General features: G+C 37.2%; 6 protein-coding genes across 7 annotated transcripts; 1 reads left to right on the top strand and 5 right to left on the bottom strand.

Annotated features, from left to right (window-relative positions):
* Positions 1–824: 824 nt before the first annotated feature.
* LOC122411130 (uncharacterized) lies at positions 825–24,038 on the bottom strand. Its single transcript, XM_043419683.1, has 5 exons — positions 23,899–24,038; positions 3,974–4,471; positions 2,692–2,929; positions 2,412–2,574; positions 825–1,695 (listed from the first exon to the last, which is right to left on the bottom strand). The coding sequence occupies exons 3-5, from the start codon at positions 2,833–2,835 to the stop codon at positions 1,535–1,537; spliced, it is 468 nt and encodes a 155-aa protein (XP_043275618.1). The 5' UTR covers positions 2,836–2,929; positions 3,974–4,471; positions 23,899–24,038; the 3' UTR covers positions 825–1,534.
* Positions 4,000–4,410, bottom strand: LOC122411366 (putative uncharacterized protein DDB_G0283431). Its single transcript, XM_043420114.1, has one exon. The coding sequence runs from the start codon at positions 4,408–4,410 to the stop codon at positions 4,000–4,002; it is 411 nt and encodes a 136-aa protein (XP_043276049.1).
* LOC122411129 (uncharacterized) lies at positions 5,141–11,351 on the top strand. Its single transcript, XM_043419682.1, has 2 exons — positions 5,141–5,358; positions 9,036–11,351. Exon 2 carries the CDS (start codon positions 9,036–9,038, stop codon positions 10,968–10,970), a length of 1,935 nt encoding a protein of 644 aa, XP_043275617.1. The 5' UTR covers positions 5,141–5,358; the 3' UTR covers positions 10,971–11,351.
* An 8,407-nt stretch (positions 24,039–32,445) lies between the features above and the next one.
* Positions 32,446–202,311, bottom strand: LOC122411365 (dynein axonemal heavy chain 5-like). Its single transcript, XM_043420113.1, has 6 exons — positions 202,297–202,311; positions 183,191–183,346; positions 182,984–183,119; positions 182,755–182,906; positions 33,038–33,291; positions 32,446–32,605 (listed from the first exon to the last, which is right to left on the bottom strand). Exons 1-6 carry the CDS (start codon positions 202,309–202,311, stop codon positions 32,446–32,448), a joined length of 873 nt encoding a protein of 290 aa, XP_043276048.1.
* Positions 132,216–132,851, bottom strand: LOC122411034 (uncharacterized). The gene is made up of 2 exons (XM_043419549.1): positions 132,563–132,851; positions 132,216–132,491 (listed from the first exon to the last, which is right to left on the bottom strand). The coding sequence occupies exons 1-2, from the start codon at positions 132,807–132,809 to the stop codon at positions 132,415–132,417; spliced, it is 324 nt and encodes a 107-aa protein (XP_043275484.1). The 5' UTR covers positions 132,810–132,851; the 3' UTR covers positions 132,216–132,414.
* An 18,708-nt stretch (positions 202,312–221,019) lies between the features above and the next one.
* LOC122410519 (uncharacterized) lies at positions 221,020–223,882 on the bottom strand. 2 transcript variants are annotated; one of them, XM_043418708.1, is made up of 4 exons: positions 222,739–223,882; positions 222,342–222,569; positions 221,204–221,425; positions 221,020–221,124 (listed from the first exon to the last, which is right to left on the bottom strand). In XM_043418708.1, exons 1-3 carry the CDS (start codon positions 223,061–223,063, stop codon positions 221,415–221,417), a joined length of 564 nt encoding a protein of 187 aa, XP_043274643.1. In that variant the 5' UTR covers positions 223,064–223,882; the 3' UTR covers positions 221,020–221,124; positions 221,204–221,414. The 2 variants fall into 2 exon arrangements, with proteins under 2 accessions (XP_043274643.1, XP_043274642.1); XM_043418707.1 differs by having other exon boundaries at positions 221,204–222,569.
* Positions 223,883–275,779: the final 51,897 nt, after the last annotated feature.

Here is a 275,779-nt window from a genome sequence, read left to right as displayed (position 1 = left end):
GACCGACAATCTTTGGTTTCTTGTAATAGATTTTCCATAAGATTAATGAAACAATTAAATTTGAAAACACCTCGTTTGCAAATAATAGCCTCATCTTGTATTTATAAGTGTCTAGCCGAGCCGGCGTCCGGGCGATCGTGTGCTGCTCAAGCTCTGTATTATAAAACTTTACTTCAAGCACTTTTCAAATTTCCAGCAATCTACTTATGATTGCTTGACTATATTCATATGAGACAGAGAAACAAACCCATCAAACTTATTAGTACATTTTCTGGATAACATCAATTAACAATATTCCATGACTGTTACTCCGGCTATGATCGATTTTACTCCAATATTTTCTCGCCAATAGTACGCAATCAGAGAAAACTTTTCAGCTATTCGTGTACTTTACAACATTTTTCGATACGTTCCAACACTGATTATTTGTCTAAATTAATGATACGTCGGAAAATGTCCAATCGACAATACATAAAGGCTCGCATGAACATTTCTATCGTTTTCAATGAAAAACTGGAGATTACGATAATTTTTAGTGCGAGATCACGAAAAAAGTAATATATTTTTTGAAATGGGTGCAAAATTCCAATTAAAAATAAATTTATGAATTGTAAGGGAATAAAATTATTACTGGAATTTCGAAGAACTACCGAAACCGACAATCGATGCGAAGTATGGGTTTCCAGATTAAGAAATAATTGTTCAGATAAGAGGAGAGAAGTTCATAACTTTTAAAAACAATGATTATATATTAATTAATATATACTGACTGCCAACATTGCGACTTTTTTCTTTTATACAATTTTTTATTTTCCCGAATAAAAATAGAATATTGCATCAGCGTTGTTTTCAATGTTTTCGCTCGAAATTTTCAGTTTTTTTAGGTCTTGTGTTGGTTTTTTCTTACGTACTTATCATTTTCGAATAAGCGTATGGAATTCTACACGTTATTGGGAATTACACATTTTCAATATATCTATGTTTATCCAGAATTTACAAATCACCAATTATTAAAATTCTAATCGAATCCAGTAAAAAATTTAGAACTAAGATTCTATGTTTGAAGTACTTTTTAAGCAACATTAACCAACCTAATCGTATTTGTTATAAGTAGCTCTCGTATTTGTTATAATACTTGGCGTCGAGCCGCTACCGCGTCTCTTGATAAGATTTATATATCGTTTATAATAGACTAACTTAATTAACATGTATCACTGCCAAATATAAAAATACAATATGTGTCACTGCCCAGAGAGAGAGAGAGAGACAGAGAGAGTAACAAAGACACAATTACAGAGCGCGAGAGAGGAGAAATAAATAAATATAAATACATATAGACATATATACACATACATAATCATATGTACAGTCTTTTTGTGTCATACTCTCTGTATCGAGGTGGGTCCATATAAATAATAAATTTAACGCAAACTATATATTATAAAGCGAAGGTCGTGCGTTCACCTATTGCATATATATATATACACACACATATATATTTTGGACGCACTTTAATACATCGCGAGTCGCCATTTTAACCAGGGTTGTCAAGGTCCATGGCTGGTAAGACGGGATTTTGGCGGCGATTCTTCTTATTCCGGCGGCGCTGTTTTGCCGCACGGAGTGCAGATGTAACCGCCGCTGAAAATTCCGTTAACGGAATCGATGGACGTCGAAGTGTCTTACCCATTGCCTCTGTACAGAAGAAATTCAATACATTAGGACAATGTATAATTATACACTGGACACAACAATTATAGGGTATAAAATAAATTGCAAATTTTTAGATAATTTTCAACGGACTGTAACTCAGGAGAAAATGATCGCACAGAAAATTTAAACAAAGCAAATTGTAGCTTCAAGTATCCTGTTTCAGGACCTATATTTGAAATTTCCATAGCTCGAACAGTTCATAAGTAATTCCAAGAAAATGATCGAAAAAAAATTCACCAAATTTTTTCCCCATTTCAAAACGATGCACGGGCTTTAAAAATTTTTTTTCAAATAATCTTATCGTAATGGCCTTCTAGAAAATTTTATTCCCTTCAATTTGATCTGTTAACGAGCTCTGTGCAACCGTTTCTCGCGGAGTTATCGTTGATCAAAGTAAAAAGTAATTTTTGACTTTAGTGATTAATTACTCGAGGAATAATGATCGTGCAGAAAACGAAAAGAGGGTTTTGTAAACTGCGATCGATCCTCTATAAAACGCTATGAAACGTGATCCATGGAAAGAAAAAAATTATAGTGATAATGTTAACTGAAAAAAAGTAAAAAATGAAAAATTGAAGGATTTTTGAATAATTGTGTATAACTTTGGATATAACGGATAAACGAAGGATATCGTCGGTAATTTTTCAACCTTAAAGTGTCTTGAAAAAAACATCTTGAAATAAATTTTTGCAACTTACTGTAAAGGACCTTGACAAATTTGGTTTGCTCTAAAGCAAACGTCCCCTGGTGCCTACCATGGTAGTTCACCTTCGGAGCCAATCTCTCGTGCATCGCCTCCTTAAGCATGAGGCTCGCACAGACATTGGCATCCGAACCCCCTAGGTGACTAAGGTAGGTGACCTGCAATCAAAAATGTTCTGTATACAAAGCAAAGTTATCATTTTTACAATAAAACATATAGAGATTGAGAAAATTAGTGTCTTCGCGACATTTCAAGTGATTAATAAAAGAACTTACGACATCGCGATGCTCCTTCGCAGTCAAATTTTCAAACATCTCCAAGTCTCGTATTTTTTTGAGGGGGAGACAGGCAGGCTTTTCAGGATAGTCGGAAGCCTCCTGCTCCTCGACGAAGTCGCGGATGGAAGCCAAACTTGCCATCACCTGGCCAAAGCTTTCTTCGCAAAAATGCCTTAATGCTAAAAAGCTTTCGTCCCAGTGCCGAAATTTGGCTTCAATCAGCTTCTTCGTTTCCCTGGAAAATGGGAAAATTTATTTTTTATTTCTGTACTGCAACAATATAACTAAAATGCGATTACAAAATAGTTAAGACAGCAATACGATATTTGTGGCCCCAAGTTTTAACCATGCAGTCTTTATATTTGGCCCAAAAGAAGACTTTTTTCAAGAATGACAAAAATCTAAATTCGGTCTTTAAGGGGGTGAAACGGGGAGTTGAAAGTTGAAACTTTATTATGTTTGTGGTCCCTAATTTTGACGATGTAGCGTACATATTTGATCGAAAGTCAGACTATTTTTTTAATATACCGAAGATTAGAATTCGAACATTAAGGGGGTGAAAGAGCGGTTTTAAAGTTGTAGCGTTTTTATATTATATATTATTTGTGGTTGCTAATTCTGACCATGCAACCATAAAATTTGACGCAAACTTTTTCAAACAAAGATAATCGGAACTCGGCCTGGGGTGAAAATGAGAGTCGAGAAGTTTGCGTATCATAACAATATCTGGAGTTCCTGATTTGTTTTGAAAAAAAAATTTTAATTTAATGCGTTCCCTCATGTGTGTGGAATCGTTAGGCAGGCGTGGAGCACTTTTGAATATGTGTGGAATCGTTGGGTGGACGTTGAGCCCGTTTGGATGTGTGTGGATTCGTTGGGCGGGCGTGGAGCATCTTTGGGTGTGTGTAGAATCTTCAGGCGGGTCTGGAGCATCTTTCTGAAGCAGTTTTCCGAACATATATAAATTTTCAAAAAATTTCTCCTTCATCTCCGAAAGCACTGGTTCCATACGAAAAATGTATTGAACAGAAAATGTCTACTGCTTAATGGCTTATACCTTTTATCTAAAACATTTTTCTCTAGCGCCAATAATTATCACAATAAACTCGAAAAACACTGAAAAAATAGAAAATTTAAAACTTCTGTATCATCCCCTTAAAAGCCGAATTTTGATCTTTTTTACTCCACAAAAAAGTCTTATTTTTTCGGTGAAATATAAAGACTGCATGGCCAAAACTTGGGGCCACAGATATCGTAATATCCCCACAGATAATCATACCTGACTTCCTTCGACAACTTTTTTATTTATTTGTCGACGGATTCCGCCGCTGGTTGCCTGTGTCCCCTTTCATTGTCAACGTCACGGTCTCGTTCTGTCTCGTTTTCAGAGTCATTTCGGTCTTCTGTCCCGTTGTTGTCATGTCCTGTTCCGCCCAAATTGTCAGCGTCTGTTCCGTCATTATTGTATTCTGTCCCGTCGTTATTGTTATTTGTATCGTCTGTCCCGTTGTTATTTTCTGTCCCGTTGTTGTCATTTTCTGTCCCGTTGTTATTTTCTGTCCCATTGTTATTTTGTCCCGTTTGTGTCTCTCCCAAATCGTCTGTGTGTTCTTTCATTATTTTTTTTAAGTTTTCTAGCTGAGTCTGAAGACTCAGCTGCGATGGCCTCCTTCTCTCCTCGATTTCATCGGAAGATGTTGAGGCCTGCACCACCATTTGCGAGAACCACCCAGGGGGTTGGGTGGTCCGCGATGGGCGAGAGGAGGAGGGATTCGTGCTAAAAGAGAATAAATAAGTAATATCATCGATCAATGAAAAAGGACACTCAAGAATGGTTATTTTTTTGCTTAATTCGGCAATTATGATCTTGTCATCTACTATCTGGATTGTTTGCTAATTAACTTATTTTTTACTCCTAAATGGCCGATCCTGATTGATTTAATCATGTGTTTGTTTTTCATAAAATTATACGAGCTTCATCAGGTTTTAAATGAATGCATTTAAAAATTTTTTACAAAAATTTTAATTTGCTCCGGGAAAAATATGTTGTTTTGTTTCGAAGAACTATTTGTGAATCAAAATTTTATAAAAAAAATATTAAAAGGTCCCTCGTACTTTCAAGAATAATTCATTTGAAACTTTATAAAACGCTCCCAAAAAAGTACTATTTTTCATTGTTTATTCATACGGTTATTCATACGATTATGTTCAAATTTTCAAATCTTTCAAGAGTTCATCAGCATTTTATCTGCCAAACTTTACGAAAATGCTACAGAGCACCAATTTTTAAGAACCAATCCCATTTCGGGAAAATACAATTTGACTACACACACCCTTCTACTGTTTTCTGAACCAATGAGGACCGGAGTAGGCCCTCACCATTTTGCCAAGTAATCCAAGAGGTTCCTACTTTCACTCCCACCCTGATCGGTTAAAAATTACTCTATACGGGTCACTTCAAAAATATCGAGAGCGCTATTCTTCAAGGTGTCGTCCGAGCGAAAAGTTGATTGCATTCCCGGCCTTCATTTTATAATCTTCATTTCAAGTTTTGATATAGTGATTGTGATTGGAAACTTTGGGTCAACAGCTACGAGACACCAGCTATCGCCACCAACATTCATCACCATCAGTGAAGTTATCGATTTGAATTTCCGTTCAAAGGTAAGAGCAAAAAAAACCCAATAATCAATGTTATTTACTAAATTACTGTTTGATCGTCTTAATTTTCAACTTTCCATGAGCCGTAATTCACTTTTTAATATCTCAATTTTTACCCAAAATTCTTAAAAAAAATAAATAAAGAAACATTTGAACGTTATTGGAGGCTCTCAAAACTTTTTTACGAATCCAATTTTGGCGAAATAATTTTCCCACGAAAATTTAACATATCAACCCGCAACACAACGCGAATCTTTTTTCTATATGCAGATACTAACGAGAATTCGAAAAAAATTGTAGAAAAAAATGGAGCAAGCAAGAATATCGATTTTTTTCTCAATTGCCGTGATGTTCATGCGTTTTATATTACGAGCTTTTGAGACGGCTGTATCGAAAATTCAACCTTCATCAACGGGGTGTTGGGAATGATTTTTTTTTGACAAAATTCGGCATATCTTTTTTCGACAAGCGATAGATATAATAAAAAAAATGAGAATTTAATTTTTATCTTTTCTTCAATTTCGCTTGAGACCAATGTTTAAACCAGCATTTTTTTAGGTTCTTTTTCCTATTTTCTCCGCTAATTATTTATCCATCGGGTCATTTTAGCATTTGAAATTTTTTAAATATAATATTTTTTCATGATTTGTGAAATTTTTTTCGAGTGGTTGTCTTGAAATTACTTAAAGTTGGTTAAATAATTTTTTTTTATGAATTTTTGTTTTACATTTATCGTGATATGATCAGGTGACAAGGGATCGACAATGTATGTATTTGTCCCAACTGTTTTTCCCCTAGGGAAAATTTTGAGATTTTAAAATTTTCGAGCCATCACCCATAGTGATGATGGTGAAGCTTCCATCGTTGGAAAACAACGAAATCGAAAATTTTTCAAAATTGTCACGCTATCTTTTTTATTTCATAGTAACTGCAGCTTGAGGTGTTCTAACCTTGTGTGAAATAAAAAAAAAAAGCGTAAACCATAGGGCGAGTGATAAAAATTACTCAATCATTCAACCCCCTTAAATAATTTTTTCCGGAAGTTCAAAGTCTGCCAAACTTTGTCCATCTCATTTCTATGACCATTCGAACTGATCTATGAAATAAAAAAGATAGCGTGACAATTCTGATAAATTTTCGATTTCGTCATTTTCCACCGATGGAAACTTCGCCATCATCCATAGTGGGCAGATTGTATTTTCTATGTTTTACAAGTTATTGACTTGTAAAAGTTAGAAAATTCTCCCTTCGCTGGAGAATTTTATACACCTATATACTAAAAACCTATAAGATGATATGGCCTAAAAAAAAATAAGTTATTTGAACGACCACATCTAAAATTTATTTGTTAATCTCAAATTTTTTAAAAATTCATAAAGTGTGAGACCAGTGAAAGTCAATAAAAACAAATATATATATTAGGGTGCTTCAAAAAAGAAATCTGATTTTTTCTTTTCTCGCTCTTACCCTTTCACATTGTAGTATTCGATGAAAAAAAAATCCTTTCAAAAATGAGCCCTCTAATCCATTTGTTAGAGGTCGCTAATCTCACTCGAATTTTCTGTTTAATTGACATGGGGAAATTTTAGTTTTCGGCAAATATGAAAATATTTGTAAGCGGCTCAATATTTTTGAGATTTACGCATAGTTTCTTGAAGCTGATTCTTTCAGCTTTCGTATATACAATATTAGGGTGTGTCGTTTTAGGGAAATATTTTTTTTTTTCAATTGTCACATCAAAAATTTTTAGTTTATGCTCAAAAACAAAGCCTCGCGCAAGGAGACTGTTGTTGAACAATATTTAGAGGTCCCTCATCGACCTTGAAGTTTTCCCATTTGATTAACATTGAAAATTCGTTAATTTTCATTGTTTTAGATCCTTTTCAGCCTGGATCCATCCCACGGCTTTTTCCCTATAAGATTTCGAAAAGAATTGATTTCTCTATACAAAAAAAAGTTTCTTGATCGAACTCTGAAAAAACAACTATTTTCGAGTAATTAATGATCAAACTCAATTTTGTATGAAAAAATTTCATATAACAATTATGGAAGAAATTCTGTTCACAACGATTCTTTTTTGTGAAAAATTCGTTCGTTTCGAAAATATTATGTCAAGATTTCATGATACAGGGTAATATAGATTTAATGATATATCTCATAGTCTACTCTACGTTCAGAAAATTAATTGAATTGAATCATACATCGTCAAAGAGATCGGCGCATAAAGAAGGAAAAACGATAAGTATGTAGAAATCACTCGTTTTGGTAAAAGTCGTGGGATGGATCCAGGCTGGAAAGAATCTAAAACAATGAAAATCAACGAATTTTCAATGTTAATCAAATGGAAAAATTTCAAGGTCGATGAGGGACCTCTAAATATTGTTCAACAACAGTCTCCTTGCGCGAGGCTTTGTTTTTAAGCATGAACTAAAAATTGTTGATGTGACAATTGAAAAAAAAAAAATATTGCCCTAAAACGACACACCCTAATATATATATATTAGGGTGATTCAAAAAATTTTTTTTGTTTTTGATTGCAAATGGGATGAAAAGTTTCTTTTCGGTGTAAAAAGACACCAGTTAAAATTTGAGCACTTAATTGCTCACGTATGTTCGAGTAAAAGTACTTTCTGAATCATAGGTTTTAAGTCTTTCATGCATTCGCTTCAATTAATTTATGAACGCCTTGCATATTGTTACAAATAAAAGTGGAAATCCGGACTCCGATAATTAAATATACTCGTAACTTTGGCAGACACGTCTACTTCCCTTCCTCGTTGTCTCTCCACTCCCATTCTTTTCTTTCTCCCCTCGCACCCTCCTTTTTTTCATTGCTTCCTTCATCTCCACTCGTTACAATATAATTGGAAATGAAACCATCGTTACAATTATAAAAAAATATAACGAAGGATTTTCCCACGATGTAACTAAGCTTAAAATTCATCAAAAAAATAAACGTTTTCTATAAAAAATTACGAAGAAAATTGAGGGGGACTAACACCGTGAAAAAAGAAAATTGTGTCTCAAAACAGATAAATTTTCTTGGATCGATTCCTTTATGATCTTTAACCTATTATCAAATGAAAGGTTATCCTAAAACAAAGATTTTGACCCCCTGATGCATTAGTTTCAATTGATTTTTCACAAAGTTATATAGTCAAATGAAAAAATTGCAATATTCTTTAAAAATTCGTAGCTGACAGAAACGTTCAGATAAAAATTTGAAATAAATCAGGTGAGTTCCTGTGACGGAGTTCTTTTTGAGAAAAAAAAATGGATCAAATAAAAAATGGGAATTTGAAAAGTGCCCGACTTGGCATGGAATGTCCCATATATAACAATTTTTGAAATATTATCGGAGCATATTTTCGTACCTTCCTTGCACCATGGTTTTCTAACTTCAATGGATTGCAACATTCTTTATTCTCTACATTGAAAAAGGTTTTATTGAATTCTGCATAAAAACTGCAAAATTTTTTAACCTAACTTTCACTGTTGACAATTTAAAGGTATTTCTTGCAAACGGGTCCTTGTAATAATTTGTGGAGTTGAACATTATTTTCAGACTTCAATGGTGCAAGATAACCTTCAACCAACTTCATTTGCAAAACTATATTTTTTTGTTCTCGATACCGATTTCTACGATTATTTTACATTGATTGTTTATTTTTCATTTATAGATGTTGGCCTATCTCGCGCTGGTGATGATCGCAGCTCTCGCCCATCCCGTTTTTTCCATGGTGGGATACGATTGCGGATCGAGCGCAATGAATATTACAACTGTATCGTTGTTGACCGTCGGAGAATGCAACATACCAAGTCCAGAAGTGGAAGTCCATGAACAATATATTGAATTATTGCAACTCAACGAATTCGCGGAAACGGAAGTGTTGCAATGCAAAATCGAAATTTTTCGCGTTATATTTTATTGTGGTATGTCTTCTCATATTGCAACCGTGGATAACGCGCAATTGGAATATATCGAAATGGTGAGCCGTGATGCATGCAAGGACATGCACAAATTCGGAAAAGCAATGATAGGGCAAACGATTATAACCGGAATACAACCCAATCGAACAACGAGGACTAGTATAACTTTTGCTGGCTCCGTGAAAAACGACGGGACATGCTATGGGGCATCGTATGCTGACCCTTATGGATCTTGGAATAACGTGGTTGTACAGGGTACCGTAAAAATCTCCTTGCGAAACTATATGGCTCAAGTTAGTTTGGAATCGAACCAAATCTATTTACGCTCCGGAACTGTATGCGCGCTGCTCGAAACAAATTGCCAGGATGCTGACGGTGGAAACACTTTTTGGGATTCGCGACCGCGCGACAATTGTAAATTTGATCGCTATGGAATTCTCTTCGATGGCATTGCGAAAAAGATAAGAGATGTTGATTCGGACGTATCGCGTAGTCTTTACTCCGTAACAACAACGGATGTAACTTTTGCATTGACGAGTAGAGAAACTCATAATATCTGCGGTTATGAAGTTGTTAGTACCGAACATCCTAAGCTGTTTATATTTGAAACGACACCGGGAACCTCGTTTGCTGTTCATGGAAAAGTTTCGGTAGCTAACTTGGACATATTTGCGTACGTCAATTCGAAATTTTTATACGTAGAAAGACATATCAGGCAACAAATGAAGTCACTATACCATGATGTTTTGAAACGACAATGCGACAGAGAAAGGCAGATTTTACAAAATAGTTTAGCTATCGCGAGTCAAGCTCCAGACGAGTTTGCATTTAGACTGATGAAAGGACCAGGCTATATGGCGCTTGTGGCTGGCGAAGTTGTGCATATTGTTAAGTGCATTCCCGTAGAAGTAACTTTATTGCGCCTTGAAGAATGCTATAATCAATTACCAGTTGCACGTGGAAACGAAACTTTTTTTCTTACCCCACGTACACATATCTTGTCGCATAAAGGAACTCAGACAACGTGCAACCGATTACTGCCACCCTATTATCTTTTCGGAGATGCATGGTATAAATTTACACCGATTCCGGAAGCAGCTTTGCCACCTGAAATTATGAGGCCAACCACGAAACAAACATGGAAATATACAAATCCGGCATCACTCGCGGCCAGTGGAATATACACGAAAGAGGATACCGATAATTTACGCCAACGCATAATGTTTCCCCTCGAGAAACCGGTAGTGATCGATAACATTGTCCGAGGTATCAACGGCGAATCAACCGTAAACCAAGGCGAACGGTTTGTCAATCTTTTGGACGAAAATTCGATAAAACATATTGCGGAATCAGCATGGAAGCACACGTGGGGGCGGTTTGTCCAATTCGGCACCGCTAGTGCCGGATTCATTGGAATTCTACTCATTTTTCGAGCGATTAAGCTTATCGTGGATACCATCGTACATGGATACGCTTTGCATACAGTATACGGGTGGTCAATTTATCTACTCGGAGCTGTATGGAGTTCGATAACGAATTTGTTAATTCATCTCGGTCGGCAACCCAAGGAAGACGTGTCAGATGACGTCGAACGTGGAATGGACCTGGAGAAATACCAAAGTTCTCCAACACCGAGAATAAACAAGTGCCCACTACATCAATCGAACAATTCTACTCATAAGTAGCGATTCGAATCTCATTTTCTGTTTAAACATAAGCGATGAGGAATGATAAAAAAATGATTTGGAACTATGTAGAGGTGGAATTGTGATTCAATACGATACATTATCAACCGATCTTTCAAATTGATTGTATTTATTTTTTTTTCAAATTCTACCGTAAAAACAATTTTATCTGTAAACTCGCAAAATATTCTCATCGGTAATGAACTTGAAAGCGAAAAGATATTTTTCCTTTCAAACCCTTTATCCTTACTCCTATAGTTTTCCCTAATAACCCTAATATCATGTAATTTACCTGTATCTTATACTCATGTATTCGAAAGTCAAGTGAAAAGTCACGTACAACGGCTGAATTTTTTTTGTCTCAATTTTTACGTTTATATTTTTTTTTGTCGTTTGTTTTTTTTTTCAATTTTTGTGTCTTCAATTTTTTCGGTCGTAATTCGTTTTTGTCATGTTTTGGCTTTGTATTTTTTGTGGTTTTAATTTCTTGTATCCAATTTTTCTTCTTTGGCAATTTTTTTGGTTCATTTTTCTACTCACTCGGCTACGGCAAAAAGGTAATTACATGAAACTGTAGTAATAAAAAATCGAAAAAACCAGTATTCATGAAAAATTTCGATTCGACAATTTTCAAATATTTCACACAACGAAAGAGTCAACGTTTTATATTTCAACAAATATCATACTGGGCGATTCGGTTTGGTAGGACTTTTTTTGCAGGAAATTAGTTTTTCACAAGTTTGCCATTAACTGTTTTTGCAAAAATTCATTCACTAGTGAAATAACGTCGAAAAATGAAAATTTTCAGCAAAAATCAGATTTAGCGACCCGTACAATCTTACAGGTACAGATTACAGCTGCGTGACGATGGAAACATTTGTAGTGAATTTAATCATGAGCAAATGACGTCTTGGTGCAATATGATGTCATAAAATGTTGCTGAGATATAGACTTTTGAAAAAGAAATCAAAGTTAACGTATATTTTCAATATAATATCTTTCCATGCGCTGGGAAAGTATTTGAAGTCAATATAAACGACTAAAATTTCAAGGGAATTTTTTTCAACATTTTCAACAAAATTTTGCTTGGGGAACGACAAAACAAAAATAGATGTGAAGAAAGCACCCACATATGTTAACGATATTTCTTAATTCAAATTACGTCACTGAAAAGGTTGAAAAAAGGCTGTTCTCTTTAAAGGAATCATTATGAAAATCAGTAAGGGTGTGCGATAGTTCGAGTTTACAAATTCTTCCAGACAACTTGAATCATATTATTCGAATAGTTCGAATATTTCTAATCTCTTCATAAGTTGAGTGCACTACCGTCAATTTGCAATATGTATTTTCCTTCTAAATTTTGGAAAATATTAAGAAATATTTTTAAAAAAATTTTACTCGGCTTTCCAGTAATTTCAAAGCTCGTACAGTCTTCTTTTCATGCATAATTATGTTAAAATTTACATAAAACATAATAGAAATAAACTTGCCAAGGATTTCTTGTAATTATTTTTGTAAAATAAGAATTTATAAGATTTGACAAATACACCCGTGCAAAAAAAAAGTGATTTGTTCTTGAACCGGTCCATCTATCTCTATGGATATCGCGTATTTTGATGCCCTGAATCTAAATTGAGCGAAATCGTGTCTATGATAGATTCACTATGCAGTTTTTCGTGCCATTTTTTTCCATTTGCTAATTCATTGCATGTAGAATTTATTGTAGGCATTTGCATATAATTTTGTAAGGCTCATGCGTGCTAATCTCACTTACAAGAACATTTTTCCTGTTTTTTTGAGGTTGAATACAAATGTATGCACGAATGAGATTATTAGACAACGGATCTGGATCCTGTACATCGAATAATGTGAATTACATGCATAATCGACCAAATTCTAAAAAAGTTTCCTCATACCAATTAAAGTGATTTTTTGCAAATTTCACTCGTTATTTCCAATTTGATAAAATTCAAGAATCTACAAGCTGATGACACTCCAGATTCAGATCCAGTACATCGAAATACACGAAAAACGTATTTGACCTAGGTCAATATAACTATTTCCGTATTTAAAATAGCATTTTCCGCTATTTTCAACGATTCTTAGCGGTTTCTCGCCATTTACTTAAAATTTCGCGAATCTATAGACTCTACAGAATAAAGCCAATGGTCGGGAATTCCGAAAAATCGCTATTTTGAGTATAAAAAAAGTTATACTCATCCACGTGAAGTACGTTCCTTGGGTATTTTGGGTGGTGAATGTGAACTAGTGTCTTGGGCCGGTATTTCTTAAAATTTTATCGAACTTGAAAAAAAGGGTTAGGAATGGGAAAAATGAGCAAAAAAATCGCAGTTAGAAATATGAGAAAACTTTTTTAGATGTGGGACAAGTATGCATGTAATTCACATATTTCGATGCATGGGAACCAGATCCGTCGTCTAATAATCTCACTCGTTTGCATTAAATCTCAAAAAAACAGGAAAAATATTGTTGCAAGTGAGATTAGCACGGATGATCCTTGCAAAATTATACACAAATGTCTACAATAATATCAATACAAGATATTTTGAAGTGGAGATGTTCTCGAATGGAAATATTTCGGAAGGAAGATGTTCCCGAATTGCAACATTTAGGAGCACAATTATGTTGCAGCAAGCTTTTTAAAGATTAAGGTTTTACGAGAACAAAGTTAATTAGCCACCGAGTTATTTACGAATAAAGATATGCAGAATTACAAATTTATCAGACTACAGATTCTCTCATAGAGTCATTTGAGAACCGAGTAATGAAGAATAGAGTCTGGCTAGAACTAATAATAGAACATATTCACTCAGAGAGTTTACAAAACGCAGTGATAATTAAGAATACAGTTATGTCAAAGTAGATAAATTACCTATAGAGTTATTTACAAAGAGAGATACAGAATAGAGAAGTACACTGAGAATTAAATAGCAGATGTTCTTGTCCGAGTACTTGATATTATTAATCGAACAAAATAATTGCTCATAAGAACAGAATCTGTATTCGGTACGATAACGCTGAGCACTAAAACAAACGTATATTAGATTGAATCAAATAAATATCTATTTCAAATGAATAAATATGAAGTTCACGCTATATTTGTATATACTTCGATCAATTATCAAATCGCATAAATAGAATAAGTGAGATAATTAAAAAAAAAAATTGATTGTATAACAATCGAAATGTGATTGGATTGAAAAATATGATGTAATTCATTGATGTATCTATGTGGTTACATCAACCAAACGGGTTTTATTATATCAACTATTACGTGTTCAAGTTTAACCATAAATTTGATCAATTTCAACACGCATTTTCATTTATGGCATTCGGTGAGTTTGAATTACTAATTTTTTTTTTCAGTGTATAAGTACTAAAAAAAAAATTGATTGTAACAATCGATTTGTGATTGGGTTGAAAAAATATTAAGTAACCTATATAAATCGAATTATGTAGTTACATTAACCAAATCGGTTTCATTAGATCAACTATTGCGTGTTCAAAGTGCACGACAAAATTATCCATTTTCGTGGTTTAATGATATTAATGTTTATCTAGAGACGCGGCAGCGTCTTTATGTAGTATAACAGTAACAACTATACAATTTAACATTTTCAATTGATAACACATTCAATTTTTGTGATGGATAATGCTATCAAAAAATTGATGACTTCGTTTATCAAATGAATTCAAAAGTGAATTAATTCAATGAAAACATTTATTAGATCCGAAAAACAATATATTTCAAACCCGATTAGAGCTATTTACTTGGCTGAATCATGCATGTGTTGTTATTCCAACAACATATTTTTTTTATCACGTGTTCGAATTTAAAATCACATACTTTTTGAAACAACTCAATATTTTATTAATTCATCTACATATGTTATTCAATAGACAAAATGTCTGGTTGAATCAATGAAAATTTTCAATATCATCGTGCTATCGACAGTAATTACATTTGCTTTGAAGCAATATTTAAAAACCATAAGTAACAGCACGAATGCTGTTAAAAAATTGGAGACAAGTACATTTATGTTTGATGTCACCTGGACAGTAGTCTCAGTGAAACCCTATGTGACACTCATGTAGTTCAAAACACAAATGCACGATGATTTATAAGAAGTTGTTCGATCTGTTCTCTCGAAACTTGCTTCAAATGAGCAATTCATTACTAAAGGTTATAAAAAAAAACCATTTCAAGCGCAATAAATAGAAAAATGAATCTGCTAAATCATGGTAATGCGTGAAAAACGTTTGGTTCAAAGGAACAAAACGTGGTCAAATAAATGCAAAAGTGACGAGTACATCGGATGACGAGTGAAAAAAATTCAAAACATAATGGTATGTAAAAAAAATTACGAAACCAACTGTAAATAATTTCAACAAAACAATTAAGAAAAGCTTTCACAAATCATGAAAAAATATTGTATTAAAAAAAATACAAATCTGTAATTATATTGTGAAGGAAAAAAAAAATTCAAATAGGACGTGAGAAATTCATTCTTACGGGAAGCACCCGGAACTTGAGAAAGTTCAAGTGTATCGAAAAAGTTACCATCTGAGTTATGTGCAGCACTACAATTTATGGCATCAATCGGAGGATAAGTATTTTATTAGTATATAATACATAATTTTTCACAATATGAAATTGTTCTGAGAAACGTTCAAATCCAAAAAAAATCGCATCGAAGGTAAAAGTCATTTGTTACTCTATGGTGGCAGAGACTTACTTAGAAGAAAATCGATTCTTCTCAGACTTTCAGGATCCCCTGGTATTCACAATATTCGACGTCGATTTCATATCGGTACAAATTATGTTTAAATATGTGCTAAAAGTACTTGTCCGGCCCATCACTTTTCATTCAAATTGCTCATTCAAATAAAAATCAAACTAGACGTTAATTCCTGCGTTATTTTTATGGAACTAGCATTAACGCTGGCGTTACACGCCCACTTGAATTTGGACATCATTCCACATATGCTCGGCGACAACTATCTCTTCGCAACAATTCATGGCATCGAGTAAACAAAACCATTGCAACGGATAGAGGCTTTACATTCCGATATATCGAAAAATTTTTTTTAAGAAAGGGTATATAGTAATACACTAGGGAATCACTTTTCATCGAATTTCAAGAAATGCCCGTGTCGCACTCATTTTTTAATGTTGATTTCAAAAAAGTGCAATTGTGTACGTGACCATAAAAAAACGAAATTGTACAGACGAATCTGCTCGAAAATTTATTGAATTGCGATTTATTATCAGCTGAATAGAATTATCAGTAATAGAATAGATTAGTTGCTATAACGAATAAAATTCGTTTGAAGAAGAAAATGTGTAGTAAAAATTGCCGTCATTTCAATATAAACTGGGGAGTTAATTTGGAAGCTGGACAATGCTTATCGTGCGAAGGATACTTTTTCATAAATACACAATAATATCTCTTGGATATTACAGAAAAATTTGTTTGCAATTTTTTATAATGAATGCAATTAAGTTAAAATTTCTTGGAGGTAATTTTTTAAATTCCCTCTGTTTCCCTCTGTACGCATAGATGTGATCCATCAGATCTAGAAGAGCCCTGATTTTTATTTGAATGAGCAATTTGAATGAAAAGTGATGGGCCGGACAAGTACTTTTAGCACATATTTAAACATAATTTGTACCGATATGAAATCGACGTCGAATATTGTGAATACCAGGGGATCCTGAAAGTCTGAGAAGAATCGATTTTCTTCTAAGTAAGTCTCTGCCACCATAGAGTAACAAATGACTTTTACCTTCGATGCGATTTTTTTTGGATTTGAACGTTTCTCAGAACAATTTCATATTGTGAAAAATTATGTATTATATACTAATAAAATACTTATCCTCCGATTGATGCCATAAATTGTAGTGCTGCACATAACTCAGATGGTAACTTTTTTGATACACTTGAACTTTCTCAAGTTCCGGGTGCTTCCCGTAAGAATGAATTTCTCACGTCCTATTTGATTTTTTTTTTCCTTCACAATATAATTACAGATTTGTATTTTTTTTAATATAATATTTTTTCATGATTTGTGAAAGCTTTTCTTAATTGTTTTGTTGAAAGTATTTACAGTTGGTTTCGTAATTTTTTTTACATACCATTATGTTTTGAATTTTTTTCACTCGTCATCCGATGTACTCGTCACTTTTGCATTTATTTGACCACGTTTTGTTCCTTTGAACCAAACGTTTTTCACGCATTACCATGATTTAGCAGATTCATTTTTTTATTTATTGCGTTTGAAATGGTTTTTTTTTATAACCTTTAGTAATGAATTGCTCATTTGAAGCAAGTTTCGAGAGAACAGATCGAACAACTTCTTATAAATCATCGTGCATTTGTGTTTTGAACTACATGAGTGTCACATAGGGTTTCACTGAGACTACTGTCCAGGTGACATCAAACATAAATGTACTTGTCTCCAATTTTTTAACAGCATTCGTGCTGTTACTTATGGTTTGATTTGACTACTTTTTGTGCACTGTGAACTTGAAAAAATTTTACAGGATATTGGAAAATCAAATTCTTCATGTTAGGGCACAATATAGATGACATTCTGTAATTGTTAATTCATTTTTTGTTCGTACCAAGAAATGCACACTACATGTACGAGTAACATATGTAGGGTTTATTCACTGAGACTACCGTTCAGATGTAATGATCATATTATCACCCATCAGAGTGTACTTGCGAAAAGACATTTATTGAAAAATTTTTTAATTAAAATTATTCCCTGTCTCATTGAAAGAGATATCAAAAAAAAGGAAATAAACATTTTTTAATCAAATTACGGCTAATTTATTTAAAAACTCAAAAAATTACAACGAATAATAAATTTCAATGTCTTTAAATAACGACAGGATTTCAATGACTAAGGCACTCGAATCTTTTTTCAAGATAACGCGATATTGATCGATTGGAATAATTAAATCCAACATAGGGGGTCACCCCGCATGGCGGCCGAATTTTGTAGGGTTTTTTCGCAATTTTCTTGCGGCAAAGAAAAAAAACATAGACTTTTGAAATTTAAAGGGTTTATTCAATGGTATTTCAACTCGATGGTAGAATTTTTTAACTCTGATATCTCTGGTAGATTCGGTGTAAAGCTACTCCACAGGAACCCATATGTTTCTTCATAGTCTCCACGATTCCAGGGGATCGGTTTATCTGAGATCAAAAAACCAAGGAGCGTTTGTATTAGTAAAGCAGTGGTTATAACCTGAATTAAAATTATACAGAAATATTAAACATTGAAGGATTTTTCCGTTTAGAAAAACTTTATTTCAATTTTTCAAAATGTTGCATAGCTCAATAATCCTTCAATTTCTATATTTCTGTATGATTTTAGTTCAGGCAATAGCCCACTGCTTTACAAATCAAAACGCTCCTCGGTTTTTTGATCGCAGATAAACGGAACCCCCGGGAATCGTGGACACCATGGAGAAGCATATGAGATCCTGTGGATTAATTTTACACGGAATTAACTCGAGACATCAGAGTTAAAAAATTCTATCATAAAGTTGAAATACCAATGAATAAACTCTTTAAATTTTAAGTCTGTTTTTTTTTCTTGTCGCAAAAAATCGAGGAAACCCCAAAAAATGCGGCTGCCATGGGGGGTGACCCCCTCAAGCCGAATCAGTTTTTTTGAAAATAAAAATCGTTTTATTATGCATGCAAGTTGTTTTAGGTATTTTAATACCCACTAGGGTAGTAGTTATTTGGGATCAAATTTATTTTACCCTTTTCGCCCCCTAAATTGGTTCGAAATACATAAAAAGTAATGCTGTAATTTTGTCAGATTTGTAGAACAACGCTCAACCCTCGACCATGGGGGTTGAAGTTTTCTGTTCATAATACATGGAATTTTTCTGCGTTTGTGGTCACGATTATACTGTGGGCCTCAATACATTTGGAAAATCATGAAATTTCCATAAATTGTTTTACAAGCATGTTGCTACACGAAAAAAATTTTCAAAACTCCTACCCTTAAAATATTGTATAGCATCACTATAAGAACCCATTAATGCGCAAAACGACAATTTTGGACACACAATTTCAAGTACGCAGTTTTAACTAAAAAACAAAATCTGATATGGGGGGTTTTTGAGAGTGCTCTTTCAGAATCTTGCATTTATTTTGTAAAATTAAATCAAAATCTTCATTATTTATTCGTTTTTAATTGAAAAGTCAAGATTTTCTAACATTTTTTTTTCAAAGCAATTTCCCTTACTGTTGCTGCTCTCAAATAACCATATTATCGCCAGCAAAGATGTTCTTAAGGTCTGACGAGTCCAGAACTCTGATTATAAAAACTTTTTTCTTACTCAGTTTTTGCATAATGGCGGCTTTTGCAAAACGGCATGATGAAAATCTGTATGATTTTTTTTCTCGAAAGTCTTGACATAACAAAGAAATATTCCAGAACAAAAAGTATTGAGAATCTTCTAAAGAATACGTGTGATTTTTTTCGAAAGTTTTCTAGCTATTTTTGTATTTTTCAATTTCAATAAATTTTTAAAATATTTAAAAGCTTTGAAAAGATTCACATTCTTTGGATGATTCTAAACAATTTTTGTTATATCATTTTTTTTTTTTTAAGTTGAAACTTTTGAAGAAGAAAATTATGAACCTATTTATTATTCGATGGAAAATAATTTTTTTTTCAAAAAGTTTCAACTTTACAAAAAAATTATATAACAAAAATTGTTTGGAATCATCCGAAGAATGCGTGTGAATCTTTTCAGAACTTTAAAAATTTTACAAAATTAATCGAAATTGAAAAATACAAAAATAGCTAGGAAATTTTTGAAAAAAATCAGGCGTATTCTTTAGATGATTCTCAACACTTTTTGTTCTATTACATTTCTTTGTTGAGTCTTTCGAGAAAAAAAATCACGCATGCTGTTTTGCAAAAACCGCCATCTTGGAAAAACTGAATGAGAAAAAAGTATTTATACATACTTTTATAATACTGGTTATAACCAGTGTTCCGGAAAGGTCAGACATTGAAAACCCTTTTGCTGGCCTTAATATGGTTATTTGAGTGCAGCAACAGTAACGGAAATCGATTTGAGGGAAAAAAACGTTCAAAATTTTTGACTTTCCAATTCAAAACGCAAAAATAATGAAGATTTTGATTTAATTTTAAAAAATAAACGCCAGGTTCTGAAAGAGCACCCTCAAAAACCTCCTATATCAGATTTTGGAGAATTTTTCTTTTGTTTTTCAGTCAAAACTGCGTACTTGAAATTGTGTGTCCAAAAATATCGTTTTGCGCATTAATGGGTTAGTATGATGATGCTATACAACATTTCAAGGATAGGAGCTTTGAAATTTTTTTCCGTGTAGCAACATGCTTGTAAAATAATTTCTGAAAATTTCAAGATTTTCCAAACGTATTGAGGCCCACAGTAAAATCGTGACCACAGACGCAGAAAAATTCCATGTATTTTAAACGGAAAACTTCAACCCGCATGGTCGAGGGTTAAGCATTGTTTTAAAAGACCCCAAATAACGACCACCCTAATACACACATATACACACACGCGGACATATTTTATTTCGAACTTAAAATTTACTTTGTTGGAATTGAAGTGAAAACTCTCCGTGATTATTAATTTAGTCTTTTTGATGAAAAAATTTCCACCAATGCAAAATGAAAAAAATACTGATTGCCTCAGTTTCGATTTGCCAATAGAAATTTTGTAATCAAGCACTTTCGAATAGTCTGTTATGCGTTTACAGACAATGCGATTATACTGCCTTTCTATATTTTTGTAGTCCCTGGCTCTTTTTCGTCATTCCTGTTTTGGGTTATTTTATTACAAGACGATGCCGCGTCTTTAGATATTCTGCAATAACAAACATCGACAAGTCTGATGATACAATCAGAGAGAGCTGATGAGAAAGAGCGGAGGCATAGATTTTTATTTCTAATGTTTCAGAATCCGGACTACATCTCAAGATATATATAGAAAAAATCTGTAACCTATCTTAATATTTATACCATCAATCCGAACGTTGTTGACAATTTTCGGTTATTTTTCCATTACACAACACTCTTGGATTCCTCGGTCTTTATCTCTTTCTTCTTCACTTTTTTCCCACCAATTTCACTAAAATATTGTACTGCTTTTATTTATTTTCTACAGAACCGGAAAAAATTGGAACAGTTTCGGTGAATTGTAACATTCGCGATCTTTATAACCTCATTTAGTTAGCATTGAAATAACACGCCATACGTCATATCATAACGGAAATATATAGGTATATACTTGTACTACCGACCGGGATATCGGTGAACTGTCAAATTCGCGATCTTTATAATAACCTCATCATCTATCAGCATAAACCGCATAAACAACACACCATACGTCATACGACACGAAAATATATAGGTATATATTGGTATTATGGCACCAGAAAAAAAATATATCGGTATATAAAATGTATTATGGCACCAGATTTGTCACTAGATATAAAACAAATAAACATCAAAAATGTGTGCGAAAATCCGACCCATTTTTTGATGCAATTAAAAAATAAATAATTAATATCTCTTCAACGCGTCAAGCTACAGAGTTCGAAGAGGTCGCAATCGAAAGAAAAAAAATAATAAAAAATATGTCAACGTATAATATTCTCCGAAATGATATAGTTAATTAATTATTGAAGAAACAAATTTTGAAAATTTTCGAAAACAATTGGAAACGCTATCGCTCCGGTAAAGAGTCTCTGGCAGCAACTCGTCATATCTTATAAATGTACTTGTCTCAGAGTCGCTGCCGCGACTCTAGATTCATTTCGATCGAAAAACCTTTGTTTGAATGAATCAATTTTTTTTTTCAATAACATCAATGTTATTGAATCAACATTATTTTTTTCTCAGTGTATAAGCCGTTAAATCTCAATTGTGACACATCTCCGCTCCAAAATATCTCTCTCCCCCCATTTCCATACTCTGACACATTTCTATTCGTACGGAAACAATTGAAAAGCAAAGAGCTCGATACTATGATAAAGTGTCCACGGTCGATAAAATGAAATATCTATAAATTTCGATGATCGGAACGGGGAAAATTTACGTGTAAGTATATCGTAGTGATACGTTAATACCTACTGGGCGATAATTAGTACAAGAGGGATAGCTTCTTGTACTATTTGCGGCTCGGTAGGTATTAATGTATCACTACGATATACTTACACGTCAATTTTCCCCGTTCCGATCATCAAAATTTATAGATATTTCATTTTATCGACCGTGGACACTTTATCATAGTATCGAGCTCTTTGTTTTTCAATTGTTCCCGTACGAATAGAAATGTGTCAGAGTATGGAAATGGGGGGAAAGAGATATTTTGGAGCTGAGATGTGTCACAATTGAGATTTAACGGCTTATACACTGAGAAAAAAATAATGTTGATTCAATAACATTGATGTTATTGAAAAAAAAAAAAATTGGTTCATTCAAACAAAGGTTTTTCGATCGAAATGAATTAAATATTGCTTCAAAGCAAATGTAATTACTGTCGATAGCACGATGATATTGAAAATTTTCATTGATTCAACCAGACATTTTGTCTATTGAATAACATATGTATATGAATTAATAAAATATTGAGTTGTTTCAAAAAGTATGTGATTTTAAATTCGAACACGTGATAAAAAAAATATGTTGTTGGAATAACAACACATGCATGATTCAGCCAAGTAAATAGCTCTAATCGGGTTTGAAATATATTGTTTTTCGGATCTAATAAATGTTTTCATTGAATTAATTCGCTTTTGAATTCATTTGATAAACAAAGTCATCAATTTTTTGATAGCATTATTCATCACAAAAATTGAATGTGTTATCAATTGAAAATGTTAAATTGTATAGTTGTTACTGTTATACTACATAAAGACGCTGCCGCGTCTCTAGATAAACATTAATATCATTAAACCACGAAAATGGATAATTTTGTCGTGCACTTTGAACACGCAATAGTTGATCTAATGAAACCGATTTGGTTAATGTAACTACATAATTCGATTTATATAGGTTACTTAATATTTTTTCAACCCAATCACAAATCGATTGTTACAATCAATTTTTTTTTTAGTACTTATACACTGAAAAAAAAAATTAGTAATTCAAACTCACCGAATGCCATAAATGAAAATGCGTGTTGAAATTGATCAAATTTATGGTTAAACTTGAACACGTAATAGTTGATATAATAAAACCCGTTTGGTTGATGTAACCACATAGATACATCAATGAATTACATCATATTTTTCAATCCAATCACATTTCGATTGTTATACAATCAATTTTTTTTTTTAATTATCTCACTTATTCTATTTATGCGATTTGATAATTGATCGAAGTATATACAAATATAGTGTAAACTTCATATTTATTCATTTGAAATAGATATTTATTTGATTCAATCTAATATACGTTTGTTTCAGTGCTCAGCGTTATCGTACCGAATACAGATTCTGTTCTTATGAGCAATTGTTTTGTTCGATTAATAATATCAAGTACTCGGACAAGAACATCTGCTATTTAATGAAAAAAATATGAAAATTAATGAACTACATTTTGCGATATATTCATTATGATTGTAACGATCTTACATTTTGGTGGCGCTATTGAATTACTGATTTTATTGAATTGTATGCTATATTTTTTTGGATCAATTACTTTTTTTTCTCAGTGTAGTGGTATATAAAATTCGAGATATTTCCAACGAATTGATTTCGAATGTAAATAACAGTGTGAAACTCTTGCGATCAAGAGAATCGATAGAGTCTTTGAACACGTACATTGACAGCTATGCCTGTCGTTTTCTATTACGTGAGAAGAACGTTGTACTTACCTCATTTTTGATGTATGAAAAATTCAAAGTATGTCCAAGGATTCACACTGTCCGGTACTTGTAACACACACAAACACACACACAGAAAGAGACAGGGACTAATATATATGGATAAGCGTAAGACGGCACGACAGAGAGACTTGAAGTGTCATTATTTGCGATTCGGAATTCTCGCGAGCCCGCTTGCTCCTATCGCAAAAGTAATGCCAACCAACGCGATTAGGAGTAGGGAGATTTCTGAAAATTAATCTCGTTATGTAGGGTATTGTACTCACTGTTACAATAAGGTGTACACTTTGCTGATGTGTACAATGATATGAGGCACTCCTTATAAGATTTCCCTGTGCAATATATTTGCATTTGTGACTTCGTTGCAATGAGCACATGTTGTAGTACCCATTACAAAACACTCATGTTTTTTTTTGCAATTTTTTGGTCGGTATTTTCTGAGTTATCGATTTTTTCAAATTTTATTTTTTATTTAATTGTCCTTAACATTATGAAAAATTGATTGATTTGGCTGTTTTAAAATGTTTTAATTCTTCGTTATAAGATGTAGTTTTCGAAAAAAAATTGAAACAAGTCTTTTGTGGAATCATCTTCGTTTTTTATCCAATTTTGGGTTGAAACCCCGTTCTGAAGCACCGGCGGGTACTTCAAAATTTTTTTTTACTCCGAAAACTCGATTTATTTCGAGAATTTTTAGACCTAGTATCATATATGGTGGGCGGACTATTTCTATTATTTTATCCGCATTTATGAAATATTCAAAAAATCTTCATTTTCTTGGAAATACTGTGGAAAGTATTATGAAGGTACCACACGAGGTTATTGGAAAATAAATAAATTTCCATGAGAAAATTTTTATTCAAAATACTAATATTTATTAACTCTATCTTTGTCGTTGAAATAGTATATATAATTGCTCGTCATCGGTGGCTAAAAATTGCTTCACTTTGATGAATTCATCTCTGTGGTGAATTACACAATGCAATTTTTTTAATTCCCTTTACTGTTCTTGCTCATAAATATAAAGACTGCAGAGTATTTTGTTTCATACTTCATTATCGAAGAAAATATTTGAGAAATATTTATTAAGAAAAACAAAAAAACTACAATCCTGACATATACGGATAAAGCCAGTGAGTAGGACTCGGAAATTCAATTGAGTCTTTCTGAACGGAGAAAAATCCATTATAGTAAAGGGATTATTAATTTTCGATGAAGAATAAATACATCTACTATTTGAACGACAAAAAAAATTGATGAACATATGTGTTTCCATTAACAAAATAAAGAATTTTCGAATATTTGAAAAATACGGAAAAAATAGTAAAAGTAATTGGCCCGCGATGAGAAAAAGCCTAAAAAATTCGGAATTGAGTAAATATTTTGTTGAGATTAAAAAGAAATGGAAGAAGCCACACATGCTTGAAAATAGAGTTTCAACACAAAATTGAATTAAAAAAACGACGACGTCATGAGGAAAGATTTTTTTCAAATAACATATTGCAACAATAAAGATGAAAAGACCGTCCAAATGGATCAATTTTTTGAAATTTTATGGATGATTGGAATAAAAATCGTCGAATTTGAAAAAATCAATCTCAGCAACTATCGACCAGAAAAATAAAAAAAGAACAAAAATCACAGAAGTGTTTCTTGATGAGTACTGAAACATATCCTAATTGCAACGAAATTACAGATGCAAATTCATGTCATAGATAAATTTGATATGGAATGCCCCATACTTTCAAATAATACTTTCGAACTGTCTTGTAAAGAGGAAGAAGTATGTTCGAAATTAAATATCGTTATCGAGAATGTTGGGAAATTCGACAATGCTATGCGTTGCTGGCATACTCCGTTTATACAATGGCATAACGACCAATTATTTTCATCATGAAGTTGTCGAAAAAGGGGTATCATTGTTGCGGTCTGGCATTGTTTGCTATAACATTTTATTTAATATCCATACAAAACCGAAAGCAAATAGAAAAAAATGTGGCCGTTGACTGGAATAAAATTAGTGGACATATTTAAATTAATCGTCGACTATTCGGTAATTTAGAATTAATACTACGTGATGAACTGGCATTTCCGTGTCAAATCTATTAATGATTGGAATCGATCTCTTCCGAATTGGCTGATTTTTCGTCGGACGTTTCCTTCCTTTATAAAAGAAAGTCCTGCCAAAAAGAAAAAATTGAAAATTGGTTTTTCGAAGGCTATGCGAAATTTCAATATTTACAATTTTACGAATTTTTCAAGGTTGTTTTCTGAATACCAAAAAAACTATTCTAGTGACAAAAATGGGATTGGGTCTATTTCGAAGGGGGAATTTGGGGCTATGGAAAAAAAATATTGTGCAAGAAATTTTCAAACAATAATGAATTTGCAGAATTTTTGAATTCGCGAAATCATAAAAATGAAAATTCAGTATTATATTTTTTACACAATTTATAGACTCAATCCCAATTTTGTTACTAAAATGGTTTTCGAGATATTAAAAAACAATCGTGAGAAATTCATAAAATTGTAAAGTTTGGGATTTTACGTTACCCTCGAAGAGAAATTTTTCAATTTTTCCTCGATGCTGGGACTTCGTTTTATAATAAAAGGAAATTTCTGACAAAATATCAATATTGGTTAAAAATTACCCATATGTACGACTTTTCGATGAAAATGCCCGTGAAGACTTCATTCGTTGCAAACATTGTAAAAATCTGACAGGATTTGTACAATATCAACTGACAAGACGATAAAAAACCAATTGAAAATGAATCTGTTAATGGCACAACAACGTTTCCCATTACCCTATATTTTGGGGGATTATGCACCATAAAAATTTCTATAAAAAAATTTACGAGGAGTTATATCTTGTCCACAAGTTTCGAGATGATTTTTTTTTTTACAATGCAAGTGTATATTTCATAAGAATTTTGAGTGAAATTTTTATGAAAAAACGTGGAAATGTCATATTTTTTAAAGAGGCCAAAAAATAATATTGATTTAACGAATGGAAAGTTCGAAAGGTAAATATATAGAATAGGATGTGCGGAAAAAAAACGATATTTTTTTTTTTACTTTGCATCCAGCCCAAAAAGGTGATTCAAAGTGAAAAAAAAAGAATCCCAGAAGGAGAGCTCACCAAAAAATTTTTTCGAATGGCCCTTTGCGTTTGAAGATTTTCCATAAGAATAACCCAGTAAATTATTGAGACCTCCGATCATTGCATCATAACTCTTCAGGAAAAAATCGCACGAAAACGACAATGATATGTTTTTATAGAAAATCGATTCCCCTACAAAAAAGTCCTTATAAACATTCAGCTTGGAGCAACCATTCTCGTGCTATCACCCTTCGAAGTTGGATCGATAGAAAAAAAATTTTCATAAAACTGTCGAAATCAAATTTTTCGTTTCACAAACAAACTTCTAGGAACTTTTTCGTAGAAAATTACTTGCTCTTTTAGAAAATCGTTATTATTATTCGAACAATGCTCTTTTCGACAATGCTGTGCCGGTGAGCGTGAAGGCTAAAATGTTGCAATCTCGTGCAAAATCTAAAATTCCTTCAGAGCGAATAATCATTGAAAAAAGTGATTACAAAACGTTGCTTTCAAAGGATATAAGCTATTTCGTCACACAAGAATCTTTATTCCTTTTCAACCAAATTAATTTACCCCATGACTTTCTGAGGGTAAATATGGACTTATGGCTTGAAAATGCCAGTTATTTAAAATGTTCAGTTTTTTTTTTCAATTTGAAAATTGTCAATGACATGGCTAATGGCATCGTTTTGATAGAAGCCTACAACGGCTTATTGACCAAAAACGAAGAGCAGTTACAATATTTATTGAAAATAATGCAAACTCATCGTCAAAAATACTCCAATTGCAATAAAGGCACACTTAAAAATAGCAATGGGTATTATTTAATCTTATCTCGTGTAAGCAAAAGGGTTAATTACCCTCATTTGTAATTTTACGTTTGATACCGTGTGAAAAAAAATTCATGGAAAAAAGTAAAAACTTTTGAAACCCGATTATTGATAAATGTCGTTTCTTTTATTATTTCTTTTCATACCCAGTTGTAATGAAAACGAGATGGAAAGTTTATATTTAAGAGTTTTTTAGTGGTAATCATTGTTATCCTATGGAAACCAAGCACGAAACATGTTTACAATAATTTGATGAAAATCATAAAAAATAAGTAAATTTATTCAAATTATAAAATTCGAATAATAATAACGATTTTCTAAAAGAGCAAGTAATTTTCTACGAAAAAGTTCCTAGAAGTTTGTTTGTGAAACGAAAAATTGGATTTCGACCGTTTTATGAAAATTTTTTTTCTATCGATCCAACTTCGAAGGGTGATAGCACGAGAATGGTTGCTCCAAGCTGAATGTTCATAGGGACTTTTTTTGTAGTGGAATCGATTTTCTATAAAAACATATCATTGTCGTTTTTGCGCGATTTTTTCCTGAAGAGTTATGATACAATGATCGGAGGTTTCAATAATTTCCTGGGTTATTCTTATGGAAAATCTTCAAACGCAAAGTGCCATTCGAAAAAATTTTTTGGTGAGCTCTCCTTCTGGGATTCTTTTTTTTTCACCTTGAATCACCTTTTTCGGCTGGATGCAAAGTAAAAAAAAAATATCGTTTTTTTTCGCACACCCTAATATAGAACCCTGAAAGAGTAATTATTAAAATTATTGGCATCAATATATAACAAAATATTTGAAGTAATTTGAATAATAATTTTGTCAACTTCGAAAACGAAACAGATTCGTTGTTCTCGTTCTTACCGGTAAGATAATCACGAATAATGCAATTAAAATTAAAAGTCATATATTCGAAAGTGTTTGCACTCACCCACAATTGCTCAGATAACGCAGGTCGTAGCGTGTGAGCTTCGTGACGTATGATGATCCATGTTCGATCCTTGGTGAGATAAACGTCCTTTTTTTTTTTAATTCTCACGTGTCAGTTACGTTGGTTGACACAATTCTGCAAAGTATCATTGAGGGAGACATGCCGAAACGAATGAACCTTAACCATAAAAAATATTATTTTGAAAATATGTTATCGTTTTGGAAAAGATGATAATGAAAAAGATTGGAAAGGAAAGAAGAGCATTATAAACGAGCTCACGGGTTTCTGGATTTTTTAAATATAAAATCATCATTTAGCCTGGTTTGCACGTCACGGTGAAATCACGAAAAAGTCGATATGCTTCATCCATGACGGTCGAAAAAAATGAAATTGCGGCAAAATTGCACCAACGTGACGTTAGGCGAACGCCACGTGAGTGCGCAAATCTAGCGCAATGATGCTTCACTTGCGATGGAGGCGGTGGAGCGAGCACGGACGTCGAGCTTCGTTTTTCGGCCGCAGCACCGCGCAGAGTAGAAGCGTTTCTCGTACGCGAATCGTACCCCTACAGGTTATATACTGTCGACGCTGATTCGCTTGAGCTGTCTGGCTTCTGGCCGACCACCACGTACCCTATCAAAAATTCTTACGAGTTTTTGACGCACGCGAGAGTGCTGAACTTTGTTGCGAAATGTTCAAACACCTTTGTAACATTTTTCGGTTACTCTCGAAAGGCATTGCCGATACTGTTTTTCAGTTCTTCGGATGGCTCGCATTTTTGGAATGAAGCAAAATTCCCCACTCCTCAATTTTATGAATTTCAGCCGGCGTCATTATAAATAAACTACTAATGAATTTGCAAATAATGCATTTGCAAATTTTTTTATTAATACTTTGACACGCAGATAGATTTCTGTATCAATCTTTAACGCGTATTGGTATCTTTTTCTCACCTCACACTCTTGTAATTTATCACGTTTCAGTAGTTAAATTTTTATTAAAAACGAATCCGAGATGAATATTTAACGCGTATTGTTATCTTCTTTTCTCACCTCACACTCTCGTAATTTATCACATTTCAGTAGTTAAATTTTTGTTATAAACGAATTCAAAATCAATATTTAACGCGTATTGTTATCTCCCTCTCTCCTCACATTTCGTAATTTATCAGGTTTCCGTAGTTAAATTTTCGTTAAAAACGAATCCGAGATCAATATTTAACGCGTATTGTTATCTCCTTCTCACCTCACATTCTCGTAATTTATCAGGTTTAAGTAGTTAAATTTTTGTTAAAAACGAATCCGAGATATTTATGAAATCTCACGCTAGAATGTTGTTAAAATACAACGCCAGATTTGCGCCACGACCTGACGCTAGAATGCTGGTCAAAAGTAACGTCAGATTTACGCCACAAACTAACGCTAGAATGCTGGTCAAAACTAACGCCAGATTTGCGCCACGACCTAACGCTAGAATGCTGTTCAAACGACCGCTCTGAGTAACGCCATCTTTATGCAATTAATGCGCCAAGCGCTAACGCCACGTTGTAACGCAAAGAACGCAGACATATGGTCCGGCAACCATCGCGTTTCTAACGCCACAGAATTGCAAAATATGACGCTACTCTAGCGCCATCTTGGCGTTCGGCTCTTTTCAACGCCACGTTTGGCTATCGGGGTAAATCCATACATTCTCTCATCATACACATTCATAATCGCTGAACATTTTGCACTCATCTTCATTGTTATTTGGTGCTGTGAATAAAACACGTGTTGTAATATTAGTGAAGAAACTCTTGTGTGTTGCCTCAATTAATTTCGCCCACCCGTGTCGCTATCCCCTTCCACCCGGCAAATTCTTTTCTACGTTATTTCTCAAACAATTTTTTACTTGTTATTTGATTCTTTTGACACTTTAATAAATAGATACAGATTAGTTTTTTTTTAAACATAATGTTTTTTCAAGATTTGTGAAATTTATTTTCAATTTTTCTGTATTTTTTATTATAAAACAATTTTTTTTACAATTAAAAAAAATTTTTCAAAGTTTTTTTTCCTGGATGTCGTTTTATTCAGAGAAAAGATAGTCTCAGCGAGCTCGGGCCACAGCAGACGACAGGGCTGCCCATGTACTTGTCCCGAGACTCTAACGAGTCTCTTGACCTCTCAGTGTTTCTTCTAACTTGAAGGCTCAAGCTGTAAGATACTTATGGAAAAAAGTATATATTTGTTTATTTATAATTCGTTACACATAATTAAAACGAAAAAAATTCGTTTTTTTCTATTAATTTCAATTGTTCTTAAACGGAGCGTCAAATTGCTAGGAGATTTTTTTTACATATAATTCATGCTCAGTACATGATATATATATTTTTTCAGATTTTCTAGCACTCTGAAATTTTCAAAAAAAAAAAATATTCGAATTTCCAAAAAAACTGAATTATAAAAAAAAATCTTACTATTATTTATTATCGAATATTCAATTTATAGTTTAGAAACAGATTTTCTTGCCAAATTCTTTCTCCAAACACTGTAGGTGCGAGCAGTAACATATATAAAAAATAATAAAAAAAATTGTTTCGAAACAAAAATCAGAACTATTTTTTCCCTACGTCCACGTATTAGTTATAGGCCATGTTAAAAGAAAAAGAATATATTCATGATTTTTTAGGCCAAATTTCGTCCCGATTGAACGAAAAAGCGCGAACTTAGCCTAAAATACCTTTCATTCTGGATTAGTCATCTCGAATTTCTCTACTCTGACGCCAGAATCGTAATTGGCGACCCCAAAAATATTACTAACACCTATGATTGTAGAAATTTTTATTATGTAAAATGTGCCCTTTTAAAGGATGAAAAAACTACTTAAAAACATCCGATTTTGGAACAAAACAACAGTAACAAAAATAACAAAAATATCTAGATCAGTCTTCTGAAACGTTTCACTCGCAAGGAGAGCTCCGAAACGAGGGGTTCGGGAGATAGAAAAGGAGTTCGGACTCGAGTCGCTTCCACCTTAAAATGAAAAGAAGCCTAATTGTGCGAGGGATGATAAGAGAGACATTAAGGTATACTGAGCAACGAATCTCTCTATACGGTTTGTTAAAAATGGCCTCAGTGCTGGGTGGTCACTTTCATGTGTGACAATACCGACCCTTCATCATCGGCATCAACAAGATGAAGAGAGATCGCTGCTGAACAGAAAAGAAATTGGTTATAATTTGAACAAAAAAAAATCTATTGTCGGGATTTACTGATAGACTCAGATTAAGTGTTTACGGTATAGTTAGCGATCGGGTGGTTGGTGTTTTACAGGGTTTTAGCGGTTTTTCTAGACAATTAGCCGAGGAAAGGTTCGAAGAGCAGGAGCAGGAATGTAGGAATGTGGAGCAGTTTCTCCGAGCGGTCCGCGCTCTACGCCCTGTGTGATCGTTGAGTGTGTGAATTCCGCTGAACTCCTCGTCGGATCCTCACGCACCCAACAAGCAGAGCTCGTACGATAATACGAAATAGACGAGATCCCCTTGGTTATGATCCTACTATGTTCTTCCCGTTCTATAAGATATATAGAACTCAGGGTGAAATTAGGTTGCGAGAGCTAGTCTCAACTATAAGTATCGAGTCATTACCCGAAGAAGATTGTCCTCGTTGACGCTGAACAATTGACTTTTTACAAAATAATAATGCCGAAGTCGTCGTGCACGACCTTAAATAGGCTCAGGGAAGCGAGGAGAAGCCTCCCTTCTTCGGTAGGCCGATGGGTGACCGGTGGGATTTCAGTGTGGGGGCTGAGTAGCTCGGTTAGGGAAGATTTTACAATTTTCCCACCGCTGTATTTATCAGAGTGCTTATTTAAACAATTTGTAGCGCGAGCCAGCCAGCCGGGCTATCAGGGGAATATCAGATTGTAAGAGGTGCCGACCGATGTTCGGATCTGAAGGGTGGGGCTCAGGAGCGTCGATGGGTGTTAATTACAGATATAATTTGGTAAGAGAGGCTACCGAAGGTACTAAAAGAGGCGGGGCTTCCTGCGAGACGTCGTCCCTACGCTCTGTCTCTCGTGAGTGTCGTCGAGACCTAGGGAGGTATACCCGCAAGAGCGTAGAGCGCTGCAGTGTAAGGAGGGACATCATGATCCAGGAGATGGGCCGGTGAAACGTCTCGTTACACTACATTTACTGTGTCCATAAAATGCTTTAAGGAAACAGGGTTCTAGACGAAAATGCTACCTGAACCATTTCTATGCATCTGTTTATCGTTACCGTGCCATTGAGATGTCAAATCGTTCCAAAAATTGAGCCAGAGATGTTTGGTACATGCAGTTAACTTGTGCCATGTCAGTAACTAAGAAATATAGAACGCTTCCTCGAATTGCAACTGGTCGAAACTCTTCACGGGCAGCATTTATTTTTGTCTCAGTTTCCCTCGCTGTATGCAACTTTTCATTGACCTCGATTGCGGTCCGACGAGTATCGTTCAGAACGGACATTAACTCGATATCTTCAATTAAAGATCCCTGAAACAGGAAAAAAAATAGATTTTAAATATCTGCAAAAAATCTAAACATTTGGTAATTATTTTGAAGCGTAGGTTTTGGGTATTATAGATCACAATGTTTTTTGTGGTGTATTTAAGTTTTTTTTTTTTTTATTGAGTCTTCAACTCATCTATATCTCACTTTTTACGATCCCCCTTACCCCTATTCATATTCCACGTTTTCCCCTCTGTTCAGAAAAGGGCATGGTTCGCCGTTCTCTCGCGTGGGGCCCTCAGTGCACGGTTGGTCTCTCGCTTGAGCTCGGCGGTGCCGTGCTCTCTGCGCGCGCTCCACTCCTTCGTGCTATACTTGCCGGTAGCTCACCGGCGTTTTTCTAGGCCCTTCTTCCACGGATCTCGGTACGCGACGGATCGATAGTGATCCTCGCACTTCGGACAAATCATCGGCTCTCTTCATAATTTTTTATTCTTCTACCTTCACTTTCATCGGGAGTGTTGCGCCTTACAACCGTGGCACTTTGGGACAATATTCGGGAAATTATTATTGAATTCCTTCGGCTAATTTCATTACGAAATCTCTCCTCTTCGGTTTGGTACGTTGTGCAAGACACCACGTGCTTCTTAATTAGCTCTACTTCCTAATCTTCAATCATTCGTTTTCTAATTCAATTGAGTGCGCGTTTTAGTCTTGCGATTTACGCCCGTGGAATGAAACCGTTCACTTCAATTGTTTTCCGGCATTATCTAAAGTTCTCCTTCACTATCGGAACCGAACTCGTAACGGCTCTCTCCGAACACCTCTCCGCCATATTGGCCACCTGTGGACTCTTCGAGATACTTCGATTGTGAACTCTTCGATCTGAATAAAACTGTGATATTTTTGACTGATTTTTACACGGAAATCTACAGCTTCGCCTTCATTCTTTTTTCTTTCACCCGGCCATGCAATTATCCACGATTCCATCCTCACAAACCAGGAAATATTCCTTCAAAAAATAACGCCCTCCCTCTTTTTATTGCAACTGTAGCCGCTTTACCCCCGCGCAGAACCAGAAATATTCATTGTTATTTAAAAAAGTTATAATTAATTAAAAGTGAAAAAAAGTATAAAAAATTCAAAAGTCCGCCATTTTGTTTTTTTTTTTCATTGAAAATGTTTCATTCTGCTTGAGGCCATAGCCAATTTAATACAGAATAGGAAACCGTTTTGTTTTTTGCTTTCAGATAATTCTTTTCCAAGAAATGATGTCATCCATCTACGAATCAGATGAGTTTCAGCGGCTATTTTCAGAACCACCATTTTGAAAAAAAAAATTGTCTTTCAAGTAATTTCATATATATGCTTTCATATGTAAAAAAATTCATTACTCAATATGTTTTGTACTATAAATAAAATGTATTGAAAAAATTACGTTTTTTGGAGTAAGCTGGCCTTAATTATTCTTGTTTTCTTAGCCTCCGTACATGTTTCAAAAACTTTTATGGTTAAAATCAATTTTTAAAATTATAGTTGAGCAATCGAGTTGTCTCATACATATCAATGTGCCGATAAAAAAAAACTTTTAGACTCTATATCGGTAATATAACGACTTTTCTACTCGGTGGAGTTGTCGATGAAGTAGTTTAGTTTATTGATTCTTGTAAAAATAGATATTGGTGTTCCTCAGTGTGTATTGTTTTTTTGAAATATCGTTTTCATCAAATACTGAAATTTATTTTTAATTTTTTTTCTCAGAGTTTCGCTGGCCATATTATTACAAAAAATATGAACAAATATTCTCTAACAGACTAAATTTAAGATAAACACAAATTTTGTGCGAATCTTTTCCAATAAGACCATTAAATCCGCTATAATGTACTGAAAATGGTCAAATTTGCGTAAGATTGAACTTTGACCTCTAATCAATTTGAAACTATTAAGTTTAACGAAAAATCATGAGAGACCTTTTTTGAGCGTGCGATTTTCTAGAAGAATACGTGAAGATATTTTTTATATGACGCATGATGGGCTTGGAGTAAGTATCAGAATGTGCAAAAAAGAAATATCCAATGTTATTCTTACGGAAAATAGAAAAGTGCGATGAGGACTATCTAAATATTAATATTAAGGGCTCAAATTTTAACTGGAGTCATTTTACACCAAAAAGAAACTTTTAAGCCTGTTAGCAATGGAAAACAAAAAAAAAATTTTTTTTGAAACCCCCTAATATATATAAAATGAAAAATTCATTACAAAAGTCTTCAGTTGCTCATTTATGGATAGATTTGAAATTGTTCTCTTCAAAACTCATTGCGTAGATACATTGAATCGCAGCAGATCCCTGCGAACTCTGAAATTTCTGTGCATAAATATGTGTGCTAAGTATCACCCCCTATCTTTGATTATGGTAATATGTAATGGATCTTGGTTCAGCAAGATTTAAAGTCTTTCTTTTCAAATAGTATTGAAGTTTGTATTACTGCTATGATGCGAATACCTCCAAACTTTCTGCTGTGTCGCAGCATGTGTGCCAATCATTCAAATTATTTACTCCAACCGTAACATGTTATTTGGAAAATTCACCACAAAAGTCTTCAGTTTATCTAAATTCCTAAATTTTCAGTTTTCTAAATTCTATTCTGAGTTTTCAAATTTCTAAATTCATTTCTAAATTGTCCTAAAATCGTTTTCCTCCAAAATCAATGCACGTACCGTGAACCTCTTTGAATTCTGTTGCTCTGTTGAATTCTGGCATAATAAATGTTAGAAGTTTTCTGGTGCTTTTTTTCGGTAACTGTCAAACTGTAGACAATTGGACCTCAGCGGCCACTTGCAAACTTTGGAAATATAGTTCATTGAGGGCACGTTTTAGATGAAATGAAATCTCTAGATTCAGAATGCAAAAGCGACATTTAAAGTGGGCAAATCTGTTGGATTTTTCGTGTTCTTTCATTTGAATTTTGAAGAAAAGGGATAAATAAAATCTGTTCTATTAAATAAGTCTCTACTTCTCTTCTTTCTTGGTATGAAGATTTGGGAAAAATCGACAAAGTCTAAGGATAAATCCATGGCGATAATATTTCGCATCAAATTTCACGAAAAATCGGTCTTTATTCGACGAATCAAATGTTACACGCCGAAAATCATATCTCGGCCTCCAACTTGCTTTCCACCGTGCTTTTAGGTTCCTAATTGACAAAACATATTAGAGTACAAGGAAAAAAATCGCCAAAGTACAAGAACAGACCTGGGACGAAATATTTCCAGTACAATTTTGACAAAAAATAGTTCTTTTTTCGTGGAAAGCAACGTCATAAGCCGAAAATCATATCTCGGACAGCTACCCGCTTTTCACCGTACTCTTGAGTTCCCAATAAGCATAATATATTAAAGTACAAGGAAAAAATCGCCAAAGTCCAAGAATAGACCTGTGACGAAATATTCCCAGTACAATTTTGACGAAAAATAGGTCTTTTTTCGTGAAAACTAAGGTTATAAACCGAAAATCATAAATAATTCATAGAAATTTAAACTAAAATTCTATAGTCATCTGAACACAAATAAGGAACATTTGAGAAAAAAGACGTGATATCAAACCATAAACTTCCCCTAGGAAAAAAAAGGTTGGGACAAGTAGTACATTAATGGTCCCTCGTTTGCTGATAATTCCATCCATAAAACAAACTTTGAAAAAAAAATTGTAAAAAAAATCATTAAAAAAAAAATACAGAACAATTCTAAAAAAATTTCACAAATCTTGAAAAAACATTATATTTAAAAAAAACTAAGCTGTATCTATTTTTTAAAGTGCCAAAAGAATCAAATAACAAGTAAAAAATAAAAAAAAAATTGCCTTCATTGAATATAGAAAACTAGATAGTTATTTTGGAAGCTTGAACAATTGTAATATTATAACAATTTTTGAATTATAGCAATATTTTGAAAGCTTGAAATACTATGTATAATTTTTTTCATTTATCGATGCACAATAATATCCCTTGTATATTGCGGAACAATTCAATTGAAGATAATTCTCCCAATTCCCTCTGCATGAATAAACGGAGTGCTGGGCTGGACAAGTTTTTTTTTTTTTTTTACCAAGGAGTTGCGGAAATCCTTTTTACGGATTTCGTGTAGTCTTACGGACTACATGAGTATGTGGGACTCCCAAACAAAGAGGCCTACCCACTAAAACCGCCACCTACTTGTTGTCCTTCCCCCCAGCAGGGACTATGTTGATATTGTTACGTCCCAGGAGGAAGGATTAGTTGGGGTCACACAGTCGCCGATTTAGAGAAGCCGAGTGTACGTTGAGTACATCTGCTAGTGAGTCTTCTTTGGGACTTGTGCGAGGCCCGAGAACATATACTATATTTTCGTGTATACGTGACCTTTTTATTGAGGTTGTGCCCGCGAATTGGAAGGATTTTCCAATTGTTGAGCGGTGTCGAAGGCTTCTTGAATAAATGCTGATTGTGATATTTTGTTTACTACAAAATATTTCGATGAATTTATTGATTGAAGTTTACACTTATTTACATTATATACGATTGATGATGAATTTTATAACTTCAGGAGTTAGTGATTTAACTGAAGAGTTTGAGTGTTTCCGTTAGTTTTCAGTCTTGATATTCTGAAGGTTCGCTGCTAACTGACTACAACTAGAGTTTTTTGAGTAGATCGGAGTTAGAGGATAAGATGCATTTTTGGGTGTTGGATGCTGTAGAGGGGAGTCATTCTCTGTGGTTTTTTAGTTTGGATTGGATAATATATGATTAGGTGGGTGAGCTGACTTGGTGATTGGATTTGAATATGGGGGAGACTTTTCCGGAGATATCATTGGAGGAAAAGTCGCGCGAGGTTTTCTCGGAATTAGGGAAAGTGTGTTAAGCGGAGTTTCTGGGATCTGCACGTGTTGCACTTGAGATAAGAGCGTGTGTTTTCGGGACTCGTGGGAAACACGAGTTTTGAAACGCGGCTCTGGAATTTTGTGTGGATTTAAGAAACGTTGCATTGATAATAAATTCAAGGATAGGGAATCGGTCTTGGAATATTTATTTGTGATTTTCTGTGCTCGTCTTGTAGGATTATTTATGGCGCTGGAATGTCGGGGAGAGTCTAGGGCGCGCGTTATGCGTGTTTAAAGAATGGACAGTTGAGGAAAAAAATATGTACGAACGCCGGGTGTCTCGCAGGATGTCTCTGTTTACAATCTATGTATTTGTTAGAGATGGTCTGGGTATGCTCTGTGTTTAAATATATTCTCGAATAAGAACTATGTATCGACAAATGATGATAAAGGTTAGAAATATGCTTGTGATAGCGATTGAGTTAAAGAGAAAAAGTGAGGGGCGTTTCAAATCCAACAGAATTGGCCCTTTTTAAATGTTACTTTTGCATTCTGAATCTAGACATTTTCGTGTCATTCAAAACGTGTCCCCGATGAAATATATTTCCAAAGTTTGCAAGTGGCCGCTGAGATCCAATTATCTACAGTTTGATAGTGGCTGAAAAAAGGCACCTGGAAACATTTATTATGTCAGAACTCAAAGAAGCAAAAAAAACTGAGCGTACTTAATTCAACAGAGCAACGGAATTCAAAGACGTTTAAGGTATCTGCATTGGTTTTGGAGAAAAACAATTTCAGGAGAATTCAGGAATGAATTTAAAAGTTTAAAAACTCAGAATAAAATAGAAAACGGAAAATTTAGGAATTTAGAAAAGCTGAAGACGTTTGTGATGAATTTTTGAGATTACATGTTACGGTTGGAGTAAAAAATTGAAATGATTTTCACACATGCTGCGACACAAAAATATGAAAGTTTGGAGGTATTCGCTTCATACCGCAGTAATACAAACTTCAATAGTATTTAAAAAGAAATACTTTAAAACTTACTAAATCAAGTTCTATTACTCATTCTCATAATCAAGGATAGGGGGTGATACTTAACACACATATTTATGCACAGAAATTTCAGAGTTCGCAGGTATCTGCTGCGATTCAATGTATCTGCGCAATAAATTTTGAAGACAGCAATTTAAAATCTATCCATAAATGAGCAACTGAAGACTTCTGTGATGAGTGTTTACTTCATATATATGTTACAGTTAGTTTTAAAAAGTAAAATGAGTGGCACAGTATATCAATTTTATAATTCGCAGATTTTTGCTGTATTTCAATAATCCAAATCTATAGTATTATAGAGAAAAGTTGGCAAAAGTCATGATGTTACGTTGAAATGACATAGCGAACATTGTATTCAGAAATTCGGTATGTTCCCATGGATGTTAGCAGGCATTATATTTGATCACATCCAAAACTGAGCAACTGTAGACTTAGCGTAATGAATCTTTTCACTAATAATTCTACATTTGTAGTTTGCATAGTGGGAATACTCAACATACATGTCATTTCATAAGTATTGTTGTCAAAATTTGTGTTTACCTACTGCATTCCAAAGATTCGACTTTTCATATAATCAGCAAACAAAGCATCCAAGGACTTTTTGGAATAAGTTTCAAAATTTGTTACTCGACAGACCAGGTGGAAAAAGAATAACTACACTTATATCAAGACCAGAAACTGTTTTGAGAATCTGATGTACAAAATGTGAGATTGATGATCATAGCTGGAAACCTCTTGAATCAAGTTACCACAATCAGCATGAAGTAGAAAATCATAGGACACATATTAGGCAATTAATTAATGATATGTATCGATCCGCTGCAAATTGATGGAGTGAAAACAAGGATCGGAGAGGGCAGAGCCAAACTGAATATGAAGCAAAATATGGGAAACATGAGAAATAAATTAGAAAACATTTATTCAATTAAAGTTTACAACATCATTCTAACAGTTCTGTGTGTTTTTGGTGTATTGATTCATATATATAATCTGACGCCTTCATATATATTGTAACGTAATATTTCCCCGCGATGGGTACGATCACGTCCCTTCTCGGCTCACCCGTCTCGTCCTCTCGCACCCCTCTCCGGCCATGAGAGTGAATTGGGCGCCAGGTACGAAGTACCGCCGATTACTCGACTTTTAATTTATTCGCTGTCAACGATGGTAACGTCAAATAACGTAAGATACGACACAGAGGGCACGAGAGACACGAGCGACCGAGGACGCTCCGACTACTCAGCTCATCTGAGATACTGAAAGGTAGAGGGGGGGATCCTTGGGGAAAAGGTAGCAATTCTCAACGCAAAAGAATAAGCCAAGACAAAGCAGAATTCAGGACAGATTTCAGACTTTATTCGAAGTGGCCGACTAAGTTCGAATACAGCAAAAAAAGATAACTTATAACAGGGTTGGACTCGATACAAAATAAAGTTTGAGCGAAATTAATTCGGGGAGGCGTCAGGTCGTATGACTTTGACCTCCCGCGCAGTAATGAGGGACTTCGCGCGGGGCGCGCCCGAATTCGTCGGGTAATAACGCGGTTAACGATTCGCCTCGTGGTCGCCCGGGTGCCGTAGGTAATCGACAACCGATGCTCTGGCGTGCAGGTAAAAGGTAATCAGCCATCCACCGGGCGGCGGCCTTAGGTAAAAGGTAAAAGGTAAACAACGCCAGGACAGCCGGTGCCTTAGGTAATCCAAGGTAAAAGGTAATTGACACCCGTTCGATCGCGAGGAGTCCGGCAATACGCGACGGAAGGTAACCGAAGGTAGCAGCGGAACGAACTTCGGCCAAGCGCGAGGTAACGCCGAAGTTCCCGCGCGTTTAGTGGAGGTAATACGAGCTGACGCGAATGAAGAATACGATAAAATAGGGAAAATGGGCGTCGGATTAATATTGGCGAAGATAACAAAGATAATGCAATAATACGAGGTAATAATGCTCGCCAAAAAGGTAACAGAAAAGACGGTAAGCGTCACACGAAATAAAGAAAGAACAATGTAGGCGAAGGTAAAAATAACGGTTGAAAAAGGTTTGATACGAACGATAAAATATAACGCCGTATAAACGATGCTCGCCAGCGCGAGCGAGAGAGACAGAGCCCAAACAAACGCGAGGTAACGTGCTCGCTAGAGCCTCGGCGCGTGCAGGGAGAGAGAGAGAGAGAGGCGTCGTCGCGTGGAATATTCCAGCGCGTACTACGCAATTTCACAAAGACTCGAACTCTATAATTACTCTACTTTAACGCGAAACTTTAAAGAATTAACTGAGACCAAATTAATAACGAAACACTGATCAAGCTGAACCCCTCAAAACGACATTATCAAAAGACTGGAAACACGGGAAGTATCGGCCGCAATCTCGCTCGATACTTCGCCCTCGTGTCCCACTAAAACGCCACATAATCTATAAGAAACCGGAACTATATTCCGAAACAATACGAGAAAAGAAAAGGGCTCGACTAGATCAGTGAATTCGGTGGAGACAAAGAGTTGGACTTACCGAGGAACACGCTCGCTGCACAGAGGGATGGCTCGTTAGACTCGGCCTGGCCGCTCACTCACCGGTACGATGTTCGAAATTAGACCAATTGTGCGTGCGAGCGGTCCTCGCGATTCGGCGTTGTCCCCACCACCGGGCCCAGGCGTAGCAGCGCTCTCGCGCTAGGCGCGAGCCCGAGCGTGGACTCTTGGCTCCCGCTTTCGCGCGGGGTTTTCAAATGAGGAGCGCGTAAGGAACGTAATTTTGATTACGCCTTTTGCCCGAACGGGTTAATAACGACTCGCCTTTCGTTCTCACTTCCCTCGCTCACTCGGAACACTCCTTTCGACTTGATAGCCGTGATCCGGGTGTCTTTCCTCTTGGGGATCCGGCGGGCAGCTCTGGACGGACGAGGGGAGGCCTCATGACTTCGGACGTCTAGAAGTCAGGGTGGGCCCACGACAAAAACCACCAGTCAAAACAGCACCTTGGCTCCAGAAAACTCCCCCGAATCCCACCTGACGAGGCGCCGGTTCACACGGACTGTGACACCCGAATCCACGGTAGTGCGGGCGGTGCAACTCTGGGTTGCTCCAGCGGGAAGGACACGGGCAACGTTCAAACTATGGCCTATGCCAGCGTGCTCCTTCAGCCGCCCGCAAGTTCGAGAGTGTTATTCGATGCTCGTTGACGGTGTGAGAGGAACGATCTTTGTGAGCGAGGTCGGTTCAAACCATCGGAGTGCCTTAAGGAAGTACCCTCGGTAAATCAATTAACAAACAGAAAATTATAAAAATTTGTAAAGATGTCAAATTCTTTCGAAAAATGAGTCAGTTAAAATTTTATAACGTTTGGTTGACTTTGAAAAGAGATATCAATGATTTAATTTGAAGCAGTTAACATAAAGTCTTATGCGAATCTGTGATTCAGACGCACTTTTTAATTTATAACGTTGAAGTTAACAAACAGATTTTGATAAAATTTGGAGAAGATATAAACGAATGTCCAATGAACATTATTCTTTTTGGAAAACATGCTTTTGTTCTAAGAAATGACTGGAAATAAGACAAGATTTTTGAGCAACACGCAAATGTGGCAACACCGCAGAATTGTAGGTTATGGCGCTTCATTCGAATATAAGTTACAGCGACACTTTCGAAACCGTCTGAACAAATTGAGTGAACGATAGAAACACAGTATTGCAAAAGAAATATTATACATTTGTAACGAACATTTTGTGTGTTTCATGCATCAATTATTTTCGGAAACAATAAGAAATAGAAAATATGAAAAGTAGACACCGTAAATTTAATCATTTTCGAAGTTTTCTTTAAGGTCAGGGATGTTTCTTTTCCCGTACACACTTCGGATTTCTTTACCCACTGATGAAAAACGAAACACGCAGAAGCTGGGTTTCCTATACGCGACTATACGTAGATTCAATGCTTGTAGGTATGAGCACGTACACTAACCCAGGGGTTACGGTGTTGCCGAAATATATACTACGTTACCCATATTGAAGACTAAAACTCTCTGACTCACTACGTACCGAGGGTACTTCGTTAACCAAAATAATGCTGGTGGAGAGGTCTTCGGGGGGCGACAACAGCAAATCTCTCCAATATCAAACGAAGCTGTCAAAATAAACGTCATTAGGACTTGAAACAGGCAAACTAAAATTCTCTCTCGCTTCTTTGCACGCGGAGGTAACAGTAGGTAAACAGGTAAATGTCGCTAGCAAGGTAATACGCGGGTTACTGAACTAATACTTAAAGATACGTGACGCTGAGTCTCGTTCCGAACATCTCCCAGTGAGTCGAGGGGCGTCCAAAAATGGACCGTAAATCCGGTCCACTGGTCGACACAAATCGTACGAGTGGCGGGGCAGAAATGTCACGTCACAATATAACCTAGCCTACTGACGATATATTTACACTGGACAATATTTCTCGCACTCTGATTTAATTGAAAGTTTATTTTAGTTAACGCTTATTTCCAGTCGAACAAAATAATGAAATCTTGAAAAGTTTTCGTTGATCACAGACTACATTTACGCGGCCGCTTTGATACTGGTTTAGTATATCACAAAATTTAACGAAATAAATAGTTATATGCACTTCGTTAGATGACGAAAATTATTTTTAGTTATCCCGCACGCACTTCATAACATCATAACCCCAAACGTCAACATGACGTGAAACTACGGCTGGTGACTTTCGAGCTCCCGGCATGTGACGTCAGTCCGCGACACCGCCGCGAAGTTAGACCGAGGGACATGAGGCCTTTGATGGTATTATATACAGACATGTCAAATTTCTAAATGTGTTAATAACTTTTGCATAATCTTGAGCCTGTGCAAAGTTTTTTCTCAGCAATTACGCTACTGATCGTGTTGGTTTCGGGCTCATTCGAAAGAGATTTTGAAATTTAGTCTCCAAACTAGTTTTCGCTTAACAAAACATCTCTTGAGCTCCGCAATTCTAGAAAATGACATGCCAGTTTTACCCCCACCACCGCGAATCGTTTTATTCAGAGAAAAGATAGTCTCGGCGAGAGCCTCAGGCCAGCAGACGACAGGGCTGTCAATGTACTTGTCCCGAGACTCTACCGAGTCTCTTGATATAACAATGTAGGTAATAGGCCAGGAATACGGAAATTTTTTTACCGGCTTAGCAAACCGTGTTTGAGCCCGCGCTATTTTTGCTTTCATTCAATTATAAAGTACTTGTTCGCAAACAACAATTCGAAGTATTTTTGTTGGTAAAATCTACTTCATTGTTGTGTCCGCGAAGACCGTCGCGAAGGGACGAGTTATCAAGGACGAGTATTTAAGGGATTTAGGCCAAAAGAGCTGAACTCCAACTCGATACTTTTACAACAAGTTAACAATAAGTTTATTTAAGAAGTTACAAATTCGAGGTTTTATTGCCTCGAGACCGATCGTTACAATTCTCGTCAAAGACTGTCGAATTTTGGGTTAGTCGATAATTTTATAGATTTGGGGGTTCTCCCCTTCTCGTGCTAATATAACCTAGATTTCCTTCTAGAAGTTTCGATGTTGACATCGGGGGTCGATGCGCTCGTTCGGGAGCATCGATATTTCACCATTCCTGCGTTTGCGCTGAGAGTGCTTAATTTGTTTTAATGAGTGCGATGTACGGGCACAACATCATAATTATTAAAACAAATTGTTCAAAATATCACTCAGTATTTTACCAAATTCACTCATTATGAGAGTCAATAAATGTTTTGATTAAACAGGCATGGTCTATTGATAATTACATTTTCTCTGCTAACTAGTTCTCGTAATTGTTTGAATTGTTTAAATAGAAATATCGACCTGTTGTAAAATCATACCTTGTTACGTCAGATTTTTCCTCAATCTCAGTGTGTATTTCTAACCATTATCTTACTTATTGAAAGTGAAAATTAAAATGAATAATTAATATAAATATTTAAAGGTCTCTCGAAGCATCGAAAGCAAAGTATATAAAAGAAGAAATTAATTATGAGCGACCTTTTAAAATGAATATTTTGAGTAAAAAATTTCAGAAACTCATTGGTTTTTTCTGGACAATATTTCGGTGTATCGAGCAAAAAAATTTTTTAAATAAAAAAATTCAAATTTCGACTATTTTTGGAATTTTCAAAAATCTTGAGCGACCTTTAAAAATTTTTTTGTTGACTTGATTTTTGGAGGGGGCTCTTGTAACATGATAAATTAACATATTTTCATAGGAGCCGCTGAAAAAAAAAATAGTCGATTTTTTTGCGCCACCCTAGTGATTATATATCATGTGTAATTTTGTAGGTTATATATACGAGTTACCTTTGATAGCTGTGTGGTAACGAACCGGCGTGTGCGGGACATATGTAACAAACGTTCGCATAGTTAGTGAATAATATAAATAAGGCAAATCAGTTTATCAAAAATAGGTCTGGAAGTTGTAAGAAAAAATGTTCGTCAACTTATAACGTCAAATTTTCTTTTTGCGATCTGAAATATCATGGTTGATAATTAATAAAACAAGAACACACGGAACTGTTAGTATATATAATGTGAGAAACTACAATCGAATAAATGTTTTCTATTTTATTTTTTGTGTCATCATTATTTTTGAATATTCCCATATTTTTCTTCCTATTGAGTCTGGCTCTGCTATTTCCGATTCTTATTTTGACTCCATCGGTTTGCAGCGGATCGATACATATTATTAATTGGTTGCCTAATATGTGTCCTTTAATTTTCTACCATTTCTTCATGCTGATTGTGGTAACCTGATTCAAGTGGTTTCCGACTATGATCATAATTCGCACATTTTGTATATCAGATTCTCAAAACAGTTTCTGGTGTTGATATAAGTGTAGTTATACTTTTTCCACCTGGCCTGTCGAGTAATAAATTTTGAAACTTGTTCCAAAAAGTCTTTGGATGCTTTTTTTGCTGATAATATGAAAAGTTAAATCTTCGGAATGCGGTAGGCAAACACAAATTTTGACAACAATACTTATGAAATAACGTGTATGTTGAGTATTCCTATTCTGCCAACTGCAAATGTGGAATTATTGGTGAAAACATTCATTACGATAAGTCTACAGTTGCTCAGTTTAGGATGCGATTGAGTATAATGCCTGCCAACATCATGGAAACCTACAGAATTTCTAAATGTTATGTGCGCTATGTCATTTTAATGTAACATCATGACTTCTAACACCCTTTCACTATAATACTATATATTTGGATCACTTAAATACAGCAAAGATCTTCAAACTATAAAATTTATATACTGTGCCATTCATTTGACTTTTTGACTCTCACCGTAACATAAATATGAAGTGAAAAATTCATTAGAAAAGTCTTCAGTTTCTCATTCATGGATGGATTTGAAATTGCTGTCTTCCAAACTAATTGCGCAGATACATTGAATCGCAGCAGATACCTGCGAACTTTGAAACTTCTGTGGATAAGTATATGTGCTAGTATATGTGCTAGTATAATCAGTAATCTTTGATTATAGTAATATGGAATGGAACTTTGTTCAGCAAGTTTTAAAGTGTTTCTTTTCAAATAGTATTGAAGTTTGTATTACTGCGGTATGGAGCGAATACCTTCAAACTTTGATATTTTTGTGTCGCAGCATGTGTGCCAATCATTTTAATTTTTTACTCCAACCGTAACATGTAATTTCAAAAATTCATCACAAAAGTTTTCAGCTTTACTATTTAACTTAATTTTCCTTTTTCTAAATTCTATGCTAAATTTCTGAATTTCCTAATTTATTTCTAAATTATCCTGAAATGAAATCAAGAGACTGGGTAGAGTCTCGGGACAAGTACATTGACAGCCCTGTCGTCTGCTGGCCCGAGGCTCTCGCCGAGACTATATTATCTCTGAATAAAACGATTCGCGGTGGTGGGGGTAAAATCGACATGTCATTTACTTGAATTGCGAAGCTCAGGAGTTATGTCGTAATTTGAAAATTGAACTTTCAGCTAATTAAGAAATTCTCTTTCGATTGCGCCCAAAATCAGCATGATCGGTGGCGTAATTGCTGAGAAAAAACTTTGCACGGGCTCAAGATTATGCAAAAAGTACCAACACATTTACGCAGCTGACATATCCGTATATGGGTTCAGACCGATACATACAAGGGCTTCTTGATGCCCATCATAACCAATCACCGGTGAGAATCTATCCGTCTCGACCAATCGCCGATGAGAAAGTTTCTGATAGTCCTCAATGTTTTCTTGTATACCGTCTGTTATCGTCTGTTATGTTTTTATAAAGTGATTGCGATCGTAGCCCCGTGGATCAACGGTGTAAGATTTGCCAATTTCGTTTAAATAAATAAAACATTATTGGAAATAGCAGTGGATATAATCAATTTTATTTTTTTCATAAAAGAAGTTTCAATAAGTTTCGAGCCCAATTCACGACAATAATATCTATAATAAATAAAACCTTAAAAGTGGATTAATTGATCTCATACAGTGTACTGAGAGTGAGTAAAATGTTGAGAAGTGAAAACGTGAATAATGTGTGTCGTGAAAATTAAGAATTATCTGTTCTACTTCGATATCGTAATATATACATAGATAGCAAATTTGCGAGATTTCGCGTCATGTTGACGTTTGAGGTTATGACCGCCGGAGTGCTGTTGCGTGCAGAGTGTAGAAAAATAAAAGTGGTTATTGAAAAGTGGAAGGAATCGATATTATTAATGACGTGACTAATTAGTGTTGAATAATAATAATAATAATAACAATGAGAAAAAAAAAGTTCGTTCATTATAACCTCTAAAACGTTCTTTCCAAACAGAAATTCTATGTTGTGTAATTACATTAAAGAAAGAGGTGGATGGTTGTGTGTAAACGAATTCAAATAAATTAAAAAAAACTTTGGTCAAGTAATTCAATGTATTGTTGTCATAATTTCTTTCATTTAGTTTGGCTGTGTTCACCGGTCCCTTTTTCCACCTGCTTAGCTTACAGTGTATTGTCATACCAATTTCTATTTGTTCTCCAGACAATACGAGAGATATTCGTATTTCTATTTCTTTATATTGATTTCAACAACATAATTTGAAATATTTATAACAAAAAGCCTTCATAATTGCTTGTTCATACACCCAAGTTTTGAAAAATCTTTGAGCCATGTAATAATGTATAGATATATTCATTTGAGTTGTTACATGATAAATTTGGAAATTTATTTCAATAAGTCATTGGGTGCTTAATTTTCATGATATCAAAATTTGTATCTTCGAAATGCAATGAACACCTCTAAAGTTCGACAAAGTGATGAAGCGACATGTATATTGAATATTTCCAGACCATGTTTGCGATTGGCATTGTGGGTTGAAAAATTCATGTCTGTAAGTCTACACCTGATCATTTTTGGATGTGATCAAATATTTTGTCTGCGGATAACCATGGAGACATACAAAATTACAGCATTTTGCTTGCTTCAACATTCATCGTATCTGTCACTTTTTTCTTGAATGTGTCATAATAAGTTTCAAAAATGTGGTTCATGTAATTTTGAAGTGTTTTTCCCTATAGCACCAAAGTCTGTGTAACTGGTACGGATCAAGTACCTATGAACTTTGATATTTCTGTGAAGTAGCAGGTATGCCAATCTTTTAACTTTTTGGTTCCGACTGGAATATATTAACGAAGATATTCATTACTAAAGTCTTCACCTACTTATTTCTGAATAGGTCTGAAATTACTGTCTTCAGAAACTAATGCACAGATACATGAAACAATTTTGATTTCTGTTCTCTTTCAATTGCGCTGTCTTTTTTCTTTTTAACTATGGCATAATTAATTTCATGAATCTGTGGTTCTTTTGTCTGTCTGTATCATAACGTAGATGAAGAAATTGCAGCAGATACTGGCAAACTTTGAAAATTCTGTGTTTACACTTGTGCGCCAAGTATTAGCACTTCCTATTTCTGATTATGGAATATGGGTATATATAAATTATGATAATTATTAAAAAATTATAGAATATCGTAATACATAAATAATAAATAATTCAAAATGGTACAAAAAGTCAGCGGTGGTCCATTTATGATTGGCATAAGAATTTTTGTTTTCAAAATAGATATTGAAGCGAAACACCGACTCGAGAACTTTATTTCAACGACATGGCACGCACGAGTGTTTACACCGGCGGCCATGTTGAAAAACTGTCACTTCGCGAAGCGGCGCTCGGGAAGCGAGGCGCTCAGTGCTGCCAACTCAATTTCCATTCCACAAAATTCCCTAGATTCGTGAAATTCTTTATTTTATTCAATTTTAATTAAATAAACCTTTTCTTGTTTAGAAAATTAATGCTGATCATTAAAGAAACGTCTTTTTAACAAATGGGTGAGAATTTCAGGATAAAATCATTTAAATTTTTAAGTAAACTTCTCTTTGCGAGATCGAGTGCACAGTGCGCATGCGCGATGACCTACTTTCCATAAGCACGTGCAATAGGTGCAGTCACGAGCAAATAATTAATTAAAATGAAATAAAAATGTTATTGTTTAGAAATTTGTAGCAAAATAATTGAAAAAGATACGAATTGTGCATAAAAACAATAAAAATTGAGTTTATTAAATTTCATTAAATTCTCGCACATGCGCAGTGTGACTGCAGCTCGACTCGGCCAATTGGGACCCACGCGGGGGAGTTAGCGCACCAATCAGAGAATTTAGAGTGGGAGTCCCTGGTTCAAGATTAAGTCGCGCAGCGAATTGGAGTAAGGGACAAAGTCCAAGCGCATTATTATTATTATTTCCTTTGTTCGGGAGAGCATAAAAACCCGAGCGCAGAAGCTCCGGTGGCTAGTCTCATATCGAATCTCGCCACGCTAGGGGCTAGTCTCATATCGAATCTCGCAACGCTAGGGGCTTGTCTCATATCGAATCTCGCCACGCTAGGAGCTAGGAGCCAGTCACGTCTCGAATCCCTGAGAGCTCGACTCGCATGCCATAACCAAAAGCCAGTCTTGCCTCCGGATCTCGCCGCGTGAACTCGCCAATAAAACGAGAATAAAGAAACATCAGATTTTTCACTCATTTTAAAAATCGCTCTAAAATCAAAGAGCAAAATAACATCGCTATTATCCCACTCAGAATTCAAACAGAATAACACCTTTCCTCCTCACGCTAGGAGGGCCGGGTTCATTCGATTTCGTTTGAATTCAAGATTCCTAGGTGAGTTTCCGATCTATCCAGGAGGGCCGGGACAGTTCGATTCCGTTCTGTCTCAAGAATCCTGGTAGATTTCCAATCCTTTTTCTATCCAAGAGGGCCGTGGCCGTTCGATTTCGTTCGGTCACAAGATTCTTGGGTAGGACTCCTACCTTTCCACGCCAGAGGGGCCGGGACGTTCGGCTTCGTTCTGTCTCAAGATCTCTGGGTGGATTCTTTTTCCATCTACAAATCATTGCTTTCTGAGTGGCGATTAAATTCATTAAAAATTATTAAAACCAAGCAAGTTTCTTTATTCTCAAGCGGGACAGTTTTAAATCAGCTATTATTTTTCAAATTGAACTAACAAAATTATTCAAAACGAAACAATTTCGAGTCATTTATTATTCTGAGCTAATTAAATCATTCCAAAAGCGAAATCTCTCACTAAAAAAAAATAATGTGAATTATATCGAGTCAAAAGAGTGAGATCAACGACAAAAATCCACTCGAACAATTAATTTGTATTGTATAGAGTCAAAAAGTGAGAATTAGAGCTCAATTATCAAATTATCAAATAAGTTAATTGAAAATTTATCAAGCAAGCGTTGGCGAGAGAATGATTGTTACATTGAAAAATTATTATTGCAAGCGAAACTATTAATTGTTATTATTCTAATAAAAGCGAGCGTAAATTCATGCGAAGTTTATGATAATTAATTCTGCGAAAATTATTCTTTTTACAAAGAAAAATACCGGAAATAAAATTTTACATGCGATTAAAATAAAGCGGAAAAACTCGATTTCAAATAAAAAGCCTTTGTTTTTGTAATTTGGTTTAAAACATTTAAAAATTGAATAAAACAATTGTCATTTCAATCTAATTTCATTTTACTTTTGTTTTTCCTTCATGCCCGCTCTTCTTTATCTAGAGTCGCGGTAGCGACTCTGAGACAAGTACATTTATGTATGACGAGTCGCTTCCAGAGAGTCTTTACCGGAGCGAGAGTGTTTTTCAGCTGTTTTCGATAACACTCAAAATTTATTTCTTTAATAACTGAATAATTACAGTATTCCAAAGAATCCTGCAAGATGACGTATTTTTTATTTTTTTTTATCTTTCGATCGCGACCTCTACGAACTCTGTAGCTTAACGCATTGAAAAGATATTAATTATTTATTTTTTAATTTCATCAAAAAATGTTGCATTTTTTCGCACACATTTTTGATGTTTATTTGTTTTTTCTTTAGTGACAAATCTGGTGCCATAATACATTTTATATATCTATATATTTTTTTCTGGTGTCATAATACAAATTGTATACCTATATATTTCCATGAATCTGTTTATGCTTCAAAAATTTGGAAAGTGACAGTTCCCCGTTGTATTCAAAATTTAAGCTGTCAATTTCACGAAATGTTATCGAATCATTCAGAGATTAAAGGATACCACATGTTCGTTTTACCAAGAAATCTGAGTCACGTATTGTGGCCGAATCTTTTTTTTAATGTTCTTTTAGTCGGTGTGATGCTATCGTTTAATGTTCTTTTAGTAGGTATGATGCTATCGAGTAAATCGTTGGATTGGGCTTTTTTTTACTCGTGTTTATCGTTGATGATAAGCATTGGAGTGAATTTAAGTGAAGAATGCGCCAAATGTACATTCGTACATTCTTTATTTTTTGTATGAGCAAAACTTGCAGGAAAAAAATAATTACGCGCGTCATCGTACGAGGTTAGAATGATGTGTCGGTGCATACGCAGTAGAGAAACGATCTCGACCCCTTTTCACCAAGGGCACAAGCAAAATCCATCTCTCGTAGGTGGCTTGATAGTTTTCGATTTCTAGGTCGACGGCTCCATGGTTTTCGATGTCTAGATAGATTTCTCCCAGATTTTCGAAGTCTAGGTATATTTCTCCATGGTTTTCGATGTCTAAGTATATTTCTCCACGATTCTCAATGTCTAGGTCGACGGCTCCAAGAATTTCGATGTCTAGGTCGATGGGTCCGTAGTTTCCGATGTCTAGGTATATTTCCTCATGGTTTTCGATGTCCAGGTATATTTGTCCATAGTCTTCGATGTCTACGTATATTTCTCCATAGTTTTCGATGTCTACGTATATTTCTTCATGGTTTTCGATGTCTAGGTATGATTCATGATAGTCGTTGCCATTCACATCGACGGCTTCATAGATTTCGACCCTAGGTATATTTCTTAACGGCTTTTGATGTCTAGGTCGACAGCTCTATGGTTTTCGATGACTAGGTCGAAGGCTCCATGGTTTTTTATGTCTAGGTCGACGGTTCCATGGTTTTTGATGTCCAGATCGACGACTCCATAGTTTTCGATATCTAGGTCGACGACTGCAAGGTTTTCGAGATTTAAGTCGGCGCCTCCATAGTTTTCGATGTCCAGATATATTTCTTCATGGTTTTCAATGTCTAGGTATATTTTTTTCCACTGTTTCCGTTATCCAGGTCGTCGGCGCTATAGTTTTTAATGTCTAGGTATACTTCTCCATGTTTTTCGATGCCTAGGCATATTTCTCCATGGTTTTTCATGTCCAGGTATAGTTCTCCATAGTTTTCGCTATCCCGGTCGACAGTTCCATAATTTTCCATGTCTAGCTATGTTTCTCTACGGTTTGCGATGTCTAGGTTGATGGATCCATGGTTTTCAAAGTTTGGGTCGATAGCTCTATAGTTTTCGATGTCCAGGTCGACGGCTCCACAGTTTTTGATGTCTAGGTATTTTCCCCGTAGCTTTCGATGTCGAGGTCGATGACTCAATGGTTTGCGATGTCTGGATATATTTCATCATGGTTATCGATATCCTGATCGAAGGCTCCATGGTCTTCAATAACAGGGGAGATTTCAAGAACCCAGAATATCGTGAATAAATATCACCGGACACTGATAAACATGAAACTGTCAATCTAGATACTGGAACCTAATGAAACATGATACGAGATGAAAAAGATAATGAAACATGGAAACGTCCTCTCAAACATCGAAAAACAATGACAATAACAATGTTAACATGGTAATCATTGAGAGATTGTTCTCGACCCCATAAACTACAGCGACCTAAATATCGAAAACTATGGAGCCGTTGACCTCGCCATCGAAAGCCGTAGAGAAATATACCTAGACATCAAAAACTCTTGAGAAATATACCTGGACATCGAAAACTATGGAGCCATCCCCCTGTACTCCTGTTTATTCTTATTGAACTGCTTCAAGATTGGTGGGCTTGAAGACGCTGTTGCAATAAAAGTAGCGCTGCAGCGCTACAAGAAAACTATTCACACGCTTAATCGCACAGAATGCACCCTAGTTCGGAATAAATTTTCAAATAAAATGTATTGTGTATGATATAAATATTGAATCCAAACGGAAATGTGTAGAATTGAATTGAATATTATAGATGGGTATATTTGTTGAATATCAAGAGACTCGGTAGAGTCTCGGGACAAGTACATTGACAGCCCTGTCGTCTGCTGGCCCGAGGCTCTCGCCGAGACTATACTTTCTCTGAATAAAACGATTCGCGGTGGTGGGGGTAAAATTGGCATGTGATTTTCTTTAATAGCGAAGCTCATGAGTTATGTACGGCTTTGAAAATTGAACTTTAAGCTAATTAAGAAGTTCTCTGTCGAACGAGCCCAAAATCAGCATTCTCGGTGGCGTATTTGCCGAGAAAAAACTTTGCACGGGCTCAAGATTATGCAAAAAGTACCAACACATTTACGCAGCTGACGTATCCGTATATGGGTTCAGACCGATACATACAAGGGCTTCTTGATGCCCATCATAACCAATCACCGGTGAGAATCTATCCGTCTCGACCAATCGCCGATGAGAAAGTTTCTGATAGTCCTCAATGTTTTCTTGTATACCGTCTGTTATCGTCTGTTATGTTATTATAAAGTGATTGCGATCGTAGCCCCGTGGATCAACGGTGCAAGATTTGCAAATTTCGTTTAAATAAATAAAACATTATTGGAAATAGCAGTGGATATAATCAATTTTATTTTTTTCATAAAAGAAGTTTCAATAAGTTTCGAGCCCAATTCACGACAGTAATATCTATAATAAATAAAACCTCAAAAGTGGATTAATTGATCTCATACAGTGTACTGAGAGTGAGTAAAATATTGAGAAGTGACAACGTGAATAATGTGTCGTGAAAATTAAGAATTATCTGTTCTACTTCGATATCGTAATATATACTGTGACGTGACATTTCTGCCCCGCCACTCGTACGATCTGTGTCGACCAGTGGACCGGGTTTACGGTCCATTTTGGGACGCCCCTCGACTCACTGGCGATGTTCGGAACAAGACTCAGCGTCACGTATCTTTAAGTATTAGTTATTAACCCGTGTATTACCTTGCTAGCGAAATTTACCTGTTTTACCTTCTGTTACCTCCGCGTGCAAAGAAGAGGGAGAGAGAATTTTAGTTCGCCTTTTTTAAGTTCTAATGACGTGTATTTTGACAGCTTCGTTTGATAGTGGAGTGATTTGGGGTTGCCACCCGCCGGGGTCCCCCCCCCCCTCTCGCCAGTATTTGTTTGCTTGAGGCTTGCCGATTGTCTGAGCCGATCTCGCTCATAAGGATCACCCTCTCACACCGTCACCGAGCATCGAATAACATTCTCGACTTGCGGGCGGCCGAAAGAGCACGCTGGCATAGGCCATATTTTGAACGCCGCCCGTGTCTTTCCCGCTGTAACAACCCAGAGTTGCACCGCCCGCACTACCGTGGATTCGGGTGTCACAGTCCGTGTGAACCGGCGCCTCGTCAGGTGGGATCTGGGGGAGTTTTTCTGGAGGCGAGGTGCTGTTGTACCTGGTGGTTTATTTTGTGGGCCCACCACGTCTCCGAGACGTCCGGAGTCGTGAGGGAGGCCTCCCCTCGTCCTTCCGGAGCTGCCCGCCGGATCCCCAAGAGGAAAGACACCCGGATCACGGCTATCAAGTCGAGAGGGGTGTTCCGAGTTAGCGGGGAAGGTGAGGACAAGAGGTGAGTTGTTATTAATCCGTTCAGGCAAAAGGCGTAACCACAATTACGTTCATTGCGCGCTCCTCATTTGAAAATCCCGCGCGAAAGCGCGAGCCAAGAGTCCGCGCTCAGGCTCGCGCCCAGCGCGAGAGCGCTGCCGTACCGGGGCCCGGTGGTGGGGACAGCGCCGAATCGCGAGGACCGCTCGCACGCACAATTAGTCGAGTTCCGAACATCATTCCGGTGAGTCAGCGTCGAGTCGAGTCCAACGACCACCCCTTTGTGCAGCGAGCGTTCCTCGGTAAGTCCAACTCGTTAGCTCCACCGAATTCACTGATCTAGTCGAGCCCTTTTCTTTTCTCTTGTTATTTCGGAATATAGTTCCGGTTTTTGTAGTTTATGTTGCGTTTTAGTGGGGCACGAGGGCGAAGTATCGAGCGAGATTGCGGCCGATACTTCCCGTGTTTCCCGTCTTTTGATATTGGCGTTTTGAAGGGCTTAGCTTGATCAGTTTTTCGTTATTAATTTGGTCTCAGTTATTTCTTTAAAGTTTCGCGTTAAGTAGAGCCAATCATAGAATTCGAGTCTTTGTGAAATTGCGTCGTACGCGCTGGAATATTCCACGCGACGACGCCTCTCTCTCTCTCTCTCCATGCACGCGCCGAGGCTCTAGCGAGCACGTTACCTCGCGTTTGTTTGCGCTCTGTCTCTCTCGCTCGCGCTGGCGAGCATCGTTTATACGGCGTTATATTTTGTCTTTCGTATCGAATCTTTTTCAACCGTTATTTTTACCTTCGCCTATATTGTTCTTTTTCTATTTCGTGTGACGCTTACTGTCTTTTCTGTTACCTTTTTCTGCGAGCATTATTACCACGTATTATTGCATCATCTCTGTTATCTTCGCCAATATTAATCCGACGCTCGTTATCCCTATTTTATCGCATTCTTTATTCGCGTCAGCTCGTATTACCTCCACTGAACGCGCGGGAACTTCGGCGTTACCTCGCGCTTGGCCGAAGTTCGTCCCGCTGTTACCTTCGGTTACCTTTCGTCGCATATCGCCGGATTCCTCGCGATCGAACGGGTGCCAATTACCTTTTACCTTGGATTACCTAGGGCGCCGGCTGTTCTGGCGTTGCTTACCTTTTACCTTTTACCTAGAGCATCCGCCTGGCGGACGGCTGATTACCTTTTACCTGCACGCCAGAGCATCGGTTGTCGATTACCTACGGCACCCGGGAGACCACGAGGCGAATCGTTAACCACGTTATTACTCGTTGAATTCGGGCGCGCCCCGCGCGAAGTCCCTCGTTACGGCGCGAGCAGTCAACGTTTTGCGATCTGATGCCCCCCGAATTAATTTCCCTCAAACTTTAGTTTGTATCGAGTCCAACCCGGTTATAATTTATCCCTTTTGCTGTATTCGAACTTATTCGGTCACTGGGAATAAAGCTTGAAATATGTCCCGAATTCTGCTTTGTCTTGGCTTATTTTTTTTTGCGTTGCGGATTGCTACCTTTTCCCCAAGGATCCCCCCCTCTACCTTTCAGTATCTCAGATGAGCTGAGTAGCCGGACCGTCCTCAGTCACGCGTGTCTCTCGTTCCCTCTGTGTCGTAAATTATATTATTTGACGTTACCATCGTTGAGAGTGAATGAATCAAAAGTCGAGTAATCGGCGGTACTTCGTACCTGGCGCCCAATTCACTCTCATGGCCGGAGAGTGGTGCGAGAGGACGAGACGGGTGAGCTGAGAAGGGACGTGATCGTACCCATCGGGGAAAATATTACGTTACAAATGGCGCCCAACGTGGGGCCCGAAAAGTAGCAATTTGTTAGAGTCTAGAATGTTGTAATATCGAATTTTGATTCCGTATTTCGTGTTTCGCGTTATTCGTTACCATATAATTTTCGGTAACCATTGCGCCGTAGATCCGTATAGCCCGCGTCGAGAAAGTTCGATCTATTTTGGCGTTGCGTTTGTAAACATTTTTTTTTGCGATAGCGAGACCTCGACGTGCTGGGAGATCTTGAGAGAGTTTAATCTTTTGGTTTCTTTTTCTGACTTCTCCGAATATTGCGTATTATTGTGTTTGGCGGACACTCCCGAGAGCAGAGGCGTTGTTATTGTGGTGGGACCAAATAAAATTTGTTTTTCCCTTTTACCTCGCGTATAACTACGAGATATTTGTCTGACGAAATATTATTTCGATTTCTTTTGTGCGTACTTGGTGTTGGCCTGGTACGTTGCCAGCCATATCAATTTCTTGCCTTATTTGCATCCTTGTTCTCTCACCGCTGCTGCCTCAGTACCTCTATTGTGTCGCTTAACTTGTGCTATGTTTGAATATCCTGTTTCCTAGTCGTAAGAAATTCTGCTTATTTCTTGTGTTTGCCTGCTATATAATTTACTCCTCTAATCCTGTGTGTCAACGTTGAGCAAATTCGTCGAACGAGATCGTCAAAGTATTTTGATTTTAACTTGATCGTACCCGGTAAAAACACCTCATGCCAGAGGACATAAGCCCAACGTGTTGAACTCGTATCTCTAAATCGTACGAGGTTGGCAGTTAGTCCCAAGGTGTAAACATTGCCTCGCGCTCGAGGGCATAAGCCCAATGTGTTGAGCTCGCTCAGTGTCCAAGCTCAGGAGATTGGCCGTTAGCCCCGAAAACGTAAACAACTCTTCTATTGTTCGAATTCCGAGGAGTTGAAAAACCGCCCGTGCGTGAGCCGTACAATACCCGTAGCGATTATCTCAAGACTCGTTCACAACACGCAAAAACGATAATCCAGCGCTCGTGTCGAGGACGGGGCATTTCGAAAAACAATTTTTTGTTTTGACCATCGATGATCCGACGCGTTACCCCTACCCACCACCTACCCGGTCGAAGGGGGGGAGAGTCGACGGTCCGACTCGAGGATAACAGCCATTCTTCGAGTACTCGTGTAAGCAATCGGTACGCTTAGCAGCCACGCACTCTCGATACCTCGCTTACTCAATTACCGTGTCCACCGTGATCAGTTTTCGTAGCTATTCGTTACCTCCCTATTGATTTCGGACTGTATTAATTGTGTTTGCCTCTTTTGCGATTTCCCTTACGCCCGGATTTATTACGACGCGAAATCCGACGGTTCGCGAAGTCATTTCGACCACGAAAATCGAATTTCGCGCTCCCCGATTAATCGAAGAGTTACTATCTCCGACTAAATCAATTCGTTTTTCTTTCCTTTTGCTACCCTTCGCTTTTCCGACGGGTCCGATTTCTTACCTTTTACCTGGCGGAGTTGAATTGTACCTATTACCTATCGAATTTGAATTCGTTCAAATTCGAGTTACCTTTGAATTCAAACTCTCGCTTTTAATTTCGGAATCGGACCTCGACCCATCACCTATTGAGGAGTTCGGTTGTCTGCCGATTACCTACGGATTCGAGTCGTACCTACTATTACCTATTGGGCTCGAATTCTCACTTTGCGGGATCGGACTCTTCATCCTTTCGTTTCTCAACTTCCTTCGAGGGTTATCGCGTACTCCCGACGAATTCGATTCCTTACCTTTTACCTGGCGGAGTTGAATTGTACCTATTACCTATCGAATTTGAAGTCATTCAAATTCGAGTTACCTTTGAATTCAAACTCTCGCCTATTACCTTCGGAATCGAATTCTTACCTTGCCTGCTGACGATTCCTCTACCTCCACGTAAAACAAACGGTTCTAGTCACTTCCCGTCGTGAGCCTGGGGAAAAATTCATTTTGGGGCTTCCTCTCAGGTCTCCGAAAGTGCTATTCGGGATCGTCAAGTAGCATCGCGCGTTCAGAGTCGCTCTTTCCGCGTAAAACCCCAAGTGCGCGTACCCGCGGTGTCGCCACCGTCGCGATCCCGCCTCTTCATCCGCGTCGCGTACTCGGCAGCTCGCAGCCATGCCGGAAGGAAACCGTGACGGCTCCCCTGGCTTCGGCGTGAGCCCGCAGCGGGCCTCCTCTCCGCCGCCGGCAGGTGCCGTAGGTGGAGAAAATGAGACTTTCGGGTCCGAGCCACGTACGACGAACGCTCAGCCATTCCGCGGTGCCGTAGGAACGGATTCAGGCCTGGGCCATACTATGCCACCGGAGGACGGTTCGAACGCGTCGTATCTGTGGCCCGGGGACACCACGAGAACCACAGGGAGCCTAAAGGGCCCCATCATGGCAGCTACCGGAGCGAGTTTCGGCCCGTCCGAATCCCTAGGGCCGGAGCGGTCCAGCCATCAGGAGATTTGGACCCGGCCGCTACATCAAGGCGACCATCTTGGTCTCGGCCCTCTAAATCACCAACCGTGGTCGGGACTCCCCCTGAACACTCCTCCGATGCATGCGGGGGCACGCCCGAGAACGAGTACCTCCGCACCCGCGGCTCATCGCCCGGAAACCCACCCCGCAGACGAATCGCCCCATCGACCACGCGAGCAATTCCTCGGGGGACGAGCGCCACCCCATTACACCGCTCCGATCAGTGAGCCAAGGTCAGTACAACACCCTCCCCCGCGCCAACACCCGGAATACCCGTACGCCCGCGCGCCGGTTTCCGCCGCCTCCGTGTTACACCTCATGAAAAAGTGGAATATTTCATTCGCCGGACGCCGGAGCGAGGACGTTGACACCTTTCTGACTCGTATCTCAGAAGGTCGCGCTCTCGTACCCGTGTCCGATACCGACCTAATTCGTTGCATCCCCTTCTTCCTAACCGGGGTAGCGCTACAATGGTTCCGCAACGACAGTGATCGTTGGAGCACGTGGGCGGAATTCGCGTCCGCGTGTCGTTTGCGTTTCGGGGACCCCGATTATCAGTATGCGCTGCGTGAAGAGATCATGCGCCGAACGCAGGGACTGGACGAGCCCGTCGCCGACTATCTCACCTGCCTACGGGGGTTATTCAATCGTCTCCAGCCTCCCTGGAGCGAAGCGGAACAAATTCAGTACGCGCATCGGAATTTAATTCCCCGTTTGCATATTGCTATTCACCGGGACGACGTATTCGATTTTGACTCGTTCGAGCACGTCGCGGTGAGAATCGAGAAGAGCTTCGCCGTTTCCCGTAACTATCGCGCGCCACCGGCTCCCAGTCAGTCGCTCTGTCCAGAGTTAGCTTACCGGGGACCGAAAAACTCGAATAACACTTCCTCGCGGAAAATATTCGCGGCCGTCGAAACCTGGCCGGAAGTAGATGGAGAGAACCTAGTTTCCCCCGCGGGCGAGTACCAACCGGAGGACCCGGTCCCCGCCCCAGCTTCCGAAAGCATTAACGCTCTCCAAAAGGCCCCGGGTAAACCCCAGAAGCGACGCCAGCCTCCCCCGAAAGCCTCTGGTGCACAGGCACCGAAACCAGGCCCGATCGTAGAACCGCTCCACCCCTTGAACCCGTTTCTCGACGATAACCTTCCCACCGGAGAAAACGCCCCCGCGGAAACCAAGCCGAATCAGAGACCAGCCAACTGTTGGAACTGTGGGAAACCGGGACACCGCTTTAACTCGTGCGGAGAACCGCGAGTTGTATTCTGTTATCGTTGTGGGCGCCGAGGCCAAAAGTCGAATGAATGCTCGTGTTCGGGAAACCACTGAGGGCGGGTCCACGGAAAATACGGAAGGCACCCGCCAAGGCCGCTGAAATACCTCGCGAACTACCTTTTACCTCGTCAGGGTCACCGGACGGGATACCTCGCGAATTACCTTTTACCTCGTCAGGTTCACCTGACGGACTACCTCGCGAATTACCTTTTACCCCGTCAGGGTCACCGGACGGGATACCTCGCGAATTACCTTTTACCTCGTCAGGTTCACCTGACGGATTACCTCGCGAATTACCTTTTACCTCGTCAGGTTCACCTGACGGATTACCTCGCGAAGCACCGTCTACCTCATCGCGCCCTAGCGACGGTCCGCCCCGCGTATTCCCCAAAACGACGCCCCGCGACGCCGAGACCATCTGGTGCGGCACCGTGCAAACGGAAGAAAGCCCTACCGCGCTATTCGTGACTTTCACCATCCAGGGTCACCCGGTGCGAGCCTTATTCGATTCCGGTTCGAGTCGTACCTTTTTCGGCCCCGTCGCGACTCAGTGGGTGGACGACCTAGGAATCCCGCGAGAGCGTTGTCGACCGCGCGGTGTCGAAATGGCGGGCGGTCAGAAAGCCATTGCGAGAGAAGTCGTGAACCCGATCGTTTACCTGAATGGCAGCCCCTTCCGTCTGACTGCGTACCTTTTACCTGTGCTAGTGTTACCTTGTATCTTGGGACTCGATTTCATGCGCGCCGCTCATTGGGTTGTTGATTTCGCGAGCGGAAAATGGTTCAGCTGGTTCGAACCGCGACGCGTGCACTCGTTCGAAGTTCAGATGAGCAAACCGTCAGTTAATTATCTTTGTTACGGGCTGCGCAGCTTAACGCCCGATCAAGACGATACGTTAAAAGCCCTGGTTAGCCGCGAAATACCTAAGCCGCCGGAGAAACCGGGTTGCACTACCTTGACCGAGCATCACATCGACGTAGGCGGACACCCCGCGATTAAACAACGCTATTACGCCGTCTCACCGGCAATCGAGAAGGCGATTCACGAAGCTGTTAGAGAAATGCTCGCAGACGAAATCATAGAGCCCTCCGCGAGTGACTGGTCTAGCCCCATCGTTATGGTTAAGAAGCCCAACGGCAAACTACGGTTTTGTCTCGATTTCCGTAAAGTCAACGAGGTCACAAAAAAGGACGCGTACCCAATCCCGTTAATGAATAGCATTCTAGATCGATTACGGCGGGCGAATTACATTACCACCCTCGACCTCAGCCAAGCGTACTTCCAAATTCCCTTGGCGGAGAAAAGTCGCGAGATAACCGCTTTTACGGTCCCCGGCATGGGTTTATTCCAGTTCCGGCGCATGCCGTTCGGTCTCACTAACGCACCGGCTACCTTCCAGCGCCTACTCGATCGGCTCATCGGCCCCGAGATGCAGCCGCACGTGTACGTCTACCTGGACGATATAATAATCGTAACCGCGACTTTTGACGAGCACCTCGAATGGTTACGACGGGTATTGACCAAGATCAGGGACGCGGGCTTAACCATTAATCCCGATAAGAGCGAATTTTGCCGTTCGGAAGTGCGATACCTGGGATTTCTTGTGAACCGCGATGGATTACAAATAGACCCCGAAAAAGCAGCGCCGGTAGTCACGTACCCCGCGCCGCGGAATATCAAGGAACTACGCCGCTTTCTCGGTATGGCGTCTTGGTACCGTCGTTTCATCCCGGCTTTCGCGACAGTAGCCAGTCCGCTTACCTCTCTGTTGAAGAAAACTTCGGTCTGGTCGTGGGAGTCGTCCCAACAAGAAGCTTTCAGGGAAATTCGCGAACGATTATCTACCTCCCCGACTTTGAGTTGCCCCGATTTCGAACTACCGTTTGTTCTACAAACTGACGCAAGTAGCGTGGGTTTGGGAGCCGTTCTGACTCAGACCGTCGATGGCATAGAGCACGTAATCGCGTACGCGAGTCGCGCTCTAATCGCCGCCGAGAGAAATTACACTACCACCGAGCAGGAGTGTCTCGCCGTTATTTGGGCGATACGGAAGTTCCGTTGTTACCTCGAAGGATATCACTTCACTGTGATAACCGACCACTCCAGCTTACGGTGGCTGCACAATCTGAAAAATCCCTCCGGTCGTCTAGGACGCTGGGCTCTGGAACTCCAGGAGTACAACTATGAAATCATCCATCGGAAAGGCGCCCTACACCACGTACCCGACGCCCTTTCGCGTATCCCGGAAGATACCTGTGCCTTGCTCGTACCCCCTCTCGAAAGTAAAGATCGTTGGTATAACCGGAAATTCCGCGCCGATCGCCCGACGCCCCGAGCAGGCCTCCACCATCCCCGCAACCCCTGCAACAGCCCCACCGGAGTCGGTAGCCGGCCCTCGTTACGGCCAATGTTTTAACTGCGGGAGCATGGCTCACCGGCGACAGGAGTGCACACGACCCCCACGCCAGTTTTGCTTCCGCTGCGGAACACTGGACGTCACCGTACGTACTTGCCCGAAGCACGGAGGCGCGTATCGAAAAGAAGAGCCCTGGAAGTGGAACCGTCGATAATCTGCGCCCCGAATCTATCAAGTCCCAAGTCCGTGATACCCCCATTTTGTATTCTTCCGCCCCCCTTTCCCCGGAACGGTCGGACTACATTTGCTGCTCGCCTACTGCCGCTGCAGACCCCATACCCCAGTTGTTTTGTCTGCTTCTGTCTGCCCGTTGCGCGTAGAATAATTTCGAGTCCCCGCGAGGGGCAGGACCCCCGTAGTCCGCTACCAAGAACTCTATTATTTTCTTTTTTTTTATTTCATTTGCCTTCTTTTTTTTTTGTTGGTTCCTGTTGCGCGGGTCCTTACCTTCTATTACCTCCGCTATACCTTACCACGCTAATCAATTATTAGAGAAATAAGTTATCTGGTTTTTGTGATTTAGTATTTTGTTTCTTTCTTTGACGCTTCTAAACTATTAGCTTTAAGATTTTCGGTCTAAGACGGAGTATTGTATTCCTTTTTCTAAGTTTAAGTTAATCCAGTAAAGAGGAAGTAAGTGTTCCCCAAATGTCGTTTTTTTTGTGTTTTAAACCCTATTTTACCTGGTCTCCGTCCTCGCGGAGTGGTCCCGCCGCCTTTCGAGTTGGAGCCAGTCAGAGCCTCCGGTGGCTCAAACATTTCGTGTCCTTTGATTGAGAGCTTAGCTTTGGCTAAAGTCTCAAGGATATATTGAGTTTTCTTATTCGTCTTGGGACCAAATTGAGTTGGGGATATGGAGCACGCACTTGCGTGGTGGACTGGGAAAATCTGGGCTCCGAGTGGCGAGCCGAGGAACCAGCTCTGTTTCAGGTTAACAGCCGTGGCCTATTCGGGAAGCCGGAAGACACAGTCGTGCGAGTGGGCATCGAGACGAGTCACCCGAAGGATGTACACCACCGCCAGCCACCCGCAGCCGACATCGTCGAGCGTCGTCATCACCAAGCCAAACAAATTCTGGGGTTGGGGTTTGTGACGTGACATTTCTGCCCCGCCACTCGTACGATCTGTGTCGACCAGTGGACCGGGTTTACGGTCCATTTTGGGACGCCCCTCGACTCACTGGCGATGTTCGGAACAAGACTCAGCGTCACGTATCTTTAAGTATTAGTTATTAACCCGTGTATTACCTTGCTAGCGAAATTTACCTGTTTTACCTTCTGTTACCTCCGCGTGCAAAGAAGAGGGAGAGAGAATTTTAGTTCGCCTTTTTTAAGTTCTAATGACGTGTATTTTGACAGCTTCGTTTGATAGTGGAGTGATTTGGGGTTGCCACCCGCCGGGGTCCCCCCCCCCCCCCTCTCGCCAGTATTTGTTTGCTTGAGGCTTGCCGATTGTCTGAGCCGATCTCGCTCATAAGGATCACCCTCTCACACCGTCACCGAGCATCGAATAACATTCTCGACTTGCGGGCGGCCGAAAGAGCACGCTGGCATAGGCCATATTTTGAACGCCGCCCGTGCCTTTCCCGCTGTAGCAACCCAGAGTTGCACCGCCCGCACTACCGTGGATTCGGGTGTCACAGTCCGTGTGAACCGGCGCCTCGTCAGGTGGGATCTGGGGGAGTTTTTCTGGAGGCGAGGTGCTGTTGTACCTGGTGGTTTATTTTGTGGGCCCACCACGTCTCCGAGACGTCCGGAGTCGTGAGGGAGGCCTCCCCTCGTCCTTCCGGAGCTGCCCGCCGGATCCCCAAGAGGAAAGACACCCGGATCACGGCTATCAAGTCGAGAGGGGTGTTCCGAGTGAGCGGGGAAGGTGAGGACAAGAGGTGAGTTGTTATTAATCCGTTCAGGCAAAAGGCGTAACCACAATTACGTTCATTGCGCGCTCCTCATTTGAAAATCCCGCGCGAAAGCGCGAGCCAAGAGTCCGCGCTCGGGCTCGCGCCCAGCGCGAGAGCGCTGCCGTACCGGGGCCCGGTGGTGGGGACAGCGCCGAATCGCGAGGACCGCTCGCACGCACAATTAGTCGAGTTCCGAACATCATTCCGGTGAGTCAGCGTCGAGTCGAGTCCAACGACCACCCCTTTGTGCAGCGAGCGTTCCTCGGTAAGTCCAACTCGTTATCTCCACCGAATTCACTGATCTAGTCGAGCCCTTTTCTTTTCTCTTGTTATTTCGGAATATAGTTCCGGTTTTTGTAGTTTATGTTGCGTTTTAGTGGGGCACGAGGGCGAAGTATCGAGCGAGATTGCGGCCGATACTTCCCGTGTTTCCCGTCTTTTGATATTGCCGTTTTGAAGGGCTTAGCTTGATCAGTTTTTCGTTATTAATTTGGTCTCAGTTATTTCTTTAAAGTTTCGCGTTAAGTAGAGTCAATCATAGAATTCGAGTCTTTGTGAAATTGCGTCGTACGCGCTGGAATATTCCACGCGACGACGCCTCTCTCTCTCTCTCTCCATGCACGCGCCGAGGCTCTAGCGAGCACGTTACCTCGCGTTTGTTTGCGCTCTGTCTCTCTCGCTCGCGCTGGCGAGCATCGTTTATACGGCGTTATATTTTGTCTTTCGTATCGAATCTTTTTCAACCGTTATTTTTACCTTCGCCTATATTGTTCTTTTTCTATTTCGTGTGACGCTTACTGTCTTTTCTGTTACCTTTTTCTGCGAGCATTATTACCACGTATTATTGCATCATCTCTGTTATCTTCGCCAATATTAATCCGACGCTCGTTATCCCTATTTTATCGCATTCTTTATTCACGTCAGCTCGTATTACCTCCACTGAACGCGCGGGAACTTCGGCGTTACCTCGCGCTTGGCCGAAGTTCGTCCCGCTGTTACCTTCGGTTACCTTTCGTCGCATATCGCCGGATTCCTCGCGATCGAACGGGTGCCAATTACCTTTTACCTTGGATTACCTAGGGCGCCGGCTGTTCTGGCGTTGCTTACCTTTTACCTTTTACCTAGAGCATCCGCCTGGCGGACGGCTGATTACCTTTTACCTGCACGCCAGAGCATCGGTTGTCGATTACCTACGGCACCCGGGAGACCACGAGGCGAATCGTTAACCACGTTATTACTCGTTGAATTCGGGCGCGCCCCGCGCGAAGTCCCTCGTTACGGCGCAAGCAGTCAACGTTTTGCGATCTGATGCCCCCCGAATTAATTTCCCTCAAACTTTAGTTTATATCGAGTCCAACCCGGTTATAATTTATCCCTTTTGCTGTATTCGAACTTATTCGGTCACTGGGAATAAAGCTTGAAATATGTCCCGAATTCTGCTTTGTCGTGGCTTATTTTTTTTTGCGTTGCGGATTGCTACCTTTTCCCCAAGGATCCCCCCCTCTACCTTTCAGTATCTCAGATGAGCTGAGTAGCCGGACCGTCCTCAGTCACGAGTGTCTCTCGTTCCCTCTGTGTCGTAAATTATATTATTTGACGTTACCATCGTTGAGAGTGAATGAATCAAAAGTCGAGTAATCGGCGGTACTTCGTACCTGGCGCCCAATTCACTCTCATGGCCGGAGAGTGGTGCGAGAGGACGAGACGGGTGAGCTGAGAAGGGACGTGATCGTACCCATCGGGGAAAATATTACGTTACAATACATATATAGCAAATTTGCGAGATTTCGCGTCATGTTGACGTTTGAGGTTATGACCGCCGGAGTGCTGTAGCGTGCAGAGTGTAGAAAAATAAAAGTGGTTATTGAAAAGTGGAAGGAATCGATATTATTAATGACGTGACTAATTAGTGTTGAATAATAATAATAATAATAACAATGAGAAAAAAAAAGTTCGTTCATTATAACCTCTAAAACGTTCTTTCCAAACAGAAATTCTATGTTGTGTAATTACATTAAAGAAAGAGGTGGATGGTTGTGTGTAAACGAATTCAAATAAATTAAAAAAAACTTTGGTCAAGTAATTCAATGTATTGTTGTCATAATTTCTTTCATTTAGTTTGGCTGTGTTCACCGGTCCCTTTTTCCACCTGCTTAGCTTACAGTGTATTGTCATACCAATTTCTATTTGTTCTCCAGACAATACGAGAGATATTCGTATTTCTATTTCTTTATATTGATTTCAACAACATAATTTGAAATATTTATAACAAAAAGCCTTCATAATTGCTTGTTCATACACCCAAGTTTTGAAAAATCTTTGGGCCATGTAAATGCATAGATATATTCACTTGAGTAGTTACATGATAAATTTGGAAATTTATTTCAATAAGTCATTGGGTGCTTAATTTTCATGATATCAAAATTTGTATCTTCGAAATGCAATGAACACCTCTAACCTTGTGGGTTGAAAAATTCATGTCTGTAAGTCTACACCTGATCATTTTTGGATGTGATCAAATATTTTGTCTGCGGATAACCATGGAGACATACAAAATTACAGCATTTTGCTTGCTTCAACATGCATCGTATCTGTCACTTTTTTTTTGAATGTGTCATAATAAGTTTCAAAAATGTGGTTCATGTAATTTTGAAGTGTTTTTCCCTATAGCACCAAAGTCTGTATAACTGATACGTAGCAAGTACCTATGAACTTTGATATTTCTGTGAAATAGCAGGTATGCCAATCTTTTAGCTTTTTGGTTCCGACTGGAATATATTAACGAAGATATTCATTACTAAAGTCTTCACCTACTTATTTCTGAATAGATCTGAAATTACTGTCTTCAGAAACTAATGCACAGATACATGAAACAATTTTGATTTCTGTTCTCTTTCAATTGCGCTGTCTTTTTTCTTTTTAACTATGGCTCTGCTCTTTCCGATCCTTGTTTTGACTCCATCGGTTTGCAGCGGATCGATGCATATTATTAATTGGTTTCCTAATATGTGTCCTATGATTTTCTACTATTTCTTCATGCTGATTGTGGTAACGTGATTCAAAAGGTTTCCAATTATGATCATCAATCGCACATTTTGTACAACAGATTCTCAAAACAGTTTCTGGTCTTGATATAAGTGTAGTTATTCTTTTTCCACCTGGTCTGTCGAGTAATAAATTTTGAAACTTGTTCCAAAAAGTCTTGGGATGCTTTTTTTGCTGATAATATGAAAATTTGAATCGTCGGAATGCAGTAGGCAAACACAAATATTGACAACAATACTTATGAAATGACGTGTATGTTGAGTATTCCTATTCTGCAAACTGCAAATGTGGAATTATTGGTGAAAACATTCATTACGATAAGTGTACAGTTGCTCAGTTTTCGATGCGACTAAGTATAATACCTGCCAACATCATGGAAACCTACAGAATTTCTGAATGTTATGTGCTCTATGTGATTTTAATGTAACATCATGACTTCTAACAACTTTCCACTCTAATACTATAGATTTGGATCATTGAAATACAGCAAAAATCTGCAAACTATAAAATTTATATACTGTGCCATTCATTTTATTTTTTGACTCCCACCGTAACATAAATATGAAGTGAAAAATTCATTACAAAAGTCTTCAGTTGCTCATTTATGGATAGATTTGAAACTGCTGTCTTCCAAACTCATTGCGCAGATACATTGAATTGCAGCCGATACCTGCGAATTTGGAAATTTCTGTGGATAAGTATATGTGCTAAGTATCACCCCCTATCTTTGATTATGGTAATATGTAATGAAACTTTGTTCAGCAAATTTAAAGTGTTTCCTTTCAAATAGTATTGAAGTTTGTATTACTGCAGTATGGAGCAAATACCTTCAAACTTTGATATTTTTGTGTCGCAGCATGTGTGCCAATCATTTAAATTTTTTACTCCAACCGTAACATGTAATTTCAAAAATTCATCACAAAAGTTTTCAGCTTTACTAATTATCTTAATTTTCCTTTTTCTAAATTCTATGCTAAATTTCTGAATTTCCTAATTTATTTCTAAATTATCCTGAAATGAAATTGTTTTCCTCCACAAGCAATGCAGGTACCTTAAATGTCTTTGAATTCCGTTGCTCTGTTGAATCAAGTACGCTCAGTTTTTTTTACTTCTTTGAATTCTGACATAATAAATGTTTCCGGGTGCCTTTTTTCTGCAACTATCAAACTGTAGATAATTGGATCTTCGCGGCCACTTGAAAACTTTGGAAATATATTTCATCGGGGGCATGTTTTGGATGACACGAAAATGTCTAGATTCAGAATGCCAAAACGACATTTAAAAATGGCCAATTCTGTTGTATTCGTTGTGTCTTGAATTTGATCTATCTTTTCTCTTTTCCTTTCTTTTCACTAACGTTATAGGCCGGAAATCATATCTCAGCCCGCAACACGCATTGCTACATGCTCTTGAGTTTCCAATGGACAAAACATATTAGAAGACAAGGAGAAAAATCACCAAAGTCCAAGAACAAACCTCTATCGAAATATTTCCAGTTCAAATTTGACGAAATTTAGATCTTTTTTCGTGGAAACCAACGTTATAAGCCGAAAATCATATCACGACCTACAACCTGCTTTTCACCCTGCTCTTTGGTTCCTAATTGACAAAACATAATAGAGTACAAGGAAAAAAATCGCCAAAGTCCAAGGAGAGACCTGTGACGAAATATTTTCAGTTCAATTTTTACCAAAAATAGGTCTTTTTTCGTGGAAACCTACGCTATAAGCCGAAAATCATATCCCGGCCTCCAACCCGCTTGCGGCCGTGCTCTTGGGTTCCTAATTGACAAAACATATTAGAGTACAAGGGAAAAAATCGCCGAAGTCCGAGGACAGACCTGTGACGAAATATGTCCAGTACAATTTTGACGAAAAATAGGTCTTTTTTCGTGAAAACCAACGTTATAAGACGAAAATCATAAATAATTCATAGAAATTTAAACTAATATCCTATAGTCAACTGAACATAAATAAGGAACTTTTGAGAAAAAAGACGTGATATCAAACCATAAACTTCCCCTAGGAAAAAAAAGGTTGGGACAAGTACATTGATGGTCCCTCGTTTGTTGATAATTCCATCCATGAAAAAAACTTTAAAACAAAATTTTTATAAAAAATGGGCAAAAAAATTATTTTATAAAAAAAATACAGAACAATTCGAAAAAAATTTCACAAATCTTGAAAAAGCATTATCTTTAAAAAAAACTAAACTTTATCTCTTTTTTAAAGTGTTAAAAGAATCAAATAACAAGTAAAAAATAAAAACCGAAAAATCGCGCTTGAAATCATTTTGGAAACCGATGCCTCATTCTTCTTATTTGATTCGAAGGGCTAAATCAACTAAAAAAAATTCCATCTAATTTACGTGCAGCATTAAAATTTATTATATCAATTCGAGGCCAAGTATTTTCTAATAAATTGAAAAAAGTTACCATTTGAGTTACGTGCAGCACTAAAATTTATGATATCAATCGAAGGACAAGTAATTTATGAGTAACTCCAAATTTCAACATTATGGAATTGTTCTAAGAAGCTTTTAAATCCAAAAAAATCACATGCAAGCTAGTCATTTCTTACTCTATGATGGCAGAGACAATCGATTTTTTTCAGACTTTCAGGAGCTACTGATATTATTCACAATATTCGACGTCGATTCGATCGATAGAAATTATGTTTAAATATGAGTTAAAAGTACTTGTCCGGCCCATCACTTTTCATTTAAATCAAATAAAAATCAATCATAAAAAAACGAAACTGTACGGGAGAATCCGGTTAAAAATTTATTGAAATGCGATTTAGGTTAGTTATGCCGAATGAAATTCGTTCGCTGGAAGAAGTGAGAAGTAAACACTGCCGTCATAGCAATACAAACTGGGGAGTTATTTTGGAAGCTTCAACATATTTAATGTGCAAAATGTTTTTTATTTATCGATGCACAATAACATCTTTTGTATATTACAGGACAATTTGTTTCCATTCTTATTAAATTAGTGCAATTAAGAGAAAATTACTTGAAGATAACTCTCTAAATTCCCTCTGCATGAGTATTTGTGCTCCAACAGTTCTAAAAAAGCCCTGATTTTTATTTAAATATAATAAGTTTAATGGAAAGTGATGGGCCGGACAAGTACTTTTAACTCATATTTAAACATAATTTCTATCGATCCAATCGACGTCGAATATTGTGAATAATATCAGTAGCTCCTGAAAGTCTGAAAAGAATCGATTGTCTCTGCCATCATAGAGTAAGAAATGACTAGCTTGCATGTGATTTTTTTGGATTTAAAAGCTTCTTAAAACAGTTCCATAATGTTGAAATTTGGAGTTACTCATAAATTACTTGTCCTTCGATTGATATCATAAATTTTAGTGCTGCACGTAACTCAAATGGTAACTTTTTTCAATTTATTAGAAAATACTTGGCCTCGAATTGATATAATAAATTTTAATGCTGCACGTAAATTAGATGGAATTTTTTTTAGTTGATTTAGCCCTTCGAATCAAATAAGAAGAATGAGGCATCGGTTTCCAAAATGATTTCAAGCGCGATTTTTCGGTTTTTATTTTTTACTTGTTATTTGATTCTTTTAACACTTTAAAAAAGAGATAAAGTTTAGTTTTTTTTAAAGATAATGCTTTTTCAAGATTTGTGAAATTTTTTTCGAATTGTTCTGTATTTTTTTTATAAAATAATTTTTTTGCCCATTTTTTATAAAAATTTTGTTTTAAAGTTTTTTTCATGGATGGAATTATCAACAAACGAGGGACCATCAATGTACTTGTCCCAACCTTTTTTTTCCTAGGGTATATATATATATAATATAATATTCACGGAGTCTGAGCGCGGTCGGGGTAAGACTCAATAGTTAGAAGGCCTAAAATGGCGAACAGGCATTCTGTATAACGCATATATAGATATACTGAATGCCTGTTCGCTATTTTAGGCCTTCTAACACTTGAGCCTCACCCGCGGTCGGCCTAGCAGCTGGAGGAGCCGACATCGTTGAGCCAATCAGAATGCGTAGAGGCAACAACTCTACTACTACTAACTACGTCAAAACGCGTATACGTATACGTCGAACTCGTGATATGTCAGTAACTTTTGCATAATCTTGAGCCCGTGCAAAGTTTTTTCTCAGCAATTACGCCACCGATCGTGTTGATTTTGGGCGCAATCTAAAGAGAATTTCTTAATTAGCTGAAAGTTCAATTTTCAAAGCCTTAGATGACTCATAACTTCGGCAATTCAAAAAAATCACTTGCCAATTTTACCCCCACCACGGCGAATCGTTTTATTCGGAGAAAGTATAAAAATCGGCGAGAGCCTCGGGCCAGCAGACGACAGGGCTGTCAATGTACTTGTCCCGAGACTCTACCGAGTCTCTTGATAAAAGTACTTGTCCGGCCCATCACTATTCATTCAAATAAAAATCAATCATAGAAAATTGAAATTGTACGGCAGAATCCGGTTAAAAATTTATTGACATGCGATTTATTATTAGTTTAATGTTCTTAATAATAGTATAGGTTAGTTATACCGAATGAAATTCGTTCGCTGGAAAAAGTGAGAAGTAAAAATTGCCGTCATTCCAATACCAACTGGGGAGTTATTTTTGGAAGCTTGAACATATTTAATGTGCAAAATGTTTTTTATTTATCAATGCACAATAACATCCCTTGTATAGTACAGGACAATTCGTTTCCATTCTTATTCAATTAGTGCAATTAAGGGAATATTACTTGAAGATAACTCTCTAAATACGCTCTGCATGAATATTTGTGCTCGATCAGTTCTAGAGAAGCCCTGATTTTTATTTGAATAAACAATTTTAATGTAAAGTGATGGGCCGGACAAGTACTTTTAACTCATATTTAAACATAATTTGTATCGATCCAATCGACGTCGAATATTGTGAATAATATCAGAAGCTCCTGAAAGTCTGAAAAGAATCGATTTTCTTATAAGTCTTTGCCACCATAGAGTAAGAAATGACTAGCTTGCATGTGATTTTTTTGGATTTAAAAGCTTCTTAGAACAATTCCATAATGTTGAAATTTGGAGTTACTCATAAATTACTTGTCCTTCGATTGATATCATAAATTTTAGTGCTGCACGTAACTCAAGTGGTAATTTTTTCAATTCATTAGAAAATACTTGGCCTCGAATTGATATAATAAATTTTAATGCTGCACGTAAATTAGATGGATTTTTTTTTAATTGATTTAGCCCTTCGAATCAAATAAGAAGAATGAGGCATCGGTTTCCAAAATGATTTCAAGCGCGATTTTTCGGTTTTTATTTTTTACTTGTTATTTGATTCTTTTAACACTTTAAAAAATAGATACAGTTTAGTTTTTTTTAAAGATAATGCTTTTTCAAGATTTGTGAAATTTTTTTCGAATTGTTCTGTATTTTTTTTATAAAATAATTTTTTTGCCCATTTTTTATAAAAATTTTGTTTTAAAGTTTTTTTCATGGATGGAATTATCAGCAAACGAGGGACCATCAATGTACTTGTCCCAACCTTTTTTTTTCCTAGGGGAAGTTTATGGTTTATCTATTTTTACAATAATTCAATTTAACACATTACATTTTTGATTCTTTATTCAATTCTCATGGAAAACATTTTATTTAATAACAAATGAAGAATTTATATTCGTCTACGATATTTGTTTGATTATATACTCAGATTTCAATTCCCTACACATTCCATTTTCGTTTCATTTGTTATATCATATGGAAAACATTTTATTCAATAATTCACGAGAAATTGGTTTTTAAATATCCTTTTACATTTTAAAGGAGATTTAAATAAATAAATAAATCCATGCCTCTGCATCTTTGTCATGGCGACAATTTTCATCAGCTCTCCAAAATTGAATATTATCAGATTTGTAGATGATCATTATCATTTTCATTATGCTATTTTATCAAAAATTGGATAGATTCCATTGAAAAATATAAATAAAATAACCCAAGATAGGAGTGACGAATAAGATCAAGGACTACAAAAATATCTACCGAAGAAGCAAACCCATTGTATGGAAAAACACTAAAAAAGTTTAATTCTAGTCAAGGGCTCGACGCATTGAGAAAATTTCTGGTGGTCTGAAAAGAAAATGATGATAGAGATCTTGCGATTGTAATTGCATACGTACAAGCTGGTGACAATGGTTTTGAAATTCTCAGACTTTTGGATACTTCTATAAAAAAATGTTAATAATGCCTGTGCTGTGTGTTCTGCCGTGTAGTTTATGGTTGTCAAGTAAGCAGAAAAATGTTCATTATTGACTTGAATTTAAAGAGAACTTTTAAAAGTCTTACGACTATTGGATGGAATCAAATCATTTGAAATGTCATTTATGATTAAAAGATTTTCTGATAAACGTTTTTCCAAAGTAAAACAGTAATTGCATGTTTTCGATTGCAGAATCTTGTAACAATACGAGCCGCTACCGCGTCCCTTGATCCCCAGTGCTGATTAATGTGGAAGAAGCTTGTCGCAGCTTCACTATTTCTCATTCGTCATTTATTCATGGTATGCTATCGAGTCAGAGCAATGTCAGATGGTTCCGCTTGGTGGTATTTTTCATTTCACACAGAAGTTTTGGAGACTTTGTCGTAACGAACCAAGCTCATGGATTCCCAAAGTATTAGAACTTGTTACGTACACTTTATACTCGCTTTTCTTGTGGAAGGTCATTCCTCGGTCATTCGAGCTTTACTCGACGGACAGGGAATTATTTCTTGTATTTTCCTCGAGTTGACATATTATTTTCACACCACCGTTCATTTCGTCCTCGACACCGCGAAATCTTGGGTTTTTGAAAATTCAGCCATAGCAAAACTAATGCGTGTTTTTTTTTTCGTTTCCGGTCTTGCAGAGTCTTGTTTCGCGGTACAATAATAGGAAGGGACCCGGAAATTTGCCTGGTTCAAAAGCAAAACAGGCAAACGAACCGGCAAACATTTTGTTAATCCGAAAGAAGGAGTGATAAAAACGTTGTATTCATCATTTTTAATCATTACCTTTTGATAAAACATCCTAAAACAGAATATAAACTGCACAACTGATAAACTCGTTTAGCGTCATGTTCAATTTTAATTAAAATTCTACAGTCAATTGATTTCTGAAGTAATATTCAAGTTTCAATTCGATTTTTTGACGTCGATAGATTTTGCAGTGGAAAGGGTGCACAATTTCCTAATAATACTTTTAACTTCAAACCGATACGGAGTGATTTTCTACGATCGCAATATTGGTACATCTGTTCGGAAGAACAAAATCAATTGGTCAACATGGTTTTACAAAGTCTCGGGTGCCTCATGGAAATATTCCAAGCTTTTGGACCTCATAATAAAAATTCTCATCGCTTGTCCAGATTGTGTGAAATCTCAACTGATTCATACCAAGACATTCCTTGAGCCAGGGGCTATTCGAATAAAAAGTGATGGGCTGGACAAGTACGTTTAAGACGTATTTGAACATAATTTGTACCGATCCAATCGAAGTTGAATGTTGTGAACAAAACCAGGCGATCCTGAAAGTTGGAGGGGAATCGATTTTTCAAAGTCTGTACCTTCTTGAAGTAACAAATGACTTTCATGTGAGTTTTTACCCATTTTCATATGTTCTGGTTAAAAAAAAAGTTTGCCATCGTTCTTATTATTCAAAAGGAAGATTCTGCAATTTTTTATTTCTATTAATTTTTTAGTAATTTCAATGAAACGTTCTGAGCCCGATGAGGATTCTCAACACTTATTTGTTGCTGGAGATTATATTTTGAATTACTGATAAATACTTGGCCTCGAATGGATATAATCAATTTTAGTACTGCACGTAACTTTCTTTATAACTTTTGCTTCATGAGCTTGTTTTTCCTCGAAAATAATTATCATGGATGATTAGTGACTCCTATGCATAAAACGTTATTTTTTGAATTGGCTTCAACTTGGCTTTCAATTGATATCATACATTTTTATATTGCATGTAACTTGGATAGTACATTTTTCAATTTGTTTAATATTTATGATTTTGTTTGAAAAGTTTTTACTTTTTCTTTATAGAATTTTTTTCGATTGTTTTTAATTTTTGTTGAATTTTTTGAACTTTTCAATTTTTCGTTTTTTGTTTCCATAGAATTGTTTTCCTGGATTTGAATATTTTTTCTATGTCATCCAGAAACAAAGGATCATCAATGTACTTGTCCCAACCTTTTTTTTCCCTAGGAGTTACGACTATACTGAAAATATTGAAATTCTTGCCTACTAATAGTCAATTAATTTTCTTGATTTTTCAAAACAAATGAGTAAGGAGGTACAAGAATATGTAGTGTGACGTGACATTTTTGCCCCGCCACTCGTACGAATCGTGTCGACCAGTGGACCGGATTTACGGCCTATTTTGACGCTGTTCGACTCGTCGGGTGTTGGTCGGAACGAGACTCATCGTCACGTAATTATAAGATTTATTTTTAAGTACCTTTCGAGCGACAATTTAGTAAGTCTAATAACCGTTACGTCTTACCTCGGTGCAAGGAAGAGAGAGAAATCCTTGATTGTTTAATTTTGAGTTTGATGAAGTTTCCTTTTGACTATTCCGTTTGTTTTTTGAGAGATTTGGTGTTAACGTCACCACATTGGTCCCAGCAAGCATTAGTTATTTGACGATACTTTCCTGCTGTTCGAGCAGATCTCGCTCGCAAGAATCATCCCTCTCACGCCGTCTTCGAGTATCAAAGAACATTCTCGACCTGCGGGCGGTTGAAAGAGCACGCTGGCATAGGCCATTTATTGAACCCCGCCCCTGTCTTTCCCGCCGTAGCAACCCAGAATTGCACCGCCCGCAATACCGTGAATTCGGGTGTCAAAGTCCGCATGAACCGGCGCCTCGTCTGGTGGGGTCTGGGGGAGTTTTCTGGAGGCGAGGTGCTGTTCTAGCCTGGTGGCTTATCTTGTGGGCCCACCGCGACATCCGGAGTCGTGAGGGAGGCCTCCCCTCGTCCTTTTAGAGCTGTCCGCCGGATCCTCAAGAGGAGAGACACCCGGATCACGGTCATCTAGTCGAGAGGAGTGTTTCGAGTGAGCGGGAGAGGTGAGAGCAGCAGAAGGGTAATTATTGCGATATTGGGTAAAGAAGCGTAACGGGAATTATCCTCCGTACACGCTCCCTTGTTTTGAGTTTCCCGCGAAAGCGCGAGCAAAGACTCTGTACTCTAGTTCGCGCCTAGCGCGTGAGCGCCGTTGTGCATGGGCCTAGTGGTGGGGAGAACGCCGAATCTGGAGGACCGCTCGTACGCACTATGAGTCTTCTTCCGATCACCTCACCGGCGAGTCACCAATACCTCCCGGTCATCGAGGTTCCTTTGTCTTTCGGCGTGCGACGAGCTGGTTCCTCGGTAAGCCCTTTCTCTTTCTCCCCGAGTGATTAATGGAATTGAGCATTTTGAGTTTCGGAATTTAGTTCCGGTTTATTTGGCGTTTCGGGGAACATGTGTGTCGAAGTTTCGAGCGAGATTGCGGCCGATACTTCCCGTGTTCCCGAATTTTGTAGTTTTGCGGCTCAGCTCCACTAATCGATTCGATATTAATTTGGGTCCATTCAGTATAGTTTATTTGACGTAATCCGGTTGCGCATGAATTAATTAAGTTTGAGTTTTGTAATGTCGAATTTTTTATATCGAATTCTGGTAATACGCGCTGGAATATCCCACGCAGCTACATTTCTCTCTCTCCCTGCACGCGTTGAGGCTTTAGCGAGCACGGTCGTTCGCGCGATGTTTTTGCTCTGTCTCTCTCGCACTTATTGTCGCGCGTCGTCTATACGGCGATTTATTCTGTCTTTTGTATTGCGTATTTTTCAGCCGTTCCTTTTGCGTTCGCATTTATTTCCTTTTCTCTATTTCGTGACGATCGTATCATTTTGTGTCTCTTTATGGCGAATTATCTTGTGGCACTCTTCCGTTACCTCTTTTACCGCTTCAAGAATTATCTTGTTATTAGTTTCTATGATTTATTTTATCGTATAACGCCGCTACCTTCGTATTATTGTACTGATCGTTCGGGAATTTCTATGTTACCTCGCGCTTAGCCGAAGCCGCTTCGCTATTGCCTTCGATTACCTTTCGTCGCGAATTATTTTAGGGTTACCTAGCGTCAATTACCTTGCCTATGTTGCCTATGACGCTCTCGCGAATTATTTTAGGGTTACCTAGCGTCAATTACCTTGCCTATGTTGCCTATGACGCTCTCGCGAATTATTTAGGGTTACCTAGCGTCAATTACCTTGCCTATGTTGCCTATGACGCTCTCGCGAATTCCTTTCGGTTTACCTGGTGTCGATTACCTTTTACCTGAATTTATCTAAAACACCGGTTGTTCTGGCGTTGGTTACCTTTTACCTGTTACCTAAGGCATCTGCTCGTCAGATCGCTGATTATCTTTTACCTACAATGCCAGAGCGTCGGTTGTCGATTACCTACGACATCCGCGAAATTGCGATGCGATTACCTATTACCTGAATTACCTGATGAATTCGAGTAAGCCACGCGCCGAAACCGCGTTGTCGTCAAATACGTATTGGCCATGCGATTCTAGCGAGCCGTAAATTGAATTTCCTTTCCAACTCTTATTTTATGTAGAATCCAATCTCGCGAGGATTCATCGTTTCTTGTACTTTTGTTTATTTGAATAAATTGTGAATCTTTTCTGAATCTTCTGTCTGTGTCGATTATTTGCTTTGCGTTGTGAATTGCTACTTTTCCCCAAGGATCCCCCCCTCTACCTTTTGTATCTCAGATGAGCTGAGGAGTCGAACCGTCCTCGGTCATTCGTTCCCCTCGTGTACGCTAAATTCTAGTTTTGCGTTGCGTTACGATTGCGAGAATCGACGAAAATAAAGTCGATTAATTCGACGGTACTTTGTACCTGGTGCCCAGTTCATTCTCGCAGCCGGAGAGTCATAAGGGAAGGAGTGGGTGAGCCGAGAAGGGACTGGATCGTACCCTTGCGGGGAAAATCTACGTTACAGTAGATGTGACGAGCACTTTTGTTTCGTATGTGAATATTTTTTAATCAACCCAACCTTTTTTTTCCCTAGGGGAATTTTGGGGTTTGATATCACTTTTTTTTCTCGACTTCCTCGATTTCGTTTTGACGGCTATAGAATTTAAGTTCCAATTTTCCTGTGTTATTTTGTTAGTATGTTTTTTAAGATTATTATTTTGTTTGAGCATTTTCAATGATTTTAAACACTCACGATAATGATATGATACTGTGAACTATTTCCCGCACCAACGCAGGGGTGGAGTTCCAGGCGTGTTCTTTTTACGTCACTTCATGTCCATTAGGAACCCAAGTACATGGGGAAATTCATGTTGGTGGTAGGAATATGATTTTCGGCTCTTAAGGAAGTTGAGGCATTAGAATGAAAAGGATGTCGCTGCTTTCAAACCGATCAAGAGACTCGGTAGAGTCTCGGGACAAGTACATTGACAGCCCTGTCGTCTGCTGGCCCGAGCTCGCCGAGACTATCTTTTCTCTGAATAAAACGATTCGCGGTGGTGGGGGTAAAATTGGCATGTCATTTCGTTCAATTACGAAACTCCTGAGTCATCTGAGGCTTTGAAAATTGAACTGGAGATTAATTAATAAATTCCCTTTCGATTCCACCCACAATCAGCATGATCGGTGGCATAATTGCTGAGAAAAGACTTTGCACAGACTCAAGATTATGCAAAAGTTACCAACACATTCTAGAATTTATGCGTCTGTATTTACAACACAATCAAAGGCACTTTGATGCTCTCGAGTTTCTGATTGGTTGGATCTGACGACATCCATTTTTAGACATTGTGATTGGTTCTTAAAATTAGTTGTTGATGATTGGAAATCTGACGTCAACTTCAGAACGTAGCACACGGCGCAGCACAGCTGGTAACAGCAGTCATAAATTCGATCGATATACATATATATATTGTAGCGAAACACACGCGCGACGGCCCGAGCCCGTCGAAACGAACGAAACTCCGCGATCTTTAGATCACGGACAAAACATCGCGGCGACCACGCTCGTCGCTGTTGACAGGTGGCGGCCATCTTAGGCCGGTAGGCATGAGCCCGAGCGGGGCTACCGGCGCCGCTCTGAACTTCGCCGCGCGACATTTTATCGAGATTTATTCTTTTTGTATTTTTTTTTATTTTAAGTCGCCCGAGCACGTGAATATGATCAAAATCATCAGAAAAATAAGACGAGTTTAAGAAAAATGTTCTGAAGTCAAATCAATGTAACAAAATTAAGGTAATAATGAAAAATGTAAAAAGCGACTACGACGCATGCGCGGGCAGAGCGTTGATGGGCTATAGGACGCGTACGTGACTTTTAGCGATTATAATTTTACGAATCATATTAAAACAAATAACAATGCCAAATTAAAGAAGAAATTGAGTAATAATTGATCAAATTGAAGTTTTTATTGTTTAACATCGGAATAAGCTGTAAATCATAAAAAGCGGTAGTCCGCGCATCGTATGTTAGCCCGCTCGACCAACGGGCGAGCGTGAATCATGGCAACGGGCTAATCAGAGTGGGCGTAATAGAAAGGTGCGCAGAACCGAGCGAAAACGGAGATTCTCGGCGCTCGAGAATTTTATGGTGGGGACACGGGTATAAGAGGCGCTGCGCGACGCATTCGGCATTCAGTTCTCCCTGCCTCAAGGATCAACTCGGACCTCTCTGACAACACTGACCAAGCACTCTGCTTTAAAATTCATAAATTCCTTTCCTAAATTTTCCTGGATGCCTGGAATCTCGGAGCGATTCGGTGACGTTTCAATCCCAGAGTCCAGGGTCCGCACCTAACCTCTAAAATTTCCAAATTTTCCTGGACGCCTGGAATCTCGGAGCGATTCGGTGACGTTTCAATCCCAGAGTCCAGGGTCCACTCTTAATTTTTCCAAATTTCCGTTGCACGGGATCTCGGAGCGATTCGGCGACGTTTCAATCCCAGAGCCCGTGGACGGTGAATTACCTAACCTAGTGGATGCACAGGATCTCGGAGCGATTCGGTGACGTTTCAATCCCAGAGCCTGTGGTCTACGCTATCCTGTCATATTCCATAGTAGATTCTATTTTGTCATTTTATGATCGTTAAAAGCAGAGCTGTAAAATTATTTTTTTGGGTTAATTAAAATTTCAAATTCAAATTTGATAAAAATCTTGTCCGAGTTGGCCGGGTACGGAGACCTAACGCAAATTAGAGAATTAACAAAAATCCAAGAGGCGATAGATCGAGTTAAAATTATATCGAGTCAAAACAAAATTGAAAAATTGTCAAAGCGAAGAGATCCTCTTGGATTCATTTATATTTTTTTTTTTTTAGAGAAAACAAGCGTAACAGGACATCGGAAAAACCGCGTCAAACGAATTATAGCTCGAAGCATTGAATTGAGAGGTTTTTAAGCTCGAGGCGTGTCGAGAGACTAGAACGAACGCGACCATTAATTTTAAAATTGTTTTATTTCTAATTATTATTTTTCTACAATTAAAATTCGAAAATTGAGAAATTAAAAATTATCTCAGACAGAGAATTTGCAACGTTTTCGGGTCTTTTTCTCGCCAGATCCGGTAAAACAACGCAAGACAATATAAAAAAAAAAACCAAACTGTTTTAATCATCAAAAGCAATCGCGAAGCTTTTTATTTTTGTCAAAATTCAATCAGTTATTTGAATAAATTTGATTATTTTAATTTTCAACAAGAATTCTTGGTTTCCGCGTTTTCCTTCATACCTGCTCCTTATTATTTAGGTTGCTCGAACCGACGCGTGGCGGCGTTCAGGCCAGGTCGGCAAGAGCGTTTCGTTACAATATGTACAAACCATGTGTCAGTTTTTGATCGCATGAACATAGTTTCGACATTACGAAGTGCGTGCGGGATAAATAAAAAAATAATTTTCGTCATCTGAAGAAGTGCATATTACTATTTATTTTGTTATTTGTGATATATTAAACCCGTATCAAAGCGGCCGCGTAAATGTAGTCTGTGATGTGTGTGTGAAAAAGAATATAAAAAATGCGCGATGCATATTGTAACGTAACGCTCTCGCCGACCCGGCCTGAACGCCGCCACGCGTCGGTTCGAGCTGCCTTAATTTTAAAAGGAGCAGGTATGAACGAGACGAGAGACGAGGATTGTGTTGATAAGATAACAAAATGAATTTATTAAACAATACTTTTGTGTTTTTACAAAAAATGATACGTGTTTTTAATTTTAATCTTTGTTTGTCCGCGTTGTTTGACCGAGTCAGGCGAGAGAAGACTCGAAACACCCGGAAAAACGGAGCGTTTTTCTGTATGAAATTTCGATTGAATTTTCAAATTTGTTTTCGTTTTCGTTTGTACAATAAAGAACGCTTTATGATTTATCGTGCCCTCTGCTTATTCTATTTCCTTTCCTTCCCGCTAAAAATGAAATTCGCAACGCTAGTCATTGACAACCGGTGTTCTGTAGTCCTAACCGCTTAAGCCTGAGTTCTTACGCTTTTTGATAATTCAAGAGTGTTGTACGCTTTTGTTTTTACAATTTTTATGTTTTTTGATCGCTTTTGACGCTATACAAACTCTAGTCTTACCGCTGCCTCTTGAATTAATGCTCCTATTTGCTTGTTATTTGTTATAATTGATTATGATTGGTTCGGATGATTTATTTTGACTTTGAAGTCGTGCAATGGTTCAAATGGACTGCGGATTATTGAATTATTCAATTATAATGCTAATTAATTCGTTCGACCCAACCAAATCGGATAAACTGTAAAACAATCTTGAAGTTAATAATAATTAATCATAAAATCATTTATTTATCGCCTCTATTATGAATAAACCCAAAAAATGCTAGGTGGAAAGTTTGTGCTTGACCACGGGCCTCAAACGTCGCCGAATGGCGCCAATGTTCAAAACACAAGACAGGTTAGGATGTGTACCCCAGACGACGGGCTCGATACGTCGCCGAGTCTCGCCAATGCTCTGAGCATTCACTAGGTTAGGTAATTTTGCCCACGGACCACGGGATCGATACGTCACCGAGTCTCACCAATGTCCCGTGCAGCGAAAATTCGGAAATTATAGGTTAAGTGGAATGGACCCTGGACTACGGGATCGATACGTCGCCGAGTCTCACCAATACCCCAGGCTTCCAAAGGAATAGTAGGAAAAAAGGATTTTTAGGTTTTACCAGAATAGAGTGTATTTTGCTATTTGATGTTAGGAGAGCTCTTCTAGGAGATCCGAGTTGGTTCTAGAGGTAGGGTGAACTGCCTCTCGAATGAGCCGTGCACCGACTCTTACACCCCGTTCCCCACTCTAAATTCTCTCAAACGCCGAATTTCTCTATTTCGGACGCGTTCTGCGCATTCTTTTGTAACGGGCTTTACTATTGGCTCGCTGCCTTAATTCGCGCCTTGTTATTCCCTGATCAAGAGACGCGGTAGCGGCTCGACGCCAAGTATTAAAAGGAAAAACTGCAGCGCAAAAGAAAAGCCAGCGCGAGCCCTGCCGCTACTCTTATATACGCGAATATGCCGGTTTTATGACGTCACAGAATTTTCAAATGGTTCTCACAAATAAACCATTTCATAAAAGAACTTGAAAATTTGTGACGATTTTTTTTCGATTTTTCTCTTTCCATTGGTCTTTGTTGCAAGTAAATCCGTCCAGTAGATCCTGAGATATGTAACGTTAGTGATTTAAAATCCATCATTTCGGGATTTTCATTTTCTTAGAGACAGAGGGGCGTAAGTTACGCTTGTTTACATTTGGACTTACGTCCTTTGCACGATTTCTTACGTTTGTCACACTCTACGTCACGCACTGCGCTGAACGCGGCTACCCCCTCTCCTTCTGCGTCGCCGAGCGAGAGAGACAGAGAATGGGCGCACAGCGGGGGCAATACCAGCTCCTGGTTTGCGCATAAAATATGTATATTATATAATATATATTTTATTTATTAATATTAATTAATAATAAAATATTATTATAATAAATATTTTATTATAATTAATATATAATATAATATATATATTATATTATACAATATATAATATAAAATGATAATAATATAAGAAAACAAAAAAATTGAATAATACGAATAACATTAAATAATAAATAATAAAAATAAAAAAATATAAAATTCTGGTCGACGCCGCTGGATTTTTCGAGGATGTCTAGGGCGATAGATCATGGGTTTTGGAGGACTAGGTTTAGGTACATTCTATCGCGAATTTCGATTTCTAGGTGGACGACCCCATAGTTTTTTATGTCCAGATATATTCCTCCATGGTTTTCGCGATCGAGGTTGACGGCTCCACAGGTTTCGATGTCCAGGTATGTTTCTCCATGGTTTTCGTGGTCTCGGATAATTCCTCCATGGGTTTTGATGTCTAGGTATATTCCTTCATGGTTTTCGATGTCTGGATATGTTCCTACATGGTTTTCGTGGTCCAGGCATATTCCTCCATGTATTTCGTCGTCCAGGTATATTCCTCCATGGTTTTCAATGTTTAGGCATGTTTCATCATGGTTTTCGTGGTTCAGGTATATTCCTCCATGGTTTTCGATGGCTGGATTTGTTTCTCCATGGTTTTCGTGGTCTGGGTATGTTTCTTCATGATTTTCGCAGTCGAGGTCGACGGCTCCACAGTTTTCGATGTTCAGGTATGTTTCTCTCGGGTTTTCGTGGTCGAGGATAATTCCTCTATGGGTTTTGATGTCTAGGTATATTCCTCCATGGTTTTCAATGTCTAGGCATGTTTTATCATGGTTTTCGGGGCCGAGGTCGACGGCTCCACAGTTTTCGATGCCCAAGTATGCTTCTCCATGGTTTTCGTGATCTAGGATAATTCCTCCATGGGTTTTGATGTCTAGGTATATTCCTTCATGGTTTTCGATGTCTGGATATGTTCCTACATGGTTTTCGTGGTCCAGGTATATTTCTCCATGGTTTTCAATGTATGGATATGTTTCTTCATGGTTTTCGTGGTCTGGGTATGTTTCTTCATGGTTTTCGCAGTTGAGGTCGACGGCTCCACAGTTTTCGATGTTCAGGTATGTTTCTCTCGGGTTTTCGTGGTCGAGGATAATTCCTCCATGGGTTTCGATGTCTAGGTATATTCCTCCATGGTTTTCAATGTCTAGGCATGTTTCTTCATGGTTTTCGTGGTCTAGGATAATTCTTCCATGGGTTTTGATGTCTAAGTATATGCCTTCATGGTTTTCGATGTCTGGATATGTTCCTACGTGGTTTTCGTGGTCCAGGTATATTCCTCCATGTTTTTCGTCGTCCAGGTATATTCCTCCATGGTTTTCAATGTCTAGGCATGTTTCATCATGGTTTTCGTGGTTCAGGTATATTCCTCCATGTTTTTCGATGTCTGGGTATGTTTCTCCATGGTTTTCGTGGTCTAAATTGATGGTTCCACAGTTTTCGATGGCTAGGTCTGAGTTTCCATAGTTTTTGTTTTCTAGGTATATTTCTTCATCATTTCCGTGATCTAGGTCGATGACTCCATACTTTTCGATGTCTAGGTATGTGTCTATATATTTTTCAATGTCTAGGTATATTCCTCCATGGTTTTGGATGTCCAGCTATATTTCTTCATAGTTTTAAATGTCTACGTATGTTCCTTCATGGTTTTCGTGGTCCAGGTATATTCCGTCATGGCTTTTGATGCTAGGTCAACAATTCCATAGTTTTCGATGTTTGGTTATGGTTCTCCATGGTCTAGGTCGACGGTTCCATTGTTTTCGATGTCTACATCGACAGCTCCATGGTTTTCGATGGCTAGGTATATTTCTCCATGGCTTTCGTCGCCTTGGTATGTTTCTTCATGCTTTTCGAGGTCTAGATCAACGGCTCCGTAGTTTTCAATGTCCAGGTATGTTTTCCCATTGTTTTCGTGGACTAGGTTGACGACTTCATAGTTTTCACTATCCCGGTCGATAGCTCCATAGTTTCCGATGTTAAGGTGAATTTGTCAATGGTTCCCGATATGAAAGTCAATGGCTCCATAGTTTCCGATAGTGTGGTGAGTTTTTCTAAGCTTTTCGATATCTAGGTCGTCGGCTCTATAGTTTACGATGTCTAGTTTGGCGACTATAGGGTTTTCGATGTCTAGGTGGATGCCTTCGTATTTTTCAATATATATTCGCCAATTTTATATTTCCCGATATTTAGGTAAACGGTGCAATGGTTTACGATATATTTCCTCATAGTTATCGATATCTAGATCTGCGATTTAATAGTTTGCATTGACGAGGCAGGTTCAGACGTTACAGAAGACCATTAAAAAAATATCACTGGACACCAATAACCATAAAGCTGTGGTCTTAGACATTGAATACCATGGAAACATCTCCTTGGACATTGCAAACCATTGACAGTATCCATGTCAACATGGAATCCATGAATGAAAAGAAGATAGTTTCAAAAATCATTTTTCCAAGTAAACAAGGGGAACTTTTCAAAAAAAGGAATAGGAAATGAAAATATCATCCCATTGCATAGGAATTTCCCAATCTTTCATTGGAAAATTCGATTTGCTGAATGGATAATCAAAATCGTCACCATTATTGTTTGTAAAAGGTTTCAACTCACATGAACATAACCGCACAGTTTTCGTCCGTCTATATAGAAAAATTGGCTGTGTCGATTGCTTTTGGCACATAGAGAAAAGCACTCAACTTGAAACAAATCGTTTTAAAAATTTTCGTCGAAGACGATGAATGTATTTTTTTTCTTAAGTAAATATTGTCACGCCTCTAAAAAATAAGCTAAATTAGAAAAAAAAATAATTGACAAAGTAAAAAAAGAACGCCAATTATTAAAAGGTCGCGACCGTAGTTTCCAATAATTTTCTATATTTGTATTATCAATAAAAAACTTCAAAATAGAAAAAAAAATGAGATCGTTTTCTGAAGTTGACAAATATAGTGAATGAAAGACGATTCCTATATAGTTGTCACGTCTCGCAAAAAGAAGTGAAATCAGTAAATATTAAAACTTCAAAAAGTAAAAAAGGTACGCCAAGTATTAAAAGGTCGTGACCGTCGTTTTAAATGATTTTCTATATTCGCATTGTCAATAAATAAATTTTAAAAAATGTTTAACTGTGACAAAATATGAGATCTATTGTAACATATACAGTGAATGAATTACGTTTCCTGTAGGAATTCTGAATTTTGGAAATAAAAAAAAAATGAGATCATTTTCTAACGTAGCCAAGTACAGTGAATGAATTAAGGTTCTTGTGGAATTCATTCGTGTACACTTTTAGCCCTAATCCCTCACTTATTCATAAAAATTTTCCAGCAAACGTCACAGAGCAACAAAGGTTTCTCGAATGATTCTGCAATTATTAAGAGATTATCATCTGTTTTTATGCTAGCACGGGTTATAAACTTAAAACAGTTTACGCGTACAAGTGCATGCATTGTATCTATACGATGAACTGCACAAATTCATTTTCAACATTACACACAAGCTTGGCGTGCATGGTTTTCAATCGGAAGCTCGGCGAAGGAATGCCTCATCCGTCCATATATTTGAAGAAAACTTGATGATCCTCTCATGTAATTGTTTTTTAATTTGCCATCCCTTTTCCATCCAACTATTTTATTGAGTAGTTCGACGTAAGATCTCGCGCTGTGTACACAAAGAAAAATATCTATTCTTGACCAGTTTGACTGATAAATTCATTACTCCAAAAGTTTCGTATTCAACGCGTTTTCTTTTCTCAAATCAATGTTTACACAGCTTACTTCTTTGTTCATCCATTTCAATACTTGTGTAATTCATCCAATCATCTGCCCATTTGGTAGAAAAAAGAGTGTACGGACAAACGAGTGAAAGTGACGCGTCGATAAATTAAAATGCGTATGGGCATGAAAGAATGGCCGTATCTATCCGTACAAGATAAAGGCATATAAAGGGATTGATTGATTTCATTTCTTTATCCGTTCGTTTAATTGTTCAATTTTATCCACAAATTTCACCCATCTGTATTGTTTACCAAATCATTATATAACAGGGCCCCTCTTATTTTATTGGGGGATCGGTTTTTTCACACTCGTTCATACAATTCTAATTAATTATTGTTTTCATAGTAAATTTAAACAATTGTCTCTTCCCGAGCTTCCGATTGAAAACCATGCACGCCAAGCTTGTGTGTAATGTTGAAAATGAATTTGTGCAGTTCATCGTATAGATACAATGCATGCACTTGTACGCGTAAACTGTTTTAAGTTTATAACCCGTGCTAGCATAAAAACAGATGATAATCTCTTAATAATTGCAGAATCATTCGAGAAACCTTTGTTGCTCTGTGACGTTTGCTGGAAAATTTTTATGAATAAGTGAGGGATTAGGGCTAAAAGTGTACACGAATGAATTCCACAAGAACCTTAATTCATTCACTGTACTTGGCTACGTTAGAAAATGATCTCATTTTTTTTTTATTTCCAAAATTCAGAATTCCTACAGGAAACGTAATTCATTCACTGTATATGTTACAATAGATCTCATATTTTGTCACAGTTAAACATTTTTTAAAATTTATTTATTGACAATGCGAATATAGAAAATCATTTAAAACGACGGTCACGACCTTTTAATACTTGGCGTACCTTTTTTACTTTTTGAAGTTTCACTATTTTGCCCGATGCGCCGAATTCCGCTTTTAGTAATTTCCAGCTCAGCATGACTTTAAAATAATAAAATTATAATGTCAATTGTTATTGTTTAATTATTTGAGGGATTTGGCCTTTTTGTTTGATTTAATACCGTTAAATTTAATTTTATCTGTAAAATCGGAAAAAGTCACGTTCGGGTCCTGTAGCCTATGAAGGCTTAGCCCCGCGCATGCGCTGTAATCAAGCATCTCGCTCTATTTGAAACTGTACAAATTTTCCCGAAGATTTAACCTTTTCCTTAATTAATTTTCTTTGATAGCGGCTATTTTTTTCGACATTTTGAGCCTAATTACGCTCATATTGATAAATAAAAAGTTTGAAAACAATTAGAATAAAGCAAATATGATTTATTTTGATTTCTCGTCAAGTGGCGCTGTTCAGAGCGTTGCCCGCCGGCTCGCTTGGGCCTTTATACCAGTAGCCAAGATGGCCGCCGGTCGGGACGCACGCCCGTCATCGCTCCGCGATGTTTTCCGTACGCGTAGTATTTGATAGTTCGAGCGGGCTCGGGCCGCTAAGCGAGTGTTACGTTTCAATATATGTCAACGAAACTTTTCAAGATTTCATTATTTCGTTCGATTGGAAATAAGTGTTAACTGAAATAATCCTTCAATTACACCAGAGTACGAGAAATATTGTCCAGTGCGAATATATTGTCAGTGGCGTGGTTATATATCATGTGTACATAGGTTATACAGGGTGATTTTGAATAGCATATAAACCCGTGACCAGCGTGTTCGGGACGCGATTTTGAACGAAACTGCGAAGGGATTTTTTTTTCAGAGCCATAGTTTTTAAATGGCAAGCATTAGAATTTGCGCTTTTTGAACCAATAGGAAGACCGCTTTCATCGATAATACACGATGCCTCAGTTAGACTATACTCACACATCAAAGACGAGGAGTATTGTCTTTTGTTTGAAAGGCAACGTCTCGCGGTACACCTTCCACGCGCAAAGCTTTTGTCCTTCGTGTAGAGTCAGCATGGAAATTAATTGACGATACTGACGTAACTCATGATCGGCTGATGTTTTATTTACGTAGGACAGCTTGCTACTATCGGTTAAAAAGTTTACCGTTGGCCGATAACTACTGCTTTATTATCGTTCAAGACGATAACGTAGGGTTGATTGAAATAAATCGTGACAGCAAAATTAGTATAAGATTTCGTTCAGTATGAGAGGGGCCCTAAAACCAGGGCGAAGGACGAAGACGAGAGCGAATACGTGAACGAGTACGCGAACGAAAACGAAGACGAGAACAACGACGAGGACGAGAATATGGACGAGGATGAAAACGAACGACAAATATGACGACGAGGATGGGGTCGTAAACGAGAACGAGTACGAAGACGAGTACGAGGACGAAAACGAGAACGAGTACGAGGACGAGGATGAGTACTCGTCTTCGTATTCGTCCTCGTACTCGTCTTCGTACTCGTTCTCGTTTACGTCCCCATCCTCGTCGTCATATTTGTCGTTCGTTTTCATTCTCATCCATATTCTCGTCCTCGTCGTTGTTCTCGTCTTCGTTTTCGTTCGCGTACTCGTACAAGTACTCGTTCTCGTTTTCGTCCTCATACTCCTCTACGTACTCGTCCTCGTCTTCGTACTCGTTCTCGTTTTCGTCCTCGTCTTCGTACTCGTCCTAAGACGAAAACGAGAACGAGAACGAAAACGATTACGAAAACGAGTACGAAGACGAAAACGAGCAACGAAAATGCGGACGAAAACCAGCGACGAGTACGAGAACGAGAACGAAAACGGATACGAGGACGAGTACGAAGACGAAGACGAAAACGAAAACGATTACGAGGATGAGTACGAAGACGAAAACGAGCAACGAAAATGCGGACGAAAACGAACGACGAGGACGAGGACGGAAATAAAAACAGAGGCGAGAACGAAGACAAGAATGACGACGAGGACGAAAACGAGAACGAGTACGAAGACGAGTATGAGGACGAAAACGGGAACGAAAACAGAGACGAGTACGAGGACGAAAACGGGAACGAAAACGGAGATGAGTACGATAACAAGAATGACGACGAGGACGAGAATTAACAACGAGAACGAACGAGAACGAAAACGAGACCAAAGACGAGGACGAGTACGAAGACGAAGACGAGGATGAGATCGAACGACGAGGACGGGGACGAAAACGAGTTTTTTTTTCATAAAATTTAATGTCACAGGTCGAAAATCATATCTCAGCGAAAAATCGAGATTCTCCCATGAATTTAGGTTCATTACAGAGTAGTAGAACTCAAGTAACAAGAAAAAAATCCTCATTCGGTTGCACGAAAGCCAAGGCAACGTTTCCTCCCGTTAAATATTCTAGAAAAACTAGTTTTTTTGATAAAATTAAATATCACAAGTCGAAATTCATAGCTCAGCGAAAAACCGAGGTTCTCCCATGCTTTTTCTCTTTTCTCTCATAATTTTACGATATTCTTTCTACAAATAAAAAGTATTTCTAGTTTATTACGAATTCAATTGAAATGTTTTTTTTTTATACTAATATGGTTAATATAGGTAAAATATACTGTGATTGTACTTTCAATATATTTTGAATCTAATAAAACACATTCTCATCCATCGGTCCTATGCGTTGAAATGTTCTCAGTGGGCATGGCCAGTCAAGAATATGGGACCATTATTATGAATTCTTTACCCACAAAATAGGTTTTGTCAAGAGTAAATGACACTCTCATTCTACGGTAACAATCTCTTCGCCATATTACACGTGTCTTGACAAGTGTCTTGACACGATAAACTAAAAATTCTAGTTTTTTTTTAATTTCCATTTTAATTGCTATTGAATTTTTCAATCTCACATTGATTGAATAGTTGAAAACGAATGAAAAAAAACGGTCATCCCTCTGGTTTCTCTGAGCATCAACTTCGTTGCGAAAATCTTCGTGAGAGATTTTCGTAACGAAGTTGATATTCAGAGAATGCAGAGAGATGACGTGTTTTATTATTACGTTTTTCGCAAGTAAGTTGAGTAATCATATTACGTACCGAGCAATAACTGTGGAAGAGAACTTGCCGATATCGTCCCTTCTACAATTTTATCCGTTCCACGGTTGTTTTTCTGGGAGGGTTCGTCTCGCTTTCCTTACTACCACTTTTGTCCACGATATTTTCATCAGACCATTGAATTTGATTCATTTTTCTTCTAATTCGGTGATTTTACCTGTGATAATAAAATCAATGAGAACGACGATGAAATTTTAACAATTCAAGGGCTAGCTTAAATCAATCCTCGATTTTCTGAAGCTCGTGGGAGCTCTAAAAAAATATTACACTATACAATACAATACAAACATCATACTAATACAAACATTATTCACGTTTGATATAAGGTACTCACTCGATACGGCGACCACTTGGGCTTCGTAAAGTTTCCAACCTCGTTTGGGTTTTTTTGCCTTCTTGTTTGTGCGCCATTCGATTACGTATGACAAATATCTTGAATCTTCGTCGATCAAAAATTTCTCCAAATCAAAACCTTTAATCCATTCAACAGGCACACTGGACGTATAAATCCCAGCGCTAGTTCCTCCGATCCATTTCACTAACGCGAACATTTCTTCACTCATATTTATGCTGCTTTAGACGGATAAACTATTATTAAGAATCAACAAATCAAAATGATTTGAAATCAATATAAATTAAAACACCTATTTTAGTTTATATTAACCCACGATTGGTAGAAACTTACTTTAGGATACTTTGAAAAACAGCCGTTCAATCTGTTACGTTCTCGGAAACAATCGAACAGTGACGTCAGCTTCGAGTGCATGTAGCAAGCTATCTGGAAGTCGCATATTAAACAAAAGATTCCACATTCGAAGCTGACGTCACTATTCGATCGTTTTCGAGAGTGTGACAGATTGAACGGCTTTTTTCCAGAATATCGTCAAGTTTCTACCAATAGTGAGTTATTAAAAACTCGAATAGGTGTTTTAATTTATATTGATTTCAAATCATTTTGATTTGTTGATTCTTAATAATAGTTTATCCGTCTAGAGCAGCATAAATATGAGTGAAGAAATGTTCGCGTTAGTGAAATGGATCGGAGGAACTAGCGCTGGGACTTATACGTCCAGTGTGCCTGTCGAATGGATTAAAGGTTTTGATTTGGAGAAATTTTTGATCGACGAAGATTCAAGATATTTGTCATACGTAATCGAATGGCGCACAAACAAGAAGGCAAAAAAACCCAAACGAGGTTGGAAACTTTACGAAGCCCAAGTGGTCGCCGTATCGAGTGAGTACCTTACATCAAACGTGAATAATGTTTGTATAGTATCATGTTTGTATTGTATTGTATAGTGTAATATTTTTTTAGAGCTCCCACGAGCTTCAGAAAATCGAGGATTGATTTGAGCTAGCCCTTGAATTGTTAAAATTTCATTGTCGTTCTCATTGATTTAATTATCACAGGTCAAATCACCGAATTAGAAGAAAAAATGAATCAAATTCAATGGTCTAATGAAAATATCGTGGACAACGGTGATAGTGAGGAAAGCGACGAAACCCTCCAGAAAAACAACCGTGGAATGGATAAAATTGTAGAAGAGACGATATCTGGAAGTTCTCTTCCACAGATATTGCTCGGTAAGTAATATGATCACTCAACTTAGTTGCGAAAAACGTAAAAATAAAACACGTAATCTCTTTTCATTCTCTGAATATCAACTTCGTTGCAAAAAAATTCATGAAGTATCTAAAGTTTTTCGCAACCAAGTTGATATCCAGCGAATGCAGAGAAATGACGTGTTTTTTCATTCATTTTCAAGCGACTATTCACTTAATGTTAAATTTAAAAATTTCATGACGATTAAAATGAAATAAATGAAAATTATAATTTTCAATTCATCATGACGTTGAAGTTCGCAACGTTGGACTCCAACGGAATGGTTAAAAAAAACTGAATTCTTATTTTTTTTATTTCATGAACTGGCCAGAAATATCCAATAATTAAGATAAAAAAATGTCATGAAAAAAAAGCGGCGGAAGTTACCCTTTGGGGGGACGTAAATTTTTACAAATTTTTTTACCCAGGTTCATTGGAAATTCTCATATTTTTTTTCATAGATCGTTCAGGGAAGTCCAGGAGTAATAACAAACAAATTGCAAACAATAAAAAATCGGAGGAAATCATCCTTACCTGGTGTGAACATCTCCTTACCAGGGTTGTTTAGGGATGTTATCCTTTTTACTGCATAGATCGTTCAGGGAAATGAAGAAATTATCTTAAAAATATTGAGAACCCCAAAAAGCTTGCGGAAGTCTTCTTTACCGGGGGTGAACATTTTTTACGAATTTTTTTACCCGGGTTGCTTGACGATTCTCATCTTTTTTATTTCGCAGATCGGCCAGGGGAGTCTAGGAGTATTACCAAAAGGTATTAAACTTCGGCCGATTTTTTTTTTTCTTAATTTTATTGGTATCGCTTTTGGACTGGCCTGAACAATTTATGGAATAAAAAAGATTTGAATCTCCAAACAATTAGACTGAAATAATTCGTACAAACTTTCGCTCTCGGTATGGGTGATTTCCGGAAGTTTTTTGGGGGTCTCCAATTTTTTAGGAACGTTTTTGGACTCCCCTGGCCGATCTATGAAATAAGAAAGATGAATCCCGAAACGACTCAGGTAAAAAATTTCGTAAAAAATGTCACCTCCGGTAAGGGTTACTTCCGACGTTTTTTTGAGTTCACAATTTTTTTTGGGAACGCTTTTGAGCTCCTCCGAACGATTTATGGAATTACAAAGATGAAAATCCTACAAACAACCCAGGTGAAAAAATTTGTGAAAATTTTCACCCCGGCTAAGGGTGACTTCCGGCGATGTTTTTGAGTTTTCTCAATTTTTTTTTTATTACTCCTGGACTCCCCTGACCGATAAAAAAGATAAGAATTCCCAGACAACCCTGGTAAGGAAATTCATAGAAATTTTTACACTTGGTAAGGGTTACTTCCGCTGATTTTTTTTTTGTTCGTAATTTTTTTGATATTCCTCCTGGACTTCCCTGAACGATCTATGACATGAAAAAAATGAGAATTTCCAAAGAACCTAAGTAAAAAAATTTGTAGATTTTTTCGTCTCCTGTAAGGATGACTTCCGCCGGTTTTTTTTCCATGAATTTTTTTTATCTCAGCTTTTGGACATCTCTGGCTGGTTCATAAAAGAAAAAAAATGAGAATCAAGTTCTTTTTTCAATTATTCCATTGAAGTCCAACGTTGCAAACTTCAATGTCATAATTTTTCGTCAATGTATTTTCATTGGCATCGAATCGATTCATTGGAATTCATTATCCAAACCTAATGTTATGTCCTAAATCTAAACCTAACGTTATGTTCAGAAAGCCCCAAAACCGTCAAACCTCGCGCACGCTTTTTTCTCTTTTTGCTCCTCTTCTGCTACCACGTTCGTTGATGCCCCGTCACGTTATAATCTCATATAATATCGTTGGGTCTAAGATTTATGGTTAATTCTATAATTATTTTTTACTTATAGCAATAAAAAATGGAAATGAAGAAATCAAAAAAACTGAAATAAAGATAAATGAAGAAATAGAAGGCATTTCGAAAAGACTGGAAAAATTAGAAGAAAGCTCAGGAACTGAAAGTAGAATATGCCGGGAAATAAGAAATCCGTCACCTTCTAGTTCTGGGAAACAGGAGTGTGCCTTTGCAAGACCAGTCGCCGCTAATAAAGTAATAATAATCTATTAGTAGATATACAACACCGGTTCTGGATATTCTGCTGAGTCATTGTCACGATGACGTCATCATTTCGAACGTTCTAGAACTATGACGTCATCATTTCGAACGTTCTGGAACGATGACGTCATCATTTCGAATGTTCTGGAACGATGACGTCATCACTTCGAAAATTCTGGATACTTTTTTGCTGAGTCATTGTCACGATGACGTCATCATTTCGAACGTTCTGGAACGATGACGTCATCATTTCGAATGTTCTGGAACGATGACGTCATCATTTCGAACGTTCTAGAACGATGACGTCATCATTTCGAATGTTCTGGAACGATGACGTCATCATTTCGAAAATTCTGGATACTTTTTTGCTGAGTCTAGAACGATGACGTCATCATTTCGAATGTTCTGGAACGATGACGTCATCATTTCGAAAATTCTGGATACTTTTTTGCTGAGTCATTGTCACGATGACGTCATCATTTCGAATGTTCCAGAACGATTTCCTGTTTTACCGACAGAAAATTTCGGAAAAAGGTTGGAACCGTAGATGGCGCAATTTGAATCCAACCGAAATGACCAATCAGATGACGTCATTTCGAATGTTCCAGAATGTTTTTGAGAGAAGGGGTAATGGTATAAAGAGGTTGCAAGTTCTAAGCGCAGTTAATAGAGTCATCATGATGAACGCTTCAACACCAGACGAAATAAAGCTTCTGTGTCGTCTTCCACCATACTTCTGTAGCTATGATGATGTTATATCAAAGCATTTCGGAAGTGATTCTCTTGACGGAATATATGATTTTATCCACGATATACTGGAGTTTCAACGAAATTTGGAAAAAGTGAAACAAGAAAAAGTACTTTGTTCACGATGTGATGACATACGTGGATCAATTGAGATTATATACAAACATGTTCGCAGCTTACGCCGTGATATGAAGAATTTGAAAGAATTTGTAGAGATAATTGCTAATGAAGTAATAATGTAACAAGAATAAAAAAAAAAAAAAACACATGAAAACTCATTGTTTTTTATTTATCCTTAAACATTTTCGAACGTTTCTAATTAAATTTTATAATTTGATCATGTAAAATGCGGGTGTTTGGGACGGAAAATAATCAATTCCAAGAATTCCTTGATTTTTTTTTCATAAAAAAATTTTACATTTTATTAGATTCGATAATACACAAATTATACCAGTTTCTTAACATTGCTACTTATTGGATTATATTCAATAATTCGATCATGTAGAATCAAGCAATATGCTGCGGTTTGAGCTGGAAAAGCACCTGCTGATTCAAATTCCAAACGTATATCCACTGGTCCTGATTTCAGAAACTCGTTTTGTTTCGAACAATCAATCACAATGAGTGGAGCGTATTTAATAAAATCAGCTTTGTTCAACATCGGTTCAGGCTCTTTACCATAATAGGAGGCCTGAAAGCTCGTATACATATCGTACAATAGAGCGAATTGATTATGAGCAATGTCAAGATTCAAATTTCCGTAAGGATAACATTGAGAATTTAGAAATAGTTTAACGTCTCGAAGGTTACAATGATCAAAATGACTCGCGTTTGCATTAGCAGTGCTTTTTCTCGCTGTTTGAAATCCTACTATGACATATCGAGGTTTTTCAAGCTGGGTCGATGTTTTAACGACCCACACGTTTTTTGACGTCATGGGTAGTAGTGGATACTCATACAATTCCCATGTTCGAAAACTCAGTGCTATTGGTGGATCCTTTGCAATGAAGTTGAGTAATGAAATTTTTCGTTGGTCTCAAATTTTTATGTACGGTACCACCCATTCGATTTTCAGCAATGAGATTTTGAATTGCTCAGCTAGAGGAGTCTGCACAACGGCATTGGTATCGTTATTTGATCTCGTGAGAATCAGTTCATGTTTAGCATTAATGATGATTTGATTATAATCCTCAGCAAATCCCAGTATCAATGACAATGGAATACATAGGTCAAAGTAACCATCATTATCGATTAATGTACTCTCATCGTTACTCAACCAGCCAGCATTTTCCATCACAGACATTTGTTCAGGACTCTGAGACACGTAATTCTTCATAAGTGTTGTGAGACCGACATTTTTGTTACGATCAATTTCAATAGCATTGAGTTCATAACGTATTTCTTCGAACATATGGCGTTGTTAACTAATTTTGTATTTTGAACAGCATTTCCATCAACTTTCGTTAGTCCACCATAAACATGTAGAAAGCTTCTACTTGGTAGGAGACACAAGTCCTGATGTTGAACGGCGATTCGAATTTCATCGTTGTTATTAAAAGTTGCCGATGCGAATGGTTGATGTGAGTGAAGTTCATAGTGCGCGATAGATTCATCAAAGATAATAGGTTTCTGTATTTCTAGAATTTTCTCCATGGTACAAAGCAAACTACAATAACACCGCAGATATGAATTTTTACTTTTCTCTTCTTCCAACTGCTCGAATTGTCAGACCCAATTTTTTCAGAAACTGAATGTTTGGACGTGTTAGATTTTTGAGTGATCTTGGGATTGGTTCTCTCGGATGTGTAACCGTCTTGAGAGATGTTCGATGACTGATTGGTTCTCGACATCTTGATTCACTCTTATAGTTTCGTACAACTCTTGTATCAAAAACTATTCCCATTATGCTGATTTTACATGTAATCGTATTGTTATAATTTCTCCTCGAAAATTTACGAATTTATTTAAGTTGTAGATGATCTATTGACTGTACGGCTATTGGAAGATAAATGACGTGTGACGGTACTTCAACGATCTTATATCCCGGTGGAACGACTGGGAAAAATTCATGGATCGTATGTACTCGTTGTGCATTGATATATGCACCCGTGCTAATGTTGCACTCGACTCGTAGCGAATTAATTTTGAGAATCGTTACCGGTAACTCTGATTTGTGTATTTTATTGGCTTCTAGTCTGCGCGGGGTGAAGCCTAGCAGACGCCCAATCGAATCATTGGGTATAAAATTGATTTGTTGATTGCACTTGATCTCGCTGCACAGAGTATTGTTGTTCGGTCTTAGACTAATGGAGATATTCTTATCTGAAAGTGTACTTTGTAAGTAACGCTCGATGTCCTCAATTTCATAGCTCCCAGTGGGTATTGTGATGACTTCCTGCCCTACATAAAATTTGTTATTCCCCACATCGATATTGGGAATTGAGTTAAATGTGAGCAGTTCTACGAGCCCGAGAGTGTAGTTCTTGAATGGTGATAGTTCAATAGGTGGGAAATAGTGAGCCTCTAGAATAGAGCTCGTTCCTGAGAGAGTCAATGTGAAAGAATCACTCATGATAGTTGACGTTTAACTGGTACTTCACGTATTGTGAGATACTTTTTATAGTTCATTATTAAGAAATTTAAGACACAGGTGACCACACACCACTGTATCATAATCTTGATAATTTTTATAATTGTATTTGACAATGCTATCAACACCGAGATATTTCATGAGATCTTGCGGTGGTTGAAGATTTCCAAAGCTATCAAAGTAAACGACGTTATGATTGATTTTTTTGTATGCAACCCAGTGTGTGCCAGGACCATACTTATCATCCAAATTGACAACGGCAGATTCGTACTTTCGTGGTCCATTCCGTGGTAACGCGTTTCTCATATAAACTCCACGGAAATGTGGAATTTTCATAGCTTTGGCATATTTTGTGATATCTGTATCGGTGAGTGCTCGGTGTGGTAGCCTTATAGGTTTTTTGTTGGGTAGGGTTTCAGATGCAATCCCAGACCTTTTTTGTAGGGTTTCAGGTAGAGTCCTTTACCTAAAGCAATAGATTCCATAGTCTCATTGTGTCGTCTACTTTCTTCCAATTGACGTTTCGCAGCTCGCGCATCATTTATGGCTTTTGTTATACCCGCTGCACCCCCCGCAAGAGCCCCTGTTGTACTTAGCCCAGAAAACAGTGGTATGAGAAATGGTAGCAAACCCCCAATTTTCTCGGGTACTCGTAGGATCCGAGGTGATTGAAATTTGTTCTTTCCACCCGCTTTTTTCACAACATCACGAGCACTTTTTAGTGCCGTTCTGATAGGATCAACCGTTCCAGGACGTATTGACATTTTAGCTGCATCAACGATCCGTTTGAACGCTATCTTTTTCTTATTAGGTTTCACTTGCATCCTCTTTGCACCTGGACTGAATGTCCGCCCCTTCACACCCAGACCGAGTTTGGTTTTAGCCTTCATGATATTCGCAACGCCCAAAGCTGCAGCTTTTTCACCGAAATTTGCGTCTTTTGCAAAAACACGCTGCCAAGCTTTGTCGTGGAGTACTCTGTCCGCTGCGTGTCGAGCGTCGATGTTTTCTCGATTTTTCGAATACGCAATGTCGTGCTCTTTGCAAGCCGCGTCTAGCGCATTAATTCCCGGATCACCTCGTTCGAGTCTCTGTTTCAGTTTAGTACCAGGACCACAATATTGATAGCCAGGTAAATGTAGTTCAACCGGAAGTTTATTGATGAGATCGTTGATAAGTCCTTTTCCACGTTTCTTCCGACGCTCGATCATTACTGAGGAGATACCGTTTTTAGACATCCTATTTATACTTTTTTTTCTCATCACCTACTGCACCATATTTTCCAGGCTGAACGCTTCCTGAAAATGGCTCACTGCCTGTTATTGTTTTAGCTTCCCAGTCAGATTTCTTAGTTCCACGATAAAATTGATCTTTCAAGTATTCCTTCATGCTCTGAGTTATGGGATTTTTATCTCGATTATCCATTTTCGTGTGTATGTATCGAAAGTTCGATGACAACTGAGAAATGTCTTTATAAGCGACGTACTTATACCTATTTCTCTCAGTCATGATCATGATGAGGTTTAATAATCAACCAATCAAATTATCTATAAAGAATTTTGATGAGTTCGTGCAACACGATGCTAAGAATAAACGTCATGGGGAGCTGTTACCAAGTAGTATACGTGCAGTATTTTGTGGTCCATCGAATTGTGGCAAGACCAACGCGCTTCTCACCCTCATTACACATCCCAACGGTTTGAGATTTGAGAATGTGTATGTGTATTCAAAGTCTTTGAATCAGCCAAAGTACATATTTCTCAAACGCTTACTCGAATCTGTGCAAGGAGTGAAATATTTTCCCTTCACCGATCACGAGCTAGTAATCAAACCGGAAGAAGCTCAACCAAATTCTGTCATGATTTTCGATGATATCGCTTGTGAAAAACAGGACAATGTGAGAGCATTTTTCTGCATGGGACGACACAGACGTAGACTGCTTTTACCTCTGCCAAACGTATGCACGTATCCCAAAACATCTCGTTCGTGATAATATCAATTTACTGGTTATTTTTAAGCAAGATGAAATGAATTTGAAACATATATACGATGATCACGTAAATACCGACATGTCTTACAAACAATTTAAAAGTTTATGTTCAAAGTGCTGGAATGATAATAAATATGGGTTCGTGGTAATAGACAAGGATAGTGAATTGAACAAGGGTCGTTACAGGAGAGGATTCGATTGCTTTATATATTTATAATTTCAAACTTTATCGCACAGTTGAAATGCAACCTTAAAAGTGTGAATATGCACAGAGCCGAGCTGAATAAGGAAAAAAACATTTTACGCCGAATCGCCAGCGCGAGCGATGCGATTCGACGAAAACACAAAATGTTGAAATTGGGGTAAATGACGGCTGAGAAAGCCATGAGTGAAATTTTCAAACCCGTAATGAATCCTTTGGAGAAGTTGGTTGATCAGTCAGTAAAACAGGAATCAGCTATCAAGAAAGAACCGAATGAGGAGTCTTCCGTGAAAAAAGAAGATGAATTTATCGATAACGAAGATGATGAATTCGAACGTTCGTTTCAAACGGCTCACGGGGATATCTCGGAAGAGGATATTAGTTTTGAGGATGATGATAGTATTAAACGTGATGATTTGTCTCAAAATTACTTAAATATGTTTGACACGGTGGAAAAGAAAGAGCTGGATACATCGTATGGAGTACGAAAATTACAGGGAAATCGTTTAATGATCGGAAATTCACCAATTACGTTTGAGCGAAATATTATTCGTATCGGTGATAAGACTTTTGATCAAAGTGAGGGTTTATTGGAATCGCTGTTTAAAAAAATCCCCCGATGAATCTCGAATAACGACAAACGATGGAGAAAATTATCGCAAAATTCTCAATTCGACAAACGCTTATAGAAAACATTATATTCATGATCACGCAATTCGCAATGATAATAGTAAAAAAATCAAAAATATAATTGCTCAAATGATTGATTCACCGATGAGAAAATCCTCACCAACGCGACACTCGGAACGATTGGGTAAAAGCTTACCGCGGTATAAAATTTTCAAAAGAAATAGTACCCTGGATTACGTTTATTGGGATGACCCTAATGAGCTGGTTGATAGACTGCGTCTTCTTTATGCTTCACAAGTTGCAGGCAATGCAAGTCACGTCAATGAAATAATTTCCATCATCGAGGAATTGCGTGAAGCTCAAATTATTTATTAGGTAGTACACACACTACTCGAGTTCAGTTAAATCATGAGTGTCGACGTGTTTGGACGACAATTGTCGAATAAGAGTGTTTCTCCGGGGAGCCGTGGTCCTCCTGGTAATGGATTTAAAATTACGCTCGATGGTCAATATGATATAGATAATAAGAGATTGTGTAATCTTGCTGAGCCTAAACTCGAGAATGATGCTGTTACTGTACGATTAATGCAAAATTTTGTTAAACAAGAAGTACGTCTGGTGTATACAATTACATCTTCCATGCGAAACCAGCTGGATGATCATGAAACCATGATTCGAGCTCTCGAAAACAATTTTAATGACAACTTAAACACCCAACGTATTAATCAGGATACACTAGCAGAATTGACGATGCGTAATTCTGAAATCATTGCACAATTGGAAGACAGACTGATAGCATTGGAAAAAATCCATAATATAAGCCAAAAACATCGAGTTGATGATAGCGAACTTTCAGACAAAAATAAACGAGAAACGAATCGTGAATCCGAGCATTTCGCAATTTTCAAGTAATTTTGGACCAACGCACTAGAATGAGTGAGAAGAAAAGAGTGGTGGTGGAAGAGCTTCACAGACCTGCCAGAAGAAACTATCCTCGTCGTCGTGTGGATATTCGAGGATTAGATGAAACTTGGCAGGCAGATCTCGTGGATATGACTGCGTATGCGCGATACAACAACGGTTACAAATATTTACTTACGATCATTGATATATTTTCAATGTATGCTTGGGCGATGCCGATCAAGAGTAAGAATGGCAGAGATGTATCGAATGCTCTAGCAACTATACTTGCCGAGGGTCGCATACCAAAAAAATTACATGTCGATCGTGGTAAAGAATTTTATAATAATGAATTCAAAGCCCTCCTACAACGTTATAATATTAAATTATACTCTACATTTAGCAATATGAAAGCATCAATATGCGAACGTTTCAATCGCACCGTGAAGAGTAAAATGTGGAAACAATTTAGTTTGCGAGGTACGTACAAATGGATAGACATTTTGGATGATCTGATTTCAAGTTACAATGACAGCAAACATCGAACAATAAAGATGAAACCTAAAGATGTAAACGTTCAAAATGAGAAAAAAATTCTACGCAATATTTATGGAGTTTATCGCGTGAGTGGTACGCAAAAAGTAAAGTTTAAAGTTGGTGATAGAGTCCGAATCAGCAAGTACAAGCATGTTTTCGAAAAAGGTTATACACCCAACTGGACAACCGAAATATTTACCATAAGTATGATACAAAATACCGATCCTGTTACATATAAACTTGTGGACTACCAGAATCAACCAATTGAAGGTGGTTTCTATCAAGAAGAGCTCACAAAAGTCAAATATCCGGATATTTACCTTGTGGAAAAAATAGTGCGAAAACGTGGAAATAAACTGCTCGTCAAATGGCTAGGTTTCGACAATTCACACAATACATGGATAAATGAATCAGATTTGTAAAGGTTTTTTTGAATAAATACACACACACACATACAAAAATGAGTTTTTTTATTTTTTCTTATAACCATATGGTACAGTATCCGTTGTGTGAGGTAACAGAATTCTTTTATCATCTTGCCAGCTCAAAGCTAATTTTTTCTGTTTTATCGTATAAACCTCATGTTTCTGACTCGTAATTAAACTTCAAAAAGTAAAAAAGGCACGCCAAGTATTAAAAGGTCGTGACCGTCGTTTTAAATGATTTTCTATATTCGCATTGTCAATAAATAAATTTAAAAAAATGTTCAACTGTGAAAAAATATGAGATCTATTGTAACATATACAGTGAATGAATTACGTTTCCTGTAGGAATTCTGAATTTTGGAAATAAAAAAAAATGAGATCATTTTCTAACGTAGCCAAGTACAGTGAATGAATTAAGGTTATTGTGGAATTCATTCGTGTACACTTTTAGCCCTAATCCCTCACTTATTCAGAAAAATTTTCCAGCAAACGTCACAGAGCAACAAAGGTTTCTCGAATGATTCTGCAATTATTAAGAGATTATCATCTGTTTTTATGCTAGCTCGGATTATAAACTTAAAACAGTTTACGCGTACAAGTGCATGCATTGTATCTATACGATGAACTGCACAAATTCATTTTCAACATTACACACAAGCTTGGCGTGCATGGTTTTCAATCGGAAGCTCGGGAAGATACAATTGTTCAAATTTACTATGAAAACAAAAATTAATTAGAATTGTATGAACGAGTGTGAAAAAAACCGATCCCCCAATAAAATAAGAGGGGCCCTGTTATATAATGATTTGGTAAACAATACAGATGGGTGAAATTTGTGGATAAAATTGAACAATTAAACGAACGGATAAAGAAATGAAATCAATCAATCCCTTTATATGCCTTTATCTTGTACGGATAGATACGGCCATTCTTTCATGCCCATACGCATTTTAATTTATCCACGCGTCACTTTCACTCGTTTGTCCGTACACTCTTTTTTTACCAAATGGGCAGATGATTGGATGAATTACACAAGTATTGAAATGGATGAACAAAGAAGTAAGCTGTGTAAACATTGATTTGAGAAAAGAAAACGCGTTGAATACGAAACATTTGGAGTAATGAATTTATCAGTCAAACTAGTCAAGAATAGATATTTTTCTTTGTGTACACAGCGCGGGATTTCACGTCGAACTACTCAATAAAATAGTTGGATGGAAAAGGGATGGCAAATTAAAAAACAATTACATGAGAGGATCATCAAGTTTTCTTCAAATATATGGACGGATGAGGCATTCCTTCGCCGAGCTTCCGATTGAAAACCATGCACGCCAAGCTTGTGTGTAATGTTGAAAATAAATTTGTGCAGTTCATCGTATAGATACAATGCATGCACTTGTACGCGTAAACTGTTTTAAGTTTATAATCCGAGCTAGCATAAAAACAGATGATAATCTCTTAATAATTGCAGAATCATTCGAGAAACCTTTGTTGCTCTGTGACGTTTGCTGGAAAATTTTTCTGAATAAGTGAGGGATTAGGGCTAAAAGTGTACACGAATGAATTCCACAATAACCTTAATTCATTCACTGTACTTGGCTACGTTAGAAAATGATCTCATTTTTTTTTATTTCCAAAATTCAGAATTCCTACAGGAAACGTAATTCATTCACTGTATATGTTACAATAGATCTCATATTTTTTCACAGTTGAACATTTTTTTAAATTTATTTATTGACAATGCGAATATAGAAAATCATTTAAAACGACGGTCACGACCTTTTAATACTTGGCGTGCCTTTTTTACTTTTTGAAGTTTTAATATTTACTGATTTCACTTCTTTTTGCGAGACGTGACAACTATATAGGAATCGTATTTCATTCACTATATTTGTCAACTTCAGAAAACGATCTCATTTTTTTTTATATTTTGAAGTTTTTTATTGATAATGCAAATATAGAAAATTATTGGAAACTACGGTCGCGACCTTTTAATAATTGGCGTTCTTTTTTTACTTTGTCAATTATTTTTTTTCTAACTTAGCTGATTTTTTAGAGGCGTGACAATATTTACTTAAGAGAAAAAATACATTCCTCGTCTTCGACGAAAATTTTTAAAACGATTTGTTTCAAGTTGAGTGCTTTTTCTATGTGCCAAAAGCAATCGACACAGCCAATTTTTCTATGTCGACGGACGAAAACTGTGCAGTTATGTTCATGTGAGTTGAAACCTTTTACAAGCAATAATGGTGACGATTTTGATTATCCATTCAGCAAATCGAATTTTCCAATGAAAGATTGGGAAATTCCTATGCAATGGGATGATATTTTCATTTTCTATTCCTTTTTTTGAAAAGCTCCACTTGTTTACTTGGAAAAATGATTTTTGAAACTATCTTCATCTCATTCATGGATTCCATGTTGACATGGATACTGTCAATGGTTTGCAATGTCCAAGGAGATGTTTCCATGGTATTCAATGTCTAAGACCACAGCTTTATGGTTATTGGTGTCCAGTGATATTTTTTCATGGTCTTCTGTAACGTCTGAACCTGCCTCGTCAATGTAAACTATTAAATCGCAGATCTAGATATCGATAACTATGAGGAAATATATCGTAAACCATTGCACCGTTTACCTAAATATCGGGAAATATAAAATTGTCGAATATATATTGAAAAATACGAAGGCATCCACCTAGACATCGAAAACTCTATAGTCGCCAAACTAGACTTCGAAAACTATAGAGCCGACGACCTAGATATCGAAAACCTTAGAAAAACTCACCACACTATCGGAAACTATGGAGCCATTGACTTTCATATCGGGAACCATGGACAAATTCACCTTAACATCGGAAACTATGGAGCTATGGACCGGAATAGTGAAAACTATGAAGTCGTCAACCTAGTCTACGAAAACAATGGGAAAACATACCTGGACATTGAAAACTACGGAGCCGTTGATCTAGACCTCGAAAAGCATGAAAAAACATACCAGCACGACGAAAGCCATGGAGAAATATACCTAGCCATCGAAAACCATGGAGCTGTCGACGTAGACATCGAAAACAATGGAACCGTCGACCTAGACCATGAAAACCATGGAGAACCATAACCAAACGTCGAAAACTATGGAAATGTTGACCTAGCATCAAAAGCCATGACGGAATATACCTGGACCACGAAAACCATGAAGGAACATACGTAGACATTTAAAACTATGAAGAAATATACCTGGACATCCAAAACCATGGAGGAATATACCTAGACATTGAAAAATATGTAGACACATACCTAGACATCGAAAAGTATGGAGTCATCGACCTAGATCGCGGAAATGATGAAGAAATATACCTAGAGAACAAAAACTATGGAAACTCAGACCTAGCCATCGAAAACTGTGGAACCATCAACTTAGACCACGAAAACCATGGAGAAACATACCCAGACATCGAAAACCATGAAGGAATATACCTGAACCACGAAAACCATGATGAAACATGCCTAGACATTGAAAACCATGGAGGAATATACCTGGACCACGAAAACCATGAAGGAACATGGTTTTCGTGGTCCTTCATACTTGGTCATTGAAAACTGTAGAGCCGTCGACCTCGACTGCGAAAACCATGAAGAAACATACCTAGACCACGAAAACCATGGAGGAATCTACCTAGACCACGAAAACTATGGAGGAATCTACCTAGACCACGAAAACCATGGAGCAATGTACCTAGACCACGAAAACCATGGACAAACATATCCATACATCGAAAACCATGGAGGAATATACCTGGACCACGAAAACCATGAAGGAACATGTCCAGACATTCAAAACCATGAAAGAATATACCTAGACATCAAAACCCATGGAGGAATTATCCTAGACCACGAAAACCATGGAGAAGCATACTTGGACATCGAAAACTGAGGAGCTGTCGACCTCGACCGCGAAAACCATTATTAAACATGCCTAGACATTGAAAATCATGGAGGAATATACCTAGACATCGAAACCCATGGAGGAATTATCCTCGACCACGAAAACCCGAGAGAAACATACCTGGACATCGAAAACTGTGGAGCCGTCGACCTCGACTACGAAAACCATGGAGGAATCTACCTATACCGAGATAACCATGGAGGAATATACCTGGATGACGAAAACCATGAAGGAACATGCCTAGACATTGAAACCATGAACAAACGTACCTAGACCACGAAAACCATGGAGGATTGTACCTAGACCACGAAAACCATGGAGGAATATACCTGGACCACGAAAACCATGAAGGAAAACGTCTAGACATTGAAAACCATGAAGGAAAATACCTAGACATCAAAACCCATGGAGAAATTATCCTAGACCACGAAAATCATGGAGAAACATACCTAGACATCGAAAACTGTGGAACCGTCGACCTCGACCGCGAAAACCATCAAGAGACATACTTAGACCACGAAAACCATGGAGGAATATACCTTAGACATCAAGAACTATGGAGAAATACACCTGCACATCAGAAACCATAGAGGAATATACCTAGACATCGAAACCCATAGAGGAATTATCCGAGACCACGAAAACCATGGAGAAACATACCTGGACATCGAAACCTGTGGAGCCGTCAACCTCGATCGCGAAAACCATGGAGGAATATACCTAGACATCAAGAACTATAGAGAAATACACGTCGACATGAAAAACTATGGAGAAATACACTCGCACATCAGAAACCATGGAGGAATATACCTAGACATCGAAATCCATGGAGGAATTATCCGAAACCATGAAAACCATGAAGAAACATACCTGGACATCGAAAACTAAGGAGCCGTCGACCCAGACCTCGGTAACCATGAAAAAACATACCTAGACGACGAAAGCCATGGAGGAATATATCTGGACATAAAAAACTATGGAGTCGTCCACCTAGAAATCGAAAATCGCGATAGAATGTACCTAAACCTAGTCCTCCAAAACCCATGAGCTATCGCCCTAGACATCCTCGAAAAATCCAGCGGCGTCGACCAGAATTTTATATTTTTTTATTTTTATTATTTATTATTTAATGTTATTCGTATTATTCAATTTTTTTATTTTATTATAATATTATCATTTTATATTATATATTGTATAATATAATATATATATTATATTATTTATTAATTATAATAAATAAAATATATATTATATAATTATATACATATTTTATGCGCAAACCAGGAGCTGGTATTGCCCCCGCTGTGCGCCCATTCTCTGTCTCTCTCGCTCGGCGACGCAGAAGGAGAGGGGGTAGCCGCGTTCAGCGTAGTGCGTGACGTAGAGTGTGACAAAAGTAAGAAATCGTGCAAAGGACGTAAGTCCAAATGTAAACAAGCGTAACTTACGCCTCTCTGTCTCTAAGAAAATGAAAATCCCGAAATGATGGATTTTAAATCCCTAACGTTACATATCTCAGGATTTACTGGACGGATTTACTTGCAACAAAGACCAATGGAAAGAGAAAAATCGAAAAAAAATCGTCACAAATTTTCAAGTTCTTTTATGAAATGGTTTATTTGTGAGAGCCATTTGAAAATTCTGTGACGTCATAAAACCGGCATATTCGCGTATATAAGAGTAGCGGCAGGGCTCGCGCTGGCTTTTCTTTTGCGCTGCAGTTTTTCCTTTTAATACTTGGCGTCGAGCCGCTACCGCGTCTCTTGATATTGATGTTTTATCGAATCGTGGTGATCAAATAAACATTTTTTATAATCTTCAAATGTTATTGTTTTCAATGTTGATCCTTTAATTCCTTTAGCCTTCTTTCTATCCCCATTCTCACTGAAAACCTTAAATGCGTATAATTTCGCTCGTAATCCAATAAATTCCTCGATTATTTTGCCATTCATTTCATCTTTCATCAAACCAAGAACTTTTTTATTCACTAGAGGAATTCCATAAACGTTATTGCTGGGGTAATCGGAAGTGTCAAATTTTTGCAAATCTCGTTTGATATAATCATAAATGTTAGGAACAGTGAAATGATATAGAAGACTATCTGTATCGGTATACATGAGCTTTGCTTGATTTCCGAATGTTTTCTTGATATAATTGTAGTGGAAATCGTAAATGTATGTTTTCGATAGATCGAGAACCGAAAATCCAACGTAAATGGGTTTATTGAAAAGTACTTTGGTGCGATCCATCTCAATTATAACCATATCATTGTCAAATACTGTACAACTATGGAAATTTGGTTTTGCAATGAGAGCTTTTGCTCCATACCTTCCCTCCCACTTTGTCACGATTTTTACATCTTTATGTTTTCTCACATTTTCCATTGTTTTTCCAAAAACTGCGTTGTTCATTAATTTATAAAAGTTTTTTTCAAATTCATTATTGGATTTTTTTCGCAATTCTGTATTTAAATCTATGTATTTTTTCAGCCATGGAGCTTGGTTAAATTTTAGAATTCTGTGAATTTTGGTTAGTTTCATTCCCAGGTTTAAATATTGTTTTAAATTTCGATAATGTAGTATATATCTATGTTTGGAATGAAGTGTCGTTATCAATTTTGATTGTTTACTATTGGGTGGTGTGTAATGTTCCGGACAAAGTGGGAGATCTTTATGTAGCTCGAAAAGTTCTTCAGGGTATTCCAAGTCTACTTCGAGTATGTAACCAATAGGCGAATCATCTGGAACGTTGAATATATCTATATGTGATATCCATTCGAAACCATCATAGGGTAAAAACAGACTCATAGCTCCACCGTAGAGATTATTCACATCAAAGTACATGAGATATGTTTCCTCTTTGCTTGGATCGAATTTTACATTCATGTATCTATTGTTTGCTTGAGCATATCGGTTCGAGCACTGTGCTACTCCACCGCGAAGACCACTCTCGATAAACAAAATTTTCTCAACATCAGTGAGAAGCTCAAGCTCCACCCCGGTACACTTGAGCATCGCATCAAAAGCAAGCCCCGGAGCCGTGAAATAATGCAGAGGGTCCAATTTGTAAGTAGAAAAGCAGTTGCGTCGAAAATTTTCAAATATGTCAGACAAAAGCAGTACATCAGTTTTCAAATATAAATCCGAATATTCAGCTAATGAGGTGATTTTGAACGCATTCCAAACTTTCATTGCATGATCGCAGTCTTGGTTGGAGATTTCCTCGTTGTTGAGTTTTGAATAAAAATGCTCTTTTGATGGCAACTGCTTTTCTTCGAGTTTTTCCCAAGAATCAATGTATTCATAAGGAAATACTCCCTTTCTTGAGAGCATTTTGAACTCCTCCACACTATTACAGTGTTTTCGGGTAATCGATTTATCATGGTCATTCAGGTAAGATGACAATTTGTCAAGACTGCTTGGCATGAACCTGAATGAATCGATGAAGCGTAAATTTACATTTGTGCCTGAGACGTATTTTGTGAAGGAAATATATCTATCTTTATTAATTGGAAGAAGTTTAACCGTACCATCGAATCGTGTAGCCAGAGATTTAATGAGAAAATGTGAGTCGTAGCCGGAGAGATTGTGAAAAACTATTGGAATGGTGTGGGACTTGGTATAGTTCAAATTACACCCTTGATGCGCAGCACCGCGATACTTACCAGTAAAATGACAATGATCACGGTGCTTCACATCAGTGTGAGTGAATGGCTGCTCACAGATATGACACATTTCAGCATTTTTATACGCTATTTTTTCGTTGGTTGTGAGCGGTTTCATAGGCAAGATATTATTCACACGAGAATCAACCATTTGCGCTATTAACAATAATTGATCGATGAACCACTCGATACAATCAGATCCACGTTTTATTGCAAAATTTGAGAGCGTCTCGTCAAAGGCACATTGTAAATAATACGCTACACTGTGTGGGACATGCTTTTGACACTATATATCATTTCCAGTTGGTTCGAGAATACTCTCGAGATCGGCATACACAACGAATGGTACTGATTCTTTGTACCGATAATTTTTGAATTTCAATATTTTGTTTTCTTCGTCCGGTAACACCATTTTCACCTTATTTAGACTCAAGCAATCGCGTTTATGATTTTCAAAAGATTGTTGAAGATAAAAATGGTTTAAACAGTTATCACAGAACCATGTGCGTTTATCATAATTTGTTACCTGTGAACTCAGTAGACGCGACAAATTACGAATCCAAGCAAAGTGATAAATTGGTTGGAAATTGTTCTCATCATCTACTTCCATACCAATATTACTCGCCACCATGAGAAGGTGAATCGTTGGTTTTTCCGATTTATTTTTGCTCAAGTATAACGGTACAATTTCACTTTTTTGTTTGCATTTTTCAATACCATATACGTTGATTGTCAAATTATTCATTTTTTCAAATTTAGGAATACTGTTTAAAGTAATTGGAAAGTTTATACCGTCATGCTTGAGCTCTGATAAATATTGTGAGTATGAACTAAGTTTATCTACATTATCATGCATTGGATGAAGGGCTGCTGTCACAGCCCACAGAAAACAAAATTCATCATTGTTTTTTATATTTACGACAGCCTTCTTCTTCTGTATGTCGTGAGGCAACGTAACAAATGTTGACAAAGCTCCACGCAACGGTGAGTACTGATTGATATTGACTACGAGGTTTATGATTTTACGCAACGACCAACCAGAATCACGTTCTTGAAATTCCTCAATTTTCGTCAACAGCTGATCCGTTACATTTTCATCGAACCATCTTTTAATGTCTGTAGCGGCGAGGATTGCTTCATTTCTCGTATTGAAAAATTTCTTCTCTTCGATTATTTCACCATTTTCCATTGTAGAAAATTCACACGCCAATACAACGTTCACTTTCAGATTTCCCACTTTTTGTATTAAATTTGCTAATCTTTTAACTGTGGATACTTTTGCATCATACAGGAATGATCTCAGATCCTTGTGAAGGAGATTCACCACTGCACCGGTTCGGATACGACTGTTAAAAGCTGTTTCGAGATCTACCCAGCGAATACGATCAGTCGTTTTTTCACGCGCGCCAATATTTCCACCACGTCTCTGATCATTCTTGAATTTTTCACGCAATGATATGAGCAATGATATAGTTGTTTGAATTTTCGTTTTTTCACCACTCGATAGATCACAATTTTTCAATATTTTATTTAATAATTTGATATTACGAGTTTCATATTTCATCCATTTATCTACTTGATCACCGGATGCATTTTTTAATAATTTATAGGCTTTTTTCATCAAGCTTATTAGTTGCAAACACCTTTTTGATTCCATTGTGTATAGATCGTAATTGTGCACAGGTTAGGAAATCAATGAAGAATCACACGAGTACCGCTCTATTTATACTCGAGCATGAGCAGAGATTTCAATGGAAAAATGATTCACCGAAAAAAATTCAAGCAATAATCCTTATCTGATTAGTATATTCCAGAATGTGCGAGTAGATGGCAGCATTCACGATGGAAAATATAACTCATGATAAATAATATCAATAGAGTATTCTGGATCATTCGGGATAGATGATGTCATTCAGAAAAAATTCAGGGAGAAGGGGTAGATGAGTATAAAAGGCTGAATTTTTCGTGATGTCCATCAGTCAAATGCGAGATCGAAATAAGGATCGTCGAGAATTAAAAACGAGAATCGAATTATTTTTGAAAAATATTCAAGAACTTCGAAAGCTCATTCAATTGAAAAGTGATACAAACAATCTCACAAGAAAGTTGTCACAATTATATTTATATCAAGAACAGTGATCTCAGCATAATGGATTTGTCGGTAATCAACAAAGTCAGTCGCATGGATAATTTCCTACCAACGAAGAAGTTCGTAGATTTGGAGCCTGGAAAAATTTACAAAATCACCGGGTTAAAGCAAATCAATACAACATTCGGAGGACAAGTCACAATGGAACTTGAGAGCGAATTTCAAGTATTTCTACCAGCCAGAATCACCAAAGCATTCCAAGAACATCCTGAGGAATTTCAAAAAATGACTCAAGCATCTGTGGAAAATCATCTTCACGTGCGCCCTTTGGGTGGAAAATATAACCAGTGTGAATTTATTTATATGTAAAAACATTTATTTTCATGTGAACATTTTTATTTCCATACAAAAATTGTTAAAAAATGTATAACAGCGATCAACGAATAAAAATGTAAAAAACATATTTTCGTATTAACTTTTTTTTAAACTTTATGTGTAAAAATATTTACGATTTGAGTTAATTGGTTGGCATACTGTGAGAAAAATATATTTATTGAATTGTTTAATAGAAAACTGGGCTCTGAAAATATGAGATCGAGTAAAAAGAATAAGAGAATGTTGAACTCTCGATCGACGTGCCGAATATCCCATGCTGGTGTGCGTGGAGCACACGAGTACAACTTGATTTCTTCTTCTCACACGGACACGAAATTAGATATATTTTAGTTATGATTATTTCCTGAGTCAGAATGTGAAACGTATCGTCAATCGAACATGCAGAAAGAGAGTGAGGCAGGTCAGTGCGAAATAAAGTACACATAAGAAATTATAGATCGTCCGTTTATTCGAGAAATAAAGCGTTGTTACAGAGAATGCAGAAGAGAAGCTTCTGTCCGCTGAAACGCGCAATTCCCTACAATAAACGAGAGAAAATACTTCGTAAAATTCATAGACGAATTTATCCAAAGATCGGGTTACAGGAGATAAGACGCTCCACTATGGAAACATATGTGTTATAAACGTTCGCAGGTAATGATTTCAAATTTTTTCTTGGATCATAGAGCAAACTTATTTCGCGTCACTCGGTGACCCAGAAAAAAATAAATAATTATTACGTGGCTGGCTCCGCAGAGCATCATGTTACAAGCATGCTCGAACTATCACGGATTTGTTGTTCTGTAGTGCGGCTCATAACTGATGTCATATTTGAAAGATGAGTTATTTTCTTTCTTAATCAGTAATTGATATTTCTCTCTTTTTATCAGCACTATTGTTAGATTTCAAAAACTTGAAAACATTTATGTATATTCATCATACAGATTTTCAGAAAAAAATTGACATTTGAGACAATTTATGATTAACGGTATAGGTCCATCGAATTCGTCGGTATCCGTTTTTTGATAGTGTTTTCGACATCGGCGATAACTCATGAAATGCTCATCGATGCGCCATTCTTTAGGAAGTCTGTCCCATACGTCGTCAATGTCCTTCCATGCATAAGTTAGAATAAATTCTTGAGGAAGACAAGCGATATCCTCCGTCTTCATTGCTCTCCGACTTCTCAATGTAGCGAAGATTCTTAAGGATCGTGGAAATGATGAATTTTCAACACCATGCTTCAAATACCATTCCTTCAAACGTTGAACATTTTCAAAGGCACAATTGTATTCGCGTACCCCATTGTGATACTTGTAATGCTGATATATTGGCGTGGGTAATTTTCGCAATGCGGGGCAACCCAAATCCTCCATATTAATGATCAACTTTGAATCTCCTATAATATCTGTGATCCATTGCTGTTTTTCCAACCCTTTCACATAAACTAAATTCACATTTTTTAAAATAATGTCAAATACGTTCTTTAATTCATCATAAAGTATATCACCAGCATTCCATGGGATACCGTGATGGTTACGTTCACACCACTTATTCTGACTCTTATATTTGGCTGGCAAACTATCCCATTCACATGGAGGCTTAACTAGAAAGCATCCAAACTCCTCGTAAGCTTCCGCACTGGGATAAATTTTAATGACGGCTAGCTCTTTCAATACGAAATTATTGATAGGCATCTTGAAACCTTGCAAATCTAAAATGGCTTCCATTGCTCAGCTTATTTTTTACAGTATCGTAATGCTCAAGGGTACAGCATAAAGTGACGATGAGGGGTAAAATCTCCTTTTATAGGATACACTTCCACTATGACACACATTTTTCCAGAATTTTAAAATCGGGATGACGTCATCAATCAGATTTAAAAATTCTTGGAATGTATCAGCAGCGACCATTAGCTGTGACATCTATGATTCCAAAATTTTTCCGAAATTTTCAGTCGGTAAAACAGGAAATGGTGTCTCATAGAATAATTAGAAATGACGTTCTAGAACTTTCGAAATGATGTCATCGTTCTAGAAGGTTCGAAAGTCATCGTTCCACAGCGTTCGAAATGATGACGTCATCGTTCTAGAACGTTCGAAATGATGACGTCATCGTTCTAGAACGTTCGAAATGATGACGTCATCGTTCCAGAACATTCGAAATGATGACGTCATCGTGACAATGACTCAGCAAAAAAGTATCCAGAATTTTCGAAATGATGACGTCATCGTTCCAGAACATTCGAAATGATGACGTCATCGTTCTAGAACGTTCGAAATGATGACGTCATCGTGACAATGACTCAGCAAAAAAGTATCCAGAACATTCGAAATGATGACGTCATCGTTCCAGAATGTTCGAAATGATGACGTCATCGTTATTTTCGAAATGATGACGTCATCGTTCTAGAACGTTCGAAATGATGACGTCATAGTTCTAGAACGTTCGAAATGATGACGTCATCGTGACAATGACTCAGCAAAAAAGTATCCAGAACCGGCCTTGTATATCTACTTCTATTTTTAACCGTTATCATATTTTAATTCAAATTCATCCGTTGAATAGATTGAAATCGGATGGATTGGGAGCAATGTTTTCGTTACACAAGATGCGTGGTATACTGCAAAGAGTAAGAAATCTTTTACTGCAGCTGGGGTAGTATTGCTGACAGCGGTTTTCCCTGAAAGTGAACTACTGCATTGCAATTTAAAAGGTGGAAGAAGTAAACTGGAAACATCAATAGAACGACACTCTGCTCTCAATGAGCATTCCGTTCGTGCATTGAAATGTATACTTAATTCATGGTCGGATATTCAAGTACAGAATAAAGCTTGTAGTCATTTAAACTCGAAACCCTAACGTTTTTCTAATAAATTTTTCAGACACTGTTCACGAGATGTTCAAGGAGCAATATTGCAACAGTAAAATGAACATCGCGATTAATAACAAATTAAGTAATTTGCGGAGGAATTGGCGAAATCGTAGTAGGGAGTAATTTTTTTCAGAAGATCTGCCATTTTCTACGAATGATTAATTGTTTCCTGATTGCCAAAATTGTTTTGCCTGTGGATTTGTTAAAAAATAAAAATAAATTATTGAACGAAACATTAATTGGTTCTTCTACATAAATTAGGAGAGAAAGATCTTACGATTTTTTTATTGAACAATAACAATTGTACAGATAAAGAGAAAAATTTTACGGCAAGAGGTTTCGAAAATGTCCGCCGTTTGCATTTTCAAATTCCTGTCGTGTCATTCCGGAATAAAGGCATAACCTTGGCAGGTGAGTGATAGAGAACACGGTATAACTCTGTGCAGTTAAATTTTCACTCAATTAGAAGAACCCCAAGCCAGAGAGATTGTTACCGTAGAATGAGAGTGTCCTCTTGACAAAACCTATTTTGCTGGTAAAGAATTCATAATGATGGTCTCATATTCTTGACCGGCCATGGCCACTGAAAATATTCCAATGCACAGGACCGAAGGTTGAGAATCTGTTTTATTACATTGAAAATATAATTAAAATACAATCAGAGTGTATTTTATCTATATAAATTATATATTTTTAGTATAAAAAAAATACATTTTAATTGAATTTCGAATAAACTAGAAATCCTCTTTATTTGTAGAAAGAATATCGTGAAATTATAAGAGAAATACATTATTCGACGCCCCGGCGTCTTCAGATGTATTTCCCTCATAACTTCACTATATTCTTCTTACAAATAACATATCTTTCTAGTTCATTGGAAACTCAATTGAAATGTATTTCTTTTATACTAAAAATAGATAATTGATATAGGTAGAATACACTCTGATTGGATTTTAAATATATTTTCAATTTAACAAAACAGATTCTCAACCATGGGTCCTGTGTATTGGAATATTTTCAGTGGCCATGGCCGGTCAAGAATATGAGACCATTATTACGAATTCTTTACCAGCAAAATAGGTTTTGTCAAGGGGACACTCTCATTCTACGGTAACAATCTCTTCGGCATATTTCTTATTTATGGTGATCCCATATCCTTGACCAACAGTGCCCGCTGAAAATATTCCAATGTACAGGACCGATGGATAAGAATCTGTTTTATTAAATGGAAAATATATTTAAAATACAATCACAGTGTATCAATTATTTTCTTCTGTCCTTTTCGTTCTGTCCTCTGAAAGCGCGCATCGATAGTTACGCGAAAACAGTTACGATAAAAGCTGACGAACGAAGGGGTAAGATGGAAAACACTCTGTAATGGAAGATATTTAGAATGAAACGACACGAGTTGGTTGCACAGAGTCTATTTATTGACTTCATGTTACAGTGAGGTCGGGAGCTAAAGAGTTGCTACTTTATGAGAGCAACAAAAAAAAATCATTTTTTTGTTATTTTTATTCTCTCAGGGGAAGTGAAATAATTTAAAACACACACACACCCACATACAAACATAGAAATTAACATATTTAACATATTAATTAATTCATGAGGTGTTCCACGTAACCGCCACCTGTTTCGATGCAGCAACGGTATCGAGCTAAAGTATTAGCACGGCACCGCTGCAGCATCTCAGGGGTAACGGTACGTAACGCTTCCTCAATCCTCTCTTCGAGATGGGCGCGGTCTCGGATTTCTTGACGATATGTGTGGGTTTTAATATGACCCCACAGGAAAAAATCCAAAGGGTTGAAATCGGGCGAACGTGGGGGCCAATCTTGGCGACCGCCACGTCCAATCACCCTCTCTCCAAAAAGGCGAGCCAGTTCCCCTCGCGCTGCAGCGCTTGTATGCGCCGGAGTATCCTGCTGAAACCAGGCATTGTCGAATTCCTCGGGAGCCATTCCTGAGCGGAGACAAAGTCTCCTCAGTTTGGTCCGGAGGAATCTGGTATATGTGACCGCCGTTAGTGTCTGCGGGAGTTGGTATGGCCCAATCTAAACAAATAATAAAAATTTTAAGTAGAAAAATTATTTTCCTCAAGAACTCTTGCAGTTTTATTAACCGGTTGACTGGTAAGCTTTTTTCAGTTTTCATGCCAAAATTGGTACGGGTCAATAAGTCACCGAAATATACGAAAATTTGTTTCTGGGGGCTTACGAGGTAGCTGATTCTATTCCCAAATTTAGTTTTTACTTAGGTATCCACGACATTAGGGGTAAGAATAAAGGTTTGAAGTGTCGTATTGCATGAAAATTCAAAGCTTTTTAGTATACTAGACTTTTTTATCTAAGTGACGCTAAGTGAAAATTTCAAACGTTATTTTAATGTGTACACTACACGATACATTACTAGAATGGGCCCAATTTTTGTTTATAAAATACAATACCAGTCAACCGGTTAAAATTTATACTTACCAAAATATTGCCGTATATTCCAGCCCACAAATTGATTCGCTCAATTGGCCGCTGCGTATGACCGACGGAAACGACGCGGGGGTTTTCTGTGCTCCAGTGGTGGGCGTTGTGGCAATTCCACGGCCCATCGATACCAAACGATGATTCATCGGAGAAGATTATCCGGGCCAGAAATCCCGGTTCTGCCGCTTCGGTATTTACCATATATCAGCAGAACTCGAGTCTGGCCGGAAAATCATGCTCTTGAAGATTTTGGACACGCGTATAATGGTACGCGTGCCACCCTTCACGCTTCATAACCGTTTGGACGATATAATGTTGTGTCCGCGAAGACCGTCGCGAAGGGACGAGTTATCAAGGACGAGTATTTAAGGGATTTAGGCCAAAAGAGCTGAACTCCAACTCGATACTTTTACAACAAGTTAACAATAAGTTTATTTAAGAAGTTACAAATTCGAGGTTTTATTGCCTCGAGACCAATCGTTACAATTCTCGTCAAAGACTGTCGAATTTTGGTTAGTTGGTAAATTTATAGACTTGGGGGTTTTTCCCCCTCTCGCGACAATATGGCGTGATATTCTTTCTCGAAGTTTCGGTGATGACATCGAGGGTCGATGCGCTCGTTCGGGAACGTCGATATTTCGCCATCGATGCATTTATGCTGAGAACGCTTAATTTATATACTCTTTATTTTAGGAGTGCGATGTACGGGCACAACATCCCTCCCCCCTTCGGGAGACGAAATTCATTTCGGCTACTTTTCGCACGGAATTAAAATAATTAAATTTGTGTGAAACTTGAATATGTTTTTCCTTTTTTAATTCCTTTTCCACTTTTAGTAGGATTATGTTTAGGTTATAATGAAGCGTTTTGTGTGGCATTATTTTTGTTTTTTGGGCGTGCCTTAGTTATGTAAATTTTATCATCAGTAGATCTAGATGCAAGTTCTTCTATGATTTTTGGTCTTGCCACGAAAGTCGGGGCTATTTCAATATCATTAGTTTGTTGTATTAATCGAACTCTTTGACAATGTTTAGCTTTAAAAATTGTTAAAATGATAATTATTATGATGATCAGAGTCATGCTAATGGCACTTAGAGAGTAATTTCCGATTATGTGATAAGGATGTGCCCAAATATTCGGTTCTTCTTTTAGTTTTTGCTGAAGAATTTCAATTCGTTCGCCTAATTTATTCGTTTCCAGTGAATTAGTAATTATTTTTGATGGTACGCTGTAATTGAAAATTGGGTGATTAGCGTTTACCATTCCAATCGCATTTGTTAGATTATATAGTGGTATAAATGTTATAAATTCGTGTTGTCGTAGTTCGTTTAAAGATAACAATTGAAAATTTATTGATGTGGCGGAACATTCTCCGTCCAAAGCCAGTAATCCTGTATTGTGGATTATTTCGTGTGTCGTAGACTTATTTTTACAATCGATTCTAATATTTTCGGGTTTTGGGGCTACGAATAGCCATCTACCTTCTTTTCTAGTGCGATTATTAATGTTTTTTTCCGATTTTTACAATTCATTGATTACGTGACAATTTTTCGGGATTATTTCCTAAATAAATCGCTATTTTGCATGATGTATTATCGCTTATTGTTTGCAGTGATTGCTTAGGTTTGTAATAATAGATGTTGTCGACTTTTCTGGCTTTGTTTAAATCTTCTTCAGACATTGTTATATACATTCTTTTGTAATTATCTACGATTATTATTTTCGATGTAGTTTCTATGAACTGGAACTGATTTTCATCGATTTTTGTTGGTAGTGGGTAGACTTTGTAGATTTTTAGCATAGAATTTTCGATCAAAGGAAATTTTATGATTAGAACAAATCGTAGTTTTGCTGTGTAGCTAGTAATTTCTGCGGTTTTTAATAGGTTAGTCATTTCGCTACTTTTAATGTTTGTTGGAAAGTTTAAAAGTTTAGTAATGTGAAGAATTGCTTTTGTTGAGTAGTTAATTAATTGTTTGGGTGATATGCGGTCGTTTGAATTTTCTTGATGCGTAATAATTTGCACGTTTCCTTAAAAACGTCGCTCAGAAAATTCGTTCCTTGATCGGAAAGAATGGTTTGAGGAGGTCCATGTTGGCAAATGATCCGTGTGGTCAATGCTCTTGCTACTTTTTCTTCTGGTTTTCTGACATTTGTCGCATTTTTCTACATATTTCTTTATTTCCTTTTCATTCCTGACCAACGATACTTTTCTTGAATTCGTTGAGTCATTCTTTTTACTCCGGGGTGTCCTCCGTGGGCCGTGTCGTGGTACTCTCGTAGTATTGTTTTTCTGTCTTTCTCTGACAGGTTTGTCGCGTCAGAGTCGAGGTGTTCGGTTTCACTCTCGTTATCGCCTTCATGGCTGTCCTCTATGGGCATCTCATTTTTATCTTCAGCCGCACTCGGTTGATTATCAAGTCGGCCATTATAATTGGGGATGGACCGATTCTCCGAGGAGGCTGTAGTTGTTGAAGAAGATGAAAACGCGTCGTTCATGACTTTACGCGTTCTTTCTTTCCCCCCTTTTTCCAGCTGATCAGTGGTTTCATTCTGATCGAGCGTGATCGCGTATATGCGACTCAGCGCGTCAGCATTTGTATTCCTTTTTCCTTCATTATATTCAATTCTGTAAGTGTATTCTTCCTTGCCTGGAGAGTTTTTAACTTCAATTTTTTCTATTTGTTTTTGTTTGTGATCGTTTTCTATTTCTTCTATTTCGACTGTCGGCCTTTCTCTTGAGACTTCCTGATCTAAGGTATTTAAAAACATGATGGGAGAAGTCATTCTTTTTTCCGGAACTATTCCTTGCTCTATTTTTACTCCTTTTTTAATTTTGCGGGCTGATAAACATCCTACCGCTAAATTTTTTGCTTTTACGTAGTGGATGCTCTCGGAACGGGATTGTAGTTTCTCCGAACCGTTCACCAAAGGCTCGACGTGACCATACATTTTGATTATGCGGCCACCTAGAATGTCGACCTTGTGTTTTTTAATAAAATCGAGTCCCAATATTCCGTCTGTTTTGATTGGAACGTCGTTATCGACGACGAAAAATTCATGAAGAATTTTGACGGCGGGTGTTTCGATTTCGAGGATTACTTTACATAGGGCATTGAAGGGTTTTCCTCCGACGCCTGTCAATTCGACTGTTTCATTGATTATTTCTGTATTTTTTCTTAGAGCATTTCTTTTTATTATGCAACATTGAGCTCCCGTGTCAACTTTCAAGAGGAGAGCTGAATCTATTGCGTGTGGTGATGTGATATAACAGTCGCTAGCCATTCCCCAGGAACCGATCGAATTAATTACGAATTTTGTTTTGGGTTTCACGACCTGTGCATTCGAGCCGGTAGCTCGCTTAGCCTCCACACAGCTGACGTGCGCATTTTTTCGCTCAGCCGTTCGCGCGAGGAGACTGAGGTTCAGCGACCCTATTGTTTTCTTTTCTTCCGCATTCCCGTTGTTCGATTGATTCGAATTTTGGTTATTACCTTGATTGTTTTCTTGACTGTTATTTTGACCGTTATTCTGTTGTCTATTATCTTGATAACCTCTATTTCTGCTTCTGTTTCCTTGATTTCCACGATTTTCTTGATTTCCATTATTACTATTATTTCCTTGGTTACCATTTCTATTTTTTCTATTCCAACAATCGTCATATACGTGACCTGGTTTTTTGCAATAATTACAAAATAAAGAATTTATGCTTCGACTCGGTGTCGGTAAACTGTTATTTCCGTTACCATGATTCTCATTTCTATTTCCTGAGCTTCTACAGTCGCGTGCGAGATGACCTTTTTTGTTACACCTATTGCAAATGATCGTATTATTTCCAGGTTCTCTTCGAGTTCCCTGTTGTATCTTTTCTTCGTCGATCGCGGCTGTGATAGCTTCGTTGAGGGTTGGATATGCCCTAGCTTTAATAATTGTTTGATATTCGCGTTTGAGACCTTGAGTGAAACTCGAAAGGGCTACTTCGCGTATGTGTTTTTCTACCGCCATTTGTTCGATCATTGTCGAGTGCTTTTTTGTACTTGCATCAATTAATTCCATCATTGTGTCTTCTACTCTTCTTCCGAATTCTTTTACTGTTTCGTTAAATTTCTGTCGACAAGAATACAGCTCTGTTTGAAGGGCTCCTACGGTTCTCGTACCGCAGAATATTTCTAACATAACGGATTTAAACGTTTCAAAATCTGGAATATTTTTATATCGTACTTCTGCTCGAGCTTTACCAGTTAATTTAGTAGTTAACACTGATTCTAGGAGAATCTCTTGGTCCTCTTCTAAAATATGTTTATTGACATGAGCGAAAGAGTCTACAAGTTCTCGCGCTTCTTCCGGTTTTGAACCGTCGAATCGAGGAATTAAACTACGCGCTTCTTTAAGAGACATTGAGCCTCGAAGCCTGTTAGTTCGCGAGTGATTTGGAGAGGAATTTTGAGAACTATTTCCTCTATTATTTTCGCCATTATTTCCAGGGTTTCCGGGATTATTATTTCGACTATTTCCGGGATTTCCGGAATTCTGATTATCTCCCGTTGTGTCTAAATTTACTGTTTCGACCATTGTTGATACTAAAGGATCTGTTGTTTCTACTACCGAATTTTCCGGCGTATTTTCCGCGTCTAAATAATCGTCTTCCGATGTCGGAGATCGATTTAAAGATTGGGCGCTACTTCGTCGCCTTCTACTTTGCGAGGTGATTTCGTTTTTTCTTTCGCGATTGTAGTCGAGTTTATCGTCGAAAAATGAATTGAGCGAACGCGAAATAGTGCTTACGCCCGGTAATTTGAGACGTTCAGCGTACTCGTCGTCTGACATATAAATTTTTATATACGATCTGGCTTTGGCGGATTACAATGTTATTTAGAAATGTTCCGTCACTTACAGTAAGATGATCGCTAACATGATGTCCAGATTTGTTGTAGTGTTGAATTTCTTCCGCTCTGGTTCCAGTCGTATTTTGGGTTGAATCTTGACGTAGATCGGTCTGCCTTGGATGCGATGATCGGTGATCGAACGTCCGTTCGATATATCGACTTTTCTAGAATTATCGGTCCTCCTCAGCAATTTGAATTCCTTCCGTTTGACTATCGTAGACGTGTCGGGTTTCTCGAGTAGTGGCAATCCCACCGCTGCCACCAATGTTGTGTCCGCGAAGACCGTCGCGAAGGGACGAGTTATCAAGGACGAGTATTTAAGGGATTTAGGCCAAAAGAGCTGAACTCCAACTCGATACTTTTACAACAAGTTAACAATAAGTTTATTTAAGAAGTTACAAATTCGAGGTTTTATTGTCTCGAGACCAATCGTTACAATTCTCGTCAAAGACTGTCGAATTTTGGTTAGTTGGTAAATTTATAGACTTGGGGGTTTCTCCCCCTCTCGCGACAATATGGCGTGATATTCTTTCTCGAAGTTTCGGTGATGACATCGAGGGTCGATGCGCTCGTTCGGGAACGTCGATATTTCGCCATCGATGCATTTATGCTGAGAACGCTTAATTTATATACTCTTTATTTTAGGAGTGCGATGTACGGGCACAACAGGACGGTGCTGTAGGATGTGTCGAGCATCCTCGCGGCTTGTCGTAGGCTCGTCTCCGGCTGACGTCGAAATAATTCGAGGATCCACTGCTCCATTCTCGGGGTTCGCACCGTTGCCGGTGCCCCGCCGTTCCGATGATTGGGGAGTACGTTACCGGACTCCTGCATCCTTCTGTATGCGTTGTAAATTACGATATTATTTGGATATCTTTCCCTGTGTTGATATCTTTCGCGGTACAGTCGGGACGCCGCAAGCGCATTGTGGTTAGATTCTATGTAGCATGTCACCATGTCTGCATACTCCTGAACTGAATATTCAACCATTTGTACGAAATAATAATCTTCTTTGGAAAAATAACAAACACGCACTCAACAACTCGACCGAGAATGATGCCAAAACAAAACAAAAACGTTGCTGCATCGATTTTATTTACAAAACAGAAGAAAAACGCTTTTCGATGTATCGATAGGTACGGCAACGAAAAAAAATGAAATCGATACAGCTGTATTTTTTTTCGTTTTTGCACGATTCTTAGTCGAGTGTTGGGTGATAGTTATTTTTTCGAAGAGGATTATAGTTTCGTAACAATGGTTGAATGTTCAGCTCAGGAGTATACCGAAATGGTAGAATGCTACATAAAATCGAATGATAATGCGCTTGCGGTATCCCAAACGTACCGCGAAAAATATTCTCGAAGGGAAAGACATCCGAGCGACGATGTAAAATATGACGATTACAGAAGGCTAACGAGTCCGGATCTACTCACGAATTACGGGAACGATGGGGCACCTACAACGGTTAGAACACCACGATTAGAGTAACAGACAATCTCCGAATTTCAACATTCTTACGGATAACTTTAGACCCTAGGGAAAAAAAGGTTGGGACAAGTACATTGATGGTCCCTCGTTTGCTGATAATTCCACCCATAAAAAAAACTTTAAACAAAATTTTTTTTTAATTGTAAAAAAAATTATTTCATAAAAAAAAATACAGAACAATTCGAAAAAAATTTTACAAATCTTGAAAAAACGTTATTTAAAAAAAAAACTAATCTGCATCTATTTTTTAAAGTGTCAAAAGAATCAAATAACAAGTAAAAAATAATAAACCGAAAAATCATGCTTGAAATCATTTTGGAAACCGATGCCTCATTCTTCTTATTTGATTCGAACAATTAAATCAATTGAAAAAATTCCATCTAATTTACGTGCAGCATTAAAATTTATGATATCAATCGGTGGACAAGTATTTTATTAGTAACTCCAAATTTTGACATTATTAAATTGTTCTAAGAAGCTTTTAAATCGAAAAAAATGACATGAAAGCTAGTCATTTGTTACTCTATGGTGGCAGAGACTTATAAGAAAATCGATTCTTCTCAGACTTTCAGGATCCTCTGGTATTATTCACAAAATTCGACGTCGATTGGATCGATACAAATTATGTTTAAATATGTGTTAAAAGTACTTGTCCGGCCCATCACTTTTCGTTCAAATTGTTTATCCAAATAAAAATCCGTGCTTGTCTAGAACTGATGAGTCACAAGTATTCATGTAGAGGGAATTGAGAGAATTATCTTCAAGTAATTGTTGCCTAATTGCACTAATTTAATAAAAAACGGAAACAAATTGTTTCGCAATATACAAGGGATATTATTGTGCATCGATAAATGAAAAAAATTGTACATAATACATATGTTTTAGCTTCCAAAATAACTCTCCAGTTTATATTCAATAACGGCAATTTTTACTTCCCACTTATTCTTCCAGCGAACGAATTCCATTCGGAATAAGAACTAACCTATACTATTATTAAGAACATTAAACTAATAATGAATCGCATTTCAATAAATGTTTAACCGGATTCTGCCATACAATTCCATTTTTTCATGATTGATTTTTATTTAAATGAATAGTGATGGGCCGGACAAGTACTTTTAACACATATTTAAACATAATTTGTATCGATCCAATCGACGTCGAATTTTGTGAATAATACCAGAGGATCCTGAAAGTCTGAGAAGAATCGATTTTCTTATAAGTCTCTGCCACCATAGAGTAACAAATGACTAGCTTTCATGTCATTTTTTTCGATTTAAAAGCTTCTTAGAACAATTTAATAATGTAAAAATTTGGAGTTACTAATAAAATACTTGTCCACCGATTGATATCATAAATTTTAATGCTGCACGTAAATTAGATGGAATTTTTTCAATTGATTTAATTGTTCGAATCAAATAAGAAGAATGAGGCATCGGTTTCCAAAATGATTTCAAGCATGATTTTTCGGTTTATTATTTTTTACTTGTTATTTGATTCTTTTGACACTTTAAAAAATAGATGCAGATTAGTTTTTTTTTTAAATAACGTTTTTTCAAGATTTGTAAAATTTTTTTCGAATTGTTCTGTATTTTTTTTTATGAAATAATTTTTTTTACAATTAAAAAAAAATTTTGTTTAAAGTTTTTTTTATGGGTGGAATTATCAGCAAACGAGGGACCATCAATGTACTTGTCCCAACCTTTTTTTCCCTAGGGGAAGTTTATGGTTTGATATCACGTCTTTTTTCTCAAAAGATCCTTATTTATGTTCAGATGACTATAAGATTTTAGTTTAAATATCTATGAATTGTTTATAATTTTCGGCGTATAACGTTGGTTTTCACGAAAAAAGACCTATTTTTCGTCGAAATTGTACTGAAAATATTTCGATAGAGGTTTATTCTTGGACTTTGGTGATTTTTCTCCTTGTCTTCTAATATGTTTCGTCCATTGGGAACTCAAGAGCATGGAGCAATGCGTGTTGCGGGCCGAGATATGATTTTCGGCTGATAACGTTAGGAAAAAGAAAGGAAAAGAGGAAAGATAGATCAAATTCAAGACACAACAAATCCAACAGAATTGGCCCTTTTTAAATGTTGCTTTTGCATTCTGAATCTAGACATTTTCGTGTCATCCAAAACATACCCCCGATGAAATATATTTTCAAAGTTTGCAAGTTGTCGCGGAGATTCAATTATCTACAGTCTGATAGTTGCAGAAAAAAGGCACCCGGAAACATTTATTATGTCAGAATTCAAAGATGTAAAAAAACTGAGCGTACTTGATTCAACAGAGCAACGGAATTCAAAGACGTTTAAAGTATCTGCATTGGTTTTGGAGAAAAACAATTTCAGGAGAATTCAGGAATGAATTTAAAAGTTTAAAAACTCAGAATAAAATAGACAACGGAAACTTTAGGAATTTAGAAAAGCTGAAGAGGTTTGTGATGAATTTTTGAGATTACATGTTACGGTTGGAGTAAAAAATTTAAATGATTGGCACACATGTTGCGACACAAAAATATGAAAGTTTGGAGGTATTTGCTTCATACCGCAGTAATACAAACTTCAATAGTATTTAAAAAGAAATACTTTAAAACTTGCTAAACCATGTTCTATTACTCATTCTCATAATCAAAAATAGGGGGTGATACTTAATACACATATTTATGCACAGAAATTTCAGAGTTCGCAGGTATCTGCTGCGATTCAATGTATTTGCGCAATAAATTTTGAAGACAGCAATTTAAAATCTATCCATAAATGAGCAACTGAAGACTTCTGTGATGAGTTTTTTACTTCATATATATGTTACAGTTAGTTTTAAAAAGTAAAATGAGTGGCACAGTATATCAATTTTATAATTCGCAAATTTTTGCTGTATTTCAATAATCCAAATCTATAGTATTATAGAGAAAAGTTGGCAAAAGTCATGATGTTACGTTGAAATGACATAGCGAATATTGTATTCAGAAATTCTGTATGTTCCCATGGATGTTAGCTGGCATTATATTTGATCACATCCAAAACTGAGCAACTGTAGACTTAGCGTAATGAATCTTTTCACTAATAATTCCACATTTGTAGTTTGCAAAGTGGGAATACTCAACATACATGTCATTTCATAAGTATTGTTGTCAAAATTTGTTTTTGCCTACTGCATTCCAAAGATTCGACTTTTCATATGATCAGCAAACAAAGCATCCAAAGACTTTTTGGAATATGTTTCAAAATTTGTTACTCGACAGACCAGGTGGAAAAAGAATAACTACACTTATATCAAGACCAGAAACTGTTTTGAGAATCTGATGTACAAAATGTGAGATTGATGATCATAGCTGGAAACCTCTTGAATCACGTTACCACAATCAGCATGAAGAAATAGTAGAAAATCATAGGACACATATTAGGCAATTAATTAATGATATGTATCGATCCGCTGCAAACCGATGGAGTGAAAACAAGGATCGGAGAGGGCAGAGCCAAACTGAATATGAAGCAAAATATGGAAAACATGAGAAATAAATTAGAAAACATTTATTCAATTAAAGTTTACAACATCATTCTAACAGTTCTGTGTGTTTTTGTTGTATTTATTCATATATATAATCTGACGCCTTCATATATATAACCTAGCCTACTGACGATATATTTACACTGCACAATATTTCTCGCACTCTGATTTAATTGAAAGATTACTTTAGTTAACGCTTATTTCCAGTCGAACAAAATAATGAAATCTTGAAAAGTTTTCGTTGACATATGCATCGCGCATTTTTTATATCCTTTTTCGCACACATATCACAGACTACATTTACGCGGCCGCTTTGATACTGGTTTAGTATATCACAAAATTTAACGAAATAAATAGTAATATGCACTTCGTTAGATGACAAAAATTATTTTTAGTCATCCCGCACGCACTTCATAACATCATAACCCCAAACGTCAACATGACGTGAAACTTCGGCTGGTGACTTTCGAGCTCTCGGCATGTGACGTCAGTCCGCGACACCGCCGCGAAGTTAGACCGAGGGACATGAGGCCTTTGATGGTATTATATACAGACATGTCAAATTTCTAAATGTGTTAGTAACTTTTGCATAATCTTGAGCCTGTGCAAAGTTTTTTCTCAGCAATTACGCTACTGATCGTGTTGGTTTCGGGCTCATTCGAAAGAGATTTTGAAATTTAGTCTCCAAACTAATTTTCGCTTAACAAAACATCTCTTGAGCTCCGCAATTCTAGAAAATGACATGCCAGTTTTACCCCCACCACCGCGAATCGGTTTATTCAGAGAAAAGATAGTCTCGGCGAGAGCCTCAGGCCAGCAGACGACAGGGCTGTCAATGTACTTGTCCCGAGACTCTACCGAGTCTCTTGATACTTTCCGGAGTTTTTTGCAACGAAGTTGAAATTCGGAAATTGGAGAGAAATGAGGTTTTTTTCTATTTATTTATTTTCAAGCCACTACACAATCAACGATAGATTGAAAAATTCAATAGTTATTAAAATGAAAAGATAAAAACCAGAGTATTCAGTTTCTCGTTTCCAAAAACTTTGAGGAGATCATTTCGAGTTGCAGCCGAATTTTCGCAGTTTTTTCTCGTCAAAATTATACCCTTAAATTTTTTAAGAAAACAAAAAAAAATTGGCAAATAAATTTTTTTTGATATTTTGGAAAGTCAGGGAATTTTCATGTAATCATTGAACCACTCTTTTTTATAATATGGCAGCAAGAACGTGAATATTCTACAAAAATATAAGCTAATTTGGTTTTCGGAAACTATTAGGTTTAGCACAAAATATGTAAGTACAAAAATCTCTTAGAATTGGTAAAAGAATGGTGACGAAAACGAACGACGAGAACGGGGACGAAAATGAGCAAAGAAAATGCGGACGAAAACCAGCAACGAGGACGAGTACGAAGACGAAGACGAGAACGAAGACAAAGACGAAGACGAGAACGAAGACAAAGACGAAGACGAAGACGAGAACGAGAACGAAAACGATTACAAGGACGAGTACGAAGACGAAAACGAGCAACGAAAACACGGACGACAACCAGCGACGAGTACGAGAACGAGAACGAAAACGATTACGAGGATGAGTACGAAAATGAAAACGAACAACGAAAATATGGACGAAAACCAGCGACGAGTACGAGAACGAGGACGGAAACAAAAACAGAGGCAAGACGAAGACGCGAATGACGACGACGATGAAAACGAGTACGAGGACGAGTACGAAGACGAAGACGAGAACGAGAACGAAATCGATTACGAGAACGAGTACGAAGACGAAAACGAGCAACGAAATAGCGACCGCCACGAAGTTGGCATCACACTTTCAAGTTACAAATATTTTAAAGCTTGTTCCAGGTTGTTCTAGATTTGTTCTGCATTGTTCCAAAACGGCATGGGGCTGAGACTAAAATATTGGGAGAAAATTGAAAAAAAGACGATTTTAGAGCTGGCACCGCACTTTTAAGATATCGTGATTCTAACGGTTGTTCTGTGTTGTTCTAGGTTTGTTCTATATTGTTCCAAAATATTGCGTCAAGAAAAAATTTATTTATCACTAATTTCGCGATGAACAATTTTTGACCTAGTACCACATTTTCGAGCTACGGCGATTGTAATGGGTGTTTTGAGTTGTTCTAAGGAAAGGTTCTCTGCTGACGTCCTTCGATTTTGATGAAATTTAAATATGTTATTCTACATCAAAATCTAAAAGACACGTATTTTTTTTTATCGGCGGAAAAACGTTTCTAGGGGTTGAAATCACCCTTCAAAGTTGAGACCTCCGAGGGGTACTTTTCAGGTTTCACCTATTTTCACCTGAGATAATAGAATGCACCCAAATGGATAATTATCTTAATGATAAACGATGAAAAATGCAACTGGTTTCATATCGGAGGGTTGCATAGGAAAAAAGTTATAGGGGTTGAAATTCACAAAATCGTTATAACAAAAAAAGTATTGCACCTATCTCGATGAACTTAATTGCATTTCGAAGAGGGCAAAAAAATAGTAGATACGGGTTTTTGCGTTTTTCTCGCAAATCAAGTTAAGGGGGTGAACTACCCCTATATATGTTTACATCAAATCTCAATAAAACGGCAGTAATTTTTTGTTTTCCTTATTTCCTCTGGTCGTGATACGTTTTTCCTTATTGATAATTCTGACTGATTTATATTTGGCAATGAGATAACACAGGCATACGATGAGAGCTTACACATATTCGTTTCGGTAGATAAGACCAAGATTTGGGATGACGCATAGAAAAATTGCGTAGTCAAGTAAAAAAAAAAGAGAGCGTACAATATGCTTATATCTTTTATTGATAATATGTCAACAGCAATAAATAGAAGCGAATATATAATCGTATGCTCTATTAGCCGTTGTAAGTACTGCAGTAATGATAGTCATCGAAAAAGTGTTTAAAACATAGCGACTTTTTACACCAGGAACAGCGAACAATAGCAACATTTTCACATCCTGGAACTTCACAATGTAAGTTGCAAGAATCTCCAAATGCAAAGTCTACAGGATTTTCAAAATTGGCTGGTTTTTCTTCAATATAACCACTTTTGTACCAAGAATATTTGAAAAGATCGATATAACGTGGTGACGACAGTTGGTTATGAACGAGTGACTGCAGCTTTATGATATTATTTCTCAAATGCAAATCAATATTATAATTCATCAATAGACAAGTATCAGAAAAATGTCTAACAAAATTTTTCCATACTCGGAATCCAAAAACATCGAGGGGTTGGATTTTTCCGGTAGTTCCTTTAGGTATAATCATTACTTTGACATATCTATTTGAAGGTTTTACATCAAGTACAGCTTGGGGGGCAGTGTCCAGTCTAAGAATCAATCAGTAATAAAGATTTTGAACCAATTTTCGGGAAAAACACATGCTGCAACCAAATTTTGAAATGATCTGAAATTAGAAAAACGTATTTTTTTCATTCGAAAAAATATCTGTACACAAACAGTGGGTGTAATTTATACCTGAAGTAAGCTTCCCAGACTTGGATACTTCTATGTACACATTATCTGGTCTGAAAAGCGTTTTCTCCACTATTGGACCAATCTTGCCGGTTGGTTCTTTTAAAACCAAAAATAGAGGAGATAGCAGTTTGCCGTCAGCTGATATAGTCGGCTGAATCGTATAACTGTGGGTCGTAGATGAGACTGATTGTACAAGACATTGTACTTGCTTTTCTCCTTCGATTGCTAAAGTTCTTCCGGAATGCATTTCTAGCTGGAAGCCACTCTGATCTGCGTTGAATGTATTTGACAATTTGTATGTTGCAATATTTTGCTTTACGTCAAAGACAAATTTTTGAATTTGTTGTTCCAAGATTTCTCCATCTTCAATTGTTTTGGATGTAATGAACTTATTAATTTTTCTCGATACGATACGATGAGCCGCTTTAAATGATTTTATCCACTTAGGAGATGCTTTGAAACGAAAATCAGAATGACCTATTTCTTTTTGAGCATGTAAGGCCCATTTTTTCAAATCGGAATCGTGCACTATTAAACCAGCATCCACAGCAGCTTTGAAATTTTCCAAAGTGTAACTACAAATTCGTGCTAATTTTTCTTTGTACGTCCCACCCTTGTTCAAATTGTGTGCCCACCGCTGCAACTGTCGTATAGATTGCACTCTCTTGAACTTTTGTTTAACACTGCCCAGACTTAAATTTCCTTTCATCCCGCTGCGCCAATACTGAATGGCCCTTAATTTGTACTCGTAAGATAAATCTTCGTCATCACGAGTGCATGTATCAGGCGGAAGTTCTGGTTCAAGCAAGGCGTTTGCCCACTCCTTATCTTCAACAATTTCCATTTCCCAATCCTTGAACGGTTCTTCAAAATCCAAAAAATTTTCTTCTACCATTTCAAAACCACTGTATTCGTTCATTGCAGTCAACAAAATATTTTCAAAGTTTTCTTTCAACTGTATTTCATCGTTATTCACTGGCGAATCCGGTAAATGCATGACTTCAAAAGTTGCGAGAAGCATTCTAATAACGTTCAAAGGATTTATCTTCATTTTGATTAATACTTGCAGCTTCGTTTTAAATAGTCTCGAATTGTAAGGCACTTCTTTCGTGTAGAATAAAAATAACCGACTGTGGTGAATATATTCCGCGATCGCAGTTTTATCACTGCTTCTGCGTCGTATTTCAAATCTAATTTTAGGAGCGAGTCACAGACTGAACAGAGATGACTTCCAAATAACACCGTCAAGTAAAGGGACGGGGGGGGGGGGGAGTTAATGATAACTTGAATTGATGATAACTATAGAAATGTGTCAATATTTACCGAATTTTTGTGAAAAACATAAGGAATAGATATTTTTGGAATTTGTCTTGGGAGTTATTCAAAAATAAAAACCGAAAAATCGCGCTTGAAATCATTTTGGAAACCGATGCCTCATTCTTCTTATTTGATTCGAAGGGCTAAATCAACTAAAAAAAATTCCATCTAATTTACGTGCAGCATTAAAATTTATTATATCAATTCGAGGCCAAGTATTTTCTAATAAATTGAAAAAAGTTACCATTTGAGTTATGTGCAGCATTAAAATTTATGATATCAATCAAAGGACAAGTAATTTATGAGTAACTCCAAATTTCAACATTATGGAACTGTTTTAAGAAGCTTTTAAATCCAAAAAAATCACATGCAAGCTAGTCATTTCTTACTCTATGGTGGCAGAGACAATCGATTCCCCTCTGACTTTCAGGAGCTACTGATATTATTCACAATATTCGACGTCGATTGGATCGATAGAAATTATGTTTAAATATGAGTTAAAAGTACTTGTCCGGCCCATCACTTTCCATTAAACTTATTATATTTAAATAAAAATCAGGGCTTTTTTAGAACTGTTGGAGCACAAATATTCATGCAGAGGGAATTTAGAGAGTTATTTTCAAGTAATTTTCTCTTAATTGCACTAATTTAATAAGAATGGAAACAAATTGTCCTGTAATATACAAAAGATGTTATTGTGCATCGATAAATAAAAAACATTTTGCACATTAAATATGTTGAAGCTTCCAAAATAACTCCCCAGTTTGTATTCCTATGACGGCAGTGTTTACTTCTCGCTTCTTCCAGCGAACGAATTTCATTCGGCATAACTAACCTAAATCGCATTTCAATAAATTTTTAACCGGATTCTCCCGTACAGTTTCGTTTTTTTATGATTGATTTTTATTTGATTTAAATGAAAAGTGATGGGCCGGACAAGTACTTTTAACTCATATTTAAACATAATTTCTATCGATCCAATCGACGTCGAATATTGTGAATAATATCAGTAGCTCCTGAAAGTTTGAAAAAAATCGATTGTCTCTGCCATCATAGAGTAAGAAATGACTAGCTTGCATGTGATTTTTTTGGATTTAAAAGCTTCTTAAAACAGTTCCATGATGTTGAAATTTGGAGTTACTCATAAATTACTTGTCCTTCGATTGATATCATAAATTTTAGTGCTGCACGTAACTCAAATGGTAACTTTTTTCAATTTATTAGAAAATACTTGGCCTCGAATTGATATAATAAATTTTAATGCTGCACGTAAATTAGATGGAATTTTTTTTAGTTGATTTAGCCCTTCGAATCAAATAAGAAGAATGAGGCATCGGTTTCCAAAATGATTTCAAGCGCGATTTTTCGGTTTTTATTTTTTACTTGTTATTTGATTCTTTTAACACTTTAAAAAAGAGATAAAGTTTAGTTTTTTTTAAAGATGATGCTTTTTCAAGATTTGTGAAATTTTTTTCGAATTGTTCTGTATTTTTTTTATAAAATAATTTTTTTGCCCATTTTTTATAAAAATTTTGTTTTAAAGTTTTTTTCATGGATGGAATTATCAACAAACGAGGGACCATCAATGTACTTGTCCCAACCTTTTTTTTCCTAGGGGAAGTTTATGGTTTGATATCACGTCTTTTTTCTCAAAAGTTCCTTATTTATGTTCAGTTGACTATAGGATATTAGTTTAAATTTCTATGAATTATTTATGATTTTCGTCTTATAACGTTGGTTTTCACGAAAAAAGACCTAGTTTTCGTCAAAATTGTACTGGACATATTTCGTCACAGGTCTGTCCTCGGACTTCGGCGATTTTTTCCCTTGTACTCTAATATGTTTTGTCAATTAGGAACCCAAGAGCACGGCCGCAAGCGGGTTGGAGGCCGGGATATGATTTTCGGCTTATAGCGTAGGTTTCCACGAAAAAAGACCTATTTTTCGTAAAAATTGAACTGAAAATATTTCGTCACAGGTCTCTCCTTGGACTTTGGCGATTTTTTTCCTTGTACTCTAATATGTTTTGTCAATTAGGAACCAAAGAGTACGGTGAAAAGCAGGTTGTAGGTCGTGATATGATTTTCGGCTTATAACGTTGGTTTCCACGAAAAAAGACCTAAATTTCGTCAAATTTGAACTGGAAATATTTCGATAGAGGTTTGTTCTTGGACTTTGGTGATTTTTCTCCTTGTCTTCTAATATGTTTTGTCCATTGGAAACTCAAGAGCATGTAGCAATGCGTGTTACGGGCTGAGATATGATTTCCGGCTTATAACGTGAGTGAAAAGAAAGGAAAAGAGAAAAGATAGATCAAATTCAAGACACAACGAATACAACAGAATTGGCCATTTTTAAATGTCGTTTTGGCATTCTGAATCTAGACATTTTCGTGTCATCCAAAACATGCCCCCGATGAAATATATTTCCAAAGTTTGCAAGTGGTCGCGGAGATCCAATTATCTACAGTTTGATAGTTGCAGAAAAAAGGCACCCGGCAACATTTATTATGTCAGAATTCAAAGAAGTAAAAAAAACTGAGCGTACTTGATTCAACAGAGCAACGGAATTCAAAGACGTTTAAGGTACCTGCATTGCTTGTGGAGGAAAACAATTTCATTTCAGGATAATTTAGAAATAAATTAGGAAATTCAGAAATTTAGCATAGTATTTAGAAAAAGCAAAATTAAGATAATTAGTAAAGCTGAAAACTTTTGTGATGAATTTTTGAAATTACATGTTACGGTTGGAGTAAAAAATTTAAATGATTGGCACACATGCTGCGACACAAAAATATCAAAGTTTGAAGGTATTCGCTCCATACTGCAGTAATACAAACTTCAACACTATTTGAAAGGAAACACTTTAAAACTTGCTGAACAAAGTTCCATTACATATTACCATAATCAAAGATAGGGGGTGATACTTAGCACATATACTTATCCACAGAAATTTCCAAATTCGCAGGTATCGGCTGCGATTCAATGTATCTGTGCAATGAGTTTGGAAGACAGCAGTTTCAAATCCATCCATATATGAGCAACTGAAGACTTTTGTAATGAATTTTTCACTTCATATTTATGTTACGGTGGGAGTCAAAAAATAAAATGAATGGCACAGTATATAAATTTTATAGTTTGCAGATTTTTGCTGTATTTCAATGATCCAAATCTATAGTATTAGAGTGGAAAGTTGTTAGAAGTCATGATGTTACATTAAAATCACATAGCGCACATAACATTCAGAAATTCTGTAGGTTTCCATGATGTTGGCAGGTATTATACTTAGTCGCATCGAAAACTGAGCAACTGTACACTTATCGTAATGAATGTTTTCACCAATATTCCACATTTGCAGTTTGCAGAATAGGAATACTCAACATACACGTCATTTCATAAGTATTGTTGTCAATATTTGTGTTTGCCTACCGCATTCCGACGATTCAAATTTTCATATTATCAGCAAAAAAAGCATCCCAAGACTTTTTGGAACAAGTTTCAAAATTTATTACTCGACAGACCAGGTGGAAAAAGAATAACTACACTTATATCAAGACCAGAAACTGTTTTGAGAATCTGTTGTACAAAATGTGCGATTGATGATCATAATTGGAAACCTTTTGAATCACGTTACCACAATCAGCATGAAGAAATAGTAGAAAATCATAGGACACATATTAGGCAACCAATTAATAATATGCATCGATCCGCTGCAAACCGATGGAGTCAAAACAAGGATCGGAAAGAGCAGAGCCATAGTTAAAAAGAAAAAAGACAGCGCAATTGAAAGAGAACAGAAATCAAAATTGTTTCATGTATCTGTGCATTAGTTTCTGAAGACAGTAATTTCAGATCTATTCAGAAATAAGTAGGTGAAGACTTTAGTAATGAATATCTTCGTTAATATATTCCAGTCGGAACGAAAAAGCTAAAAGATTGGCATACCTGCTATTTCACAGAAATATCAAAGTTCATAGGTACTTGCTACGTACCAGTTATACAGACTTTGGTGCTATAGGGAAAAACACTTCAAAATTACATGAACCACATTTTTGAAACTTATTATGACACATTCAAAAAAAAAGTGACAGATACGATGCATGTTGAAGCAAGCAAAATGCTGTAATTTTGTATGTCTCCATGGTTATCCGCAGACAAAATATTTGATCACATCCAAAAATGATCAGGTGTAGACTTACAGACATGAATTTTTCAACCCACAATGCCAATCGCAAACATGGTCTGGAAATATTCAATATACATGTCGCTTCATCACTTTGTCGAACTTTAGAGGTGTTCATTGCATTTCGAAGATACAAATTTTGATAACATGAAAATTAAGCACCCAATGACTTATTGAAATAAATTTCCAAATTTATCATGTAACAACTCAAGTGAATATATCTATACATTATTACATGGCTCAAAGATTTTTCAAAACTTGGGTGTATGAACAAGCAATTATGAAGGCTTTTTGTTATAAATATTTCAAATTATCTTGTTGAAATTAATATAAAAAAAATAGAAATATGAATGTCTCTCGTATTGTCTGGAGAACAAATAGAAATTGGTATGACAATACACTGTAAGCTAAGGAGGTGGAAAAAAGGGACCGGTGAACACAGCCAAACTAAATGAAAGAAATTATGACAACAATACATTGAATTACTTGACCAAAGTTTTTTAAAATTTATTTGAATTCGTTTACACACAACCATCCACCTCTTTCTTTAATGTAATTACACAACATAGAATTTCTGTTTGGAAAGAACGCTTTAGAGGTTATAATGAACGAACGTTTTTTTTCTCATTGTTATTATTATTATTATTCAACACTAATTAGTCACGTCATTAATAATATCGATTCCTTCCACTTTTCAATAAACACTTTTATTTTTCTACACTCTGCACGCTAAAGCACTCCGGCGGTCATAACCTCAAACGTCAACATGACGCGAAATCTCGCAAATTTGCTATCTATGTATATATTACGATATAGAAGTTGAACAGATAATTTTTAATTTTCACGACACACATTATTCACGTTTTCACTTCTCAATATTTTACTCACTCTCAGTACACTGTATGAGATCAATTAATCCACTTTTGAGGTTTTATTTATTATAGATATTATTGTCGTGAATTGGGCTCGAAACTTATTGAAACTTCTTTTATGAAAAAAATAAAATTGATTATATCCACTGCTATTTCCAATAATGTTTTATTTATTTAAACGAAATTTGCAAATCTTGCACCGTTGATCCACGGGGCTACGATCGCAATCACTTTATAATAACATAACAGACGATAACAGACGGTATACAAGAAAACATTGAGGACTATCAGAAACTTTCTCATCGGCGATTGGTCGAGACGGATAGATTCTCACCGGTGATTGGTTATGATGGGCATCAAGAAGCCCTTGTATGTATCGGTCTGAACCCATATACGGATACATCAGCTGCGTAAATGTGTTGGTACTTTTTGCATAATCTTGAGCCCGTGCAAAGTTTTTTCTCAGCAAATACGCCACCGAGAATGCTGATTTTGGGCTCGTTCGACAGAGAACTTCTTAATTAGCTTAAAGTTCAATTTTCAAAGCCGTACATAACTCATGAGCTTCGCTATTAAAGAAAATCACATGCCAATTTTACCCCCACCACCGCGAATCGTTTTATTCAGAGAAAGTATAGTCTCGGCGAGAGCCTCGGGCCAGCAGACGGCAGGGCTGTCAATGTACTTGTCCCGAGACTCTACCGAGTCTCTTGATATTAACTAATAAAAAAAATTGTTATCTGTAGAAGTTATCCCATCAGTAATTTTTGGCGGGAAAAAGTGAATTCTTTCAAACTATGGATGTGATAGAATTTTCAACCGAAAAATTTGATGTTCTCGCATTTTTCTTGCTCAATTAGGTAAAATCCATTGTTTAAATAAATTTTGAATAGAATCTTCTAAGTATAACTAGAAGAGTCAGATTGCTTCAAATGATAAATAAACCATAAGGATTGGACGCATACTTTAGGTTCTATAACTTTCACTAGTTATGAAAATGTAATTTCGAGAAAAATCTATCCATCATTTAAGATGTAAATATTGAAAATGTGAAGGAAAAACGTATCACGACCAGAAGAAATAAGGAAAACAAAAAATTACTGCCGTTTTATTGAGATTTGATGTAAACATATATAGGGTTAGTTCACCCCCTTAACTTGATTTGCGAGAAAAACGCAAAAACCCGTATCTACTATTTTTTTGCCCTCTTCGAAATGCAATTAAGTTCATCGAGATAGGTGCAATACTTTTTTTGTTATAACGATTTTGTGAATTTCAACCCCTATAACTTTTTTCCTATGCAACCCTCCGATATGAAACCAGTTGCATTTTTCATCGTTTATCATTAAGATAATTATCCATTTGGGTGCATTCTATTATCTCAGGTGAAAATAGGTGAAACCTGAAAAGTACCCCTCGGAGGTCTCAACTTTGAAGGGTGATTTCAACCCCTAGAAACGTTTTTCCGCCGATAAAAAAAAATACGTGTCTTTTAGATTTTGATGTAGAATAACATATTTAAATTTCATCAAAATCGAAGGACGTCAGCAGAGAACCTTTCCTTGTAAGTTCGTTCAACATTGTTCCAAAATATTGCGTTCGGAAGAAAATTATTGTTGAAAATTTTTGAGAGAATTGTGTATTCAACTCAAGTCCCACCTCTACAAACTAGCAGTTTCAGGTGGTTCCAGGCTTGTCCAAGATTTTTTAAAGTTAGTTTCACGTTGTTCCAGCATATCTTGTTCGAAAAAATTGGTTTTTCGAAAATTTCCAGGAAATTGATTCTATAGCTGCCGACTTAATTCGGAGAAATCGCTATTACGTGGATTGTTCTGAGTTGTTCCAGGTTTTTTCTAGATTTATCAAATCTCTCCCCATTCTTCCGCAACAACTCGTTTCAATGAAATTTATTATTCAGAAACTTCAAGAAAATTTATTTTCTGCATCGCACTGGGATGCTAGCACAAACTTTATTTCTGCGATAGAAAATTGCAGAGTCGCAAATCAGAACGTAATGAACCTTCGTTCTTTTAAAAAATCCACGAAAATGTCAATTTAATATTTAATTTTAAAGAAATAATTTTTTTTATTGGTAGTGCATTGCATTGGGATGCTAGCACAACTCAGCACAACCTTTATTTCTTTGATAGAAAATTGCAGTCGCAAATTAGAACCTAATGAACCTTCGTTCTTTTACAAAATCCATGGAAATGTCAACTTAATATTTAATTTTAAAGAAATAATTTTTTTTATTGGTAGTGCATTGCACTGGGATGCTAGCACAACTCAGCACAACCTTTATTTCTTCGATAAAAAATTGCAGTCGCAAATCAGAACGTAATGAACCTTCGTTCTTTTACAAAATCCACGAAAATGTCAATTTAATATTTAATTTTAGAGGAATAATTTTTTTTATTGGTAGTGCATCGCACTGGGATGCTAGCACAACTCAGCACAACCTTTATTTCTTCGATAAAAAATTGCAGTCGCAAATCAGAACGTAATGAACCTTCGTTCTTTTACAAAATCCATGAAAATGGCAATTTAATTTTCCTATGGCAAATATCTCCAATGCACGATTTTCTAACACTGAAAAATGCAGACCGCCTGCAATTCAAGTAAACCATGTAATTCTTTTATTTAGCCATGTACTTCAAGAATTACTTATGTGCCCGTGGACGCATCAAAAAAAGGCGTTCTCGAAGATTGGCTTTGTTACTGCTATTTTTTATGAAAAATGCAATAAAAAATTATTTCTACATGTACTCTAATATATTATTGATAAACAATAAAAAAAAAAGTAGCTCGATCTTTTTCCAATAAAAAAAAAATCATTCAATTAATGCCTTTCTTGCTGGGTTCAGAGTGGTGCTACCCTTCTAGATGAGTAAAAAATGATTGGATATCAATAAAAAAAAAAACAAATTGACGATTTCTTATTGATTGACAATTGGTTACGCGAACTTATTTCCACGTTATGGTTACGCGCATGCAAGGAGGACCACGAGCAGGTTGTCAATACCCTCCTCGTTTTTTTTTTGATTTTTCAAATTTTTAATTTTTTTTTTATTTTTCAAATTTTTAAATTTTTTTTGATTTAAAAATTTTTTAAATTCATTATTAGTATTATTATTATTATTATTATAAAAGGAATGATTTTTGCAAAATACTTTTTTAATCAAATTTTTTTGGTGTAGTGTTTCCAATTTTCTCGTGTTGCCTTTTCTCAAATTTTAGAAATACGACGCCTTAAAATTCGATCAATCTGGAATTTCTTTGGATGTAATCTTCACAACTAAAAAGTTTTTGAAACTATTGAATTTTATGTATACAACGTTGAAAACGGTAACTTGAAGATCTAGTCCTCTTAAATTCTAAGAAGAAGCTGACGCTTCTTGAATCTTCTCTTATCGGCTTTTTTCACACTTTATGAAATACGGTGCCTGAAAATCCAATTTAACTGAAATTTCTCTCGATATAAACCTTATAACTATGGAAGCTTTTAAAACTATTCAATTTTGTGTAGTCATGGTTAAAAACTTAAAAAAAACTTGGGCATTTAAGAAAACTTTTAAATTATCCAATTTGGTACACTTTTGCCGCATTATCAATTTACTCTTTTTTTTTGTTTTTTCTCCAAACTTTTTAGAATACGACACATGGAAAATTCAACCAAACTAGAATTTTCTGGTTTTCAACCTTACAACTAAAAAGCTGTAAAAGCTATTGAGTTTTATGTAGTCAACTTTGGGAACTATTAAAAACTCTCGGTGTTCGGGAATTAGCGAGGTTTCGGTGCCGGCGAGCGCTCTCGGGCTCGAGTGCTCGCCCCACCGCGGGCGTCGCTAGCTCGCGGGCTCGGGAGTTCGGGAAACGTGAGACAATGGGCTTTTCGTGCTCTAGTTCTCACGCTCTCGCGGGGGGTCAGCACGTACTGGACAAGCAATTCGGGTGCGGTCGACGCGACGTGTGGCGCATGCCCACGGCGCGTCTTCATCGATCTCCATATTGATTGACTAGTCTAGATCCGGTCATTCAGCGTGCTGACGTGCTTCTCCGTTCAAGTTTAACTCTCGGCTAAATCTCTCCGGTAATTACGGTGTTTCACCAAAAATACTTCGCTCAATATCTTCAGGACATTCACGGGAACAAATTGAACTACTCATTCGGACTTTTCTCTCATTGATTGCGGGTATTTCTCACGATAACTATCGGGCACGCGAAAGCACGCTTCGAGCGCTCCTCGTAGCTTCGTCGAACGAGCCTCGTTCGACGTTGACCGGCTCTTCTCACTCGGGTAATCTGCATCGGTTCGGGTGTATTTGCAATAGTGGGCATACTCTACGAACTGTCCACGTCACTCTACGAGCAATAAAACCTTTTTTTCACTTTTATCCCGCTACGCATTGTGTCATTTATTTTCTCCCCACCAACACCAGATCCTTCACGCAACACTCGGAGATCTATGAAACCTTCCAAATGATTAAATTTTATACAGTAGTCGCTTTTTGAATTGGTCATTTACAGTCGAATGTAAATGCAGAACACCGGATTGATGGTGGCATTTGTTGAAATCTGTTTTGGCTTTGAAACCATATCGTCTATACGGAACCACGTAATGCCGTATTTGACGCAGCCAGTGTAGTGCCCAACGGATCTGCGACCAGCATGATAATCTGCAATCCCAGCAAGCTGAAATGAAGATCCGCCCAAGGTAATCAACGTGGGAAATTGTTGTATTTCGAACCTGGCGTCAATATCTTCGATACACTCTATAAAAGCGTGAGATCGATACTCGAATATCGTTTCGACAACGCTTGTAAATTTAACACAAGTTTTTTTCGAAATGAAAGTTTCGTGAGCTTTTACAGCATCACTAATTTTTTCGTACCCATGACTCATGATGGTTTTAATATCCAATGAAACGGTCACTGGTTGCCTCGTAACGACGGTATTGCATACTTTGCACTCCCTACGTTCTTCTAGGCTGGGCTCTTCCTGAAAAGTAAGCTCACATAAAATACTTATGTTTGATAAAGCGTCAATGACTGAAACTGCAGGCACGTTACCATCGTGTACGAAGCACGAAACTTGACCCAAGAAATTCGCCCGTTTCTTGTATAAGTCTGCATTGCAACCCTTTTCTATGAAAAGCTTCACGAATTCGAATATTTTCGATTTTGACTCTTGAATAACATGATGAAATGTTTCATTTGTAGTTGCAGCAGCAAGAATATGGATAATCGTATCAAAACCGCATGTATTTCTCACTATAACTCTTCGTTTGTTGTTCTGAATTGACGGACAGAGATTTCCATTTTGCATCACTTCTATGCCAATTTTCCGTTTTTTATTTGATTTCGCAACTTTCAACTCAGGGCATGCATCTAAGTACACTCTTTTCGGTTTTTTTGGTTCATTCTTATTGCGCCAATTATGTTCTGTGCCCAGTTCATTGTTATTAAGAACAGATTCATTGTCACTGTCAGATTTATCTGTGTCACATCTCTGTGGTGAATTTTCGAACGTTTGCGGCTTCTTTTTTGATATTGGCAGAGATTTTTGTTCAGCGGACAGCATGTTGTCACTTTCCTTTTGTTGTTCTGTGCCCAGTTCATTGTTATTGTCAAGAACATATTCATTGTCACTGTCAGATTTAATTGCGTCACATCTCTGTGGTGAATTTTCGAACGTTTGCGGCTTCTCTTCTGATATTGGCGGCAATTTTTGTTCAGCCGACAGCATGTTGTCACTTTCCTTTCGGGCTTTTGGATTAGGTGGTTGTATGGTAGCCACGCTGTTTGAAAGTTCCAGTGTTCGAACCTGCTCTAGAGTATGTTTTTCCGCCACAGCAAGTTTCGTGCGTCCGGAAAAAGATGTTAAGTGTGTTGTCACAAATTTATCAGGACGCATAGGGCGCCTCTCATGTGCCAATGTTCGGTGCTTCAAATCGTGAAACTCGGCCTCAACGGCAGATGAAGTTGCGACCATACTTCCATACCCAAAAGCGCCTTTCATCACGCTTGAGTATAGAGGAAAGTATGGAATCAGATTTTTTATTCGTTTTCCAATACTGGGTACGTAGTAAGGATTCACGTCTTCGCCAATTCGAGTTGAATCACTTGAAATCTTTTCGAGTGCACTGTTATAAAGTGATGTTCGCCATTCGAATATATTTATCCCACTTTCTTCATCCACTTCGTCGACTACTGGACTGTTCTCGTCCGATTGTTCTACCAATTCGGTTACTTTGTTTACGAATGCGTTTCCTTTTACCAAACTGTGCAAGCGATTGAATTCTTCGCCAGCCAAACTCAGATGACCATTTTTATCCTTTCCAAAGGTCGGACTATTAGAAACAATCAATATACCCTTGAAAATGTCTCTGAGTAGATGGAAATCTTCTCATTTAGTTATGAAGGCCATAATCATTATGTAGAATTTTCGTACGAGCGGATTTACCGTTTTCAATTCGTTCCACTGTGAAATCATTTTCACGTAATGAGAAATATCGAAACAGAGATAGCACAAAGGAAGCGAATCAGTTGAGTTTATCAGGTAGTCGAAACATTTTGACAGATAATCTTTGAGGTCTTGACAACCTGCGAACGCTCGCGCGCATGCACCAAGCAGAGCTTTATCGAAATCACAAGTCACTTGTTTCGGTAAAGGAAAATTCGCTTTATGGAATTTACCGATTCGGAGAATCTCATTAAGCCAAAACTGAAGTGTATTTGTGTTTTGCGAGGTGCTCAGCATCTGGAAAACTGGAATTTTCGACTCAGCCGTTTCCGTCAATATTTGGTACAAGTACAGATGTGAAGACAATTCCCCGTTGGGTTTCATCAACTTTTTTCCCAATGAACTAGTGCCATCGATGCAAATATATTAGTGATACAATATATAAACGGCCATTTGTTCAGGTGTCCAGTAATGAACGAAAAAAGGATCCAACCCAATAGTGTGAATCTCCCCAAGGTGCCGTTCATATTTCATTATTTGAATATTAACCACGGGATCTGTGCCTTTCAGTCCGAAGATAACATTCTTCCGTTCCTGCTTAGCTTTACGTAGAATCGCATTTTTCGGTAGACTTGCTGGTTCACGATCCCCAAATTTCATTCGTTTGTCTGCTTCGCCTCGTCGCCAGATCGACGGTAGTATATTACTTTCGACCATTTCCGAAGAAATTTCTGTCCTTCGCTTGCCCTTCAACTGCCGCTTTGCAGAGTGCTCGAACGTTTCATCGTAATTTTATAGCGAGCAGTCCATTAAAACATCCTCACCAGGCAATGGTTTGTTTGCAACCAAACCGGAAAACTTACAGCCACATTCTTTGCATGCGCCGGAAACTTTTAAATAAATACCGGACTCGGTCATACTATTCTTCTTAAAACTTAAAGGGCATTGTATTTTATACTGAAGCCACAGTTGTTCGTACAGTTCATTGGTCCAAACTTTTCGTTTCAATACCGAATACCCCCTCTCAGTTAATTTTTTATCATGGTAATCGACATTTTCTGGATTCATGATGACCCATGTTTGATGAGGAATCTTTAAATCGAACGGCCATTCAGCCACTTTACTCGAATTGTTCAGTGTGTTATCTTTTGAGGAATCATCTAAAAAAGAATCTTTACTGATTTTGAAATCGTGAAATTCGAGTACTTTGTCCCACATTTTGTAACGATTAGCCTTAAGTATAGTATAAACATACTTGGGAGTGATCTTGGAATCTGCAGCAGAATTGATATCGGTACTTATTTCCCGATAAATATCGGACTTCGGAACAACCGGTTTACCCGAAGAGTCAATGAGATTTTTATATTTAGGGGATAAAATGATTTTTGATAAATTTAGGACCAAATACGCCATTGTGTGATATTGATGCGCATTTGTTTATGAATTCATTGATTGATGGGAATAAAATAAATTTCTGTCGTGAATAAATTCTTCTTCTGATCTCTTCGAAAAGAATTGAAAATAAAATTTTGTCGAGTAACGCTAGCATAAATAGAAGAAACCAATACGCGAATATTCGCTCGTATTGTGATGTGCCTCTAATGGGGTCTAGCAGCTCAACTCGTCTAGACTCGGCTCACCGTGTGCGGTTAGATCGCGCGTCCGGCCTCACTCATCGTAGCGCTCCCCACCACTTGCCGTGCGCAACAGAAATTCGCGAAGCTCTTAGCTCCTCTACTCACAAATATCGCGCGTTGAGAGTATCCCCTCCCTGCCGCACACTCACTACTATACAATGTAAGCGGCTTGTTTTGAGATGTTGTATATGTAAATAAATAAAATGCTTTTCGTTGGTAATACTAAAATTAAGGAGAGTTACTTCAAGAGTTAATTCAAGACTTGTTCGTACTTGTGTATGCATTAGCGTGTGCCGAAAAAGTTGATCTTTTTATTTTCGAAATACTATTAATTTGTCGAAAATTAGACTCAGTTCAATATTTAGCCGAGAATATCAATTCTGTTTTTTTAGGTTGTCTGTATTATTTCTCTAAAACGAACATTTTTTTTCAAACACAACATCATGTAGTCAGATTCTAGCTTCTAGCACAACTCAGTACAATCTTTGTTTTCTTTAATTTGAAACATCTTGGGATAACGTGTGTCAAAAAATTTATTAAATCATTTTTGACGATGTATCATTTTTCGGAATTTTGCTTTAACTTAGCACAAGTAGCACAAAATGAGCACAATTCAGCACAACCTTGGTTATTTTAGGTTTCAAAAATAATCGCGTTAATTCTGCAAAATAATGATTTTTTTTTCAGTGTCTTTATTAGTTTTTATAAAGTTCCTCTAGCACCACAAGTAGCAAGCACAACTTAATTCAGATTTTTTTCGAAATTTAAATATGGCTGGACTAACTTTTTTTGGATTGTCGTTTGGCTTACTAAACTTATAATATTAGAGGAAAAAAAATATTTTGCAGCACAAGTAGTATAAACCTGTCACAATTTAGCAGATTTTATATTTTTTCTTCTTCAAAAAAGATTGGTCCAACTTAACCCAAATGATGCTACCTTACAAATCAATTTGCCCGAAATATCTGAAAAACATTTTTTTTTTCGAACAAGATTATTAAGAAAAATGTAGAACAATACTAGAACTATCTAAAACAAACATAGAACAGTCATTGTGATATTTTGAAAGTGAGATGGCAACTAAGGAATCCGTTTTCTTGGAATTTTTCAAAAATACATTCTTTCAAACAAGATATACCTGAATCACGTAGAATAATACAAGAGATTCAAAGAACAAACCTAGAACACTTCAAGGATGTATGGCCAGTCAATTTCGCAGTACATCTATTCGTTTTGTTGAACCCATTATTTTGTGAGTTATCAATCATAAATATTTTTTTTATTGATTAATACTATTTATACACAACAAATGAACTTGATGAAAGTTACAGTTATGGATTTTAAGGAAAATTAGTTTTTCATTTGACTGTTTTTATACTGGAAAAGCTGGAACTAATGTCCGTTGTTAAACCAATCGGAAAGTGTTTCGTTTGACAGTTGGTTTCACTAACCAAATACATTGTCCACTAACGCTTCTTTCGATCTAAATCTATGAATAAAATATTTTGGTTAATTTATGAATATAACTCATGTTTATCTTGCACTATATATTTGCATTGACATTCCATGATTAGATCACGCTTGTATTAATTTTCTCTCACTACTACTGTATACTCGGTTCATACTGCCCGCGGATGCAACATGGCGGCTCTAGTAGCAGTTTTTACGAGTGACCCAAACGGCTCTACTTTTAGTTGCGATTTTTGGACACGAACGACAGTGACTTTGGGTTTTTTTCTTCTTTACGTAGTAAAAAATATGAAGTTTCTAATGATATTTTTTTTAATCTGCCCTTTTATATATGAAGGGCTTTATTTTCTTATTTTCCTTCATATCAGGCTTCTTCCAGTACGATTAACATGGGATTTAATAGAACTGAAAAAATCAATTTATATAAAAACTGTACGGTGGAGTGCAATTTTTGTTTCTAATCGACGCAGCATCGTTTACTCGACAACATATTTTAAATTTGAAAGTCAATCTTATATAGTGAATATTGGCCATACATCCTTAAAAAAAACTAAAAATTAGCGATTTTTTAAAAGTAGAATGTCATCTAAGTTGCTAATATTCTCAAAATTTTGGTACAATGTAGAACAAACTGAGTAAAGTAGACCATTTTAAACCGCGGGCAGAAATGTCAGCCGAGCCGAAGGCGAGGTTGAGAAGCACGCGGTTTGAGGTTGTCTAATTTAACTCCCGTGGTGCGTATACGATTTTTCATCACACCGGCACGGGAAGTTGATCTTTTCGTGCAGGCGTGGTAAAAAAAAAATTTGTTGAACACGATATTTTGGAACAATACAAATTTCACCTCTAACAACCCAGAACAACAGCCAGAATCGCGATACTTTAAAACCGTGGTGCCAACTCAGATACCGGTTTTTTTTTAGGTTTTCTCTGAAAGTTTCATAATCAGTTGTCAATTTGTATTTTTTAATCATATCTAATCATTTTTTATTCATCTTAAAGAGTAACACCACTCTAGAGCCAGCAAAGAATTTATAAATTGGATGATTTTTTTAATGTTGGAAGAAAGATCAAGCAACGTTTTTTTTTGTTTATTAATCATATATTAGAGCATGTAGGAATAATTTTTCATTGCATTTTTCATTGAAAAATAGCAGTAGCAAAGCCCGTATTCGGGAACGCCTTTTTTCGATGCAGCCACAGACGGATAAGTAACTCTTGAAGTATATAGCTAAATGTAGTCTAGGTGGTAACCTAATCCTCGATTGGTGGTAACATTCATCATTAGCGACGGAAATTTTTCACCACAAAAATGAAGGTTGTGCTGAGTTTTGCTAGCATTCCAGTGCAATGCACTACCAATAAAAAAAATTATTCCTATAAATTTCAATGTTAAGATTCGATCATCATGGATTTCATTCGAGAGATATTGTTCATTACCTTCCTATTTGCGACTGCAATTTTTTAGGGAAGAAATAAAGGTTGTGCTGAGTTGTGCTAGCATCCCAGAGCGATGCACTACCAATAAAAAAAATTATTTCTTTAAAATTAAGCATTAAGTTGACATTTTCATGGATTTTGTAAAAGAACGTAGGTTCATTAGGTTCTAATTTGCGAATGCCATTTTCTATCGCAGAAATAAAGGTTGTGCTGAGTTGTGCTAGCATCCCAGTGCGATGCACTACCAATAAATAAAATTATTCCCCTAAAATGAAATATTAAATTGACATTTTCGTGGATTTTGTTAAAGAACGAAGGTTCATTAGGTTCTAATTTGCGACTGCCATTTTCTATCGCAGAAATAAAGGTTGTGCTGAGTTGTGCTAGCATCCCAGTGCGATGCACTACCAATAAATAAAATTATTTTTTTAAAATTAAATATTAAGTTGACATTTTCGTGGATTTTGTTAAAGAACGAAGGTTCATTACGTTCTGATTTGCGACTGCAATTTTTTATCGAAGAAATAAAGGTTGTGCTGAGTTGTGCTAGCATCCCAGAGCGATGCACTACCAATAAAAAAAATTATTTCTTTAAAATTAAATATTAAGTTGACATTTTCATGGATTTTGTAAAAGAACGAAGGTTCATTAGGTTCTAATTTGCGACTGCCATATTCTATCGCAGAAATAAAGGTTGTGCTGAATTGTGCTAGCATCCCAGTGCGATGCACTACCAATAAATAAAATTATTTCTTTAAAATTAAATATTAAGTTGACATTTTCGTGGATTTTGTTAAAGAACGAAGGTTCATTACGTTCTGATTTGCGACTGCAATTTTTTATCGATGAAATAGAGGTTGTGCTGAGTTGTGCTAGCATCCCAGTGCGATGCACTACCAATAAATAAAATTATTTCTCTAAAATTAAATATTAAATTGACATTTTCGTGGATTTTGTTAAAGAACGAAGGTTCATTACGTTCTAAATTGCGACTGCCATTTTCTATCGCAGAAATAAAGGTTGTGCTGGGTTGTGCTAGCATCCCAGAGCGATGCACTACCAATAAAAAAAATTATTTCTTTAAAATTAAATATTAAGTTGACATTTTCGTGGATTTTGTTAAAGAACGAAGGTTCATTACGTTCTAAATTGCGACTGCAATTTTCTATCGCAGAAATAAAGGTTGTGCTGGGTCGTGCTAGCATCCCAGAGCGATGCACTACCAATAAAAAAAATTATTTCTTTAAAATTAAATATTAAGTGGACATTTTCATGGATTTTGTAAAAGAACGAAGGTTCATTACGTTCTAATTTGCGAATGCCATTTTCTATCGCAGAAATAAAGGTTGTGCTGAGTTGTGCTAGCATCCCAGTGCGATGCACTACCAATAAATAAAATTATTCCCCTAAAATGAAATATTAAATTGACATTTTCGTGGATTTTGTTAAAGAACGAAGGTTCATTAGGTTCTAATTTGCGACTGCCATTTTCTATCGCAGAAATAAAGGTTGTGCTGAGTTGTGCTAGCATCCCAGTGCGATGCACTACCAATAAATAAAATTATTTCTTTAAAATTAAATATTAAGTTGACATTTTCGTGGATTTTGTTAAAGAACGAAGGTTCATTACGTTCTAAATTGCGACTGCCATTTTCTATCGCAGAAATAAAGGTTGTGCTGGGTTGTGCTAGCATCCCAGAGCGATGCACTACCAATAAAAAAAATTATTTCTTTAAAATTAAATATTAAGTTGACATTTTCGTGGATTTTGTTAAAGAACGAAGGTTCATTACGTTCTAAATTGCGACTGCAATTTTCTATCGCAGAAATAAAGGTTGTGCTGGGTCGTGCTAGCATCCCAGAGCGATGCACTACCAATAAAAAAAATTATTTCTTTAAAATTAAATATTAAGTGGACATTTTCATGGATTTTGTAAAAGAACGAAGGTTCATTACGTTCTAATTTGCGAATGCCATTTTCTATCGCAGAAATAAAGGTTGTGCTGAGTTGTGCTAGCATCCCAGTGCGATGCACTACCAATAAATAAAATTATTCCCCTAAAATGAAATATTACATTGACATTTTCGTGGATTTTGTTAAAGAACGAAGGTTCATTAGGTTCTAATTTGCGACTGCCATTTTCTATCGCAGAAATAAAGGTTGTGCTGAGTTGTGCTAGCATCCCAGTGCGATGCACTACCAATAAATAAAATTATTTCTTTAAAATTAAATATTAAGTTGACATTTTCGTGGATTTTGTTAAAGAACGAAGGTTCATTACGTTCTGATTTGCGACTGCAATTTTTTATCGAAGAAATAAAGGTTGTGCTGAGTTGTGCTAGCATCCCAGTGCGATGCACTACCAATAAATAAAATTATTTCTTTAAAATTAAATATTAAGTTGACATTTTCGTGGATTTTGTTAAAGAACGAAGGTTCATTACGTTCTGATTTGCGACTGCAATTTTTTATCGAAGAAATAAAGGTTGTGCTGAGTTGTGCTAGCATCCCAGTGCGATGCACTACCAATAAATAAAATTATTTCTTTAAAATTAAATATTAAGTTGACATTTTCGTGGATTTTGTTAAAGAACGAAGGTTCATTACGTTCTAAATTGCGACTGCCATTTTCTATCGCAGAAATAAAGGTTGTGCTGGGTTGTGCTAGCATCCCAGAGCGATGCACTACCAATAAAAAAAATTATTTCTTTAAAATTAAATATTAAGTTGACATTTTCGTGGATTTTGTTAAAGAACGAAGGTTCATTACGTTCTAAATTGCGACTGCAATTTTCTATCGCAGAAATAAAGGTTGTGCTGGGTCGTGCTAGCATCCCAGAGCGATGCACTACCAATAAAAAAAATTATTTCTTTAAAATTAAATATTAAGTGGACATTTTCATGGATTTTGTAAAAGAACGAAGGTTCATTACGTTCTAATTTGCGAATGCCATTTTCTATCGCAGAAATAAAGGTTGTGCTGAGTTGTGCTAGCATCCCAGTGCGATGCACTACCAATAAATAAAATTATTTCTTTAAAATTAAATATTAAGTTGACATTTTCGTGGATTTTGTTAAAGAACGAAGGTTCATTACGTTCTGATTTGCGACTGCAATTTTTTATCGAAGAAATAAAGGTTGTGCTGAGTTGTGCTAGCATCCCAGTGCGATGCACTACCAATAAATAAAATTATTTCTTTAAAATTAAATATTAAGTTGACATTTTCGTGGATTTTGTTAAAGAACGAAGGTTCATTACGTTCTGATTTGCGACTGCAATTTTTTATCGAAGAAATAAAGGTTGTGCTGAGTTGTGCTAGCATCCCAGAGCGATGCACTACCAATAAAAAAAATTATTTCTTTAAAATTAAATATTAAGTTGACATTTTCATGGATTTTGTAAAAGAACGAAGGTTCATTACGTTCTGATTTGCGACTGCAATTTTCTATCGCAGAAATAAACGTTTTGCTAGCATCCCAGTGCGATGCAGAAAATAAATTTTCTTGAAGTTTCTGAATAATAAATTTCTTTGAAACGAGCTGCTGTTGCGGAAGAATGGGGAGAGACTTGATAAATCTAGAAAAAACCTAGAACAACTCAGAACAATCCACGTAATAGCGATTTCTCCGAATTAAGTCGGCAGCTATAGAATCAATTTCCTGGAAATTTTCGAAAAATCAATTTTTTCGAACAAGATATGCTGGAACAACGTGAAACTAACTTTAAAAAATCTTGGACAAGCCTGGAACCACCTGAAACTGCTAGTTTGTAGAGGTGGGACTTGAGTTGAATACACAATTCTCTCAAAAATTTTCAACAATAATTTTCTTCCGAACGCAATATTTTGGAACAATGTTGAACGAACTTAGAACAACTCAAAACACCCATTACAATCGCCGTAGCTCGAAAATGTGGTACTAGGTCAAAAATTGTTCATCGCGAAATTAGTGATAAATAAATTTTTTCTTGACGCAATATTTTGGAACAATATAGAACAAACCTAGAACAACACAGAACAACCATTAGAATCACGATATCTTAAAAGTGCGGTGCCAGCTCTAAAATCGTCTTTTTTTCAATTTTCTCCGAATATTTTAGTCTCAGCCCCATGCCGTTTTGGAACAATGCAGAACAAATCTAGAACAACCTGGAACAACCTTTAAAATATTTGTAACTTAAAAGTGTGGTGCCAACTTCGTGGACGTGTTAATGTGCACCGATAAATAAAAAACATTTTGCATATTAAATATGTTCAAACTTCCAAAATAACTCCCCAGTTTGTATTGAAATGACGGCAATTCTTACTTCTCACTTTTTCCAGCGAACGAATTTCATTCGGCATAACGAACCTATACTATTATTAAGAACATTAAACTAATAATAAATCGCATTTCGATAAATTTTTAATCGGATGCTGCCATACAATTTCGTTTGTTTATGATTGATTTTTATTTGAATGAATAGTGATGGGCCGGACAAGTACTTTACTTCTTTAAGGCAAATAAGAACTCATTAATCGATCATTTATATATCCAAACTTTCAAAGTACTAATAGTAAAATTCCAGCAATATAATTTCAATATATCATATACTCAAATTTATCGATTGTACTACGCAATTTGTGTACGTGAGTGTGCCGACTACACTGTCTTCGAGGAGACCCGCAACGCCCTGCGTCAGCACGTCTCAGATTACGCGTAGAACATCGACCCGTAAGTCCAATCTGTATCACCTTTTATTTCACATAATTCTTATGATTGTAAACAAGAGGAAGTTGACTGCGATCTTATTTGTCTGTAATCTAAATCCCCAATTCGGATTCTTCAATAAACAAGCTAACGTGTTACTTTTACTTTCTGTTTGTGTCTTGACCTATATCAATCTCCCTAAAATTCCATATTGAATATTAGCAACCGTCATAGGTGCGCCTAGCGCTTTAATAGCTATTCCGAACATCTACTATTTTATTTTTCTCCCTTTTTCTCTATTATTTATTTGTTTATCTGAGAGATTAGTAACTATAATATTCGTTATTTCCCTTTCAGCCCTCTCGTTTTCACGTTCGGGCATAACAGCGGTGTTGTTGTACGACGCTCTAATCCCACTCGAGCTGCCACTAACAAGGCTTCTTCACCCAGAAAAGTATTTGTGGAACCGTTATCGAAAATTGCCGGAATAATATGACCTCTAATTGAAACTTTAACTAATAAAATCGGTCGCGATTTACTACCATTTAACGGACTACAAAAATATTCTTTCGCGCGTTCCGATATTTTTACAAAAGTGAGGGTCTCGATATTTTCATTATTTACCGGGGTCCCCCCTTCCCTCATTGGCTTTCCCCGGTCGAGTTTTCCTTACACGGATGAGGATCTTTGGTAGTAACGTCTTTAGTGCCGCAACGATAACAATATTTCGTACGCGGGGAGAGACAACCCGAAGCTCGATGGTTCTCCCCTCCACAATTCCAGCAACGAAAGTCGGATTTCGCCGGACGATCGCTCGGTTTGTTCGAAGGTTTCGGAGGAGGTTTATTTCCCGATCTATTTTTCGTCGAAACTTTCGGTTTCCCGCGAGAGCTCGAATTCGCTGGGTTTGATGACGATGCGGCTTGATCTAATGTAGCTATCGTAGCTAACGTTGTGTCGTGATTCCCGGACGACTTAGGAGGCGAGCGGTACGCAAAATCGGGATGTAAAGCCCTTTCTGGCGGTGGAGGTGGCTGACGATATTTGTCGTCCTCCACACTCTGCTCAATTCCTCGCGCTCGAGTCTCGAGATCATTAAAATCACGCACCGTCCCGAACTGAATAAAATATTTCAAATTCGAATGCATGTTTTTCCAAACATACATCATCTGTTCTTCTAACGAAAACATCGGCCTAACACGCTCGAACATCGCACGCATGCAGGTCAAATAAACTGGGAACGGTTCATGAGCCCCTTGCGTACGTTTCGCGATTTCATCTCTTAGCGCCATCTGATAATTTGGGCTACCGAAACGATTTCTCATCGCGAATTCTAAATCTTGTAACGAACAAAAGCTTGAGCGGTTAGTACGATACCACCACAAAGCTGTATCACGTAAGAAAAACTCTAAACAATCTAACAAGTCATTATCGCTCGCCGGAAGCATTCGACGACCTCTCTCTACTAATAACAAAAAATTTTCGACGTCTTCGCCAATTTTTCCTGAAAAACTAATTCCCCATTTTCGAAGCATTTCGTAAGTTGAACGCATCGCGGTAGCTCCGGAAGTAGAACGATATTATTTCGCGGTGACGAATGATTTGGGACCTGTAATTCTTGCGATTCGTACACCACCGGTAACATAGCACGAGCTTGAGTCTCGATACCTGTCAAATTTTCATTCCGCAATCGTATTTCATCTCTCAAATTCTCTGTAATTCGCGATTGTCGCGTTATCGTTCCTTCTAAATGATCGACTACGTGGTTGTAAGCGGGGTTAGAAAAATCTAAAGCTTGAGTTTGATTTACGAAATTTTCTCGCGTACCGTTCCTCGTATCCACTCCACTATCCGGTAACCCACGCGACGGATTTGAGTCGCTCAGCTGACCGCGCGAAGTCGAAGCTATCGGATCAGCTGTCACCGGCACGCTTCGTCTCGGTGGCGTACGAAGAAACGGGAACATTTTGGCGGAATTTTCTTGTCTATTCGATTTACTTCACGATTTACGACGATGATTTTTACGAGGGGATTTAACGAAATTTAATCTTTCTGATTATGACACGCGGAATAAACTCGAACCGAGGCTACGCGTCGGGTTTACCTACACCGGTTCACGCACTTTTCAAAATTTCGCGACACACAGACACTTGCACTTCACTTTCACGATCTTGTCGAGAACACACAATTATAAGCAAGGCCCGTTGGTGAGGGCGAGACGAGAGAGAGCACGATATAGTGACAGGTTGGCCCGTTGGTGAGGGCAAGTATCAAAACAAAGTCGGCCCGTTGGTGAGGGCGAGCAATCAAACAAAGACGGCCCGTTGGTGAGGGCAAAAATGAAATGTTTTATCGAGATTATTCTGCCGAGTTTCTTTGTAACTGAATAAAATTTATTTCGTAACGATAGATATTTTAATCGAGATTATTCAAAGTCAAAATTAATGCAATGACGTGACTAATAAATATCGCACCAAAAGTCCAAAAATTGTCCCTCAGAAATAAAATAGAGTTATAAAAGAAGTCGAGCAGTAAAATTATTATGACGAAAGTCAACATTGAAGAATAATCTGTAATTTAATAAATAATTCAATAAATAAGAATGGACAGTTATCTAAATTAAAAGTTCAGTGGAATCAAATTAATAAAATCGGCAATAATATTCAGCGGAATCTCGACAAAATTCTCATACGATTCTCAAGTTTACTCTGCAATAGACAATAGCTCAATACAAGGTCATATAAACAGAAGAATTTACGAATTTCGATCCAAACAATATTTCAAATTAATCAAGAAAAACTTACGTCGTATTCTGCTCTTCCACTAGCCATCATAACTTAGGATAATCCACGGGAACACTCGAGTAGTAAGGCTATACCAGTTCTAACTCAGGGATCTCAGGGGGGAGCGGGGACGGGGGAGCGCGGGGACCGTTGCGGGGCTGCATGGTATGTGGAGGGGGAAGGTTCTCGGACAGCGGGGGTGCGGCGGCACTTTGATGACAAAAGATTGCCGCACTTCTCGAATGACTGATTTATGTTTCCGGTGTGATCATCAGATTGCATTGGACGGAATTTTCTTTTGAAAAAGTGACCTGCTCTTTTCGAAAATGATCTCAATTATCGGACCAAAGCACTACTCTAATGACAAATTTATGTGTCCTACATATTTTTGCATTCCTGAGATGGTGCCAGTTTCCATGAGATTTCTTTTTCAAAATGCCCCTCCCCCGACTTTTCACTTGAGACTTGTATCTTTGAAAAAATATATTGTTATTCCGAGAATTGCACGTCACACGACGTCTAATGATAAATGTCCAGTGTTACATATCTCTACATTCCTGAGACGGCGCAAGATCCGACGAGATTTCTTTTTCGAAATGCACCTGCCCTTCCCCGAACTTTTGACTTGAGAGTTGTTTGAATGTTTTCCGAGAAAAAAAAAATTTTCACATCGAACGCTTATTCTGAAAGTAAACGTCGCGATGGAAAGGTGTGCTAGTATGTATGCTATCCATCCAGCAAAAGATCCATCGACATTAACGGAAAATGAACTTGAGTCATTGCCGAAGGCTTTGCTTTTAAAGTACTATAGTAATTCTATTCCTACGTTATGGGATCGTTTACCCAAGTATTTGCAGTGTGATGCTGATGTGCAATCATATCAATTGTGTTTCGATCATTTCAATCAACCCTGGGTGCGAACTCATGTTGATTCAGCTAGACCCAGACGTAGAAATTGTGAAAAGTGCTCGATTATGGAACGACTTGTAAACATCTATGGGACTTTACGGATAAAAAATCCCTGTGAAATGACATCGGAGGAGCTCCAAATTATATCTCCAACCATCTTCAAGGAATACTTTGGTGAATATACAGATATTCTGTGGGATCGTTTACCCGAATACTACAAATCCGATAGTGAGATTGCATTATTACGTCGTTGCGTTGAACATTGGAATGTATCATCGATGGACGATCATATTGACGGTCCGGCTCCGCAACGTCGAAATTGTAGGAAATGCTGTGAACGTGTTTAAACAAGTTTAGAATGCACGTGTTCATAACGTCGGCGGAATCAAAGAGCCTGTACAGAAAAAAGGACCACCGGAAGAGATTGGATCGATTCCAATATAGATCACGTTTGAACCTGTTTGAAAGCGTGTGGAAGGGGATGGTTCAGTTTTGGGGTAGGGATAGATGGAAAAACTACAAATAGCAGAGTCCAGAAGAAAAAAGCATCACTTCACGTCTTCGTAAAGTTGAGTCAAGACTTGCTCTTTAAAGAAAATCTCAAAAAACTATATCCATAATGGAGTTCTCCGCCATCAACAATATCATTGCAAAGTCAGAGTATCTCCCCGCCAAGAAGCTGAAAGAACTCCAAGTCAACGAGGAATATCTCATCTCGGACGTGAGGACAGCAAATACCAAATGGGGAAAAAGATACGTCGCCGAAATCAGGAATGAATTCACCGTATTCCTGCCACCGCGAGTTGTCAAGGCATTCGACCAGAATCCAGCGGTATTCGAGAAACTTCTGGAAACGGCTCATTGTGGACAACTATACATGAAATATCTCGGTGGTGATTGGAACGCTATTGAATTTTCTCAAAGAGATTTCTAATATTCTCAACGCAAAAAATGTATATATCTGAATCACCGATGAAATGTATGTTGAAGGAGGAGGAGGAGGAGGAATATTGTATAAATAAAATTACACATTTATGAAAAAATTGTTTTGTTTATTCCAAGATCCCTCTATTACATAATGCATGATATACGTATAACCAGCTTTGCAAAGATTTTACATTCTTCGTTGCACAATTAAATTTCGATTCGTTGATGTGGTGGTGATGGTCGCATTTCGATGGACTTTTCGGCAGTTTTTTCAACGATGGGCAGTCCAAAGTCTCCAAATCGACAATCTCCGTTGACAGATCCAAAAAGTTCGTCAGCCATAAAGACTTTTCGCCGCCTTTTACGAAGATGGTATGAGCGCCGCGTAAGATAGTTTGAATTATTCCTCTTGCAGCATCGTATGGTATTACACCAAAATCCCATGGCAATCCATGAAAATTACGTTCCAGCCATTTGTTTGTCGTTTTATACTTTGTCGGCAGAGAATCCCATGCATACGGTGGTGCGAAGAAAAGTGTGAGAGGTTCAGCATTCTTCACGTCCGCACGAATGATTGAAATTTCTTTGAGTATAAACTCATTGATGGGTCCTTTGAAGCCTTGTAGATCGATGACAAAATCCATGATGACTGTTGGCCGAAGAAGTTGATGGTACGGTTTTATACCAATTTTCTCACCCCACCACTCACAGGATTGTATTCAACGATGCGATCGTGTAGAATAAGGCAGTATGCGCATGTTTGTGCTGGAATATTTGTGCTTGTTTCAAATTCGAGGCGCACATCAACAGGTCCAGACTTGAGAGAATCGTTCTGCTTCGAGCAGTCAATCACAATGAGAGGTGCAAATTTGAGAAAATCCGCTTTTGTAAGCCATGGTTCGGCCTCCTTATTGTAGTACATCGGTTGAAAGTTTGTATACATATCGTAAAGTACTGCATACTGATTTTGTTCTATATTCAAATTCATATTACCATAAGGATAACATTGTGAATTCAAGTATAATTTTACATCAGTAACGTTGCAATGATCAAAATTACTCGCATTTTGCCTCTTATTATTCTTTCGTCCTGTTTGGAATGCCAGGATCACATATCGAGGTTTTTCCAGCTGCGTTGATGTCTTGACTGACCACACGTGTTTCGATGTCGCCGGTAACATTGGATATTCATACAATTCCCACGTACGAAAACTCATTGGAATTGGGGTATCTTTGGCGATGAATTTCAGCAATTGATTTTTCCGTTTATCCGCCACGGTGACGTATGGAACGAGCCATTCAATTTTCCGTAGTGTAATTTTATAATCTTCAGCGGCTGGTTGAACTATGGCATTATCATCGGAACGTGATCTAGTCAAAATCAATTCGTGCTTTGCATTCACCACCATTTTTCGATAATCTTCAGCAAATCCCAGCAGCATGCTCAGTGGTATGCATACGTCAAAGTTGCCTGCTACGTCTACAATTTGTTTAGTCTCCTCAACATCGAGCCAACCGGTGTTCTCAAGCATTGCACTTCTCGCCGACGAATGAGATGTATATCCTTTCATAAGAGATGTGATTCCCACATTTTTATTACGATCGATTTCAACTGCGTTAAGTTCATAACGCACCTCCTCGAATAAATGACAAATGGCATTGTTGACGAGGCTCGTTGCAGCTAACGCTGCACCATCCGCCTTTGTCAGTTTGCCGCAAATGTGAATTGAACTTTTGCTCGGTAGAATTGATAAATCTTGATGTTGGATTGAAATACGTATTTCATCACTATTGTTGTATGTTGACGATGCGTATGGTTGATGAGCATGAACCTCATAATGTATGATGGATTCGTCAAACATGACGGGTGTCTGGATGTTTACGATTTCTTCCTCCATTGCAGGCAGCAGATGCACAACGAGCAAAGCAGATAATTTCTCACACGCGAACTCCACGAATTTTGAGACCCAAACTCTTCAATAGCTGAAGGTTTTGAGGTGTTAGCTCTTTGAGCGTTGATCGACGACTGCTTTCGCGATCCCATGTTGGCTTATTAATATTGCCAATACGATGATTGTAAATTATGCCCATTGAGATTTTATATGAAGTCTTATGGTGATGACTTCACCGCGGAAATTGATCAAATCTCCGTCTTGATCGACAATACGAAGCTGTATATTGTCAATGCGACGAGTTGTGATTGGTAGATAAATGACGCTCGACGGTACTTCGATGATTTTATAGCCGGCCGGTACAGATGGGAAAAATTCGTGAATTGTATGAACTTTTCGCCCGTTGATGTATGCACCAGTGGTTATGTTACACTCGACTCGAATGGCGTTCACTTTGAGAATGGACACGGGTAGATCGGACACATGTCTTTTATTGGGCTCCAATCGACGCGACGTAAAACCCAGCAAAGGTCCAATCGAATTTTTGGATGTAAAATCAATCGATTGATTGCACTCAATTTCACTGCGTAGCGTATAATTATTCGGCTTAAGCTGAATTTGTATGTTTTTAGATGCCAACTCAGTTTTCAAATATTTTTCAATATCTTCAATTTCATAGCTGCCCGTTGGAATGGTCACCACATGATTTCCAACGTGAAATTCATTGCAACCAATGTCGATATTTGGAATCGAATTGAATGTGAGCAGCTCGACGAGTCCAAGAGTATAATTTTTGTCGGGCGATAGTTCGATGGGTGGAAAAAATTGTGCCTCGAGTATGGAGGATGATCCAGTAATGGTGATCGTCAAACTATCATCCATGATGCTCGCAGATTTAGAACTAAACACGCAGCTCCATAGTCCTCATTTATATAGTGCATAATTGTCTCGTCGATTTAGTTGTCCACACAAAAATTTCAAGCATAAATGCCCGCATATTATTGTATCGTATTCCTGATACTTTTTATAATTGTATTTCACGCTACCAACATTGAAGTATTTCATGAGTTCGGGTGGAGGTGGGAGATTACCGAAGCTGTCAAAGTATGTGACTCGTTGACCATTCTTTTTATATGCAACCCAGTGTGTCCCAGGGCCCACATTTTCATCCAAATTCACGATTGCTGATTCTTGCTTGTGTGGTCCATTTTCAGGCAAAGTGTCACGCATGAAAACCCCACGAAAGTTACGAATTTTCATGGCTCTCGCATACTTTAGCAGATCGATGTCGGTGAGTGGTTGATGTGGTAGCGTGATTATACGTTTTTTGTCCCGAGGTAAAGACCCAAACCCTGTTTGTATGGTTTCAGATGTAAACCTTTACCCAAAGCGATGGCCTCGAGTGTTCTGTTGTGACGTTTACTTTCCTCCAATTCCTTTTTAGCCGCTTGAGCAGCATTTACAGCTTTGACTATTGCAGCACTTCCACCAGACAGTGCACCAACGGCGCTAAGGCCGGCAAAGATGGGTACGAGGAAGGGCAATAAACCGCCAATTTTGCGAGGTACAGGTAGAACCCGAGGCGTGCGTACTTTAACACCTTTAACACTGGCACGCGCACCTTTCAATGCTGACATGACGATTTCACGGGGGTCACCACTACGAATCATGGCTTTCTTTGCGGCACTAATGATCTTTTTCAGGCAAACACTTTTTTTGGTCTTTTTCGTCACTCCTTTCATACCTAGACCAAATTTCTTTTTCGCCTTCATAATGTTTGTCACGGCCCAAGCACTTGCTCTTTCACCAAGACTTGCGTCTTTCGAGGTTACACGTTGCCAGGCTTGTTCAGCCAAAATTTTATCCGCCAGATGTCGTGCTTCCAAGTTTTCACGATTTTTCGAATATGCGATATCGTGTTCTTTACACGCAGCGTCCAGCGCGTTTATACCAGGATCACCACGAGCAAGACGTTTGATCAATTTCGTACCGGGTCCACAATATTGATATCCCGGTAGATGTAGTTCCACGGGGAGATTGTTGATTATACTGTTTACCAAACCTTTACCAGGTTTATCATGTACAATCATCACTCCGCAGTGGTTACAATTCGACTGACTATTCCAACATTATAAAGTTGCATTTATATGATTTTTTCAATCAGTCGCATGCGAGATGAAGTCGAAGAAACAAGTTTCGAGCGGTCAACTCCCCATAATAAATTTCGATGAATTTATTGTTGGAGCGGGTAGTGTGAAGAAGCGTCATGGAAACTTACTACCTAACAGCATTCGAGCCGTATTTTGTGGCCCCTCGAATTGTGGAAAAACGAATGCCTTACTCACGCTCCTAATACATCCAAATGGTTTGAGATTTGAGAATATATATCTATACTCGAAATCTTTGAAGCAGCCTAAATACCGATTGCTCGAGCAAATGCTTAAACCTGTGGAAGGAGTGGAATTTTTTCAATTTAACGAGCATGAACAAGTTGTGGCACCTAGTGAAGCTCGCCCAAACTCCATATTCATTTTTGACGATATAGCGTGTGAGAAACAGGACAACGTGAGAGCATTTTTTTCCATGGGAAGACACGAGATTGTGGATAGTTTTTATCTCTGTCAGACGTATACTCGTATTCCGAAACATCTCGTGAGAGACAATGCAAATTTTATAGTGCTATTCAAACAAGATGATATGAACCTCAAGCATGTATATAATGATCATGTCAATACGGATATGACTTATGCAAGTTTCAAAAAAATGTGTGTCAAGTGTTGGAAATCGGACAAGTATGGATTCATCACGATTGACAAGGACAGTGAGTTGAATGCTGGAAGATATAGAAGGGGATTTGATTCTTTCCTCACTATCGATGATGATGATGATGATGATGATGATAAATAATTGTTCCCCTGGATTTTACAAGACAGTCTAAAGTCTGACTTACTCGTGTCAACATGAAGCGCAAAGAACTTTTAAAGGAGACGGCTGTATTGAGTGAACTTGCCAAGGCGAGTGATGCAATCAGACGAAAACATCGAATGTTGAAAAGTGGACGTGATAGTGCTCAGCAGAAAATGCAAGATGTGTTTAAACCGATTGTTGAACCATTAGAAGAACTAGTTTCATATACGAAAAAACCTAAAATTAAGAATGAACGTGTAAATGTTAAAAAGGAGGAAGAGGAGGAGGAGCAGGAGGAGAAGAAGGAAGAGTCTCCAAATTTCGGAGAAAATAGCATGAAGCAAGATATTTCTTTCAAAGATGATATTTGGCATGATGCAATTACTGATGAGAATGTCGGTGTACCCTTAACTAAAAATAGTGATAATGATATTCATGAAGATAATAATGATGATGATGAGGACGATGATAACTTGGAATCATCTGGAGATGTTGATAATTTGATACGTGAATATCTGGGCTTACTGCGTAGTAATAACAAAACAAGATTAGATGGCGTGTATGGAGTACGAAATCTCGCTCAAAACAGATTAATGATTGGTGATTCACCAATTCATTTCGAACTCGATCATATAGTGGTTGGAGATGAAAAGTATCCCAAAAGTATTGGCTTGGTGGAACTGTTGTTTAAAAAAGAGCCCGAACTCAAATATCTAACACCAAATGACTTGGAGAAATATCAGAAAATTATCATCACAACGAATGCTCATAAAAAATTTTATAAACGCACGGGTGCGGTACGTCAGGATAAAAATACTAAATTTAAAAATTATATATCCCAAATGCTCGGTAGCAACGATAAGAAAGGTGGTGCTCTGCCTCAGTATAAGGTAGCACGAAAGCATACCTCTGTCGACTATGTTCATTGGGATGATCCAAATGAGCTGGTAGATCGTCTTCGCTTATTGCTCGCATCGCAAGCTGCTGGAAATTCATCACATTCGAATGAAATTATATCGATTATCGAGGAGTTGCGTGAAGCTGAAATCATTTATTAACATGTGATGGCTTGCTTTCATCCACATTCCCAACATGAGCGTCGATGTGTTTGGACGAAAGTTGAGTAGACGTGGTGCAGGTCCTCCGGGTAAACCAGGTGCTGGATTCAAAATTACATCGGACGGTCATTACGACTTGGAACGAAAACGACTGAGCAACGTTGGCGAGCCAGTAAATGCTCGAGATGTTGTAACACTCGGTGCATTCAGCAAACACATTCATTCTATAACTCATAGTGTGACTCATACAACGAATCAAAAGTGTGAATCGAATGTGGCGGCTGCAGAAAAGCGTGTGAGAACCGAGCTCGCCCATCTCCGTGAAGAAATTGATAATATAAAGAGAGAAATCTCAGAACTTCATGATGATATGAAGTTTTTACGAGATCATCTAATGATAAGTCAGTGAAAAATCCTCCAGACTCTTATCTTCTGCAATTGATGAGGACTGTGGGGGGGAGAAGAAAAAATGAGTGAAAAGAAGCTTGCGGTGGTTGAAGAACTGCATAAGCCAGCTCGGCGGAATTATCCACGTCGACATGTGGATATACGCGGCCTGGATGAGACTTGGCAAGCTGATCTTGTAGATATGTCTGCATATGCACAACACAACTCCAACCATAAATTTCTCCTCACCGTTATCGATATATTCTCCAAATTCGCCTGGGCCGCACCGTTGAAGAGTAAAAGTGGAAAAGATGTGAGTGCTGCAATGGAGACGATTCTCAGCAAAGGGCGCATACCGAAAAATCTTCACGTCGATCAAGGAAAAGAATTTTATAATACTGACTTTAAGGCTTTGATGAAAAAGTATAATATACACTTGTATTCTACATTTAGTAATTTGAAAGCATCAATTTGTGAGCGCTTCAATCGTACACTTAAGAATAAAATGTGGATTCAATTTAGTTTTCGCGGAAACTGGAAATGGATCGATATTCTCGATACATTAATTATAAAATATAATGATACATTACATCGTACGATAAAAATGAAACCGAAAGATGTGAACACTGCGAATGAAAAACGCCTGTTGCGTAATGTATACAATAGATCAGAAGTTGGAAACCAAGCAAAATTTAAAATCGGTGATAAAGTACGCATAAGTAAATTTAAGAATGTATTCGAAAAAGGTTATACACCAAACTGGACAACGGAAATATTTACAATATATCGAGTTAGAAAAACTAATCCAGTTACTTATAATATAAAAGATCATCAAGATGAACCCATCGCAGGTAGTTTCTATGAGCAAGAGCTGCTTCGAGCAAAATATCCCGACATATATCTTATTGAAAAAGTATTGAAGAAACGTGGTAGTCAGTTGTTTGTAAAATGGCTAGGTTTCGACAAAACACACAATAGTTGGATAAGTAAAAATGATTTGTAAACAATAAAGATGGAAAATTCAAAAGTCTGATTGATTTTTACGACCTTTCCCCAACTCCGCATGAAAAGCAGATTAAAGAAAAAGAATGACAGATTTTCACAAAAAATTTTTATTTTACATAAATTACAACATATATTTACAAATTTACAAGTTTTTGAGGAAAAGTCCTCTCGCACAAAATTTTTTTTATTTCATATCAATGTTGAGAACAAGTTCTCACTCTCACAATTTTTTTTTTTTCGCTTTCAATGTACAAATATTCTCGCAATCTCTAACATTCACAAGCACACATTCGTATTTACAATGATCTATGCCTCCATAGCTTCTGGAAATTCGGGAATATTGTAATGGCCCCATGGTAACGTGTCTACCGTTCCAGGTATAACATAACGCTTGTCATCGTGTGGACTTAGAGCAATTTTTGTCTCCGTGATGGTATAGACATTGTGTAATGTCGAGCGAATTGAAGATTGAGAACGCTTCATTTCGATCTGCTCATTGAGACATTTCACGTAATCTTCGAATGTTATGGTCCTCGCCACAACATTACTTTTTACTCCTTTTGCTTTTTTAACATCGTTCTCACCCTCAACTCGCGTCGCATACATCTTCGATCTAAGTCTAACGAATTCGGTCATTATGGCCCCATTGTTCTCATCTTTCATGAGACCCGGGACCTTTTTGTTGACTAGCGGTATACCATAAACGTTGTCATGGGGATAGTCACTGGTGTCATATTTGTCGAGATTACATTTCATGTCCTCGTACACATCTTCACATTCAATGTGGTAAATTAAACTATCAGTATCCGTATACATGACTTTACATTTATTTTGATACGACGGCATCATGAACTCGTGATGGAATTCATATAAACAAGTTTTTGAAATATCTAAAATAGACATGCCAACATATATCGGTTTATTGAATTTGACTTGTAGATTTCGCAACTCTACAGCGATTAAATTTTCCGCAAAAATACTTCGACTGTGAAAGTTAGGTTTAGCAATCATAGCCTCTGCTCCGTATCGACCTGCCCATTCCGTTAACAGTTTAACTTGGACGTGACTACGAACATCCTCCATGGTTTTTCCAAACACGGCATTATTCATTAATTTGAATAGATTTTTTTCAAAATCATTTTTCGCACGTGTACGAAACTGTGTATTCAAATCAATGTATGTTTTGAGCCAGGAAGATTGCTTAAACTTCAAGACTCTATGAATTTTAGTGATTGTCAAACCATGTTTCAAACACTGCTGCAATGCACGATAGTGGATGACATATCGTTTTTTCGCATTCACCGTGGCAAGAAGCTTCTCTTGCTTCGCGCCCGGAGGTTTGTCATGCGTTGGACAAAATGGCAAATCACTATGTGCATCGTGCAAGTGTTTCGGATATTCCAGATCAACCTCAAGAATATAGCCAATTTCAGATTCAAATGGATGAGACTCGATGTTGAAGTTGGCAATGTCTTCAATCCATTCGAAATCTGCATACGGCAGTGGTTGACTCATTGCCCAACCATACAAATTGTTCACATCAAAATACATCAAGTATGACGATGGAATAGATGGGTCATACGAGTTCATGTACTTGTTATTGGCACGGGCATGTCTTTTGGAGCATTGACTAAGACCACCTCGGATACCTCTCTCCACAAACAATACCATGTCGATGTCTGTGAGCAATTCAAACTTTACTTTTGTATATTTCATCATGGCATCCCAGGTATATCCGGGGAGAGTGTAGTAAAACGCAGGGTCAAGACCATAACTTTTCAGGCAAGTATCGCGAAAATTCTCAAAGATATCGGCTAATAGTAATACGTCAGTCTTCAAGTATAAATCGCTGTATTCGCCGAGCGTTCGCGTTGAAAATCGTTCCCACACATTTTTCGCATGTGCATACTCCTTCTCGGAAACTGTTGAATCAGTTAAAGAGCTGTAAAATGCTTCCCGCGGTGGAAGCTCCGTTTCATCCAACTTTTCGAAACTGTCAATATACTCGTACGGGAAGACACCTTTCCGTGTTAATAAATGAAAATGGTCTACATCTTGGAATTGCGACTTTAACGTCGCGAGTTTATCTACAGTTAAAAAGGATGCTAATTTGTCTAGGCTCGTATTGAGAAATCTGAGCGAGTCAATGAAACGCAATTTTATATTTTTCCGCGTGTCTTTGCCTGTTTGAACCGTTTTCGAGAAGGAGATGTACTTTTCTTTTGTTATTGGGAGCAAGTCGATTTTCCCCGCGAACGCAGTTGCTACTTCTTTAATTATAAAATGTGCATCATAACCGGATAAATTGTGGAAAACTATTGGCATGAAAAACGAATTCTGATAGTTTAAATTACAATTTGAATGAGCCGGACCTCTGAATTGCCCTGTCAAGTGGCAATGATCGCGAACACGCTCGTCACCCTCGACAAAAGGTTTCTCACAAATATGGCACTCTTTTTCTTCCCGAAATTTCCTCCACTCTTGCGGAGACAATTCTTTCATCGGAACGTTCGTAAGAAGAATCTTTTCTACGCGCAAAGCTAATTGTTTAAGTTCTTCTACGAACCATTCCACGCAGTCCTCACCTCGGCGTTCGTGGTATCCCGAAAGCGAATCATCGTAGGAGCACTTTACATAATATCCAACGCTGAAGACGCGATGATGTTGGCTCTTATTTTTCTCCCTTTCTTCAGCGCTGGTCTTCTCCAAGATGCATTCGAGGTCGGCGTATACCACGAACGGGAGACGCTCCTTCCGATTGGCATTGGTAAACTCCAACCATTTGTCGTTCTCAGCTGGTAGTCGAACGGCACAATCGTTGATAACGCCACAATCCACCTCATGGAACTGCAGCTTATCAATGGTTGGGAAGTAATGAAGGCATCTATAACAATAAAAAATTTCAAATATTTACAGTATATTATCATAATCGTAAAGAAATGTATACAGTTGTATATTAAAAATACTTACCGATCACAGATGTATTTCTTGTGCCCATCAGAATTGAGCTGTGAGTTGACGAGCCGGGATAAATTCTTGATCCACGCGAAGTGTCCAATTCCACATCCCGACACGTCTTCGATGTAAAGCAAGTTGAAGTGTCGCTCTTTCTTCTCCTTGCTCACGCGGACTGGTAGAATGACTTCCTCCTTCTCGCTATAGACATTGATTGAGAGATTATTCATCTTCTCAAATTTCCCAATCTGGTCCAACGTCATAGGGAAGTTGATGCCTTGGAAGTTGAATATCGTTGAATAATGCGGGTAAGAGGATGTGCGATCGCTGTTTTTTTCTGCTGGATAAAGTGCAGCAGTCATAGCCCATCCAAAACACGCATTATCCGCCGATTTCACATTTACCACCGCTCTTTTCAACTGTATACGTTTCGCCAATGAAACGTGACATCCCGCCCGCAAAGCGTTGTACTTGTTGATGTTCACAGTTAAATTTGTTATTGATGTTAATGTCCAGCCACTGTCACTCTCCTGGAACTCCTCGAGCGATCTCAGAGTCGGCTCCACGACTCGCTTCCGATACCACTCACTCAAGTCCGATGTTGTGAAAAGTTCAACATTTCCCGTGTTGACACTTTTATTTGCCCGCTTATCGCCCACGGTAAACTCTCCGTTAAACGAAGTGTTCACTTTTATACTATTATATTTGCAAATATGAGCCTGCACTTGTTCTTCAACAAGCTCATACGCATCCAATAGAAACTTTCGTGGGTCGATATGATCACGATTAATCACAGCACCGGTTGACAAGCGATTTTCAAATGCGCTGTCAATTTCACGCCATGTTAATCCATGATCATTTAATCCTCCGCCCCAATGTATGAAGCGTTGGCGTGTTGCCTGCTTCAAACATTCGAGACGCAAGATTTGCGAAGTGACCGAGTGGTGATATCCCAGTCGCGGTCGTTTCGATCGAACTTGCTCCTCCAGCGATTCGATAAGGGTATCACACTGGTGTTCCCACACCAAAAATTGCTCCAACGTCCGCAGAAGAGTTGCTTGCATACGCAGCAATTGCTCGGTAGCGATGTCGACGGTGAGAGACATGATGCGCTGAACGAAATTTGACTCGAAATGTAACTGTTACGTCGTCTCAACAGAGTCTGAACCTTCCTCAAAATTGTTTCATTTTATATACGCGTTTTTTCGTTTCTGAGGTGGGGATGAGTAGGAGGGAGGAAAAATCTTGACTTTTCTGGAAACTCGAATGTGGTACCCAGGATCTAATCGAGGAAGTGCGGTTGACTTCAAAAATCCCTTCTTGCGCCTTTTGAGAAATGCCTCTGCAGGTTAAAAATGTGCAACACCGGACACATAAATCTGTCATTGAGCGAGTGCATCTCTGTAAAGATTTCTAGTCCAATGTGAACATTTTTTTTTTCTCGGAAAACATTCTTCTAAACATCTCTCAAGTCAAAAGTTGGAGGGAAGGGCAGGTGCATTTTTAAAGAAATCTCATCACCATCTCACGAATGTAAAAATATGTAATATGGGACACATAAATTTCTCATTAGGGGTCTCCGTCACGGATTCCAATAATTGAGAGCACTTTTCTTCTCAACTGACTTTTCTTAAAACTCCGCAGGAAACATAAATCAGTCATTCGAGGGGGGAGGGGGGGGGGGGGGGCGGGGGCATCCACGAGTTCTTTTTATTCCTGAAAATATACTTTGTCTATGCAATGCCGCAAACAGGACCGCTGCATCCCCTCTCCCCCTCTTTGTTACCCTGAGAACCTCCACACACCATGCAGCCCCCGCAATGCGCTTCCCCGTTGTCGCACTCCCCCTAAGAGCCCATCGGTTAAAACTGGTTTTGAAAACAGAAATCTTGTCGGAACTTGCACCATCTCAAGAATACAAAATACGTAACACCGGACACATAAATTTGTCATTAGTGTGACATGTAAACATCTTTCGTCACGGAGTCCGATAATTAAGATCATCTTCGGCAAGAGCACTTTAAAAAGAAAATTCCGTTCAATCTGATATACCAGAAACATAAATCAGTCATTGGAGGGTGTAAAAAAATCTTTTGTCTCTTCAAAGTGCCGCCGCACCCCCGCTGTGCGAGAACCTTCCCCCTCCACATACCATGCAGCCCCGCAACGGTCCCCGCGCTCCCCCGTCCCCGCTCCCCCCTGAGATCCCTGAGTTAGAACTGGTATAGCCTTACTACTCACTCGTTTTCGAAAGATATCGCAAAATTTTTACAAATCCTCGCTACGATAGCTCAACGAGTACTGAGGACTGTTCGAATGCTCTCGCTAACGGCGTCGTGGAAGGGGTAGTAGGAGAGGTGCCCGAAATTTTCGTGGCGCGACGACAAAGGACAACACAACACTCCAGCAAAAACACAACACAATAATACGACAAATCTCGAAATTTCCTAAATATGTTCGAGAAGTATACGAGTGAATTTTCAACAGGAGCGACAGAGACGAAAGACAGAATAATATAATCCTCAATTTGACGGTTATCATATGATCGGTACTAATTTGAATTTACGCAATAATGCTAGAATAGATTTCGAAATAATTTCTCACTAATTTTTAGATAAAGTGAATTTTAATATCGGAAATTTTCCTCAGAAAGGGCCCCACGTTGGGCGCCAAAAATTTGTAACGCTTTTTCCCAGGTAAGCGACAAATTATCCCAATTCCTTTGCTATTGGGCGCCAGCCGAAGTATTCTCCTCGACAAATTTTTATAGATCTTAAACAAAAGAAATAGGCTCGAGAATTGACCGGACTAGCTTTAGATATTCTCGGTAGAGGGGCGTGAGCCTTCTAGAGGAAAATAATTACGGGAATGCAGAGCTGGGATTACAAATACAATTTATTAGAAAACAAAATAAGAAACAAAGATAATATTATAAATTTCCCAAATTTTTCGGTTGATAATTCCGTCATATAATATTTGATTAACAACTGTCACTTCTGGAGAATATCTGTTCTCGAATATAATTCAAACGATAATATCTCACAATTTACAATACGAAATTAAGGCGTAGCCTACGAAATGACGATACACTGGTTCTCGGTGATAGAACACGAAATTACGATAATTCTTAACCTAGGACTCTGATCCGGATGTAAATCTTTAATTTAACGAATTCCTCTCGGCAATTCTATTAATTCCGCAACGATAAGAAATTTACTATTGATGACCAAATAAATCAAAAAGGACGTTAGAATTCAATTCACTCGTGCGACAAAGTAACCATTCGATATCGTTCAGTTTTCCGATATTTCACCGATTTTAACTTGCTCGCAAAATAATACAAAACGAGATAAAATTATGAACGAGACAACGGCTCACCACAATGGTTTCAGAAATTGTAACTCCGGCAATTATCTTCGGAATTACGATTTGATTTCGGGGCGTTGGCTTCTCGAAGGTAAAAGATGAGGCTCAAGAGAATGCGTCCTTCCTCGTTGTGGTCCGGATTTCGAGTAACGAGATCGATTCGAAATTTCTATAACGCGGTAGTATGGGACCTAACCCCCCACCCTTAGCCTCCTCGTTTGATCGCTGTTAACGGATTCTTCGAGAATCTTCGCGAATAATTTCGCCCTCATTATTTCAAATTGTCGACGTTCGAGAATTCGTTGTTGACAATATCGATGTTGGATCTCGGTGCTGATAGACGCACCGCGAGTTCGACGGTTCGGGGTGAGGGCTTTGAGTTAGCATTCCACCGCTCGATGTTTTGAATCTCGTACTCGATGACCAACGAGATCTACGATGAAATGACGGACGATCTTCTATATTTGAACTGCCCAATTCTCTGCTCTCGCTTCTTCCTTGATTTTACTAAACTCATCGCTCGCCCATGAAATGTTTAAATGTGAAACAAAAAAAAGGAATAAAAAATTAGAATTCATAATTTTGGTTTCTTTATCGCTTGAGACTTTTAAGGAGTATTCGTTCGAGAGGAATTCTGACAACGTCGAAAAACGCCTTCCCCTGAGCCATTTTTGAGGAATTATACATTTTTAAGTGACGAGCAGAATTGCCACGTTACAATATATTTCGTGATATGACGTATGGTGTGTTGTTAAATGAATGAGGTTATAAAGATCGCGTTTGACAGTTCTCTGTAGTACAAGTATATATCTATATATTTCCGTGATGTAAAAGAAAGATCGCGAATGTAACAGTTTTCACCGACTATTTAAAAGCAGGACAATGTTTAGTGAAAATGGTGAAAAAAGTAAAGATGAAAAAAAGCGAAATAGAGGTCGAAATCCAAGATTGTGTTTTCAACAGTTAAAGTTTCATACGCAGAAGACTGCCAGTCAGAAGACCGAAATAAAATTTTGGTTCCTTCCGGATAGAGATTTCTTGAGTTGGTCCGTATTCTGAATTTTTGGATCAACAAAAATTTTTGGATCCGCAAAGAAAATGAAGAAAGATAGAGTGCGGGTGAGTATACTTGCAGGCTCCGGTGACAATGCTTTTAAGTAAGTAGAATAATTTTTCAATATAATAGTAATTTTCTGATTACAGAATCTTTTATCTCCAGTGCTAATGAAATGTGGAAGCGGTCTGTTGCTGTTCCTTTTCATTTTTGGTTGTGAAGACTGTCGCAATGGTCCAAGTCCACGGGTTCCTAAAGTGTCAGAACTTGTTACGGACCAGCAAATCTGAGATAAAGGTATCAAAATTTGATCCTCAATCAGAATATAAACCACAAGCCCTATAAACTCGTTCAGTTTAATAGTATAGATGAAGATGAAATTGCAATAAAATTTTTTTTTTATTACAGTGGAAGCGGTGTTTCCTGATAAAACTCTTTTGATTCAAATGGACACGGTGTGATTTTTCCATGACCTCAGTATTTCTTCTAAATATAATGTTTTTTTCACGATTTGTGAAAGCTTTTCTTAATTGTGTTGTTGAAATTATTTACAGTTGGTTTTATAATTTTTTTTACATACCATTATGTTTTTAATTTTTTTCATTCGTCATCCGATGTACTCGTCACTTGCATTTATTTGACAACGTTTTGTTTATTTGAACACCAAACGTTTTTCATACATTACCAGGATTTAGCAGATTCATTTTTTTTATTCATTACGTTTGAAATGGTTTTTTTATAACCTTTAGGAATGAATTGCTCATTTGAAGCAAGTTTTAGAACTTTCTCAAGTTCCGGATACTTCCCGTAAGAATGAATTTTTCACGTTCTATTTGAATTTTTTTTTCCTTTACAAAATAATTCCAGATTTTTATTTTTTTTAATGTTTTTTCATGATTTGTGAAAGCTTTTCTTAATTGTTTTATTCAAACACAGTTGGTTTCGTAATTAATTTTACATACCATTATGTTAAAAATTTTGTTTATTCGTCATCCGATGTACTCGTCCCTTTTGCATTTATTTGACAACCTTTTGTTCCTTTGAACCAAATGTTTTTCATACATTACCAAGATTTAACAGATTCTTTTTTTTCATTCATTACGTTTGAAATAGTTTTTTTTTATAACCTTTAGTAATAATTTTTATAACCTTTAGTAATGAATTGCTCATTATTGAAGCAAGTTTCCAGAGAATAGATCGAACAACTTCTTATAAATCATCGTGCATTTATTTTTTGGACTACACGAGTAACACGTCGGGTTTCACTCAGTCGAGGTTACATAGAACATAAATGTACTTGTCTCCAATTTTTTTACAGCACTCATGCTGTTTTCAACAATCACCCCGCGGAACTACATCTACCGGGCTATCAATATTGTGGACCTGGTACGAAATTGATCAAACGTCCAGCGCGTTTATACCAGGTGATCCTGGTATAAACGCGCTGGACGCTGCTTGTAAAGAACACGATATCGCATATTCAAAAAATCGTGAAAACTTGGAAGCACGACATCTGGCGGATAAAATTTTGGCTGAACAAGCCTGGCAACATGTAACCTCGAAAGACGCAAGTCTTGGTGAAAGAGCAAGTGCTTGGGCCGTGACAAACATTATGAAGGCGAAAAAGAAATTTGGTCTAGGTATGAAAGGAGTGACGAAAAAGACCAAAAAAAGTGTTTGCCTGAAAAAAATCATCAGTGCTGCAAAGAAAGCCATGATTCGTAGTGGTGACCCCCGTGAAATCGTCATGTCAGCATTGAAAGGTGCGCGTGCCAGTGTTAAAGGTGTTAAAGTACGCACGCCTCGGGTTCTACCTGTGCCTCGCAAAATCGGCGGTTTATTGCCCTTCCTCGTACTCATCTTTGCCGGCCTTAGCGCCGTTGGTGCACTGTCTGGTGGAAGTGCTGCAATAGTCAAAGCTGTAAATGCTGCTCAAGCGGCTAAAAAGCAATTGGAGGAAAGTAAACGTCACAACCGAACACTCGAGGCTATCGCTTTGGGTAAAGGTTTACATCTAAAACCATACAAACAGGGTTTGGGTCTTTACCTCGGGACAAAAATCGTATAATCACGCTACCACATCAACCACTCACCGACATCGATCTGCTAAAGTATGCGAGAGCCATGAAAATTCGTAACTTTCGTGGCGTTTTCATGCGTGACACTTTATCTGAAAATGGACCACTCAAGCAAGAATCAGCAATCGTGAATTTGGATGAAAATGTGGGCCCTGGGACACACTGGGTTGCATATAAAAAGACTGCGCAACGAATCACATACTTTGATAGTTTCGGCAATCTCCCACCTCCACCCGAACTCATGAGATACTTCAATGTTGGTAGCGTGAAATACAATTATAAAAAGTATCAGGAATACGATACAATAATATGTGGACATTTATGTTTGAAATTTTTGTGTGGGCAACTAAATCGACGAGACAATTATGCACTATATAAATGAGGACTATGGAGCACAGTGCTTAGTTCTAAACCTGCGAGCATCATGGATGATAGTTTGACGATCACCATTACTGGATCATCCTGCATACTCGAGGCAGAATTTTTTCCACCCATCGAACTATCGCCCGACAAAAATTATACTCTTAGACCCGTCGAGCTGCTCACATTCAATTCGATTCCAAATATCGACATTTGTTGCAATGAATTTCACGTTGGAAATCATGTGGTGACCATTCCAACGGGCAGCTATGAAATTGAAGATATTGAAAAATATTTGAAAACTGAGTTGGCATCTAAAAACATACAAATTCAGCTGAAGCCGAATAATTATACGCTGCGCAGTGAAATTGAGTGCAATCAATCGATTGATTTTACATCCAAAAATTCAATTGGACCTTTGCTGGGTTTTACGTCGCGTCAATTGGAGCTCAATAAAAGACATGTGTCTGATCTACCCGTGTCCATTCTCAAAGTGAACGCCATTCGAGTCGAGTGTAACACAACCACGAGAAGTGCGTTATGAACTTAACGCCGTTGAAATCGATCGTAATAAGAATGTGGGAATCACTTCTCTTATGAAAGGATATACATCTCATTCGTCGGCGAGAAGTACAATGCTTGAGAACGCTGGTTGGGTCGATGTCGATGAGACGAAACCGATTGTGGACGCAGCAGGCAACTTTGACGTATGCATACCACTGAGTATGCTGCTGGGATTTGCTGAAGATTATCGAAAAATGGTGGTGAATGCAAAGCACGAATTGATTTTGACTAGATCACGTTCCGACGATAATGCCATAGTTCAACCAGCCGCTGAAGATTATAAAATTACATTACGAAAAATTGAATGGCTCGTTCCATACGTCACCGTGGCGGATAAACGGAAAATTCAATTGCTGAAATTCATCGCCAAAGATACCCCAATTCCAATGAGTTTTCGTACGTGGGAATTGTATGAATATCCAATGTTACCGGCGACATCGAAACACGTGTGTTCAGTCAAGACATCAACGCAGCTGGAAAAACCTCGATATGTGATCCTGGCATTCCAAACAGGACGAAAGAATAATAAGAGGCAAAATGCGAGTAATTTTGATCACTGCAACGTTACTGATGTAAAATTATACTTGAATTCACAATGTTATCCTTACGGTAATATGAATTTGAATATAGAACAAAATCAGTATGCAGTACTGTACGATATGTATACAAACTTTCAACCGATGTACTACAATACGGAGGCCGAACCATGGCTTACAAAAGCGGATTTTCTCAAATTTGCACCTCTCATTGTGATTGACTGCTCGAAGCAGAACGATTCTCTCAAGTCTGGACCTGTTGATGTGCGCCTCCAATTTGAAACAAGCACAAATATTCCAGCACAAACATGCGCATACTGCCTCATTCTACACGATCGCATCGTTGAATACAATCCTGTGAGTGGTGGGGTGAGAAAATTGGTATAAAACCGTACCATCAACTTCTTCGGCCAACAGTCATCATGGATTTTGTCATCGATCTACAAGGCTTCAAAGGACCCATCAATGAGTTTATACTCAAAGAAATTTCAATCATTCGTGAGGACGTGAAGAATGCTGAACCTCTCACTTTTTTCTTCGCACCACCGTATGCATGGGATTCTCTGCCGACAAAGTATAAAACGACAAACAAATGGCTGGAACGTAATTTTCATGGATTGCCATGGGATTTTGGTGTTATACCATACGATGCGGCAAGAGGAATAATTCAAACTATCTTACGCGGCGCTCATACCATCTTCGTAAAAGGCTGCGAAAAGTCTTTATGGCTGACGAACTTTTTGGATCTGTCAACGGAGATTTTCGATTTGGAGACTTTGGACTGCCCATCGTTGAAAAAACTGCCGAAAAGTCCATCGAAATGCGACCATCACCACCACACCAACGAATCGAAATTTAATTGTGCAACGAAGAATGTAAAATCTTTGCAAACTGGTTATACGTATATCATGCATCATGTAATAGAGGGATCTTGGAATAAACAAAACAATTTTTTCATAAATGTGTAATTTTATTTATACAATATTCCTCCTCCTCCTCCTCCTTCAACATACATTTCATCGGTGATTCAGATATATACATTTTTGTGTTGAGAATATTAGAAATCTCTTTGAGAAAATTCAATAGCGTTCCAATCACCACCGAGATATTTCATGTATAGTTGTCCACAATGAGCCGTTTCCAGAAGTTTCTCGAATACCGCTGGATTCTGATCGAATGCCTTGACAACTCGCGGTGGCAGGAATACGGTGAATTCATTCCTGATTTCGGCGACGTATCTTTTTCCCCATTTGGTATTTGCTGTCCTCACGTCTGAGACGCGATATTCTTCGTTGACTTGGAGTTCTTTCAGCTTCTTGGCAGGGAGATACTCTGACTTTGCGATGATATTGTTGATGGCGGAGAACTCCATTATGGATATAGTTTTCTGAGATTTTCTGTAAAGAGCAAGTCTTGACTCAACTTTACGAAGACGTTAAGTGATGCTTTTTTCTTCTGGACTCTGCTATTTGTAGTTTTTCCATCTATCCCTACCCCAAAACTGGATCATCCCCTTCCTTGAAGATGGTTGCAGATATAATTTATCCGTAAAGTCCCATAGATGTTTACAAGTCGTTCCATAATCGAGCACTTTTCACAATTTCTACGTCTGGGTCTAGCTGAATCAATATGAGTTCGCACCCAGGGTTGATTGAAATGATCGAAACACAATTGATATGATTGCACATCAGCATCACACTGCAAATACTTGGGTAAACGATCCCATAACGTAGGAAGAGAATTACTATAGTACTTTGAAAGCAAAGCCTTCGGCAATGACTCAAGTTCATTTTTCGTTAATGTCGATGGATCTTTTGCTGGATGGATAGCATACATACTAGCACACCTTTCCATCGCGACGTTTACCTTCAGAATAAGCGTTCGATGTGAAATTTTTTTTTTTTCTCGGAAAACATTCAAACAACTCTCAAGTCAAAAGTTCGGGGAAGGGCAGGTGCATTTTGAAAAAGAAATCTCGTCGGATCTTGCGCCGTCTCAGGAATGTAGAGATGTGTAACACTGGACATTTATCATTATACGTCGTGTGACGTGCAATTCTCGGAATAACAATATATTTTTTCAAAGATACAAGTCTCAAGTGAAAAGTCGGGGGAGGGGCATTTTCAAAAAGAAATCTCATGGAAACTGGCACCATCTCAGGAATGCAAAAATATGTAGGACACATAAATTTGTCATTAGAGTAGTGCTTTGGTCCGATAATTGAGATCATTTTCGAAAAGAGCAGGTCACTTTTTCAAAAGAAAATTCCGTTCAATGCAATCTGATGATCACACCGGAAACATAAATCAGTCATTCGAGGAGTGCGGCTTTTGTCGTCAAAGTGCCACCGCACCCCCGCTGTCCGAGAACCTTCCATCTCCACATACCATGCAGCCCCGCAACGGTCCCCGCGCTCCCCCGTCCCCGCTCCCCCCTGAGATCCCTGAGTTAGAACTGGTATAGCCTGTGACGGATTTTTCCAAGCCCTGAAAAATGCCACAAAAGTCTGGCTCTCTTTCCCGTCGAAAATCTAAGATGGAAATTTTAAGGTTGGGCGCCAGTCGCAAAGCGACTCGACGGCAAAGAGAGAGAGAGATGTAAAGTTGACCAGCTTGCGATCAGCGGGATGGGCGAGGTGACCTCGAGAATAATTAAAACACAAAAATTACGTTTGGAAATAATAATAACAAATTTAATCTGAAAGTCGAAAAATATAAGGAAAATGGTAAAGGAAATACACACGCTCGGGATAAGTTCCAGTCGCAAACAAATTTACATTATTTCGCTTAAGAAAAGAATTTACCCAAATTTAATTTATCGAAAGAATTAATGCGGGATCACGAAAATATAACGATCACGTGTCTCTACTGAACTACGGGGGAAGAATCGCGAACTCACACACTCAAAATTCTCGCACGCTCGAACACAAAATTGGTCGGGATCCTACATTCTCTACAATCTAAACCGAGCTCGAATTTATTCTCTCCGTGGATCTACTCACGGTCGAGAAAATAAATTTTAAGATGAAAACGAAATTGTCGATGTTTTATTCGCAATACTGAGCCCCCGATATTCGATTACTCAGTCGAGCTATCGAACGTTGTTCGCGTCAAATAATCCCGACCCAGTCACTCACACACGCACTCAATTACACAATTTCGCGACCCTTCAGCCCGGGAAACAACTTACGCCAATCGGGAACAATTATTTACCAAACGCGAAACTTGGAAACACGAAACACGAAAATTGGAGATCTCGAGTACGGCCACGATTACTCTTCGACACAAAATTTTACTTTAACTAACACGAAACGCTAAACGGGCGACCGCGGGAACAAAAATCAAAAGAGCCGACAAAGAAACGCGTGACAGAGTTGTCATCGTGACCAAATTTCTCTCAACACAAGAGAAGGACGGTAATTCTTTTAATTACACACGATCACGAAAAATATGACCCGGGAAAGATGTTCGAGGGCCCACCAACTAAACCAGAAAGTGAAAAGGAAGGAACTCACGGTGTTTCTTCCCATTTTCGCGACACGTCCTCTCTGCTCGATACTTCACGAGAATCTCCTCGAGAAACAGAACGTTACGCGTAACGAGGATTTTGTCTCCCGCCCCTCTCCTAATTTCGAATACTCCCGAAAATTATTGACAGGTCCGGCGCAATTACGAAATTGTCGACGGGAGAATCCGGCGGGTACGACGGCCCTGGCGTAACGATGGAAAAACAACCAAGTCCTCGATGCCAAACGAATATTTTCCAACTCGAATATTCTCGAGCCTTCCGTGAGATTTCCATTGCCTCGTCCTTGTATCAACAACAGAATGCGAAGTCCTTTCCCTCTCTCTCTCTATCTTTCCCGGGATCACTCACATGAAAAAATGTATACCAAGACGCAAATTAATAAAATATTAACAAAACTATCGCCCTAAGCAAGCCCTGTGAGATAATCATGTGGCCGAAGTATCGAGCAGGAGCTATGGGAGCGCTCTCCTTCCGATACTCTATGCTTTAGTGACGGTCAAAAATAAAAAACCGTCACAAGCCTTACTACTGACGTGCCGGACCTTTCACTGGACAGGCAAAAATCGGATAAGAAGGGCGGTAACGCGCCGCATAACGAGGATCGATCTCGTGAGATTTTCGTTCAGTATCGAGCGGGCGAGACGTATGATCCCGGGAGCAACTAATACCGTGAGTTATCCTGTCTTGTTCTTTTTCGTCAGTGGGCTCTCACTTATAATTTATATTCCTGAAAATTGTGGTCCTTAAGACCAGTTCTGTTTTCCTTTTTCTTTGTAAAACGGGGGAAAAAATCACGATCGATCCCGATATTAAAATTTAAACTTGAGAAAAACCGGGTCACGGCGGTGATTCCAACACGCGCCAATTTAGCCAGTAATATTTGTGCTCATGTTTCGATCTCGTGAACTTGATTTCCCGGGAAAGATTACTGTTTGGGATAATTGCGTGGCTGTCGCGAAAATCTCAAATTTGATTTAGTAATTGTTCGTTTAGTAAAAGTCGTGGAAAAAGGTCGGGAATATGTGTGAGAGAGTACGAGTGAAATAGAATGCGTGGCGGGGTTTCTTGCGTACGCAACGGGAGATAGCCCGGCCGAGTAACCGAATATCAGGGGCTCGGTGTTTTATTCACTCCCGAAAATTTCATTAAGAGCAAAATTCCATCTTGAACAAATTTCTGACAGCGAGTAGAATCGTGACAGAAAATACGGGCTCAGGATAGGTTATAGTGAATGTAGGTCCCCGATCGAGTGTGTGAATACGATGTGATTATGAATTCGTGACTTTTTCCCCGTCTTTCGGTACATGTCACGATTTTTCCTGGTGTATTCTCCTCGCGATAAATTTGTTATTTCTCATTTTCTTTTGTTAAACGTGATTAATGGCTCAGATCTTGTTAATATTTGTTAAAACTGATTTAAGAATGAGAAGCTGATAACTCTTCATTTCAATTGTGTGTCTTTGTCAATTATTCTCTGGACCACCGAGACCTTCCCGCTGCAAGCCATGCCGGCAAACTATCATTTTCCTCCGATCATACTGTGTCACTTCGGTGACTGACGCCCACGAGAATAAGACCTTTTTTCGAAATTATATAACAGTATGAGCGGGAGAATTTAATTTTTGTGACAAGTCGGGAAAATTTCGATCACAGTGTATATAAAAGTGCGGCAGGGTTCGTGATGGCTTTTTCTTGACACGCTGGTTTTTTCTTTAAATACTTGACGTCGAGCCGTTACGCGTCTCTTGTTAGGGTGACATGCCGCAGAAATAAAACTATTAATACAACAATTTGAAGTATAAATCAGTTCTTACCTGCACTATAGTCAATTTGTGAAGCAGGTTAGACTCAAGTTCTTTGATTTTTCGTTTATTGATCGTTACATCAGTTATTAATTTAGTTCTTTCAGTTTCCAGTTCATTCTTTTCGATCAAAATAACTCGGCCGAGCAACTGATCCTGTAAGCCTGATTAAAAAAAAGCAAAGCCAAAAATAAGGAGCAGTAAGGATATGGTATCGAACTGTTTAGTTATCTAAACATACCATTCATTGTTACAGTGAAATCGATTATGGAAGTGCGAGCAAAATTTTCGGGTGTATATGATGGGTTCGGTAATTTAGTTGTGATATATAATCTGAAATCCTTATTGACATCAACTTCTTTGTCGCCGAATTTCACCTGCGAAAATGTATTCAATGCATACATGAATAACATAACATGACATTTCATTTATGCTGATGGAAACAAACCTTAAACGAAGATCCAATTTTAATGAAATTCTTCTCCAGCAAATTGTTTAGAACCGGATCTAATGTCTCAGCAATATCCTCAATTAACACTGGCCGACCAATTGATACACAATCCTCGAGATGGTTTCTAAAGAATTTATGACTTAAAAAAGTCAGCTGCAATCATAAAAATGACCATACTTTGAGCTATGTGATTGTACATAACGTGCGTTTTTATATAAGAATTTCAATGTGAAATAGTGAATAGTCCAGTTTTGATCTATCTTAAAAAAAGAAGAAATAAATTCGAGAAGAATTTTTCTATCTTCGGTTCACTGAAATGAGTCTAGAGTCGCGGTAGCGACTCTGAGACAAGTACATTTATGTATGATGAGTGGCTTCCAGAGAGTCTTTACAGGAGCGAAGATGTTTTTCAGCTGTTTTCGATATCTTTTGAAATTTATTTCTTTAATGATTTAATAATTATAGTGTATCAGTGAATTCTGCAAGTTGACATATTTTTTTATTTTTTTTTTATCTTTCGATCGCGACCTCTACGAACTCTGTAGCTTAACGCATTGAAAAGATATTAATTATTTATTTTTTAATTTCATCAAAAAATGTTGCATTTTTTCGCACACATTTTTGATGTTTATTTGTTTTTTCTTTAGTGACAAATCTGGTGCCATAATACATTTTATATATCTATATATTTTTTTCTGATGCTATAATATAAATTATACATCTATATATCTATATATTTCCATGAATCTGTTCATGCTTCAAAAATTTGGAAAGTTCCCCGTGGTATTCAAAATTTAAGCTGTCAATTTCACGAAATGTTATCGAATCGTTGGGGGATAAAGGATATGTGAAATACCACATATTCGTTTTTCCAAGAAATCTGAATCACGTATTGTGGCCGAATCTTTTTTTTAATGTTCTTTTAGTATGTATGATGCTATCGAGTAAATCGTTGGATTGGGCTTTTTTTACTCGTGCTTATCGTTGGTGATAAGCATTGGAGTGAATTTAAGGAAGTTGAGGCTGTACAGTCATTTTTTTTACCCAAAAGTGATGACCTGTACCTTTCAAAAGTTAGGCCAGTTTACAGTTTGGCAATGTTGCATACACTTTAAAGAAAAGTTGGGGAAAATAAGACGAAAAACTGGTGAAAGCTCAGTCGAAAACACGAACAGTAACGATCCTAGCCTCAAAAAACTGCACGGAAAACAGATTATTATTAATATAATCTCAGCAAGTCTCCTAATAAATCTGAAAAATATTGACATTATTCGACAAGCCTTGCTCATGTTGCCCAAAAAATTTCATATTTTTAGCATCATTTTTAACGGAGATCAAGAGACTCGGTAGAGTCTCGGGACAAGTACATTGACAGCCCTGTCGTCTGCTGGCCCGAGGCTCTCGCCGAGACTATATTATCTCTGAATAAAACGATTCGCGGTGGTGGGGGTAAAATCGACATGTCATTTTCTTGAATTGCAAAGCTCAGGAGTTATGTCGCAATTTAAAAATTGAACTTTCAGCTTATTAAGAAATTCTCTTTCGATTGCGCCCAAAATCAGCATGATCGGTGGCGTAATTGCTGAGAAAAAACTTTGCACGGGCTCAAGATTATGCAAAAAGTACCAACACATTCACGCAGCTGACGTATCCGTATATGGGTTCAGACCGATACATACAAGGGCTTCTTGATGCCCATCATAACCAATCACCGGTGAGAATCTATCGGTCTCGACCAATCGCCGATGAGAAAGTTTCTGATAGTCCTCAATGTTTTCTTGTATACCGTCTGTTATCGTCTGTTATGTTATTATAAAGTGATTGCGATCGTAGCCCCGTGGATCAACGGTGCAAGATTTGCAAATTTCGTTTGAATAAATAAAACATTATTGGAAATAGCAGTGGATATAATCAATTTTATTTTTTTCATAAAAGAAGTTCCAATAAGTTTCGAGCCCAATTCACGACAATAATATCTATAATAAATAAAACCTCAAAAGTGGATTAATTGATCTCATACAGTGTACTGAGAGTGAGTAAAATGTTGAGAAGTGAAAACGTGAATAATGTGTCGTGAAAATTAAGAATTATCTGTTCTACTTCGTTATCGTAATATATACATAGATAGCAAATTTGCGAGATTTCGCGTCATGTTGACGTTTGAGGTTATGACCGCCGGAGTGCTGTTGCGTGCAGAGTGTAGAAAAATAAAAGTGGTTATTGAAAAGTGGAAGGAATCAATATTATTAATGACGTGACTAATTAGTGTTTAATAATAATAATAACAATGAGAAAAAAAACGTTCGTTCATCATAACCTCTAAAACGTTCTTTCCAAACAGAAATTCTATGTTGTGTAATTACATTAAAGAAAGAGGTGGATGGTTGTGTGTAAACGAATTCAAATAAATTTTAAAAAACTTTGGTCAAGTAATTCAATGTATTGTTGTCATAATTTCTTTCATTTAGTTTGGCTGTGTTCACCGGTCCCTTTTTTCCACCTCCTTAGCTTATTACAGTGTATTGTCATACCAATTTCTATTCGTTCTCCAGACAATACGAGAGATATTCGTATTTCTATTTCTTTATATTGATTTCAACAAGATAATTTGAAATTTATAACAAAAAGCCTTCATGATTGCTTGTTCATACACCCAAGTTTTGAAAAATCTTTGGGCCATGTAAATGCATAGATATATTCACTTGAGTTGTTACATGATAAATTTGGAAATTTATTTCAATAAGTCATTGGGTGCTTAATTTTCATGATATCAAAATTTGTATCTTCGAAATGCAATGAACACCTCTAAAGTTCGACAAAGTGATGAAGCGACATGTATATTGAATATTTCCAGACCATGTTTGCGATGGGGATTGTGGGTTGAAAAATTCACGTCTGTAAGTCTACACCTGATCATTTTTGGATGTGATCAAATATTTTGTCTGCGGATAACCACGGAGACATACAAAATTACAGCATTTTGCTTGCTTCAACATGCATCGTATCTGTCACTTTTTTATGTCATAATAAGTTTCAAAATTGTGGTTCAGGTAATTTTGAAGTGTTTTTCCCTATAGCACCAAAGTCTGTATAACTGGTACGTAGCAAGTACCTATGAACTTTGATATTTCTGTGAAATAGCAGGTATGCCAATCTTTTAACTTTTTGGTTCCGACTGGAATATATTAACGAAGATATTCATTACTAAAGTCTTCATCTACTTATTTCTGAATAGGTCTGAAATTACTGTCTTCAGAAACTAATGCACAGATACATGAAACAATTTTGATTTCTGTTCTCTTTCAATTGCGCTGTCTTTTTTCTTTTTAACTATGGCTCTGCTCTTTCCGATCCTTGTTTTGACTCCATCGGTTTGCAGCGGATCGATGCATATTATTAATTGGTTGCCTAATATGTGTCCTATGATTTTCTACTATTTTTCATGCTGATTGTGGTAACGTGATTCAAGAGGTTTCCAATTATGATCATCAATCGCACATTTTGTACAACAGATTCTCAAAACAGTTTCTGGTCTTGATATAAGTGTAGTTATTCTTTTTCCACCTGGTCTGTCGAGTAATAAATTTTGAAACTTGTTCCAAAAAGTCTTTGGATGCTTTTTTTGCTGATAATATGAAAAGTTGAATCTTCGGAATGCGGTAGGCAAACACAAATATTGACAACAATACTTATGAAATGACGTGTATGTTGAGTATTCCTATTCTGCAAACTGCAAATGTGGAATTATTGGTGAAAACATTCATTACGATAAGTGTACAGTTGCTCAGTTTTCGATGCGATTAAGTATAATACCTGCCAACATCATGGAAACCTACAGAATTTCTGAATGTTATGTGCGCTATGTGATTTTAATGTAACATCATGACTTCTAACAACTTTCCACTCTAATACTATAGATTTGGATCATTGAAATACAGCAAAAATCTGCAAACTATAAAATTTATATACTGTGCCATTCATTTTATTTTTTGACTCGCACCGTAACATAAATATCAAGTGAAAAATTCATTACAAAAGTCCTCAGTTGCTCATTTATGGATGGATTTGAAATTGCTGTCTTCCAAACTCATTGCGCAGATACATTGAATCGCAGCAGATACCTGCGAACTTGGAAATTTCTGTGGATGAGTATATGTGCTAAGTATCACCCCCTATCTTTGATTATGGTAATATGTAATGGAACTTTGTTCAGTAAGTTTTAAAGTATTTCTTTTCAAATAGTATTAAAGTTTGTATTACTGCGGTATGGAGCGAATACCTTCAAACTTTGATATTTTTGTGTCGCAGTATGTGTGCCAATCATTTTAATTGTTTACTCCAACCGTAACATGTAATTTCAAAAATTCATCACAAAAGTTTTCAGCTTTACTAATTATCTTAATTTTCCTTTTTCTAAATTCTATGCTAAATTTCTGAATTTCCTAATTTATTTCTAAATTATCCTGAAATGAAATTGTTTTCCTCCACAAGCAATGCAGGTACCTTAAATGTCTTTGAATTCCGTTGCTCTGTTGAATCAAGTACGCTCAGTTTTTTTTACTTCGTTGAATTCTGACATAATAAATGTTTCCGGGTGCCTTTTTTCTGCAACTATCAAACTGTAGATAATTGGATCTCCGCGGCCACTTGCAAACTTTGGAAATATATTTCATCGGGGGCATGTTTTGGATGACACGAAAATGTCTAGATTCAGAATTCAAAAACGACATTTAAAAATGGCCAATTCTGTTGTATTCGTTGTGTCTTGAATTTGATCTATCTTTTTTCTTTTCCTTTCTTTTCACTAACGTTATAAGCCGGAAATCATATCTCAGCCCGCAACACGCATTGCTACATGCTCTTGAGTTTCCAATGGACAAAACATATTAGAAGACAAGGAGAAAAATCACCAAAGTCCAAGAACAAACCTCTATCGAAATATTTCCAGTACAATTTTGACGAAATTTAGGTCTTTTTTCGTGGAAACCAACGTTATAAGCCGAAAATCATATCACGACCTACAACCTGCTTTTCACCGTGCTCTTTGGTTCCTAATTGACAAAACATATTAGAGTACAAGGGAAAAAATCGCCAAAGTCCAAGGAGAGCCCTGTGACGAAATATTTTCAGTACAATTTGGATGAAAAATAGGTCTTTTTTCGTAGAAACCAATGTTATAAGCCGAAAATCATATCTCGGCCTCCAACCCGCTTTCCATCGTGCTCTTTGGTTCCTAATTGACAAAACATATTAAGGTACAAGGAAAAAAATCGCCAAAGTCCAAGAACAGACCTGTGACGAAATATGTCCAGTACAATTTTCACGAAAAATACGTCTTTTTTCGTGAAAACCAACGTTATAAGACGAAAATCATAAATAATTCATAGAAATTTAAACTAAAATTCTATAGTCAACTGAACATAAATAAGGAACTTTTGAGAAAAAAGACGTGATATCAAACCATAAACTTCCCCTAGGAAAAAAAAGGTTGGGACAAGTACATTGATGGTCCCTCGTTTGCTGATAATTCCATCCATGAAAAAAACTTTAAAACAAAATTTTTATAAAAAATGGGCAAAAAAATTATTTTATAAAAAAAATACAGAACAATTCGAAAAAAATTTCACAAATCTTGAAAAAGCATTATCTTTAAAAAAAAACTAAACTGTATCTATTTTTTAAAGTGTTAAAAGAATCAAATAACAAGTAAAAAATAAAAACCGAAAAATCGCGTTTGAAATCATTTTGGAAACCGATGCCTCATTCTTCTTATTTGATTCGAAGGGCTAAATCAATTTTAAAAAATTCCATCTAATTTACGTGCAGCATTAAAATTTATTATATCAATTCGAGGCCAAGTATTTTCTAATAAATTGAAAAAAGTTACCATTTGAGTTATGTGCAGCATTAAAATTTATGATATCAATCAAAGGACAAGTAATTTATGAGTAACTCCAAATTTCAACATTATGGAACTGTTTTAAGAAGCTTTTAAATCCAAAAAAATCACATGCAAGCTAGTCATTTCTTACTCTATGGTGGCCAGAGACAATCGATTCCCCTCTGACTTTCAGGAGCTACTGATATTATTCACAATATTCGACGTCGATTGGATCGATAGAAATTATGTTTAAATATGAGTTAAAAGTACTTGTCCGGCCCATCACTTTTCATTTAAATCAAATAAAAATCAATCATAGAAAAACGAAACTGTACGGGAGAATCCGGTTAAAAATTTATTGAAATGCGATTTAGGTTAGTTATGCCGAATGAAATTCGTTCGGTGGAAGAAGTGAGAAGTAAAAACTGCCGTCATAGCAATACAAACTGGGGAGTTATTTTGGAAGCTTCAACATATTTTATGTGCAAAATGTTTTTTATTTATCGATGCACAATAACATCTTTTATATATTACAGGACAATTTGTTTCCATTCTTATTAAATTAGTGCAATTAAGAGAAAATTACTTGAAGATAACTCTCTAAATTCCCTCTGCATGAATATTTGTGCTCCAACAGTTCTAAAAAAGCCCTGATTTTTATTTAAATATAATAAGTTTAATGGAAAGTGATGGGCCGGACAAGTACTTTTAACTCATATTTAAACATAATTTCTATCGATCCAATCGACGTCGAATATTGTGAATAATATCAGTAGCTCCTGAAAGTCAGAGGGGAATCGATTGTCTCTGCCACCATAGAGTAAGAAATGACTAGCTTGCATGTGATTTTTTTGGATTTAAAAGCTTCTTAAAACAGTTCCATAATGTTGAAATTTGGAGTTACTCATAAATTACTTGTCCTTTGATTGATATCATAAATTTTAATGCTGCACATAACTCAAATGGTAACTTTTTTCAATTTATTAGAAAATACTTGGCCTCGAATTGATATAATAAATTTTAATGCTGCACGTAAATTAGATGGAATTTTTTAAAATTGATTTAGCCCTTCGAATCAAATAAGAAGAATGAGGCATCGGTTTCCAAAATGATTTCAAACGCGATTTTTCGGTTTTTATTTTTTACTTGTTATTTGATTCTTTTAACACTTTAAAAAATAGATACAGTTTAGTTTTTTTTTAAAGATAATGCTTTTTCAAGATTTGTGAAATTTTTTTCGAATTGTTCTGTATTTTTTTTATAAAATAATTTTTTTGCCCATTTTTTATAAAAATTTTGTTTTAAAGTTTTTTTCATGGATGGTATCACTGAATGTGTCTTGACTTCCATAAGATTACATGTTATTTGGCCCAAATTGTTATTGATTTTTTTCAGCAATGACGCTCCTAACTATCTGAAAATTTAACTGATTTTTTTTTTACACTTCACTTTATAAGATGCAATCGGTTTAAAAGCGGTGACATCATTTTCATTCTAATGCCTCAACTTCCTTAAGTGAAGAATGCGCCAAATGTACATTCGTACATTCTTAATTTTTTGTATGAGCAAAGCTTGTAGGAAAAAAATAATTACGCGCGTCATCGTACGAGGTTAGAATGATGTGTCGGTTCATACGCAGTAGAGAAACGATCTCGACCCCTATTCACCAAGAGCACAAGCAAAATACATCTCTCGTCGGTGGCTTTATAGTTTTCGATTTCTAGGACGACGGCTCCGAAGTTTTTGATGTCCAGGTCCTTGGCTCCATGGTTTTTTATGTCTAAGCCGACGGTTCCATGGTTTTTGATGTCCAGATCGACGGCTCCATAGTTTTCGATGTCTAGGTCGACGACTGCAAGGTTTTCGACATTAAAGTCGGCGCCTCCATAGTTTTCGATGTCCAGATATATTTCTTCATGGTTTTCGATGTCTAGGTATATTTGTTTTCCACTGTTTCCTTTATCCAGGTCGACGGCTCTATAGTTTTTAATGTCTAGGTATACTTCTCCATGTTTTTCGATGTCTAGGTATATTTCTCCATGGTTTTTCATGTCCAGGTATAGTTCTCCATAGTTTTCGCTATCCCGGTCGACGGTTCCATAATTTTCCATGTCTAGCTATGTTTCTCTACGATTTGCGATGTCTAGGTTGACAGATCCATGGTTTTCGAAGTTTGGATCGATAGCTCTATAGTTTTCGATGTCTGGATATATTTCATCATAGTTATCGATATCCTGATCGAAGACTCCATGGTCTTCAATAACAGGGGAGATTTCAAGAATTGGAACCCAGAATACGTGAATAAATATCATCGGACACTGATAACCATGAAACTGTCAATCTAGCCACTGGAACCTAATAAAACATGATACGAGATGAAAAAGATAATGAAACATGGAAACGTCCTCTCAAACATCGAAAAACAATGACAATAACAGTGTTAACATGGTAATCATTGAGAGATTGTTCTTGGCCCCATAAACTATGGCGACCTAAATATTGAAAACTATGGAGCCGTTGACCTCGACATCGAAAGCCGTAGAGAAATATACCTAGACATCAAAAACTCTTGAGAAATATACCTGGACATCGAAAACTATGGAGCCATCCCCCTGTACTCCTGTTTATTCTTATTGAACTGATTCAGGATTGGTGGGCTTGAAGACGCTGTTGCAATAAAAGTAGCGCTGCAGCACTACAAGAAAACTTAATCGCACGGAATGCACCCTAGTTCGGAATAAATTTTCAAATAAAATGTATTGTATATGATATAAATATTGAATCGAAATGGAAATGTATAGAATTGAATTGAATATTGTAGATGGGTATATTTGTTGAATATATCTATTTTTACAATAATTCAATTTAACACATTACATTTTTGATTCTTTATTCAATTCTCATGGAAAACATTTTATTTAATAACAAATGAAGAAATTATATTCGTCTACGATATTTGTTTGATTATATTCTTAGATTTCAATTCCCGACACATTTCATTTTCGTTTCAATTGTTATATCATATGGAAAACATTTTATTCAAAAATTCACGAGAAATTGGTTTTTAAATATCCTTTAAAATTTTAAAGGATATTTAAATAAATAAAAAAATCCATGCCTCTGCATCTTTGTCATGGCGACAATTTTCATCAGCTCTCCAAAATTGAATATTATCAGATTTGTAGATGATCATTATCATTGTCATTATTCTATTTTATCAAAAATTGTATAGATTCCATTGAAAAATATAAATAAAATAACCCAAGATAGGAGTGACGAATAAGATCAAGGACTACAAAAATATCTACCGAAGATGCAAACGCATTGTATGGAAAAACACTAAGAAGAAAGTTTAATTCTAGTCAAGGACTCGACGCATTGAGAAAATTTCTGGTGGTCTGAAAAGAAAATGATGATAGAGATCTTGCGATTGTAATTGCATACGTACAGGCTGGTGACAATGGTTTTGAAATTTTCAGACTTTTGGATACTTCTATAAAAAAAATGTTAATAATGCCTGTGCTGTGTGTTCTGCCATGTAGTTTATAGTTGTCAAGTAAGCAGAAAAATGTTCATTATTGACTTGAATTTAAAGAGAACTTTTAAAAGTCTTACGACTATTGGATGGAATCAAATCATTTGAAATATCATTTATGATTAAAAGATTTTCTGATAAACGTTTTTCCAAAGTAAAACAGTAATTGCATGTTTTCGATTGCAGAATCTTGTAACAATACAAGCCGCTACCACTTCCCTTGATTCCCAGTGCTGATAAATGTGAAAGAGGCTTGTCGTAGCTTCACTTTTTCTCATTCGTCATTTATTCATGGTATGCTATCGAGTCAGAGCAATGCCAGGCACCACGAAGTTGTTCTGTCAATTGGCATCGATGGTTCCGCTTGGTGGTATTTTTCATTTCACACAGAAGTTTTGGAGACTTTGTCGTAACGAACCAAGCTTATGGATTCCCAAAGTATTAGAACTTGTTACGTACACTTTATACTTGCTTTTCTTGTGGAAAGTCATTCCTCGGTCATTCTAGCTTTACTCGACGGACAGGGAATTATTTCTTGTATTTTCTTCGAGTTGACATATGATTCTCACGTTCATCTCGTCCTCGACACCGCGAAATCTTGGGTTTTGGAAAATTGGGCCACAGCAAAACTAATGCGTGTTTTTTTTTCGATTCCGGTCCTGCAGAGTCTTGTTTCGCGGTACAATAAGAAGGGACCCGAAAATTTGCCTGGTTCAAAAGCAAAACAGGCAAACGAACCGGCAAAGATTTTGTTGATCCGAAAGAAGGGGTGATAAAAGGGCTGTAAATATATAAGTGGATACTGGCAATGAGATTCATGGGTCACTTGTGAGAATCGAAAAATCCAGAATATTCTCTGAGACCTTGTTTATCAGAACTTTCGAAAAACATGAGAAACATTCTACAATTAGGTCAACAAAATTTTGCTCAACGATCATTTTTCGCAATTTTCACCTATTTTCACGGTATTTTGGAATTCGGCTGCAGCATGTCAAAATAAATAATGAAACGGCACTCCCTTTTATTCGAACGAAATATCACATTTGAATCCCGCGCCACGCGAGCTCGTACTCAGCCGCTCGACGCGACTCTCCGTGGCTCGGCGTAAAGGCCGATCAAGAAAAACTCTTTTCTTTCATAATTACATTTGTTTTGCGTTCCGAGACTACAATTCATTCAATTTTGATACGAGGCGAGATTCAATTAAACAAAACTTATAAAAATTAAGCTTTAAAACTTTAAAACAAATTTGAGAGAGTCCAGATAAAACTTGTCCAGAAAGGTCCTATTGCGTGATGGATCGAACGGAAATAGCTAGTCAAGAACAAACGTTTGGTTCCAGGAGAAATAATGATTGAAACGATCAGAAATTATTAATTTAACAATAATAAAAAGAAAGTTTGATTTATTTAATTTAGAAAAAACAAACATGATTTTTGGTCGTTAAAAAAACATTTATTTTTACACAGAGATCATTAAGTTCTCAAAAGCGAGGGAAAACAGCATCAAGTTTGTGCATTCACGGCACGAGCGGGAATTAGCGACCCAATCCGAGAATTTAGAGATCAAATTCTGGTTCGAGATTAATTTTCCAGGCGAATTAAAATTCGAGTTATTTTTAGAAGGAATTATTATCATGATATCTTTGTTTAAACGAGTATAAAAGGCCGTGCGGAGCAACCACGGCAGCTCATTTCTAAATCAGCTCTCGCTTCAAGTACAGAGGTAGTGAGTCTGGAAAACAAACTCCAACAAACCGACCCACCTAAAATACTCCAAATTTCATGCCGAGAGGGAGGGGACTGAGCGATTCCGTTCAGACCAAAGATTTAAGGGTGAAATTCCTTTCCGATCACGCCGAGAGGGAGGGGACTGAGCGATTCCGTTCAGGCCAAAGATTCGAGGGTGATAACCTTTCCATTCCTTATTGAGAGGGAGGGGACCCTGCGATTCTGTAGGGTCTGCAGATTCTCAATTCGGATCCTTGTCATCCTATGCTAAAGAGGGAGGGGACCCTGCGATTCCGTGGGGTCTGAAGATTCTTGGCATAGGCCGTTCACCTTTACTCCATTTGATTTATTTTGTTGGAGGCAATAGATCATTTATTTCGAGAGCATAAGCCTCCACTATCCTCTTTGGAGCGGGAACTGTTTCCAACATCCAAATCACTTTAAACGTTTGATTCAAATACAAGTTAATTTGATTGTGCAGAAATTTAATCAATCTCAGTTGAGTTATATCGAGCCAGTCCACAAATATTATTTAAGAATTGTATAGAAGCATAGAGTTAATCGGATTGATTAAATTTGAGATTCGAGAAAAATAGGAATTAATTTCTGAGCTCACGGATAAGAATTTACGAGAACTGGCAAAAGAGAGCAGAAATAATTACAACTGGACAAAATTCTTGAAATAAGAGAGCGAAATTAGGAATTGGACAAGTTTTTTGCGACCATGCGTAAATTAGGCAAGTTTATTGTAACTAGGGAAATATTTTCATTTATACCGCGAAACACTAACGGTTTGCATCACATTTTCTTTTGTACACCAAAATTACGGTGAATAAACACGATTTTTATATTTTCAAACACAAATTCACACTCTCTCGTTCATTTCATGCCTGCTCCTAAAAATTTAGTAGCTCGAACACAGGCGTAGCGGGTAACGTCTAAAACCGTACCGTTACAATATGTATTGAAAAATGTAGTGCTGCCAGATGAACCTTTTTACCACACTACTTTCAGGAGCTGATATGTATACGACTATCAACAGCTGATTGTAACCGAGTCAAATAGGCAATCATAAGTGTTTTTGCAAGGAGTCTGGTGTAGGTGGTAAACGAATAATAAGTACGCCGGTGGTACGAGAAAAATAGTGAGGAATTTATTTGTTCCGCTGTTCTATCGTAAGTACAGTATTTGCCCGACAATTAGTGCGATTAAGCCCGATGATGAAGATGGCGAGTTGACCCGGTGTTCGTCGAGCACGTGCGAGACGAACAAGATGGACGACCGAAGCGTGCTCGTGAGAAAGAACCCGATGATTTTTTGAGATATTCCGTTAAAATGAGTCCGAGAGAATGTTCCGTTAAATGCGCAGAGTCCGTGTAATGATTTGAACCGAAAATGAATAAGAGAACCCGAATTTGATACCGAAAACTGGTTAGAAGGTGAGATGCAGTGATTAGCCGTATTGCACGCTTCAGCGACCGGATCAAGACTGAGGCATCAATCATGGAGATCGATGATGAAGCCCCGCACACATGCGCGGTGTGCTTCCCCGGTCCCGTGCTAATTACTGCCCAGGAGGTGGCGACGCCCCCCGTGAGCGCGTGAAACGAGCACCCGGCTGCTCTAATTGCACGCGCCCAAAATGTCCGAACCCGCGAACTGGCGACGCCAGCGGCGGAGCGCGAGAGCCCGGCCCGAATTCTCTCGCGCTACCGTCGAGGCCTCGCTCAATCCTGAACAATAAGATATTTCTAATCATAAATTATTGAATATGATTTTGTATAAATTTATACGAATACAGTTTGCCCTAAAATTTATTCAATACAGAAAACCTTACTTGTAACCTATTTATTTCGACGATTCATAAATAGTCTTTGGACCATAGAATCGCGCGACTCTTACCTTAATCAATATTCAGGTTTTTTATTATGATCTTTTGTATATGAAAATCATTTGAAAATTGTATGATATCATAAAACCGCAGATTCGTGTATATTGAAGTGCGGCAGGGCTTACGCTGGCTGTATTTTTTTCTTATCAAGAGACTCGGTAGAGTCTCGGGACAAGTACATTGACAGCCCTGTCGTCTGCTGGCCTGAGGCTCTCGCCGAAACTATACTTTCTCTGAATAAAACGATTCGCGGTGGTGGGGGTAAAACGCATGTAATTTTCTAAAATTGCAGAGCTCAGGAGATTTTTTATAAATCAAAAATTGGTTTGGAGACTAATTTTCAAAATCCCTTTCGAATGAGCACGAAACCAACACGATCAGTAGCGTAAATGCTGAGAAAAAACTTTGCACAGGCTCAAGATTATGCAAAAGTTACTAACACATTTAGAAATTTGACATGTCTGTATATAATACCATCAAGGGCCTCATGTCCCTCGGTCTAACTTCGCGGCGGTGTCGCGGACTGACGTCACATGCCGAGAGCTCGAAAGTCACCAGCCGACGTTTCACGTCATGTTGACGTTTGGGGTTATGATGTTATGAAGTGCGTGCAGGATAACTAAAAATAATTTTCGTCATCTAACGAAGTGCATATTACTATTTATTGCGTTAAATTTTGTGATATACTAAACCAGTATCAAAGCGGCCGCGTAAATGTAGTCTGTGATATGTGTGCGAAAAAGGATATAAAAAATGCGCGATGCATATGTCAACGAAAACTTTTCAACATTTCATTATTTTGTTCGACTGGAAATAAGCGTTAACTAAAATAATCTTTCAAGTAAATCAGAGTGCGAGAAATATTGTCCAGTGTAAATATATCGTCAGTAGGCTAGGTTATATATATGAAGGCGTCGCAGATTATATATATGAATAAATACAACAAAAACACACAGAACTGTTAGAATGATGTTGTAAACTTTAATTGAATAAATGTTTTCTAATTTATTTCTCATGTTTCCCATATTTTGCTTCATATTCAGTTTGGCTCTGTCCTCTCCGATCCTTGATTTCACTCCATCGGTTTGCAGCGGATCGATACATATCATTAATTAATTGCCTAATATGTGTCCTATGATTTTCTACTATTTCTTCATGCTGATTGTGGTAACGTGATTCAAGAGGATTCCAGCTATGATCATCAATCGCACATTTTGTACATCAGATTCTCAAAACAGTTTCTGGTCTTGATATAAGTGTAGTTATTCATTTTCCACCTGGTCTGTCGAGTAACAAATTTTGAAACTTATTCCAAAAAGTCTTTGGATGCTTTGTTTGCTGATCATATGAAAAGTCGAATCTTTGGAATGCGGTAGGCAAACACAAATTTTGACAACAATACTTATGAAATGACATGTATGTTGAGTATTCTCACTTTGCAAACTACAAATGTGGAATTATTAGTGAAAAGATTCATTACGCTAAGTCTACAGTTGCTCAGTTTTGGATGCGATCAAATATAATGCCTGCTAACATCCATGGGAACATACAGAATTTCTGAATTCAATGTTCGCTATGTCATTTCAACGTAACATCATGACTTTTGCCAACTTTTCTCTATAATACTATAGATTTGGATTATTGAAATACAGCAAAAATCTGCGAATTATAAAATTCATATACTGTGCCACTCATTATACTTTTTAAAACTAACTGTAACATATATATGAAGTAAACACTCATCACAGAAGTCTTCAGTTGCTCATTTATGGATAGATTTTAAATTGCTGTCTTCAAAATTTATTGCGCAGATACATTGAATCGCAGCAGATACCTGCGAACTCTGAAATTTCTGTGCATAAATATGTGTGTTAAGTATCACCCCCTATCTTTGATTATGAGAATGAGTAATAGAACTTGGTTTAGTAAGTTTTAAAGTATTTCTTTTTAAATACTATTGAAGTTTGTATTACTGCGGTACGAAGCGAATACCTCCAAACTTTCATATTTTTGTGTCGCAGCATGTGTGCCAATCATTTAAATTTTTTACTCCAACCGTAACATGTAATCTCAAAAATTCATTACAAACGTCTTCAGCTTTTCTAAATTCCTAAATTTTCCGTTTTCTATTTTATTCTGAGTTTTTAAACTTTTAAATTCATTCCTGAATTCTCCTGAAATTGTTTTTCTCCAAAACCAATGCAGATACCTTAAACGTCTTTGAATTCCGTTGCTCTGTTGAATTAAGTACCCTCAGTTTTTTTTGCTTCTTTGAGTTCTGACATAATAAATGTTTCCGGGTGCCTTTTTTCAGCAACTATCAAACTGTAGATAATTGGATCTCAGCGGCCACTTGCAAACTTTGGAAATATATTTCATCAGAGACATGTTTTGAATGACATGAAAATGTCTAGATTCAGAATGCAAAAGCAACATTTAAAAAGGGCCAATTCTGTTGGATTTGTTGTGTCTTGAATTTGATCTATCTTTCCTCTTTTCCTTTCTTTTTCCTAACGTTATCAGCCGAAAATCATATCTCGGCCCGCAACACGCATTGCTCCATGCTCTTGAGTTCCCAATGGACGAAACATATTAGAAGACAAGGAGAAAAATCACCAAAGTCCAAGTATAAACCTCTATCGAAATATTTTCAGTACAATTTCGACGAAAAATAGGTCTTTTTTCGTGAAAACCAACGTTATACGCCGAAAATTATAAACAATTCATAGAAATTTAAACTAAAATCTTATAGTCATCTGAACATAAATAAGGATCTTTTGAGAAAAAAGACGTGAAATCAAACCATAAACTTCCCCTAGGGAAAAAAAAGGTTGGGACAAGTACATTGATGGTCCCTCGTTTGCTGATAATTCCACCCATAAAAAAAACTTTGAACAAAATTTTTTTTTAATTGTAAAAAAAATTATTTCATAAAAAAAATACAGTACAATTCGAAAAAAATTTTACAAATCTTGAAAAAACGTTATATATTTAAAAAAAACTAATTTGCATCTATTTTTTAAAGTGTCAAAAGAATCAAATAACAAGTAAAAAATAATAAACCGAAAAATCGCCCTTGAAATCATTTTGGAAACCGATGCCTCATTCTTCTTATTTGATTCAAACAGCTAAATCAATTGAAAAAAATTCCATCTAATTTACGTGCAACATTAAAATTTATTATATCAATTCGAGGCCAAGTATTTTCTAATGAATTGAAAAAAATTACCATTTGAATTACGTGCAGCACTAAAATTTATGATATCAATCGGTGGACAAGTATTTTATTAGTAACTCCAAATTTTGACATTATTGAATTGTTCTAAGAAGCTTTCAAATCCAAAAGAATCACATACAAGCTAGTCATTTCTTACTCTATGGTGGCAGAGACTTATAAGAAAGGCGATTCTTCTCAGACTTTCAGGATCCTCTGGTATTATTCACAAAATTCGACGTCGATTGGATCGATACAAATTATGTTTAAATATGTGTTAAAAGTACTTGTCCGGCCCATCACTATTCATTCAATAAAGAATCGATCATAAAAAAACGAAATGGCACGGCAGAATCTCGTTAAAAGTTTGTTGAAATGCGATTCATTATTAATTTAATGTTCTTAATAATAGTATAGGTTAGTTCTTATTCCGAATGGAACTCGTTCGCTGGAAGAATAAGTGGGAAGTAAAAATTGCCGTCATCGAATGTAAACTGCAGAGTTATTTTGGAAGCTTGAACATATACATTATGTACAATTTTTTTCATTTATCGATGCACAATAATATCCCTTCTATATTGCGGAACAATTTGTTTCCGTTTTTTATTAAATTAGTGCAATTAAGTAAAAATTACTTGAAGATAATTCTCTCAATTCCCTCTGCATGAATACTTGTGATCCATCAGTTCTAGACAAGCCCTGACTTTTATTTGGATAAACAACTTAAACGGAAAGTGATGGGCCGGACAAGTACTTTTAACACATATTTAAACATAATTTGTATCGATCCAATCGACGTCGAATTTTGTGAATAATACCAGAGGATCCTGAAAGTCTGAGAAGAATCGCCTTTCTTAGAAGTCTCTGCCACCATAGAGTAAGAAATGACTAGCTTGTATGTGATTCTTTTGGATTTGAAAGCTTCTTAGAACAATTCAATAATGTCAAAATTTGGAGTTACTAATAAAATACTTGTCCACCGATTGATATCATAAATTTTAGTGCTGCACGTAATTCAAATGGTAATTTTTTTCAATTCATTAGAAAATACTTGGCCTCGAATTGATATAATAAATTTTAATGTTGCACGTAAATTAGATGGAATTTTTTTCAATTGATTTAGCTGTTTGAATCAAATAGGAAGAATGAGGCATCGGTTTCCAAAATGATTTCAAGGGCGATTTTTCGGTTTATTATTTTTTACTTGTTATTTGATTCTTTTGACACTTTAAAAAATAGATGCAAATTAGTTTTTTTTTAATATATAACGTTTTTTCAAGATTTGTATCATAACCTCACCTGTCAAAATGACGTTCAGTATGAAAACAAGTCTCGGGTGGTTTCGGATGTGCGTATCGATGTATTGATATCATATAACCTATTTACAAATGATATAAATGATAAACTTATTTTCAGTCAAACGAATTAATGAAATCTTAAAAAGTTTCGTTGACATGCACCGCGTATTTTTTTATTTTATTCTTTTTTACACACGTCGGATCACAGACTACATTTACGCGACTGCTTTTATACCGGTTTAGTTTAGCATTCCACAGGTTTTAGTACTATGCACTTTGTTAGATGACGAAAGTTTTTTTTATTTATCCCACACGCATTCCATAATGTCAAAACTCCGTTTGTTTATACGATGATCGAAAACTGACACATGGTTTATATATATATATATATATATATATATAATATAATATTCACGGAGTCTGAGCGCGGTCGGGGTAAGACTCAAAAGTTAGAAGGCCTAAAATGGCGAACAGGCATTTTGTATAACGCATATATAGTGTGACGGATTTTTCCAAGCCCCGAAAAATGCCGCAAAAGTCTGGCTCTCTTTCCCGTCGATTTTAAACAAAATCTAAGATGGAAATTTTAAAGTTGGGCGCCAGTCGCAAAGCGACTCGACGGCAAAGAGAGAGAGACGTAAAGTTGACCAGCTTGCGATCAGCGGGATGGGCGGGGTGACCTCGAGAATAATTAAAACACAAAAATTACGTTTGGAAATAATAATAACAAATTTAATCTTAAAGTCGGAAATTATAAGAAAAATGACAACAGCAATACGCACGCTCGGGATGAGTTCCAGTCGCAAACAAATTTACATTATTTCGTTCAAGAAAAGAATTTATCTAAATTTAATTTATCGAAAGATTTAACACGGGAAAACGAAAATATAACGATCACGCGACTCTACTGAACCACGGGGGAAGAATCGCGAACTCACACACTCAAAATTCTCGCACGCTCACACACAAAGTTGGTCGGGATCCTACATCCTCTACAATCTAAACCGAGCTCGAATTTATTCTCTCCGTGGATCTACTCACGGTCGAGAAAATAAATTTTAAGATGAAAACGAAATTATCGATGTTTTATTCGCAATACCGAGCCCCCGATATTCGGTTACTCGGTCGAGCTATCGAACATTGTTCGCGTCAAATCATCCCGACCCAGTCACTCACACACGCACTCAATTACACAATTTCGCGACCCTTCAGCCCGGGAAACAACTTACGTCAATCGGGAACAATTATTTACCAAACGCGAAACTTGGAAACACGAAACACGAAAATTGGAGATCTCGAGTACGGCCACGATTACTCTTCGACACAAAAGTTAACTTTAAATAACGCGAAACGCTAAACGGGCGACCGCGGGAACAAAAATCGAAAGAGCCGACAAAGAAACGCGTGACAGAGTTGTCATCGTGACCAAATTTCTCTCAACACAAGAGAAGGACGGTAATTCTTTTAATTATGCACGATCACGAAAAATATGACCCGGGAAAGATGTTCGAGGGCCCACCAACCAAACCAGAAAGTGACAAGGAAGGAACTCACGGTGTTTCTTCCCATTTTCGCGACACGTCCTCTCTGCTCGATACTTCACGAGAATCTCCTCGAGAACCAGAACGTTACGCGTAACGAGGATTTTGTCTCCCGCCCCTCTCCTAATTTCGAATACTCCCGAAAGCTATTGACAGGTCCGGCGCAATTACAAAATTGGTCCGAGCGTTAGACAGGGCCCCAGAATGAGTTTGAAAATCGGGAAATGCTACACACGATGTCAATGCATTTTACCCCTGGCTCGACCATTATATTTTTACGCAAGAAAACGGACCGTGGAGTTCGCATAATTTACGAGACCTCGCGAGAATGATACGATGATCGCCGTTCGATGATTGTCGACGGGAGAATCCGGCGGGTACGATGGCCCTGGCGTAACGATGGAAAAACAACCAAGTCCTCGATGCCAAACGAATATTTTCCTACTCGAATATTCTCGAGCCTTCCGTGAGATTTCCGTTGCCTCGTCCTTGTATCAACAACAGAATGCGAAGTCCTTTCTCTCTCTCTCTATCTTTCCCGGGATCACTCACATGAAAAAAATGTATTCCAAGACGCAAATTAATAAAATATTAACAAAACTATCGCCCTAAGCAAGCCCTGTGAGATAATCGTGTGGCCGAAGTATCGAGCAGGAGCTATGGGAGCGCTCTCCTTCCGATACTCTATGCTTTAGTGACGGTCAAAAATAAAAAAACCGTCACAATAGATATACAGAATGCCTGTTCGCTATTTTAGGCCTTCTAACACTTGAGCCTCACCCGCGGTCGGCCTAGCAGCTGGAGGAGCCGACATCGTTGAGCCAATCAGAATGCGTAGAGGCAACAACTCTTCTACCACTAACTACGTCAAAACGCGTATACGTATACGTCGAACTCGTGATGTGTCAGTAACTTTTGCATAATCTTGAGCCCGTGCAAAGTTTTTTCTCAGCAATTACGCCACCGATCGTGTTGATTTTGGGCGCAATCTAAAGAGAATTTCTTAATTAGCTGAAAGTTCAATTTTCAAAGCCTCAGATGACTCATAACTTCGGTAATTCAAAAAAATCACTTGCCAATTTTACCCCCACCACGGCGAATCGTTTTATTCAGAGAAAGTATACTCGGCGAGAGCCTCGGGCCAGCAGACGACAGGGCTGTCAATGTACTTGTCCCGAGACTCTACCGAGTCTCTTGATGTGGTGTCATACATGCAGTGTATATTACGAAAACCAGATATATAGTGACTTTGGCGTGATATATTGTTCAACCATCTGTCAGTTTTTGATGGCATGATCAAATTAATAGCAACAGCGATCTAAATGATAAAATTTCGGAGAAACAGTGCGAGCTGTATGAATTCGATTCAAAATTCTTATATGACTATAAAAAAAAAATGTTATGTAAGTTTTGTGAAAACCATGGGGTTAGTTTACCCTCATCGCAATCGGTTCGCGAGTATTTGTTATATAGGACATATATTAGTATTGGGAAATTTCTCCTTGTACAAATTCTTTGATTTTACGTTTATTCATGACATAATTTTGTTGCAATCCTGGTTCTGGTTCCTTACAAATTTTCAACAGGAGTTATGTGAGAAAAAAAAACTTTCGCTCATTATAACCTCTCAAATGTTTTTATGTTGTGTTATTACATTATAGAAAAAATATGCGTGGTTGTTTGTAAATGAATGCAAATAAATTTTGAAAAATTTTGGTCAAGTAAAAGTGTCTAATTCAATGTATTGTTGTCATATTTTCTTTCATTTCGTTTGTCTGTGTTCACCGGGCCATTTTTCCCACCTCCTTAGCTTACAGTATATCCATACCAATTTCTATTCATTCTCTAGACAATTCGAATGACTTTCGTATTTCTATTTCCTCATATTGATTTCAATAAATTGGATAATTCATAACAAAAAGTTTTCATGGTTCCTTGTTTATACACCCGAGTTTTATAAAAATCTTTGGGCCATGTAAGTGCATAGATATATTCACTTGACTTATTGCATAATGAATTTGGAAATTTATTTCAATAATTCATTGGGTGTCTGATTTTCATGATATCAAAATTCATATCTTCGAAATGCAATGAACACCTCTAAAGTGCAACAAAGTCATGAAGCGACATGTATGTTGAGTATTTCCAGACCATGTTTGCTCTGCAAAATCCAACCCTACGTCCGAGATTTCTCACGTGCAGGGCGGGCAACGTGTGCTTTTGCACACGGCTAACAGGGCTCTGGTCACACACACACACCCACACTCACACACTACACAAACATTCACACGTACACGCCTTTCGACAAACCGGGGACGTGAATGCTCGGGGACCCTATAAACGGGTCCTACCGAAAAGCGAATGTCCGGGGACTCCTATAAACGGAGTCGCCCGAAAGCGAATGAAGGGGATCCCTATAAACGGGCTCTCCCCGCGAATGGAGCCCGGTTTGTCATCACGGGCACTCACACCCACGCACACTCGACAGGGGGGAACACAGAACCCACAGGGAGAGGGGGGGGGGGGGACCTCAGGGGCCGTGCCTTGTCCCAGCGCGGTTCGTGGAGTCGCGACCACGAGGGACCCGTAGCACGATGGGACAAACAAACATGGACATGCACAATAAAAACAATGACTTACCTCAGGTGGTAACCCCTTCTCAGGGGGAATCCACCCCGGGTTCCGATCGGGTGAAAGCCCCGGTGGCCACGGGCAGCGGCATGGATTCTGAGGGCCGCAACTTGTGCACGGAGACGAGGAGGACGAGACGAAACAACGACACGAACAAGACGTTACTTAACTTACCGAGACGAAACAGGACGGACAGCGTATCTAGCGGGAGCAGCGCGGCAAGCTATGCTTCCGCCGTAGAGAACGCGCTACTGACGACGAAACAAACAGCCACAACGACAAGCAACAAACGAGACTTGACAGAACTGCTTCGGCTTATCCACGAGACGGCGACGAAAATGGCCGAAGCAGCAAACGTTCAGAAAAACATGAACATGACTGTCAAGACGGGAATCAAGACGATCCTCGAGACCGCGGACATTGCACTGCACATGCAGTCCGAAACGGCCTCCAAGGGACGTCTTGTAGACACTAACAAGACAGTGACGGGTACAAACAACAGCGAAGAGACGCCACGCACGAAACGGAAACGTTCGTCGAACGGATCCACGCCGGAGTCCTCCCAAAAGAGGCCTCCGACGATGGGACCGCCCACAGACTGGCAGACCGTTACGAAGAAAAACAAGGACAAAACAAAAAAGAAAACGGACGCAAAGACCCGAGCTGACCGGAGCGGACCGGCCCCCCGGAAAAGGGTGTTCTGGTCAAACCGGGCACGAACACGACGTACTCCGACATAGTACCCAAGATACGGACGACGATCGACCCGAAGGAGAGTCACGTGCAGGTGACGACCCTGAGGAAGACGAAGAATGGATTGTGCCTGCTGAAACTTCAAGTTGACGCAGACAAGCCTGACGGACGCGACGAATTTGGACGACAAATTCAAGACGCGATCGGGGAAGCGGGCAATGTCAGGGCTATGACCTCCAAGGTTCAACTGGAGATCATGGACCTGGACTGTGTGGCGACCCCGGACGACGTGACGGACGCGCTCAGACGAGAGACCGGACGAGACGCGGACTTTCGGGTCCACATTTTCGGTCCGAACCGCGCTGAGCAGTACATGGCGGTCTGCGAACTCGATTCGCGGGAAGCCGATGCGCTGCTTCGGCGCGGCCGGATCGGAATTGGCTGGGTACATTGCCGCGTTCGGAAACGACTGACGGTGACGAAATGTTACAGGTGCCTGGGCTTCGGCCACGTTAAGGCCGAATTCAAAGGCAAAGACAGGACGAAATGCTGCCGCAAGTGCGGTGCATCCGGACACCTCGCGACGGACTGCAAGAACAAACCGGTCTGTCCACTGTGCTCCGAGGCCGGGCACAGGGACGTGGCGCACCTCGCCGGAACCGGCAGGTGTGCCGTGTTTCGGGCCGCGCTGGAGGAGTGCAGGAAGCAGGCCGGAAGACGGACAGAGTGATTCAGGGAAACCTGAACCGAAGTAGGACCGCAGACATGCTCCTACCACAGATAGCAGACGAACACGACGCGGACATCCTGATCCTGTGTGAACCATACAGGAGAAGGACGACTCAGACGTACATTACGAACGAGACAGAGACCACAGCTATCTGGGTAAGGGGTGCCACCCAATCCCGAGTCTCTAACCGCGGTGTCGGGGACGATTACGTCTGGGCTAAAGTCGGCGCTGTCACTTACGTCAGCGTCTACTTGACACCCAACTGCACCGCGGCCGAGTTCGAGAGGAAGGTGGCACTACTAGAAGACGGTATCAGGGACCTGCCCGGGGACGTCGTCGTTGCGGGGGACCTCAACGCGAGGGCGATCGAGTGGGGAATGACGGAAACGAACAGACGTGGACGACTGCTGCTGGAGATGGCCGCAAGGCTGGACCTAGCAGTGGTCAATACGGGACATACGCCGACGTACAGACGACCAGGATTTGGAGACTCCATCCCGGACGTGACGCTGACGTCGGACGGTATCCTGTCACGGCTGAGGGGGTGGCGGGTGATCGAGGACTATACAGCCAGCGATCACCAGTACATCACCTTCGAAGTGGCAGGACGGACAGAAACGAGACGAACGAGAGCCCACCAGCCCCCGCGGTGGAACCTTGACAGACTGGACGGACGAAAATTTTCTGAGGAGTTGATGGCAGCACCAGCTCCGATGACGAAAATTCCCCCCGAGCTGAGTGGCCGGCAAAGGGCGGAGAGACTGACGGACGAGACGGCCAAACTAATAGGCGGCTTGTGCAACAGCACAATGCCGAAACGACGACAGACACAGAAAAGACGACCACAATACTGGTGGACGGACGAGATCGCCGAATTGCGCAGGATTTGCCTGGCAAATCGGCGACGAGTGACGAGGGCTGGGGGCGGACCCGAAAGGGAAAACCTCCAGGCCATATACAAAACAGCACGGAAGACGCTGACGAAGGCAATACGGGACAGCAAGACGCGATGCTGGAGGAAGCTTTGCGAGGAGGTGAACGAGGATCCCTGGGGAACCGGTTACAAGATTGTGACCGGCAAACTAGGGGCCCGAGTTCCACCAGAACTCAAAGACGCCGAAACAGCAGGACGGATTGTTGACGGATTGTTTCCGACGCACCCGATACGGACGAACGCGACGGACGACGCTGACGTGCCGGCGCCCCCCGTCTTTGTCGCTGAGGAGCTCACCAGAGCAACGAAGGCGATGAAGAGTGGTAAGGCGCCGGGACCAGACGGAGTACCGGCTGAGATCCTCCGGCTCGTGGCTCGCCTACGGCCGGAGATACTTCTCGACCTGTACAACACGTGCTTGACGACAGGAACGTTCAGCGGTCGGTGGAAAGAGGCGAGGCTCGTCCTTATCCCGAAAGGTAGGGGCGACCCTAACACGCCCTCGGCCTACCGACCGTTGAGTTTACTTGACACGACAGGTAAACTCTACGAACAACTACTGAGACCGAGACTGACGGACGCGATGCAGGCCGGAGGGGGTCTCTCCGACCTGCAGTTCGGTTTCAGGAGGGGTCGATCGACGATTGGAGCAATCTAAAAGGTGGTTGACTCTTTCCTGGAACTGGACAGACACTGCCACGCAGCCCGACCTATCGTGCTGCTAGCGACACTGGACATCAGGAATGCTTTCAACTCGGCCAGGTGGGTGGATATCTTGGAGGCGCTGAAAAGCAACTTCGGGATCCCACCTTACTTGGCTCGGGTTGTGGAGGATTACCTGAAAAACAGACGTATAACGTACGAGACGATAGAAGGACAGGTAACGAGACAGGTCACCGCTGGGGTTGCCCAGGGGTCGATACTGGGACCTGACTTCTGGAATGGCTTATACGACAGCTTGCTTCGGCTGGAGATGCCGCTCGGAGTGATCCTCGTCGCCTACGCTGATGACGTAGCGGCGGTGATTACAGAGCGATCTCCGGAACTAGCACAGTTGAAGTTGAACCAGACCATGAGACGAGTTGGACGTTGGATGACAGACCACGGACTGCAACTCGCAACGGAAAAGACGGAACTGACGCTCCTTACGAGAAGACGCATACAGACGATACTGCCCATGAGAGTGGGAGCACACGAGACGGAGACCAAGGGGGAAGTCAAGTACCTTGGGGTAACCCTTGATACGAAGATGACCTTCTGGCCTCACATACAGAAGACGGCCCAAAGGGCGGCAGAGAGGATAGCATCCTTGAGCCGCCTGATGGCCAACACGACGGGACCGAGACCGGGGAAACGGCGACTGTTAATGGCGACAGCTCACTCGATCCTCCTGTACGGTGCGGAGATCTGGGCAGACTCCCTGCAGACAAAGAAGTACTGCAAGACGATGACGATGGTACAGCGACAAGGAGCGCTGCGAATCGCTTGCTCCTACCGGACAGTCTCTGCACAAGCTGTTCTGGTGGTGGCGGGCGTAATTCCCGTGGATCTCCTTGCGTTTGAACGTAAGAGGGTCTACGGGAGCAGCGCGGACATAGGACGGAAGAACGAGGCAATTGCCGAGCGCGAAAGGACGATAGACACATGGCAAGGACGGTGGACAAACGGGAACGATGGCAACTGGACGAGACGACTTATACGGGACCTGAGGCCGTGGCTCGGAAGGAAGTTCGGGGACGTGAATTTTTACGTTACCCAGCTCTTGACGGGGCACGGTTACTTCCGACGGTACCTCCACAGAATGAACAGAGTACGGACACCTGACTGTAAGTACTGTGGACATGAACGAGACGACGCGGAACACACGTTTTTCGTGTGTGACCGCTGGACGAGACAGAGACAAGAACTGGAAATAACAGTTGGCAGTATTACCCCGGAGAATATCGTCGGGGTAATGCTGCACAAACCTGAGTGGTGGTGCTTAGTCGCCACCTACACGGAAACGATACTGCGACGTAAGAACGCGGACGGCTGCTTGACGGATGACTGAGCAGACGGAGTGACGCGACGTGACGATAACGGTGGGACAGAACGGACGAACGAACACAGACAGAACCCCCAGTCAGAAGTAATATCAACATAGTCCCTGGCTGGGGGGAAGGACAACAAGGAGGTGGCGGTTTTAGTGGGTAGGCCTATTTTTTTGGGAGTCCCACATACCCATTTAGTCCGTAAGACTACATGGAATCCGTAAAAAGGATTTCCGCAACTCCTTGGTAAAAAAAAAAAAAAAAAAAAAAAAAAAATTTCCAGACCATGTTTGCGATTGGCATCATGGGTTGAAAAATTCATGTGTGTAAGTCTACGTCTGATAATTTTTGGATGTGATCAAATATTTTGTTTGCGTATAACCATGGAGACATACAAAAATACACCATTTCGCTTGCTTCAACATGCAGCGTATCTGTCACTTTTTTTCTTGAATGTGAAATAATAAGTTTCAAGAATGTGGTTCATGGAATTTTGAAGTGGTTTGCCCCATAGCACCAAAGTTTGTATTACTGGCATGCAGCGAATACCTATGACCTTTGATATTTCTGTGAAGCGTAGGTGTGCCAATCTTTTCACTTTTGGTTCCGACTGCAATATATAAACGAAGATACATGAAACAATTTTGAGTTCTGTTCACTTTGAAGTGCGCTGTCTTTTTTTCTTTTAGTTTTGGCATAAAGAATTTTATGAATCGGTGGTAATTTTTTCTTTCTGTATCAAAATGTAGATGAATAAATCGCAGCGGATACTTGCAGACTTTGAAAATTCTGTGTATTGACATGCACGCTAGGTATTAGCACTTCCTATTTTTGATTATGAAATATGGATACTTACAATTAATAAAAATTGTAGAAGAATTATAGAATTATGATATGGATTACTAGTAATAAATAACTCAAAACAAGTACATTTATGTTTGATGTCACCTGGACAGTAGTCTCAGTGAAACCCTATGTGACACTCATGTAGTTCAAAACACGAATGCACGATGATTTATAAGAAGTTCTTCGATCTGTTCTCTCGAAACTTGCTTCAAATGAGCAATTCATTACTAAAGGTTATAAAAAAAAACCATTTCAAACGCAATGAATAAAAAAATGAATCTGTTAACTCATGGTAATGCGTGAAAAACGTTTGGTTCAAAGGAACAAAACGTGGTCAAATAAATGCAAAAGTGACGAGTACATCGGATGACGAGTGAAAAAAATTCAAAACATAATGGTATGTAAAAAAAATTACGAAACCAACTGTAAATAATTTCAACAAAACAATTAAGAAAAGCTTTCACAAATCATGAAAAAATATTATATTAAAAAAAATACAAATCTGTAATTATATTGTAAAGGAAAAAAAAAATTCAAATAGGACGTGAGAAATTCATTCTTACGGGAAGCACCCGGAACTTGAGAAAGTTCCAGTGAATCAAAAAAGTTACCATCTGAGTTATGTGCAGCACTACAATTTATGGCATCAATCGGAGGATAAGTATTTTATTAGTATATAATACATAATTTTTCACAATATGAAATTGTTCTGAGAAACGTTCAAATCCAAAAAAACATCGCATCGAAGGTAAAAGTCATTTGTTACTCTATGGTGGCAGAGACTTACTTAGAAGAAAATCGATTCTTCTCAGACTTTCAGGATCCCCTGGTATTCACAATATTCGACGTCGATTTCGTATCGGTACAAATTATGTTTAAATATGTGCTAAAAGTACTTGTCCGGCCCATCACTTTTCATTCAAATTGCTCATTCAAATAAGAATCAAACTAGACCTTAAATAATGTATTATTTTTATGGAACTAGTATTAACGCTGCCGTTACACGCCCACTTGAATTCGAACATCATCTCATATATGCTCGGCGGCAACTATTTCTTCGCAACAATTCACTCATGTTTTTATGTTGATTTTAACAAAATGCAATTGTGTATGTGATAATAAAAAAAAACGAGATTATACAGACGAATCCTCTCGAAAATTTATTAAAATGTGATTTATTATCAGTTGAATATCTTCAGTAATAGAATAGGTTAGTGGCTATAACAAATAAAATTCGGTTGAAGAAGGAAATGTGAAGTAAAAATTGCCGTCATTTCAATATAAACTGGAGAGTTAATTTGGAAGCTTGAAAATTTTTATCGTCCGAAGGGTATTTTTTCATCAATACACAATAATATCTCTTGTATATTACAAAAAAATTGAATGCAATTAAGTTAAAATCTCTTGGAGATAATTTTCTCAATTCCCTCTGTAGGCATACATATGATCCATCAGATCTAAAAGAGCCCTGATTTTTATTTGAATGAGCAATTTGAATGAAAAGTGATGGGCCGGACAAGTACTTTTAGCACATATTTAAACATAATTTGTACCGACACGAAATCGACATCGAATATTGTGAATACCAAGGGATCCTGAAAGTCTGAGAAGAATCGATTTTCTTCTAAGTATCTGTCACCATAGAGTAACAAATGACTTTTACCTTTGATGCGATTTTTTGGTAACTTTTTGATTCACTAGAACTTTTTCAAGTTCCGGATGCTTCCCGTAGGAATGAATTTATCACGTTCTATTTGAATTTTTTTTTCTTTTACAATATAATTACGGATTTGTATTTCTTCTAAATATAATGTTTTTTTCACGATTTATGAAAGCTTTTCTTAATTGTGTTGTTGAAATTATTTACAGTTGGTTTCATAATTTGTTTACATACCATTATGTTTTTAATTTTTTCCATTCGTCATCCGATGTACTCGTCACTTGCATTTATTTGACAACGTTTTGTTCATTTGAACACCAAACGTTTTTCATACATTACCAGGATTTAGCAGATTCATTTTTTTTATTCATTACGTTTGAAATGGTTTTTTATAACCTTTAGTAATGAATTGCTCATTTGAAGCAAGTTTTAGAACTTTCTCAAGTTCCGGATACTTCCCGTAAGAATGAATTTTTCACGTTCTATTTGAATTTTTTTTTCCTTTACAAAATAATTCCAGATTTTTATTTTTTTTAATATAATGTTTTTTCATGATTTGTGAAAGCTTTTCTTAATTGTTTTATTCAAACACAGTTGGTTTCGTAATTTTTTTTACATACCATTATGTTAAAAATTTTGTTTATTCGTCATCCGATGTACTCGTCCCTTTTGCATTTATTTGACAACCTTTTGTTCCTTTGAACCAAATGTTTTTCATACATTACCAAGATTTAACAGATTCATTTTTTTTATTCATTACGTTTGAAATAGTTGTTTTTTATAACCTTTAGTAATGATTTTTATAACCTTTAGTAATGAATTGCTCATTATTGAAGCAAGTTTCCAGAGAATAGATCGAACAACTTCTTATAAATCATCGTGCATTTATTTTTTGGACTACACGAGTAACACGTCCGGTTTCACTCAGTCGAGGTTACATAAAACATAAATGTACTTGTCTCCAATTTTTTTACAGCACTCATGCTGTTTTCACGGTTTGATTTGACTACTTTTTGTGCACTGTGAACTTGAAAAAAATCCACAGGACATGTTACGACACAACTATTATCGTTAATTCATTTTTTTGTTCGTTCCAAGAAATACACATAACTATTCTTGGCGTTTCTCGGCCAACTTCTTTTTTCGACCGTAGCATCATCAGCAAAAATCCATGACGTACCAGATCTTAACATGTTCGTAAAATGCCCTTCAAATACTGTTCGATCATGATGGAAAATAGCACTATTGACTTTATATTTTTCGCCGCAAACAGTAACTACAGCGGATGGAATACCTTTAATACTAAAATCAATCTTTGAAAGTTTCATAGTTTTTTCATCTATAGATAATACAACAAAAATAAAAAACAATCGAAAAAATTCTGTAAAGAAAAATAAAAAATTTTCAAAAAAAAATCATAAATATTGAACAAATTGAAAAATGTACTATCCAAGTTACATGCAGTATAAAAATGTATGATATCAATTGGAGGCCAAGTTTTTATTGATAATTTGGAATATTTATCGAAAAAATTGGAAACTGTAATGAAATTCATGATAATTATTTTCACGAAAAAACTTAATGAAAAAAAAGACATAACGGAAGTTACGTGCAGTACTAAAATGTATTATATCAATTCGAGGTCAAGTATTTATCAGTTATTCGAAATATAATCTCCGGCGACAAATGAGCGTTGAGAATCCTTGTCGGGCTCACAACGTTTTATCAAAATTACTAAAAAATTAATGGAAATAAAATCATTAAAAATTCACATGAAAGTCATTCGTTACTTCATCAAGGTATACACTTTAAAGAATCGATTCCCCTCCGACTTTCAGGATCCCCTGGTATTATTCACAACATTCAACTTCGATTGGATCGGTACAAATTATGTTCAAATACGTCTTAAACGTACTTGTCCGGCCCATCACTTTTTATTCAAATTGCTCATTCGACAACAAATCAGGGCTCTTCTATAATGACAAATATAATAAAATGGATAAAAATAAAAATAATATCTCCAAGTAATTTGAACTTGATTGTTCGCAAGTTCGTATAGCAATATCCACTTCTCAATTTCTTCAGTGAACACATACCATTCGGTAAGAACCAATGAAAATGAGAAATAATCAGGCGCATTACTAGAAATTTTCGAACCTACTCAGCCATGCAATGTTTTTTTTTCTATAGTCACGTACACATTTTGATAAATATCACTAGTCGAGTACGACACGTGGATTCCTGGAATTTGTAGAAAAATGATTTTGTTGTGAATTATGACTCCATATAATATAAATAGATTAATCAACTTCATCTTTCATTTTCATTTCATTTTGACAAGAGCGATTCGAAGGAAAATTATTTTCTCGGGAATTACTGTTCCTTAATATTAACACATGCATTAACTTCGTTTTTGATTTGTTGTCGAATGAGCAATTTGAATAAAAAGTGATGGGCCGGACAAGTACGTTTAAGACGTATTTGAACATAATTTGTACCGATCCAATCGAAGTTGAATGTTGTGAATAATACCAGGGGATCCTGAAAGTCGGAGGGGAATCGATTCTTTAAAGTGTATACCTTGATGAAGTAACGAAAGACTTTCATGTGAATTTTTAATGATTTTCTTTCCATTAATTTTTTAGTAATTTTGATAAAACGTTGTGAGCCCGACAAGGATTCTCAACGCTCATTTGTCGCCGGAGATTATATTTCGAATAACTGATAAATACTTGACCTCGAATTGATATAATACATTTTAGTACTGCACGTAACTTCCGTTATGTCTTTTTTTTCATTAACTTTTTTCGTGAAAATAATTATCATGAATTTCATTACAGTTTCCAATTTTTTCGATAAATATTCCAAATTATCAATAAAAACTTGGCCTCCAATTGATATCATACATTTTTATACTGCATGTAACTTGGATAGTACATTTTTCAATTTGTTCAATATTTATGATTTTTTTTTGAAAATTTTTTATTTTTCTTTACAGAATTTTTTCGATTGTTTTTTATTTTTGTTGAATTTTTTTGAACTTTTCAATTTTTCGTTTATTATTTTTATAGAATTTTTTTCCTGGTTTTAAATCTTTTTTCTGTCATCCAGAAACAAGAGACCATCAATGTACTTGTCCCAACCTTTTTTTCCCTAGGGGAAGTTTATGGTTTGATATCACGCCTTTTTTCTCAAATGTTCCTCATTTATGTTATGACGGTTATAGGATTTTAATATAAATTTCTACGAATTATTTGCTTAGTACATTTTTATAGATTCCATTCTCATACGAACATTTTTTATGGGATAATCTTTTGCATGAAATTATCAGCAAATAAGGGACCATCAATGTACTTTAACCAATCTTATTTTCCCTAGGTATGATGTTCGGCTTATAAAGTTGGTTTCCACCATAAAAGACCAATTTTTCGTAAAAATTGTAGTGAAAATATTTCGTCACAAGTCTGCTCTTGAACTTTGGCGATTTTTTTCCTTATACTCTAATATGTTATGCCTATTAGGAACTAAACAGCATGGAGGAATCCGGGATGAGGCCCGCAAAATGAATTTCGGTTTATAATGTTTGTTTCCACGTAAAAGACCAATTTTTCTTCAAAATTGTACTGAAAATATTTCGGCACTGGTTTGGTCTTGGACTTTGGTGATTTTTCTCCTTGTCTTCTAATATGTTTTGTCTATTGGGAATCCAAGAGCATGGAGAAATGCGTGTTGTGGGCCATAATATGATTTTCGGCTTATAACGTTGGTTTCCACGAAATAAGATCTATTTTTCGTTAAAATTGTACTGGAAATATTTCGTCACAGGTCTGTCTTTGGACTTTGGCGATTTTTTTCCTTGTACTCTAATATGTTTCGTCTATTTGGAACCCAAGAGCATGGGGAAAAGTGTGTTGCGGGCCGAGATATGATTTTCGGCCTATAACGTTGGTTTCCACGAAAAACAACAAATTTCTCGTCAACATTGTACAGAAAACATTCCGTCACAGGTCTGTCCATGGAGTTGGGCTATTTTTTTTCTTCTACTCTAATTTGCTATGCTTATTGGGAACCCAAGAGAATGGTAGAAAGCGGGTTGGGGGCCGAGATATGATTTTCGGCTTATAACGTTGGTTTCCACGAAAAAGGACCTATTTTTCGTCAAAATTGTACTGGAAATATTTCGGCACTGGTTTCTTCTTCCACGTTGGTGATTTTCCCCCTTATCTTCTAATATGTTTTGTGTAATAGGAACCCAAGAGAGTGAAGAAATGCGTCTCGTGGGCTGTAATATGATTTTCGGCTTATAACGTTGGTTTCCGCGACAAAAGATCTATTTTTCGTCAAAATTGTACTGAAAATATTTCGTCACCTGTCTGTCCTTGGCCTTTGGCGATTTTTTCCAAGTCTTCATACCAAGAAAGAACTGATGTAAAGATTTCCTTAATAGAACAGATTTTATTTATCCCTTTTCTTCAAAATTCAAATGAAAGATAGATCAAATTCAAGACACGAAAAATCCAACAGATTTGCCCACTTTAAATGTCGCTTTTGCATTCTGAATCTAGAGATTACATTTCATCCAAATCGTGCCCTCAATGAAATATATTTCCAAAGTTTGCAAGCGGCCGCTGAGGTTCAATTATCCACAGTTTGATAGTTGCTGAAAAAAAGTACCCGTAAACTTCTACCATGTATTATGCCAGAACTCAAAACAGCAAAAAAAACTAAGCGAACTTAATTCAACAAAGCAACAGAATTCAAAGACGTTTAAGGTGCCTGCATTGGTTTTGGAGAAAAACCATTTCAGGACAATTCAGAAATTAATTTAAAAATTCGAAAACTCACAATGGAGTAGAAAAAGGAAAATTGAAGTATCTAGAAATGCGGAAGACTTTTGTGATGAATTTTCTAGATTACATGATACGGTTGGAGGAAATGATTTGAATGATTGGCACACATGCTGCAACACAGAAATATCAAAGTTTGGAAGTATTTGCTGTATATCAGTCATACAAACTTCAATACTATTTGAAAAGGAACACTTAAAAACTTGCCGAACCAAGTTCCATTACATATTACCATAATCAAAGATAAGGGGTGATCCGTCGCATATATATTTATCCACAGAAATTTCAGAGTTCGCCGGTATCTGCTGCGGTTCAATGTATCTGCGCAATGAGCTTCGAAGACAGCAATTTCAAATCTATCCATAAATGAGCAACTGAAGACTTTTATAATCAATTTTTTTCTTCATATAGATGTTACAGTTAGAGTCAAAATGTAAAATGAATGGCACAGTATTTAAATTGTATAGTTTACAGATTTTTGCAGTATTTTAATGATCGGAATCTACAGCATTATAATGAAAAGTTGTCAAAAGTCATGATGTTACATTAAAATGACATAGCGCACATTGCATTCAGCAATTCTGTAAGTTTCTGGGGATGTTGGTAGGCATCATATTTGATCGCATCCAAAACTGAGCAACAGTAGACTTATCGGAATGAATTTTTTTTATAATAATCCCATATTTGTAGTTTGCAAAGTGGAAATACTCAACATACATGTCATTCTATAAGTTTTGTTATCAAAATTTGTGTTTGCATACCGCATTCCTAAGATACGACTTTTCATATCATTAGCAAAAAAAGCATCCAAAGGCTTTCTCGAAAAGTTTCCAAATTTATCACTCGACAGACCTAATAGGAAAAGAATAACTACACACTATACCAAGACCAGATTTTTTTTTGAAAATTTGATTTACAAAATGTGCAATTCAAGATCATGGTTAGAAACCTCTCGAATCATGTTACCACAATCATCATGAAGGAGTAGAAAATCATAGAACACATATTAGGGAACGAATTAATAATATGAATCGATCCGCTGCAAACTGAGCGGGTGAAAACAAGGATCGGAGAGGGCAGAGCCAAACTGAATATCAAGCAAAATATGGGGATGTTTAAAAATAATGACGACACAAGAAATAAATTAGAAAATATTTATTCAATTAAAGTTTCTAATATCATTCTAACAGTTGCGTGTATTTTTGTTCTATTTATTCGTATATATAACCTATGTACACATGATATATAACCACGCCACTGACAATTTATTCGCACTGGACAATATTTCTCGTACTCTGGTTTAATTGAAGCATTATTTCAGTTAACACTTATTTCCAATCGAACGAAATAATGAAATCTTGAAAAGTTTCGTTGACATACATGCATCGCGCATTTTTTATATTCTTTTTCACACACACATCACCGACTACATTTACGCGGCCGCTTTGATACCGGTTTAATATATCACAAATAACAAAATAAATAGTAATATGCACTTCTTTAGATGACGAAAATTATTTTTTTATTGATCCCGCACGCACTTCGCAATGTCGAAACTCTGTTCATACGATCAAAAACTGACACATGGTTTGTACATATATATATGTATATCGGTCGAATTTATGACTGCTGTTACCAGCTGTGCTGCGCCGTGTGCTACGTTCTGAAGTTGACGTCAGATTTCCAATCATCAACAACTAATTTCAACAACCAATCACAACGTCTAAAAATGGATGTCGTCAGATCCAACGAATCAGAAACTCGAGAGCATCAAAGTGCCTTTGATGGTGTTTATAAATACAGACGCATAAATTCTTGAATGTGTTGGTAACTTTTGCATAATCTTGAGCCCGTGCAAAGTTTTTTCTCAGCAATTACAACACCGATCATGCTGATTTAGGGCGGAATCGAAAGAGAATTACTCAATTGGCTTAAACTTCAATTTTCAAGTTGCTAAATGGCTCCTGAGCTTCGTAATTCAATAAAATCACATGCCAATTTTACCCCCACCACAGCGAATCGTTTTATTCAGAGAAAGTATAGTCTCGGCGAGAGTCTCGGGCCAGCAGACGACAGGGCTGTCAATGTACTTGTCCCGAGACTCTACCGAGTCTCTTGATTAAAAGTTGAAGAATCAAAACGCCTTGAACAGTTGATAGCGTAGTTTTTGTTAAGAGTGTTCCCATTCCGCCACAAGCATTGCACTGATGTCCTTCAATCGGATTTCACTGAGACAAACTATGTTCGATTAATTCCTGTAAAGTAAAAGCTTTTTTAACACGCGGAAAGCTCAAAACTAGTATATTATTTGCTTGTTCATCTGTGGTCGTATATTGACAAGCTTTACATCGAACTTTAATAATCAATTTATGTTCTGCAGCATTTCGAAGTAAATCAGATTTTTTGCAGATTCCCATGAAAAATTCAGAAACGTCGTGCTGTTTTTTTTTTTTTGAATAAACGATTCTCCTACATATTCTCTTACAACGCATGAACTCACTGATTTATTTCTTTCCACATAAGACTGAAGTAAAAGAGGTATAGGATTTTCTTTCTCCTCCGAAGTTCTGAAAAATTCTTCCCTAAGAGGTTTGTAATTGAAAATACATTGTATAATAGAATCAGCATAACACGAAACACCATCCATATTGGTTAATCCGTTAATAGACCAGGAGCTCATATTTTTCCATTCACTTGGCGCTGATTGACACTCCATAACATTTTTGGATATAGCCCAAACAAAATCTGGAATTTTGGGAGCCCATTGTTTGGCAAACTTTATGAGGACAAGATCTGTACGAAACTTTTGTCTGAGACGATTGTATTCCCTTATAGCTAACTCATCTGCTTTTACAGAATGGGGATCGAAATTGATTAAATGTAGTCCGTCTAAGGTAATAACACGAGAAAGACCGACATAAGTCTGTGCACAAGTGAATATAGAATTTCCCGCATTATAATTATTACCTTTCAGTGTATTCGGAAAAATTTTTAATTAATAAAATAGATATTTAGTTTCGCTACCTTGGAAATTTTTTAAAAAATTCCCTGCCTCATTGAAAGAGAAAAATATATCAAATTACGGCTAATAAAAATTCCAGATAACGCGATATTGAAAATCCAACTTACGCAGAATTAGTTTTTTTGAAAAATCATTTTATTATACATTAAAGTTGTTTTAAGTACTATACAGTCAAACAAACATGCGCGCACATATTTTATTTCCAACTTAAATTTTACTTTGTTCGATAAAAAATCATCAACACTTTCGAATAGTCTGTTATGCGGTTACAAATTCAGCACCATTTTCTAAATTATCAAGAATTCCATCAACGCCCTCATAAATTTCTTCTCCCCATTGACTCCTGAATTAACGAGTCAGAGCAAATTTCAAAATGGACCATATTTTTTACCAAAATACATTAAGCAAACTCGTTTCTGAAAAACACGATGAACCAAGCCACAAGTCCGTAACTTCTTATCAGCAACAACGAGGAAAACTGCAAAAAACGTAAATATATATATATATATATATTTATATGGGCAGATCCATTACTTTTCGACCGCAGCCTGCGCGCTTGGGTCAGCGATTTGACTGCCGAATTTTCCCCAAAAAGTAGGTTATAAAAAAAGATGATCCCCCAAATTTGAAGTCAATTTATGAAATTTTGATACCTGCAGAATTTTTTGAAATTCTTAAAAAGTCAATTTTTTAGGCATTTTCATTATTTTTTCATGCGAACTCCATGAGGCTTCAAAGACTCGCATGAAGCGGCATTTTTCTACTCTGACCTTCCACTTTTGAGAAAAAAATAGTTTTTTACTCCAAACAAAAATCCGGTTTAGTTAGCACATTTTTCTTGAATTACGTTTTATACAAAATTTCTCGTATTTTTGAAACGCTGCCGCAGCGATAATTTTTCAAATAAACAGCTTTAATATGGCTCAATTTTTTCATCCAGGTATATTCTATCAGTGCATACACGAATATTTATATATTATCACGTTCCTTTTTATACACAGCCACTCAAAGTTACTTGATTTCTGAAAAATCGCTGTTTTCAAACAGCTGGGAATTTTTTCTGCCCAAATTAAATGGCTTGAAATTTTCAGGGAATGTACCTCACTCTATACCCAAATAATACTGAAAATTTTTAGAATGGTTTTTAGCTGGTTAGTGAGCTGTGAATTTTGAAATGCCCCAGTTTCCATGCCTGAAAATCTACAAACTGCGAGAATAGGATAATGAGTGATGTAGAGTCAAAAATTCGTTTATATTTAATTTCATCGTTCGAATTTAAATATTTTTTTATCTTTGTGCAAAGAAGTAATACGCATTTCAATAATATGTTCGTCAACGGGTATGTAACAATGATGCAATCTTGTGTCCTTGATTGTTGAAACGCTGTCAAATCGTTTTTTAAAAGTCTCCGACTTCGTTGCACATCAGTATCAGGGACCCAAATGGCTCTGTTGATATCGAATATATTATTTTTTTTTATAATGCAAACAATTTTATAGCGAATAATACGATCCTAATTAAATATACCTTATGTTCGTTATTGTCTCAGAAACGTACTCGTACATTTCTAGCGGATTGGTTATTTGTGTCTCCGGAGGTGATCTAATGCAATGTCTCATTGTTGTTCTTTTAACAACTGCTCCAATACCATCACATACGCTTTTCCCATGGCTTGCAGCGAAAAAATTGTAAGAGAGAACTTTCATGTCAAAATCCGATTTGTGATAGCAGACGTTGATCAAGTTGTTCCTGAATCAATAATTGGAAAAAATTGAAATCACATCAATAATAACAGGATGAATTGCTTGGTCATCAAAAATTGTATATAACGCAGGGGCACATAATTTTTTCTAAAAAATTTTCAAAAATTTCCGAATATCTTACTTATTTTTATACTGGCTTGGTGCTCCATCAGAGAAATAAATAACATTCTTAATCCATGGAAACTCATTTTTAAGAATTTCTAGCAATTTGTTTTGGAAAGCATGGATTGTATATGCAAAGTGATCTTTCGTGTCACTTATCACACAAAAACTCTTTTGCTGTATTTGTTCCTTATCATCTCCGCGTGGATCCTTATAATATACACTAAAGGGATGGACTGTTGCTTGCAAATTATTATAATAAAATGCTTGGACTGATCTTTGTATTATAAACGAGTAATTTTCGGCGAAGTCCATGGTTATAATACAGGTGTCAGATTTCAGTGTGTCCTTACAATAATACAAATAGTTTTTTTGTGAAATTGCGATGTAAGAGTGTGCGGTTAATTTCCAGATATCGGAGAATAAATTGCTGAGAAAATTGGATTTAGTTTCGCTACGCTGTCCTAAGGAAGCTCTACTCCCTACGGTATCCCAATGCTTATACTCGATTGTATCACTTCCCACAGTAATGCTCATTCTGGCCATCAAATTTTTCATTCCTTCTATTCCAGGACAATGTTTACACTTATGTAACATACAATTTGAGCTTTCATCATCACAAACAGAGGCGGCAATTAAATCTCTGGATTTGATTTCATTTGTGAAAGCACATAATTTCAGTGCGATGTTTTCATGTTCGGCACACACACATATTTCATGGGTACCAGGGTCACCAGCGAAAATGCATTCTTCTGATTTCAGGGAAGCGAAAAATGAAAACTTTGGCAAACGTTCGTCACCTGAGTAATCATTAATGAAATTTTGGTATAAATCTCGAAGCGTGTATAATAACATTTTTTTTTGAACAAGCTCCTCTTGTCCGGAATTATGACAGCGTTTTCTCTTATACTGTTTGATGCCAGGGCAAATATAGCAATTCCTTTCATCCAAATAATAATTTGTAATCGTTTCTCGCATAGCGTTTGAAACCTTCCAATATTTTTTCCTTTTTCGAACTGTTGAGTCACCTTGAATAATTAATGAAAAAAAATTAAGGTCATAATAAACAGTGATTGAGCATTTCAAGTTTATACAAAGATTCAACATTTTGAAAACACATAATAATTTTTCCAATAGAATTTATTTATATCAAATTATTAAATTTGTTACATTGGGTATTTGTTAAACTGTACTCACCATGTGTTTGTTTAGATTTTCTATATTCCCGGAATATATAATTTGTGCAGTTGAAATACTTCTTAACATCTTTAAATTCCCAAGCTTGTGGTAAAATAGAAAGAAGTTGAACTTTTTCTCCAATTGTGTCTGCATTGTTAAATTTATCTTGTAGCGAATGAATAATATCTCTTAGGGATTTACTATCTTCGACCAAGTTTTCTGTTACAGTATTATTGAATATTTTAATATTCAAGCCGTAAACTCTATTTATTTTTTCGGCTATTTTTTGTGACACCTCGTGCAATAATTCTTTCGTTCTTTTCTCAAAGCGTTTGGCAGACATTTTGTTCTTTTCCAGAGGATCTATATCAAGTCCGATCAATATGTTATTGATATCTTCTATTCCTTGACTTTCAGGTTGATATTGATCCACTTGAAGTGATTGTTGTAGTCCCTTGCGATTGGACAATTTCTTCGATACTGCCTGTATTGTTTTCTGATTCTGTTGATTCTACACTCCCCACATGTTCCTGATACATTTTGAGAAGTGTTTGATCACACGGTCTACATATTTTTTCTCCTGGAATTAAACTTATAGGAAATACCTTAGATAAAACATTGTTGATGTACTGAGCAGTTTCTAAACTTATCATTCGAAGGTTTGAAGTCATCATTTTTTTATGTTTGTTTAGAGGGTCACAACATTTTCGCTTATGATGAGAGTAATAATCTAAATATCGGAGTTTATGGAAATCACAAATTTGGTCATCTGATGTCTGATCACCAAATTGATTATTTAGTAATCGATACTTCAAAAGTAAGATCTCATTTTCACTCAAGTCTTTAAAGCTGTGAAAACACTGTCTATTAGAAAATGTGTTCTTATGACACTCAGAATTTGTAAATAATCCAATAATACACTTATCCATTTTTGTTTTGTTTATATACACATTACATGTATCATTTGTATGAATGCAAAACACTTCCACAGATGTTTTCCAAAATATTGTGAAAGTGATTTTTTATTCACAACTGACCGGATGGAACGTTAAAGAAAAACTTGATACACAGATGTCTTTTAAAACACTAGAGCTCCATAAAAATCGAAGCGAATCTGGGGTTGCACTTTAAAATATGTATCAAGTTCCCGTACGCAGACTTTCTAACCTCAGTTTATACTATGGATAAGGATAGCAGCCAAAGGTTCTCATCTGGACATATTAAGACGGTTAGTTTCAAATCTAAGATGTAGAGAACACCACTACTATCGGTCAGGTAGGAATTGCACCGCGCATACACCGGCATGAACTTTAAGTTTTAGGTGTGACATATAGTTCTTTAAATTTTTTACATTTTTTATTTCAACTAGATACAAAATTATAATAAATTTATTAAGTGCAACTCAAAAAGTCATTGATAATGTCATAAACGTGGAAAAAAATGGGGAAACTGGGACATTTCAAAAATTCACAGCTCACTAACCAGCTAAAAACCATTCTAAAAATTTTCAGTATTATTTGGGTATAGAGTGAGGTACATTCCCTGAAAATTTCAAGCCATTTAATTTGGGCAGAAAAAATTCCCAGCTGTTTGAAAACAGCGATTTTTCAGAAATCAAGTAACTTTGAGTGGCTGTGTATAAAAAGGAACGTGATAATATATAAATATTCGTGTATGCACTGATAGAATATACCTGGATGAAAAAATTGAGCCATATTAAAGCTGTTTATTTGAAAAATTATCGCTGCGGCAGCGTTTCAAAAATACGAGAAATTTTGTATAAAACGTAATTCAAGAAAAATGTGCTAACTAAACCGGATTTTTGTTTGGAGTAAAAAACTATTTTTTTCTCAAAAGTGGAAGGTCAGAGTAGAAAAATGCCGCTTCATGCGAGTCTTTGAAGCCTCATGGAGTTCGCATGAAAAAATAATGAAAATGCCTAAAAAATTGACTTTTTAAGAATTTCAAAAAATTCTGCAGGTATCAAAATTTCATAAATTGACTTCAAATTTGGGGGATCATCTTTTTTTATAACCTACTTTTTGGGGAAAATTCGGCAGTCAAATCGCTGACCCAAGCGCGCAGGCTGCGGTCGAAAAGTAATGGATCTGCCCATATATAAGTGTTTCAAACCATGATTGCAATAATTTCCATCATCGACTAATTCGTAGCGTTAAACTTGGATACTGACTTACCTTGAGAAACACTTGAATCAATGGTTGTGTCTTGGCAAGAGCAACACGAAAAATGACCAAGCAGTTTGGACGGAATTCTCACAGCGAAAATCCAGAAATATATTTTTTTTTAACTGAAATAGAATACAATTAATCACATAATGATGACTTCGTTTCTCATTCAATTTGATAGAAATCTACAAAAAAATGCATATAAATATACCTGAATCGAAATTTCATTCTCTGTAGTATCGCACCTTCCAGAACTGAAAAGTTCTAACATATTCCCAACGAGTCTGACCCAAGAATCTCATTCCCAGTATCCACTCATTTGAAGCCCTTGGCTCAAGGAATACCTCCATATCAATCACTTGAGATCACGAAATCTGGACAATCAAGACTTTGAGCCATATATTTTCATGGAACGCTTGAGACTGTAAAACCGGGTTGACCAACCAAACTGAGGTCATGGAAAAATCACACCGTGTCCATTTGAATCAAAAGAGTTTTATGAGGAAACACCGCTTCCACTGTAATAAAAAAAAATTTTTATTGCATTTTCATCTTCATCTATACTATTAAACTGAATGAGTTTATAGGGCTTGTGGTTTATATTCTGATTGAGGATCAAATTTTGATACCTTTATCTCAGATTTGCTGGTCCGTAACAAGTTCTGACACTTTAGGAACCAGTGCGCTTGGACCATTGCGACAATCTTCAAAACCAAAAATGAAAATGAACAGCAACAGACCGTTTCCACATTTCATTAGCACTGGAGATAAAAGATTCTGTAATCAGAAAATTAATATTATATTGAAAAATTATTCTACTTACTCAAAAGCATTGTCACCGGAGCCTGCAAGTATACTCACCCGCACTTGATCTTTCTTCATTTTCTTTGCAGATCAACGTTGATCCAAACCTCAAAAAATCTCTATCCGAAAGGAACCAAAATTTTATCTCGGTCTTCTGACTGGCAGTCTTCTAGTATGAAACTTTAACGCTGTTGATTGCAATTTCATCTTCATCTCTACTATTAACTTGTGGTTTAAATTCTGATTGAGGATCAAATTTTGATACCTTTATCTCAGACAACAAAATTTTTGCTGGTCCGTAACAAATTCTGACACTTTAGGAACCCGTGGACTTGGACCATTGCGACAGTCTTCACAACCAAAAATGAAAAGGAACAGCAACAGACCGCTTCCACATTTCATTAGCGCTGGAGATAAAAGATTCTGTAATCAGAAAATTACTATTATATTGAAAAATTATTCTACTTACTTAAAAGCATTGTCACCGGAGCCTGCAAGTATACTCACCCGCACTCTATCTTTCTTCATTTTCGTTGCGGATCCAAAAATTTTTGTTGATCCAAAATTTCAGAATACGGACCAACTCAAGAAATCTCTTTCCGGAAGGAACCAAAATTTTATTTCGGTCTTCTGACTGGCAGTCTTCTGCGTATGAAACTTTAACTGTTGAAAACACAATCTTGGATTTCGACCTCTATTTCGCTTTTTTTCATCTTTACTTTTTTCACCATTTTCACTAAACATTGTCCTGCTTTTAAATAGTCGGTGAATAGTCGGTGAAAACTGTTACATTCGCGATTGTTTCTTACATCACGGAAATATATAGATATATACTTGTACTACAGAGAACTGTCAAACGCGATCTTTATAACCTCATTCATTTAACAACACACCATACGTCATATCACGAAATATATATAAGTATATACTTGTATTATGGCACCAGATTTGTCACTAAAAAAAAACAAATAAACATCAAAAATGTGTGCGAAAATCCGACCCATTTTTTGATGCTATTAAAAAATAAATAATTAATATCTCTTCAACGCGTTAAGCTACAGAGTTCGAAGAGGTCACGATCGAAAGAAAAAAAAAATAAAAAATACGTTAACTTATAATATTCTCTGGAATACTATAGTTAATTAATTATTAAAGAAACAAATTTTGAAAATTTTCGAAAACAATTGGAAACGCTATCGCTTCGGTAAAGAGTCTCTGGCAGCAACTCGTCATGTTATGTTGTTGTTATAAATGTACTTGTCTCAGAGTCGCTGCCGCGACTCTAGATTTCTACAGGCTTTAATCTTTTCTCTATTTTTCTTTGATAGCGGCTATTTTTCCCGACATTTTGAGCCTAATTACGCTCATATTGATAAATAAAAAGTTTGAAAACAATTAGAATAAAGAAATTATGATTTAGTTTGATTTCTTGTCAAGTGGCGCTGTTCGGAGCGTTGCTCGCCGGCTCGCTCGGGCCTTTGTGCCAGTCGCCAACATGGCCGCCGGTTGGGACGCACGCCCGTCATCGCGCCGCGATGTTTTTCGCACGCGTAGTATTAGATAGTTCGAGCGGGCTCGGGCCGCTACGCGAGTGTTACGTCTCAATATACTAATAAAATACTTATCCTCCGATTGATGCCATAAATTGTAGTGCTGCACATAACTCAGATGGTAACTTTTTTGATTCACTGGAACTTTCTCAAGTTCCGGGTGCTTCCCGTAAGAATGAATTTCTCACGTCCTATTTGAATTTTTTTTTTCCTTTACAATATAATTACAGATTTGTATTTTTTTTAATATAATATTTTTTCATGATTTGTGAAAGCTTTTCTTAATTGTTTTGTTGAAATTATTTACAGTTGGTTTCGTAATTTTTTTTACATACCATTATGTTTTGAATTTTTTTCACTCGTCATCCGATGTACTCGTCACTTTTGCATTTATTTGACCACGTTTTGTTCCTTTGAACCAAACGTTTTTCACGCATTACCATGAGTTAACAGATTCATTTTTTTATTCATTGCGTTTGAAATGGTTTTTTTTTTATAACCTTTAGTAATGAATTGCTCATTTGAAGCAAGTTTCGAGAGAACAGATCGAACAACTTCTTATAAATCATCGTGCATTCGTGTTTTGAACTACATGAGTGTCACATAGGGTTTCACTGAGACTACTGTCCAGGTGACATCAAACATAAATGTACTTGTCTCCAATTTTTTAACAGCATTCGTGCTGTTACTTATGGTTTGATTTGACTACTTTTTGTGCACTGTGAACTTGAAAAAATTTTACAGGATATTGGAAAACCAAATTCTTCATGTTAGGGCACAATGTAGATGACATTGTGTTATTGTTAATTCATTTTTTGTTCGTACTAAGAAATGCACACTACATGTATGAGTAACATATATGTAGGGTTTATTCACTGAGACTACCGTTCAGATGTAATGATCATATTATCACCCATCAGAGTGTACTTGCGAAAAGACATTTATTGAAAAATTTTTTAATTAAAATTATTCCCTGTCTCATTGAAAGAGATATCAAAAAAAAGGAAACAAAAATTTTTTAATTAAATTACGGCTAATTTACTTAAAAACTCAAAAAATTAAAACGAATAATAAATTTCAATGTCGTTAAATAACGACAGGATTTCAGTGACTAAGGCACTCGAATCTTTTTTCAAGATAACGCGATATTGATCGATTGGAATAATTGAATCCAACATAGGGGGTCACCCCGCATGGCGGCCGAATTTTGTAGGGTTTTTTCGCAATTTTCTTGCGGCAAAGAAAAGGAACATAGACTTTTGAAATTTAAAGGGTTTATTCAATGGTATTTCAACTCGATGGTAGAATTTTTTAACTCTGATATCTCTGGTAGATTCGGTGTAAAGCTACTCCACAGGAACCTATATGTTTCTTCATAGTCTCCACGATTCCAGGGGATCAAGAGACTCGGTAGAGTCTCGGGACAAGTACATTGACAGCCCTGTCGTCTGCTGGCCCGAGGCTCTCCCCGAGACTATACTTTCTCTGAATAAAACGATTCGAGGTGGTGGGGGTAAAATTGGCATGTGATTTTCTTTAATTGCGAAGCCTATGAGTTATGTACGACTTTGAAAATTGAACTTTCCGCTAATTGAGAAATTCTCTATCGAATGAGCCCAAAATCAGCATTATTTGTGGCGTAATTGCTGAGAAAAAACTTTGCACGGGCTCAAGATTATGCAAAAGTTACCAACGCATTCAAAAATTTATGTGTCTGTATATTATATTATAACACCATCAAAAGCACTTTGATGCTATCGAGTTTCTGATTGGTTGGATCTGACGACATCCATTTTTAGACGTTGTGATTGGTTGTTGAAATTAGTTGTTGATGATTAGAAATCTGACGTCAACTTCATAACGTAGCACACGGCGCAGCACAGCTGGTAACAGCAGTCATAAATTCGATCGATATACATATATATTGTGACGTTGTGGCCACTCCGTCACCATGAGTCGTGGGGATGTCCCACCGCAGCACTTTCACCCCCGCTTAATCGTTAACGAATCGGATCCATTTTGAAACAGACTCCCTCTGAGTCTTCGCCGTAGCCCTAGTAGTAAGCCCTAGGATAAGTCGAAGCCTACGCACGTCGCCAGCGCATCAAGGACCAGTCACCGCAACACCTGGAAACCACAAGAAGAAGAGAGCATCGATCCCAACACACAAGAAGAGTCCCCGCCCCACACACTAGACCCTCAGTCCCACAATCCCGACCCCACAACGATATTCCTTCCCCTAGCCCCAGACTACCCCCGTACCACACCCACACGACACTCCCTAGTCCCCTCTAAATTCCCTCCGCAGCCCTACCCTAAGCCCATCGGCAAGGCGAAGAAAAAGGAACAACTCACCTGGGGTGAGAGAATGAATCCCTCACCGACTAAAGGCAGCGCGCAGCCCGAAGAACCGTCCCCGGAACAACAGGAGTCAAGTCGGAGGCCCCTAACCTCAAACGTCACTCCGGACGAGCAGCCACACGACTCCGAACGATGGCTCGTCGGGCCTCCGGCGTCGAGACTCCATCCCGGTGGATATCCCTCGTCGTCAGAATACCGACCCGGGCCCTCGAGAAAAAGTCACGTATGAGAAACAACACCTCGTCACTTCACACCGTATTTCCGTCGCCGTATTTCCGAGCTGTCAAACGCTCGCAGGAGCGATCCGTTGGTCGCAGTCCACCCTCCGGCCACGGTGGCGCCACTCAGCAGTACATCGACCCGTGGAGTCCCGCGGGGATCCGAGATTGAAGACCGGGTTATGCAATTCGCCACCGTGGCGCCTATAATCAGCCCCGTGACGCGAGGCGCCACACCGAGGATCAAGAATCTATTAAGTGTCGTGACGTCACACGCCAGCAGCCAATCGAGTCCCGACTTCCCAGCCCCGTTCACCTCCCCGCCTCTCCCCCTCGCCACCGACCTCATCGAGATGCGCGGAATGAGTCACCGCCATTGGACCCCCCGTCGACGCGCGCATCGATCAATTATCGATCGATGTTGCGCAAGCAGGAAGAAGATTGCGAAAGCCGGCAGGAGACATCACTTCTTCACGACTCGGCGTGCGTACCGTGGCTCTCCGTATTTCCCCAGCGAACTCAATTATTACGAGCGAAATTATACGACGACCAGAGCTTTTCCCCGGATTATTGAATTGATTGATTGTTGGATTGTCGATACCGGATTGTTTTTCGATTGTCGTCTTCGACCTATCAAGTAAGTCGTTTTTGCTCTCTGTAAAGCCGCGACGAGAGAAACACGTGGCCGACGGCCATCTTTCCTCCCGGCTCCGTACGCACTCGCCGAAATCGTTCCCCTATTTCTTTCCCCTGACTGCTCTCCGAGTCCGTCGGGCTCGTTTGAACGAATCTATTTCAATTCGCCCCGGTTTCGCCCGATTATCTGCCCTAATAAAAAGTGCTGTGGTGATGTCAATTTCTAAGGAATTAATTAGTGAAGTGCGCGTGGGCAGCGGCCCTTTTCCCCGACCCCTCGTGATCGCGTACGACAGACCGCGTGGCTCGCGTGTGAATCCGCCCCGGTGTTTCCCAGTAGATCAGTGCTCCGTGATCCCGAGGCATTTTGAACACTAGTCGAATTATTTGCGTTTCCTTCTTTTTTATTATTTTTTCTGACTGTTGTCGTACCGATCCCGGGAGTGTCGCGAATTCTTTCATTATTCTGTGAGTGTCGCATTCACCCCCCCCCCCCCCCTTCGCCGTTTCGCACTAGCTCCGCGCCTAGTCCCCCGTATTGAATCGCCCCTTTTCTTTCTTCCTTTTTTTTGCGTATCACCAGTAAAATTCACGGGTATTATAAGACGCCTGAGCGACAGGTGCCCACCGACCCGGTGATATTGAGTCTCTTGACCGTTTCTTATCTTTGCTAGCCCCCGTTCGATTAACATTCTATTATTCTGTTTTCTTGATTTCCCCCGCTACTTTTGTTATCAGCCCCTCGACTACGGTTTATTGTTGTAACTTCGATAAAATCGAGGAAATAATTTTTGTTATTTTTTTTATAAAATTTAACTGGCGCCCAAGACAATCATCCACGAAATAAAGCCAAGTTTTGTTACCTTTCTTTTTCTATAATTGAATTTCGGTTTATTATTTATTTAATTTGTCTCTCCCCCCCGCTCCTCCTCATTTCAGCCAGCAGTGACGGAAAATATCGTCATAATATATGTACAAACCATGTGTCAGTTTTTGATCGCATGAACAGAGTTTCGACATTACGAAGTGCGTGCGGGATAAATAAAAAAATAATTTTCGTCATCTAAAGAAGTGCATATTACTATTTATTTTGTTAAAATTTGTGATATATTAAACCGGTATCAAAGCGGCCGCGTAAATGTAGTCTGTGATGTGTGTGTGAAAAAGAATATAAAAAATGCGCGATGCATATGTCAACGAAACTTTTCAAGATTTCATTATTTCGTTCGATTGGAAATAAGTGTTGACTGAAATAATCCTTCAATTGAACCAGATTATGAGAAATATTGTCCAGTGCGAATATATCGTCACTGACGTGGTTATATATCATGTGTAAATAGGTTATACATACGAATAAATAGAACAAAAACACGGAATTGTTAGAATGATATTAGAAACTTTACTTGAATAAATGTTTTCTAATTTATTTCTTGTGTCATCATTATTTTTAAACATCCCCATATTTTGCTTGATATTCAGTTTGGCTCTGCCCTCTCCGACCCTTGTTTTCACCCGATCAGTTTTGCAGCGGATCGATACATATTATTAATTCGTACCCTAATATGTGTCCTATGATTTTCTACTCCTTCTTCATGATGATTGTGGTAACATGATTCGAGAGGTTTCTAACCATTGTCTTGAATTGCACATTTTGTATATCAGATTTTCAAAAAAATTTCTGGTCTTGGTATACTGGGTAGTTATTCTTTTCCCATTAGGTCTGTCGAGTGATAAATTTGGAAACTTGTTCCAGAAAGCCTTTGGATGCATTTTTGCTGATGATATGAAAAGTCGTATCTTCGGAATGCGGTATGCAAACACAAATTTTCATAACAAAACTTATGGAATGACATGTATGTTGAGTATTTCCACTTTGCAAACTACAGATATGGAATCATTATAAAAAAAATTCATTCCGATAAGTCTACAGTTGCTCAGTTTTGGATGTGATCAAATATAATGCCTACCAACATCCCCAGAAACTTACAGAATTTCTGAATGCAATGTGCGGTATGTCATTTTCATGCAACATCATGACTTTTGACAACTTTTCATTATAATGCTGTAGATTCGGATCATTGAAATACAGCGAAAATCTGCACACTATACAATTTATATACTGTGCCATTCATTTTACATTTTGACTCTAACCCTAACATATATATGAAGTAAAAATTTGATTATAAAAGTCTTCAGTTGCTCATTTATGGATAGATTTGAAATTGCTGTCTTCGAAGCTCATTGCGCAGATACATTGAACCGCAGCAGATACCTGCGAACTCTGAAATTTCTGTGGATAAATATATTGTAACGGTACGTTTGTGCTTGTGCACACCGTCACGCCAAGATTCGAGCAATTCGATAATAAAGAAGAGCGGGCATGAAGGAAAAACAAAAGTAAAATGAAATTAGATTGAAATGACAAATGTTTTATTCAATTTTTAATTGTTTTAAACCAAATTACAAAAATAAAGGCTTTTTATTTGAAATCGAGTTTTTCCGCTTTATTTTAATCGCATGTAAAATTTTATTTCCGGTATTTTTCTCCACACAAAAAGAAAATAATTTTCGCAGAATTAATTATGATGAATTTCGCAATGAATTTAAGCTCGCTTTTATTTGAATAATGATAGTTTCGCTTGCAATAATAATAATTCAATAATTCTCGCCAACGCTGGTCTTGATAAATTTTTAATTAATTTTGTTTGATAATTCGATCATTTGATAATTTGGTAATTGAGCTATAATTCTTAGAAACTCACTTTTTGAATCTATACAATCCAAATTAATTGTTCCAGTGGATTTTTCTGATCGATCTCACTCTTTTGACTCGATATAATTCAAATAAATTGTTTTCAGTGAGTTAAATTTGTTTTGAATAATTTATTTAGCTCAAAATGATAAATGTCTCGCTATTGTCTCGTTTTGAGAATAAAGAAAATTTGTTTGATTTTATGATTTCTACTGAATTTGATCACCACTCAGAAAACAATAACTCATTGATGGAAAAGAATCCACCCAGAGATCTTGAGACAGAACGAACCCGAACTGTCCCGGCCCCTCTGGCGTGGAAAGGTAGGAGTCCTACCCAAGAATCTTGTGACCGAACGAAATCGAACGGCCACGGCCCTCTTGGATAGAAAAAGGATAGGAAATCTACCAGGAATCTTGAGACAGAACGAAATCGAACTGTCCCGGCCCTCCTGGATAGATCGGAAACTCTCACCTAAGAATCTTGAATTCAAACGAAATCGAATGAACCCGGCCCTCTTAGCGTGAGAGAGGAAAGGTGTTATTCTGTTTGAATTCTGAGTGGGATAATAGCGATGTTATTTTGCTCTTTGTTTTTAGAGCTATTTTTGAAAATAAGCGAGAATTTTATGTTTCTTTATTCTTTAAATTTGGGCGAGTTCACGCGGCGAGATCCGGAGGCAAGACTGGCTTTTGGTGATGGCATGCGAGTCGAGCTCTCAGGGATTCGAGACGTGACTGGCTCCTAGCGTGGCGAGATTCGATATGAGACAAGCCCCTACCGTGGCGAGATTCGATATGAGACTAGCTACCGGAGCTTCTGCGCTCGGGTTTTTATACTCTCCCGAACAAAGGAAATAATAATAATAATGCGCTTGGACTTTGTCCCTTACTCCAATTCGCTGCGCGACTTAATCTCGAACCAGGGACTCCCACTCTAAATTCTCTGATTGGTGCGCTAACTCCCCCGCGTGGGTCCCAATTGGCCGAGTCGAGCTGCAATTTAATGAAATTTAATAAACTCAATTTTTATTGTTTTTATGCACAATTCGTATCTTTTTCAATTATTTTGCTATGATTTCTAACAAATTTCTAAACAATAACATTTTTATTTCATTTTAATTAATTATTTGCTCGTGACTGCGTCTATTGCACGTGCCTGTGAAAGTAGGTCATCGCGCATGCGCATTGTGCACGCTCGATCTTTCAAAGAAAAGTTTTCTTAAGTTTTTAAATAATTTTAATCTGAAATTTTCACCAAATTGTCCACAATACGTTTCTTTAACAATCCGCATCATTATTTTCAATAAGAAAGAGTTTATTTAATTGAAATTGAATAAAATCAAGAACTTTGAGAATCTAGGGAGTTTTGGTAAAATGAAATTGAGTTGGCAGCGCTGAGCGCCTCACTTCCCGAGCGCCGCTTCGCGAAGTGACAGTTTTTCAACATGGCCGCCGGTGTAAACACTCGTGCGTACCATGGCGTCAAATAAAAATAAAATAAAGTTCTCGAGTCAGTGTTTCGCTTCAATATATGCTACGGATCACCCCTTATCTTTGATTATGGTAATATGTAATGGAACTTGGTTCAGCAAGTTTTTAAATGTTTCTTTTCAAATAGTATTGAAGTTTGTATGACTGATATACAGCGAATACTTCTAAACTTTGATATTTCTGTGTTGCAGCATGTTTGCCAATCATTCAAATCATTTACTTCAACCGTATCATGTAATCTAGAAAATTCATTACAAAAGTCTTCCGCTTTTCTAGATACTTCAATTTTCCTTTTTCTACTCCATTGTGAGTTTTCGAATTTCTAAATTAATTTCTGAATTGTGCTGAATAGGTTTTCCTCCAAAACCAAGGCAGGTACCTTAAACGTCTTTGAATTCTGTTGCTTTGTTGAATTAAGTTCGCTTAGTTTTTTTTGCTGCTTTGAGTTCTGGCATAATAAATGTTAGAAGTTTTCGGGTACTTTTTTTCAGCAACTATCAAACTGTGGATAATTGGACCTCAGCGGCCACTTGCAAACTTTGGAAATATATTTCATTGAGGGCACGATTTGGATGAAATGAAATCTCTAGATTCAGAATGCAAAAGCGACATTTAAAGTGGGCAAATCTGTTGGATTTTTCGTGTCTTGAATTTGATCTATCTTTCATTTGAATTTTGAAGAAAAGGGATAAATAAAATCTGTTCTATTAAGGAAATCTTTACATCAGTTCTTTCTTGGTATGAAGACTTGGAAAAAAACGCCAAAGGCCAAGGACAGACAGGTGACGAAATATTTTCAGTACAATTTTGACGAAAAATAGATCTTTTGTCGCGGAAACCAACGTTATAAGCCGAAAATCATATTACAGCCCACGAGACGCATTTCTTCACTCTCTTGGGTTCCTTTTACACAAAACACATTAGAAGATAAGGGGGAAAATCACCAACGTGGAAGAACAAACCAATGCCGAAATATTTCCGGTACAATTTTGACGAAAAATAGTTCCTTTTTCGTGGAAACCAACGTTATAAGCCGAAAATCATATCTCGGCCCCCAACCCGCTTTCTACCATTCTCTTGGGTTCCCAATAAGCATAGCAAATTAGAGTAGAAGAAAAAAAATAGCCCAACTCTATGGACAGACCTGTGACGGAATAATTTCTGTACAATGTTGACGAGAAATTTGTTGTTATTCGTGGAAACCAACGTTATAGGCCGAAAATCATATCTCGGCCCGCAACACACTTTTCTCCATGCTCTTGGGTTCTAAATAGATGAAACATATTAGAGTACAAGGAAAAAAATCGCCAAAGTCCAAAGACAGACCTTTGACGAAATATTTCCAGTACAATTTTAACGAAAAATAGATCTTATTTCGTGGAAACCAACGTTATAAGCCGAAAATCATATTATGGATGACAACACGCATTTCTTCATGCTCTTGGATTCCCAATAGACAAAACATATTAGAAGACAAGGAGAAGAATCACCAAAGTCCAAGACCAAACCAGTGCCGAAATATTTTCAGTACAATTTTGAAGACAAATTGGTCTTTTACGTGGAAACCAACATTATAAACCGAAATTCATTTCACGGGCCTCATCCCGGATTCCTCCATGCTGTTGAGTTCCTAATAGGCATAACATATTAGAGTATAAGGAAAAAAATCGCCAAAGTTCAAGGGCAGACTTGTGACGAAATATTTCCACTACAATTTTTACGAAAAATTGGTCTTTTATGGTGGAAACCAACTTTATAAGCCGAACATCATACCTAGGGAAAATAAGATTGGGAAAAGTACATTGATGGTCCCTTATTTGCTGATAATTTCATGAAAAAGATTATCCCATAAAAAATGTTCGTATGAGAATGGAATCTATAAAAATGTACTAAGCAAATAATTCATAGAAATTTATACTAAAATCCTATAACCGTCATAACATAAATGAGAAACTTTTGAGAAAAAAGGTAAGATATCAAACCATAAACTTCCCTTAGGGAAAAAAAGGTTGGGACAAGTACATTGATGGTCTATTGTTTCTGGATGACATAGAAAAAAGATTTAGAACCAGGAAAAAAATTCTATAAAAATATAATAAACGAAAAATTGAAAAGTTCAAAAAAATTCAACAAAAATAGAAAACAATCGAAAAAATTCTGTAAAGAAAAATAAAAAAATTTCAAAAAAATTCATAAATATTGAAGACATTGAAAAATGTACTATCCAAGTTACATGTAGTATAAAAATGTATGATATCAATTGGAGGCCAAGTTTTTATTGATAATTTGGAATATTTATCGAACACATTGGAAACTTTAATGAAATTCATGATAATTATTTTCAAGAAAAAAGTTAATGAAAGAAAAGTCATAACGGAAGTTCCGTGCAGTACTAAAATGTATTATATCAATTCGAGGTCAAGTATTTATCGGTTATTCGAAATATAATCTCCGGCGACAAATGAGCGTTGAGAATCCTTGTCGGGCTCACAACGTTTTATCAAAATTACTAAAAAATTAATGGAAATGAAATCATTAAAAATTCACATGAAAGTCATTCGTTTTTTCAACAAGGTACACACTTTAAAGAATCGATTCCCCTCCGATTTTCAGGATCCCCTGGTATTATTCACAACATTCAACTTCGATTGGATCGGTACAAATTATGTTCAAATACGTCTTAAACGTACTTGTCCGGCCCATCACTTTTTATTCAAATTGCTCAGTCGACAACAAATCAGGGCTCTTCTATAATGACAAATATAATAAAATGGATAAAAATAAAAATAATATCTCCAAGTAATTTGAACTTGATTGTTCGCAAGTTCGTATAGCAATATCCACTTCTCATTTTCTTCAGTGAACACATACCATTCGGTAAGAACCAATGAAAATGAGAAATAATCAGGCGCATTACAAGAAATTTTCGAACCTACTCAGCCATGCAATGTTTTTTTTTCTATAGTCACGTACACATTTTGATAAATATCACTAGTCGAGTACGACACGTGGATTCCTGGAATTTGTAGAAAAATGATTTTGTTGTGAATTATGACTCCATATAATATAAATAGATTAATCAACTTCATCTTTCATTTTCATTTCATTTTGACAAGAGCGATTCAAAGGAAAATTATTTTCTCGTGTAATTTTTTGAGAAGAATTCCTGGTTTGTGAGAAGGAATCGTGGATGAAATTGTATGGCCGGGTGAAGGAGAAATAAATCACTTGAAGCCGAAAGAATTTGGTGTAAAAAATGGGAAAAAATATCACAGTTTTATTAGTCGAAAAGTTCACAATGGTTTCTCGAAGATTCCACAGGTTGCCAAGATGGCGGCGAAATGATCGAAGAGAGCCGTTAGAGAAATAATTCCGATGTTATAGAACCGAAAACCACGTTAGGAAAACCGACAATTGCTCAAAGTGAACGCTTCAATTACGCGGGCGTAAATCGCGAAATCAAACCGGGCACTTCAAGAAATTTAAGAAAGAACACTAGTAGAACGGTTGAAAAATTAGAAGATTTGGAAGAGAATCCGTTAAAAGCCCGAAGCACGAGGATCACAATCGATCCGTCGCGTACCGAAATCCGTGGAAGAAGGGCGTAGCAGGCGCCGGTGAGCTACCGGCAAGTATAGCACGAGGGAGGGGAGCGCGCGCAGAGAGCACGGCACCGCCGAGCTCAAGCGAGAGACCAACCGTGCACTGAGGGCCCCACGCGAGAGAACGGCGAACCATGCCCTTTTCTGAACATCTCGGGAATTACTGTTCCTTAATATTAACACATGCATTGACTTCGTTTTTGATTTGTTGTCGAATGAGCAATTTGAATAAAAAGTGATGGGCCGGACAAGTACGTTTAAGACGTATTTGAACATAATTTGTACCGATTCAATCGAAGTTGAATGTTGTGAATAATACCAGGGGATCCTGAAAGTCGGAGGGGAATCGATTCTTTAAAGTGTGTACCTTGTTGAAGTAACGAATGACTTTCATGTGAATTTTCAATGATTTCATTTCCATTAATTTTTTAGTAATTTTGATAAAACGTTGTGAGCCCGACAAGGATTGTCAACGCTCATTTGTCGCCGGAGATTGTATTTCGAATAACCGATAAATACTTGACCTCGAATTGATATAATACAATTTAGTACTGCACGTAACTTCCGTTATGACTTTTTTTTCATTAACTTTTTTCTTGAAAATAATTATCATGAGTTTCAATTAAAGTTTCCGATTTGTTCAATAAATATTCCAAATTATCAATAAAAACTTGGCCTCTAGTTGATATCATACATTTTTATACTGCATGTAACTTGGATAGTACATTTTTCAATTTGTTCAATATTTATGAATTTTTTTGAAAATTTTTATTTTTCTTTACAGAATTTTTTTCGATTGTTTTTTACTGTTGAATTTTTTTGATCTTTTCAATTTTTCGTTTATTATTTCTATAGAATTTTTTTCCTGGTTCTGAATCTTTTTTCTATGTCATCCAGAAACAAGGGACCATCAATGTACTTGTCCCAACCTTTTTTCCCAAGGGGAAGTTTATGGTTTTCGGTTTATCTGAAATTAAAAAACCAAGGAGCGTTTGGATTAGTAAAGCAGTGGTTATCACCTGAATTAAAATTATACAGAAATATTAAACATTGAAGGATTTTTCCGTTTAGAAAAACCTTATTTCAATTTTTCAAAATGTTGCACAGCTCAATAATCCTTCAATTTCGATATTTCTGTATGATTTCAGTTCAGACAATAGCCCACTGCTTTACAAATCAAAACGCTCCTCGGTTTTTTGATCGCAGATAAACGGGACCCTCGGGAATCGTGGACACCATGGAGAAGCATATGGGATCCTGTGGATTAATTTTACACGGAATTAACTCGAGACATCAGAGTTGAACAATTCTATCATAAAGTTGAAATACCAATGAATAAACTCTTTAAATTTTAAGTCTGTGTTTTTTTCTCGTCGCAAAAAATAGAGGAAACCCCAAAAAATGCGGTTGCCATGGGAGGTGACCCCCTCAAGCAGAATCAGTTTTTTTGAAAATAAAAATCGTTTTATTATGCATGCAAGTTGTTTTAGGTATTTTAATACCCACTAGGGCGGTAGTTATTTGGGATCAAATTTATTTTACCCTTTTCGCCCCCAAATTGGTTCGAAATACATAAAAAGTAATGCTGTAATTTTGTCAGATTTGTAGAACAATGCTCAACCCTCGACCATGGGGGTTGAAGTTTTCTGTTCATAATACATGGAATTTTTCTGCGTTTGTGGTCACGATTATACTGTGGGCCTCAATACATTTGAAAAATCTTGAAATTTCCATAAATTGTTTTACAAGCATGTTGCTACACGAAAAAAATTTTCAAAACTCCTACCCTTAAAATGTTGTATAGCATCACTATAAGAACCCATTAATGCGCAAAACGACAATTTTGGACACACAATTTCAAATACGCAGTTTTAACTAAAGAACAAAATCTGATATAGGGGGTTTTTGAGAGTGCTCTTTCAGAATCTTGCATTTATTTTGTAAAATTAAATCAAAATCTTCATTATTTATTCGTTTTTAATTGAAAAGTCAAGATGTTCTAACATTTTTTTTCAAAGCGATTTCCCTTACTGTTGCTGCTCTCAAATAACCATATTATCGCCAGCAAAGATGTTCTTAAGGTCTGACGAGTCCAGAACACTGGTTATAAACACTTTTTTCTTACTCAGTTTTTGCATAATGGCGGCTTTTGCAAAACAGCATGATGAAAATCTGTATGATTTTTTTTCTCGAAAGTCTTGACATAACAAAGAAATGTTCCAGAACAAAAAGTATTGAGAATCTTCTAAAGAATACGTGTGATTTTTTTCAAAAATTTTCTAGCTATTTTTGTATTTTTCAATTTCGAGAAATTTTTAAAATATTTAAAATCTTTGAAAAGATTCACATTCTTTGGATGATTCTAAACAAATTTTGTTATATAATTTTTTTTTTTAAGTTGAAACTTTTTAAGAAGAAAATTATGAACCTATTTATTACTCGAAGGAAAATAATTTTTTTTCAAAAAGTTTCAACTTTACAAAAAATTATATAACAAAAATTGTTTAGAATCATCCGAAGAATGCGTGTGAATCTTTTCAGAACTTCAAAAATTTTACAAAATTAATCGAAATTGAAAAATACAAAACTAGCTAGAAAATTTTTGAAAAAAATCAGGCGTATTCTTTAGATGATTCTCAACACTTTTTGATCTGTTACATTTCTTTGTTGAGTCTTTCGAGAAAAATACTGGTTATAACCAATGTTCCGGAAAGGTCAGACATTGAAAACACTTTTGCTGGCCTTAATATGGTTATTTGAGTGCAGCAACAGTAACGGAAATCGATTTGAGGGAAAAAAACGTTCAAAATTTTTGACTTTCCAATTCAAAACGCAAAAATAATGATTTTGCGTTTTCAATTAAATTAAATCAAAATAAAATTTTGATTTAATTTAAAAAAATAAACGCCAGTTTCTGAAAGAGCACCCTCAAAAACCCCCTATCAAGAGACTCGGTAGAGTCTCGGGACAAGTACATTGACAGCCCTGTCCTCTGCTGGCCCGAGGCTCTCGCCGTATACTTTCTCTGAATAAAACGATTCGCCGTGGTGGGGGTAAAATTGGCAAGTGATTTTTTTGAATTACCGAAGTTATGAGTCATCTGAGGCTTTGAAAATCGAACTTTCAGCTAATTAAGAAATTCTCTTTAGATTGCGCCTAAAATCAACACGATCGGTGGCGTAATTGCTGAGAAAAAACTTTGCACGAGCTCAAGATTATGCAAAAGTTACTGACACATCACGAGTTCGACGTATACGTATACGCGTTTTGACGTAGTTAGTGGTAGTAGAGTTGTTGCCTCTACGCATTCTGATTGGCTCAACGATGTCGGCTCCTCCAGCTGCTAGGCCGACCGCGGGTGAGGCTCAAGTGTTAGAAGGCCTAAAATAGCGAACAGGCATTCTGTATATCTATATATGCGTTATACAGAATGCCTGGTCGCCATTTTAGGCCTTCTAACTTTTGAGTCTTACCCCGACCGCGCTCCGACTCCGTGAATATTATATTATATATATATATATATAAACCATGTGCCAGTTTTCGATCATCGTATAAACAAACGGAGTTTTGACATTATGGAATGCGTGTGGGATAAATAAAAAAAACTTTCGACATCTAACGAAGTGCATAGTACTAAAACCTGTGGAATGCTAAACTAAACCGGTATAAAAGCAGTCGCGTAAATGTAGTCTGTGATCTGTCGTGTGTGAAAAATAATAAAATAAAAATGAAATGCATGTCGACGAAACTTTTTAAGATTTCATTAATTCGTTTGACTGAAAATGAGTTTATCATTTATATCATTTGTAAATAGGTTATATGATATCAATACATCGATACGCACATCCGAAATCACCTGAAACTTGTTTTCATACTGAACGTCATTTTGACAGGTGAGGTTATAATCCCCAAAGTGCTGTTGTGCAGACTCTAATTAATAAATGAAAATGGTTAGTGAAAAGTGGTTAATATTTATTTTGTTTAAACTTGTGGTATACTAAACCGGTATAAAAGCGGCCGCGTAAATGTATACTATGATCTGTGTGTGCTAAAAAATATAAAAAAATGCGCGATGCATATGTCAACGAAACTTTTCAAGATTTCATTATTTCGTTCGACTGGAAATAAGTGTCAACTGAGAAAATCTTTCAATTAAACCAGAGTTCGCGGAATATTGTCCAGTGTAAATATATCATCAGTTGCGTGATAACATATCATATGTAATAATGTAGGTCATATATACGAGTTCCCTTTGTATTGATAGCTGTGTGGTAACGGACCGGCCGGGGTTTGACGTTACGAAGTGTGGGACAAATGTAACAAACGTTCGCATAGTTAGAGAATAATATAAATAAGGCAAATCAGTTTATCAAAAATAGGTCTGGAAGTTGTAAGAAAAAAATGTTCGTCAACCTATAACGTCAAATTTTCTATTTGCGATCTGAAATATTATGGTTGATATCAAGAGACTCGGCAGAGTCTCGGGACAAGTACATTGACAGACCTGTCGTCTGCTGGCCCGAGGCTCTCGCCGAGACTATATTATCTCTGATAAAACGATTCGCGGTGGTGGGGGTAAAATCGACATGTCATTTTCTTGAATTGCGAAGCTCAGGAGTTATGTCGCAATTTGAAAATTGAACTTTCAGCTAATTAAGAAATTCTCTTTCGATTGCGCCCAAAATCAGCATGATCGATGGCGTAATTGCTGAGAAAAAACTTTGCACGGGCTCAAGATTATGCAAAAAGTACCAACACATTCACGCAGCTGACGTATCCGTATATGGGTTCAGACCGATACATACAAGGGCTTCTTGATGCCCATCATAACCAATCACCGGTGAGAATCTATCCGTCTCGACCAATCGCCGATGAGAAAGTTTCTGATAGTCCTCAATGTTTTCTTGTATACCGTCCGTTATCGTCTGTTATGTTATTATAAAGTGATTGCGATCGTAGCCCCGTGGATCAACGGTGCAAGATTTGCAAATTTCGTTTAAATAAATAAAACATTATTGGAAATAGCAGTGGATATAATCAATTTTATTTTTTTCATAAAAGAAGTTTCAATAAGTTTCGAGCCCAATTCACGACAAAAATATCTATAATAAATAAAACCTCAAAAGTGGATTAATTGATCTCATACAGAGTGTACTGACAAGGAAAGGTACTTTAGTGTCCGCCTCTGATTTTGATAATTTTTTACTATGTTATAGTCCATCCAAAAATAAGAGACACGTATTTTTTTTTATCGGCCGAAAGTTATTTTTAAGGGGTGAAATCAACCCTCAAAGTTCGGCATGTTTTGCGTCTGGTAGAGTGTTTCATATAGAAGCACTCAACCGATCGAAACGAAACCAATTGCAAAATGTTCGGCTTGTCAAATAACCCATATGACATGTCCAACTTCTTATGCACCCTTACGGCAAAGGGGTGAACCACCCCCGAATATTCAGAATTTTTTCGTTTAACAAAAATTTACTATCCGATTTTAATAAAACAAACGCCATTTTGCAGAGCAAAAAAAAATAAAATCGACGTCTTTTCGGGTTTTCCTCAGATCAAAAAAATTAAGGGGGTAAAACACCCTTAAAATGTCAAATTTTGTTTTGAGCACTGGCCCCTTCTAATTTTAGTATTCTTTTCATAGAATATAGCTTATCAAAAAATAAGAAACACGTATTCTTTTTTATCGGCCGAAAGTTATTTTTAAGGGGTGAAATCAACCCCCAAAGTTGGGTATGTTTGGCATCTGGTAGAGTGTTTCATATGGAAGCACTCAACCGATCGAAACAAAACCCATTGCAAAATGTTCTGCATGTCAAATAACCTATATGACATGTCCAACTTCTTATGCACCCTTACTGCAAAGGGGTGAACCACCCCCGAATATTCAGAATTTTTTCGTATAATAAAAACTTACAATCCGATTTTAATAAAAAAAAATGCCATTTTACAGAGCAAAAAAAATAAAATGGCCGTGTTTTTTGGTTTTCCTCGGATCAAAAAAATTAAGGGGGTAAACCAGTCCTAAAATCTTGAATTTCACTTTGCGCATCGAAATGTTGACATTCAATTCATATGGTTCCTTTATCATTGCGTATCGACTTATATGTTGAATAATATTTATTTCACATATTCATTGGCTGACATAATCGTATAGAGAATCGAATACTTTGACATGCGTTACGTGAGAAGTGTTAGTTTTCGTTCTACAGGTTCTACTATGACATCTTTAAACGGTTCTTGAAAATCTAATGTCGTATCTTCCACGATTTCTAACCGATTGAACTCTGCCATAGAAGCCTTCAGAATTCTCTCGAAACTTTCTTTCAATTCCACTTCATTATTGTTAACAGGACTGTCAGGAATGTTCATTACTTCAAATGTAAGAAGCAACAATCTTATTACGTTCATTGGGTTGATAGACATGTTCATGACAATACGTTATTCACAATAGCGGACACGATAGTGACAGATAAACAATCAAACAGCAACTAAACTTCTCTAGTAATATAAGTAATATACGTCAGTTTTAGCTTCTTCATCTTGAGTGGGTGGCTTAATCTGACATCATCACAAAAACAGATTTTTTTATTTTTTCGGATATCTCTCAAGCATTAGGCTGAGCGAGCTGGCTTTTTTAAGAATACATGACTACGAGAAAGAAAGTTTCGAGAGAATTCTGAAGGCTTCTATGGCAGAGTTCAATCGGTTAGAAATCGTGGAAGATACGACATTAGATTTTCAAGAACCGTTTAAAGATGTCATAGTAGAACCTGTAGAACGAAAACTAACACTTCTCACGTAACGCATGTCAAAGTATTCGATTCTCTATACGATTATGATGTCAGCCAATGAATATGTGAAATAAATATTATTCAACATATAAGTCGATACGCAATGATAAAGGAACCATATGAATTGAATGTCAACATTTCGATGCGCAAAGTGAAATTCAAGATTTTAGGACTGGTTTACCCCCTTAATTTTTTTGATCCGAGGAAAACCAAAAAACACGGCCATTTTATTTTTTTTGCTCTGCAAAATGGCATTTTTTTTATTAAAATCGGATTGTAAGTTTTTATTATACGAAAAAATTCTGAATATTCGGGGGTGGTTCACCCCTTTGCAGTAAGGGTGCATAAGAAGTTGGACATGTCATATAGGTTATTTGACATGCAGAACATTTTGCAATGGGTTTTGTTTCGATCGGTTGAGTGCTTCCATATGAAACACTCTACCAGATGCCAAACATACCCAACTTTGGGGGTTGATTTCACCCCTTAAAAATAACTTTCGGCCGATAAAAAAGAATACGTGTTTCTTATTTTTTGATAAGCTATATTCTATGAAAAGAATACTAAAATTAGAAGGGGCCAGTGCTCAAAACAAAATTTGACATTTTAAGGGTGTTTTACCCCCTTAATTTTTTTGATCTGAGGAAAACCCGAAAAGACGTCGATTTTATTTTTTTTTGCTCTGCAAAATGGCGTTTGTTTTATTAAAATCGGATAGTAAATTTTTGTTAAACGAAAAAATTCTGAATATTCGGGGGTGGTTCACCCCTTTGCCGTAAGGGTGCATAAGAAGTTGGACATGTCATATGGGTTATTTGACAAGCCGAACATTTTGCAATTGGTTTCGTTTCGATCGGTTGAGTGCTTCTATATGAAACACTCTACCAGACGCAAAACATGCCGAACTTTGAGGGTTGATTTCACCCCTTAAAAATAACTTTCGGCCGATAAAAAAAAATACGTGTCTCTTATTTTTGGATGGACTATAACATAGTAAAAAATTATCAAAATCGGAGGCGGACACTAAAGTACCTTTCCTTGTGAGAGTGAGTAAAATGTTGAGAAGTGAAAACGTGAATAATGTGTGTCGTGAAAATTAAGAATTATCTGTTCTACTTCGATATCGTAATATATACATAGATAGCAAATTTGCGAGATTTCGCGTCATGTTGACATTTGAGGTTATGACCGCCGGAGTGCTGTTGCGTGCAGAGTGTAGAAAAATAAAAGTGGTTATTGATAAGTGGAAGGAATCGATATTATTAATGACGTGACTAATTAGTGTTGAATAATAATAATAATAACAATGAGAAAAAAAACGTTCGTTCATTATAACCTCTAAAACGTTCTTTCCAAACAGAAATTCTATGTTGTGTAATTACATTAAAGAAAGAGGTGGATGGTTGTGTGTAAACGAATTCGAATAAATTTTAAAAAACTTTGGTCAAGTAATTCAATGTATTGTTGTCATAATTTCTTTCATTTAGTTTGGCTGTGTTCACCGGTCCCTTTTTTCCACCTCCTTAGCTTACAGTGTATTGTCATACCAATTTCTATTTGTTCTCCAGACAATACGAGAGATATTCGTATATCTATTTTTTTATATTAATTTCAACAAGATAATTTGAAATATTTATAACAAAAAGCCTTCATGATTGCTTGTTCATACACCCAAGTTTTGAAAAATCTTTGGGCCATGTAAATGCATAGATATATTCACTTGAGTAGTTACATGATAAATTTGGAAATTTATTTCAATAAGTCATTGGGTGCTTAATTTTCATGATATCAAAATTTGTATCTTCGAAATGCAATGAACACCTCTAAAGTTCGACAAAGTGATGAAGCGACATGTCAAGAGACTCGGTAGAGTCTCGGGACAAGTACATTGACAGCTCTGTCGTCTGCTGGCCTGAGGCTCTCGCCGAGTATACTTTCTCTGAATAAAACGATTCGCCGTGGTGGGGGTAAAATTGGCATGTCATATTGTTCAAATACGAAACTCATAAGTCATCTGAGACTTTGAAAATTGAACTGGAGATTAATTAATAAATTCTCTTTCGATTCCGCCCAAAATGAGCATGATCGGTGGCGTAATTGTTGAGAAAAAACTTTGCACGGGCTCAAGATTATGCAAAAGTTACTGACACATTACGAGTTCGACGTATACGTATACGCGTTTTGACGTGAGTTAGTGGTAGTAGAGTTGTATCTCAACGCATTCTGATTGGCTCACTCCATCTGACAGACCACGTTTAAACTCCATAAACGTATCCACGGTCACACTCCATGAACGTAACCACGCTCAGACTTCGTCAACGTATATATGTACAACCATCTGTCAGTTTTTGATAGCATCATGAACAAACGTAGTTTCGACATAATAAAGTGCGGTCTAAATTCAATTTAAAAAAATGTTTGTTGTTTAGTAGAGTGCATAATATTTATTATTTTAGTAAAAATAGTCATGTGGTGTCATAATATTAAGAAAACCGGTCTTTTAGTGAATTAAACCGGTATAAAAGCGGCCGCGTAAATCTAGTCTGTGATCCGTGTGTTTTTGGGTGATGCAGATTTTATTATTTCGTTCGATTGGAAATAAGTATTAATTCCTTCAATTGAACCAGTGTGCGAGGGATATTGTCCAGTGTAAATATATCGTCAGTTAAAGCATGGTTATATGTCATGTGTGTAATTAGATTATGTATACAAGTTCGCTTTGATAGTTGTGTGTTAACGAATCAGCCGGCGTTTGACGTTACGAAGGCGCGACAAATTTAACGAACGTCCGTATAGTTGGTAAATAATATAAACTTTCTAAGTCAAATCAGTTAATCGAAAAGAGTTCTAAAAGTTCAAAGTTGTGAGGAAAAACGTGTGTCAACCTATAACCTCAAATTTTCTTTTTGATCTGAAATGACATGGTTGATAAATAATTAATAAAACAAAAACACACGGAACTGTTAGTATGATGTTAGAAACTTCAATTGAATAAATGTTTTCTAATTTATTTCTTGTGTCATCATTATTTTTGAATATTCCCATATTTTGCTTCCTATTGAGTTTGACTCTGCTCTTTCCGATCCTTGTTTTGACTCCATTGGTTTGCAGCGGATCGATACATATTATTAATTCGTTGTTTGGGATGTGTCCTCTGATTTCCTACTACTTCTTCATGCTGATTGTGGTAACGTGATTCAGGAGGTTTCTAACTATGATCATCAATCGCACATTTTGTATATCTGATTCTCAAAACAGTTTCTGGTCTTGATATAAGTGCAGTTATACTTTTTCCACCTGGTCTGTCGAGTAATAAATTTTGAAACTTGTTCCAAAAAGTCTTTGGATGTTTTTTTTGCTGATAGTATGAAAAGTTGAATCTTCGGAATGCGGTAGGCAAACACAAATTTTGACAACAATACTTATGAAATAACTCGTATGTTGAGTATTCCTATTCTGCAAACTGCAAATGTGGAATTATTGGTGAAAACATTCATTACGATAAGTCTACAGTTGCTCAGTTTTGGATGCGATTGAGTATAATGCCTGCCAACATCATGGAAACCTACAGAATTTCTAAATGTTATATGCGCTATGTCATTTTAATGGAACATCATGACTTTGAACAACTTTTCACTATAATACTATATAGATTTGGATCATTGAAATACAGCAAAAATCTGCAAACTATAAAATTTATATACTTTGCCATTCATTTTACTTTTTGACTCTCACTGCAACATAAATATGAAGTGAAAAATTCATTAGAAAAGTCTTCAGTTGCTCATTTATGCTTTGAAATTTGATTTGAAATTGCTGTTTTCCAAACTCATTGCGCAGATACATTGAATTGCAGCAGATAGCTGCGAACTTTAAAATTTCTGTGGATAAATATATGTGCTAAGTATCACCTCCTATCTTTAATTATGGTAATATTGAGTATTCTCACTTTGCAAACTACAAATGTGGAATTATTAGTGAAAAGATTCATTACGCTAAGTCTACAGTTGCTCAGTTTTGGATGCGATCAAATATAATGCCTGCTAACATCCATGGGAACATACAGAATTTCTGAATCCAATGTTCGCTATGTAATTTCAACATAACATCATGACTTTTACCAACTTTTCTCTATAATACTATAGATTTGGATTATTGAAATACAGCAAAAATCTGCGAATTCTAAAATTGATATACTGTGTCACGCATTTTACTTTTTAAAACTAACTGTAACATATATATGAAGTAAACACTCATCACAGAAGTCTTCAGCTGCTCATTTATGGATAGATTTTAAATTGCTGTCTTCAAAATTTATTGCGCAGATACATTGAATCGCAGCAGATACCTGCGAACTCTGAAATTTCTGTGCATAAATATGTGTGTTAAGTATCACCCCCTATCTTTGATTATGAGAATGAGTAATAGAACTTGGTTTAGTAAGTTTTAAAGTATTTCTTTTTAAATACTATTGAAGTTTGTATTACTGCGGTATGAAGCGAATACCTCCAAACTTTCATATTTTTGTGTCGCAGCATGTGTGCCAATCATTTAAATTCTTTACTCCAACCGTAACATGTAATCTCAAAAATTCATCACAAACGTCTTCAGCTTCTCTAAATTCCTAAATTTTCCGTTTTCTATTTCATTCTGAGTTTTTAAACTTTTAAATTCATTAATGAATTCTCCTGAAATTGTTTTTCGCCAAAACAAATGCAGATACCTTAAACGTCTTTGAATTCGGTTGCTCTGTTGAATTAAGTACGCTCAGTTTTTTTTGCTTCTTTGAGTTCTGACATAATAAATGTTTCCGGGTGCCTTTTTTCAGCAACTATCAAACTGGATAATTGGATCTCAGCGGCCACTTGCAAACTTTGGAAATATATTTCATCAGGGACACGTTTTGAATGACACGAAAATGTCTAGATTCAGAATGCAAAAGCAACATTTAAAAAGGGCCAATTCTGTTGGATTTGTTGTGTCTTGAATTTGACCTATCTTTCCTCTTTTCCTTTCTTTTTCCTAACGTTATCAGCCGAAAATCATATCTCGGCCCGCAACACGCATTGCTCCATGCTCTTGAGTTCCCAATGGACGAAACATATTAGAAGACAAGGAGAAAAATCACAAAAGTCCAAGACTAAACCTCTATCGAAATATTTTCAGTACAATTTCGACGAAAAATAGGTCTTTTTTCGTGAAAACCAACGTTATACGCTAAAAATTATAAACAATTCATAGAAATTTAAACTAAAATCTTACAGTCATCTGAACATAAATAAGGATCTTTTGAGAAAAAAGACGTGATATCAAACCATAAACTTCCCCTAGGGAAAAAAAAGGTTGGGACAAGTACATTGATGGTCCCTCGTTTGCTGATAATTCCACCCATAAAAAAAACTTTAAAAATATCGTCTGTAAGACTACACCTGATCATTTTTGGATGTGATCAAATATTTTGTCTGCGGATAACTATGGAGACATACAAAATTACAGCATTTTGCTTGCTTCAACATGCATCGTATCTGTCACTTTTTTTTTGAATGTGTCATAATAAGTTTCAAAAATGTGGTTCATGTAATTTTGAAGTGTTTTTCCCTATAGCACCAAAGTCTGTATAACTGGTACGTAGCAAGTACCTATGAACTTTGATATTTCTGTGAAATAGCAGGTATGCCAATTTTTTAACTTTTTGGTTCCGACTGGAATATATTAACGAAGATATTCATTACTAAAGTCTTCACCTACTTATTTCTGAATAGATCTGAAATTACTGTCTTCAGAAACTAATGCACAGATACATGAAACAATTTTGATTTCTGTTCTCTTTCAATTGCGCTGTCTTTTTCTTTTTAACTATGGCTCTGCTCTTTCCGATCCTTGTTTTGACTCCATCGGTTTGCAGCGGATCGATGCATATTATTAATTGGTTGCCTAATATGTGTCCTATGATTTTCTACTATTTCTTCATGCTGATTGTGGTAACGTGATTCAAGAGGTTTCCAATTATGATCATCAATCGCACATTTTGTACAACAGATTCTCAAAACAGTTTCTGGTCTTGATATAAGTGTAGTTATTCTTTTTCCACCTGGTCTGTCGAGTAATAAATTTTGAAACTTGTTCCAAAAAGTCTTTGGATGCTTTTTTTGCTGATAATATACAAAGTTGAATCTTCGGAATGCGGTAGGCAAACACAAATATTGACAACAATACTTATGAAATGACGTGTATGTTGAGTATTCCTATTCTGCAAACTGCAAATGTGGAATTATTGGTGAAAACATTCATTACGATAAGTATACAGTTGCTCAGTTTTCGATGCGATTAAGTATAATACCTGCCAACATCATGGAAACCTACAGAATTTCTGAATGTTATGTGCGCTATGTCATTTTAATGTAACATCATGACTTCTAACAACTTTCCACTCTAATACTATAGATTTGGATCATTGAAATACAGCAAAAATCTGCAAACTATAAAATTTATATACTGTGCCATTCATTTTATTTTTTGACTCCCACCGCAACATAAATATGAAGTGAAAAATTCATTATAAAAGTCTTCAGTTGCTCATTTATGGATGAATTTGAAACTGCTGTCTTCCAAACTCATTGCGCAGATACATTGAATTGCAGCCGATACCTGCGAATTTGGAAATTTCTGTGGATAAGTATATGTGCTCAGTATCACCCCCTATCTTTATGGTAATATGTAATGGAACTTTGTTCAGCAAGTTTTAAAGTATTTCTTTTCAAATAGTATTAAAGTTTGTATTACTGCGGTATGGAGCGAATACCAATTATTTAAATGTGTGTGCCAATTATTTAAATTTTTTACTCCAACTGTAACATGTAATTTCAAAAATTCATCACAAAAGTTTTCAGCTTTACTAATTATCTAAATTTTCCTTTTTCTAAATTCTATGCTAAATTTCTGAATTTCCTAATTTATTTCTAAATTATCCTGAAATGCAGTTGTTTTCCTCCACAAGCAATGCAGGCACCTTAAACGTCTTTGAATTCCGTTGCTCTGTTGAATCAAGTACGCTCAGTTTTTTTTACTTCTTTGAATTCTGACATAATAAATGTTTCCGGGTGCCTTTTTTCTGCAACTATCAAACTGTAGATAATTGGATCTCCGCGGCCACTTGCAAACTTTGGACATATATTTCATCGGGGGCATGTTTTGGATGACACGAAAATGTCTAGATCCAGAATGCAAAGACGACATTTAAAAATGGCCAATTCTGTTGTATTCGTTGTGTCTTGAATTTGATCTATCTTTTCTCTTTTCCTTTCTTTTCACTAACGTTATAAGCCGGAAATCATATCACGACCTACAACTTGCTTTTCACCGTGCTCTTTGGTTCCTAATTGACAAAACATATTAGAGTACAAGAAAAAAAATCGCCAAAGTCCAAGGAGAGACCTGTGACGAAATATTTTCAGTGCAATTTTTACGAAAAATAAGTCTTTTTTAGTGGAACCCAACGTTATAAGCCGAAAATCATATCCCGGCCTCCAACCCGATTGCGGCCGTGCTCTTGGGTTCCTAATTGACAAAACATATTAGAGTACAAGGGAAACAATCGCCAAAGTCCGAGGACAGACCTGTGACGAAATATGTCCAGTACAATTTTGACGAAAAATAGGTCTTTTTTCGTGAAAACCAACGTTATAAGACGAAAATCATAAATAATTCATAGAAATTTAAACTAAAATCCCATAGTCAACTGAACATAAATAAGGAACTTTTGAGAAAAAAGACGTGATATCAAACCATAAACTTCCCCTAGGAAAAAAAAGGTTGGGACAAGTACATTGATGGTCCCTCGTTTGCTGATAATTCCATCCATAAAAAAAACTTTAAAAATATTTCCTTTTTAAATGGTCAAAAAAATAATTTTATAAAAAAAAAAATACAGAACAATTCGAAAAAATGTGCACAAATCTTGAAAAAACATTATCTGTAAAAAAAACTAATCTGTATCTATTTTTTAAAGTGTCAAAAGAATCAAATAACAAGTAAAAAATAAAAAACCGAAAAATCGCGCTTGAAATCATTTTGGAAACCGATGCCTCATTCTTCTTATTTGATTCGAACAGCTAAATCAATTGAAAAAAATTCCATCTATTTTACGTGCAGCATTAAAATTTATTATATCAATTCGAGGCCAAGTATTTTCTAATGAATTGAAAAAAGTTACCACTTGAGTTACATGCAGCACTAAAATTTATGATATCAATCGAAGGACAAGTAATTTATGAATAACTCCAAATTTCAACATTATGGAATTGTTCTAAGAAGCTTTTAAATCCAAAAAAATCACATGCAAGCTAGTCATTTCTTACTCTATGGTGGCAAAGACTTATAAGAAAATCGATTCCTTTCAGACTTTCAGGAGCTTCTGATATTATTCACAATATTCGACGTCGATTGGATCGATACAAATTATGTTTAAATATGAGTTAAAAGTACTTGTCCGGCCCATCACTTTCCATTAAAATTGTTTATTCAAATAAAAATCAGGGCTTCTCTAGAACTGATCGAGCACAAATATTCATGCAGAGCGAATTTAGAGAGTTATCTTCAAGTAAGATTCCCTTAATTGCACTAATTGAATAAGAATGGAAACGAATTGTTCTATTCTATACAAGGGATGTTATTGTGCATCGATAAATAAAAAACATTTTGCACATTAAATATGTTCAAGCTTCCAAAAATAACTCCCCAGTTGGTATTGGAATGACGGCAATTTTTACTTCTCACTTTTTCCAGCGAACGAATTTCATTCGGTATAACTAACCTATACTATTATTAAGAACATTAAGAGCATGGATCAGTCGCTATATCACCACCGTGAGTGCGAGAGAGATAACTGCAATTTTCGAAATTGAATATCTGCGATACGGTTTGATCAATAAAAAAAAGCCCCTGTCAGCGTATTTTTGCCATCTTTCCGCGTCCGCTGACAGAGCCTTTTTTTGATTGGTCAAACGACAGCGGAGAATTTTCATTTCGAAAATTCGAGGTGAGGTTAGTCGACTGATCCATGCTCTTAAACTAATAATAAATCGCATGTCAATAAATTTTTAACTGGATTCTGTCGTACAATTTCGTTTTTTTATGATTGATTTTTATTTGAATGAATAGTGATGGGCCGGACAAGTACTTTTAACTCATATTTAAACATAATTTGTATCGATCCAATCGACGTCGAATATTGTGAATAATATCAGAAGCTCCTGAAAGTCTGAAAAGAATCGATTTTCTTATAAGTCTTTGCCACCATAGAGTAAGAAATGACTAGCTTGCATGTGATTTTTTTGGATTTAAAAGCTTCTTAGAACAATTCCATAATGTTGAAATTTGGAGTTACTCATAAATTACTTGTCCTTCGATTGATATCATAAATTTTAGTGCTGCATGTAACTCAAGTGGTAACTTTTTTCAATTCATTAGAAAATACTTGGTCTCGAATTGATATAATAAATTTTAATGCTGCACGTAAAATAGATGGAATTTTTTTCAACTGATTTAGCTGTTCGAATCAAATAAGAAGAATGAGGCATCGGTTTCCAAAATGATTTCAAGCGCGATTTTTCGGTTTTTTATTTTTTCCTTGTTATTTGATTCTTTTGACACTTTAAAAAATAGATACAGATTAGTTTTTTTTACAGATAATGTTTTTTCAAGATTTGTGCAAATTTTTTCGAATTGTTCTGTATTTTTTTTTATAAAATCATTTTTTTGACAATTTAAAAAGAAAATATTTTTAAAGTTTTTTTTATGGATGGAATTATCAGCAAACGAGGGACCATCAATGTACTTGTCCCAACCTTTTTTTTCCTAGGGTATCAGATTTTGGAGAATTTTTCTTTTGTTTTTCAGTCAAAACTGCGTACTTGAAATTGTGCGTCCAAAAATATCGTTTTGCGCATTAATGGGTTAGTATGATGATGTTATACAACATTTTAAGGATAGGAGCTTTGAAAATTTTTTCCGTGTAGCAACATGCTTGTAAAATAATTTCTGAAAATTTCAAGATTTTCCAAACGTATTGAGGCCCACAGTAAAATCGTGACCACAGACGCAGAAAAATTCCATGTATTTTAAACGGAAAACTTCAACCCGCATGGTCGAGGGTTAAGCATTGTTTTAAAAGATCCCAAATAACGACCACCCTAATACACACATATACACACACGCGGACATATTTTATTTCGAACTCAAATTTTACTTTGTTGGAATTGAAGTGAAAACTCTCCGTGATTATCAATTTAGTCTTTTTGATGAAAAAATTTCCACCAATGCAAAATGAAAAAAATACTGATTGCCTCAGTTTCGATTTGCCAATAGAAATTTTGTAATCAAGCACTTTCGAATAGTCTGTTATGCGTTTACAGACAATGCGATTATACTGCCATTCTATATTTTTGTAGTCCCTGGCTCTTTTTCGTCATTCCTGTTTTGGGTTATTTTATTACAAGACGATGCCGCGTCTTTAGATATTCTGCAATAACAAACATCGACAAGTTTGATGATACAATCAGAGAGAGAGAGCTGATGAGAAAGAGCGGAGGCATGGATTTTTATTTCTAATGTTTCAGAATCCGGACTACATCTCAAGATATATATAGAAAAAATCTCTAACCTTTCTAAATATTTTTACCATCAATCCGAACGTTGTTAACAATTTTCGGTTTTTTTTCCGTTACACAACACTCTTGGATTCCTCGGTCTTTATCTCTTTCTTCTTCACTTTTTTCTCTCCACTTTCACTAAAACATTGTACTGCTTTTATTTATTTTCTACAGAACCGGAAAAAATTGGAACAGTTTCGGTGAATTGTAACAGTCGCGATCTTTATAACCTCATTTAGTTAGCATTGAAATAACACACCATACGTCATATCATAACGGAAATATATAGGTATATACTTGTACTACCGACCGGGATATCGGTGAACTGTCAAATTCGCGATCTTTATAACCTCATCATCTATCAGCATAAACAACACACCATACGTCATACGACACGAATATATATAGGTATATATTGGTATTATGGCACCAGAAAAAAAATATATCGGTATATAAAATGTATTATGGCACCAGATTTGTCACTAGATATAAAACAAATAAACATCAAAAATGTGTGCGAAAATCCGACCCATTTTTTGATGCAATTAAAAAATAAATAATTAATTTCTCTTCAACGCGTCAAGCTACAGAGTTCGAAGAGGTCGCAATCGAAAGAAAAAAAATAATAAAAAATATGTCAACGTATAATATTCTCCGAAATGATATATTTAATTAATTATTGAAGAAACAAATTTTGAAAATTTTCGAAAACAATTGGAAACGCTATCGCTCCGGTAAAGAGTCTCTGGCAGCAACTCGTCATATCTTATAAATGTACTTGTCTCAGAGTCGCTGCCGCGACTCTAGATAATGATAAATGATACAATATGGATTACTATTATGGATGATGATATGGATTACTAGTAATAAATAACTCAAAATAATGCTAAATGATACAAGAAGTCAGCGATGGCCTATTTATGAATTACATAAGAAGTTATGTTTTCAAAATGCAATGGACATATTAATAAATAAATAATTCTGTTGGTCTTGATGCACTTCATAGTTTATCTTTTGTCCGGTTGAACCTTGGTGACTACATGCAGAGTTTAAAAATTTTGTGCATCGACGTGGGTGTGTCAACTTTTATCTCTGGGTATGATAATACAAATGAAAAAGATTGTTTCAAAAAGTCCTTGGAAGCACGTTTTTTAATGAAATGAAAATTGCTAGCATTAGAATTCAATAAACATATGTGAAAATTGCGAATTCTGGTGGACTTGGTGAACATTGTAAATATTTTTTTCTTTCTCCTTCTGTCAAATTTTAAGGAAAATCAATCAAAAAATTCGGTTCATTGAAAAATCTTCATATTTTCTTTATTCACAATGATTTCATCAAAACTATTGAAAACAAAATTTATAAATGACGGGGGAAAATTCCATAACGATACAAAATATTGAAAAACTTTACGGAATATGATTTTAATCCCATAAAATTATGGACACGTTCGAAATGGTTGCAAAATTGAGGGTATCACTTCAAACATTCGAAGAAGATCAAACTTTTATAAATTGTACAAAACTTAAAGAAAAACATTGGAGGACTTATTTTTAAATATAACAATAGAAACATTGGTTAACTTTAGAAAATCTTATTTAAGAATATTTTTTGTCGTTTAGAACTGCAATAGAAAAAAGATTTGATATCAAGCCGTAAAAATCCTCTCTCGAAGAAAAAAAATTTGGACAATTACATTGATGATCGCCCGTTTTCTTATTACACCACAAAAAATGTAAACAAAACTTCTTAAGTCACACAATGAAAATGATTTCGAACCGTAAGAAAATATCAAATATATTACAATCCTACAGCATTCGTGTATAATACTCTTCACTAGTATACTGATTGTGCGGTATCAAGAGACTCGGTAGAATCTCGGGACAAGTACATTGACAGCCCTGTCGTCTGCTGGCCTGAGGCTCTCGCCGAGACTATCTTTTCTCTGAATAAAACGATTCGCGGTGGAGGGGGTAAAACTGGCATGTCATTTTCTAGAATTGCGGAGCTCAAGAGATGTTTTGTTAAGCGAAAATTAGTTTGGAGACTAAATTTCAAAATCTCTTTCGAATGAGCCCGAAACCAACACGATCAGTAGCGTAATTGCTGAGAAAAAACTTTACACAGGCTCAAGTTATGCAAAAGTTACTAACACATTTAGAAATTTGACATGTCTGTATATAATACCATCAAAGGCCTCATGTCCCTCTGTCTAACTTCGCGGCGGTGTCGCGGACTGACGTCACATGCCGAGAGCTCGAAAGTCACCAGCCGAAGTTTCACGTCATGTTGACGTTTGGGGTTATGATGTTATAAAGTGCGTGCAGGATAACTAAAAATAATTTTCGTCATCTAACGAAGTGCATATTACTATTTATTGCGTTAAATTTTGTGGTCAATCTCCGGTCCCCGGAGACCAATACGTATATGGTTTCATTTGATCGGCTGAAGTTGTTGTTATTTTAGGGCCTTCCCCTTCTCCTTGGCGTATGACTTCGTACCGCTCGTGACCTTTGACCTCGGATACTTGATACGGGCCCAAGTATTTGTTTTTTATTTTCAGTCCGGCTCCAAATTGGGTACGCTTGATAGCGACAAGGTCACCCACTTCATACTTTTTGGCCGGCTTGCACCGTCGATCGTGATTACGTATGTTTTCTTGTTGAATTTTTTCGATACTCCCCTTCGCTTGAAGGCGTAATCCTTCCCGCTCTTCATTGAACAGGGCTATTGTTTCTTTTTCGATGAGAGCTAGCAGTTCGACATCTTCTTTTTGACGCATCTTGACCCCGAAAAGCACTTCAAAGGGACTGGTGCCGATACTTCTCTGATATGTACTATTTATCGCCCTTTGTACTTTATCGACGTGCTGATACCATTTTTCCGGACATTTACTGGATAATTTCGTGAGCAATGGGATGATTATGCGATTGATCCTCTCAACTTGCCCATTTCCGCGTGGTACTCCAGTCGTAATCAGAATATGCTCAATCTTCTCCTCTGCACAGTGGTCCTTGAACTCATTCGACGTGAACGCAGAGCCCCGGTCGCTGACAATACGTTCAGGGTTTCCAAAAATCTTTTCTTGGCCTCTCAATCGATCCAAAACTTCCTTCGTGCTCGTCGTTTTTGTCGGATATATCCAAACAAATTTTGAAAAACCATCTATCACTACAAACAAATGTTTGTACATCTTACTCGTTGTCGTCATTGGACCGAGATGATCCACGTGGTAAGTTGCGAGAGGCACATCACCTTTGGGAATAGGCATCAGCATTCCTTCCTTTTTCCCACGTTTCTTTTCGGCGAGTATACACGTGACGCAACAATTCACGTATTTTTCCACTTTGTCTGCTAACTTCGGAATATAATAGTCGGATCTCAGCATTTCAAGCATTTTTTTTACACCGAAGTGGCCATTTTCGTGTGCTTTCCGTATCACCTCCTGATGCATACTGGTTGGCAGAACAACGACTTTATTACCCTCGAATTGCCTCAATAAAACTCCGTTTTCACAGACATAATTTTCGTATGGCTCCGTGTCCAATATTTTCTTGATGACCTTTATTCTTTCTTCATTATCTTGCTGCTTTCTAATCATTGTAATTAGCTTGTCTTCAATAATCATGACAGGATACCGACTCAAAGCATCAACGTGTGGAAGGCGAGTTCCTGCACGGTGTTCTGTTTTATATTTAAACTCTTCGAGCATCAATGCCCACCTTGCGACTTTCGGTGTGATATCAACTTTACTCAACGTTTTTTGTAAAGCCAAACAATCCGTGACTATCGTGAATTCGATTCCGAGGAGGTATATTCGGAATTTCTTTACAGCTTGAATTACGGCGAGAGCTTCGAGTTCGTATGAATGTAATTTTTTCTCTGCATCGGAAGTCTTTCGACTCATGTATTGGACAACATGGAATCGTTCGTCATCGTTGGTCTTTTGCAGCAAAGCCGCTCCATACCCCTCCTTGCTGGCATCAGTGTGTAATTCAGTTATGGCGTCTGATCGATATATTTTTAATATTGGTTCTGTTGTTAATCTCTGCTTCAATTGTTCAAAGGCTTGTTCTTCTTGTACTCCGAATCGAAATCTTTGATCCTTTTTGAGTATTTCAGATAACGGTTTTGCTATCTTGGCGTAATCACGGATGAATTTGCGAAAATAGCCCGTTAAGCCGAGGAAACTTTGGATTGCTTTCTTTGATCAGGGTTCTGGAAACTCTTTGACCGACTTTATCTGCGACGGAGATGGGGCAACAGTACCTCCTTTTATGACGTGACCAAGGTATTCAACCCGATCTTTGAGAAATCCACATTTTTTCCAGTTTATCGTTAATCCTTTATCGGCCGCCACCGCTAATGTTTCCTTGAGATTAGCAAAAGCCTCTTCCTTGTTTCGTCCTGGTACAATCAGATCGTCGACGTAAGTGAATACAACATTTCTTCGACTCAGATCACGGAATACCTCATCAATAAATCGTAAAAACGATATCGGGCTGACACTTAATCCGAATGGTGTTTTTAGGAACTCGAACTGTCCATCTGGTGTTACAAAAGAGGTGTACTGTCGACTCTCTTCCGCCACGGGTACATGGAAAAATCCATTTTTTAAATCAAGAACCGAAAACACTCGTGCTTGCGCCAACGCATCGATTCGATCATCGATCAATGGCATTGGAAAACGATCGCGGATTATTTTCTTATTCAATTGTCTATAGTCGATGCACACTCGATATTCGCCGTTCTTTTTCGGTACAATTACCACCGGACTTGAGTACCTGCTTTTACTTGGTTGTATCACTCCATCGCGTAACCATTCGTCTACTTGTACATCTAAAATGTTCTTTTCCTTCACCGCCAACCGACGAGGTTTCAGGCAAATTGGGATTTCGTCTTGGAGAATTATTTTCGTTTCAACTGATGTTTGTACGTTTTTTCGCGGTTTATGCTGTTCGACAAGTGCTTCGATTTCATCGCGATACCGATCGTCAACGTCTAAGGAACTCACGTCTATATAATTCACGAAAGGCAGTTCGCACGTTGTTCCACTGTCTGTATCTTCCTTGACGACTGTTTCTTCTGTACTTCTTCTCGTCACATCTTCCGTCGATGTTAGTTTTTTTGTAGTAATTTGTCCGCCTTTGATACTCACTTCCATTTGTCGCGTCAGATCCTTACCGAGCAGCATTGAGTTAAAATTGACGACTGTTTCTTCTGTACTTCTTCTCGTCACATCTTCCGTCGATGTTAGTTTTTTTGTAGTAATTTGTCCGCCTTTGATACTCACTTCCATTTGTCGCGTCAGATCCTTACCGAGCAGCATCAAGAGACTCGGTAGAGTCTCGGGACAAGTACATTGACAGCCCTGTCGTCTGCTGGCCCGAGGCTCTCGCCGAGACTATACTTTCTCTGAATAAAACGATTCGCGGTGGTGGGGGTAAAATTGGCATGTGATTTTCTTTAATTGCGAAGCCTATGAGTTATGTACGACTTTGTAAATTGAACTTTCAGCTAATTGAGAAATTCTCTATCGAATGAGCCCAAAATCAGCATTATTGGTGGCGTAATTGCTGAGAAAAAACTTTGCACGGGCTCAAGATTATGCAAAAGTTACGAACACATTCAAAAATTTATGTGTCTGTATATTATAGTATAACACCATCAAAGGCACTTTGATGCTATCGAGTTTCTGATTGGTTGGATCTGACGACATCCATTTTTAGACGTTGTGATTGGTTGTTGAAATTAGTTGTTGATGATTGGAAATCTGACGTCAACTTCATAACGTAGCACACGACGCAGCACAGCTGGTAACAGCAGTCATAAATTCGATCGATATACATATATATATACAAACCGTGTGTCAGTTTTTGATCGCATGAACAGAGTTTCGACATTACGAAGTGCGTGCGGGATAAATAAAAAAATAATTTTCGTCATCTAAAGAAGTGCATATAACTATTTATTTTGTTAAAATTTATGATATATTAAATCGGTATCAAAGCGGCCGCGTAAATGTAGTCTGTGATGTGTGTGTGAAAAAGAATATAAAAAATGCGCGATGCATATGTCAATGAAACTTTTCAAGATTTCATTATTTCGTTCGATTGGAAATAAGTGTTGACTGAAATAATCCTTCAATTAAACCAGATTACAAAATATTGTCCAGTGCGAATATATCGTCACTGGCGTGGTTATATATCATGTGTAAATAGGTTATACATACGAATAAATAGAACAAAAACACACGGAACTGTTAGAATGATATTAGAAACTTTACTTGAATAAATGTTTTCTAATTTATTTCTTGTGTCAACATTATATATAAACATTCCCATATTTTGCTTGATATTCAGTTTGGCTCTGCCCTCTCCGATCCTTGTTTTCACCCCATCAGTTTGCAGAGGATCGATACATATTATTAATTCGTTCCCTAATATGTGTCCTATGATTTTCTACTCCTTCTTCATGATGATTGTGGTAACATGATTCGAGAGGTTTCTAACCATAATCTTGAATTGCACATTTTGTAAATCAGATTTTCAAAAAAATTTCTGGTCTTGGTATACTGGGTAGTTATTCTTTTCCCATTAGGTCTGTCGAGTGATAAATTTGGAAACTAACTACAAATATGGAATTATTATAAAAAAAATTCATTCCGATAAGTCTACAGTTGCTCAGTTTTGGATGTGATCAAATATAATGCCTACCAACATCCCCAGAAACTTACAGAATTTCTGAATGCAATGTGCGCTGTCATTTTAATGGGACATCATGACGTTTGACAACTTTTCATTATAATGCTGTAGATTCGGATCATTGAAATACAGCGAAAATCTGCAAACTATACAATTTATATACTGTGCCATTCATTTTACATTTTGACTCTAACCGTAACATATATATGAAGTAAAAAATTGATTATAAAAGTCTTCAGTTGCTCATTTATGGATAGATTTGAAATTGCTGTCTTCGAAGCTCATTGCGCAGATACATTGAACCGCAGCAGATACCTGCGAACTCTGAAATTTCTGTGGATAGATATATATGCTACGGATCACCCCTTATCTTTGATTATGGTAATATGTAATGGAACTTGGTTGGGTAAGTTTTTAAGTGTTCCTTTTCAAATAGTATTGAAGTTTGTATGACTGATATACAGCGAATACTTCCAAACTTTGATATTTTTGTGTCGCAGCATGTGTGCCAATTATTTAACTTTTTTACTCCAACCGTATCAGGTAATCTAGAAAATTCATCCCAAAAGTCTTCAGCTTTACTAATTAACTTAATTTTCCTTTTTCTAAATTCTATGCTGAATTTCTGAATTTCTAAATTTATTTCTAAATTATCCTGAAATTAAATTGTTTACCTCCACAACCAATGCAGGTACCTTAAACGTCTTTGAATTCCGTTGCTCTGTTGAATTAAGTACGCTCAGTTTTTTTTGCTTCTTTGAGTTCTAACATAATAAATGTTTCCAGGTGCCTTTTTTCGGCAACTATCAAACTGTAGATAATTGGATCGCAGCGGCCACTTGCAAACTTTGGAAATATATTTCGTCGGGGGTACGTTTTGGAAGACACGAAAATGTCTAGATTTAGAATGCAAAAGCGACATTTAAAAATGGCCAATTCTGTTGGATTTGTTGAGTCTTGAATTTGATCTATCTTTCCTCTTTTCCTTTCTTTTTTCTAACGTTATAAGCTGAAAATCACATCTCGGGCCGCAACACGCATTGCTCCATGCTCTTGAGTTATCAATGGACAAAACATATTAGAAGACAAGGAGAAAAATCACCAAAGTCCAAGAACAAACCTCTATCGAAATAGTTCCAATACAATTTTGACGAAAAATAGGTCTGTTTTCGTGGAAACCAAAGTTACAAGCCGAAAAACATATCTCGGCCTCCAACCTGCTTTCCACCGTGCTCTTGGGTTCCTAATTGACAAAACATATTAGAGTTAAAGGAAAAAGATTGCCAAAGTCCAAGAACAGACCTGTGAAGAAATATTTGCAGTATATTTTTGACGAAAAATAGGTCTTTTTTTTTGTGGAAACTAACGATATAAGCCGAAAATCATATCGCAGCCTCCAACCCGCTTTCGACCGTGCTCTTTGATTCCTAATTGATAAAACACATTAGAGTACATGGAAAAAAATCCTCAAAGTCCAAGGACAGACCTGTGACGAAATATTTTCAGTACTATTTTGACGAAAAATAGGTCTTTTTTCGTGAAAACCAACGTTATAAGCCGAAAATCATAAATAATTCGTAGAAATTTAAACTAAAATCCTATAGTCAACTGAACATAAATAAGGAACTTTAGAGAAAAAATACGTGATATCAAACCATAAACTTCCCCTAGGAAAAAAAAGGTTGGGACAAGTACATTGATGGTCCCTCGTTTGCTAATAAATCCATCCATAAAAAAACTTATCAACATAATTTATCAATTTAAATTATCAACATAGATATCAAACATAATTTGTATCGATCCAATCGACGTTGAATTTTGTGAAAAATACCAGAGGATCCTGAAAGTCTGAGAAAAATCGATTTTCTTATAAGTCTCTGCCACCATAGAGTATGAAATGACTAGCTTTCATGTGATTCTTTCAGATTTGAAAGCTTCTTAGAACAATTCAATAATGTCAAAATCTGGAGTTACTAATAAAATACTTGTCCACCGATTGATATCATAAATTTTAGTGCTGCACGTAATTCAAATGGTAACTTTTTTTAGTTCATTAGAAAATACTTGGCCTCGAATTGATATAATAAATTTTAATGTTGCACGTAAATTAGATGGAATTTTTTTGAATTGATTTAGCTGTTCGAATCAAATAAGAAGAATGAGGCATCGGTTTCCAAAATGATTTCAAGGGCGATTTTTCGGTTTATTATTTTTTACTTGTTATTTGATTCTTTTGACACTTTAAAAAATAGATGCAGATTAGTTTTTTTTACAGATAATGTTTTTTCAAGATTTGTGCAAATTTTTTTCGAATTGTTCTGTATTTTTTTTTATGAAATAATGTTTTTTACAATTAAAAAAAAATTTTGTTTAAAGTTTTTTTTATGGGTGGAATTATTAGCAAACGAGGGACCATCAATGTACTTGTCCCAACCTTTTTTTCCCTAGGGTCAGTCTTTTTTCGACAAATCAGATGTTACAAGCCAAAATCATATCTCGGCCTCCAACCTGCTTTCCACTATGCTCTTGGGTTCCTAATTGACAAAACATATTAGAGTACAAGGAAAAAAATCGCCAAAGTCCACGGATAAACCTGTGACGAAATATTTCCAGTATAATTTTAACGAAAAATAGGTCTTTTTGCGTGGAAACCAATGTTATAAGCATTAAATCGTAAATAATTCATAGAAATTAAAATTAAAATTATATAGTCATCAAAACATAAATAAGGAACTTTCGAGAAAAAAGACGTGATATCAAACCATAAACTTCCCCTAGGGAAAAAAAGGTTGGGACAAGTACATTGATGGTGTCGTGTTTGCTGATAATTCCATCCATAAAAAAAACTTAGAAACCGATGCCTCTTTCTTCTCATTTGATTCGAACAGCTAAATCAATTGAAAAAATATTCATCTTATTTACGTGCAGCATTAAAATTTATTATATCAATTCGAGGGCAAGTATTTTCTAATGAATTGAAAAAAGTTACCACTTGAATTACGTGCAGCACTAAAATTTGTGATATCAATCGGTGGACAAGTATTTTATTAGTAACTCCAAAGTTCAACATTATGGAATTGTTCTAAGAAGCTTTTAAATCCAAAAATATCACATGCAAGCTAATCATTTCTTGCTCTGTGGTGGCAGAGACTTATAAGAAAATCGATTCTTTTCAGACTTTCAGGAGCTTCTGATATTATTCACAATATTCGACGTCGATTGGATCGTTACAAATTATGTTTAAATATGAGTTAAAAGTACTTGTCCGGCCCATCACTTTCCATTAAAATTGTTTATTCAAATAAAAATCAGGGCTTTTCTAGAACTGATGGAGCACAAATATTCATGCAGAGGGAATTTAGAGAGTTATCTTCAAGTAATTTTCCCTCAAGTGCACTAATTTAATAAGAATGGAAACGAATCGTCCTGTACTATACAAGGGATGTTTTTGTGCATCGATAAATAAAAAACATTTTACACCTTAAATATGTTCGAGTTTCCAAAAATAACTCCCCAGTTTGTATTGGAATGACGGCAATTTTTACTTCTCACTTCTTCCAGCGAACGAATTTCATTCGGTATAACTAACCTATACTATTATTAAGAACATTAAACTAATAATAAATCTCATTTCAATACATTTTTAACCGGATTCTGCCGTACAATTTCGTTTTTTTATGATTGATTTTTATTTCCATAAATAGTGTTGGACCGGACAAGTACTTTTAACTCATATTTAAACATAATTTGTAACGATCCAATCGACGTCGAATATTGTGAATAATATCAACAGCTCCTGAAAGTCTGAAAAGAATCGATTTTCTTATTAGCCTTTGCCACCATAGAGTAAGAAATGACTAGCTTGCATGTGATTTTTTTGGATTTGAAAGCTTCTTAGAACACTTCCATAATGTTGAAATTTGGAGTTACTCATAAATTACTTGTCCTTCGATTGATATCATAAATTTTAGTGCTGCACGTAACTCAAATGGTAACTTTTTTCAGTTTATTAGAAAATACTTGGCCTCGAATTGATATAATAAATTTTAATGTTGAACATTAATTAGATGGAATTTTTTTAAATTGATTTAGCTGTTCGAATCAAATAAAAAGAATGAGGCATCGGTTTCCAAAATGATTTCTAGCGCGATTTTTCGTTTTTTTATTTTTTACTTGTTATTTGATTCTTTTGACAGTTTAAAAAATAGATACAGATTAGTTTTTTTCAAGATAATGTTTTTTCATGATTTGTGAAATTTTTTTCGAATTGTTCTGTATTTTTTTTTTATAAAATAATTTATTTGACAATCTGTTAAAAAAGTTTTTTTTAAAGTTTTTTTTATAGATGGAATTTTCAGCATACGAGGGACCATCAATGTACTTGTCCCAACTTTTTTTTCCCTTGGGGTTATACTTGTCGAGGCACAACAATGTCTCTTAATACGAGAAAAGAAAATTAAAATCATCTGCACAAAAAGTTCTCATTTACTTACTTGAAGGTCAAAATCCTTTTCTTTATTTTTAATCCATGCTTTTCCTTGCATTTGAGGATCAATAAGCAGAGGAAATCTGGCTGCTCTCGTAACGATAATGCCATTTTGACTGGACAGTTCGTCATTCGGAAGCCCCTGCAGATTCCACTCTCCAATCTGCAGACAATAGAATAGAAAAAATCAATTTCTGAGTATGCTTCAGAAGGCAAAAAATAGAGTGGAAATGTTGATAAAGTTCATATTCCAGAAATTTTTTGAATATAAGAATTTGCGTCGTATTATTATTGTTTTCAGACATGATATCAAACTTTAAAAATCCCCTCTCGGGAAAAAAGTTAGGACAAGTACATTGGTGATCTCTCGGCGTTGCATGAAAAGTATAAAAAGAAGTTCCATCCAAAAAACCATGAACCCCACAGAAAATTATTTCAACACAACTATTGAGAAAAAAATTTATGAATCAGAAAAAACATCATATTAAAAAAATAATTATTTTGAAGTTGGAAATAAATGGGTTACGAGCAGAGATGTTCACGACTTGATACTTTTGTATCATGATACAAAATTGATACCTGATACATTTGTAGCAAGTATCAAAAAAAATCTTGATACGTGATACACTTGTATCAAGTATCAAAAACAATCTTGATACTAGATACATTTGTATCAATATCAAAAAAAAATTTTGATACTTGCTATATTTGTATCAAGTATCAAAAAAAATCTTGATACTTCATACATTTGTATCAATATAAAAAAAAATCTTGATACTTGATACATTTGTATCAAGGATCAAAAACAATTATGATACATTTGTAACAAGCATCAAAACAAATCTTCAGATTTGATACATTTGTATAAAGTTAAAAATAAAATTTGTTACTTGATACAGTTGTATCAAACAAATGTATTAAATATCTAGAGCAGTTTTTGATACGTGATATATTCGTATCAAGAAAAAAATTGAACCGAATACAACATAATTTCCCGTGGAATTTATTTTTCCAAAATATTTCTTTTTCAATTTTCTTTCCAAAATTTTTTCATTCAATTTTTTTCCGAAATTTTTTTCAAAATTCTTTCAAAATTTTTTCCAAAATATTTTTTTTTTCAAACTTGTTTCTCACGCATTTATCCTTAAGTATTGATTGAAATCGCCTGAAAAAATGGATTTTGAAATTGGCAAAAAAGTCGTGTTAATTCGGCTGTAGTCTTACCGGTTGTGGTAAATGTGTGTACGATTTGTAACGAAATAATTCTTGTGACTTGCGTAAAAACTGTCACGGTGTAAACAAACTGTTTTGTATTTTTGTTTTCAGTGTGTTTGTAAGAGATATTTCATATATCCAAAAACAGACCACAGCGGGAACCGGACAGTCCAATCTTATTTCTTATATCTTCCTTAGTAATGTTCCTCGGTACTTGGCCTATGCCATCGCTTGATGAATCTTATATAAGTATATACACTATAAAAATACTTCAAAAAAGTAAAAAAAGAACGCCAAGTATTAAAAAACCGCCCCTTTAGTTTCGAATATATTTTCAGTAAATGAAAAATTTCCTTTCCCATTATTTATTGCTAAAATGACATAGTAGGGAAATCAAGATAGGAAAAAAACATGAGATCATTTTAGCATAGCCAAGAATTTTGAATAAATTTCGATTTCTGCAGAGAATCATGTTACACCTCCAACTGTACCGGCTAAAGAGTTTTGTGACTTCAAGCGTTCCCAGAATGATTTTGCGATTAAGATATTGTTATTCTAATTTAATGCCCAAATTCACTGTCAAAATTACACACAAACTTGGCGTGGATGGTTTTCAAATCGAAGCTCGGGAAGACACGATTGATCAAATATACTATTCAAAATTAATGGTTTGATGAATAAAATAGATTCCTGAGATAGTATATAGATGAAAGAGATTAATGAAGAAAATAAAATGATTAGCAAATATGAATGATTTAATGAATAATTACACAATACATAGGCGAATGGATTAAATTATTGAATCAACAAACGAATAGGATGTTGAGAAAGTATGGTTTTAGGAATATAAAAATGGACAATCTGGTGAATGAATCAACGAATGGGATACAGAATACTTGTGATGAACCAGTATATGGATAGGTAGACAAGTAAAAAATTCATACGTGGCTGGATGAAGGATAACGAAATAAAAAACAAATGAATTAGTGGGCATTGAAATTCGCTCTAGATGCAGACGGATGGAGCATTAGCATTCCTTCGCCGAGCTTCGATTTGAAAACCATCCACGCCAAGTTTGTGTGTAATTTTGACAGTGAATTTGGGCATTAAATTAGAACAACAATATCTTAATCGCAAAATCATTCTGGGAACGCTTGAAGTCACAAAACTCTTTAGCCGGTACAGTTGGAGGTGTAACATGATTCTCTGCAGAAATCGAAATTTATTCAAAATTCTTGGCTATGCTAAAATGATCTCATGTTTTTTTCCTATCTTGATTTCCCTACTATGTCATTTTAGCAATAAATAATGGGAAAGGAAATTTTTCATTTACTGAAAATATATTCGAAACTAAAGGGGCGGTTTTTTAATACTTGGCGTTCTTTTTTTACTTTTTTGAAGTATTTTTATAGTGATTTCGCTTTTTTTTTTAGAAAAGTAACAATTACTAAATACTTTGGAAAATTATACATTTTTTCTTATCTCCAAAAAATTTTTTACAAATGATTTGTTTAAAGTTGAGTAAGTACCTTGAGGTGGCGAAAGCAATCAACGGTATTAAATCAAGAGACTCGGTAGAGTCTCGGGACAAGTACATTGACAGCCCTGTCGTCTGCTGGCCTGAGGCTCTCGCCGAGACTATCTTTTCTCTGAATAAAACGATTCGCGGTGGTGGGGGTAAAACTGGCATGTCATTTTCTAGAATTGCGGAGCTCAAGAGATGTTTTATTAAGCGAAAATTAGTTTGGAGACTAAATTTCAAAATCTCTTTCGAATGAGCCTGAAACCAACACGATCAGTAGCGTAATTGCTGAGAAAAAACTTTGCACAGGCTCAAGATTATGCAAAAGTTACTAACACATTTAGAAATTTGACATGTCTGTATATAATACCATCAAGGGCCTCATGTCCCTCGGTCTAACTTCGCGGCGGTGTCGCGGACTGACGTCACATGCCGAGAGCTCGAAAGTCACCAGCCGACGTTTCACGTCATGTTGACGTTTGGGGTTATGATGTTATAAAGTGCGTGCAGGATAACTAAAAATAATTTTCGTCATCTAACGAAGTGCATATTACTATTTATTGCGTTAAATTTTGTGATATACTAAACCAGTATCAAAGCGGCCGCGTAAATGTAGTCTGTGATATGTGTGCGAAAAAGGATATAAAAAATGCGCGATGCATATGTCAACGAAAACTTTTCAACATTTCATTATTTTGTTCGACTGGAAATAAGCGTTAACTAAAATAATCTTTCAAGTAAATCAGAGTGCGAGAAATATTGTCCAGTGTAAATATATCGTCAGTAGGCTAGGTTATATATATGAAGGCGTCGCAGATTATATATATGAATAAATACAACAAAAACACACAGAACTGTTAGAATGATGTTGTAAACTTTAATTGAATAAATGTTTTCTAATTTATTTCTCATGTTTCCCATATTTTGCTTCATATTCAGTTTGGCTCTGTCCTCTCCGATCCTTGATTTCACTCCATCGGTTTGCAGCGGATCGATACATATCATTAATTAATTGCCTAATATGTGTCCTATGATTTTCTACTATTTCTTCATGCTGATTGTGGTAACGTGATTCAAGAGGATTCCAGCTATGATCATCAATCGCACATTTTGTACATCAGATTCTCAAAACAGTTTCTGGTCTTGATATAAGTGTAGTTATTCATTTTCCACCTGGTCTGTCGAGTAACAAATTTTGAAACTTATTCCAAAAAGTCTTTGGATGCTTTGTTTGCTGATCATATGAAAAGTCGAATCTTTGGAATGCGGTAGGCAAACACAAATTTTGAAAACAATACTTATGAAATGACATGTATGTTGAGTATTCTCACTTTGCAAACTACAAATGTGGAATTATTAGTGAAAAGATTCATTACGCTAAGTCTACAGTTGCTCAGTTTTGGATGCGATCAAATATAATGCCTGCTAACATCCATGGGAACATACAGAATTTCTGAATTCAATGTTCGCTATGTCATTTCAACGTAACATCATGACTTTTGCCAACTTTTCTCTATAATACTATAGATTTGGATTATTGAAATACAGCAAAAATCTGCGAATTATAAAATTCATATACTGTGCCACTCATTATACTTTTTAAAACTAACTGTAACATATATATGAAGTAAACACTCATCACAGAAGTCTTCAGTTGCTCATTTATGGATAGATTTTAAATTGCTGTCTTCAAAATTTATTGCGCAGATACATTGAATCGCAGCAGATACCTGCGAACTCTGAAATTTCTGTGCATAAATATGTGTGTTAAGTATCACCCCCTATCTTTGATTATGAGAATGAGTAATAGAACTTGGTTTAGTAAGTTTTAAAGTATTTCTTTTTAAATACTATTGAAGTTTGTATTACTGCGGTACGAAGCGAATACCTCCAAACTTTCATATTTTTGTGTCGCAGCATGTGTGCCAATCATTTAAATTTTTTACTCCAACCGTAACATGTAATCTCAAAAATTCATTACAAACGTCTTCAGCTTTTCTAAATTCCTAAATTTTCCGTTTTCTATTTTATTCTGAGTTTTTAAACTTTTAAATTCATTCCTGAATTCTCCTGAAATTGTTTTTCTCCAAAACCAATGCAGATACCTTAAACGTCTTTGAATTCCGTTGCTCTGTTGAATTAAGTACCCTCAGTTTTTTTTGCTTCTTTGAGTTCTGACATAATAAATGTTTCCGGGTGCCTTTTTTCAGCAACTATCAAACTGTAGATAATTGGATCTCAGCGGCCACTTGCAAACTTTGGAAATATATTTCATCAGAGACATGTTTTGAATGACATGAAAATGTTTAGATTCAGAATGCAAAAGCAACATTTAAAAAGGGCCAATTCTGTTGGATTTGTTGTGTCTTGAATTTGATCTATCTTTCCTCTTTTCCTTTCTTTTTCCTAACGTTATCAGCCGAAAATCATATCTCGGCCCGCAACACGCATTGCTCCATGCTCTTGAGTTCCCAATGGACGAAACATATTAGAAGACAAGGAGAAAAATCACCAAAGTCCAAGAATAAACCTCTATCGAAATATTTTCAGTACAATTTCGACGAAAAATAGGTCTTTTTTCGTGAAAACCAACGTTATACGCCGAAAATTATAAACAATTCATAGAAATTTAAACTAAAATCTTATAGTCATCTGAACATAAATAAGGATCTTTTGAGAAAAAAGACGTGATATCAAACCATAAACTTCCCCTAGGGAAAAAAAAGGTTGGGACAAGTACATTGATGGTCCCTCGTTTGCTGATAATTCCACCCATAAAAAAAACTTTGAACAAAATTTTTTTTTAATTGTAAAAAAAATTATTTCATAAAAAAAATACAGAACAATTCGAAAAAAATTTTACAAATCTTGAAAAAACGTTATATATTAAAAAAAAACTAATTTGCATCTATTTTTTAAAGTGTCAAACGAATCAAATAACAAGTAAAAAATAATAAACCGAAAAATCGCCCTTGAAATCATTTTGGAAACCGATGCCTCATTCTTCTTATTTGATTCAAACAGCTAAATCAATTGAAAAAAATTCCATCTAATTTACGTGCAACATTAAAATTTATTATATCAATTCGAGGCCAAGTATTTTCTAATGAATTGAAAAAAATTACCATTTGAATTACGTGCAGCACTAAAATTTATGATATCAATCCGTGGACAAGTATTTTATTAGTAACTCCAAATTTTGACATTATTGAATTGTTCTAAGATTCTTTCAAATCCAAAAGAATCACATACAAGCTAGTCATTTCTTACTCTATGGTGGCAGAGACTTATAAGAAAGGCGATTCTTCTCAGACTTTCAGGATCCTCTGGTATTATTCACAAAATTCGACGTCGATTGGATCGATACAAATTATGTTTAAATATGTGTTAAAAGTACTTGTCCGGCCCATCACTATTCATTCAATAAAGAATCGATCATAAAAAAACGAAATGGCACGGCAGAATCTCGTTAAAAGTTTGTTGAAATGCGATTCATTATTAATTTAATGTTCTTAATAATAGTATAGGTTAGTTCTTATTCCGAATGGAACTCGTTCGCTGGAAGAATAAGTGGGAAGTAAAAATTGCCGTCATCGAATATAAACTGCAGAGTTATTTTGGAAGCTTAAACATATACATTATGTACAATTTTTTTCATTTATCGATGCACAATAATATCCCTTCTATATTGCGGAATAATTTGTTTCCGTTTTTTATTAAATTAGTGCAATTAAGTAAAAATTACTGGAAGATAATTCTCTCAATTCCCTCTGCATGAATACTTGTGATCCACCAGTTCTAGACAAGCCCCGACTTTTATTTGGATATACAATTTAAACGGAAAGTGATGGGCCGGACTTTTAACACATATTTGAACATAATTTGTATCGATCCAATCGACGTCGAATTTTGTGAATAATACCAGAGGATCCTGAAAGTCTGAGAAGAATCGATTTTCTTATAAGTCTCTGTCACTATAGAGTAAGAAATGGCTAGCTTGCATGCGATTCTTTTGGATTTGAAAGCTTATTAGGACAATTCAATAATGTCAAAAATTGGAGTTACTAATAAAATACTTGTCCACCGATTGAGTAGTACAGCTAGGCCGGTTCCGCGCCATGTAGGAATCTACCTTACCGACCGTCGGCAAAGTAGATTCCCTGCTCAAACCCAAACAAACCCAAACGGTCGGTAATAAAGATGGCCGCCCAAACCCAAACGGCCGGTAATAAAGATGGCTACTCTAACCCAAACAAACCCAAACAGTCGGTAATAAAGATAGCCACTCTAACCCAAACAAACCCAAACATGTGATCAAACTGAGCTCAAACCCAAACAGACCCAAACAAACACAGACAAACCCGAACAGTCATTAAGGCAGTTTTCCCAAACAGTCATTAAGGTTCCCAAACAGTCGTTAAGGCAGTTTTCCCAAACAGTCATTAAGGTTCCCAAACAGTCATTAAGGCAGTTTTCCCAACCAGTCGTTAAGGCAGTTTCCCAAACCCAATCAGTCATTAAGGCAGTTCTCCCAAACAGTCCTTAAGGCTCCCAAACAGTCATGAAGGTTCCCAAACAGTCATTAAGGCAGTTTTCCCAGACAGTCATTAAGGTTCCCAAACGTCATTAAGGCTCCCAAACAGTCATTAAGGCTCCCAAACAGTCATTAAGGTTCCCAAACAGTCATTGAGGTTCCCAAACGGTCGGTAATAAAGATGGCCGCCCAAACCCAGACGGTCGGTAATAAAGATGGCCACCCAAACACTCGGTAATAAAGATAGCCACTCTAACCCAAACAAACCCAAACAGCGCCAAACGAACCCAAACATGTAATCTAACTGAGCTCAAACCCAAACAAATCCAAACAAACACACCCAAACAAACCCAAACATGCAATCGAACTGACCTCCAACCCAAACAAACCCAAGCGGTCGGTAATAAAGATGGCGGCCCAAACCCAAACGGTCTTAAATAAAGATGGCCGCCCAAACCCAAACGGTCAGTAATAAAGATGGCCGCCCAAACACTCGGTAATAAAGATAGCCACTCTAACCTAAACCAACCCGAACGGTCGGTAATAAAGATGGCCGCCCAAACCCAAACGGTCGGTAATAAAAATGGCCTCCCAAACACAAACAGACCCAAACAGCACCAAACAAACCCAAACATGTGTTCGAACTGAGCTCAAACCCAAAAAACCCCAAACAACGAACTGAGCTCAAACCCAAACAGTCGGCAATAAAGATGGCCGCCCAAACCCAAACGGTCGGCAATAAAGATGGCCGCCCAAACCCAAACGGTCGGTAATAAAAATGGCCGCCCAAACCCAAACAAACCCAAACAGCGCCAAACAAACCCAAACATGTAATCTAACTGAGCTCAAACCCAAACAAACCCAAACATGTAATCGAACTGAGCTCAAACCCAAACAAACCCAAGCGGTCGGTAATAAAGATGGCCGCCCAAACCCAAACGGTCGGAAGTAGTAGGTGGTGCACTATGGCGACCCCCACTCCTATCCCCACTCCTTTCCCCCACTAGGCCGAGCGGCCGGCGTTGTGGGTGAGAGGTTTGCGGGTGTGCGGAGCGGGGATGAGTGTGTCACCATAGTGCACCACCTTTTTTTTATTTTTTTCTCCGTACATATATATATTTCAGCTCTTATTAATTTTACAATTCTGGTTATAATATGGTGCATAATTCGCAATACATATAGTAGTAGGGGGGTATTTTTTGTGGATATTTTTTGGTTTTCGGCCGATTTCACGACGGGACCGATGACCATGGAGCGGCGGCTTGTGAGGTGTGCTGCTTAGATGGTCGGACGATTCTGTAACGAGGGTGACGGAGATACCATAATGTGAGAGAGAGGCTCGTGTACATTTGGGAGTGTTCAGATTTATGATAAATAAGTTTTTGCCTCATACCTGTTTATGATCATTCTTCAGCAGGTTTGAACTCCAGTCTGTTGTATTCCGTGCCGTGGTACACCATGATTAATTTATTGTTTGAGGCTGCAGCGCACATCTGCTGGAATAAAACGTTCTTATCTTCGAAAACTTTCACGAATCTTAACGGTAG

The sequence above is a fragment of the Venturia canescens genome, chromosome 5 (assembly GCF_019457755.1).
Source record: "Venturia canescens isolate UGA chromosome 5, ASM1945775v1, whole genome shotgun sequence".
Taxonomy (NCBI): Eukaryota; Metazoa; Arthropoda; class Insecta; order Hymenoptera; family Ichneumonidae; genus Venturia; species Venturia canescens.
The sequence above is the reverse complement of the archived record's forward strand: the minus strand, read 5'-3'. Positions and strand labels throughout refer to the sequence as shown.

Coding starts and splice junctions, on each gene's coding strand:
- LOC122411130 (XM_043419683.1), bottom strand. CDS start 2,835: ATGGCAAGTTTGGCTTCCATCCGCGACTTCGTCGAGGAGCAGGAGGCT. Junction 2,575..2,691: donor CGAAGGAGCATCGCGATGTC/GTAAGTTCTTTT, acceptor TTTTGATTGCAG/GTCACCTACCTTAGTCACCT. Junction 1,696..2,411: donor ATTTGTCAAGGTCCTTTACA/GTAAGTTGCAAA, acceptor TCTTCTGTACAG/AGGCAATGGGTAAGACACTT.
- LOC122411366 (XM_043420114.1), bottom strand. CDS start 4,410: ATGGTGGTGCAGGCCTCAACATCTTCCGATGAAATCGAGGAGAGAAGG.
- LOC122411129 (XM_043419682.1), top strand. CDS start 9,036: ATGTTGGCCTATCTCGCGCTGGTGATGATCGCAGCTCTCGCCCATCCC.
- LOC122411034 (XM_043419549.1), bottom strand. CDS start 132,809: ATGCATTCCGGAAGAACTTTAGCAATCGAAGGAGAAAAGCAAGTACAA. Junction 132,492..132,562: donor GTCTGGGAAGCTTACTTCAG/GTATAAATTACA, acceptor TTCTAATTTCAG/ATCATTTCAAAATTTGGTTG.
- LOC122411365 (XM_043420113.1), bottom strand. Junction 183,120..183,190: donor AAATTGGATCTTCGTTTAAG/GTTTGTTTCCAT, acceptor ACATTTTCGCAG/GTGAAATTCGGCGACAAAGA. Junction 32,606..33,037: donor TTTGACATCTCAATGGCACG/GTAACGATAAAC, acceptor TGATAAATACAG/CGGTGGGAAAATTGTAAAAT.
- LOC122410519 (XM_043418707.1), bottom strand. CDS start 223,063: ATGTCTGCCAAACGCTTTGAGAAAAGAACGAAAGAATTATTGCACGAG. Junction 222,570..222,738: donor AAAATCTAAACAAACACATG/GTGAGTACAGTT, acceptor TAATTATTCAAG/GTGACTCAACAGTTCGAAAA.